At 33.8% G+C, this 247,262-nt stretch overlaps 11 protein-coding genes, 3 long non-coding RNA genes, 1 other non-coding gene and 2 pseudogenes across 29 annotated transcripts; 8 read left to right on the top strand and 9 right to left on the bottom strand.

Moving 5' to 3' along the window:
- The first annotated feature begins 6,191 nt into the window (after positions 1–6,191).
- On the top strand, positions 6,192–24,757 carry LOC117687362 (uncharacterized). 2 transcript variants are annotated; one of them, XM_066074531.1, is made up of 4 exons: positions 6,192–7,864; positions 19,779–20,708; positions 23,683–23,789; positions 24,124–24,757. In XM_066074531.1, exons 1-3 carry the CDS (start codon positions 6,217–6,219, stop codon positions 23,766–23,768), a joined length of 2,664 nt encoding a protein of 887 aa, XP_065930603.1. In that variant the 5' UTR covers positions 6,192–6,216; the 3' UTR covers positions 23,769–23,789; positions 24,124–24,757. The 2 variants fall into 2 exon arrangements, with proteins under 2 accessions (XP_065930603.1, XP_065930607.1); XM_066074535.1 differs by lacking the exon at positions 23,683–23,789.
- A 7,810-nt stretch (positions 24,758–32,567) lies between these two features.
- Positions 32,568–65,044, top strand: LOC117687360 (uncharacterized). 4 transcript variants are annotated; one of them, XR_010710619.1, is made up of 6 exons: positions 32,568–32,696; positions 56,275–57,993; positions 59,925–60,851; positions 61,137–61,211; positions 61,433–61,515; positions 63,939–65,044. XR_010710619.1 is itself a non-coding variant. In XM_034463712.2 (5 exons), the coding sequence occupies exons 2-4, from the start codon at positions 56,307–56,309 to the stop codon at positions 61,498–61,500; spliced, it is 2,682 nt and encodes an 893-aa protein (XP_034319603.2). In that variant the 5' UTR covers positions 32,568–32,696; positions 56,275–56,306; the 3' UTR covers positions 61,501–61,515; positions 63,939–65,044. The 4 variants fall into 4 exon arrangements, 3 of the variants coding, with proteins under 3 accessions (XP_034319603.2, XP_065930598.1, XP_065930591.1); XM_034463712.2 differs by lacking the exon at positions 61,137–61,211; XM_066074526.1 differs by having other exon boundaries at positions 61,433–65,044.
- Positions 43,103–44,162, top strand: LOC117686845 (uncharacterized). Its single transcript, XR_010714687.1, has 2 exons — positions 43,103–43,985; positions 44,158–44,162. It is a non-coding gene; the product is annotated as an uncharacterized protein (transcript).
- On the top strand, positions 44,573–45,761 carry LOC136274116 (uncharacterized; annotated as a pseudogene).
- On the bottom strand, positions 46,894–48,635 carry LOC136274114 (uncharacterized; annotated as a pseudogene).
- Positions 65,045–83,313: 18,269 nt separating the features above from the next.
- Positions 83,314–144,586, bottom strand: LOC105322716 (uncharacterized). Of its 2 annotated transcripts, none has more exons than XM_066074512.1 (16): positions 144,458–144,586; positions 142,490–142,598; positions 141,700–141,909; positions 139,814–140,047; positions 138,948–139,108; positions 138,452–138,574; positions 138,216–138,327; positions 137,415–137,572; positions 137,141–137,239; positions 136,722–136,796; positions 136,380–136,503; positions 135,987–136,096; positions 135,580–135,759; positions 135,339–135,435; positions 134,675–134,767; positions 83,314–83,334 (listed from the first exon to the last, which is right to left on the bottom strand). In XM_066074512.1, the coding sequence occupies exons 2-15, from the start codon at positions 142,584–142,586 to the stop codon at positions 134,685–134,687; spliced, it is 1,863 nt and encodes a 620-aa protein (XP_065930584.1). In that variant the 5' UTR covers positions 142,587–142,598; positions 144,458–144,586; the 3' UTR covers positions 83,314–83,334; positions 134,675–134,684. The 2 variants fall into 2 exon arrangements, with proteins under 2 accessions (XP_065930584.1, XP_065930578.1); XM_066074506.1 differs by lacking the exon at positions 83,314–83,334 and adding an exon at positions 134,271–134,502.
- Positions 94,036–102,806, top strand: LOC136272622 (uncharacterized). 2 transcript variants are annotated; one of them, XM_066074450.1, is made up of 9 exons: positions 94,036–94,977; positions 95,135–95,212; positions 95,541–95,618; positions 95,864–95,926; positions 96,595–96,715; positions 98,100–98,856; positions 99,173–100,264; positions 100,513–100,596; positions 101,358–102,806. In XM_066074450.1, exons 1-9 carry the CDS (start codon positions 94,611–94,613, stop codon positions 101,994–101,996), a joined length of 3,279 nt encoding a protein of 1,092 aa, XP_065930522.1. In that variant the 5' UTR covers positions 94,036–94,610; the 3' UTR covers positions 101,997–102,806. The 2 variants fall into 2 exon arrangements, with proteins under 2 accessions (XP_065930522.1, XP_065930525.1); XM_066074453.1 differs by lacking the exon at positions 96,595–96,715 and having other exon boundaries at positions 95,864–95,975.
- Positions 103,989–107,979, top strand: LOC136272621 (uncharacterized). 2 transcript variants are annotated; one of them, XR_010710594.1, is made up of 5 exons: positions 103,989–104,429; positions 105,557–105,981; positions 106,170–106,346; positions 106,537–106,798; positions 107,045–107,979. It is a non-coding gene; the product is annotated as an uncharacterized lncRNA (long non-coding RNA). The 2 variants fall into 2 exon arrangements; XR_010710596.1 differs by having other exon boundaries at positions 103,991–104,429; positions 106,537–106,751.
- LOC117693126 (uncharacterized) lies at positions 104,618–107,899 on the bottom strand. The gene is made up of 2 exons (XM_066074438.1): positions 106,568–107,899; positions 104,618–106,310 (listed from the first exon to the last, which is right to left on the bottom strand). The coding sequence occupies exons 1-2, from the start codon at positions 107,897–107,899 to the stop codon at positions 105,606–105,608; spliced, it is 2,037 nt and encodes a 678-aa protein (XP_065930510.1). The 3' UTR covers positions 104,618–105,605.
- On the bottom strand, positions 112,314–115,940 carry LOC117682460 (E3 ubiquitin-protein ligase RNF34-like). 2 transcript variants are annotated; one of them, XM_034450040.2, is made up of 4 exons: positions 115,363–115,940; positions 115,002–115,124; positions 113,907–114,032; positions 112,314–112,755 (listed from the first exon to the last, which is right to left on the bottom strand). In XM_034450040.2, the coding sequence occupies exons 1-3, from the start codon at positions 115,475–115,477 to the stop codon at positions 113,941–113,943; spliced, it is 330 nt and encodes a 109-aa protein (XP_034305931.2). In that variant the 5' UTR covers positions 115,478–115,940; the 3' UTR covers positions 112,314–112,755; positions 113,907–113,940. The 2 variants fall into 2 exon arrangements, with proteins under 2 accessions (XP_034305931.2, XP_034305930.2); XM_034450039.2 differs by lacking the exon at positions 113,907–114,032.
- LOC136274112 (uncharacterized) lies at positions 130,051–131,795 on the top strand. Its single transcript, XR_010712411.1, has 3 exons — positions 130,051–130,176; positions 130,634–130,716; positions 131,235–131,795. It is a non-coding gene; the product is annotated as an uncharacterized lncRNA (long non-coding RNA).
- Positions 144,587–148,212: 3,626 nt separating the features above from the next.
- On the bottom strand, positions 148,213–150,783 carry LOC136272630 (uncharacterized). Its single transcript, XR_010710616.1, has 2 exons — positions 149,851–150,783; positions 148,213–149,615 (listed from the first exon to the last, which is right to left on the bottom strand). It is a non-coding gene; the product is annotated as an uncharacterized lncRNA (long non-coding RNA).
- A 637-nt stretch (positions 150,784–151,420) lies between these two features.
- On the bottom strand, positions 151,421–161,092 carry LOC105322717 (CDC42 small effector protein 2). Its single transcript, XM_066074498.1, has 4 exons — positions 160,936–161,092; positions 152,402–152,845; positions 151,852–151,956; positions 151,421–151,528 (listed from the first exon to the last, which is right to left on the bottom strand). The coding sequence occupies exons 2-4, from the start codon at positions 152,459–152,461 to the stop codon at positions 151,421–151,423; spliced, it is 273 nt and encodes a 90-aa protein (XP_065930570.1). The 5' UTR covers positions 152,462–152,845; positions 160,936–161,092.
- A 123-nt stretch (positions 161,093–161,215) lies between these two features.
- Positions 161,216–169,769, top strand: LOC105322719 (thioredoxin domain-containing protein). The gene is made up of 9 exons (XM_066074494.1): positions 161,216–161,406; positions 161,665–161,742; positions 163,236–163,343; positions 163,864–164,002; positions 165,116–165,169; positions 165,852–165,947; positions 166,635–166,772; positions 168,238–168,274; positions 169,284–169,769. The coding sequence occupies exons 1-9, from the start codon at positions 161,250–161,252 to the stop codon at positions 169,416–169,418; spliced, it is 942 nt and encodes a 313-aa protein (XP_065930566.1). The 5' UTR covers positions 161,216–161,249; the 3' UTR covers positions 169,419–169,769.
- Positions 169,770–170,247: 478 nt separating this feature from the next.
- On the bottom strand, positions 170,248–198,548 carry LOC105322720 (homeobox protein 5). 4 transcript variants are annotated; one of them, XM_066074469.1, is made up of 7 exons: positions 198,285–198,548; positions 186,538–186,613; positions 184,413–184,428; positions 180,312–180,488; positions 179,833–180,018; positions 172,596–178,871; positions 170,248–172,320 (listed from the first exon to the last, which is right to left on the bottom strand). In XM_066074469.1, the coding sequence occupies exons 2-7, from the start codon at positions 186,577–186,579 to the stop codon at positions 172,127–172,129; spliced, it is 6,891 nt and encodes a 2,296-aa protein (XP_065930541.1). In that variant the 5' UTR covers positions 186,580–186,613; positions 198,285–198,548; the 3' UTR covers positions 170,248–172,126. The 4 variants fall into 4 exon arrangements, with proteins under 4 accessions (XP_065930541.1, XP_065930547.1, XP_065930557.1 ...); XM_066074475.1 differs by lacking the exon at positions 198,285–198,548 and adding an exon at positions 187,515–187,834; XM_066074485.1 differs by lacking the exons at positions 179,833–180,018; positions 180,312–180,488 and having other exon boundaries at positions 198,285–198,547.
- A 1,496-nt stretch (positions 198,549–200,044) lies between these two features.
- LOC105322721 (sodium-coupled monocarboxylate transporter 1) lies at positions 200,045–218,322 on the bottom strand. 3 transcript variants are annotated; one of them, XM_066074418.1, is made up of 18 exons: positions 218,202–218,220; positions 217,850–217,927; positions 216,374–216,768; positions 215,499–215,567; positions 212,703–212,754; positions 211,349–211,416; positions 210,532–210,612; positions 210,122–210,195; positions 209,362–209,502; positions 208,266–208,401; positions 207,339–207,424; positions 206,572–206,684; positions 205,955–206,025; positions 205,618–205,704; positions 204,951–205,123; positions 202,976–203,076; positions 201,451–201,575; positions 200,045–200,444 (listed from the first exon to the last, which is right to left on the bottom strand). In XM_066074418.1, the coding sequence occupies exons 3-18, from the start codon at positions 216,716–216,718 to the stop codon at positions 200,199–200,201; spliced, it is 1,968 nt and encodes a 655-aa protein (XP_065930490.1). In that variant the 5' UTR covers positions 216,719–216,768; positions 217,850–217,927; positions 218,202–218,220; the 3' UTR covers positions 200,045–200,198. The 3 variants fall into 3 exon arrangements, with proteins under 3 accessions (XP_065930490.1, XP_065930487.1, XP_065930494.1); XM_066074415.1 differs by having other exon boundaries at positions 217,850–218,315; XM_066074422.1 differs by lacking the exon at positions 201,451–201,575 and having other exon boundaries at positions 200,280–200,444; positions 217,850–218,322.
- A 3,669-nt stretch (positions 218,323–221,991) lies between these two features.
- Positions 221,992–238,117, bottom strand: LOC105322722 (transmembrane emp24 domain-containing protein 7). Of its 2 annotated transcripts, none has more exons than XM_011421580.4 (3): positions 237,832–238,116; positions 233,822–234,070; positions 221,992–224,652 (listed from the first exon to the last, which is right to left on the bottom strand). In XM_011421580.4, the coding sequence occupies exons 1-3, from the start codon at positions 237,979–237,981 to the stop codon at positions 224,416–224,418; spliced, it is 636 nt and encodes a 211-aa protein (XP_011419882.3). In that variant the 5' UTR covers positions 237,982–238,116; the 3' UTR covers positions 221,992–224,415. The 2 variants fall into 2 exon arrangements, with proteins under 2 accessions (XP_011419882.3, XP_011419884.3); XM_011421582.4 differs by lacking the exon at positions 221,992–224,652 and adding an exon at positions 226,036–228,475 and having other exon boundaries at positions 237,832–238,117.
- Positions 238,118–247,262: the final 9,145 nt, after the last annotated feature.

Genomic DNA, 247,262 nt, shown 5'->3' with positions numbered 1-247,262 from the left:
ACGGTAGCACCGTAAAACATATTAGACGCAAATCTCACTGTTGGTACATGATCCAACCAAACGAAAGTTGTTGTCAGCATCAACATTCAGGCTGTGTAGATGACTTAGCAGTAGATATGTCAGAAGCTGACCATCACTATCTTACAAATGAAGTGAATTGGTTCTAAAATAAAATACCAGGATGTATGACAGCGCGTCATTACATATTTCGAGGTCCCAAAGACAGTGCGTTTTGGCGTCATTACTTCCGCGGAATTTTGATAACTTTTTGAATTTTGAATCTATTTTTTTTAACCTTAGAGAGAAAACGTGTGACAATATAAGGGTAAACAAAATCGTGGAAATGTATTAATAAAAAACACAGATACAGGATGTATTCAGTTCATTATTAGACAGAAACACACGTCATGTATATATGCAGTATATTTTAAGATCGAACCACAGGGGCCAAGCCCGTTTTAACATTAATTTCAATGTACATGTAACCATAAATAAAGAAAGGGGTCGAACTCTGACTCAGATAAATAACTACCAGCTCGCTTCAAAAGCCTAAATAATCAATTATTTTTAAAAGACTGGAATTCATGTTAACATGGGATTGGCCCCTATGGATCGAACAAGCTAAATTAGTCAGCAGTCAGCCAGGTATGCTCACTCCTCCCTGACAACTGATCCTATCTCTAACTTGTTTACAGGTTCGTGTTGCTCTGCTTTGAATTTGTATTTCGTTCTATGGATTTTTGAGATGGTTGACAGTTTGTTATTGTTATTTTTCACTATCCTATCGATTGATAGGAAGAAATATGATACGAAAAGAGCAAATAGAAGGTAACAGGTGGCGAGGTGGTATATGACATTGTTTACCCTCACGAGCGTTTTGTATTTCAACAGTATTGATTTAAAAAGAGCACACACATTTATTGTTTTCAGCTTAATGTAATAAACAAAAAACCTTTTACAAGATAAAATAAAGCAGCGAACAGCATATAAAAACATTCATCCTTGTTCAAACTATAAAACGAAAGAAAACTGTTTAATAAAACAAAATGGCTGTTTTAAATGTTGTTACAAAAAATCCTCCCAAATAATTCTTAAAATTACAAGTTTAGAAGTAAAGAAAATTGCGAGAAATAAATATACAAACGCTCAAAGAAAAAAAAAGAAAATAACAAAAATAAAACCAAATAAAAAAAACCCCAACAAACAAACAAATTAACAAACAACGATATAGATTGGCCAAAGTGGACATTTAGATAGTAAGATCAGTTAAAACATTGATTGGAACAAGAATGAAACTGAAAATTGAAAATCGACTAAACTCGTCCCTGTAAGTTTAGGTTTTGCTTAAATGTACATTTATTTCGGAGGAGGTTCAGAGAAAGAGACAGAGTTATAAACGGAGGGAGAAATGTGTGATGACAAACAAAGTCAATTCAAAAATATCGAATATGTAACACAGGTTTGTTCCATTTTTATAACATTCCTCGTCTGAAAACGTAGTTGTTTTTTTTATCCAAATCACGCAAGCGTTAATTCGCTAGCGCGTTAAGAGAGAGCGAGAGAGAGAGAGAGAGAGAGAGAGAGAGAGAGAGAGAGAGAGAGAGAGAGAGAGATGTCGAATATTGTCCTGGATTGTCAAAATCGACGTTTACATTGAATAAAATATATATCGCCTATTTAAGATAAAATCTTGTTCATCGTATACAACATTTACTGAATCAACACCAAAATGGTCTTCATTAATAAAAAACGGTTAACAGTGTATACCCCCCGGTAAAGAACAGCTTTTACAAATAATTAAGGAAAATAGAATCATTATTTGAGTAGCACGAGGTGATGGAATACGGTCTGAAATGTTTTATGATAGGATTGATTAAGCCCGATCGTTTTTGATCAACTCCTAATGCTAACAAATGATTATTTAATACTGACATTTATATAATTTTAAGCAATTGTGCGATTAAATATTTAGGATTATCATTGATGGGATGTATTGGGGTATACATTAAAGTCGATTCGTATTGTCAACACAAAGACATTGGAAAATGTTATCATCAATGAATAAGCTGAAATCACACTTGTGCTCTTGGTCTAATGTCTGACACATGCTATTAAAGAACAGTAATACTGTATACAACAACATGATTGCACTTTTTATGACCCGAAAACAACCAGGATTTTTTCCGGAACGAGTTTCTGAAAAAAATCACGTGTTTATGGTATAAGCTGCAATGTTTAGGACGTGGCACATAGTATACAGCAAACTAACCAATCAGGTGGCACTTCTATTTGCTGATGTAGAATGACGTACACATTCTGCATAAATACGAGAACACATGATTCCGGGTATTTTATAAAACTTTGCGGGCCTGAGAACAACACGGATAAGAATTGTGTGTAAATGAAAAAAAAAATCATTCTTAGGTAAGAATATATTATAAGTTAGTTTTATATATTTATTTCAGCACTAACTTGTTTTGTAATGGTATTATAGAACGTAAAGTTAGTTGTCTGAATGACGCGTCGTCAGTCGCGTTTTTATCTTTTGGGAGGAGGTGTGTGCGTAAAAAAAAGACGCATATGACGGTTGATAATACTGTATCATTAATTACAATAATTTGTGTCTGTATTGATATTGGATTTAATTATTCCAAACGCCTGAAAAAAAAACCGCGGGAGATACATTTAGAGAATATTTCTATATTCATTGAAATAATAGAAAACGTAAGGGAAACTAGGTCCAAGTTTGCAGCTCCCAGTCGGAAAAAGTGCAGATGGACGTCTCAGGTCATCCATCCGATTTTTTTTTCAGACAGGAAGCCACAATTTTAAATTTTAACAAGGGAAAAACAGATTAAATCAAACTTTGTCAAACAAATATAAGCAAGTCAATTAAATAAAACTGCATGTTTCTTTAAATAATTAGAGTCAGTTGATTGTTTGGCTTTATGTCTATAAATTACTAGTACCTCATAAAATCATACTGTTGTAAGAGGCAGAATCAAATTAACCAGATATAGATAAGATATACCAGACATTCTAGGATATAATTCATTCAGCTATGAATTATAATTTAGTAAATAAAAAAAATCTTTCTCTTTTACTTTTTAAATTTTGATATTTTCCTATACTTTTCTATACAGAGCTATTAATTTAAAGGAGATCAATACAGTCTAAAAATGACCACGACCATTGAACCCTTCATTTCTCAACAAATCACACAAACATTCTGTATTAGAGTTGTTAGATTTCTTGTTTTCGAACTTGTTTATTATGCTTTGCGATCAAGCTTGAGCGACATTCAAATTTTAGTCAGTATGTAGATGTACGTGATACAAAATTATATATTACAAAACTTTTCTTTCTTTTTTTATTTTGGTTTGATTTTTGGTCTACATTCCTTTTTTTCCTAATTTAATATTGTATAAATAGCAACTTAGATTTTGTATATTTAGTTGGCAATTGATTCCTTGGACATAGAAAGTTTTACTTGGTATAGTTTTCATGTAACATTACTATTTTTATGTAGCTAAGCTCTGTAAAATGAGTAACTCAGGAGACCCATTGTTATCACGAGTTTGTTGTTGTGTGTCATTCATCAACTCCTAAGTATTAATCTTTTAGATGGGTATAAGGCAGTATTCATTGTGTCTGTCCTGCGAAAACAAAACTGTTGTTTGAGGCCGAGGCCAAGCTTTTAGCCTCTCTTACCAAGGGATTGACAAAAAAAAACTGTTGCTCTCCTTCCCATTCAGTTACTGTTAAAAATCAAACTGTGAACTAAAAAAGGCATTATTTTTTTTTCTGTTTCCTAAGGGTAAAATGCGGTGACATTATGAAGAGATACAAAATGTTTACAGTTATGATAAGAAAGGTGGTCACGAATTTAATTGGATGAATCATTTTCATAAGTGTTTTATACAGCTTGAGCAGGCTGTGTTGATCCTTCACTGTACAAATTAATTTCAGAGATTTTATCAGGGAGGGATGTTTAGATCTCGTGAGTAAATAAATAAAATGTTGGTGATAGGAATGATCTGAGTAGCTTATAGAGGCTTATGCAGTATTTTTACAAAGAGTTGTATTACTTTTTTAGGTAAATACAATGTTTGTGCACAGAAGGGGTCAATAAGTCTAGAAAAAAATGCATTGTTTCATCTAAATTTACTAGTCAATGCTATAAAAATATTGTAGGTAAATGCGGCATTGGTCGTATATTTTGTTTGTATAAGTCCTGTTGGTAAATACAGAGTTCGTAGTAAGCAGTGGCTGTAAATATTTTGAAGGTTAATACAATAATCTTACTAGGGATAAGTATTATATCTTGTAAAAAACACATTGTTTGTACTAGGTAGGGATTGAAACTATTTGTATATACACGTTTCAATTAATAAAGGATAAAAAAAGTAAATTGAAAACTGATTTATATCACGAATGAGGGTTTTGCATTGAAACTTTGAAAAAATAACTCTTAAAAGATAATCACTCTTAGAATGTTGAGGTATGTCCAATGCACGATGTTTTATCAATATTGTCAACATCGTTATGTTGCCAATATCGAGTAGACATTGTGTTAATATCATATTAGTATAATAATTAAATTTGCATTTGCAACGTACCATATATATCCTGTGTACATTTTCGATATCGCAAAGTTGACCAACATTGAGTCGACATTGTATCCACATCGTGTGTCTTGTTTCCTGTTTACATCGTCGACATCGCAATGTTGATCGATATCGGATTGACATCGTGCCTACATCGTACCTCTTATATTCTGTTTACATCGTCGACATCGTCGATAGCGCAATGTTAATCGACATCGAGTCGATATAGTGTATACATCGTTTGCCTTCTTTTCTGTTTACACCGTCGACATTGCAGTGTTAATCAACATCGTGTAGACTTCGTGTCCGCATCGAACCTACTTCCTATAACCTGTTTACACCGTCGACATCGTCGACATCGCAATTGTGATCGACATTGTGTAGACATTGTGTCTACATCGTACCTCTTATATCCTGTTTACATCGTCGACATCGTCGATATCGCAATGTTGACTAACTTCGAGTCGATATCATGTCTACATCGTGTGCATTCTTTCCTGTTTACATTGTCGACATCGTGTCTGAATCGTACCTCTTATTTTATGTTTATATCGTCGACATTGTCGATATCGCAATGTTGACCAACATCGAGTCGACATCGCAGTGTTGATCGACATCGAGTTAATATCGTGTCCACATCGTACTTTTTTATCCTGTTTATATCGTCAACATCGTGTCTACATCGTACCTCTTATATCCTGTTTACATCGTCGACATTGTCAATATCGCAATGATGATCAACATATTGATATTCTATATGTCTTACATTGTATATTTCTACTTGCGATGTAGACAATGTAAATTCAATATTGGTTCAACATCGTCGACATTGCAATGTCGACAATGTCGACGATGTTAACAGCAAAGAAATATTGGCAATGTTTACGATGTAAACTCGATGTCAGTTCAACATCGTCAAGGTTGCGATGTCGAAAATGTCAACGATGTAAACGGCAAAGAATATTGGCAATGTTAACGATGTAAACTCGATATCGGTTCAACATCATCAACGTTGCGATGTCGACAATGTCAACGATGTAAACGGCAAAGAAATATTGGCAATGTTAACGATGTAAACTTGATATCGGTTCAACATCGTCAAAGTTACGATGTCGACAATGTCGACGATGTAAACAGCGAAGAAATATTTGCAATTTTAACGATGTAAACTCGATATCGGTTCAACATTGTTGACGTTGCGATGTCGACAATGTCGACGATGTTAACAGGAAAAAAATATCGGCAATGTTGACAATGTGAAATCGATATCGTATCAATATTGTATACATCGCGATGTTGACGATATCAAAACAGAAACATGTATTGGACATGAATGAGAATGTTGATTTTAACAATCGAATTAACTTTATTGTTCAATATTTGTAAAAACTACTGTTTAACAACATGTATGAGTTATATTTCTAAACTGAAAACATTGGAAAAAAACCAATGTTTGAAAACTATACTTAAAATTATACGCAATTTAAAAGTACATTTATACGCAGTAACTATTATGTTGCATTATAGAAAAACACAGAAGAATGTAATAAAAGAACCTATTATTTTTAATTAAACAGATTGTGATTTAAAGAACTTACCCGTCCACATCATGGATATTGCAAGCTCCCTGTATAAAGTACAGCAGTGTCGTTCGTGTCTGGGGGACACAGAGTACCATTGTGTATCGTGTCTATGTGATCTGTGTCTCCAGTGTAAAGAGAATCATGTAAAAGATCTCAAAACAATAGACCATGATGTTGTGTCACACGGTGATAAAATCAACTACATCCCAACACAAGAGTTCTGTGTGAGACATCCTACCCTTGTTTATAGAAAATACTGTGAACCTTGTCAAGTTCCTGTCTGTTTCCATTGCAGAAAACATAGAAATCACAGTCAACTAGATGTTAGAACAGCCTATAAAACAAAGCGACAACGACACCGAAGAACCATTCACACCATCAGAAGTGAGGCTCTCTTTTACAGACCTGTTCTCCGGCCACGAATCAAAGCTGATTTCAAAGCTTGTCAAACACGATTCTCCCTTTACCAATCAAAGATGTTAACAAAAGCTCAGACACTGCATGAACTCATTGACAAAGTGGTAAATGATCTATTGAACAATGTATTTTGTGACTTTAATTTCATACACAGATGTTTAAAACAGAAGATAGAAATGAGCAGACATATTGTCAGCCTTCAGAGATATGAACACATATATGTACAGCCAGCATTCACATTCAGTGCACTACAATTCCTCTCCTCCATAAAGATAGCCCTCTCCCAGATACATCTTACACTCCACACCAGCCAGCTCTCCGTGACAGAGTCACTCAACAAGGAGGGTGTGATGGAGTCACTGAGCGCAATCCAAATCACAGAGAGAGGAAACCGACGCGTAGGAAACCAGTGTCTGCTGAAACTGACGTCTGGTGCTGAGTTCCATAACTCTCTCACACTTACAGATGTTGATGCTTGTTATCACACTTCCTGTTTGACATTAGACCGGGTCTGGGTCAGTGATGAAAACAAAATCATCTTGACCAACACAACAGGTGTTAGTCTCCATCATGTGACGGACTTTTGCAGTAAATTATATGATACTGGATTACACACGGTGAACATGGATAGTGAATTAATTTATATAGATAAGAAGTATAACATCAACAAACTGTCAAAAAATAACACAACAAGAACCACATTAATAAAAAGAACAAACTCTAGTTGGAGACCACGGAGTGTGTATTGTTCCCAATCCACTGGGGATCTACTGGTCGGGATGTATAGAAAGAAACCGAAGACAGGCAAGATAACCCGGTACAACCAAAGCGGACAACTCACACAAACTACAATGCATGATAACAAGGGAGTCAGACTGTATAGACAACCTAACTTTATTACAGAGAACAACAATGGGGATGTCGTGGTGTCTGACTTCATAGCCGTCGTGGTGACAGAGCGTGGAGGAAGACATCGTTTCACCTACACAGGACATCCATCAGGATCCACACCATATCCACGTGGAATCTGTACTGACGCCCTCTCACACATCCTTGTGTGTGATGGTAGAACCCACACCGTACAGATGATAGACAAGGACGGTCAGTTCCTTTCACATCTACTGATAAGACCATCAGGGATATTCCGACCACGCGGGCTGAGTTATGATATCAACACCCACCGTATTTGGGTCGGATCACTGGACAACAACACGGTGGTTATATATAGGTATATCACCAGACAGGACGCTCTGACGGGTAAGTCTGAGTCATTATCATTACTAACTGCCAATATAAGGAGAAACCTTTTGTTGTGATTTAAATACATTGCGTGCATTGTTGCTGCCATTGTACTTACATACGAAACACCCCTGAAATAATTTATTTCAAATTTCTTACATAATGACTTAATTTTTCTTTCTTTTTTTTTATTGAATTTTTCACTTTCACAGCATATATATGTACATACATGACGTATCTTGTACATATGCTTATATAATCATCTTGAAAAGCTTTTTAAGTATATGATTATTCCATATTTTACAGTTCTTATGTAGTGAAAGTGAATTTTGGGAGAGAGAGAGAGAGAGAGAGAGAGAGAGAGAGAGAGAGAGAGAGAGAGAGAGAGGATTGGGGCATTGTTCACATATGTATATAAAATGTAAACCATAATCATGTGATAGATCCCTACTTAAAGGAGGGAAAAAGGATAAAGGATAAAACACAAAAAAGGACATCACAGTTGAAAACAAGATTGAGATGAGACACAATAGAGAGACAATTTAACTATATATAATGCAGTGCTACAGCTTATCACAATTTTTTTTTCAATGGCTTTCATACTCCTTATGTCTACAATTTTTCATTAGCATATATTTTTCAGTCAAGAGCCTTTCTATTATAACATTTTTTAATCCATGTATACTTGGATTTGTATTACTTTTGTATTTACAGGAAAAAGTATATTGCTTCACAATAAGAACCAACAAGTTAAAAAATCTATAAATATCTCTATTTTTATATTTTCCAAAGAGAACTGATTGTTTATCAAATGTTATTAACAAATCAATCTGTTGCAAGATCCAGTCGTCAAAAGCATACCACAATTCTTTTACAATAGTACATTCATAGAATAAATGCCCAATACTCTCTTCATCTCTTTTACAGAAAGTACATACAGGAGACTCTTTTTTTTTTTTGAAAAGATATTTATTTGTCGGAACAATCCTATGAAGAATTGAGAACTGTAACCAATGTAGTTTTGATTCCTGTGTAGATTTAAAGGGGAGTTCAAAAATTTTGTGCTAGGTTTTTTGTGCATTGTTATGTCCCTTTTCTCTCCATTTTGGTATAGATGTACATGTTTCTCTCTTTTCATTTAATAACACGTTGTGCAGCCTTTACGATTATTATCAAACAATAGGATATGATTAGGCATAACAGGTCAATATTCTTTTATTATTTGTAAGTTTGGTATGTTTATATCTTGTGTGTGCAATCGCGTCCTCACAGCAGTTCTTAAACTTGCATATTCAATAAACTTTGTCATTGAATTTATTTGTTTTAGTTGTTAAAAGCTTGTTCAAATGTTCTATTTATATTAAGTAAATTACCAACAATAATAAATCTCGAATTAGCAAAGCTTTTAAAAAATATTGATTTATTGTCTACTGTGATTTTCGAATCGTACCATATATTATCATTTATAACCTGGGGTTTACTTAACACAGTTTGCTCCAGTATTTTTAACCAGCTAATAAACACCTCTTTCCTGAAAGAATTTCCCAAAGTTTTACATAAACTATATGAATAATCTGTTTTTCTGAATGAATTCTAGAAGCTTTACCCATTTTGTATCAGCCATAATAAGTCTGTTTATCAAAGTAAATTTAAGTGCAGTAATAAAATCCCCATAATTAATCATTTTGAGCCCCCCCATGGCAGTAATCTTGTACAATTATACTCTTCTTTACTCTATGCACTTTACCACCCCATAAAAATTCATTTTCAAAGTGTTTCAAGTAATCAGTGCTTGGGTTGGGTAAAGTTAATATTAAATGATTTAATTTTTGTATTATAAATGTCTTAATGACTGTGATTCGCCTAATAAGGGGTTAATTTTCTTGATTTCCATTGATTTATCTGATAGTTTCGATAAATAGTTTAGGTCTTCCATTTCATCTAGTGTTACTGAGAATGTAATACCTAGTAGCTCAAAAGTTAAATTGTCCCAACTCAGTTTCCATCGTGTGTGGTGAAATACATCTCTTGAAAAAGTTGTACGACCTATCCAAACCATTTTCGTTTTTGTGAATTTTATATTTAAGCCTGAAACCTGTGCAAAAGAGTCTAAAAACCTTATGATACCATCATATGATTGAGGTGTACCATCCATTATTATTGAAGTGTCGTCTGCGTATTGAGATAGTTTGTATTCTTCCCCGTCTATAATTATGCATTTAACATCTTCATCGTTTCTTATTAATATTCCTAAAATTTCAGCACAAAGTAAGAATAGGTAATGCGATATTAGGTCGCCTTGTCTACTGCCTCTTTCTGGGTAAAAATATTCTGAAATTACACCGTTTTGAATTACACAAGCTTTTATTCCATTTAAAAAGGTTTTCATCCAATTTTAAAAGGAGAGTCTTAAATTAAAAAGATCTAGTGCTTTCGAGATAAAACTCCTTGAGATAGTGTCAAACAATTTTCCAAAGTCAATCAACATTAGTAGGCCCGGTATATCATTTTCTTCTGTATGGTACATGAGGTCAAAGATAAGTCTTATGTTTTCCCCGATAAATCTTCCGTTTAGAAATCCAGTCTGGTCCTTATTTATCAATTTATCTAGAACTGTTTTCATACGTTCAGTTATACTTCCTGATGCTAACTTGTACATTACATTTAATAAGGTTATATGGCGCAAATTTTTCAAAAACTGTTTAGGTTTTCCTGCTTTAGGAATGCACGTTATTACACCAATTTTATTAATTTCTGAAAAACTTCCTACTTAGAGGATTGATTTATTGCTCTTGTAATGAATGAGTCTTTCCAATTTTTTTTTAAAAAAACTCACTTGTGAAACCATCAGGGCCAAGACTTTTGTCATTTTTTGTTTTTTAAGGAAATTCAATATCTCTGTATTCGTTATAGGACCTTCAAGGGTGTTTAATTCTTCATTATTAAGTTTAAGGCTATTTATTTTTTTTTAACTTTTCATAAAGACTATATTCATCTATGATTTCTCTTTTCTTATACAGCTTTTCATAAACGGACTTAGTTTCTTTTAATATTTCTGTTTGATCAAGAATGGATGACCCATCTTCTTTTTCTATATTTGGAATTTATTAATAAAGTTCCTGTCTCAAGATTAATAAAATATCTAGTAGGCTTTTCCCCCTCATCAATCCATTTAGACTTTGACCTTATACAATGACCGTTTAATCTATTTTTTCTTATGTTGAGTAACCCATCTTGTTTGTCTGAAAGTGAATTTAAGGAGTTTTCTGTTAGATTCTGCTCCAAAGAAACACTATTTTTTTCTAGTTTTTTTTTCTCTTTCATTTCATTTTTTTTCTTCGAAGCAGAATATGAGATGGATTTGCCTCTTATTTCAGTAAGCAGAATGTCCAAAAAATTGATCATCAATACTAAATTGAAAAAAGCTGGAGAATTTTATAAAATGAATACATAAATAAATGAATTTAAAAAAAAAACAAAAAAAAAAAAACAAAAAACAAAAAAAAAAAAAACAGAGGCCCATGGGGCCACATCGCTCACCTGAGCAACAATGGGCGTTCAAAAGTTATTGTGCCATATGGTACCTCATTAGAATAACAAAAAATAAATTTTGTAAAGTATTCAAATTTTACACTTATTTTTGCATACACGTAATCTTTGACATTGTACCTTCATGAAATACTATTTTTTACCAGAATAAGAAAATCCTACGCAAGATATAAAACTAAACAATTGGTAGGGGTACACTGTTAAGTTGTTAACTTCCAATACCCTATTTTTTCGTTCTGCCCCCCCCCCCCGACTTTGTAAAGCGATCAAAATATATGAGAGCATATAGGTACATTTTATTCATCAACTACTTACTAGTTATTGTATTTGTAAAAAAAAATATAATAGTCATTGTTTTTTATTTAAAAATCCTACATGTATAGATGTGAAGAAGATAGTTGTACCTCAATGTGCTCAATTCCTCAAATTAAAAACATTCAAAAATTTTATTTGTCTTCTCTATTATAATTAAATGACTGTTATTTACTTTGCGTACAAACCAGGGTAATTTTCCGCTGTGATATTTTCTTAGGAATAGCGATAATTACTTTATAACCGCAACAGAAATGTGTCAAAACTATGGAAACTGTTTTAAAGATGTCATTTTTTTATTTACTCGTGTCTGAAAAACTATCAAAATTAATGTAGATTTCACATTATTTATTGTATAAAGAGGGGCGCCCCGAGAGTAGGTATATACAGAATATCATTCTTTCATTTTGTTTGTACAAGTATTTAACATACTCTAATTCATATAGAATTTCAAATGTTCAACTAAAATTTCAGCGTCAATGGTAGAATTATAAGCAAGATACAGAGCTCACAGGTCGCCTAGGTTTGAGTCATAGTTTGTTCACATGAGTTTATTACATTCATTTCCTATTCAGCGTTTAAAATAGAAAAAAGGATGACCTACGATTTTCAATTTTTTTATTCACTCAAGACCAGTTCACTGGTATTTGAGGTTCAAAATCAGTTTATACAAATGAACACAAACACAGTCAAGGATCACGTGTACAGTAGGAGTAATAATGACGAAAAAAGGTTAAGTTTACAATACAATAAGTTTTTAAAGTTGGTTTCTGGAAGAACAGACTTTGAAAATGTTCTTAATAAATATTGATATTTTTTTTTTACTTTTTTAATTTTTAGTTTTTAAGATCTGTGTACAAACATAGAGTTGTGAGCAAATCTCTGTATATTCCTTATAATTCGAAGCTGAACACTCAAATGTGGTTAGTAAAAAGAAATTGTTAACAATTAAACACAAGAAACATGCACTATAACAAATAAAGAACACAATTTATTTTTTCGAAATGAATCATATATATACATGTATATACCTACATATTTCCGTCAGCGATATCAAACTCTATTAAAACTGAGAACTCGAGAAAATCCCGAGCATCTCAACAAAACCTATTGCATTAATCTACCATTACACAAAAGATAATGCCGAATTACCAATATAATGAATTGCATTTCAGCACTTTTTTGATACATCAGATTTTGCTTAATTTGCGCAGGTAAACAGTTGACTGTTTGATTTACCGAAGTCTCTGTTTGATTTGATACGTAAAAATCAGGAAATGCAGACGATAGTTACCAGGTTACAAAGCATAAATAATGAAATCGAAACGAAAATCAGAACAAGCTAACACCAACGTCATGTGTGAAAACTGTCAACGCATTGAAATATTTAGCCTCAATTTACTTCACAAAATCGGCACCAATTTATTTTGCATGTTTCAAAAATTCCCCTTCATACGCAAACTGTTGCACAACAAGCAAATTCATCATAATCAGATCGACCCTTTTTTGTATAATGGCATGGCTGTTTTAAACAAAGAACTTCGTTTTAGAAGTATGGAATACGAGTCTTGGTAAATGGGTATGCAAACCCGGGCCGTGGCAAAATAAAAGCCGGGGCGGATCGGCAATCGTCAATTCCAAATACGCATTATTTTGCAGCAATATTTACAGCGAATACAAAAATACTGGTCCATCAAATATCCTGAAAATTTAATGAGATTGGCAGATTAATAACTGCCAATCTCTTGTTTTGCCCAGGCCAAGTCTTGCCCACTCATTTTACCGGATGCCGAACCCGAAGCTATTAAACTAATTGAAACACGCCTTTTCTTTATTATTATTTTCGTAATAACTCAGATTTGAAACAGAATTAGCCCTTAATTTTTGCAATTTATATTTTCCTTCCCATAAGGATAATTTATGCAAAACAACGTTGAATTGGACTCAGTAGTTCTTGAGAAGAAGATTTTTAAAAATGCACCCCCCCTTTTTCTACAGTTTCAAGGTTTTCTCCGCTTTGAATACAGATCGGACTTTAATTTCTGCAATTTATATTCGCCCTCCCATAAGGATGCTTTGAGCCAAATTTAGTTGAAATTGAATAAGAGGTTTTAGAGTTTAAAAGGTTTAAATTTCAACATGTAAAAAGTTTACAGACGGACAAACAGACGGACGGACGGACAGACGGACGGACGGACAGACGGACGACGGACAAAATGTGATCAGAATAGCTCACTTGAGCTTTCAGCTCAGATGAGCTAAAAAAAAAAAAAAAAAAAAAACAAAGCAAAAGAGAACACATATAAAGTAATTCACATTTCATATATAGGAAAATGCTTAAGTTTCCGTGCACTTAGTAATTACCTACATCTTCATATAAGCTAATAAACCACTGTACAATCTCGATACGACAACTAGCGCGTTTTTTATTTAAAATTATTTAAATAAAAAATAATGACATAATATTATCTAAAAATTAACTTCATTCCATTATCTCAAGAAAAAAAAATATAAATCATACCTATCAATTACTCAGGGCCGGAAGAATTGAGTCACAACGTATTCTAATCATTTTGAAATATACATTTGGCTGGTGATCATCTGATTTTTGTGCAATTTAGCCTTTTAACATTTAAAAATGCGTAACTGTTGGTCCTTTCGACGAAGATTCATGAGATTTGGACACAAACACCACCAGTGTTTCGGCTTTATGTCCAACAATTTTTAAGGTCAGAAAAGTCAAATATGGGGACGTCATCTAGGATTTTCATCAACGCGGGGGTGTTAAGGAAGCATATGGGCAATTTAGCGTCTTATTTTGACTGTTATATTCAAAATCGTAAAAATTAGATAACTATTTTGAATAAGATCAAAAACTTAGTATTGTCCTTTAAAATAGATGACAGTGCATTAAAATCGGGTAGTACATTATTGCCACATTGGTGCATTATCACGTGACAACTATAAATAGCATACGTATATTCCTTAACATAAAATGAGATAAAAACAGCACTACCCCGCGGTTTCCAAAATAAATTAAACATACCAACTGAAGGCAAAGCGTCTCAGTTTAATCAAAACCGCTGCTAGAATTTTATGAATTCTATTTTCTTCTTAATTAAATAGTTTTTCATTCGGCTCTCGTAAAACCTTCCCAAATATATGAAGTTTGCACACTAAAGGTATGTTGCATCAAAACAAAACACAACATGGGATTCTAGCAGCATTTTTCAATTTAAGCATCGATCGAACTAAAGATACGCATAGAATTTCAAGTTCAATATATACGGGGTAGTGTTGTTCTAGTCGGATTTTTTTATCGTAAACAACGGCAAAGGAAAGTCTGGCCGAAAAAAAAAGCAAATTTACATACCTTTTAGCGAATGATTGATAAAACTAACATCTCTCCCAGTATTCTTATGTTCAATTCTCAATAATTCACACCACAATACTTCATTAGAGTTCTTGGATTAGTTAACTTTGAATAAGTTTACAATGCTTTCCAATCAAATTTACACGACATTAAACTTTTAGTCATGACTTCATCAATGTGTAAATCTATGTAATACAAACTAATTTCTGAAAAAATCAAAGTACTGAAAGTACTGATAGGCATGCGGAAGCATGATTGCAAGTTGTCAATGTCATAGTGTTATAACTATTTTCTTAAGAATGAGTTTGATAAGAGAAAACACTATTCTAATATGTCAGTTAATGTATATACATGTAGTTAATGTGGAAATACTCAGCTACTGCACCAGATTAGCCTGGATCATGCCTTCAATAAAGATTAGATGAGAAAAGCAACTTAAACATCAAAATCTTTTATTTTGTGAAGTACATTCATATAACAGTTGATACTTATATGCAAGCTGAAATTACAGGAATACATTTTCATTTATTATGCCGATTTATTAAAAATAGTCAATTTGACATCAAAATAATGAAAGAATATTATAGTATTAGAATTTAGTAAACTGAATTTTTGAAACTGCAGTATTTTATTCTTTACATTAATGTTTCACCAAAATACAGAAGTTATATTTGTACATCACTAGATTACAGTATTTTACACAATCAAGTAATCTGTGTGTCATTTTGCTTACCTGAGAAGCAATAGCCATTGAGAAATCAGCTTTATAGAATAATACACAAAATATCTGGACAATTTGTAGTAAAAAATGCAATCAATAAAGAGATTTTGAAGTTATCTTATATATTCTCAAGTTTAAATATAACAGGATGATTTCAAATTCATTTTATATGACTGTGGAGAATTGCAGACCTCTAAATGATCCTCAAATTGCACTTCATACATTTTGTTGACAAATGTTTGAAACTTTGAAAGAATGTATTTACTTACTGTATTGTACATCAAACATAGTTTACAAAGATTAAACATATATGCAAATGTTGAGAATTACAATACAATGTAAAAGTCAAGTAATTTAGGGATAATTATAGATTGATATTCAATAATGTACAAATTATGTGTCCTTTACAATTGCTCCATGTTGAACTGTCAAATCACAGGTCTCTAGTACTGAAGACATTTGAACTTTTAAATTTTTGTGTTTTTTCAATACTAATAGAATCTTAAAGAGAAATTCCCCATTACAAAACATAGACTTCCAAAGAATCCCTTTATAGCTGCTTGCCGTAATTGTGTTTTTTGGAAAGCGTGTAATCCTGGAGTGTGCCATTTGTGGTAACAACAATTTCAATTCACTAGTGTTTTCTTGCATCCATTATACCAATGACAGCTGTCTTTTTCAGCAGGATATTTTAAAATGTGTTGATGAAAATGAATAATGGATATGTTATCAAGCAAAATTTAATTACAATATACTTGACCTCCAATAAAGAAGACATGGATTTAAAAATAAAATTCATCTATAAAATATTTTGAATTTATGTGTGTTTTACCTAAAATAATTTATTTTCAGAAGTATACATGTATTTTGCAAGTAAGGATGAGATATACAAGAAGATCACACGATATGAATTATCAATATTTGTAAGGTTTTTTCGGTATATTACATACAAGTAATGGAAAATATAGTGATTGAACTGTAAATGAAAGTTTTTCTTCAAAATTCTTCAGTTTATGATAGCATTTAGAAGAATAATATTTACTATATTATGAAAGATATGACAACAAGATCTCTGTGAGTTAATGCTTACTAGTGATACCCCTGCTTTAATGTGTATACAAAAACATAGTTAACATTACATGTAACGGGAAGTTGACATCAAATATTTTAAAAAATGAATCCTACTGTATGGCATGCCTTAACAAAGACTGAGTTAAAATTTCAAGCATCTGCGATTGTTGCTGAGATATCTTTGACAAAATTTGTGCTATAGACAAACAGACACATACGGGTAAAACAATATACCCCCTCTTCTTCCGTGCATGGGTATAATTAGTTCATACTTAAACGGGGAATACCGTCATTAAATGTAGTTTTATTTACTAACCTTGAAAATGGTGTTAAGGCCATTAAGATGAGGATTCCAGCATTAAATGCCCTGCTTCCATTTAGAAGTTGCAAACATGCAATGTTTGTACCTCTTTAAAAGCAAAGAAGTGGGAAGCGAACATCGCATTTATAGCATCCGTCTTTTTCTTTGTTTTGCTTGAATTTTGATGTGCACCCAAATTTAGCAACTCTCCCCTTCACCAGAGATGAAGGATGATTTTGGGCTCTCATTGTCTCCTCTTGTCAGTTAATGTTAATCAGTTTCTTGACGTTCATCTGAAAGAACATATACATATAGAACAAATAGATATATGTTAGGTTATTTTCTATAATCATTGTCAGGTATATAATTGAGTCTTTTTGGAAGTGCAATTAATCATGAACATGGTAGATCAAAGATATACTGGTATATAGTCCAAGTTCTAATGAATTGAAAATTTTAAAATTAAAAAAAAAGATGCAGTCATCAAAACTATCATATAAATTATGATGTAGAGAAATTTCCATAGGAAATTTTGATCACTTTCATTATAGAGTAATGATAACGTAATTTTGAGATACAAGTAAATACAAAAGGTAAAAGGATAAATCATGTTAACTTAAATTTTTAAATGTTCAATTAAATATCTTTGTAATAGCCTATCTGGAATATTTATTATATCAACCAATCAACTGCATCTTGTATAATACTTAAAAGCTATATTTGAGATATTTTTTAGAGAAAACCCATTTGCATTATTCATGAGTCATTTTAAAACCAAGCTGAATATTGTAATTTTTTGTAAGCAAAATGAATGAACCCTGTATCATAGAGTGCAGTTTGTAACGTATTATAAAATCACCATATGAAGGTATAGATCTGCAAAGGTGTCACAAAATATTAAAGGTTTAAAAAAGGAAACGTTATCTTCCGTTATATGCGATTTCATTGTGCTTAATTTTAATCTTTAAAGAAATCCTATAGGCCTCGTCTTGTACAGTATTCATAACTATAAACTGACATTTCAGAATTATCGATGAATGCCTAACACAAACAATATAATTTCTTACATAAATGTTGTGTACTTATCCGAGATTTCTCTGATTTTAACCCCCGCTTTAATATTGTTACATGTCTCCCCCGCACGTCACAATATACAAGCGGGGATAAGAGTCAGAGGAATTCCGGATTAAGAATGTACCAGCTCCTCGATCAAGAAAACGGTTTCACCATTATTGTAACACGAAAATCTTAAATGATGAGGCAAACGTTTATACAATGAGAAATAACACATTAGTTACCTAACTTACCTTAATTACTATGTCGAAGATGGACAATCACCAGTTGTTCTCAACGTGGGTTTGTTGACAAAAATTTTTTTTACATTGCATATGCAGTATTGTCTGAGATTACTACGCGAAACGTTGGTATGTTTACAAATAATTTATAGGCATGGTATCATTCTAATAATCTTTTTTTAATAGATAAATACACACCGTTGTTTTTTTTTAAAGCATTCATTACCTGTTTCCCAATCAATTAATCATAAACACGCAATTTCAACTTGAACTATTTTTTCCCTCGCAATTTCATCTACAGGTGTAATAATTCCGGATATTTTAGGTTCAGCCCAAGCCGGGTTTTTCTTTTAGTTCCTTTGTTTATGTCACGTGATACAAGGGTATAAATACGACAGTGAATCAGCTGTCGGCTGCTTAGTTGGAAATCAGCCACAGAGAGAGGAAGTTGGTGAAGTTTAATAAAAGGTATTGTGTCACTACAGAGCTTGCCCGTTTGTAACGGCGATAAGTGTGTTGATAGGCCATATAGAGGTTGTCCTCTTGGTACTGTAGGCATTGCAGTCATTTTGGCTTGTCAGTCTTTCACAATAGGCTTTCCCCGGAGAGGCTAGCCATGGTTCCTTTCTCTATTGGCTGATCAGACTGTCGTCCAGGCCGTTGTGCCCACTGTCCGTCCTGAATAAGGCAGCCTACAGTGTGCACAGTGGTTGAAGGGCTACTACATCTACTGTCCGTCCTGAATAAGGCAGCCTACAGTATATGCGGTAATCTGAGGACGGTCAGTCATTTTAGCTGAGTGGTTGACCTCAGTGGATTGTCACTGTGGGTGTGTACTGTCCGACCTGAACAAAACAGCACCAGTACATCACACACAGTGTCAATTATATATATTTATTATACCCTTGTTGTGTTTGTAAATATTCTAGATTCCCTGAAATTACTTGTTGATTATTAACCTAAGTAAGGTTAGGCTATACCAATCATTTTTGACAATCAATAGAAAATCATTATATTATAAGACTTTGTTAGTGTACACCCATAACCCTGGAAAAGACCAGGCACGAACCCTTCCCCTGGCAGTACATGTAGCTCGGTACATTACACAGGCATCAGACTCGTTAAAAAAGTTTGATACATATATGACCGTATTTTGTAAAACTACTACTTGAGTACTATTAAAGAGCATAATACTGTACAGTGTCTATTGACCGAAGAAACTGATACTACATAGAAGATTTATAATAAAAATATATATTTTAGACTTGATATAACAATATGTAATATCTTATTATATCTGATATTTGTAGATCTGAATCAAGCCACTGCCGTTATGAAGTCATTGAGTGAAATCACAAAGACAGAAAAACTACAGCAAGGAAACCAGTGTCTGCTGAAACTGATGTCTTCCCCCGAGATACTTCACTCGCTCACACTGACCGGTGTAAATAGTTGTTATCACGTTTCCTTAGTGACATTAGATGGAATCTGGGTCAGCGATCATAAAAGCAATCTCATCTTTAGAGACACAACATCTGTCTCTACATATAGTGTGAGGGATTTATGTAGGGATGTATATGGATTACACACAGTAAAGAATAAGAGTGAACTAATTTATATTGATAGAAATTATAACATCAACAAACTGTCAAGGGATATAAAAACAAGAACCACATTTTTAGAGAGAACAGACTCTACATGGGAACCACGGTGTGTGTACTGGTCCCCAATAAATGGGGATCTACTGGTCGGGATGTATAGAGAGATAACAGAGTATACAGGGAAAGGCAAGATAACCCGGTACGACCAGAGTGGACAACTGATTCAAACCGTACAGCACGACAATACAGGGCTGGAACTGTATAGTGGACCTCTCTATGTAACAGAGAACAACAATGAAGATATCGTGGTGTCTGACTTTACAGCTGTAGTGGTGACAGAGCGTGGAGGAAGACATCGTTTCACCTATACAGGACACCCATCAGGATCAGAACTACAGCCACATGGAATTTGTACCGACGCGCTTTCACACATCCTGCTGTGTGATGATACAACTAAAACCGTACAAATCATAGACAGGGACGGACAGTTTCTGTCATATCTACTGACAGAATCAGAAGAGATTATTGAACCATGTGGCATTAATTATGATGTTGACACACACCGTCTCTGGGTCGGATCAGGGAACAACAACACGGTGGTTATATACAGGTATATCACCAGACAGGACGCTCTGACAGGTAAGTCTGAGTCATTATCATTTAAATTAATTAGATATCATCCAATGTGATGTACGAAATGTGTTTTATATATATATATATATATATATATATATATATATATATATATATATATATATATATATATATATATATATATATATATATATATATATATATATATATATATATATATATATATATATATCCAAAGCACAAAAGTAAAAATATAATAAAAGAAAAAAAGCAAAATTAGTTATTGTTGCTTTTTTCTTTAATATATATATATATATATATATATATATATATATATATATATATATATATATATATATATATATATATATATATATATATATTCCAAAAAGAGTGAAAGGTGATAAAACAAAGTATGAATAATCCCCCCCCCCCAAAAAAAAAAACCCAGAAAATGAACAGTTCCAAAGTTTTTAATTCACTAGCGCTTTCTGGATCTTAAATCCTTCTTCAGGTGAACGTACATAAGTTATGAAATTGTTTTTCTTAGAAATGTTTACTATGGCGTCATGGTGTAATGAGAGTGTTTTCAGGGAAGGAATAAATCCATGACGTCATGATACAATATAAAGCGTTAAAAAATTAAGAAGCAGCGAAATCATATTGACAGTAGCGTCAACTGGGCCGAATAAAATATATAATTGCTGTATAAATCATGATTGGTTGTTTACATAAAAACATATTACAAAGAAGAAAATAAGGAGCTGGTTGTGCTAATTTTTAGGGTCAATTTTAACATATTTTCAGCAACACGTTTTGTATTTTAACATTTTACTATTATTATTCAGAATCACGTTCGTTACTGTAAGCATTTCTAACGGTAATTGTATGATCATTGCCTGAGTATGATGCAATGGAGAACACACTGATGTTTACATTATTATACAACAGAGTTCAATTCGTCATTATTCTCTAGGAGATTATGTATTTCAAACCATTTTGATTTTTTTTTCATGCATTGTATTGAATTAAAACTTAATGCATAAGTTTATATGATTTCAAAGGACCACATGGTAAACTAGAAATGGATTCTTTTAAAGGTACAGGTAAGTACCTCTTTAAATTAAAATATTTCGTTATTCCTATCCCCATGCACGCTCTGGGGTGTATCCATTTGGGGTTACATTTACCTGATTGTTTAATTCCTTACATTACTAGTGAATACAATAACACCAACGCATTTTCATAATGAATATGACACGTAGCTAAAGATATAGCGATTTGTAGTCTGTCCTATGTGAAAATTCGAGTTTACGTAGTAATTTCAACCTCTGATTTTATTTAATAGAGTAACGTATATACAGCGATTAACATGAGGTGAATTCCCTGTTAATATTGTTGATGATACTCGCCAAAGCCTCTCTTCTGACCTGTTCTTCTCGTATAGTAATTCGGGAAGTTCAGCCCGAAATTCGTCTTAAAAAGCTGCTTGTTTTGATTTAATTCGGATTAAATTTATCTCTCCTCCTGCTCGCCTCGATCCAGTTTTACACTTTGGACATCCGTCTACCTCCCCATTTCTAAAAAAAACTTTGCTTCTTACCTTTACAAGACCCAAATCCAACTAAATATCAAGTTTGTTTAGAATGTTCCATTTCGCGAACACAAAATGTCATGTCATACATAAAATATCTTTCAAAGAGTTTTGATTACATTTAACGATATTCTAATAAATATTTAACATCATTATATGAAAATGAACAGGTATTGTTCATAAATAATGCTTATAAAGTTTTATAAACATGCATACGAGGGTTTCCTTTAAATTTTACTTAAAAGGCTGAAATGGACACACATACATACACACACATACATACACACACATACATACACACACAAGCTCAGTAGCGATGCTATATCCATTCGCAACAAGTTGCGCGAGGGGATAATAAATAAGGTTAGATCAAATGTTCAGGTCAATTCAAATTGTTAGTTCTTTCATATGTGTGCGTAGATAATTGATATGGATGTCATTTTATGATATTTTCTAGCACATTTCACATGGAAATATAATAAATACAGACAAGAAGTCATTGTATTCGACACAGCTCATAGGAATTCAAATATATCATTTATCTAAAATTTAACGTCATTCAGGTCTTTAGTATTTCAGGTCTGTAGTACGTCCCGTATACCGATCCCGATACATTGTTTTGAGAAGAATGAAGAACTCCTAAATTTTCCGAATAGAGTAAATTCTCGATTAAAACACTCCAAACACTACAGTCTACTAAAAATGACCTACTTTACATTTACGAGTAAAACAAAAATATGTAATAGTTTTTAAAAGGCATAAAACATATTGCTACATGCTTTTATTTTTATTTTACTTTTATTTCATAAAAATAAGCATGATATTAAATCTATCTTTAAAAAAAACTATCCCGCAGAAACGCAGTTACAATTAAAATGTATATCAAATAACGGACTGCCTTCTGGCTGCCCGTAAAAAAGAATTTTTTAATCATTGAGCGGGATCAAAAACTTCAACATCTAATTAAAAAATTCCCAAAGTTTGTGTTCCAGGTATGGGACATTTTGGCGAGCGTTCGCGAGCGCTCGCGTTGTTAAATACGCCTCTGAAGAAGGATTTATAATCCAGAAAGCGCTAGTGAATAGAAACTTTTGAACTGTTCATTTTCATTTTTGATTATATATATATATATATATATATATATATATATATATATATATATATATATATATATATATATATATATATATATATATATATATATAAAGCATATTAAGATAATTTAATTTAAAGCATTTTCAGATATAAGAAAACATGAAACATGTATATAGGATTTAATTAAAACAGTTTAAAAGCATGTAGAGGTAAATGAAGACTGCACTCTGTTTCAGGATATCCTTGACTTACATTTTGCTTTATTCCTCGAAATTTGTCAATACCTCATGGTTCAAATGATGTTTATTCAAAAGCTTAACAATTTTCTAGTTGTTTTGAAGCACTCTCCTTGCTTATCGGGTCGGAATAAAAATGTGATGTCTATGGGGATTTTATATTGCTACCTACCAGAATGATAATGTTTAAAAATCATCAAGGTATTCAGAGTTACTTCCGATTGGAGAAAAAAATGTCAAAATTTACCAATATTATTTGTATAAGAAATCATGTTTTGTCCTTATGCGTTTTCCTGTTAAAAATGAAAATGTGAATGAAATTATCTCAAATGGTATTTTCACTTTCATCCATTTCAATTTCACTTCTTTAACAAGTATGTTTATTTTTTATAAAATTGAAGTGTAAATGTGCTACGTGTCTTTGGACAGACGTTAATTAAAACTTGTTTTCTTAAATTCTAATATGAAGCAGTATTATACTATCATATACTTTATGATACTTATTAATTAACAATTAATTAATGACTTGTTTTAGATAAGCAAACTCCCAGTCCTGATGGGGAGGCAGTGTCAAGCTCAACACCAGCCATGGAATGGAAATAGCTTGGATATTGGTGATGGGTTGCAAATGTTTCTTGCAAATCCAATTTGCTCTATAAGCCACACCTGATGTTTGTTGATCAACATTTGCAGCTTAACTTGACCTGTGTACAATTCACACTGACTCTTGTTCATTTCACACGTTGTGATAATCTAAACAATGGTTAATATAGCTATATATAAAACTAAATACATAAATAGTCATATAAGATTTCTTAAATATGTATAATTCAAAGTTGAACTATAATTGATCACTAAATCAAAACTGGCTGTTCTAGACACCGGTAAAGATTTTAACTTAAATATTGAATGTCCATGCAAATTTAAGATAACCATTGTAACATTTATAGATTTAAAAACCTACTAGTGGTTTCAGATCAACCAAGGGGTTAAGTGAGCATTTACGATCAAGATGTATACATTTTCTTCTGTTCTTGGAATGTAAATTTTTTCACATGTTCTTCCTTTCCTTATACAGCATTCCTCAAATTACAACGCATTAATGAGTGAAAGGGATTCAGATTTGTTCACATGAAGGGTCAAACCCTATATAAAAAGCGAAAACAATATGAATTATTGAAAAGTACTAAGCAGTATTAAAAAATCCTGTCAAGTACATTTTGGCAAGAAAGCTATCACTTTGGTAAAAATATTCTCTGGTTGTATAGATTCATGTTTGTTTAGAACTCTCTATCCGTCTGTCCAGATTATGATCCCCTAGGGTAGTATGGAGCCTCAATGTGAATGGGGGGGGGGGGGTTACATTGGAAAAAATAGAGAACAATCTTTAAAATAATATGTTTGACGGTGTGACCGTTGGGGCGAGCGCAGAAGGAACCACACATCTGTCATCATCGTTAAATGCAACCCGTGGACTTGCCCTAACCAAAAAACTTTGGCTTTGTCTCGAAAACTTTTACCACCGCAAGGAATCCGAAGTTATCAAACTTTTATTCCAATGGTCCCTTCCTAGGCTTTTACATTTAACAAACTACCACTGAGCATTAATACAATGTTAAACAGACTTATTAAAATATTTATATAAACAAAAAGCCGTTTTTTTATGTAAATACAATTATTTGTTATCATTACTTTACCTTTTAATAATGATCATTAAAATCAGTAAACAATAAATTGTGTCTGTTATTTCTCATTCTGTTCCTTGCTGTTACCGGTGTTTTAATTATTTTCCTTTGTGACATCAATTTTGGGGTTTTTTGTACGCTCTATAAGCGTTGTAGACATGTGCCCTCACTCTTTTTTAGTGTATGGTATCCAATATTTTTGAAAGGTTTGACCACATATGCAACTATAACAAATACATGTAGATATTTTAGCAGTTCAATTGTTTTCCTTTTATTTATTCATTACAAAATGACGTGGCTGCACGTAGATCTAATAACTATTGGACTTTTCTTATTTAGTAATTTTTGTCACCTACCTAACGTATGCATATATGATTGGATCAATATGACAGTAAACTTAGCATGGAACTTGCATGTGTATTTACTAAGCAAAAAAATTATCAAAACAAACTAATCAGCCAAAGAGTCACCGTTAACACTGATACTAAGTTCTTCCTACACGTTACATCCAATACAGATGCTTGATCCACCTCTAAATGTATCGCGGGAAATTAAAACGCGAGATCACTGTGACGTCATACTTTACTTTCTTTTGCGCTCGACAGTTTTCGTAAATTTGTCGAACAAATTCGGGGAAGGAAATGACGTCATATGTCGACAAAAGTTCAGATAGGTACAGGTTTTTTAAGGTAAGCAAATTGGTTGCATACGTTGGTGTTTTTGAAGGACTTTTTATTGGTAAATGAAAATGATGTATGCACATTACAGGTAAGAATTTTCCTTAGAAACGCTTCCTGTTCCGCCATGTTGCATATGCACCGCAAAGAATCACTGGGATAGTAGAACGTTTTCACGCGGGTCCACAAAATTTTCTTTGAACAATGTGCAGATTTCAACTCAAATGTCCTCCTTTCGTACACGTTGTCTATGGAGCTCGCAACGCGAGCGGCGCTTTGCGCCGCCTCGCTCGCTATAATTTTCTAGAAGTAAAGCAACCAAAGGGGCTCCGTATATTGAGAGAACAGGGTTTGATTTTTTCAGATTCCACGATTATTCTGTTTCTCTTTGGTGTTTTAGTTCACAATTTATCATTATTTTCACTGGTAAAAAAAATCAAAGGGCTTGCAAAGTAGCTTTTTTATGCTAAATCCAACGTCCCCTGCTCCGGTAAATGGGCCTTACATCCCTGGAGCATTTGAAAATATTTGAAAATCAGAATATATCATCTATCAACATGACTAAGTTGTCTAGATATTTCTGATATGGCACTCCAATGACGGTCTACAGCTTTTTGTTTGCTATTGTCGCTCAGGTGAGCGATGTTGAACTTGGGCTTAATGTTTTATTTGCATGTAATTTTTGAATCACAAATCATATCATTGATTAGCTAATCATATTTGAATTTTAATTGACCCTAATGCCATATTCACCGGGTTTTTTTTTTTAGAAGAAATTACCAGCGAAATATTTCCTGGGATGGATCATTATACATTTATATTGTTTGAATGTCAACTTCCCATTAGAAATTAAAGTCATTTCCCTGTTTAAGATACGGAGTAGATACAACATAATCTTGTTAAAATTGATTTACCCATAATAATTTATATTTTTGTTTATGAAATAGGCATTAAGTAACATCGAAGTAGTTGTCCCAGTAAAGAATGGGGGTATAAAAATAAAAATAAAAAAATGTAACAAAATATTTATTTCAGACTTTCCGTTCTTGTAGTCCACAAATGCACGTTAAAGAATCGGTTTCTGAATAAACAAAATAATCGTCGGATGTTTTTGAAAACACGTGCACGATCGAGCAATTGCTACATGTGCTGCGTTTTATTTTGAAGCAATGGCTACATGTGCCGTATTACGAACAGATTAAATCCATATAAATCTAAGCTTTAAATTGTCATCGGCGATTGAAAGGTATGAGAGAATCAAAAAAATGTAATAGAAATTCGTCGTAACAAAATAACTTGCACAAAGCGACGGCATAGCTATAACATTACAAAATGATTTACAGAACCTGAAACCAAAAAAAGTCTTCCCTCTGAATTTTTTGAAGGATGACTGACGAAAGTACAGAATGACTTCACAGGTTTGGCTAATAGCCCAAAATGTAAGGCCGATGGTAAGGCTAATACCAGGAGGCGCAGGTTATTGTGGGAATAATATTTGTGAAATATGTGCCTAGATTTATCATTTCATAGTAAAATAAAACGTTTATATTATAAAATCTTAACATGGTTTCCCTTTGATAAATGGACTTAACTCTGATTAGTTAAATAATATTTATAAAGAAATATTTTAGATTTCTTTTTTTACGCGAGAACTATATCCGTGATTCAACCGGTTGCATCAAACAGCGAGAATATAAATTCGTAAACACCAAGTTGTAAGCATAATTTCATTTAGTTTTCATATGTCCGAAAAATAAAAGCGATATTTTACAAACCGCGAAATGTGCTTCCCGCAATTTTACGCAGATAATGTTTTAAGTAGGAATTTTCAGTATTGATAAATCTACCTTTATATCAGTGTCAAGTTGTTTTCTAATAACTTGAGAGATAAAAATGCTATAGTAACGTACATTTGTTGCTTTTTTTAAAACGACGTATGCAAAGACTCCAAACACCCACGACCGGAAGTTTAAATCCGATTTCCGTCATATCACCTGTTGATTACAAGAAGTCAAAAAATATTTGTGACTTTAGTTTAGTTCATAAAATTTTAAGATAAGGTCTCAATCATGTCTGAATGTCCTCTACTTGTTTTTCTAATGATCCCTTTTTCTTATTTTTAAAGCAGAAAAATGAACGTACGAAGTCTGTTTCAACATTTTTTTTATCTAACCCTTTCACTATAAAAAAACGATGTTATTGCCTGCTCCGTATGTAAGATGAATTATACACAGTAGAATGTTGTTATCTTTACTTATACATTTGAATTTTTATTTTTTTTTTTTTATTTTTTTTTGAAAATCGTGTTTTACTTTGGAGTTGAAAGTTATAGCACATTCTTTACATATATATAAAATGTTGTTTACTGTAATGTTATTTTGAAAGTAATATTAATTTATTATGCTTAATAGTGAAGGAATAAAGTATGAGTTTTTGTGAATGTTGTATATTAACCTCCTCGGTCGAGAAATATTAATAAAAAAGATTTATAAAGCAGGCGGTAGCCGAGGTTTTTATATCTCAAACAAATGTTAAGATCCGGTGTGATTATTTTTCAACATTCACGATAATAAATTATGAACTTAATTTCTATTATACTAACAATTAAGTATTGCCACTAATGGCTCGTACAGAAAGACGATTTGCGTCATTTAGATGACTGTAACGTTTAACTTCAACGGATTTGTAAGTAATTGTTTACACGTGTATTGATCATATGCTACGGATTGGATTGATATGCAGATGACGGATTTTTTTCACTGGATGATTTATACACCTCACGTATTTATGAAATATATTTGGATCACGTACCTTTGAATTTTAAGGGTAATTTCGTACCATTATGAATACTATACTTTATTTACTTTATATAAGAACGCACAGGGCAAATGTATTAGGGAGGTATACATTGTATAGAACAGCCGCATTGAGCCTTTGATAAAACGTTCAAAGCATAACACATCGTCTTTTGACTAGAAATAAGTCGTGAAATTGACGTATAAATTTTCGCTTTCGGTTTGGACTTTTATAATAAATGTGATAAAAATAGATTTCTCTAATCTAATGATTTAATGAATATGTTCGCCATATATTGGAGAATAATGTCCGCGGCATCTCCTTTATCTCGACAATAACCGTACTAGAATTTAGAATAATATCAATAGTTATTATAAAAAAAAATGTTCATAAAAAGTTCATTATTCTTATAAAGTTAACATTCGATTTTGAAGTCTTAATAGTTGAAATATCTGTGACATATCTGGGACACTTCTTGAAAGAAAGACTTCATTAATGAGCTTAAAATTCATTACCAACTCACCATATCGATCCACTGTTTCTGTCACATATTGGAGATGGGAGATCATTTATCGCTTTCATTACTTTAAAGCATTTATATTACTAAATGAACAAAAGACATCAGCCAGTGTAATATGTCCGTCATTGCTCTTTCAAGCCTTTGATTTGTTTTAATGCAAAACACGGAGAAAAGTTATTAAGTTATTTTGTTCCAAAAACTTTAAAGCCTCTGCTTAATACTAGTAGTTATGAATATTATCAGGTGTTGATGTCAGTACTTTCAATCCTTTGATTTTAAGTCATAGATAGAGATTATTTTTGTTGACTGTATTTTCAAGACTTAAATTGTTGTTAACATTCAAACTCACGGTTGCAAAGTACCATTGCCAGGTGGAGTTGACCCCGGGGGTGGGCCAGTTAGCCCGCACACCGACCCAACTGTCACAGTCGATGTTTCGGACCGTTTTCTGTTGAAATAATATTCATACATTGTGTAAATTATAAAAGCCCAACTCTGTTAGGTACCAATTTAAGGAAAGTAAACATTTGCATAATTATGCCTGAATCATATATTTTATTGTCGATATATAGTACGTACATAAAAATCACATTTACACATTATTAAAATAAATGATTCACTTACATTTCAAGTGCAGTTTTGAATTGCGTTATGATAATGACAATTCAATACCTTCACAGAAAAAGACAATCTTCCGTGTTTTGTTTATGTACTCTGACACAATATTAAATGATGGAGGCATTCAAGAGTGGTTTTTAACACCATTACGTCCTGTATACTGAAATTCAGTGTCTACAACAAACACATAAAGTAGTTTAAAACAGTTCATTTCAGAAAGAGAAAAAGAGAAAGAACGGGTGGGAGGGGGAGAAAAGAGAACAAGAGATAGAGCTAAAGAAATATATATAAATAAATGTGTCGAGACATAAAGAAAAATAAGATATTAGACGATATATACTGTAGACATATATAAAAAAAAAATATCGTAGGTAGATATATGATAATAACAAGATATAGAGAGGAAGGAATAAACAAAGCAGAACAGAAAAAAAAACGAGAGAAGAGAGAGAAAAGGGGGAAAATGATCGATAATAAATAGTTTAAAACCCAATAGAAAAAAGGTCAAATGGAAATTTAAAGTATCAGAGCTGGATCCGAATACTTTTGTAGCGCGGACTGTATCGCAATGTTATCAAACAGTTTTAATCAAAACCCTCTTTTTAAAATCTTTCTGAGATAGCATTACATTTACACGCGGGAATGACAATTACGAAACATCGAAACCAGAATACAATTTTGTAATTAAGTATCTATACTTATATATGTGCATGACCTCTGTTATCAAGTTATTTGAACATATGCATAAAAACCAACAAATAAATCAGTCATAGTTTTCTTTATTCTATTGTCGATAATTGGTAATTTATCGGGGAAGTTAAATTATCTTGAACAATTTTGATTTTTAACTTTCAATTATATTTGTTGGAGAAATTTTAGCTTAAAGAATCGATTATACACAAATAAGGGTGACTGCCCACTTAAAGACAATATATTAGTTTATTTTGAATTATGTAAAAAATAAATAATCCAATAAACCACCCCATATAATATGATGATATAGGAAACAAACAGTGTTAAGGGATAAATGTAAATCAAAACTAAATGCACACACTATCAAACTGAATCCTGTCAACGAAATGCATGTAAATATTTTCTCTTTATTGCATGGTATTTATTTCTTACCTTATAGCGCATCTTCGCTAGCCAAGGGTTTTCGGTCCACTTTGCTCCCCATAAACCCTTGGCGGATTTCATTACGGAAACTCGGTGTGGTGGCGCTATCTAGCGAGCAACTTGAGTTGCGCCCCTTGCATATTTACATATTAATCAAATTAAACAACAGGTTATATACACACTACGGCATTAATACAACTTGAAAACATGTTGACTACCGAATATCGGAACATAATCAACGATGCTATTAAATACAAATTAAGTTATAACCTAGGGAAAGCACGGACTATCTTATTCATAGTGTTTTGTAGGACCTGTACCGGGATTGAAAAAGTCGCCGATTTATATGAAAGCTTTCATGCCATAAAATCAGGTATCGTTGTCGTGAATATTGCGGACCAAAGAAATTAAATGAAACAGAGCTCACTGAACCTTTAAAAGCAATAACCATAAGCAGGAACGTATATACTAACGAGATAGGCAACTTCTACATTCGCCATGTTTACTTCCCATGCTATCACGCGAGCCTTGACAAGTTTGTAGAACTATGGTCAATCCCAGTAAAATATATAGGTTTTTAAAGCGATCTGGTTAGACCATCGTTGGGTAGGCAGTGTACTCGAGAACTTGTGTCTCAACTTGTTAAAAGCACCGAATGTTTTACCAAAGATCACACATGTGTTTTCTTTTAAAGTTTATATATATTTACAAGCACTGCGATTAGATCAGCTATTCGCAGCTGCAGCCAATCATAAAACGGAGCTTGTCACCGAGTTTTCGTAATGAAATCCGCCAAGGGTTTATTGGGAGCAAAGTGGACCGAAAACCCTTGGATAGCGAAGATGCTTATAGCGCCACATAGAGGTTTATAAATGATGACCTATGAACATGCTTTAAATATACAGGTCAGTAACATACCCATCATTATTGTTTTTCTTTTTGGTTATTTGGTTTCTCGGAATGCCACGATGTTTCAGGTAGATGTGGAAGGGTCAACGGTGGAAACGGAACTGGAGCTCCAGCGGGTGGTTTTGGGATGTTGGAATATATACCATGTGACATCAGGGTAGACCCGGGCTAGAGGTCATACATAAAAATTAGCATACGTTGGGAGAATACTATATGTGTTTACACTACAGTACAAAACGAAATAAACCGAACAAAGCGAAACGAAACCAATCGAAACATAACCCAATAATCAAAACGAAACGAAATATAGAGACAGATTTAGCAATATTGCACGCACGTAGCATCGTATTTGAAAGGGGGCTTCATCCCAAAAATCTTGGCAATGAAATACCCACCCCCCAAAAAAAAAATTATCAAAATTATCAGAAATCCTATCCCGTCTGTGTGTGTGTGTGTTTGTGTTGGGGGGGGGGGGGGGGGGGCTTTTGCTTCACATTTCACAATTCCTGGATCTACCACCCACACTGTTCAGCAATGTTTAGATCCAACACTCCTCCCATCACAATTGGTAACGGTGTTTAATCAGTCTCATTTAAAGGACCACAGAGACCCAACTCCAATCCTCGGGTTTAGATTGGTTGATGCCGAAACGACCATACACCGTTTTGACGCCTGATATAAGGAAGTCGAAGGGAAGAAATTTTCTATCCAAAATGTGATGATACTGACCGAGGGTTTAGACAGAGACCTTAATGTGTTCCTTCATTCAAGAAAAAGAAAGATGAAGGTTTGTTTTAGACCGTATATATGTATAACGTGATATTTTGTGTTGTCTTAAATGAGTGAACACGAATTGGAGAGTTTCGAATTTCCTCAGTAATTGTCAATAAAAAGTAAATGTATGAATGCATGTTCGTTCGCCCTAAAAGGCGTTCTCCCTTGACGCCGTTCGCCCTAGTTTTTATTTACTCACCTTAGCCAAAGGCTCAAGTAAGCTTTTCTGATCACAATTTGTCCGTTGTCTGTCGTTGTCGTCGTCGTCGTTGTTGTCGTCGTCGTTGTTGTAAACTTTTCACATTTTCATCTTCTTCTCAAGAACAACTGGGCATATTTCAACCAAATTTGGCACAAAGCACCACTAGGTGAAGGGGATTCAAGTTTGTTCAAATGAAGTGCCACGCCCTTTTTAAAGGGGAGACAATTGCGAATTATTAAAAATTTGTTGGTATTTTTCAAAAATCTTCTTCTCAAAAACTTTTCGGTCTAAAAAGCTGAAACTTGTGTGGAGGCATCATTAGGTAGTGTAGATTCAAGTTTGTTCAAATCATGGTCCCCGGGGGTAGGGTGGGGCCACAATAGGGGGATCGTGTTTTACATAGGAATATATAGAGAAAATATTTAAAAATCTTCTTCTCAAAAACTATTAGGTCAGAAAAGCTCAAATTAAAATGGAAGCATCCTCAGGTAGTGAAGATTCATGTTTGTTCAAATCATGATCCCCGGGGGTAGGGTGGGACCACAATAGGGGGATCAAGTTTTACATAGGAATATATAGAGAAAACATTTAAAAGTCTTCTTCTCAAAAACTATTAGGTCAGAAAAGCTCAAATTAAAATGGAAGCATCCTCAGGTAGTGAAGATTCATGTTTGTTCAAATCATGATTCCCGGGGGTAGGGTGTGGCCACAATAGGGGGATCAAGTTTTACATAGGAATATATAGAGAAAACATTTAAAAGTTTTCTTCTCAAAAACTATTCGGCCATGGAAGCTCAAATTTGAGTGGAAACATCCTCAGGTAGTGTAGATTCAAGTTTGTTCAAAACATGGTCCCTGGGGGTAGGGTGGGGCCACAATTGGAAGATCAAATTTTACATAGGAATATATAGAGAAAATCTTTAAAAGTCTTCTTCTCAAAAACTATTCGGCCAGGAAAGCTAAAATTTGAGTGAAAGCATCCTCAGATAGTGTAGATTTAAGTTTCTCTAAATCATGGTCCCCGGGGGTAGGGTGGGGCCACAATTGGTGGATCAAGATTTATAAAGGAATATATAGAGAAAATCTTTAAAAATCTTCTTATCAAAAACTCTTCGGCCAGGAAAGCTCAATTTAAAATGTAAGCATCCTCAGATAGTGTAGATTCAAGTTTGTTCAAATCATGATCCCTGGGGATAGAGTGGGGCCACACTTGGGGGATCATGTTTTACATAGGAATATATAGAGAACATCTTTAAAAATCTTCTTCTCAAAAACTATTAGACCAGGAAAGCTCAAATTTGAGTGGAAGCATCCTCAGATAGTGTAGATTCAAGTTTGTTCAAATCATGGTCTCCGGGGGTAGGGTGGGGCCACAATTTGGGGATCAAATTTTACAAAGGAATATATATAGAGAAAATCTTTAAAAATCTTCTTATCAAATTCTATTAGGCCAGGAAAGCTCAATTTAAAATGTAAGCATCCTCAGGTAGTGTAGATTCAAGTTTGTTCAAATCATGATCCCCGGAGGTAGGGTGGGGCCACAGTTGGGGGATCAAGTTTTACATAGGAATATATAGAGAAAATCTTTAAAAATCTTCTTCTCAAAAACTCTTCGGCCAGGAAAGCTCAATTTAAAATGTAAGCATCCTCAGATAGTGTAGATTCAAGTTTGTTCAAATCATGATCCCTGGAGATAGAGTGGGGCCACACTTGGGGGATCATGTTTTACATAGGAATATATAGAGAACATCTTTAAAAATCTTCTTCTCAAAAACTATTAGACCAGGAAAGCTCAAATTTGAATGGAAGCATCCTCAGATAGTGTAGATTCAAGTTTGTTCAAATCATGGTCTCCTGGGGTAGGGTGGGGCCACAATTTGGGGATCAAATTTTACAAAGGAATATACATAGAGAAAATCTTTAAAAATCTTCTGATCAAAACCTTTTCGGCCAGAAAAGCTCAAATTAAAACGAAAGCATCCTCAGATAGTGTAGATTCAAGTTTGTTCAAATCATGGTCCCTGGGGGTAGGGTGGGGCCACAATTGGGGGATCATGTTTTACATAGGAATATATAGAGAAAATCTTTAAAAATCTTCTTCTCAAAAACTATTAGACCAGGAAAGCTCAAATTTGAGTGGAAGCATCCTCAGATAGTGTAGATTCAAGTTTGTTCAAATCATGGTCTCCGGGGGTAGGGTGGGGCCACAATTTGGGGATCAAATTTTACAAAGGAATATATATAGAGAAAATCTTTAAAAATCTTCTTATCAAATTCTATTAGGCCAGGAAAGCTCAATTTAAAATGTAAGCATCCTCAGGTAGTGTAGATTCAAGTTTGTTCAAATCATGATCCCCGGGAGTAGGGTGGGGCCACAGTTGGGGGATCAAGTTTTACATAGGAATATATAGAGAAAATCTTTAAAAATCTTCTTCTCAAAAACTCTTCGGCCAGGAAAGCTCAATTTAAAATGTAAGCATCCTCAGATAGTGTAGATTCAAGTTTGTTCAAATCATGATCCCTGGGGATAGAGTGGGGCCACACTTGGGGGATCATGTTTTACATAGGAATATATAGAGAACATCTTTAAAAATCTTCTTCTCAAAAACTATTAGACCAGGAAAGCTCAAATTTGAGTGGAAGCATCCTCAGATAGTGTAGATTCAAGTTTGTTCAAATCATGGTCTCCGGGGGTAGGGTGGGGCCACAATTTGGGGATCAAATTTTACAAAGGAATATATATAGAGAAAATCTTTAAAAATCTTCTTATCAAATTCTATTAGGCCAGGAAAGCTCAATTTAAAATGTAAGCATCCTCAGGTAGTGTAGATTCAAGTTTGTTCAAATCATGATCCCCGGGAGTAGGGTGGGGCCACAGTTGGGGGATCAAGTTTTACATAGGAATATATAGAGAAAATCTTTAAAAATCTTCTTCTCAAAAACTCTTCGGCCAGGAAAGCTCAATTTAAAATGTAAGCATCCTCAGATAGTGTAGATTCAAGTTTGTTCAAATCATGATCCCTGGAGATAGAGTGGGGCCACACTTGGGGGATCATGTTTTACATAGGAATATATAGAGAACATCTTTAAAAATCTTCTTCTCAAAAACTATTAGACCAGGAAAGCTCAAATTTGAGTGGAAGCATCCTCAGATAGTGTAGATTCAAGTTTGTTCAAATCATGGTCTCCTGGGGTAGGGTGGGGCCACAATTTGGGGATCAAATTTTACAAAGGAATATACATAGAGAAAATCTTTAAAAATCTTCTGATCAAAACCTTTTCGGCCAGAAAAGCTCAAATTAAAACGAAAGCATCCTCAGATAGTGTAGATTCAAGTTTGTTCAAATCATGGTCCCTGGGGGTAGGGTGGGGCCACAATTGGGGGATCATGTTTTACATAGGAATATATAGAGAAAATCTTTAAAAATCTTCTTCTCAAAAACTATTAGACCAGGAAAGCTCAAATTTGAGTGGAAGCATCCTCAGATAGTGTAGATTCAAGTTTGTTCAAATCATGGTCTCCGGGGGTAGGGTGGGGCCACAATTTGGGGATCAAATTTCACAAAGGAATATACATAAAGAAAATCTTTAAAAATCTTCTTATCAAATTCTATTAGGCCAGGAAAGCTCAATTTAAAATGTAAGCATCCTCAGGTAGTGTAGATTCAAGTTTGTTCAAATCATGATCCCCGGAGGTAGGGTGGGGCCACAGTTGGGGAATCAAGTTTTACATAGGAATATATAGAGAAAATCTTTAAAAATCTTCTTCTCAAAAATTATTAGGTCAAGAAAGCTCAAATTAAAATGAAAGCATCCTCAGGTAGTGTAGATTCAAGTTTGTTCAAATCATGGTTCCTGGGAGTAGGGTGGGGCCACAATAGGGGGATCATGTTTTACATAGGAATATATAGAGAACATCTTTAACAGTCCTCTTCTCGAAACTATTAGGCCAGGAAAGCTTAGATTTTAGTGGAAGCATCGTCAGGTAGTGTAGATTCAAGTTTGTACAAATCATGATCCCCGGGAGTAGGGTGGGGCCACAATTGGGGGATCAAGTTTTACATAGGAATATATAGAGAAAATCTTTAAAAATCTTCTGATCAAAACCTTTTCGGCCAGAAAAGCTCAAATTAAAACGAAAGCATCCTCAGATAGTGTAGATTCAAGTTTGTTCAAATCATGGTCCCTGGGGGTAGGGTGGGGCCACAATTGGGGGATCATGTTTTACATAGGAATATATAGAGAACATCTTTAAAAATCTTCTTCTCAAAAACTATTAGACCAGGAAAGCTCAAATTTGAGTGGAAGCATCCTCAGATAGTGTAGATTTAAGTTTGGTCAAATCATGGTCTCCGGGGGTAGGGTGGGGCCACAATTTGGGGATCAAATTTCACAAAGGAATATACATAAAGAAAATCTTTAAAAATCTTCTTATCAAATTGTATTAGGCCAGGAAAGCTCAATTTAAAATGTAAGCATCCTCAGGTAGTGTAGATTCAAGTTTGTTCAAATCATGATCCCCGGGAGTAGGGTGGGGCCACAGTTGGGGAATCAAGTTTTACATAGGAATATATAGAGAAAATCTTTAAAAATCTTCTTCTCAAAAATTATTAGGTCAAGAAAGCTCAAATTAAAATGAAAGCATCCTCAGGTAGTGTAGATTCAAGTTTGTTCAAATCATGGTTCCTGGGGGTAGGGTGGGGCCACAATTGGGGGATCATGTTTTACATAGGAATATATAGAGAACATCTTTAACAGTCCTCTTCTCGAAACTATTAGGCCAGGAAAGCTTAGATTTTAGTGGAAGCATCGTCAGGTAGTGTATATTCAAGTTTGTACAAATCATGATCCCCGGGAGTAGGGTGGGGCCACAATTGGGGGATCAAGTTTTACATAGGAACATATAGAGAAAATCTTTAAAAATCTTCTGATCAAAACCTTTTCGGCCAGAAAAGCTCAAATTAAAACGAAAGCATCCTCAGATAGTGTAGATTCAAGTTTGTTCAAATCATGGTCCCTGGGGGTAGGGTGGGGCCACAATTGGGGGATCATGTTTTACATAGGAATATATAGAGAAAATCTTTAAAAATCTTCTTATCGAAAACTATTAGGCCAGAAAAGCTTAATTTAAAATGTAAGCATCGTCAGGTAGTGTAGATTCAAGTTTGTTCAAATCATGATCCCCGGGGGTAGGGTGGGGCCACAATTTGGGATCAAGTTTTACATAGGAATATATAGAGAAAATCTTTAAAAATCTTCTTCTCAAAAACTATGCGGCCTGAAAATCTTACACTTGTGTGGTGGCATCATTAGGTAGTGTAGATTCAAGTTTGTTCTAATCATAGTTCCCGGGGGTAGGGTGGGGCTAAATTGGGGGATCAAGTTTTACATAGGAATATATAGTGAAAATCTTTAAAAATCTTTTTCTCAAAAACTATTAGGCCAGGAAAGCTCAAATTAAAATGGAAACATCCTCAGGTAGTGTAGATTCAAGTTTGTTCAAATCATGGTCTCCGGGGGTAGGGTGGGGCCACAATTTGGGGATCAAATTTTACAAAGGAATATACATAGAGAAAATCTTTAAAAATCTTCTTATCAAATTATATTAGACCAGGAAAGCTCAATTTAAAATGTAAGCATCCTCAGGTAGTGTAGATTCAAGTTTGTTCAAATCATGATCCCCGGGAGTAGGGTGGGGCCACAGTTGGGGGATCAAGTTTTACATAGGAATATATAGAGAAAATCTTTAAAAATCTTCTTCTCAAAAATTATTAGGTCAAGAAAGCTCAAATTAAAATGAAAGCATCCTCAGGTAGTGTAGATTCAAGTTTGTTCAAATCATGGTTCCTGGGGGTAGGGTGGGGCCACAATAGGGGGATCATGTTTTACATAGGAATATATAGAGAACATCTTTAAAAGTCCTCTTCTCGAAACTAATAGGCCAGGAAAGCTTAGATTTTAGTGGAAGCATCGTCAGGTAGTGTAGATTCAAGTTTGTACAAATCATGATCCCCGGGAGTAGGGTGGGGCCACAATTTGGGATCAAGTTTTACATAGGAATATATAGAGAAAATCTTTAAAAATCTTCTTCTCAAAAACTATGCGGCCTGAAAAACTTACACTTGTGTGGTGGCATCATTAGGTAGTGTAGATTCAAGTTTGTTCAAATCATGGTTCCTGGGGGTAGGGTGGGGCCACAATAGGGGGATCATGTTTTACATAGGAATATATAGAGAACATCTTTAAAAGTCCTCTTCTCGAAACTATTAGGCCAGAAAAGCTTAGATTTTAGTGGAAGCATCGTCAAGTAGTGTAGATTCAAGTTTGTACAAATCATGATCCCCGGGAGTAGGGTGGGGCCACAATTGGGGGATCAAGTTTTACATAGGAATATTTAGAGAAAATCTTTAAAAATCTTCTGATCAAAACCTTTTCGGCCAGAAAAGCTCAAATTAAAACAAAAGCATCCTCAGATAGTGTAGATTCAAGTTTGTTCAAATCATGGTCCCTGGGGGTAGGGTGGGGCCAAAATTGGGGGATCATGTTTTACATAGGAATATATAGAGAAAATCTTTAAAAATCTTCTTATCGAAAACTATAAGGCCAGAAAAGCTCAATTTAAAATGTCAGCATCGTCAGGTAGTGTAGATTCAAGTTTGTTCAAATCATGATCCCCGGGAGTAGGGTGGGGCCACAATTTGGGATCAAGTTTTACATAGGAATATATAGAGAAAATCTTTAAAAATCTTCTTCTCAAAAACTATGCGGCCTGAAAAACTTACACTTGTGTGGTGGCATCATTAGGTAGTGTAGATTCAAGTTTGTTCTAATCATAGTTCCCGGGGGTAGGGTGGGGCCAAATTGGGGGATCAAGTTTTACATAGAAATATATAGTGAAAATCTTTAAAAATCTTTTTCTCAAAAACTATTAGGCCAGGAAAGCTCAAATTAAAATGGAAACATCCTCAGGTAGTGAAAATTCAAGTTTGTTCAAATCATAGTTCCCGGGTGTAGGTTGGGGCCTCAATTGAGGAATCAAGTTTTACATAGGAATATATAGAGAAAATCTTAAAAAATCTTCTTCTCAAAAACTATGGGCCCAAGAAAGCTCAAATTTGATTGGAAGCATCCTCAGGTAGTATAAAATCAAGTTTGTTCAAATCATGGTCACCGGGGGTAGGGCAGGGCCACAACGGGGGATAAATTTTTATATATAGAGAAAATCTTTAAAAGTCTTCTCCTCAAAACTATTAGGCCAGGAAAGTCTTAAATTTGAGTGGAAGCATCCCCAGATCATATAGATTCAATTTTGTTTAAATAATAGTCCAGGGGTAGGGTGAGGCCACAATGGGGGATGAATATTTGCTGAGGAATATATAGAGAAAATCTTTAAAAATCTTCTTTTTAAAGACTTTTTGACCAGAAAAGCTTTAACCTGTGTAGAGGTATCCTTGGGTAGTGTAATTTTAAGTTTGCAAAATCACAGTCCCTAGTGGTAGGGCGGGACCGTGATGGCGGTTTGAATTTTTACATAGGAATATAAAGAGAAAATCTTTAAAAATATTCTGGGAAAGTTTTCGGTCCAAAACTCAGTACTTAGTGTGAAAGCACAGGTTATGCAGATTTAAGTTTGATGAAACCATGATTCCCTAGAAAAAGGTTGGGCCACGAAATGGGGGGGGGGGGGGGTGGGTGGGGGGGGGGGTATATAGGAATAAAGAAAAATCTGTTTACAGGTACAACAACAAAATGGGCTTGGTATTTACCAAAAAATAAGAGGTGGATAAAAATTGCAGATTTTCAATTTTTTTTAGCAAGATCTAGTGATCTACTGTACTCAGTTGTCAAGATATTTTGATACTGTAATGCTAATTTGATCAGAATTAAGGCAATTGTTGCTCAGGTGAGCGATGTGGCCCCTGGGCCTCTTGTTCGTTCTTGGTCCGTTCGCCCAAGGTCCGTTCGCCTTATTTTAATACAGAATTAATATAGTTGTATCTTCAGTGGTAAACACTGGTAAATGGTGGATTTGAAAAGGGCATATGAAACTCTTACATAGGGACAGGATTATACGGCACGGCATTATGAGTGATGCATTTTGAAGTGCTGAGAAATTTACAAAACTTTAAGATGGCTATCAGTTATTGGGAAGACAGTAGCATTGATTGATATCTGGTAATTAGATAATAAGCCTTCCAAGTAAATGTTCAGATTATCAGAAAAACATTTAGACTTCGTAAACAGATCTTCTGCATTATGGCAGTAATAAGGTCACAGGATTTTACTCTAGTCTGTCCCAAGTTATTGCTTCCATCACTTTTTGATGATTTTTAATAAAAATACACATACCTGTGAAAGAAATACGATTGAAATCGATGAAAGGGAATATATCCAAGATATCTTCATTGAAAAGTTATCCCTTTTCACTCATAAAATTTCACAGGAACGAAAACAATTTTCTTACGGAGATTTGGAAATGTTTACATCTTTTCTCCATTCGGAATACACTCGGAATACATCGCGCAATTTTTTAACGTTTTCATCCGGGATTAGTTATTGGTGATGCCATGCAAAATCTCCGTAGACTTTCAATTTTGGGATGTATATTGAAACCTGAAGCGGTAGAGGGGGCGTTTCAAAACAGATAATCTGGACATGAACGTTGTTTGAGCACAAAGGTATTTACTATTATTGAAATTTCAAGCAAAAAGTGGTGGAAGCAAAAACTCGGGACAGAGTATAATACCCATAAATACACAAGATGTCAGTAACATATTACCCAGAATTTTGCTTATAAAATATTGCAAATATTTTATCTTTGAAATGAAGTACTGTGGAATCATCAGAATTCGTGGTGACTCTATTTTCGTGGTATTCGTGGTTAGCCCTCCCTAACGAATTTAAATCCTCAACGAAATAATTTTAGAAAGAGTTATCTTTGTTGCTGAAACAGTAACCGACGCATCCACGAAATTACACCCCCACAAATCAGAAAAAAAGTCATAATCCACGAAAATTAGCCCCCACGAATTTAAATGATTCCTCAGTATGATAATTCCGCATCATATAGATTTGGTTCCTTTCTCCAAATTTGTTTTTAATGTTTTTTTATTTATAATTTTTGAAAAAAAATATATTTTTTTAATCTATGTCTGTGGGTTACCTTAATTTAAAAAAAAAAATAAATCAACATGTCTCAATCATATGAAAAAAAATAAAGTCTTCTTATTTTCCTGACCACTGTAAAATTTCAAATCAAAAATTTAAATTTGGAAATCAACATAATAAAATTTTAAAAAAATTAGAATCTTCATAATTCTGAAAATTTCCCTATTTTTGTGTCTTGATTTTACTCTTGGTTAGTTTCGAAGAACATCATGTGAGCTGTTAAACTTTAATTTAAGAAGTGAACAGTAGATTTTGCTATTATTAAAACAGAAGATTTTGATGATATATTAAAGTATCTTAAATTTTCCCAATTTGACAAAAAATGTCGATAATGTTCCTAATAGAAAGAGACCTGGTCCCTGTACAAAAAAAAGCTGTGACAGCCTTAAAAGGGGCACTTAAGTAAAGGTCTTTTAAAGGGATATGCACCGTATCTAAGCCTGACCTGTGTAATAAAACAAGATTATTGAACTATAAATGGTTTGCTTTTGGGATAATTGGGGTGCTGGCCACTTCGCCCATAAACTATTACCCCCATGCACGAGCGCCGCAACTATTTTTGGAACACCCCAATTACGTATCACGAGCGCCTCAAGTACATCTCACGAGTGCCCCTAATGTTCGTTCCTGGTTTTAATTTTTTTTTTTCGAGTACACTCAAAATGGTTAACATGATTGATATTTTTCACAGGTGCCTCAAAATCACTTTCACTTTTGAAATTAAAAAGAATTAATATCGCATTAGTTTTGGCGTGCTTATATTACTGATATTTTATACAAAATACTGAAAACAAACAATTTATACGTACATTACACATGGTGTATGCTAGTTCATGGTGTCCTTTAGCCTAAAAAAAAATTATGCCGCAGCGGATATATTACCCGCTGTTTCATTCGCTTAAATTGTAAATATGCAAAGGGCGCAATTGAAGTTGCTCACTAGATAGCGCCACAGCGTCACTGAGTTTTCGTAATGAGATCTGCAAAGGGTTTATGGGGTGCGGAGTGGACTGAAAACCCTTGGCTAGCAAAGATGAGGTTGACCTATTTGATTTAATCGCATGGGCGCAGGTAAATAATAACATTAAATCATAAATATTTTAAAGAAAAATCCTTTGCTATGTCATATGCATTTAGGTTCTTGCTTGTGCTTGAAATAAAAATTGTGTTTATTAAAGATATTGTTTTTAAACCATTTCATCAAATCATCAAAAGAAGGCACATTTTTACTAATCAAAAGCAATTTACATAAAAGTCGGGTATTCCCCATTTCAAGAACGTGAGTTATTTCCCTTATAAAATTGGAACTCTTCTTTGTTAGCGGAACTTCCGCTGACTACAACGTATGTTGTTATGGACGCCTCCGCTGAATTAACGCTATTTAATGACTGGACGATCGCCAAACTAAGAGAATTTTTGAGAGATAATAATCAAATAATATCAGGTAGCAAAAAGAAACTTGTCGAAAGAGCACGCGGTGTTATTATTCTTAAACTAACGGCTGTCCAAGGGCAAAACAATCAGTCTGAGAAAAATTCCAAATCGTCAACTTTTCCAGATGGAGAACCCATACCCGATAACGCAGTCTGTCTAACTGGTCATCAGATTTTACTAACATTCCTGATTTTTCAGAGAAAGATATTTATAATTATCTTGTAATCAAAATGAACACTAAACGTCAACTTAAATCAAAAGTGTTCCTTGAAGATAAACATGTCCATTCGGTCGAATACAACCCTATCAATAATGAAAGTTCTCATTGTGCCATACGTTGTAAAGTTATACCATCATTCCCATCAGCTGACATGAGCAAGCGTCCTGACTATGATGTGTCAACATTCTTGTCAAAGGTTACAGGGAATGTGTTCGCTGCACATTGCACCTGTACAGCAGGGTATGTTAATTGCAATTGTGTACACTATCGTGCCAGAAGTATGTACACTTTTCCTTTTTCCCTATACATTTCATTGAAACAAGACATATTTAAAAGGGTTTTTGTTGTTATTTTTTGTCAGATTTTGAATTTTTTTTAAAAATTAAATTAGATTCAATTTGCACTTTTTGACATAAGTTGAAATAGTTTTTTGACAACTCATTTGTAAAGTATGATATTTCAAACACAACACAAAGATATATTTTAAAGACTCTACTATACTGTATATCTTTTGCAATAAATATGATGCCAAAAAAAAAAATAGAGAACTTTATATTTTGAATTGGTCAATCCAATTTTTTCAAAATTAATTAAGGTTTTTTTTTTAAACGAATCTTTAAAAAATGTTGGTTTTCAATGATATATAGAGTGAAAAGAAAAAAAATTTACATACTCTTGGCACCGGTCCGAGTGTAATACATATAATCAATATCATAATTACCAAAAAAAAAAATTTTAATTAAAAAAAAGATGGGGAAAAAACTTAAAAACTTGATCTTTGTGTTTCAATGAAGTACTTGTTTCACTTTAGATATAACTCATGAAAAGTGTGGAGTTATTTTTAAATAAATAATAACAGATATATTTTTCTATTATCATTAAATCACAGTTTTGGTAAGGCGTGCAACCACATTTCTGCATTACTTTATACAATTGCTGACATTGCTGAAAAAAAGAAAAGTGGTCTTCTTTCATGTACATCAACAAAATATGTGTGGAACAACCCAAGGAAAAGAAAACTTAGTCCACAAAAGTGCAGTGAAATAAAATTCAAACAGTTTTCATTTGGCTGTTCATCAGTTCTAGAAAATAAAACCAGCAAATCTGCAACTAACAGCATCATAGCATCAACAACATTCAACGTAGAAAGATTTAGAAAAACTCTTGTTGAAAAAAAATCTAAAGCAGGCTGGCTTACATATTTTACAAAGAAAAAAGATGGTACTGAGGAAAATATACCGTTGCTTCATAATAATTTATTTATGTATCATGATAGTGTAGATATGTGTAATTCACAAGTACAAAGTGATTTGTGCAAATATGTTGAGTCTCTCTCTGTGTCAGATGCTGATTGTGCCAAAATTGAAAAACTTACAAAGGGTCAAAACAAAAGTCAGAACTGGTTTGAATGCAGGAAAGGAAGGTTGACAAGTTCAAATTTTGGAAAAATTTGTAAGCTAAGGCCAGAAACTGACCCCCAAAATCTATTGAAATGCTTTTTGTATGATGTTTCCTTTCCCACCAACAAATTTGTCAGGTGGTGAATTGAACACGAGCCTGCTGCTAGGAGATTTTATTGTAAACTATATCCTTCATATATAGTGAGTCAGTCAGGACTTATTGTTAATCCAAAATACCCTCATCTAGGTTGTAGTCCTGATGGTATTGTTACATTACCAACTGGTGAGATTGGTCTGCTAGAAATTAAATGTCCAGCATCAGACAGATGGCGAATCCTTTCACCAGCTGAATGTGGACTTGATTCTGAATTTTGTTGTTCACTTGATGAAAAAATTTAAAACTAAAAACAAACCATAATTATTATTTTCAGGTACAAGGTCAAATGGCAATTTGTAATAAACAATGGTGTGATTTCGTAATATGGACACTGAAGCCACCACCTTCTGTAGAAAGAATATATTTTGATGAATCATTCTGGTTGAAATGTTTAAATAGACTGAATGATTTTTATCTGAAAAGCATGCTTCCAGAACTATTCACACAGAGGTTGTTAAGGTCTCTGAAATAAATTGCAACATGGATCTTCAGTCCCCTTTGCTGAGTTGTTTTATTATCATAGGCGTCGGAACCGGGGGGGGGGGCTAGGGGGGCTTAGCCCCCCCCCCCCCCCACTCCTTTTGCAAAGTTAGACCTAACCATTAGGCAAATAGCAAAAAAGAGGGTTCACCCCCTCCCCCACCTTTTGTCGCTGCAAACATAATTGTTCCTAAATTTACTTTAAAAAGATTAAAATATTCAACCCCCCACCCCCCCCCACCCCCGGAATAGGAATTTCACGATTAGGGAAAAAAAATTGGTAGTAAGAATTATTTTGGAACTCTAGCTATCCCCCCCCCCCCCACCATGGATTAGCTAAGTTATGATTTTGGGAATTAAGTTTTTTTTTTTTTTTTTTTTTTTTGCTTGTCAAGATTTCTGAAACTTCATTTTTTCATTTTGTGAAACTTAATGCCAATTATACAGAATGGAAAAATCAATGCTACACAATTCTTCTGATTTCAACCATACAACAATTGTACTGAACCAATTACAACAATTGTACAAAATATTTGAATGAGAATTGTTTTCATATGTGCAGAAATCCTTATCTATAAATTAAGATATACAAATACATGTACCTGTCAATGAATTATTTTTACCTTAATGACAAACAATTCATTGGCAGAATATGATTTTTGAATTTGATACATACATTAATATTTTCATGGTGGTCATTGTTTTTAAGATAGTCTATATAACTCTATCTCCTGCTGTTGTCATACATTAAATGTATAAAAATTAAGAAGTATTGTTTTATATATATATATATATATATATATATGAAAAAAATCACAACACCGAAATAAACTCAACTAGTTTCATTTTAAATCATCAGGAGTTTTAACTCCTGATGATTTAAAATGAAACTAGTTGAGTTTATTTCGGTGTTGTGATTTTTTTCATATAATACTACGTGTGTGGATTTATACTATTTATTTTTGGAATATATATATATATATATATATATATATATATATATATATATATATATATATATATATATATATATATATAAATATAATTAGAAGATTTTAAATATGTTTTGCAAAAAGTATGAGTTCTTGGTACTCAATATGTGTGCATGCACTTCTTTATAATGAGACTGAATTTATGCACATGCAATTAAAAAATATGAAAATCTCATCAAATAACTATAGCTATATATATTGGAAGCAGACATTGAACAATTGAGTAATAGGAATATTTTTTTCTATCATAAGAACCTTAAATTGTATGCAAGCACATTTTCACTATTTAGCTATGAAGCAATGTCATATTCTGGAACAGTACGCAAAGGGGGAAGGAGATTTGTCAAAGCAACATAAATTTTCCAAATTTTAGAACACTGAGATGCCATACTTAACTGCATCACACCTTCAAAAATATGAACGTTCTTAATTCTTTCCATTTGTCTTTCAACATGTATTTTAAGATGTGCTATTCCAAGAGTCAGTAAGACATCACTTCTGGACATTTGTTTATTTTTTTTCTTGAAAGGGGGAATGATAAGATGAATATCCTTTGGCGTAGTTAGATCTGAAATGACGAAACCCTTATCTGCCATGATAGCATCGCCAACTTCACACAAATCTAAAATTCCGCAATTTTTTGTTAATTGTTTGTCACTTATCCCCCCCCCCCCAAAGGTCTGACACAAATGTTGTAACACCTGCTGGGCTGATGCCTATGAGTCCTTTAAATGTCATATGGGATTTATAATCACTGTAGAGTAATGACTTGTTCGCAAGAGAACTAGGTGTTTGAACAAAAACTTCAGTACAGTCTAATATGACTCTACAGTTACTAAATTTTCCCTTAAATGAACATGGCATGGTGGCATATATTGTTTCTTTGGATGGCCACATTATCAAAGGCTGCAACTGAACAAACAAAAAATTAATTCATAAATCAAAAATATTGCTGCAAGTTGAAACACTAACATTAAACCTGTCTGATAAATCCTCTAGGAGTAATCCCAGCCGTAGTCTCACGAGAACAAGAAAAAACTCGTCAATAATCCTTAGTCTTCTTGCTCGTCCTTGATTTGAAGATGAAATCCCTACACGTGTTGTACTTTCGAGTGCATTATCATTTATCTCATTAAACACAGCATTAAATGTCTCTTTGTTAGGAATACCTGTGTAGAATAAAATTTTGGAGTCATCCTGTTCTACATCTTCAAAGGTGAACACAGGTCTAGAAACTTGAATCCCTTTATCAATGAAAAGCTTTCCATCAGTCTGTGTTTCTGCAGAGGAGGAAACACACTTTTTCATGGTCATGCTGTTAAAAAAGGATTCATTAGTCTGTGTTGATGAATCTACAGTTAACAAAATAGTCTGAATTTCCTTATTTTTTGGAACTTCACCAGCACATGTTGTCCAGTCTTTATGATAATTGTGCATATTAAGGGAATCCTTTAATGGGTCATCTGAAATTCAAATTATATATACTGCATATCAGTAAGGGATTCAAACTCATGACTTACAGATTTATAATTATAATGTAACGCATTGCGCTACACTGTTGGGTAAAAATTTCAGAAAAGAAAAAAATTAAAATCATGCATGCAATTATGTTTTTTTTTCTGATAAGAATTGCATCACAATATGGAGCTGTCCCATACCACCTTGAAATACATTATAAAAAATATGTAGCAAAATTCTAAGTTTCTCATTAAATTTATATCAGTTATATTAAGTAATAGTCACAAATTATGAAGAACCTGTTTGTTCAAGGCTATCCTGGTTATCCTCACTCTCAGGAAGCTGATTGTCCTCCACACCTGACTCATGAGAAAAGGGAACAGCTGGGGCATTTGTGGTTGAGGGTGCCTGGGTTGCAAAGTAATGTTGTTCTTGACTAATTCAAATGTTTGCTCTATCTCTGAACCCCCCTCCCCCCTTTAACACATTAATTAACATACACAAAAACACTCAAACCTGCCAATGATAGTTAATAAATAAGATACATTCAAAAAATAAACAATGACAAAAACTTTTAAACATAATTGAGGAATATTACTAAATGATAGAAGCATAAAAACTTCCAACATTATCATTCAAACACTAAACTCAAAATCATGCATTACATACGTTATCTAACAAGATCTGTTGGATCTACCCCCCCCCCCCCCCACGAATGTGAAGAATGTCAATCAAACATGTTTTATCGTTTATACTAACCTTGTTCGGAAATATTGACAACAAAGGATCGGCTGCAGAGGGGCTGCTACCATTCACGAAATGTGAAGAACACACGTACGAATTCTTGGTGTAGGTGAAGTCCTTGCGTACTAATCTTGCTCGCTGCAACCATATTCTACGTTTATCTGCATCGCTTGGAAATCTATGGAGACTGACGACTTGTCCCTCTACAGTTTTCCCCCTATAATTACTACATATGCAGCAATACTTTCTTGAGCGGTATCCATTGTGACAATATTGTCAAGAACGCCCGCGGAAGTAGACGTATATTTTAGCACATGCGCAGTTTTACAGTAGGAGAGTTCCAATTAGGGGAAATAACTCACGTTCTTGAAATGGGGAATATCCGTCTGATTTCCAAGCATGATTTACATTGGTACTTATATTCTCTAGCAATTTTACGTAAAATATTTTGAAATTGTATTGATCTTTCATCTGCGCCAAGCTGTTTTTACATGCATTAAAAGTATCCAATTGAAACTAATAATTTATAAAAAGTCTTTTTACTTGAAGGGAAGCTTTAAATAAGTCAATTATTTGATACTGATTATTAGTATGAATAAATTATATAGTCTAGCATTAACGTCAGCATCTATACCAGTATACAGGAGATAAGCGGTTTTATTACTGTTTTAATATAATTCACCGTTTATGTTACGATACGTTCCCCGAGAACTATCGAATGGAATGCAGATCATGACGTCAAAGTTGATTATGACATCATATTGTATGAAGTACAGACAAGTGAATTTTTACACAACATGGACAAAGTAAAAATGACTTAAATTTTCTTCGTTTAGCGATGTACAGGCTTTGTATTGAATAAAAAGGGAGATTAATCGAAATATCAACAGCAGCTCTTCCTAGGTCACAAACAATTATTTTCATTTTTTTACCTTTGTACTTGTGTAATTAATATTTTGCTATGATTTTAATGATATTAATGTCTATACGTTATGTATGTCCAAAATTGTGTTGATACTGTTCTCATTTATGGTCTAATTTGACATAGAATTCGTGTTATCTTTTCTGATCACCTCAGTCCTGTTGTCCGGCGTCCGTCTGTCCGTGCAAAATTCATGTCCGATCTTTAGTATCTTTCTTATGGAGAACATAAGAAGTTCATACTTCACGTAAAGTATTGCTTATTACCTTGACCAAAGGTCATTTGGGCACGTTTAAGGTCATTGTTTATAAAAATACTTAATTCCTGTCTTTGTCACATGTCTTGTATGTAAGGAAATGAATAGAAGGTATAATTTGACCAAAAACTTGCTCCTGTCTCACATAAAATTAATTAATTAGATTGTCATCCCTGTCCCTCTGAATATGGCCTGCTCCGATGCATTTTATCTTTTTAGCTCACCTGAGCTGAAAGCTCAAGTGAGCTTTTCTGATCAAAATTTGTCCATTGTCTGTTGTCGTTGTTGTAAACTTTTCCCATTTTCAGACCTCTCACACCCATTTTTGGTACTGGGGCCAGGGCCAATGGATTGGGAAAAATGCGATGTTTTGATGAAAAAATAGGAAATTTTGTCCCTGCTTTATGTACAGTCCCCTGAACAATAAACTAGGGTAGATTGATAGGATTTTTTTAAAAATTTAAAAAAATTATGTTTTAAACTCAGAACAGGTGTGTAATAATTAGAAAGGAAACAAAGTATATTCACAGTGTGTGATACAAGTTTGTTAATGAAGATTTAAAATTTTCCAAAAAATTTTTGTGTAATTACTACATGTCAAATGGCAAAGAAAAAAATCTAACAATTTTTTTTATAATTTAAAAAAAAAAAGTCATCTCATCTGTATTGTAAAATTTAATCTATTTTTGTATTCATACCTTTTATAGATAAGTGTTTCTTGATTGTGTTAGCCTAATTAAAATATTTAATATGTTTTACGGTGCTACCGTTCTAGCGAGCGCAGCAAGAATTACACATACTGTACCTTGCATCATTGTCAACTTATAGTTTTATTTAGGTATCAACGAACATCAAAGAATATTTGAGAGAGTATTGCTCTACAATAAGTATGCCAAAGGTACTAATTTTAATGGCTATGATACATACAGCTCATCCCCCTACCCAGAGGGAGAGAGACAGAGAGAGCCCGGTACCTGTTTGTAGGTGTGTGATTTCCCACTTTTAAATTTAATGGTCTGACTATATGCAATATCTATATAATTTTTTTACCTGTTTATTTTATCATTTTATTCCTTTTTATTTAGTTCAAAATGTCCTATTGTTTATTATTTATCTCCCTACTCATATACTTACCTGCCTACTGTACATATATGCACACTTAGTTTAAAAATGGATCGAAATGACAGTAAAGTATGGCTCTTGCTAGTGTGTATATATATATATATATATATATATATATATATATATATATATATATATATATATATATATATATATATATATATATATATATATATATATATATGTAAAATCTCTATATTAAAAAAAGATTAAAAACAAATCATATGTCAATGAGGCAGGTATCGTAGACTATACTGAAATAGCCAGTACACTCATTACAGATGTTTGATCCACCTCTAAATTTATCGCGGGAAATATAGCGCGAGTGCACTATGACGTCATCCATGACTTTGTTCGTCTTTGTTTACGTTTCTAGACTCTATACGAAGGTATGGAAGCATGTAACAAATCTTTTGAGTCTCGCCAAAGCATATGCGGTACTCAAAATGTTTCTTCAAACTTTAAGTCACCGTAAATTACGAGTTAAAAGTCGGCCATTTTTGGCATAGCACCACGGGTGAAAACATTAGAGAGCATTATGGGACGTAGACAAAAAATTTTGTTTGATGAACTGTAGGTTTTGCTCGTTCTTTTTCCCGCGCACACTGGTTCTTAGAGCTCGCTTCGCTAGCGCCGCAGCGCCGGCGAGCTGCGCTCGCTATAAAATCAGTCTTGGTACTTCTGTGTATTTGGGGTATTAGTCCAACCCTTTGACCCACTTACTACCGTTTTGTAGAGGATCTGTTGGAACAAACATTTTTATAATAATTTTAACATTTATTGCAGAATTATAAACTATTAACAGCTTATCAACTAACTGTAATATCAGGATTAAAAGTAATAAACATCGGGGTTTTTTTAAATTACACAGAATATTTATGCATCACTTGTAATGTATTTATAACCACTGAAAATAAGAAAGTTGCAAGTTACATGTATTATTCATTGCAGGATTAATTCATGCAGAGAAAATGTCTTTAAATTAGTTTACTACAGGTGGCAGGGGATAGTTTCGAACGAAAGACCCTGTCAAAATATTTTGAAATAAAGGGAGAGCCTGAGGTTTGGCTGGTTATTTGAAGTGTATAAATTGCTAGAATATTTATTGCATTCATTTTGTGGATAGTGGAGCTCAAGTCAATTTCATTCATATATGACACTTTAATACTGGTAGCACTTTTCATATGATATGGAATGAAAATGCGAAACTGTGGCCAAAATTTTCACATATATGAGCACTATCTGCTTCACATTTCCTTGACCAAAAAAACTATCCCCTGCCACCTTCAAGAAAATGTCAAATTTTTACTAGGCTTGAAATTGAACAGTATGGGAACAGAAAAGATGTTTAATGTGTGTAAAATGAGAAACTGGCTGAATTTTTATGATTGCTCAACCCTGTGATGAGATTTAGGGGCCAAAATGTAAAAGGGGGTGGTCCTTAGAAAAAGTGCAATTTTCTTGTATTTTGGGTTTGTCTTTTTTTCAAACCCTTTGTAGGCATATTATTCTTATTGAAATTAGATGCAGGGTTAAATTTGGATTAACTAAATAATATTGTTTATTTTATTTTTTAATAACTGTTATTATTATGTATATTGGTGTTAACAGATGAGTGAAAATGATAATTATTAAAGATGAACAGTGAATTCAACAACGTAATTTTCGATCACACAGCCAACTCAAGATGATTAAAACCAAGATTTTTAATGCTATTTTTAACAATTTTCTGACCTCGAGCCTACAACAAGTCGAACAAGACGATAAGTCGGGTGCTCTGCTTCAGATAAAAAAATACCGACTAATCGTCGGAAAAATACGGTAGTTAATATCCGCATTTTAAGTCATTATAAACAATTTTAAAATGTCTGATTGACCAAAAAACAACCCTCCTTCCATTTTCTTCACCGAAAAACAAAAAATATCCTTAATGTGCATTTTTTAACCATTTGTCATTTGCATGTATTCCCATGCACCTCATGATGGGGGTGTGGTCAGGATGTTCAACTTTGGTATTTCTTTGTATGTAAAACATGTACTTCAATCTTTTTAACAAATAAATCTAGATCGTTCGGTATTGGTTAAAAAATAAACAGAGAAATTAGGTTTCATCATCATTCGTTCAGCATATTTGGGAAATGACTCCTCGGGTAAGATGCCTGATTGCCATTTTCTAGGTACCGGTCCCTTATGAAGAGTTGAAAGTGAAGGTTTTGTGTTCCAAGTAAGTTGCTTGTATGTTCTAATAGAGTTTTTAAACCTGTTAGTACCATTAAGAAACAAAAAGGTTGATTGCAAGGAGTAATAATGTGTTTTTTCTTATTCCCATTTGCAGGGGGATAGGTGATACATACGAGTTGAATTCTCCAATATGTTGTTACTAAATGTGAATATTTCATTGTTTTTACATCAGATTGTGATAAAGGTTTCTTGTTATAACTGATTTTGAAAAAAAAATGTCTTTTGGATAGAAAGAAGACATGATATATCTTGAAAACCTTACAGAAACAGGTGAAGGTGATTTAACCGGGTAAGGGGGTAATACTTAAACAGCCATAACTTTTTTATTTTTCAATGAAATCAGACCAAATTTAAAAAGTTTTACTCAGAATGACATGAACTTTCTGATTTTAAGGTGTTTTGGTTAAAGAGAAACAAACTCTAAAAGTTAAAGGTGGCAGGGGATAGTTTCGAACGAAAGACCCAGTCAAAATTTTGAAATAAAAGGAGAACCTGAGGTTTGGCTGGTTATCTGAGGTGTATAAAATTCTAGAATATTTATTGCATTCTTTTTGTGGATAGAGGAGCTCATGTCAATTTCATTGATGTATGACACATTAATACTGGTAGCACTTTTCATGATATGGAATGAAAATGCGAAACTGGCCAAAATTTTCACTTTCGGTTTTGTGCTTAAGACAGGCACGTAGCATCAGGGGGGGGGGCCAGGGGGGCATGCCCCCCCCCCCCCCCCCCCCATTTTTCTCGCAGGAACAAATTTTTTAAAATTTAGATATAAAAAAATGAATTACCATGGAGTTGCCCCCCCCCCCACTTTTTTGGGAGTATGTAAAAAATTGATATGAAAATAAGGAAATGAAGAGTGAAATTGAAGTTATATACTACGCCAGTTGTATGAATTATAGAGAAAATCTTTTAAAAATCTCCTTCTCAAAAACCATTAGGCCAGAAAAGCTAAACTTGTGTGGAGGCATTCACAGGAAGTGTAGATTCAAGTTAGTCAAAATCATTGTCCCCGGGGGTAGGGTGGGGCCACAATGGGGGGATGAATTTTTACATAGGAATATATAGAGGAATATATAGAGAAAATCTTTAAAAATCTTTTTCTTAAAAACTATTATGCCAGAAAAGCTGTAACGTGTATGGAAGCATCCTCAGGTAGTGTAGATTTAAGTTTGTTCAAATCATGGCCCCGGGGGTTGGGTGGGGCCACAATGGGGGAATGAATTTTTACATAGGAATATATATAGAGAAAATCTTTAAAAATCTTCTTTTTAAAATCTATTTGGCCAGAAAAGCTCAAATTTGAGTGGGAACATTCTGAGATAGTGTAGATTAAAGTTTATTTAAATCATGGTCCCCAGGGGTAGGGTGGGGCCACATTTGTGTGATGAATTTTTACATAGATATATATTGAGAAAATCTTTCAAAATATTCTTCTCAAAAACTTATATGCCTGAAAAGCTCAAACTTGTGTGGGGCATCCTTAAATATTGCAGATTCAAGTTTGTTTAAATCATGGTCCCCGGGGGTAGGTTGGGGACACAATGGGGGGGGGGGGATTTTACATAGAAATGTATAGTGAAAATATTCTGGGAAAGTTTTCAGTCAAAAAAGCAGTAACTTGTGTGCATATTAAAGTTTGATGAAACCATGATTCCCTGGAGAAAATTCGGGCCTCAAAGGGGGGGAGGGGGGTTATAGAAATAAAGAAAATAATTCTTACAGGTACAAAAACAAAAAGGGCTTGGTATTATTGTTGCTCAGGTGAGCGATGTGGCCCCTGGGCCTCTTCTTTTTTTAAATTGTGTTGAGAAATTTTTTTGAAAAAAAATCGGGCTCGGTATACCAAAATTTTAAAACATATAATAGCTGCTTGGCATGTGGATTATCGCTTGATTTGTTATCATAAGGATGCAAATGTCTTCAAGCATTAACAGTTAAGTTGATAAATGAAATTTAAAGAAAAGAAATTGGTTTGTGTACTCATATTAGCATTAAGATGTAACCAGGGTTATATAATTAAATTTAATATTTGCGCTTAAGCATTTGTTTTGAGAGTGTTCGTGTGCGTGTGAGTGGTTTTTTTTAGCTCTGTGATGACAAACTTCATCTATAAATAAATGTCACATGATATCTAAAACCTGTTCCACCTGTTCCCGCCAATATTCGCCATTAAATGCTATATGTGAAATACCTGGACACTTTCCACTTCGATGTCCAGACAGACACATCGTTTGAAAATCCTGATGATATATATTGTCTGTCTTGGGGGGAAGCTGTCCCGGAAGGCGTTTTAATAAATGTAATTGTGAAATTGCTTTATGTGAAATAATTATGTGTTAATATATTATAATGAATTGTTACAGGTTTTTGTTTAACTTATAATTCTACTAAATGAAGTGAACCTTTGACCAAATCACGTTGTCGGAGTTATTTCTACCGACACCGGCTACAAACAATTAAAAAGACCCTGGCCAGAAGAATTGTTATTAGAAGAACATGAACGGTTAAATAGATAGCATCCATCATTTTTTATTATAGAAAATATTTGAGTTATTTTTTTCTTAGCGGGGGGTTTTATTTGTGACCTTCCTTTCTCACAGTACCTCTAGTTTTAAACTGATAACATAAAAGAAATCAATGTTTGGAAACTACTTAGGTAAAGTACAATTATTACATTTGCAGTGATACAATGTGCAATGATTAGGTTGTTGCATTTAGAGGCATTCAAAGATCGCAGAATTTATTGAAAGAACACAGTAGAGTGTAAATATTTATTTTCCATTTAACAGGTTCTGATTTAATGGACTAGAACCTCCACATCATGGACATAGCAAGCTCCCCGTATAGAGTATATCACTGTTTTAAGTGCCCGGGGGACACAGAGTACCATTGTGTATCGTGTCCATGTGATCTGTGTCCCGAGTGTAAAGAGAACCATGTAAAAGATCTCCAAACAATAGACCATGATGTTGTGTCACACCGTGATACAATCAACTACATCCCAGCACAAGAAAGCTGTGTGAGACATCCTAGCCATGTTTATATAAAGTACTGTGAACCTTGTCAACTCCCTTTCTGTTTCCACTGCACGAAGCATAGAAATCACAGACAACTAGATGTTAGAACAGCCTTTAGAACAAAACAACAACAACACAGGGGAACCATTCACACAATCAGAAGTGAGGCTCTCTTTTACATACCTGTTTTCCTGCCACAAATCAAAGCTGATTTTAAGACCTGTCGCACAAAATTCTCCCTCTATCAATTAGAGATGTTGGCAAAGGCTCAGCAACTGAAGGATCTCATTGATAAAGTGCTGTATGATCTATTGAACAATGTGTTTTGTGACTTTAATTTCAAACACCGATGTTTAAAACAGAAGATAGACATGAGCAGACATATTGTCAGCCTACAGAGATATATACACAGATATGAACACTCACCATTCATAGTCAGTGTACTACAATTCCTCTCCTCCATAAAGACAGCCCTCCCCCAGATACATCTTACACTCCACACCAGCCAGCTCTCCATGACTGAGTTATTCAACAAGGAGGATGTGATGGAGTCACTGAGTGCAATCCAAATCACAGAGAGAGGAAACCGACGCGTAGAAAACCAGTGTCTGCTGAAAATGATGTCGAATGCTGAGCTCCATCAATCTCTCACAGTGACAGGTGTTGATCATTGTGATCACATTACCTATGTGACATCAGACTGGATCTGGGTCAGTGGTTATGTAAATAATTTCATTTTGACAAACAAAGCAGGTGTCTCTCTACATCGTGTGGAGGATTCTCGCTGTGGTGCAGGATCACACACAGTGAACAGTGAGAGTGAACTGATTTATATAAATAGGACTTATAACATCAACAAATTGTCAAAGGATTTGAAAACAACCACCACATTTATAGAGAGAACAGACTTTACATGGAGACCATGGTGTGTGTACTGGTCCCCATCCACTGGGGACCTACTGGTCGCAATGTATGGAAAGAAACCAGAGACAGGCAAGGTAGGGAACTATGATGCAGGGACAGGCAAGGTAACCCGGTACAACCAGAGCGGACAACTGACACATACCGTACAATACGACAACTCAGGACTGGAACTTTATAATAAACCTAACTTTATAACAGAGAACAACAATGGGGATGTCGTGGTGTCCAACTATATAAATTATAAGTCTGGTGCAATAGTGGTGACAGAGCGTGAAGGAAGACATCGTTTCTCCTACACAGGACCTCCATCGGGATCATTACAACGGCCACGTGGAATCTGTACTGACGCGCTGTCACACATCCTGGTGTGTGATGATACAACCCACACAGTACAGATAATTGACAGGGACGGTCAGTTCCTGTCACATCTACTGATAAGACCATCAGGAATATTCAGACCATGCAGCCTGAGTTATGATGTCAACACTCACCGTCTCTGGGTCGGATCATCGTCCAACAACACAGTGGTTATATACAGGTATATCACCAGACAGGATGCTTTGACAGGTAAGTCTGAGTCATTATCATTATAAATTGCATATTGAGGAACCATTGTACATATACATCAAGACCAAAAAGTTTAGGGAGTTTTCACTTGCAGAAAAATAGGAGGAAGTTTGAGAAATCGTTTATTTGATTATGTTAACAATGCTATTCACAAATAAATAGCAACCACAGAATTTGCCTTTTGCCAGACGGCTCAATGTGTGACATAAAAAATGTATAGTCTTTAGATTGGTGCTAAACCCTTCACATCGTTAACAATGGCATTTATGTTTTATTTCAAAAAATGTCTGGGAAAAAATCTTTGAACATGTACTCTGAGTGCACATTTAATTTACTTTCTTGTTTTGCTTATTTTATACCTGTAATTTCTAAGTATAAACGATCTGTCGAGTGTCGACTCCAAACTTGCCCTGTATTAGGTCTTCGTCCGTCGTCGTACGTTAACAATTTTACATTTTTAACTTCTTCTTGAAAACTACTAGGCCAATCATTACCATTTTTTGTGTGAAGCATCTCTATGGTAAGAATAATCTAAATTGTGAAATGGCTCTACCATCCCTGGGGTGCCACGGGCGGTGCCAAATATGCAAAAAAAGCCAAATTTTCAAAAATCTTCTTCTCTACTCCCACACATGTGAGGAAAAATCTGGTTGCATAGTTATGATGTTCATGAAGCCCTTTACCAAAATTGTGAAATTCATGGCCTTTAGTTTATGGGTTCAGGCTCTAGTGTGGGGCCAATATGGCCATATAGTAAAAATGTATTAAATCTCAAAAAATCTTTTTCTCTACTCCCTTATATATATGTTAAAAACTAAATGCATGATTACGATGTCCATGAGGCCCTCTTCCAAAATTGTGAAATTCGTGACCCCTGGGACAGGGGTTCAGGCTCTAGGCTGGGGCGTATATGGCCATACAGTAAAAATGTATTAATTCTTAGAAAATCTTCTTCTCTACTCCTATATATATTTGTTAAAAACTAAATGCTTGGTTATAATGTCCATGAAGCCCTTTACCAAAATTGTAAAATTCTTGACCCCTTTGTGAGGGGTTCAGGCTCTAGGGTGGGGCCAATATGGCCATATTGTAAAAATGTTTTAAATCTTAAAAAATATTCTTCTCTACTCCCACACATGTGGGCCAAAAACTGAATAAATGGTTATTGGTTATGATGTCCACTAACTCCTCTCCATAAATTGTGAAATTCTTGGCCCCTGGGTCAGGGGTTCAGGACATGAGGTGGAGGGGGGGGGGGGGCATATGGCAATATAGTGTTAATGCATATAATGTTTAGACATTTTCTTCTCTATTCTCACACATCTGTATTAAAAACTGAATTATATTCACATCTGTATTAAAAACCTCTACTGAAATTTTTATTTTCATGTCCCCTGGAGTATGGGTTTTGACTCTAGGGCAGGGCCAAAATGGATGTATAGGTGTTAATGCATATAATGTTTAATAAATATCTTCTTTACTCCCACACACCTCAAAGAAAAACTGAATTCATGATTTTGTAAACCAGATCTTTAAGTTTTTCGCCAAAAATGTATTTTTTATTTGAATATTTATATTCATTCGAAAAGTACGTGTTCTTGCAATTTTCATTTTTTTATGTTGAATTTAACTTTTCATGTTTGACTTTGCGCAGCATGTCAAATTTATGATCTAGCATGCTTTCATTTCACTTACTTTATCAAAAACAATATTTAATTTCAAAATATAATTTTAACATTTAATGCAAATTACTTAATTGCATCTTCCTGTGTCTTTGATTTACTGAATAACGCCACTTGGCTATTTTGGTATAATACTTGTAATGCTTCAATGAAAATATAAAATTAATGACAAATACATGAAACAAATAAAATTATATATTTTTAACTTGAAACAATACATGATAAACTGATTATATTTGATGTGTGTAGATCTGAATCCAACCACTGCTGGTGTGATGGAGTCACTGAGTGAAATCCCAACCACAGGGACAGAAAAACCACAGCAAGGAAACCAGTGTCTGCTGAAACTGATGTCTCCTCCCGAGTTGCTACACTCTCTTACAGTGACAGGTGTTGGTGGTTGTTTTCATATTTCTTGCTTGACATCAGGCCGGATCTGGATCAGCGATATAAAAAAAAATCTCATTTTGACAGACACAACAGGTGTCCCTCTACATCTTGTGGAGGATTTATGTGGAGGTTTAGGATTGCACACAGTGAATAGTGAGAGTGAACTGATTTATGTAGATAGGAATTATAACATCAGCAAACTGTCAAAGGATTTGAAAACAACCTACAGATTTATAGAGAGAACAGACTTGTCATGTATACCATGGTGTGTGTACTGGTCCCCATCCACTGGGGATGTACTGGTCGGGTATGGGGATATAAAGGAACCAGGGACAGGCAAGGTAACCCGGTACAACCAGAGTGGACAACTAACACATATCGTACAATATGACAACACAGGACTGAAACTGTATAGTAAACCTAACTATATAACAGAGAACAACAATGGGGATGTCGTGGTGACTGACTTATGTGCTGTAGTGGTGACAGAGCGTGGAGGAAGACATCGTTTCTCCTACACAGGACATCCATCAGGATCAGGACTACAGCCATGTGGAATCTGTACTGACGCGCTGTCACACATCCTGGTGTGTGATGGTAAAACCGACACAGTACAGATGATAAATAGAGAAGGTCAGTTCCTGTCACATCTACTGACAAAATCACAAGAAATGGGTAAACCGCGCGGCCTGAGTTATGATGTCAACACTCACCGTCTCTGGGTTGGATTAGACAACAAGAAGCTGTGTGTCTACAGGTATATCACCAGACAGGACGCTCTGACAGGTAAGTCATTATCATTCACATTAATTAGATAAAGATAACTAAGACACCCAGTCCGTGTTAATTATCAGTCAATAAGTTACATGTAAGACATGTTTATCTATGCGATTGTGTGTCAATAAAAATATCTCATTGTGACAGGATTTATATTATGTGGCTAAATATACCAGATTTAACAAAAATGATTTTATCTCAAATTAAATGTCGCTTCAAAATGTATAACTTGTTTCATTGCCATTTTTAGTATTTTTAAGCATATTATGCATAATATATTATAATGCAATTCAGAAGTAACTGGTAAGTATAATAGTACATAATAACATGAATTATACAGTGTCATGTAATTAATGACAAATTCTATTGGTAATGCAGTTTTTAGTATATCAAATGAATGTTTAAAACCATGGTATTTTTACAAGTTTATTAGACAGATATATATCTAGGTGCTTAAAAATGTAATAAGGTTATTAGAATCAATTGTTTTGTTTGCTTTGTTTTGGAATAGAAGCATGTGAAATGAATATCAATTTTATTGATAGGATATAGTATAATCAAACTAACAGTTAATTAATAACTTGTTGTAGATGAACACACACCCCGTCCTGGTGGGGATGCCTTGTTCAGCTTAACACCAGCTGTAGAATGGAGATAGTTTGGATATTAACAGGTTGTAAATGATTCTGTACAAATCTAGTCTGCTCTCAAAAGCACACGTTGTTCGTCACTTTCTTGAACATTTGCAGCTGAAATATTTACATGGATATCATCCAAACAAGGGCCCATGTTGCTATATGTGGAATAAAATGCAACAATAGTTAAATGTGAACTTACAATAACTAAATCATGTAAATGATGAATATCACTCAAAGATCATAAATGTATATTCAATAATTATTGAAAATAATTGGGAGATGAATATTTATTAAAAGTTAAACTGTTTGTGATTATCATATTAAAACTGTATGTTCTCAATATTGATCTGAATTTAATTAATGAATGTTCTAGAAATCATAATGTTATAGCTGAACACAACTTGTAAAGAGGCACTGTCCGTTAATTTCTCTTTCATCATTGATGTTCCTACAACCCTTGCAGGTGTCACTACAGTATTTCACTGAAGGTTCACTTTAAAATATGGCTGAGACAAAAAAATTCCCGAATTTTCCTTTGAATTTGGGGCGTTTCCGCTCGAAACAGGAGCTGATTTGATTATGAGATGAAAAACAATGTGTAAGAGGTCTAACTATCCCAGTTTTGTAATATTGCGAGTTCATTTGAATTTTTGATGCGTGTTGTTTCCGGAGGGGGATGAAAAGGTCCGGGCTTGATTTATCAGCACATGTGTAGCTTCAAGGTAAACAGTCTCACGCCTTGCTGGATGCACGTGTGTATTTTGATAGAAAATTGTAAGTGAAGCTTTGTTTAAAAAGATGTCAAGAGGATGTTTTCCAGAAGTTCGTTTTGAATGTTTAATCTGTATGTGAAGTTGTGCAATTTAGGTAAGAATATATAGTAAAATTTAATACTGTAGTGCAACTTACAGTACCGATCAGACCCAACCTAACAGAAAGTAAACCCCAACTTAACCCTGGGTTTACTCTGGGTTTACTTCGGGTTTACTAGAGTGGACCCAGAGTAAACATAAAGTAAACCCAGAGTAGACACAGAGGGTAAACCAAGTTAGAAGTATACCCCTTAAAACAGACGCTGTGTATTCGGAATATACAAGGAGCAGAAATTACAGGCAGTAGGATGGTAAGATAAAAGACGGGTCAGCTACACTTCATTGCGAACTGTTGACCTCAAAAGCAATATCCAAGTAAACCCCGAGTAAAGCCAAAGTAAACTCCGAGTGGACCCTAATTTTCAAACAGTAAACCCAGAGTAAACCCAAGAAGTAAACCCGGGGTTTAGTTGGGGTTTACTCTGGTGTTAGGCTGGGTCTGATCGGTACTGTATATAAGGGACAGACCTCTAAACAGTTGAAATTATTTTGCTGCAGAGGTATCACCTGTGTGGACGTACATATTGCCTCGCCGTGTTACTCGGTCCGATGACATTATCAAATTTTACGCACTTTTTCTAGCCAGGACAATACTAACATCAAATAAATTGGTCAATGCATTATTTACAAACAGAATATGCACATAGAATAAAAAATAAATGCATAAAACTCAAAGACCACGAACGAAATACTACATGTCGGCCACGAGTTTCAGGTGTGCAATCGGGTGTAACAAAATCGAAGGGTTATCTACCAGTTACATGTGTGATGGTGCCTATTTACGAGCGGTGTTCAGCTTTAACCATTGTTATAAAAAACTGTGAATGCTAACGCCCGTTTCCCGCCAATATTTTACATCTAAATATTTCGGAATGTTTGTCAGATGTTCAAAAACAAAGATTTTTACTAAAAAGTATAATCAAATCCTAATTAATTATTCTCAAAATAAATTTCTATTTAAATTAGTAATTTTTAAAACAAAAGATTTGCTTTCGGGGGATCGAATTTTTTTCATTAAAATCGGTCTCTGTGAGTAAGAACAATATTATTTAGCGACAAATGTGCATAAAAACTTAATACTCATATGTTTACGTTGGATTTTAAAGTAAATTTTCATTTTAAACCATATTCGTTACGGTACAAAGCAAAATGCTTTTTTGGAATGTGTTTTGGTCTGTAGACATATGTCCTCCCCCTTTGTAACAACAAACCCTTTGGGATTAATATGCTTAATAACAATATATAAAACCCCTCAAAAGGAATTTTTGTTTCACGGGGGAGGGGGGGGGGTTAAAATAAAAATCGTTTTCCGTTAGTTTCAATTATGAAATGAGCTATTTTAAACCAAAATACAAAGTTATCTCTCTTTGTTTGACCAATCATTTATATTTAATGTAATATACATAAATATTTACATTATTATAAAAAAATAAACTCAATTATACTTTTATTAAAAAATAATTTTTTGTTAGGCGGCTAAACAATGCTATCGTTTGCAGTCCTTTGAAAATCTACTTGTATTTTTGTTTTATTTGCAAGTCATTTTGGTTTTAGATAAAATCATTAGTTGATTTTGTTTATTGCAGATAGCCATTTCTTCTACAGCTAAGATTTAATGGAGACAAGCTTTAATGCCAACTTCTTCACTTTGCTATTGTGTAACCCACAATTCCATAGAGTTCACCGAAGAATGGTATTAAACTTCCTGAGAAATAACCACTATTTATTTCAGGGATATGACATATATCTGGACCAATTGTGCATTGTACATACAGTTTAGAAATGCAGGCCAACTACTATTGAGACCAGTTATTGATTTAAACTGTGTGCTGTCGTTTGTGTTAAGGAAATACGAGGGAAAAAAATTCAAATGGCGCTTACAGACTAAAGTAAACCGTGATGTTAACAAAAATCGAAAGAAGAACATGTTTATATCCTGTGCTGATAATGTTGCTTACAGAGGATTGTCAGAAAGTTTTCAGTGAAGTGACCATTTATCTGACCGCCTATGTGTAAATCATAAATGCTGACAATACCACATTCACTGTTCTCGGAGTAAATTATGAGAGAAAGATTCCATGAATGGATTAAGATAGAAGTGAATTATACTGTGTTTTATTAACCGATTGTATATTTTCCATAAACGTACATGTACTTTATAGTGAGGAGTTACAATGATTTCTTATTAACATTATCTAAGACTTAATGTAACTTTAGATCATTAATCTCTGTATGAATTTAGATTAATTATCGTTTGATGGTATATACATATACTCTGTTGTATAGTGTTTAGTCCTTAATAATCAAATAATTAACCCAGAGTAATACATAGTGATGGTTAAAATATGTCTGAAGTCATTGTGCCGAGTATAGGTAAAAATGCAGCCTCCCCCTATATTTTTTTACTACTGCATGGAAGAGTATGTATATATGTTGAAGGCAATTATCTGAGCCATGGTTTAGAAGTAATTAGATGTAATTAGAGAAAATTGATAATCTATAAAATGGACAGTAGTTAGTGGGATATTTTAATACTGTTTCATATAATGTTTTTATTATTATAGGGAAATAAATTATATCATTATTAATGAAGAATTTAACTATTTTTAAAAGCTGTATAAATTTATTAGTCAAGGAAATTGATGAAGTGACCCTATAGGGCATTAATGTAAATAAAATTCAAAATTATTGATATGATTGTAGATTTTTTATTATATTAAATTCTCTTTTTTACATATTTTTACATAGTAAGCTAATTATGATAATATGTATGGGAGTTTGTCCAAGTTTAACAAGCTAAACAAAAAAAATCATAGTCCTATGGAATTAATTTTCTGACATTGAGTTGCATGTATCCATGTACTATTGTAGTGAAAAAAAATTGACACAACTAATTGCATCTGTCAAGACTCCAATTGAAAATATATTCAAAGTTGTATTCACAAAAGAGCTTTGCTTGGCTATTTTCATTTACTGAAAAGGTAGGGGCTATTGTCACTCAGTAGTTTTTAAAAAAACATTTCAATAAAAAATATCGGTTACAGAAATTATTATTCAATTCAATTATTTGTCCCATTTGAAATAAGCCTTGCAGGAGTATTAGTCCCGTTAGGACAGTTCTAGTTTGGAGTTGATTTTAATCCACTCTCCTATGCAGTTACTCTTACAAACCAGAAGTAAAAGATTTTGGATTATAGTCCAGCAGTGAACAATGCAATGTACATGTCCCGTAATATGATCAGCCGTGAACAGCATGCATATCATGTAATTGTAATCCTAAAAGCTGATTGGTCTGATTGTACATGTATATGTGTATCAGATTTTGTGTACGCTTTTAAACGATAGTTTTACATAGTACGTGTTTAATATTACATTAGACATTATAGTAGTTTATAATATACATTGCAGTAGTTTTCCCGTAAAAACTACTGCAATGTCTATAATTATTAATTTAAAGTTGAAAAACTCGATCTATTTTTGTTTCAATGACAAGTGGAAGTAACGCCTGACATTTTGTTTGCCAAGGTTGTATGGAGAACTGCAATGTCTATCATCGCTAAAAATTTCAACGTTTCAATAAAAAAAAATCCAGTTCCAATGATACGTAAATGTCAGAACAATGGTCATTTAAACATTGAATCCTTATTTTTTGAAAGATGTGGTCTCATAACTGCAACGGTGTATGCATACAAATTGAATAACGCGCGCTAGCTATAATTCAATGCTTATATTTACGTTTTTTAATATTTTTCTCTTTCTGCAAATATGATTTATTTAAAAAAATCTCGACATTATTCAACGAGTAATGCACAATTAACGGAAGAGCCATTGGAACAGCCGAATTATGCTGACAAATATAGTGCACAACGTTTTTAAATTCTAATAACACAATTGTATTCATATATTTAGTATACCAAATTAATTTTCGGTATTCTAAGAAATTAATCAATTAAATTTATTTGTATCTTTAAAAATATTTACATCCATGAAATATTAATCAGCCCAAGTAAAATATCAGGTTGTGATCCGGTTTGAAGTCGGGAGGAGAGTCGGTCATGCTTTGAAGGAAGACTGAATGTATTCATACGCACCAGATTTGGTGATTGGGTCTTCTTTGTTATGCGTAAATATCACTCAAATCTATCAATGCATTTTAATAGGAGGAAAGAAGGTGAATGTAAATATATCGTTATAACACGTTTTTAAATCATTGCACGTCCATTACGACTTAGTTCTATACATAACAATGAGGATCTACGCTACCACGAAAGAAGGTATTCATGAATTTTGATGAAACCACAATAGTGTTACCTTTTTTGTTCTTGAAAAAGATAAAAAAAAATTAAAACTATGAATAAAATATGAACAAACGTGAAAGTAATATGATACTATCTTTAACAAGCAGAATTGAAAAACATTCTTATAAAAAATAAAAACTATAATGATGTTTTCCATCCACAGTAGTAGAAAAAAACACACAGTGTTCAGGATATGGCAATAAGCATCATAAAATTGTCCTTTTGCAAATCTTTTCCCATATTAGTGTATCAAGAAAGAGAAAAGGTACGGTCCTGACATTGATAATACAGAAACCATCTCTGACTTAAAGTAAGGTCACGAATGCTCTAGAAATTTGGTTAAAGTGCAGTAGTCACTTTTCAACCAAACTAATACTTATATGAAGAATTATCCAAATATGGGCATGTACGGGAAAGAGCTTTTATCTTAATAAGGTTCTTTGTCCCTGTGTAATTTACGCCAAACGGTGAAGTCCTGTCTTTCACCCAGACACAGTTGTGTCTAAAAAGAAAATTTGAAAATTGAAATTCGCATTGCCTTATCTTTGCCTGCTGACGTGAACGGGAAGTGTAAGCCTGTGAGTTGATTTTGTTTCTTGTCAAGTCAACAAATGATAAGTCCGATCTTTTTATACAGTGAATAATTAATGTCACTTTTTTTCAACTACATTGATGCATAGATCTACAGTTACTATGAATTATGGCAAAGCCGGTTATCTGGTTACAAAGGGTAAATATAAAACGAGGGCTTGTGTATTTTCATGAATACAGTATTTATTTATTATTTGTTAAATAGCTAATTAATTAGTTTGTCAGACTTTTGGCTTACATAGTGATACACAGTTTATAAAAATTCTTCACAATATACATCTAGTAAAAATCCCACTAATCTCCCACACTTTTGAATTGGACGCGAACAGAATGAACTTAATGATTAAAACAAAATAAATTTTGATATTTTTTGTTTGCCTTTAATCCCGTTTACAAAAAAATATTCACATCTACCATGTAAAATTTCCTCTTTTTCTTACGGAGAAATATAGTCGATCCATAATTCCATAGAAACAGAAAAACTGAAATTTACACGCCCCATTTATCGATTGGTCGAAATCTACAGCGGCTGAAAGTGACAGGACTGAAATTGACACGCCCTGTTTATCGATTGGTCTGAATCTACAGCGACCTAAGTAAATTCACGGACTGCACGAAATAATCATAATGATGCCAGACTCAAAGTCTCACAAGAGACGATATGACTGTTTCTTTTAGCTAATGTACTTATGTACGTTAACAGTAATTTAGTGAATTTTACTAACTTTTCATAATCAATTTATTAATTAGTTAAAGAAAGATGTAAATATAAACAATAAAATGCTTTCTTTGATGATTCATGCGGGGTATGAAGGTAGCGATCATTGCAGGAAAAAAATAACATACCCGCTAACGCGGGTTATGTATTTTTCCTGTAATGTCGCTACCTTCATATCCCGAATGAATCACCAAAGACAGCATTTTATTGTTTAAATATCTACAAATCAGTTTCTAAAACGGAAGATATATGGTTATTGACACACCATTATAACATAATGCAGGCATACACATGAATATAGTTTAAATAAATACGCGGCCATTGATATGGAATCCTAAATTAAATAAGATCAATACATCCTGATCACTACTAACAGCATTCCAATCACTTGAGCTAAAAACACTTGCGTTGGTGACGACAATTTTGTTGTGATTTATGAAGGAAAGAGAACACATTGGGATATCGGTTAAGGTTAGTGTAATTAATGTTCCACAAACAAGATATATAAAACGGTTTTATTTACTTTTCGTTTGTCTCCATGTTTAGAAGAGGCACACGTAGAATAGTTCACGTTTTAGGTAAGCATTTCCTAATTCACAAATATTGAATTGTCACTTAAATAAATGATGATAAGTTAGTTTTATACATAGTGTTTGTTTATTTTTTTCCTTTTTAGTTTCCTTTCTTGCATTTGTGTGCATGTATCACTTTATAAACATTTAACAAACAAAACTTTCAGAAAAGGACTTCCTCAGCTCACAGAATGCGGTGTGTTGAGATAGCAAGAGACGTCTTCGAATGAAGTACCCGTCAATATTTTTGTATCATTGAGATTTGCTGTACTTGAAGGGTTGTGAGTGTTACAAAAATTCAGGAAATGATTTTGAATTATTATTTAGAGGGATGTCTCTTGATGGAATTGGTAAGCAATATGTAAGCCCTTAATGCATGTTAAGTACATGTGAATCAGAAGTAAAATGCAAAACTTTCGGCTATGACTGTTGTGTTGACTTTACACAGTGAAATTGCAAGTTACAGACAAGGAGATAAAATAACCCGAAAAGTAGGTGGATGGGACATAAAGTAAACTATACACTGTAAAGATTCTGATATTTGTTGGTGCAACATGCACATGGTACAGAATGTCAACCCATTGCAGGGAATTAGCTTGGGGGTATAAAAAAGCTGAAAAATAATGAAATTTTGTCGAAACATGAATGGGTAAAAATATCATAAAAACCATTATGAAGAAAAATATTCTACAACTTGTGACGAGTAATTTTCGTTAGAAATTGGTGATTGGCCTTATAAGTAGTGAATTAAGGAATTTGTGCGGAATTGGAACTGAACAAATTCTAATTAAAGAGTTTCGAAGACACACATCCCCTGGCTACAATGAATTGTATTAAATTGTCCCGTGTAACTTAAAGCTTCCAGTCTGATCTCACAGCAATGTGTCGAAATTCACTTGTCTGCACTTGATGTATGAATTTTTCATATGGGGGGGGGATTGATTTTACTTGGCCTAGTGAGGATTAGCTTTTAGCTTAAATTCGACCTTTTAGATTGATTTTATTTGTGAAAAAACCGCATCTCAATAAAACAAATTAACAAACATATTAAAACAGCTTTAATTTAACAAATTTTACTGACCATCATGAACAATCAATAAATGATTAATATTATTTCGATATTCAAAATATAACCGTCAAGTTGTGTTATCTTATAAATAATATAACTCACAGTGTGATGATACAAATTACACCCATAGTACCTTAAAAGAAAATACGATGAATGTTAGAATGATTTTATTTGTGAAGAAACCGCAACTGAGGTTGTCAAGGCGCGTTTGGCCATTTTATACCCCAACACCGGTTTCCATGACATTTCCACAACTTGTTAACTTTTTCAGTACCAATGTGACTTGATCGTATGTGGTCCGCATGTGATCAGTGTTCCATAACTTTAATTAGAATGAACCCGATGCCAAAATTCAAATATTTCATTCCATAATTTCGGGTTACAAATCGTCCAAATATAATAAGCTTGACCAATTTCAACATTATTATCTTTACTTAAACACTGATCATGTACATGGACTATTTGATGTAACAGTTTATTACCCAAGTGCTTCATTCTCATACACATTTCCCATCAAAGATTAAGTAACATGATTACGATCATTCTATAGTGAACAGTTTGAATACACAATGCCAACAAGGATACGACGAGAAACCAACAATATCTTCACAATGACCTAAAAGTTACCTAAGATCTGACCTTGCACTAGATGTGGGAATTACCCATTGAAAATCGAAGGATATCAAACCAATACAGGAATCTACCATAAAAATGAGAAACATCACAAAAAATTATATATGATAATTCCTATGATATGACGTCATTATCATATTTGACGATACGATCTGCATTCCATTCGACAGTTCTCAGGAAATGCATCGTAACGTTGAAAGTGACTTTTATTGAAACAGTTATAATTGTTTTCTTTAAAAGGATGGTGTTGTTAATGCTAGAGGAATAAGATTCATTCATATCATTATTCAGTATCAATTTAAAGCTTCGTTTAACGTAAATTACTATTTATAAATCAACGTTTCGGATCCTTTCCCTGTCGTGTTGTAACAACTGAAATATGAGACGTTAATGCATGTTAAACAGCTTGGTGCAGTTGAACGATCAGTAAATTTTTAGAATATTTAGGTAAAAGAGGTATATAATGTGTGCTCATGTGAATCAGGTTTCGAAACCTGCAGATTTACCCCAATGTTTTGTTAATCTCTTTTTATAAGTAAAAATGTGTCTTATTTTGATGATATGGCGAAACATCTTAAAGGTATCTTAAATAAACAAAATATTTATTTAGAGCCCAAACAATAGCATCAAAGTATATGAAATATTATTAATATACTAATGTAGTAGCCGATGCGATTTAACTAGATCGTTTGCATTGTTAGGATACGCACGTCACGTGACCTCAAAGTACATATGTCGTCCAAAATGCATCATTTATGATATTGAACACCATTGTCAATTATGTAAAAAATCTTTTAAGAAGAACATGGAATGAAGATATTTTTGGTTGATTCATACAGCACCGTATTTTAGTGGTTGTCGTCAAATAGATCCAAGACAGCTTAACATTGATAATGAAGTTAAAGATTGAAGTTTTAATGTTTTTAGTCGCAAAGGAAAAAAAATTGATCAGAGCTTGATCAGCTCATTTGAGTGTTGATTCTGAATGTTAAAATCACTATCTATTTTTGTTTATTTCTTAATTCGTTATCTGAACCTATAATTATAAAAAATCAATTCCATGATTATGTGCGCCTTTCGATAATTTGCAGTGGGCATTCATTTAGAGTCCTTACGATGAACGATTCTACTTCTAATACACTTTTGATTAAGGCTTTTAATACATTTTTCTCAGTCTGCATTAGTGTTAGTGCATTAAACTGGGAGATAGTATCAAATCGGTCATGTAGGGTATGTACACGTGCATACAATACAATTAGATGTACAATATGATACTGATCTATTAATGTATATATCAATAATATAAACTATTTGAAATATGTCAGGAAATATATCAAAACGAATCCACACATTCTAATAAGTTCATAATGATTGTTACTACTAGGGCTCAAGATTTATTTTGGCGGTCCTTTTATTTCTTTAACACAAACTGTCATTTTATTTTCATAAACCATTTTTATTTATCAAAGGTATGACTAGATACAAATGTGATTCAGGTTAGATTAGTAATTAGATTTTATTCCTTGGTATATCAAAGATCATGTGAGGGACTGAGTCATGTTTATTAGAAATGATCTCGTGTCATAAAGTTGTAGTCGGTATGGTTATTTGAATGATAATAACAAAACAAATGTTTTGTTATGGATAATGTTATGAATTATAATGTTTTAGGTTATGTTTAGTGAATACAAATGACAAAACCACAAAAACTAATTTCCAAAGCAGCTTGGGTTGTTTTCTGCATATGGTGATGGAGTTTAGGTACTCGGAGAGAAAAGTAAATTCCATTTCATGGCATTCGAATATTCTGAGTGATATTCATTTAGACAAATCAATCTATCAGTTGACCTTTCATAATCTATAAATGGCTTGACAATTCACACGGAAGTGCTTCCTTTGAACTCTCCGATTGGTTGAAGATTGGTCAGTACAATATGTATATCAAAGTACTGAAAGTACTGAGAGACGGAGGCATCATTGCAGAGGAGATTAATCCAATAATTCCAAGTATTGAAGTACCAACGGGAGTTGATTTCATCGATTGATGTTTATCTTAAAATCAACGATATGTAATTTCGCATGCCGAGTAGTTTCTTATCCGTAATTGAAAAACGCATATTTTCATAATATGAATTTTCGGGCTTTTTCGACAATTTTAAGAATTCTAGGAAAACATCATATCATATGAATCATGTTGCGAACTATTTTAAGATAAAATAAATTCCACCAAACTATGTATCAGTAATGTAGATATTTCTGGAACATTATATGGATCCAAGCATTATTTAACTATAATAATATTTAATGCTTCAGAATGCATTACATCGAATTTATCGATTATTTTTTAGATCAAGGTTTTGTCTGCGGTGATGATCTGTGGTAAGGTCCAAACACAGTTTCACTTCCGGTTTGCCAGAGTATCGGCATAGAAGAGTTGATAAAAATCAACTCCCCAAAATAATAGTGTTTTTTTCTTCTTCAAATTGTAAGGTATGGAAGGTTTAGAGTATCAATTAAGAGTTTGCAATACTAAATACTACAGGACAGAAACTACTTTGTGAACATATTTATGCGCTTTTATGGAATATGATAAAACAATTTACAAACAAAAAAAATTCTGTTAGTTAGTATTATACCTAATGATTCACAATAATGATTCACAGTATATACGAACATTTATGATATATAATCAATAAAAACTTTTGAACATTGAACTTTTTCATATGAAATAAATCGTTCATGCTTATAAAAAACCCTAATGTTACATGTACATGTAGGTAAAAATGCATGGTCTCAATCTCGCCTATTTGTTGTTCTTTTTCTTTTGCAGAATGTATGATTCGATTGTAGAGAGTGATTAAATATATTCCTAAGCGTTTCAAAAGGTTATAGAGATAATATATAATTATAGCGAGCGCAGCTCGCCGGCGCGCAGCGCCGGCGCGAAGCGAGCTCTACCGGCAAGGCGTGTGTGAATAGAAAATTCGGACTATTTGCACATTCATTCAACGGATTTTTTTGGCGTCAGTAAATCGGACCAGTAATGCCTTGTTTTAATCGTCCCAGTAGTTCCCTGTAATTGTGGTTTCCCGTTTCACACTCTCACGAGAACAAGATAAAAGACTATGTACATGCATTGTAAATAACACAACGCCAATTTCCATTACTTTTAAGACTAACAGAGTTATCGTCCTTTCGAGTAACACTTTTGAGCAGCTAAAGAGCTAAAGGCATACCACGCACTCCCCATTCCTCACCCCGATTAGAATTTTCCTGATTTTGAGAATTTTATTTTTCTTTTTGCTTGTGAAGATTTTTTGAATGATGTTGCCACGCCCCATTTAAAAAAAACGTTCCTGGAAATTACCGTAATTACAGTGAATAAAATAAATGTGAGCATTCATCCAAATGAGAGCAAGTTACAGCTGTTTCCTATCTCTGAAGAAATGTCTCGATTCGTTAGCTCTGCAAGATTTTGAGAAGATTTTGGTACTTATATTTCAGCAGATTTACAATAACTACTTAGAGTTGTTTCCCCTTATTGTGACGTCAAAGTTCACGTCAAGTGTAGTCTGTCTCTTTGAAAACACACTAGAAAAAACTACGCGAAAAATATTGATTGTTTACTTAAAAAGCATGATGTTCTGGAAATTACACAATTTATCTCTCTCTCAAAATGACATGCTACCGGGGGATCCATTTTTCTTATGTGATCAACAAATATTTTTATACGTAAATTTGATTTCTTTTTAAACGGGGGAGGGGGGATTCTGTGATAAGTCAATTTTTATTTGTTTAAGAAAAATGTCTGCTGCAAGAAAAGAGGAAATATTATGTTAAAACATTATGTTAAAATCTTTATTATTCAACAACATTTTATCTGAGATAAATTCTATACTGGCATGCGACCAGTATATAAACAATCTGATCAAAATCATATTTTTGATCCGCTCCGACATATTCGGATGTCGCTACACTTTGTTCAGCGACTCTCAGAATTTCGGAGCGTTATTAAGATCTGATTTTAATCAGATTGGTATATAAATAAATAAAAAATCTTATCAATTATGAATAATAAAAATTTACTGGAAAATTGGTATATTTATTTTATTTTGCATTCTTCATTTACGTGTACTTTACGTCACTACTTTTATTTTTATTGATTTATCATAATTCATTTTTGATCACCTGCTGCGCTCGCTCCAACGGTCGCACCGTAAAACATATTATATAAGAGACGCTACAACTCATTTTGCCCAATTTTGCTCAAAATTACCGTTGATTTAATCATTTCAGGCGGTCCAAAAAAGTAAATATTGCTAGCTCAGCCTTTTGATCAACAGTTTAGCGCATCAACTGTAAACATTTCATCGTGACTTTCTGCAAGGGATGAAAATATTACGAATTTATACAGATTTTACTTGTGGTGTAAACAAATTTTTAGAGATATAAATTTAGAATTTCGGAAAAATATCTAATACGCAATTTTTTTTTTTTGGCTGTAAAAAGATTCAATCTTTCAGTATATGCACGACTTCTATTCTTTTATCTAACTATGTTTCAAATGGGAAATATCCAAGATGAAGAGAATTCGCTGAAATATCTCTTTAAAGCTTAATTTAAAATAATATACCGCAGTAGATCTTGTAATACCCCGTACTTCACTTTTGACAGAAAATATGTACATTCTGTCAAATGTGTTTACACCTTTTTCACGCGAAATTCTCTTATCAGCTGGTAAAAACACACTGACTTCCCAACTTACTTTGAAATCGACAGCGCTGGTCAGACAATGCAGGATTAATCAAGCTTCAAAACATGTGGCCTGGGTACTCTACCTATGCTGAATGTGTGGGGGAGGGGGGTGCTTTAAAGGGTGTAATCTGGATGTTTAATTTATTTGTTTCGCTATCCTTATAGTAGGTTTAGTATGCATGCCAAGTAAAACGAAACTAAAATGTGCCATGGTACGATCACGGTACTTAATTGGGGGAATACTCAAGTTCATATTGCAGTGGTTCAACTTGTTGAAGGATCGATGCCGGGGGCGGGGGTGTAGCTATACAAAGAAAGATATATCTCCGCAGGAGATTAATTGATAATGCGCAAGTAATATACGATACAGACTAAGAACCACTCCGTGTTTATCCATTGAATCTCATAATTATTCGATATTTCGGTCAACACAAGAATGTTCTTGAGGAATCCTCATTATTTGACGTCACGGACAGGAAGCTGTATAAAAAGTATTTATAGCCACTAAACGATTACACACCATTGCTATTCTTAAACTCATGCATATTCATACTTACTTGGAATTTGACATATGGACTAACATTTTCGAGAGAAATTATGTTTATTTATCGCAATATAATTTAATTCTGGTTGTAACGCGGCATTTGATTGGATAGAAAAATTTAGTTAAATTTGTATAACCTGGTTTGCACGTCACAAGACACGTCACAATGCACCAACGTACTAATTCACTTGACGTTACGTTTGAATTTTGAACAGATTTATATCATTTCTAAAAGTAAAACGGACTCAATTTGTACAGCAAATTCCAGAAAATTAAATTATAAGGAATGAACTCAATATCTACCCAAGTTATACTCGTATAACCTGGGTTGGAGCAATTTACGCTTTTTTATAATCCGCTTCGCGGATTAGTAAGCGTAAATTGCCCCAACCCAGGTTATACGAGTATAACTTGGGTAGACATTGAGTTCATTTCTTAAATGTATACAGTGGAGCCTCAGTTATACGGACGCTTTCGTTCCCAAGTCCAATCGTCCGGATAGGTGAAGCGTCCGGATATCTGAAATGTGTCTATTGTTGTCTTGAATGATAATGCATTTGTACACAATGGCTCCCAGTGTTGATACTATGTGTTTTTTTTGCCTTTCATACCATATAGCAACACATGCTAGAGTTGTCTGTTGATATAAATGTTTTTGGATATAAAGAACTCTGCTTTATTGTATTATTTTGTCATGAAATTTTAACCGGACAATATAATGATAACCGAATCTAGCTAAATTCTTTGTGTACAAGCGTGATATGTGTGTGATACACTGTTGTTCGCAATTTTCCAATTTTTAAAAGTGATTTGGGAAGTCCGTGTGTTTATAAAAGCTACTCGTGAGGGTCTAGCACGTAAAAAAGGTGTGAAACTTAATTGACAGGGGTAATCTTTTGTACTGAGTAGGGTATCAAATTTTAGCCGTCCGGTTAAATAAAGCAAGATAAGTAGTAAATCAGCATTTTGTGGTAAAAACAGACCGTCCGGATCCGGAACGCGGAATTCCGGAGAAATGAGACGAAATAACATATAAAAAAATCTGTTCCCAAATAAAATCGTCCGTAAATTGAAGCGTCCGGTTATCTGGCGTCCGGATATCTGAGGCCCCACTGTAGTTCAATTCATTGTAATTGCAAATAAGATATTTATTTCAATAATAATATTGAAACATGAATCCCAAACGAATATTGCAATTTTTGCCGCTACGTGGTGTCCGTCAAATCCACTATCGACGTCACATTGAGCTGACCGGTAGCAATAGAGGAGGCTCATAGAGCCTCCGTCTAAAAGTCACACCTGGCAACGATAAGGCAAACACAGACAGTATATAACTGAGCTGCATTTTTATAACATTATCATTCAAGGCTTTGTTACATGTTTAAGATTTTACTGATGGTTGCTGGTTTATTTTTGTTGTTTGTAAATAATTTTCAGAAGAAATCAGATTTTACGTGTTAGTTTTAGTGTTTAAAATCAGGTACCCATCATATCATTTACAATCATGCCAAAATAAATGCTACATCATTTTCCTGTAGAAATAAATAATGCAATTTGCTACATCTGTCTCTGGGGTTTTTTTCAACTTGTTTAAAACTGGATGGAATTTAATAGGGTTTTTTTTACCAATAGAATGTTTATAATTTTAATTGCTTCTTTTGATTTGTAATGGTAAGAATTGAACAGTTTTCAAAACAATATTGACTTGTTACAACGATGTTTTCAAGTGGTTCTTATTTTTTTTTATTTTGTAGGGATTGATGCAGGTAAAACAGCTTTTCCTATTTTGTGTTTAATGTTTTCCGTGCATATTTGAAGTACCAATATGTAAATAGTGCCTGCTTAGGAGGGTAACAGTTAAAATTGATACCCTCGAAAACCATTGTCATCCGACGCAAAGTGGAGGTTGACAATGGTTATCTCGGAGGTGTCAATTTCAACTGTTACCCTCCCAACCAGGCAATGTTTGTTTTATTATAGTGAATGTCTTAAAGGGGCATGGTCATGATTTTGGTCAAATCTTATTTTTTATGTTTTTGTTATTTGCAATGCTTTAGGAATGCATTACTAATGATCAAATGAAATTTGGGTGCCAGTCGTTGAGTTTTAAGCAAGATACAGGACTCGCAATTCTTTGTCATGTAAACAAGGCTTGTGCCCTGTTTTTGTTTACATAGGTTCAATATACCAGGAAAAAATCTTTTTAAAGCTGGATTGTCTATCTTATTATTCATTTTAAGCACGAATAAACAGTTCATAACGATCAATACATTTATTTTAGGTCTAAAACTGGAATTTTCACTTCAACATTCGAAATGTTAACAAACGCTTTGTTTACATAGCGAAGAATTGTAAGCTATGTAACTCGCTTATAACTCATCGAATTACACTCAAATTTTGGTTGCCTATTAAAAATGCCTAACTGAAGCATTGTAAACATTAAAATCGAAAAAATAATGTTTTACCAAAATCGTGACCATGCCCCTTTAATCATAAAGAAAACTTTACTGCCTTTATTTTCATTTATTCGCATCATTCCAAACGCATAACTGACTTCCTTAGGAATGACATGAATTCTTCGGCGAGCCGTACACGAATTATTTACAAAGGAATATAAACTGCGTCTAAACCATTCAGATTTCAGTATTTCACATGAAGTATAATTAAGACAAGCTGATACCTTCTATCCTATTGGTTTCATCAATACACCTCACACTGAGAAGAGAACGACATGAGAACGTGGAGGAGAAGCAGCCTGTTGCCATTGTCTACTCCTTGGACATCATGTTTCTTGGTGTGACAGCCACAATGTTTGTCATTGTAGATGAGTATGTTGAAAAAACAGATGTTTCAATATTTTGATGTTTCGGGGAACGTCGAATGGCTAGTCGGTTTTATTAAGATACGCTACAATGTAGCGTATGTAGGTTTTCTCCATATTGCCGTTATATAATTAAAAGAATTACAACGTTACAGTGTTATTGTATGAGAGATCTACTATAACTAAAATCAGAAGTAAATGTTTCATTCTCCAACTGAACAATTTATATAAGTTTTGTTTTCTCTCCAAAACATTAAGTCTAAAATGCATTGACTTATCTGAACGCAGAGAACTGTATACATATAAATTGAATGTCAACCTCCCACTTGAAATTAAAGTCATTTCCGTGTTAAAGATACGGAGTAGATACAGTATGATCTTGTTAAAATTGTTTTACCCCTAATATCTTAATTGAGTAAAGAACCATTAAGTAACATCCAATGGGTGTTTGAAATATTAACACTTAACACATGATTTCGTGAAGATATATCTTTTTTATTGCAGGTTGAGCATAGAGACAGGCTGAAAATATTCCTGTTTTATGAAGCAAATTAAGATAAGATTGTTCTATACATTGTGTTTGTTTAAGGTGGGGTTTTTTTGGTAAGCTTTTCTTACACTTGTTTGCATTTATTACTAAAAACATTAAACAATTGCAAACAAAACTCTCAGAAAGAAACGTCCTCAGCTCACAGAATTTGGTATTGTGAGACAGCAAGGGACGTCTTCGAATGTAGCACCCGTCAATATCTTTGTATAATTGAGAGTTGCTGTACTTGAAGAGTCGTGAGTGTTGCTAAAATTCATGAAATGATTTTTAATGATTATTATTATCTAGAGGGATGTCTCTTGTTGAAGTTGGTATGCAATATGTAGGCCCTTAATGTTAAAGGTCATATGAAACGATTTTTAACACTATGATTTTCTTTCATGAATATAAAGCTTGGTATAAACAAATATTAAAATACATGATGTAAGATTTTTTTGCCTTTGCATTACTGAGAAATAACCGTGAAAACTGAGCACCTGAAAAAATTCTTGCCCGCTTATCGTTCTTGATTTTGTGGATTTATGACGTCACAAAGACCCACCGATGTAAACAATGCATTAAAACTAGTGTAATTTTACAGTAGTTTATCGATTAAATTTTAGTAATTTTTGCATATATGAACGTGTCTTTCTTTTCAAATGAGATCATTTGATTTCGTAGTAGCCTACAGATGACTTAGTTTTAATTGGTCGTTAATGAATAAATCTAATATCAGCTTCTCACAAAAGTAAAATCATGACGAAGATCCCGTACTGGAGTGGAAATTTAACGAAAGAAATGCTCCAACATTTACAGCTGATTAATGAATTACCCTTATCCTTTTGAAATAGAAACATCCTTTTATTCTTCGGTACGTACAATGATTGAGCTACATTTAAAGGGAATTAAAGCATTTAAATTGATTTGATTTATTTTGTCACATAAAAAAGTATATAAGGCAGGCCAATGAAAATGTTTGAGGCATTGTGTACATTGTTTGTATTTAAGAGCTGCTCTAAAATGCCGCAAAATTATTCTTAAATTTTATTTCGAAATAATATAAATTTCTGACTTATTGATATATACATGTAGCAATATCTTTAGAAAATACTTTGTGTACACGTGTATTAACGTTTTATTAAATTAGATCGCGGAAATATGGCATTTAAGGATTTAGAAATGTATCGGTAAAATAAATCGGTTGTTTGATAAAAATAGTTGTGAACGAATGTGAAGTTAATCAACAGATTTTATTAAGAACAAGCATCAATAATGATAAAAAAAAAAAAACCGAAAGAAAACATTGCGGAAGAAAGTGAGATAAAAGGGATCTGTGAGTAAACACCGCACATACACGTTTTAAAATCAAAACACCGCACATTCAAGTACACGTTTCAAAAACAAAACATTTGAAGAAATTTCTCTTAGACTAAAAATAATTAAATGGTAACATATTTGTGAATTTGAAAGTGAAACAAACAATATAATCGTGAAGCGAATGAGGCACAATGAGGCCTACAAGTTGTTAAGAAAAAATATCTTAATGAATTGCATGAACGTGCAAATGGGAAAAAACGATCAGACTTATTTTTGAATTTGTCAATTTCATTAAAAAGATCAGAATAAAACATATAAATATGCTTATATTAAAATTATATTATACTTGCATGATTGTGGATCTATGAAGAAAATCATTTATTCTCCCTGCAGTCTCGAAACTGAATATCATTATACATGTACACGCTATTACATGTAAATAAAAACGCACACAATTTCATTTCTTGAGAGAAAAAATACTGACGTGGTTGATTATTGTATAATTATACAAGTTTTTATATAAAATAGTATTTTTTTTCTTTTAAAATGCTGCAAAATGACATGGATATTTGTATTCACAACATAGCTTTATAAGGCGATTGGGTCTTACTGACGTCATAAGCAAGGGAGGTAAGCCGCGTAAGCAATGTTCCTTTTCCCGATTAAGTAATTTTGATCGACTGTGGCGCTAACATTTTGCATAAAATATCCAAAAAACAATGTCAGTCTTATTAAATAGGCACTTATGAACTCATTCCCGTATATAACTCAATATGGTCAGGATATCGTTTCATATGACCTTTAAGTACATGTGAATCAGAAGTAAAATGCAACACTTGCGGCTATGACTGCTGTGTTGACTTTACACAGTGAAATTTCAAGTTACAGACAGGAGGTAAAATAACCCAAAAAGTAGGTGGATGAGACATATATTAAGCTATACACTGTTAAGTTTCTGACATCTGATGGTGCAACATGCACACGGTACGGAATGTCAACCCATTGCAGGAAATTAGCTTGGGGGTCTAAAAAACCTGAAAAATAATAAATTTTTGGCGAAATATGAAAAGGTAAAAATCTCATAAAAACCAGTATGAAGAAAAAAATTCTAAAAATTGTGACTAGTAATTTTCTTCAGAAATTGGTTATTGGCCTTATATGGAAAGAATTAAAGGAATTTGTCCTGAATTGGAACGGAGAAAATCATAATTACAGAGTTCTTTATGTCAATAGAGTTTTTTGCATTTGCTCTAAGCAAACATCATCCTAATATAACACACTAAGCATTGCATTATAGCGAAGATAAACATTGAAACATGTCATTTCATAAAACTACATCTTCTTTGCTCACAAATACCTTTTGGAATTTTTAGCAAACTTGAGTGAAAGGCTCATGTTTGTCCGGTGTGGTTGTTGTCGTCGTATGTTCATGGTAGTGGCGTCATGCAGCATGTCAGTTTCTTATTGCAACCAATGTCAACATTTATATGTAAAGAATCCAATATAATTTCATTGAGACAAAACCAAAAGATTCGTTTCAGCCCTTGAAAAAAATTTAACATAATCATAACCGAAATGTGACAACAGGAAAGAGCCTCAAAAGTACTTTACTTATTTTATACAATACAATCAATGACTTTACAGATAAATAAAAACTTCAAAAAGAAAAACGTTTGTGTACATTTTTAATATTACATAATCTATATTTCTGTATAAAGCTTTATCTTTTTTAACTTTTACAAACGTTTGGTTTTCAATGTGTGCTATGATTTATTAAAATTATTTTCTAAGCAAACACCATCCTAAGATAACACACTATGCAATGCATATTAGCAAAGATAAACATTCAAACGCGTCAATTCTTGAATAACCACTGCTTAGTTGCTCACAGCTACCTTTGGGCATTTTTAGCTCACTTGAGTGAAAGGCTCAAGCAAGTTTTCCTGATCAAAATATGTAAGATGTCTGTCGTTGTGGTTGTTATCGTCTATAACTCGTCGTATAACTTTTTTTAAATTCGGGCAATGTATCTTGCAAAATATATTTGTTTTAAAGGAGCCCTGGGCCACGATATTTCAAGTTTGTTCAAATCGAGGGCAGCGTCTTTTTTAAAGGGAAGGTAATAAGAAAATAATGAACATTTATTGACTTTTTTTTAATATGCTTCCCTTCTACGGTCAAATAATTTGAAATATATAAGGAAGTCATAGAGTGTAGGTTCAGGTTTGTTAAAAAATTGATCTTTGGGAGTAGGGTGTGGCCACAAAATGGCGGGTAAGGTCGAATGAATACATAGGAAAATATTGAGAGAAAAAATCATATTTCTCTATTTAAGACTCAATGCAAAGTTAAAGTTGAATCCTTCTCCGTACCATGAAGACACTTAGGGCCGGTGCTTATCTTCGGCTTCCGTGGTGCTAAGCGCATGAGAGTCATTGACTCCCCCTGGATGGGACACAAGTCCATTGCAGGTTAACCCACATCGTAAGCAGGTACCCAATGTCAGCTGGGGTACATGTACATGTACCAAATTTCAGCTGGTTGGACTGAGACAATGTAGATAATGTGTCTTGTCTAAGTGCCCACCACACATCATCAAGTGACCACAGCGGGGTTTGAACAAGAGACCTTTCGGTTGCTGGCCTAACGCCCATAACTAATGAGCCATGTGCTCCACACTCAATTTAAAACTATTTGGTAAAACATCTTTAAAATTAAGCAGAAATATTTTCATATATGATATCTCAAAGCTATACGAATCAAAGTTGTGTCAGTTTGGTATTGCTGCTCAGGTGAGTGGTGCAGTGCCTATGCTTCTTGTTTAATGAGTTATTAACTATCATGGGTTGCTTTTTTCTTTCAAAAAATTCTTAAAACTTCCCATCTTAAAGGAATATATAATTTTTGGAGGTTTCTTTTTTTTATTTCAAAGGATCACACAGTATTGAGATCACATTTACATAACAAAAATATATAGTAAATTGGAGATTTGATAATTGATCTGTCTATCTTTTTTATACATGAATAACACAAATGGTCTCTCTGTCCAGTTTAAGTCACATCCTCATTGCTGTATGTATGGACCGAATGAAAATGTATTCCTACGCCATATGTGTATTCTGGCGTTTAGGTTATCTGCCTAAACGCCAATATTTTCAAAATAAGATATATATTTTTAAAGATATTAAAGAAATGTAATGTATTAAAACCTACTGTTAAAAAGGGTATTTCATAACGGAGTATTAATATTTCAAAATCAGTTTTAAGTTGATTCATTCACTATATATATATATTTATAGAAATACCATACTGACGTACCTCTTGGTGTTTATTTAAAAAAGAAGTATGCAAACACTCCACCTGGCACCTATCAATTAAAAGAAGTTAGGTCAGATGCATTACGTTAGCATCATTTAGAAACTCGGTATGTAAGCTTTTTTCCAGCATCAAATCTCGATCATATCGAGCATGAATATATTCATTATATTCATACAACGGCTATGTATTCGAATACTAATATTAACAAATATTAAGTTCACTTTTAAGCAATCACATCAATGACAATCGTTATCGTAAATCAGTGTCTTGTAATGATTTGAACGAAAGCAGACTATTGGAATCAATCTAGTGTTTGTTTAAATTGCCAGCGTACATACATATTATACTTTGAAGAACGACCTTGTATTGTAGAAAATCAAAATTAATTTTTATGTATTGGAATCATTTTATCTACACATATTGCAGTCAATTTAATATATCTTCATAACAGTAAATCAGCGAGGCGTTTCAACGTGTATACGTCCAGCTCTACAAGCAAATGCACTGCCGTCAAAACTGCTGGCGACTCTGCTATCCATTGGTTACCCGAGTCTAAAAATGCATCTAAGTATAAAGAGAAGCATAGTTTTAAACAAGCAAGTATAATAAAGTCAAAGAGGTTCAATTTCATGAAATGAAAATGTATATATCTAAAAAAAAAAAACACTTAAGGATTTTATGTAAAATCATATTTTAGCGCTACGTGTATCAGTGCATAACAAGAAACGTATTCATAACTTCTTAAAAATGCACACCCCAAAGCTATTTTAATTGTTTTTGCAAAAACTGACTACATATCTACATATTACAAAAGCATAAAATATAATTATACCACCGATGGAATCAGATTTAATAAACAGCTTTTCTTCAAAGACCTATCAGAAATGCTTATTTTTTTAAGCCATTGACGAAAAAACAATTTCCGACGCCTCAAATTCCCTTGTAATACGGACCAGCCTCTTTTTCTTTATACAGATTGAAAGGGCTAAGTAAAACTCATTACAAAAAGTAAAACTTCAACAAAAAATCATTTCTCTTAAGTGAAAATAATACGCATTGTTTAAATACCACAATAACCAGAAACAGTAACGCAGTCATTTAAACATATCTGAATCCTTTTAACAAAGCAATTAATGCGAGAAAAGTATGCCCGAACATTGTAGTATTATCCAATCCTAAACGTGAAGGATTGAATGTCATTATTATTTTGTATTGGAGGTCACACGACAAATGAATTTTAACAACTAAAAAAAATTCATTAGACAGATCACTTTTCAAAAGCAGAACCAAACGCTGTCGTGCGCATCAATAGAGAGTAAAGAGTTTAAATATATTTCATAAATGGCGATAAGTTAGCAATCAATACTAGGCCAAAATATGCCTTGTCATTGTTGTGATATCTTTTAAAAACCAATACACAAAGATCACCACGCACAACATCAAAATCGCTTGAGTAAAACGCATGTTCTATTGTGACAATAAATATGTTGTGATTAATGATGATTCGAGAATAGAAGTCTTTTGGGTATGGTTATAAGTGATATAGGTTAAGCGAGCCTGTCATTTCAGGTAAGCTTGTTATGTATTTTTAATGAATATATCTTGAAAAATTGTTTTCAGACATACATTAAGATTAATCAGATTAAAATATATTTTATTATATTTCAAATTGTGCAAAATGTTCAAGCGCAAGTTATGTCAACTGACGTAACCCTATCATAGTAAAAATGAAACGCTTGATGAACGGTTTTTGTGTCCACTAAACAGGCTAAACGTCTTATAGCAGGGGATATGCGATTCCCCTTGTTGTTTATTAAATATATTTATTTACATTATGGACAGTTAATTGTTCTAAATGATTTGCAAACATGGTTCTATTATTCATACATTAAATATGTTTAAGTGGTATACTCATTCTGCTTACAAAATATCTTATATCAATACCAGTTATTCTCCTAATTGTATGAAATGTCATATAAATAATTATCTATGAAAAAAAATTAAAAGTAAAAATCGTGAGAAAGAGATGGGATTTAAAACTGCCGATAAATAACTTACTAAAATAATGATATTAAAAAAACACTCGAAAGATGTTCTTTTCAATATGCCATAGACGTTTGATAGGTTAACTACAGTTTACTTTTGATATCTATCAAATTTGAAACAAACTATCATTTGAATGGTTTGTTTCAGGTGGGATTAAATATAATGCACGTTTCACGTGATGTGCATTACTTTAGTATTGTCAACGAAAATGTAGAAAACAGGATATTTTAAACTTTAAAGAAACGATATTGAATAATAGTAGTTCCCGAATTTTTAGATGCCTGATTGTCCAATTTAAGCACTAAATACAATTTGTTTATGTGTTTCCGAGAATAAGGTATATTAATCTTTCATTATTATTTTTTTTCAATCAAAATGTATAAGCTATACATTTTTCATAAATGGAAATAATTTCTCTAAACATTAGCCTCAGATTAAAACTTGTATTTTAAGTTGCCTGCATTTGTAAGAATACACATCAAAAAAATTAATATGTTTGTGCTACACGCTCCCTAGAATACTTGATACCTGTGAAATATGTATCATATTTCAGTTATATTCTTTCCAACGGAAGGCCATATAGTTTTCGTACAATGTTTATTATTTAGCATCGAACTGACGATGCTATTGTTTTGGCAATACTTTTTTTTATTTCTTATTATTGCTTTTTTGCTATTTCCATATTATTGTGAAGGTTTTCCGTTTCACTGGAAAACCTTTGCGTCTTTGCTTTGTTTCTTGTCTTTAGTTGTGTCCATGTTTAAAAAAAAATCGGTATATTATAATATCCAATACAGAATTCTGAGCCCCAACTGCTAAACCACTAGGTCCTTGTGCATTTGCTTGATAAACTAAGAACATTAACAAAGACATTGAATATTTAAAGAATTCGAGGATTTGAGATTTTAAATTGTTTAGCGAACGCGTTAAAATTCCCAAATCACACGATGTTTCCAAATAGTAGAATAGATTTGCATTTATGTTATGCTTAGTGATGCACATTTAAGCTTTTCGATAGACCCGAATAAAGATCTAGAAAATCCTCTAAAAAAACAAAGAAATCATAAAGACTGTTCAATAATTTAATAAAGAATGTTCTTTTCCGAATCATGTCCATCACTTGATATCTAAGTCAGAAAGATCAATAATAAAATTAGACCCTGAAACAAGCTTCGACTTTAGATAAAGACAAGTAAAACATAATCTGCGCATTGGTTGACAAAAAAAAAAATCACTGTTGCACTAGCACCTTAGTTAAAGTTTAGTAAACACTATTGAATCGATATGCTTCACATAGTACGTCTCTTAGTTACACAGAAAAATCAATAATTTAAGTTCTTGCCAAAACGCATGGATACACATTTTTACGTCGTGTAAATTGACACAAATATACCAACTTATATGTCACAATTTCGTAGCCGAATCAAATACAGTAGCCAACATCAATACAGTAGGTATATGTTGCACAAAAACTAGTTTTTTTGTTTGTTTGTTTTTTTTTAAGATAACTAAAAATTAAATTATTTACAAATTAGTTCTTTTAAATAAACAGAGTATATAAATTTTTGTTATATTCAGTAGTATATTCTCACTTTATAACTCTATACAGACGAATAGTCAGTAACTGTCATATTAGCTCGTCCGAAAAATATTGACCGGTCAATATATTTTTTTAATATTGACCGGCTAGGAATAATATCTAGAGAACGTTCCTTCTATTTCAAATGATCGCCTCTGATTTGTTGATTCGTAAATGATGACGTAAAAACACTTCGCGACTCCAAAACAAAATGACGTCATAATATCATAGACAGTCAGTCAAGGCAAGTAAACAACGGACGCGCAATGCAACGGTTTGCTATTCATTTTGAAGTAAAATAAGGTAGAACATCTGTTTGTTAATTCTTTTGGTCGGCGGAATATTACCAGTGACCGTTTGATTCTGAGGATATTTTGGAAATGAACTTTGCACAAAATTGATTTCGTGAATTCTTTGCTGAGCTGAGAAAATTAAGGCGACCTGTTTTCAATTACTTTCTTAGATTTTGGTTTGTTTCTTCATATAACAAAACTAATGTTGACCGTGTTTTCGGACAACATTGATTTGCGTCGGGCAATATTTCGTCCCTCGTGAGCTAATATAATCAATGTTGCCCTCAACCCAAGTATATATATATATATATATATATATATATATATATATATATATATATATATATATATATATATATATATATATATATATATATATTTATATATAGTTTACGTTCATTTAGAACCAGAAGCAGTCAAGCACATTATTTTATACAGACTACATAGATAATAAATCTCTTACCAAAGCAATCAATACAAGACCAAGGTCTGCTCAGACATTGTCAAGGTATTCTCTTAAACTAAACGACAGGAATGGGATAACATTATTGCTTTTGCATTGAAAGTCCAAGTAAGACAAATGAATATAAAGGCCAAGACTTGATATGTTTAAAATCGTCTTTAGATCAGACATTTGGCACAATGTCGCATTAGCGAAAAAAGTATTAATTAAAAATATGAGCACTCGTAATACAATCATGCATATATAAAAATCGCTTCAGGAAAAGATGAGATCAGGTGTTTCGAATTTCTAGATGCATCTTACATATAAATATGATAAATTGAAATACGTTGACTAAATAAAATGTCATGTTCAAGGGGTGCACACCAAAGGTCGAGGTCACTTTTCAGAAAGGTAGCAATCCCTCAAAAAGCGTTGTTACTTAAAAGCATTAACTTGATTTAGACATACAAGTAAAACAAAGTTCGAATTGCTACGATAACAGATTGTTAACGCATCAAACTTTATGATCGAATCACGCAGTGTTTTATAAAGGAAAGGGTTAAAATGCATATTTTAATTCACATCGACACAAATTTTAGTTTTTTGATATGGCTCTTAAGGTATATCACTCCTCATGTTTTGATTTCATTGCGCAGATGTTCATTATATTTTAAATGAATATGAGTTTATTAATTTAAACCTCACAAGAAGATCACCATTTCATAATTACACAACATTTGTAAAGAAAATCCATTTGAATTCAAGAAACGAACAAGTTTTGGGGGGAACTATTTTCTAGTGCGGAAGGTTTTTTAGTCGAAAATGACAGAAACAAACAATTTTATGAATTTTCAATATACTTTTCTTTTTATTATACTTTATTCATTATTCTCATTTTTAACATTGCATAGGTTTGTGACATGTTCTATTGGTTCTCTATGACTTGTACTAAACTAAATTTTGAGAGAATGATAGACGTTTAGCATAAAATCATGCAAATATATAGAAAATGTCTGAATTTTTTTAAGCCAAATTTTGCTATAATTTTACCATCTAAAATTTGAAATCACTGACCCCTATGTTTTATTATGTCAAAATGATACTGAATACATATGTAGGCAAACTGGATTAATCTTCTAAAATTCATGATATTCAAAATGTTTTTATTTCAAATCAAATTGTAACATTTATAAAAATTGTCTATTTTAAGTGCAAAAAGGTCATACAAACATTGATGCAGCTTCAGGCAATTTTTTTTTCGTAATCCCTCTATTCAGTGTGACCATTGTACATAATTATAAACAACATTTTAAGAAAAGAGTTTGCCTAATCAAAAATTCTGACAACAAATCCTAATCAGGCTGAAATCGCATTTAGGTGCAAAAAGGTCAAATTTAATTGACCATAACTCAGAGGGATGAACACTGACCTCCCATTATCTTTGTATTATTTAAGTGTGTTTTGTCTACAGATTTCAATGGAATACTTCTCAAGAAATTCTTGATACAAGAACATTGAGGAGTGGGATACCTTAATATAAATTATCAATTTTATAAGGTTTTACCTCTGCGGAGAAAAAGCCTCCCGATCTCTGTTTTGTATATGCTCAAACCTAATAAACATTCATTTTCAATAACAGCATTTTACAAATACTCTGTTCATTGTTTTTGCACATGTTTACACAAAAAATTCTTCTGACAAATCACTTGTCTAAGACAAAAGCAAAACAGACAGTTTGTCTACTATCAAAGCCAAAAGCAGTTATGCGCATCAATAGCTCGGGTAAAGAGTTTAAATCTATTTAATAAATGGCAATAAGTTAGTAATCAATACTAGGCCAAAATATGCTCTGTCATTGTTATGATATCTTTTAAAAACCAATACACAAAGATCACTACGCACAACTTTAAAATCGCTAGGTTAAAACGCACTTTCTATGGTGACAATAAATATGTTGTGATTAATGATGATTCGAGAATAGAAGTCTTTTGTGTATGGTTATTATTGATATAGGTTAAGCTTTGGTTCTCAACACAAGCGTTACACAAAATAGATATATAAAACTGATTAATTTTCTGTTTGTGTGTCTATTTGTAGAGGAGAGTCTTCTATTTCAGGTAAGCTCCTTATGTTCTTTCAAAGAATAATGTCACTTGTCAAAGAAATTTGTTTACAGACATATAGTGGGATTACTTTGGCTAATTTGGTTTGCATATTTCATTATATCTCAAAATATATGAATTGCACAAGCAAAATCTATGTCATTTTAAGTAGTTCTTTCTATTATAATATTGATACGATTACTGGACGGTTTTTGTGTCCATGTATTACAGTGGGCATCTTCAAAAAGTGTTCTGATTATTTTCGCTGTTTATGCAATATATTAAAATGATAGACAGTCAATCGCTGGAATTGATTTGCAGATATTGTTCTTTAACTCAAACAATTAATTATGTAATAATTGTTTTAAAAATTATGTTTACAAAATATCTTATTTCAATGTTATTAGATGCCTTAATTGTGTTATACGTCATGTAAAGAAATACACACATACACATGTGTGTGTGTCAAAATATATAAAATATGGATGTCAAAATAGAAATAAAAACAGAATCAAAGAGTATTTGAAACTGTCGATAAGTAAATGTAATGGTATTTAAAACAATATTAACACTCGAAAGATGTTTCTTTTTAATAATCGGTACATGTTAAATGCATTCTTTAATCACAGTTTATTTTTTGTTATCCTTAAAACAATGCCAAGTATGAAGGTAAAAAGACCATTGGCGAACATTTTACAGGCAATTTTATCGAACGCAAGCGCTAATGAATCTTTAAGTATATATGCGGAGATCCTGGAAATTTTACAGGGGCCTTCGAAGGATTATTTTGTTTTTCGAGGAAGGGGAGCATGTGCGGATCAGATTTTTTTTCCGGGGGTGGAAGTTGAGGGTCTAACGATTTTGCCTGCGGATGCCCGAGGCATATTTTGGTAATTTTATAATGTACATGTAATTGAAAGAAATGTGCGGGCGGGGGGGGGGGGGTCTGAAACCCTCTCCATTCCCTTCTAGATCCGCGCAAGGGGAAGACCGAAGTTGAAACTTAAGATACGAACCATTAAGTCTCGGTTAGTATTGCGTCCGCGTACGAAAGAAATGGCAATATTCAAGAATTTTGGATGGAAGATCTGGGTTTTAGGTCGTCCATCCTATTCTTTTTCAGACTAAGAGCTACAGACCTGCAGGTAGAGATTGTCAATCTCTTGTTGCCTATGTCAATTTATTTCTCAAAGAATCAGGGATTTTTTTATCAATAAAGTTTTACCTTAAAATAAAGAAAGAAATTGGGCACAATTTTCAATGTCAGCATTTTACAAGTTAATGGTCTAATAAAATTTTGTATGAAATTTCAAGATACAACTCTCCATGGCTTTATCCGAACTATTGCATGGAAAAAAGATTTACATCGCATTTTTTCAAATTACAAAAGGATATGCAAAATGAACTTAATCAATCATATTCTGGAAGATCATTTGGCTACTGCCTAAAAAAAACGACGTATTTGTTTGAAACCAGTTTTTTGTAAAAAAAAAATAAAGAAAATAAAAATAATAATAATAATAATAAAAACAAATCGTCAGTTTTCAGCCATAAAATGAACCCCAGGACAAAATTTAAAATTCCGAAACCTTTTTGCGCATCTATTGGATACCCCTAAAAGAAATTCTAGGAGATGAATTGTCTACTGTTGAAAATGAAGGAGGAGTTCGAGGAAGAAGGTTTTTTGTGAAAAACGTTTTTTACCAATTATTTGACCCCCAAGGATTAACAGAGAATTTTTAAAACCTTTTTACAAAACAACATGATACCCCAAATCAAACTCCAAGAGTTCAGTATAATTATGATATAAGAGCAGTTTGAAAAAGTAAAACGTGACAGACGGACGGACAGACAGGGTAACAACAATATATCCGAACTTTCTTTAGAAAATGCGGGTATAATGACAGTAAACAATTAAAAAATCAATATACTCCTTTATGATTTATAAAAATTATCCAAATTAGTACGTCTCTAGGATTGACAAAATAAGTAAAAACAAAGTTCCTGCTAAAGCAACCTTATGCATATGTTATGCTTCGTAAAAAATTAAACATATTTACTGACTACTATCCCATTCCTTCTAAATCGATGTAAACATTATAGTTTTCTATATTTAACGCGATCCACAACATACGTATATATTCAATAAACAACTAAGTTACCTTGGGTTTTTTTACAAAAAGTAAAACTACCTAAAATCCGTTCTTTTAAGTGGAAATAATACGCATTGTTTAAATACCACACTAACCAGAAACAGTAACGCAATCATTTAAAACATATCTAAATCCTTTTACAAAAGCAATAAATACGAGAAAAGTATGCCCGATCATTGTAGTATTATCCGATCCTAAACGTGAAGGATTGAATTTTATTATTGTTTTGTATTGGAGGTCACACGACAAATGAATTTCAAAAGCTTAAATCATATTTTAGACAATGCACTTTTCTAAAGCAGAAACAAAAGCAGTCGTGCGCATCAATAGAGAATAAAAAGTTTAAATCTATTTAATAAATGACCAAAAGTTAGCAATCAATACTAGGCCAGAATATGCTCTGTCATTGTTATGACATCTTTTAAAAACCAGTACACAAAGATCACTACGCACAACATTAAAATCGCTTGAGTAAAACACACTTCCCATTGTGACAATAAATCTCTTGTGAATAATGATGATTCGAGAATAGAAGTCTTTTGTGTAATGTTATTAGTAATATAGGTTTAGCTTTGGTTGAGGTTTAGGTAAACTTGTTATGTATTTTCAATGAATAACGTCATTTCTTGAAAAATTGTTTTCAGGCATACAGTAAAATTAATCAGATTAAAATATATTTCATTATATTTCAATTTATGCAAAATGTTCAAGCGCAAGTTATGTCAACTTACGAAACCCTACTATAGTAAATATGATACTCTTACTGAACGGTTTTTGTGTCCACAAAACAGTCTGGACGTCTTATAGCAGGGTATATGCGATTTATTTTGTTGTTTATTAAATATATTGATTTACATTACGGACAGTTAACTGTTCTAAATGATTTGCAAATATGGTTCTATTATTCACACAATTAAATATGTTTTAAGTGTTATACTCATTCTGCTTACAAAATATATCAATTTTAGCTATTTTCCTGATTGAATGAAACGTCATAAAAAGAAATATTTATGAAAAAAAATTAAAAGTAAAAATCGTTTGAAAGAGAGAGGATTTAAAACTGCCGATAAATAACTAACTGCAATAATGATATATTAAAAAAAACACTCGAAAGATATTATTTGTAAATGCCATAGACGTTTGATAGGTTAACTACGGTTTATTTTTTATATCTATCAAATTTGAAACAAGCAATCATTTGAATGGTTTGTTTCAGGTGGGATTAAATATAACGCACGTGTTACGATATGTGCATTTCTTTAGTATTGTCAACGGGAATGTAGAAAATAGTATATTTTAAACTTTAAAAAACACGATATTGAATAATAGTTGCTCCCGAATTTTTAGATGCCTGATTGTCCAATTTAAGTATTAAATTCAATTTGTTTATGTTGTTTCCGAAAAGGGGGTCTATTATTTGTTTTTGTTTATGTTTTTTTTTTCAATTAAAATGTATAAACTATACATTTTTATAAATGAAAATATTTTCTCTAAACATTAGCCTCAGATGAAGACTTGTATCTTTAGTTGCCTGCATTTGTAAGAATTTCACATCAAAAAATTTAATACGCTTGTGCTACTTAGTACCATACAGGTTGCCTAAAATACTTGATACCTGTGAAATATGTTCATATTTCAGGTATATTCTTTCCAACGGAAGGCCATATAGTTTTCGTAGTATGTTTATTATCTAGCATCGAACTGACGATTCTATTGTTTTGGCAATACTTTTTCTTATTTTTTATCATTGCTTTTTTGCCATTTCCATATCATTGTGAAGGTTTTCCGTTATCCCCAACTGCTAAACCACTAAATCTTTGTGCAATAATTATTGCTTGATAAACTAAGAACATTATTACAGACATTGAATTGAAGAATTCGAGGAGTTGAGATATTAAGAGGCTGTCCAAGCAAGTGTCAAGCAGTTATCATAGCAGTGCTTGCACATGCATTTTTCTAGAATTTTATTTTTACATGATAATTAAAAAGTTCGTGTGACCTTTTTATAAGATTGAAAGTTAATTTTCTTTTTAAAATTACTAAAGGCCCAAAATTTGACTATTTTAGTGTATAAATAGCTTCTATATATTACATAGAAAGCATGTATCTTAGAATTCAATATAATTTCTAATACATTGTGTTTTGTAAAGAAATGAATGTTTGTGTTATTAAAAAGATAATGGATTCTGAGGTTGAAAAAATAAAACAGCTGGGAAAACGATGATAACATGCAATAAATGCTAATTAAAAAAGCTTGAAAACCAGTAATTTGAGTTATCTCCCTTTGAATAAAATTTTTCTTAATTGCATAAAATTTACATAATTGTTTTTCAGATATAAATAATATGTATTTTGATACATATAATTTATCTTGATATATTTAATATTAAAGATCAATGAAAAAGAATTCAGATTTTTGTTTGCCCGCAAAATATATTTACCCCGGACTAGCAAAACAAACATGGCCGATTATTAATGGAAAAGTGTAGCTTTGCAAACTGTGGTTCCTGTTTTGGGGAATTGCTAACTCTTTACAATTGCCAAAAAGATATTACCGGTCACTTAAGATATTTGAAAGTTGGGGGTGACAGGATTTGTGCGAAAGAAGCAGACCTTATTTTGTACAGATCGGGTTTGTTCGATGTCGAGGAATCATGCAGACGATTACTCTTGATATGCCAGGGTCATCGAGATTCACTTGGCATCTACTGGAAACCCAGTGCCAAGAATAAATGCAAATATCCGATACATAACGGGAATTGTAAGGCAGACAGAGGGGTCGACTTTAATGTTTCCAGGGAGATATTCTTTCTCTTCAAAGTCATTCTTCCTGTTGGAAGTGGTAAGCATTAATCCGAATTTCCTCCGATTTTTTGTAAAGTAGATTTTATAGAGCCTGGTTAAATATTATAATGAAAATACCCGATGAGATGTAAGAATTATTCATAAATTAAAATTTGCAACTTCTTTATAGCATGTTATGTGCTTCTGTTTTATAGGAATTTGTAAACTATGTAGAATAAGTCACCACCAAACGCTTGCATCAAGAGGCAACATATGCACCAATGAAGGAAAAGGTAAAACAATAATGTTTATGAAATTGTTAACTCATATCTATAGTCTAAACATTTTTGATGCCCAAACATATAAAATGAAACACAGAGGAAATATGCAATGTTAGCATGATATAAAGATAATTAATTTATACAAATGTAGGTAGATCTGAAAAAGAGAAATGCATATATGTAGTGAAACTACCATAAGTAAAATAACATGTATTTAAACAAGCACTGGATTGTCAATTGACTTAAGGTTCCATTTATTTGAATAAGCTTTTGCCTATCAGAGTGAAATTGAATTTGTTTTCTGTTTGTTTATACTGAATGATGATTTGAAATAATTTAGCTGGAGTTCAAAGGACTACAAATGACACTGCCCAGAAATCATCCCCTCTGCAACCAACCACAACTCAAGAAGAGCCTGGTAAGATTGTCATTTTGTTAAATCATCAATGGAAATCCTCGCCCCGCACTTTATTTTTTTTTCTTGTCACTACATGATGCCTCATGTAGTGACAATGAAAATAATAAGAAGCAGATACAGGATCTGAATTTAACCAGATTGGAAATATTAAAAGTTTAAAATCAACATTAAATGATGATTTGATACTATCAATAACAATTTCATTTGTTTATTTAAAAATTCTTCAAAGCAATGTTTTCTTACAGAATTGGAAAGTCACACAGAAAATCAGTGTACCGGTAATGCCAGCCAATTTTCTGACTGTAGCAGTGAGTACTTTCCCCTACATCCCATAATTGGCCTAAATGCTCACTTAAGGTACTTCACTGAGACTTTTACTTTTTAAGACATTACGTCATAAGATGGCGATTTAAATTTTTTATTAAACTGTTTGTATCAATCGATTCAGATGTATATCGTCATAGCTCAGTGGTTAAAGTATCAGGCTAGTGAACCGCAGGTCATGAGTTCGAATCCATCTGGGGCTTTTGTTTATGTTTACTGAATGAAATTTTTGTAAATATCATTTTTTATCTAAAATTGCACATTTTTCACCTATTTGACATATATACTTCTTATCCATCATGCTTTCTATCATAATCAAGTAATTTTCTGCTGATTTGAGAAACTATTTCAAGGGGTAGTGAAGCACCTTAAGAGCCAACACTAGACAATGCATGCTAATTGCATCTCTAAAATTTATTTGTATGATCTCTTCCAACTCAGCAGTTATCAAGTTAAACTTGATGGGTAGAAAATGAGATTTTTTCTATTAAGTTAATCAGATAATCAAATTAAAATAGATTTACACACATCTCGATTCAAATGAAAAAATACTTATATTCTTGAAATGTTGATAACGTATGCAGAGGCAGATACTTTTGCAATCTTTTCATGCTATTAACAACAATGTTTCCATTCTTAAACTCTTCTTTAGCTTCTTTTTGGGGGTCCCAAACACAGAGCAGTCACGAAGAATGGGAGCCAGAGATAACAGCACTGGAGAAATTAAACCATGCAATTTATCAAATATCCAATGACAGAATTTCACCATTTAGGTAATTTGATTTTTTTTAAAAATCTCTAACAGTATTTAAAAGGATTGTGTGAAATAAGTCCCTCAGCAAATATAAGACAATATGTAAGTGTCAGAATTTCTGTCTCCCATTGCATGTACATGTATTTCATCTGAAACCGCAGGAAGTTCACATGGACAGTACATGTACATTCTGTCCCCAAGTTGTTTTTTGTTATGGTTTGGGTACGGTAATTGGTTTGAAACTTCTGTGTAGCTTTATAATAAGAATCAAGTTTGAGTCTTAAATTAAAATTGGTCAATAGAAATAAAAAAAAATTAAATTTGATCAACTCTATTTATTATTAATTGTGTTCATCCTATAAAAAACATATTTCACCCAAACACATTTTGCACATTAAGTGATAGTTGTTTTAGAATTGGGGATGCCAATAGTGGATTTGTATTGCTCCTGCTATCAAATTCAAATTCACAATTAAACAATTATATCAAAGATATTCACCTTTATTATACCCCCGCTCAGAAGGAGAGGGGGTAAACTGTTTTACCCTTGTCTGTTTGTCCATCTGCCTGTCTGTCTATAACTTAAAAAAACAATTTCCATCACAGATTTCTCAGCAACTATCAATCTCAGATGCTTGAAATTTTTACACAGTCTTTGTTAAGGCATGCCATATGGTTGGATTAATTTTTAAACAAATTCACTGTCATCTTCTTGTAAGATGTTGACTTCGCTTATTTTTTATATTACCATCAGATTGGGGGTATCACTAGCATTGGCTCACAGATGTCTTGTTCATAATAGGGATTACTGTTTACAGATTTGGAGGGGCTTTAAAATTCATACAGCAAACAATTGGTTATTTACATTCAAGAGAATTTGATTTTAGGTATTAATTTTAAAAATATTACCCCCAGTTTTTATTTTCTTCTGTATCTTACCATTGCCGTTCTCTAGATTCTAACAGGGTTCCATTAAACGTGAATGTTAAGGCCCTTGTACCTGTTATTCTTGGTAGGTCACTCAGATAATATGTGCTATATAATATATATATTCCCAGTCAATAACAGTGTTGCATTGGCTACTTTTTATTGTTTTACCACTGTCCCATGCATTATTTTCGTTAAGTTAAATCCTTCTCCGTATCATGAAGAGAGTCATTGATTCCCCCTGAATGGGACAACAGTCCATCGCGAGGTAACCCCCAGCATAAGCCAGTACCTAATTTCAGCTGGGTGGACTGAGACAATGTAGATAAAGTGCCTTGTCTAAGTGCACAACACACAACATCAAGTGACCACAGCGGGGTTTGAATCAGCAACCTTTTGGATACTGGCCTAATGCCAATAACCACTGAGCCATGTGCTTCACTATGCATTATTTTACATAGCCATCTTACTTCCAGGTCTCAGCTGAGTACACCATGGGATAAAGCATCAAGCAGAACACAGTACTATTACAGAAAAGAGACCTATGAACTTGTTAAGGAACTTGTGGAACTCATAGCACCACAACAGTCTGAAGTGTTATTGACGGAGATTATGCAGAAACATTTTCAATCTGACAGTGATCATGATGACTACTTCAACTCGATGGTTGCATCATACCAAGAAGCAGGATCTCCATTCATGAAGAAACAGATATTATCACTATTTGCAAATGAGTATCCTAGAGAGACACTTCTTACTGCAATACCTGGTTTAACAAAGCACAAAATAGACTCTGCCAGGAAGTATGCCACTGTTAACAGACCTGATCAGCTTGACGACAACATACCAGTCTCTTCAAAGCTCCAAATGGACAAAGTTCAGCACTTCATCAGCTTCATTTCTCAGCCTCAGTTTATCCAAGATGTAGCATTTGGCGAAAGAATCTTAAAACTGACTACTGGCCAGAAAATACACATTCCTGAAGTTGTGAGAACACTGATTGGTAGTCGAATAATATCTTCATACCTTGCATATTGTGCAGAGGTCAGTTTTGAAGCTCTGAAGCGATCAAGCCTGTATCATATCCTGAAGCAGTGCTCAGCCAGCCAGAGGAAAAGCTTATGTGGGTTAGACAATACAACAGCAGATGGCATGGCATCGTTTGACAAACTCCTGCTGTTGTCCGAAAATATGCTGGCATACAGTGCAGATACACGAGAAACTGTATTTAAGGTAAATATACGTACACATGTACCAGCACTTACACAATTGAACACCTCATCATCTCATATTGACACCCCCTTCCCAAAATAGAAACTTGAGAATTTCTACATTCATTCATGTGCAATACACAATTATTTACACTTGGTGAGTTTTTCCATCTTTGCACCACTCTCCTAAATCAAAATTATCAGCACAATTACAATATCCATTATTTAGAGTACAGCATTTATTGAATACATTTATGCTTAGTAAATGTTGCATAGGTTGTACGATCAAATCCATGATTCAATCAACATGTTGGAGTTTTTTTTCCTTTCATTTATAGGATATTGAGTCCAGACTACGTGCTGCCAAGAGATACCTGTCACATGACTATAGATGGCATATTGAGGAGTCATCTCAGGTTAAAGATCACTGTATACAATATTCTCTCAGTCATGCGAGCAGCCCCTTTCTCTGTCAAGATTGTCATCACGAACACAATGAACTCTGTAAGTTCTGTTCAGATACTTACTCAGTAATTGATGATCTTGAGCAACTCATTGAAGATGGACTGTATCCAACTGATGAAATCAGATCAGAATTTATTCATGATTTTCAAAATTACAAGGAAAGGATCTTTCTTTGGAAACAGCACATTTTAAGAACAGTCAACCAAGAAGCAGCCAAAACATTTATACTCGAAAACCTTAAAGAAGATGAGGTACTTATAGTCATGGACTGGGCTATGAAATTTCTCCCCTCGATAGACAGAGAAAAACAAACTGACTTTTATGGGAAAAAGGGCATAAACTGGCATGTAAGCGTTGTATTGTCACAAAATGATAGAGCCGAGATAAGTACAGATTGCTATGCACATCTCTTTGACAGTATACCCCAGGGATGGTTTGCAGTTGCTTCGATACTAGAAAATCTTCTGGGGTGCATCAAGACTCAGAATGAGAAAATTACAAAAGTTTATCTCAGAAGTGATAATGCTGCCTGTTATCATTGTAGCCCTCTTATAGCAGCCATCAATGGTATATCAAAGAGAACAGGAGTCAACATTTGTCGATACGATTTTAGTGAGGCCCAAAGTGGGAAAGACATATGTGATAGGCGCACGGCTCCAATGAAAATTCATGCAAAACGCTATGGCAATGAAGGGCACGATATAACCACTGCAAGGGAGTTGAAAATAGCTCTGGAGAGTTATGGTGGAATACAGGATACGCATGTTTATACTGCTGAAGTTGATTTCCAACAACAGACATTGAAAAAATGTTCTATTCCAGACATAAATATGTTTAACAACTTTCGTTTTGAAGACGATGGAGTACGGATGTGGCTGGGTTATAATATTGGAGAGGGGAAATTTGTTTCGTACAATAGTTTGCAACAGACAGCGTCCCCACAACAAGAGGCTACAAACCTTATGGTATGTTTCAAGAAGTAGATATACAAGTTATTAGGACAAATGTAATAGTGTTAAACATACTAATGGGAAGGTAAATCATTCTTTTTTTTCTTGTTAGATCTTTTTTTACTTGTTAGATATCAATATACTCAGTTTGCTTTATATGATGAAAATGTTATATGCAAATGTTATGTACAAATATATGTATAATACAGGTTATTATTATTTTTACAAATATTCTTCATAAGTCTCAAATTGCTTATTTTTAGATTCTGGAGTATCCAAAAGTGACTAAAAGGGGAAAAACTAGCAAACGGAAAAGAAAACACAAAGAAACACTTGAAATACATGAGGTATGATGAATACATGGTTGTTTTGTAATTTGATAAGTTGTATCAAGTTGTCTCTAGTCACTCTGACAATGATTTGAAATAATTCAAAGTCTAAGTTGCATCTTAATTCTTCGGGGAGGTTTTTTTTAATTTCCAAAAAAATAATACTTAAGATTATGGTTGGTATGTGATCACATCTTCTAAGAAGTCCTTTGGGTTTCACAGGATTTGATAATGTGACCAACCAAGTTCATATGCTGATGAACTTTTAAACATGCTTTCTATTTCTTCAAAGATTTAAGTATATATTCCCAGTATTACATTAAGTGTTTGAATGCATGTCAAGCATTTTATGTACAGTACATACATGTACATACATACGTTAGGCCAGTAACCAAAACGTTTCTGGTTCAAACCCCGCTGTGGTCACTTGATGTTGTGTGTTGTGCACTTAGACAAGGCACTTTATCTACATTGTCTCAGTCCACCCAGCTGAAATTAGGTACTGGCTTATGCTGGGGGTTACCTCTCGATGGACTGTTGTCCCATTCAGGGGGAATCAATGACTCTCATTAGCTTATCACCACAGACAAACTAGGGATAAGCACCGGCCCTATGCGCCTTCATGGCTCTGGGGATTTAACTTTAACTAACATACATACTAGGACATTCTGTTCAGCTTTTCAGTTGTGACGATACCAAGAACAAAGTTTTGGTACAGCTTTACATGTATGTTGTAATGAGATATTTTAATCCAAGTCAATATTTTTCTATACATTCAGGATGTAAATGTGGTGGAGGGAATGACAGATGTGGTGGATGGAGTGACAGATGTGGTGGATGGAGTGATGGATGTGGTGGATGAAGAGATTAATGAGTACACATGTGGTGAATGTGGTATTACCTTCACATCCCTGAAAGACTTCAACATCCACCAAGACATGGGCAATCACAAAATCAAGTCAACAGATCTTGTGAAAATGTTGTGGTCAGAAAAATGTGTAGATATTAAAAGAAGTATCACCAAGAGTTCTTCCACTGGTGACTTTGAAATTGTGGAAAACAATATCACAAAGGGCTGGGCTTTGAAAGGAAAAAGAGTGAGCAAAAGATTCTCAAAAAAAGTTAAAGACTTTGTGACCAAGATGTTTCAAGAAGGCGAGAGGAATAGATATACCCCAGTAGAGGCATCAAGAAAAGTACGGTCTGCCAGAGATGAAAACGGTAATCGAGTTTTTTCTCCAGAGGAATGGTTGAGTTCACAGCAAGTCCAGGGATTATTCTGCAGACTCTCTCAAACATCCAGTTTTGTACTTGATACATGTACAAAAAAAGAGCATGATGAGGACTTGAATGAAGTCATTGAGGAAATTGCTCGTCAAGAGAATGAAATAACCTTGGTTAAATCAATTTGTATGTAGAACAGTTTTCACTTGGTAGTGATGAAGTATCGGAGTGTACCTAAATGTGATCTACTTTAGAAATCTTATTTTACTCCAGTACTTAGACCCACAGTTCCGCTTAAACATTAATTTGCATTAAATGTTTTGATGATAAGTATATGAGTACACTGAGTAATGGAAGAAATAATTGCATATTTTGATATCCATACACCTTCTTGTTAAAAGCATTGATCAGTTGTGTATGAGGTTTATAGTGACATATAGTCATTAGATTTAGAAATGTGAGCTGTATACGTGTATGATACCTTAGTCAGGCTCAGTATATACATGTATATGCATATCTTACATGCACAAGATGTATCATTGTATATCTAGTCAATTTATTTTGATTCAGTCACTTTTTGCAGTGGTGAAAATATTTATGAATATGTACATTTATTATGAGTTAATATATTATTACATGTATATGCGTAGGTGTAATATTTGATTTTACGTTTTCCGAATGCATGTACATGTACATATAAATGTACTTGTACATGTACCTTTGCTTGATATATTCATATGCTCTATAAATTCTTAGATAATATGATTGAATTTTTGCATAGACCTAATATATTTGTCATATGTGTGTGTACAATATTTGTCTAACATTAAGACCCAAATGCAACACATACTTTAAAATTTCATTTTTCAATGACCTTTCTGTACTTAAAATACTAGTTAACACCATGGCTATTGATAAATTTTCATTTCCCCATCTAACATTTACTTATATTTGTGACAAACAAACATGGCTTTATTAAATTGATGAATAAATATGACAACATATTTGTTTCTTACTGCTTGGATTCTGTGTTTTGTATTAAAAAAAATTGCATTTTTAATGTTCAAAAATGGATTTTTCAGTACTACTGCTTGTAAAGTATTAATGGTGTTCCCACTGAATTTTTCTTTGTTTCTCAAAATTTCAGTATTCTGCTATATAGTAATACCTCATTTTGTCTTCTGGTGAAAATGTATTAGATTTTATTCAAATTTAAAATTAACATTAAAATACCAGAATTTAATGTTATAAAATGTATGCCAACTTAGACGAGGCATATATTTTTATAAAAAATATATTTATACTTTAAAAGCAGTTTTATAGCAAGAGATTAGTGTGTTTAAGACATACAAAATATTTATTTAATCAGATTTTATAAATTAAGTGGTTTTACAGCTTATTAAACTTAACATCATTTTGTGCACAATCGGTGACCTTTTTGCACTAAGCACGCTCCAAATTTAAATAAAAGCAATTTTCTGCCTTCTCAGACATACTACGAACTTTTTATTTTGCATATGTTACATTCGTGTTAAAATGAAGCAATACACTTAAATTTATTGAAATCCAAGACATTGCATGTGCAAAGCCCTGCCTGATTTTTCCTTGGACAGCCTCTTAAATTGTTTTAGCGAACGCGTCAAAATTCCCCAATCGCGCGATGTTTCCAAATAGCAGAAAGAATTGCATTTATTTTATGCTTAGTGATGCACATTTAAGCTTTTCGATAGACCCGAATAAAGATCTTGAAAATTTTCTATCCTTTAAAAAATAAACAAAGAAATTATAAAGACTGTGCAATAATTTTAATAAAAAATGCTCTTTTCCGAATCATGTCCATCATATGAGATATCTAAGTCAGAAAAATCAATAATAAAATATAACCCTGAAACAAGCTTCGACTTTAGGTAAAGACAAGTAAAGCATAATCTCCGCATTAGTTTATAAAGAAAAAAGAAAATCGCTGTTTCACTAGCACCTTAATTAAAGTTGAGTAAACACTATTGAATCGATATGCTTCACATAGTACGTCTCTTAGTTACACAGAAAAATCAATAATTTAAGTTCTTGCCAAAACGCATGGATACACATCTTTACATTGTGTAACTTTACACAAATATACCAACGTACATGTCAAACTTTCGAAGCCAAAGTGACCATGATAAAGGACTAAATCCATGTTTAGCTAAAATCGGCCTAACGTCAAAAGCAATTAAAATTGTATTAAAAATATTCTAAAACATTTTTTCATTCGTTATGTAACTTTTTTTTGTGTTTAAGGATTCAGAAATTATATTTCTGATGTTTATTTGAAGACACTATAATAGCAAAAAACGCGTGCTTTTTATAGCGTCAAGCATGACGTTACGTCTTTAAAAGAGCCTTCAAGTAAATTACATATTAACTATATTGTTATCTATGAAATTGAATGTATTTGTCATTAAATTGAAGTTAAAGATAAGTTCATTATCAGAATTTAATCGAGAAAGAAACGGAATTGAATTTTTTTTTACCCGAATGGCACACCTTAGTTTCCGTAAAGTCGGCCATTGTGACACGATTTCGCACGGTGACAAACAGGATTGTACAGCGACAAATGCAAAGGATTTCATCGACGCATTTGTAAAGTAAGTGTTATAAAACATCTCGATATTCTCTCTGTAACGTAAGGAAATATAAAATAAGAAATATTTGAATTGTTTTTATAAAAAGAGTTAGATCAACGATCGAGTCACATGTAATGTACAACACGCTGCATAGCCGCATGGTATGGTGTGTTGGCAGCGTTTCCGTTTCATTGCGGGAAAAAGTTCACTTCACTATAGATTGGTTTATTATTGTTTAATTGCTATTTAAAGTATTATTTATTAACACATATCATGCATTTTTTCATCAGCTGATCTGAGACACTCACACATTTACCCAATTCCAAGAATGTACAAGGATATACATTAAATCCAACTTGAATGCAAAACAAAGAAGAGCTACATGTATTAAAAAAAACAACGACAGCAATAACTATACTCTATTTGTAACATATTTTAAGCTCTAGTGACTACATAGCATATATGTAACTACCATTTTCAACCCAAACAATGACTCATATATTTCAAAAATATATAAAAGAATAATTACATGTAACATATTTAACACAGAAATTAAAATAGCAAATAATGGGTAACAAATATGGTAATCATAAAGTAAATGATTCTTTGTTATGGCACATTGTCAATTAGTTTAAAAATGAGATGACAAAATGATTCAATATTAAACGAACATGATAACAGAACACATCATGCAAAATGCACTGACATTAGTCTATACAGAGGAGATACCCCTATCTAGTGCAAACAATGTTTCCAAGTTATACAAACATATATATATACCAGTAATCAGGTACAATTTATCTGCAGTGAAGATTTTGTAATTGACAAGAAAGTTGCATAATAAAAACTAGGTAGTGTGCTTCCATCATGATTTAGATAGATTGTATATACTTATCGACAACAATAAACATCTTATTTAAATTAATACACAAAAATATCTTTTGACACTGTATTAGAATTTTCTACTAGTATATATGTAAAAAAAAATTATGATATAATTCTCGATTAAGTCATAATATGTTACAATTGACAAATTGTTGATTACAAAACATTTGTGTGATAATAATGCAACCAGATCTGTATTGTGTTTAAATGAATCAGATAAATGAATATTTCATATTATAAATCAAAAATATTCATATTTTCAGGATACCAACAGAGTCTGATTAATCACTAGAAGAAGAAAAATGAACTCAGTTACTCCTCTACCTCACTGTCATCACTGTCCTCAGATTCGTCAATGACAGCTGCATCAGTGACAAACTCGGACCAGTCTTGAATAGACGAAATAGCCTCCCTGTTGTGTCTCCCAACAGCGAGAAACCAGATAACGGCGGCGACATGGGAACATACTCCCACAACACGGGCACCCGCTCGACATCTGCAATACCATGCAATGATATCAGACTCGGAAAACTGGATCCAGAGCAGATACTGTCGGGAAGAAACATGACGACTCTGTAGCTTGACCCTGATAAGCCCATGGAACTCACTGTGTACCAAGATATCCACATCCCCCTCCAAATACTCCTGAATATAACTTGGACACAACTTCAGTTGATAAACTCCACAGGTCAGATTTCGTATGTCATCTTCGCTGATGTTTGGGAATTCCAAAGAATCAGCAGCCACTTCCCACTTTACAGACTTCTTATCCAGACAGTTTTCTTCAACAAATGTCTTTAAAGAGTTAACTTTTGTTGACAAATACCTCATTTTGCATGCAAGGGCCATGTCTTCATCTTCACTTCCTGTCGACAGAGGCTTGCAGTAACGGTTGGAGAGGGCACACACGATGCGCACATAGTCACCGATAAATGGCACTTGATTGGTTGGAAGAACATGAGCAAGGTACTTCCATCGCTTTATCCTTGCATTGGCTGCCTCAACAACCCAACGAATCTGAAAAGTTAAGAACAAGCACCACTCATAAAAAAGGTAAAAGTGCCTTATTTAAAATTAACAGTTGGTATATTTCTTTACTAAAAGAAAAAAAATTTAAATGATGAAAATCATAAAATCAATGATTTGGAACAGCATTTGTTTATATTTCAGATGAAGACAGATGTAGAATAATTGTATAATGTAATTGTATTGAAGTTTTTCTGACATCATGTTTATGTTGTAGGTCTGGTAATCAAAATATGAAAACAACTAACCTTGGTGACCAGACGAGAGGCATTGGCATCTAAGGTTGTCATCTGCTTCTGCCCTCTGCTCATCAGGCGAGGCATTTCGGCCCTTATTCCCAGCTCCTCGAGCATATCGACTGAATCTCGGAAGCCTCTGTCTACAACAAAAACATCATCTTCATGGAACCAGCCCTTCAGATCTTCTACATTGGTATGAAGCATATGGTTGAGGATAGTGGCATCATTATTCTTAGCTAGGTAAGGTCCAAGAACTGTTAGAAAGTATCCGTCTGTGGATGTGACAACCATGGGTTTAACAAGGGGCCTGCCTTTATGTAAACTATATGATTTCCGTTGAAACTGGAAGTTGTTACTTTTCTGAATATATATATAAGTTCCATCCAAAACAGCAATAGCTTTCTTATTTGTAAAATCACCAAAAAGTTCCTGTGCCAGAGGTCTTGTATGATTTTCTATAATTTCTTCTCTTGTTGTATGTTGTAGTCCAAGATGATGTGGTACAAATGACTTCATGAGTGCTGTACGGACTGATTTTACTGCTCTACAGAGGGAAGACTTTGAAATTCCAAAAATCGTGGCCAGAAGTTGATTTGACATTCCTGATCTCAGTTTTAGAAGAAAGATTCCAAGTGACATCCTTGTGCCTCGGTTTTGTGTGTTTCGAATATCACTGGAAATAAAGGAATGGAGGTCTTCAAAGTTTTCTTTAGAGATACCAGTCAGTGCCATATAATCACTGTTGCTCATGGTAGACAGTTCAAAAGAAAATCTGCTTGTTGAGGTCTGGAGGGCATAATTTCGTATTTTTTGGATCAGTTCCAGCACTGTTGACTTGTTTACAAATGAAGACTCGAATGTCTGTATTTTGGTCAAAACACCAGGTCTAAACTCTCCTTCATCAATGTGGGATGGACAACATCTGCTTCCAGGTGGGATGATGATTTCATGGTGAAGAAAGGCTGAAAATCTAGCTGCTGAAGACACGACAACAAGTTTAGGACCCGGTCGCTTGCAGATTAAGCAGTAAGCATGTGAAGAAGGTGTTCTCTGGAGAGGCAAAGATATAGATGGTGGACTGCACATTCCTGGTTGTAGAGGCTGACACACAGGAAGGGAACTAGACTTCTGCTGGCATGTTTTCTGGTTTCCATGGTAGCGATGTCTGCACTTGTTGCACAAAATGTCATTTGAGTTTGCCTCAACAAGAAAGTTCTTTCTGAGGAAGCGACGGATTGCTGTTGACTCACATTTTTTTCTGTCATTTGGCCTTGTTCTTTTTTTGCAAAGGATGCATGGGAAAATCTTTTTACTCTCTGTTTTCATTTGATCTTCATTCATTTTTATGTTCTGAAAATACAAAACAAAAATGTAGTGATACACAACTTTAATGTTCACTAAAAAATAAAGATATCATTTTATATGTATTGTGAATATTTATGTTTACAACTACTAAGCAAATACTTGCAATGTATCAAGTATAAATTAACTTTATAGAAAAACTCAAATTGACAAACTGTAGAATTACAGTGCCCCCCCCCCCCCCAATGTATTTAATGGAACTGTCAGTCTAATATTTTTTGGAGCTGCAGACCTTCAGTTGTGTTACAAGTGTTGTTTTTGACATGTGATCAATATATTATCATTTACACATATTTTTCTAGATTAACTTTAATTAATTGCTATAATATGATGATAAACTATAATTGCCAAATTATGATGAAAATGGTTTTTTTAGGGGGGGGGGTTATAGAAAAAAAGTGTATATTGAAAAAAGGTGTACTCAATAATTTTTCTATCCAATATTTAAAGAAAAAAATAAACGCGCCGAGCGGTGATCGATCCCGGATCGTCGGATTTGCAGTCGTGAACGCTACCTTTACACCATTCAGACTACGGTAGATGTGGGAATGATATGCTGTACAGTACACTAAAAAAAACTTTAAAACAAAACACTTGGCCGTTTTTCCTTCTATTAAGAAAATAATTATGGTTTATACAGGTTGATTCATTTACTAAATATATATTTTCCATTAGCCTATATTGCGTCCTTCATTTTTTATTTCTAAATATAGACGACTAACGTTCACTCTTTGCCTACATGATATCTGCTATACTGGCTCGCCAGTATGCATTTTAGTATCGGCTATCGAATATTGATTGTTTTTAGACCAAATCTTCAGATTAATAATCATTCTTGTATGTTTTTAATTACATGCATATATAAAAACAGTTTTTAAGGCTGAGTAACATATACACGGATTGAACAATCTTCTCATCTGTCAAATAGTATCATGCAGACGAACGTTGCGAACAATATTATTTATTCAAGAAAAAATCAACAGAAATCTACGTATTCAATCAAATTCTTATACATACCTTCAGAGTTCTTCTTTCTTCATTTTCTATAGGTTTTGTTGATCTTTCGTTCTAATAGTCGCTGTTTGTTTACGTATGCAAATAAGCATGTATGGAATGTCGTGCATGCGCAAAATTTGGTGTTAAAATTGAACACATATACGTTTCATTAACAACACACTGTACCTTTTTATTTTTCAGATTAGATGACAATTACACAATGTGTTTGATTCTTGTGGTTTTTATATTTTTAAAACAAAAAGGTGTGAAAAAACGTGCAATACTGTCAAAAAATAAGTAAATCCGGATTGCTCCTCTTCTTGTTTACATTTTAATTTTCATCAACAGCACACCCTCTGATCCAAAAACTTTCACTTTGAATATCTTTTTTTATTGATACAATTTCATAATTTAAAAACAGTTTTTAGATCAGAGGGTGTGCTGTTGTTGAAAAACACCACCAAAGAACGAAAATGCTGTGATTTTACCCCAAAACCGATCCGGAACCGGTTTTGTCATTTACATATTTTTGCAAGCAGACGTTTTGGCGGGGAAATTCTGGCATGTCAAAATAGTATCAGGTCTAGACTAACACATAACACCAATTTTATTTCATTTTGACCTAGTTTAATTTTTGACATATCACAGGGCCATTTATAGCTAAACATGGATTTTGTCCTTTGCACATTATACAAAATCAATACAGTACGTAAATGTTGAACAAAAACTATGTTTCTTTTTCTTTTTAAGATTATGAAAAAAATAAAAATATCTACAAATCAGTTTTTGAAAATGAAAAGAACACACACACACACACACACACACACACATACTGGTTTATATCACATAAAGAGGTATAGATTTCCATGAAAACGTTCAGAGGTATATGCTTTCTACTGAAGTTACCGATAACTGCCATAGTAGATTTAGTTCGAATCAAACATTAAATTTCATCGATCATCCATAATTTTTAGAATTCTCAACGATAACCTTGCAATACAAATAGAAATTTTCTATACAACCCGAGGTATTCCTTTAATGGTCATGCCCAAATATGGTATATACCTCAGAATGTATATATTCTGTTTCTACTTTTTTTCTTATTTACTCAAATTATTAACGTTGTTTTAAATAAAAGGAAGATGCTGATGTTTTAATAGTCATGGTCGACTGATATAAATCCAACAAATATAACTCTCGCGAATTATTCTTTGATTTATTTACTTTGCATGCAATATTCGCAAAATTCACAAAAACGGCATTCATGATACTCTAAAACGCCTACAAGCTGAAATTTGATAGCACTGAAGAATTATAAGGGCAGCAATTTTAATGTTTTGTTCAGAATGGGTTGTAGCGACGCGAAAAGTAATAACGAAAAATGTAATAAATTCCAATTATTACATTTTGCGTTGAGATAAGCGCAAAATGTAATAAAGTTTGGTCTTCTTTTCCAGAGATACTAGTTTTCTATTTTCTATTTATAATACTATGCAATGTATTTATGAATCCATTTTGAAATGGGTATATTAGAGGTAACCACGAGTGCAATTATGTGTTGATATTGTAAAATAACAAAATATATCTGATTGGAGCTAGTCATCATTATATAGTAATGACCGCTGATTGAATGAAAATGGCAAGCAAAAGCTATTTTGATGGCATGTCAAAATTGCGATGTAACATGCACAGCAAATAAATCTTGAAACGTTTTCATCCTACAGTAAATGTTATTTTATTCCCTGAAATATATTCAAAATGAGTATACAGTATAAAGATGGATTCAATCTAGATCAGTATGCATTCACCAAGACCAAGAGTGACACATTCGCTGTTGATATCTCCTTTGGTATCTATGATCAACATTAGCTGTAACATTATATTGTTATATTTACAAATTACAAATTAAGCTATAGTTAGTCCACTTTCTATCATAAGATTTTGCGTTATTATATTTTGCATCGAGATCAACACAAAATGTAATATCGAAAAATGTAAATATGGGGGGGGGGGGGGTTGTTTATGTATAATCTCAATCTCTTACAGAAATCATATGTATGCTAATAAACAGTTTAAGTTTTTAACGACTTGATTAATCCTACTTCATTTATTTAATGAATAAGGGATCATTCTTTGAATATTATGAGGTAATAATTTCGGTCGGGGCGTGATTAAATCCAATAATGCCCGAAGGTCTTTATGATAAATTCGATCACGCCCCGACTGAAATTATCACTTCATAATATTCAAAGAATGAATCATTATTGCTTATATTTATACAATTTTTAGCCATTGTACGATTAAATATGTGAATATAAATTAGCAATGGCGCCTCAATTTGGCGTCATTGAAAGTTATATGGGTTATATAGTATAAATTCGATACGTAATGTTATAATAGGCAAAGACACTGGAGAATGTAAATATATACTGCAAGATGTTTACATGTAATTTATTGACCAGCGAGCCTAAATAGTACATATTTTTAAAGAGACATTCTATCACAACCAGATAATAAATGGAGGATTTCCTGTCAAACTGCAAATGCAGACATGTCCTTTTTCATTACTAAGGTTCAGGAAAATCTCAATTGGAATATGATAATCATAAGAGTTGCTTTAATGAACTCTTTCTCTAATTTCTGCAATACTGGTCATTCTTTTTAGATTAAAAGTGCATTATTCAAAATATAACAGAATCAGAATTTCATGTGAATATGCATTCTAACTTCCCAATAAATAAACATATCTGCGAATTAAAAAAAATGATTCTAGAGATCTAAACACAAACTCCTTAAAAAGTAAAATAAACAACCAGGACTGATGGACGTTTTGATAGACAAGAGTAAATCTTTTTACCTTGTAAATTCTTGCAAAAAGTATATGGTCAAAAAATTGTCGTGAAGCAAGTATAACAATTCTTTCTTCTTTTTTTTTTTATCTTTATTAATTCATTAAAATGACTTTGTCATTATAAACAAAATACATACGTGCAACGAAAAAAAAATCATCCAATATATTTTCACTTATTAATAAGTAAAATACAGCTTTGTTAAATGAATAAACAATATTTCAAAGGAATTAATTCCCGTTTTTTTTTAATCTTTATTAATTCATTACTTTGTCGTTATTTAGAAAAAATACATACGTGCAAAGAAAAGAAAATTATCCAATGTATTTTCACTTATCAATAAGTAAAATACCGCTTTGTTAAATGAATAAACAATCTTTCAAAGGAATTAATTCCCAGTTTAAAGACAATCAATTTTTTGAAAATTTCAATAAATTTGAACAGTGATGTTTACACACTAAAAAAAGCAAGGTGATTCTTCAAGTTCTAACACAAAATCACTTCTTCGTGTATAAAATTGAATTGTTTTTAAACCAAACAGGCCAACAGGCATTAACGGTCACCTGAGTAACTAGCCCAGACACAGACCTCAATAAAGGAATATCATATATGCATGTAATTAAACTACATTCTGGAGTAAAAAAACTAATATAAAATTTACAACTGAATTCAGTTTTCTTTCAGATGTGTGGAAGTTTATATTTTCTTTTTAGCATTTTGGCCCTGCTGACCAAGGACACAGTGTGGAAGAGAAATGAAATTACCATTTATGTCCCCCTTACCCAAATCATACATCATATCGAAAGAATTTGGAAAAATTAGGCCATGTAGTTTGAAAGAAATTAAAATTATTTAATTGTCAGCACAAAATGAACACCACATGACGACAAACAAAAACCAATTGCAAAAAGTCCTAAAAAATGTTCCCACAATTCTTGCAAGGCTTCTTTATTGAATTTGCTTCCTCTTCCTCTCGACATACAGTTTTACCTTTAATGAAATGCAAAATCATTTTTGAATTCATTTATTCATTCAACAGTTAAAAAACAAATGAGTATAGGGTATAAGTTAAAAATGAATAGTGAGGTACTTGTGAAAAAGTTCATAAATAAATCCAATATATATGAATTTACATGTATCTCAATTTAAAAGTATATCTCAAATTAAAAAAAATTACTGATACCCAAATTAGCACTTTCAGCGATTCTTTAATAAAGACACATATACCTCAATATGCATTATGGGTGTTTCCCAAATATAGACACACATATACCTCACTATGTATTAAGGGAATTTCCCAAATAGAGACACATATACCTCACTATGCATTATCAATGTTTCCCAAATATATACACACATACATGTATACCTCACTATGCATTATGGATGTTTCCCCAATATAGACATATATACCTCACTATGCATTAGTGGTGTTTCCCCAATATACACACACATATACCTCACTATGCTTTGTGGGAATTTCCCAAATAGAGACACATATACCTCACTATGCATTATCAGTGTTACCCCAATATATACACACATATACCTCACTATGCATTATGGATGTTTCCCCAATATAGACATATATATACCTCACTATGCATTATGAGTGTTTCCCCAATTTAAACACACATATACCTCACTACGCATTATGGATGTCTCTCCAATATAAACACACATATACCTCACTATGCACTATGGATGTTTCCCCAATATAGACAAACATATACCTCACTATGCATTATGGGACAGGGTGTTTCCAAATATAAACACACATATACCTCACTATGCATTATCAGTGTTTCCAAATATAGATACGCAGACACTGCATCAGTTTGTTCTAGTATTCATACATACATTCCTACAAATTATCAGTGATTTCTCAATATAGACACAGATGTAGACTACCTTAAATTTAAGTGTTCTTGAAACTGTTTTATTTTTTATTCTCTACAAATTAGATGCCAATGAAAATGAATAAAACCACAGTTCTTGAATGAAACTACAGTTCTAAATATTCAAGTCATATCACAAGAGTCATAGTTAGAAAATGTAAAAAAAAAAATCAGCATTAGAATCTTTAAATTCATGGTGTTTGTATTGACATATGCTCTGAAAAAGGACACTTGTGCTTTTACCTGTTGGGAGTTTTGAAGGCTTAGGACCAGTTTTCTATTTTCTAGCTCGTTCTCTCCCAACATAATCATCCCCATCTTCATCATTATGATCATCATTGCCATCATGTTCATCACTCACATCTATGTCTAAAACATACAGCTACGAAATATAATTGTTTTCTATTCAAAATAAACTGATACTCCACTAAGCATTATTAGTTTTTCTTAAAAATAAATACACATATACCTCACTATGCATTATGAATAATTCCTCAAAATAGACACACATATACCTCAATATGCATTCTCAGTGTTTCCCTAATATTGATACACATATACCTCACTATGCATTATGGATGTTTCCCTAATATAGACAGACATATATCTCAGTGTGTATTATAGGCGCTTCCCCAATATAAACACACATATATACCTCACTATGCATTTTGGGTGTTTCCCCAATAAAAACACATATACCTTACTATGCATTATGGGTGTTTCCCCAATATAATCACACATATACCTCACTATGCATTATCAGTATTTCCCTTAAATTAACACACATATACCTGACTACATGTATGTATTATGGATGTTTCTCCAATAAAGACACACACATACCTCATAGTGGGTGTTTCCCTAATATAGACATATATACTTCACTATGCATTATGTTTGTTTCCCCCATTTGAATATAAACATAGATACCTCACTATGCATTGTGGGTGTTTCCCCAATATAAACACACATATACACCTCACTATGCATTATCAGCGTTTCCAAATATAGATACGCAGACACTGCCTCAGTGTGTTCTAGTATACACACATAGGCACCTTACTACAAATTATCAGATATTTCTCAATTATAGACACACATGCAGACTACCTTTAATTTAAGTGTTCTTGAAGCTTTGTTTTACAATATTCTACAAAAACTGATGCCAATGACAATGAATAAAACCACAGTTCTTGAATGAAACTACAGTTCTAAACATTCCATTTATATCACAAAAATCATACTTTGAAAATGTAGAAAGTTTTTCAGCATAAGGATCTTCAAATTCATTGTGTTTGTATTGACATATGCTTTGAAAAAGGACTCTTGTGCTTTTACCTGTTGGGAGTTTTGAAGGCTTAGGTCCAGTTTTCTTTTTTCTGGCTCGTTCTTTTCCAACATCATCATCATCATCATCATCATCATCATCATCATCATCATCATCATCATCTGAATATATGTCTACAATTAAAAGAAACAAATGGAGTTATGTTAATAATATCAACAAAATACAGACACTAGGTTAAAGGAATTTTCAAATGACAGTTTTTTATCTTATTAGTCAACTCATTTTCTTATCTGCGACTTTTAATTTTAAAATAACATTTCTTTGTTATATTAGCCAACTAATTTTCTTATCTGACTATTATCTTTTAATTTAATTGCCTATTACAAGTTTACTTGCAATAAAAATATTTACCTTCACAGGCAATTTCATCTAAGGACTTTCCAATAAATTTAGAAATGTATCCATTGTCAAATGCAGTCAAAAATGTTCCCATTCTACATATATGTAGCAATATGTAGTGTTTCATTTGGCAGTCTATAAATAGATTTAAGATTTTGAATGTAGAATTAGCTTAAACATCACAGACCCATAAAATTAGCGATTTTGCATGACATCAACTTATACAAGATGGCAATACCTTTTTCTTATTGTGTCCTCCTATAATGTGGATTTAAACAAGTACATACTTTGAGAAATGAAATCCCATTAAATTACAAAAATATATACATGCATTGAATTCAGCTGCAGAGAAAAAGCAAAGAATTTTTTTCCATTAATAAAAAGCTCCAACACATCAAGAGAAAAATCTGCACAGAAAGAACAAGATTCTGAATATTCAAAATCTGAATCAAATGCTAAAAGCCCAATGGGAAATTCATCATCCATGCTAGCTATATTTACTCATTATACATGGTTGCTCTTGATCATTTTATCTACAAAAAAGAAATTAAACCATCTGTTAAATGTTAAATATTATAACAATTAAAACATTTAAGTATATGTCCAATAAAATGTTACAAATGTGAGGTGCATAGCTCATTTCTCTTCAATAAAAATGGCTTTAATAAGAGGCAAATTTCAAATTTCTGCCCATCTACCATCAACAAACCTACATGTAGTACTTAACAAACAAAAGGCCCACAGGTCTTAACAGCCACATGAACACCATAGTCTTTAGATTGATCTGCCAGAGGGTCTAATATTTATGCATGTTAAATTTCATTTTGAATTCTAAAAGTCTTTGATGTTTGAAAAACATTTCCTAATCCTTAAAAAGGAGCGGTAAGTTTGAAGAATCTCAAACTATTCATATCCTAGCCCAAGACGCCAAAAATTGTAAACTTTTGGTACAAAGAGGCTTTTAATGGCCAATCTTTCTTATATTCAGTATTATTTCAATATACATGTTACATGCATTTTTTATTAACAATGCATTTAGTTTATTTCCAAAGACTGTAAAAGTAAAAAATAATATACCAGTACTTTGAAATTCAATGCATTTTCACTCTCTGGCCAATTAACATATGCTACAAAATGGAAGTTGAAAAAATCGCAATACACGACGGTGTTTTCGGAGTCCGCCCAGCCTGTTTAAGCTAACTTTGCATGCAAGTACAGTAAACTTAGGGAGGAAATTAAAAATATATATTATTGTTATAAAAGTTACAGCCTGATTATTTTGAACCAAATCTGAAAAGAATAATGAGGAAAAAAACTCTGTAGATATTGCATGTTGTCACTCCATTAAGTTTTAAAATGGGAAAACACACTGGTCAACAAACAGGGACCGTGTTAGGGGGGAAGATACAGCCAAGTATATGTGTTTTGACATTTTTTTTAAACTTAGAAATACATAACTCTCTCTCTCTCTTTCTCTCTCTCTCTCTCTCTTTCTCTCTCTCTCTCTCTCTCTCTCAAAAATTCTTTGATGTTAGTTGATAATTGTCAAAATATCACTTAATTGACAAGGTAACATGTTGTGTGTAACTTTTGCTGAGCTGCGCTCGCCACAACGGTCCGTAAAACATATTATGCATCTAAATGCATTCGTCTATTAAAGCTTTGAAATGTTGGGAGGAGCTTAAAATACAGGGATCGAATGTTATCAGTAAAGTCGTACCATATATTATGCTGTGTATCTCTCAATGAGTCAGACTCCGCCACTACATTTTGGGGCTATCCCGTGATTTATTATATATAATTGTAATCCCGATCCCGTTTCAAAATAAAATAAACACAATTTATCGGGGGGGGGGGGACTTATCATCTGAAATCTTGACAAGCTAAAAAAAGTTATTTCCCAAAATCCTGAAATCCTTAATCCGTGTGGGAGGGGGGTGAGGGGGGGGGGGTGTTGTATATCAATAACTCAAAAAAATCTTACCTACAAAAACATATTTTCACAAGATCATGAAATTCCTAATCCGGTAATTATTAATTTTTCCTTATATTCATTTCAATTCCTTACATTCTACCGGAAGCTTCCTGGTAATTTCTTTAAGAAAAATTATGTTTGCTGAGAGAAAAAAGTGGGGGAGGTGTTGGACTAGCTCCTCCTTGATGCAATGTGCATTATGGTTAGATCTAACTTTGCAAAAACATTGAGTTACTTTTTTGTAATTTTTCAAATAGTGTCACACAAAAGAAAACCAGTCACCTTTTATATTTGCATTACAAGTGATTAGTACCAGGAATCTTAACAAGCAAAAAAAGGTATCCTTATGGTTCCGACGCCTATGGTTAAAACATCTTAATGACAAAATTTATGCCTTTTTCATACATCATCCGAATAATGAAAGTGTTCATTGTTATTTACATGTATCATTAACTTGATTTGATCAATATGAAGCCTTTCCAAATGTAGGGATATACTATTATTTGTCTGCGACAAAATATTCTCTGGTTGAATTCACCTGGTAGGGATGATTGCGAGGTTTTTCACATTCCAACATTCTACTTACCACGCATTCATCGTTTGATAAAAATATCCCATATCTTCTAAAACCAGTTTAGCAACAATAAAGGAAACGTAACTTTCGAAAAGGATTAAAAATCCATTATCATAACTGTAAACATCACAACCATCAATAATATCAAAATCCTTTAAAACTAAAAAACACGATGATTGCAAAACGAATATACCAAACATGCACATCATTTGTTTGTGAATCTGAAAATTAATAGTTAAAAGGATGGAATTAGTTTTGTGAACACTGTTTGCATTTGGTAGAGAGAGAGAGAGAGAGAGAGAGAGAGAGAGAGAGAGAGAGTTTGTAAAATATCAAAATCGTTAAAATGTCAGGAAAACTAAAGATATATCGAACTATATTCTATGTTGAAATACTCTTATCATATCCATGTAAATTCTTACTTCTTTCTTTTATATTCATATCGTTCCTTACAATATAATTATACTTAATCATCACATGCATGGATCACTATCTGAGTCTCCTGAGAGAGAGAAAGAGAGAGAGAGAGAGAGAGAGAGAGAGCTGCCTTGCTATTTTGTTAAATTCTATCATTATGTTGCTGGGTGTTTTGCTGTTGTTATCTTCAATTTAACACAATATCTGCTGATATATATCCTCGCTTAATAATTCAAACTTCATTTCTGCATTGGAGAAGAACTTATAAAGTAATTTTGGTTATTCACAACTTAAGTTGAATTTATGAAACTTAAGATTTTTTTTAAAATCAAGATGAATCAATTAAAAACTCACAGCCATGTCCATTTTCATTAATAATGTTTTTGTTTCATTGTATGCAATGACTGTTGAGTACTGTGAATGTCATCTGCGATCATTAGTTAAAAAAGCACGTTTAAATGGCGCGTGTGCAAACCAAACCATGATTCTGGACATGGTTTGATATGTTAAAAATGAACAGCATAAATATTTTTTATAACAATGACATGCCAATAAATCTTAAATGATTTGATTTACACATTTTAGATTTATTAGAATTAATTTTATATATTTATCATGAGAAGAAAAATCGCTTTCACGATGCAAGTTAAATCAATTTCATGTAGAGGCAATTCGAATTTTCTCATACGCACAATTCATGAAAACTACTATATCTTGTAATGTATAGAACTATATATCTTGAAAACTTTAAAATTGAACCAATTTTTCATAAATTCATATTGCTTTAACCCCTTTTTGTAATGAAGAACATGAAATCTGTTTTAAATCTTACCCAAGTTTTAACAACGGAAATGATAGAGAAATAGACGTGTTTGTTGCTTTTCAAAAATCGTTCCTGTTTTATTTTAAGTATCTTATAGCATTTTGCACCTGAGCATGTTTAACATTAAATACGTTTCTTGTTAGAAAAAGAATAAGAGATAGAATCTTTCACATGTACTTACTTATTTATCTGAATTTGTGCCACGATGTAATCCAATCAAAATGTCCGAGACTCTCGAATGTAGTGTTTTGATTTCCGAGTAATGTTAAACAGCCAATCAAATTTTCAGCCAATCAGAGGCCTTGTTTGACAAAGTGTGTGCTCAAAGTTGAAAATGACAAAATACGACCCGATGTTGATAGAACACACACCTACCAACCATTTGACGTCCTACCGAGGTTATTGCTTAATTTAAACCACGTAATACCTGCATGCTGTACACGCATAAAATGAGGTATACATTCCGAGGTTACGGGAAAAGTACCTCGGTATTTAACACATACCTCAGTACGTTGGTGTGTAAACAGAAACAATACCTCGGAAGTGTACATAGACAAACACACACACACACACACACACACACACACACACACACACACACACACACACACACACACACACACACGTATTGATATATATAGTGTTTACGTAATTTAGAACCAGAAGCAGCCATGCACATTAATTAATCAAGACTACATGAATAATAAATCTTTCGTCAAAGCAATCAATACAAGACCAAGGTCATCGTTGTGGTATTCTCTAAACCTAAACGACAGAAATAGGATATCATAATTGCTTATGCATTGAAGGTCCAAGTAAGAGAAATGAATACAAAAGCCAAGACTGGCACAATGTCGCGTTAGAGAAAAAAGGTATTAATTAAAGATATGAGCATTTGTAATACAATTATGCGTACATGAAAATTATCTCAGAAAAAGATGTGAACAGGTGTTTTAAAATTTCTAGATGCTACTTACATATGAATATAATAAATGGGATTACGTAAACTAAATAAAATGTAATGGTCAGGGGGTCAACACTAAAGGTCAAGGTCACTTTCAGAAAGGTAACAAACCCTCAAAAAGCTATGAAACTTAAAAGCATTAACTTGACTTCGATATACAAGTAGAAAAAAGTTCAAGTAGCTGCGATAACAGATTTTTAAGTTAATGCATCAAAATTCGTGATCGAATCGAGCGGTGTTTCAAAAAGGGCATAGTTACAATGCATTTTTTAATTCACATCGACACACATTTTAGGTTTTCGATATGGCTCTAAATATGAAACAGATCAATTCTATAAGGTGTTACCTTTGCAGTTGCAGAAAAGCCTTAACAGTTCCTGTGGATAGGGTTTGTAAACAATTTATTAACAAAATATTTTTTCACATTTATGCCTACCGCTATCTGTTTTGTATATGTTCAAACCTAATATAGATTCATTTTTCAATAACAGTGGGGTAATATTTTACAAATACTCTGTACATTGTTCACACAAATAGTTCTTCAGACAAATAAATTGTCTAAAACTTGTCTAAAACAGAAGTAAAATGGACAGTTTGTCTACTTTTAAACCCAAAACAGTAATGCGCATCAATAGAGAGTAAAGAGTTTAAATCTATTTAATAAATGACGATAGGTTAGCAATCAATACTAGGCCAGAATATGCTTTGTCATTGTTATGATATCTTTTAAAAACCATTACACAAAGATCACCACGCACAACATCAAATCGCTTGAGTAAAACGCATTTTCTATGGTGACAATAAATCTGTTGTGATTAATGATGATTCGAGAACAGACGTCTTTTGGGTATGGTTATTAGTAATATAGGTTAAGATTTGGGTCCTTAGTCAAGCGTTACAGTAAACAAGACATATACAACTGATTGATTTTCTGTTAGTGTGTCTAAATGTAGAGGAGAGCCTTCCATTTCAGGTAAGCTTGTTATGTACTTTCAACGAATAATGTCACTTGTTAGAAATTTGTTTTCAGACATTAAGAGGAATTTATTTGGTTAAAATATATTTCATTATATTTCAAAATATACAAAATGCACAAGCAAAAGTTTTGTAAACTCAAGTAGTCAATTCCATAGTTATATTAAGACAATTACTAGACGGGTTTTTGTGACCATGTACTAGAGTATAGTATACATCTTAAAACAATGCTCTGGTTATTTTCGTTGTTTATGCAATGTAGTAAGATGATAGACAGTCAATCGCTCTAAATGATTTGCGGATATTGTTCTTTAACTCATTCAATTAATAATGTTATAAGTGTTTAAATCAGTATGTTAACAAACTGTCTTCAAACAATGGCTTTAGTTGTCTTAATAGCATGATATGTCATAGAAAGAATATATATATATATATATATATATATATATATATATATATATATATATATATATATATATATAATCAAAAAAGAAAAAGAAAATGAACAGTTCCAAAGTTTCTATTCACTTTTTCTTTTTTGAACACGATCTGCAAGTCAATAAAAACACGGGTATTAATTGAAAAGGAGTTAAATGTTGTTATTTTATTTTACCAAAAAAAAGTTTTTAGATAATTGCCAGTGCGTCTTTTGTTTTTAGATAATTGCAAATTGGTCTTTCATCCCAATTTTGATTTACATTTACCCTTTTTATTTACTTCTACAAATGATTTAAACAAAAGTAAAAGTGAAGGTCGTTATCATGGTACGAACTTCAATCACGTAGGCTTTTCTGGGTCTGTTTAAACATGCTGTTAGCTCACCTGAGCTGAAAGCTCAAGTGAGCTATTCTGATCGCATTTTTCCGTCGTCCGTCTGTCTGTCCGTCCGTCCGTCCGTCCGTCTGTCCGTCTGTAAACTTTTTACATTTTGAACTTCTTCTCTAAAACTTGGCCAATTTCAACCAATTTCAACCAAAATTTGGCACAAAGCATCCTTAAAGGCAAATATAATTTGCAGAAATGAAAGACCGATCTTTATTCAAAGCGGAGAAAACATCGAAACTGAAGAAAAAAGGGGGATTCATTTTAAAAAATTCAAGGCAATTTACGATAAATAATCCTAATGGAAAAGAAAATATAAATTGCAAAAAATAAGGGCCAATCTTTTTCCAAATTTGACTTTGACGAAAAAAATAGTTGGAAGGGGTTGGCCTCGATCAGTTTAAAATTTTGGGTTCGGTTTTCCATATCTCAAAAAACCTCTTTGTAGCGGCCATATTGAACGTATGAGAATTGGGTCAATCTTACAAAGATGAATTTGGTTGTTGGGGAACAGTTTGGGTGCAGAAAGAATATTTGAAACATGCAAGACACATTAGTTCCGATTTTGTGAAGTAAATTGAGATTAAATATTCCAATGTGTTGACAGTTTCAAATTTGACGGTGGTTTTAGCTTGTTTTGATTTTCGTTTCGTATTCATGAATAACGGTATGTAACTTAGGGTAACTATTTCCTGTATTTTGTAATTTGTACGTATCAATCAAATATAAACATCGCTAAATAAGACAGCTGACTGTTACTTTCGAAAAATAAGATACATTAACAGGTACGGTACTTTAGCAACTAAAAAACAAATTCTAATGGTAATACGGTATGGTCTTTGCGTAATAGTTGATTAATGCAATGTAGTTTAGGCTAGTTGTCAGTATTTTCTCTAGTCTATTCAGTCTAAACGGAGATTAATTTTGCTGATGGAAATGGAAGTGTGTGTAAATGTAGCACAGACATAAATAATTGTTAGCTCACCGGAGGTGAAATATACAGAGAAATATCTTTAAAAATATTCTTCTCCAAAATCAATTGGCCAGTAAAGCTGAAGCATCCTCAAGTAGTGTAGATTTAAAGTTGTCCAAACCATGATCCCTGGGGGTACGGTGGGGCCCCAATGGGGGATCAAATTTTTAGATACAAATGTATAGAGAAAAAATCATTAAAAATCTTCTCCTCAAAAAGCAATTGGCAAGAAAAGTTTTAACTTGTGTGGAAGCATCCTCAGGTAGTGTTGATTCATTCTAGTTTGTTCAAACCATGATTTCAGGGGGGGGGGGTCACCATGAGGGGAGGGGTAAATTATATTGGTGCGTGTAGTTCGGTACGATCTCTACATAATGGTTGATTTATGAAACATGTTCTATTAAGAAGCTCAGCAATTTCAATCTAAACGGAGATTATTCTCGCTGCTAGAAATATATAAATTGAGTTTTTTCTTTGTTAAAGTGCCCTTTTCTGTTGTTTTAATTGTTTACAAATTCCTATAATTTTACTAACCTGAGAGTCAAGCTTCGTGGTATAAGCAAGATACAGAGCTTTGCGCACGATGCTACTATATGTTTGTACACAAACATGAGGTCATGTTTTAGTTTGTTTATAATTTAAATGCAGCTATGCTGAATAGGAAATACCAAGTTTAAAAATCTTAGGTTCAAAGTAATAAACTCTTGTGAACAAAAACATGTCTTAAACCAAGCTATGTATCTTGCTTATAATTCTACGATTAACGCTAAAAGTTTGGTTGATCAATAGAAATGTCTTGCTAAAAGGATGATATGCTGTAACTACTTTCTGGTGCCCCTTCAACGATGAATTGCATAAAATCTACTCAAAATTTTGATAGTTTTTCAAACACAGGTAAATGAAAACGACGCAACGGAAAATCATCTTTGTACTTTAATAAAGATGAAAATAATGGATGGGCTTTGGTTCAAAAGAGCGACATGCCTGCCAATACAGTAATTTGAATTATAGCTCTTTAACATATGTGACAACATTTTTCAGTTAAGTTTATTCTTCAATCAAGCGAATAAGGATATGAAACGCCATACGAAATGAATTAATGCCTGGTAAATAACAATTGTCTATAATAAAGAAGGCCAATTAAATTTTTCAATGTTTTACAATACAAATCTAGACTCCAATAAAATGGAAACAGCAAACACACCATATAGAGTACACCAGTGTTTTAAGTGTCCAGGGGACACATAGTATCATTGTGTATCGTGTCCATGTGATCTGTGTCCCCAGTGTAAAGAAAACCATGTAAAAAATCTCCAAACAATAAACCATAATGTTGTGTCACACCGTGATAAAATCAACTACATCCCAACACAAGAGATATGTGTGAAACATCTTAGCCATTTGTATACAAAGTACTGTGAACCTTGTCAAGTTCCTGTTTGTGATTGCTGGTTTAAACATAACTCTCACAAGCTCCTTGTCAGAACTTTTCTCTGTGAACAAAAAAAAGCACAACATGTTGGACTTACTAAAAGCTTTTTTAAAAAAAAGACAAAAAGACAAATTCACGATTGATCCGTTGTGCATCAAATTGTGAGAGTATAAAATTGTGAACGCCAAAATTTTATCATAGTTCAATTTAGTTTACATCTGTCCATAAAAGAAAATCATGATTTTGAAATATGTGAGATGGTCTATTAATTTTCCCGAATAATTAGGAATCGACAGTATTGAGGTTGTTTACAATATGTTTATAAATGTTTATTGAGGTTGAACTTAAGATCTGGTGACACGTTTTTCGAGCATCTTTTTAGTATCTCTCGTATGAAGAGTTCCGATAACAAATATTACTTTTATAATTATTTTTAAAATGATAAAAATTTACTTGTGAAAGGATACATGCCTAGATAACCGAGTGGTTAGAGCAGTTGCTGCTCACTGAAAAGACCTTAGGTTTTAGAGGTCGTGAGTTCAAAGCCCAGCCCCGGCCGAGGTAGAGTTCCAATACACTGAATTTTGCTGTAGTAAAATTATTTTATATCAGAAATTCAGGTGCATTTTCAAGTATTAAGATTAATAGGAAATTGCATACTCTAGTATTTTGCAGAAATACCTGATAAGGTATCCTAATTTTTTGCAAGAAAGTTTGGAAAAGTAGTTGTAAACTATTAACAAATTAACAAATTCCTGGAAACAAAATTGAGGAACGTGTCGTCTGACCTTAAGATCAATATATATATCAATTTAAATGTTTATGTAAATACTTTCATGAATCAATGTTGACCTTTATTTACTTATTTGAGTTTAAAAAAAAATAGAAATTCATATGATATTGTCACTGAAATATTTATTTAGAATATACCAGTATGTAATATTTTGTGGTCTTATATCAGAAATTCAGGTGCATTTTCAAGTATTAAGATTATACAGGCAATTGCAAACTCTAGTATTTTGCAGAAATACCTGGTAAGGTATCCTAATTTTTTGCAAGAAAGCTTGTCAAAGTAGTAGTAAACTATTAACAAATTCTTGGAAAAAAGTTTAATAAAATTGAGGAACGTGTCGTCTGACCTTAAGGACAATATATATCAATTTAAATGTTTATGTAAAGACTTTCATGAATCAATGTTGACCTTTATTACTTATCTGAATTTTAAAAAATTGAAATTAATATCAGATATTGTCGCTGAAATATTTATTTAGAATATAGTAGTATGTTATATTTTGTGGTCTCTTTACAGGTTCCTTGTGTAATGGGATGCAGTACACTAATTGGCCAAAGAAAGACTATATGTGGTATAGTAGTCATGTATTGTCACTATTATTATGTAGTTAAACTCTGTATTATTACCTGAGTTATTCAGGAGACCCATTGCTATTACAAGTTCATTGTCGTGTGTCATTCATAGACATTATAGTATACATCTCTTAAATGGGTATGAGGACAGTAGTCATTGTGTTAGTCCTGGGATAAAAACTGCTGCCCGAAGGCCTAGGTCGAGGACTGCATCAATTTCTTACCAATGAACTGACAATATGACTACTGTCCTCATCCCCATTTGATGGTTGATCTGAAAAACAGAATAACATATCCTTGTGGTAATGTCAGGACTGAGATATTGTCTGATTATCTTCCTGGGGGATATTCAAATAATCAGCCAGGGTAAGGGGGATAGCCAATCATATGTCATAAGCCAGTAGTTAATATCAATGACCTCATATATGATTTGGAAAGTTCTCATTTTACATATATTTGATAATAAGGTGTGATTTGTTTTTTGATAACAGTTGAAGTCTGTTATCTACCTGGGGTAAAGACAAAACTGCATTTTACATGTAGTTTATAAATTATCCATTGTAAATAAGAGCTCACTTCAGAAAAAGTCTGAGAGAGAGAGTACATAGGTTAATGAAACAAAAAAGACAATAGTTCATGAACTTGTTGCTAAGGAAATGAAATAAGAGAGAACGAGCAAAGTGAGAAAATGATGAAAAAGTGAAAAAGAGAAAGAAAGGTACTGATGAAGCAAAGAAATAAAAAAACAGAGAGAGCGGCAAGAGTATATGTTTAGCAGGGAGAGAGAGATAGAGAGAGAGTTGGTGTCCATATAAGTGAGACAAACAGAGCAAGAGTTCATGTACATGCAAGGAAAGGGAATATCAGAAAGAGAAAGAGCAAATATTTAGCAGAGAGATGGAGAGGAAATGATGATATACAAGTTCTCTTTCACCATTTCTCCCTCTGCTTAACGTGTACTCTTGCTACTCTCTGACTTCATTGCTTCACCAGAACTTTTGCTCTTTCTCTCTTTCACCTTTTAGCAACATGTTCTCTTTATGTTTGCTCTCTCTCTCTTTCTCTCTCTCTCTCTCTCAGGAAAGACAAATAGAGACAGAAAGAGAGAAAAGAAAGAGAGAAAAGAAAGTACATATTTTAGAGAGAGAGAGAGTACTTGTTAAACAGTGAATATGAGAGAGAGAGAGAGAGAGAGAGAGAGAGAGAGAGAGATCATTCTTAGCTGTGAATGTATAATACAGATAGAGAAAAAGGAGAGAGGGAGAAAGTCACCAAAGTTTAGCAGAAAATGAGTTTTAACAAAAAAAACTTAAGTGTTTTTATTTTCTGATGATAATAGACCATTAGTTACCTATGAATGAAAATATATTATTATTTTAAAAGATAGTCTGGTTTAAATTTAATTATTCCTTACACACAAAACGATGTTATATAATGATATTGTATAAATTTATTACATCATTAAAAAGTTTTGAAAGAATGTGGTTGACATAATTCTAAAACACTTAATTTTTATTTAACAGGTTGTGATTCAACGATATAGACATGGACACAGCAGGCTCACCATATAGTACACATAAGTGTTCTAAGTGTCCGGGGGACACAGAATACCATTGTGTATCGTGTCCATGTGATCTGTGTCTCCAGTGTAAAAAGAACCATGTAAAAGATCTCCAAACAATAGACCATGATGTTGTGGCATACCGTGATAAAATCAACTACATCCCAGCACAAGAAATCTGTGAGAGACACCCTAGCAAAGTTTATGTAAAGTACTGTGAACGTTGTCAAGTTCCTGCCTGTAATAATTGCCAAGAACATAGAAAACACAAGAAGATAGATATTAGAACAGTCTATAAAACAAAGCGACAACAACACAGAGGAACCATTCACACCATCAGAAGTGACGCTCTTTTTTACAGACATGTTCTTTTGCCACAAATCAAAGCTGATTTCAAAGCTTGTCACTCAGATTTCTCTCTCTGTCAATCAAAGATGTTTAAAAAAGCCAAGAAGCTGGATTATCTTATTGACATTTTGTTTTCTGATCTAATAAACAATGCAGTTAATGACTTCGATGTTAAACCCAGAAACAAAATGAAGATACATATTGTAACCCTACAGAGATATGAGCACATTTATGAACAGTCAGCATACAATCCGCTTCATTTTCTTTCAACCATAAAGACAACCCTCGCTCAAATATATCTTACACTCCACACCGGCAAGTTCTCCGTGACTGAATCATTTAACAAGGAGGATGTAATGGAGTCACTAAGTGCAATCCAAATCACAGAGGAAAGAGGCCACCGGTTAGGAAACAACTGTCTGCTGAAACTAACGTTTGGTGCTGAGTTCCATCAATCTCTTGCAGCGACCGGTGTCTCTAGCTGTCGTCACATTTCTTACCAGACATCAGGCCGGGTCTGGGTCGGTGATGAGAAAAACAATCTAATCTTGACAGACAAAACAGGTGTCCCTCTACATCGTGTGGAGGATTTATGTACTTATGCATCTATAGGATTACACACTGTGAGTACTAAGAATGAACTGATTTATATAGATAGGAATGGTGACATCAAGAAACAATCAAAGGATATGAAAAGAACCGAAACATTTTTAAAGAGTTCAGATTTGTTATGGCAAACACAGTGTGTGTACTGTTCTCCGTCCACTGGGGATTTATTGGTCGGGATGCTTAGAAAGTGTTCAGGGCAAGGCAAGGTAATGCGATACAATCCGAGCGGACAGCAGACACAAACAATACAACATGACAACAAAGGACATGAACTGTATATTCAGCCTAACTATATAACCGAAAACAACAATGGCGACATTGTAGTGTCTAACTATAGAGCTGGTACTTTCTTAATTTCAGACATTTACCGTTTGTCTTTGCGTGGGTATGGTACTGTAGTGGTGACAGAACGAGGCGGAAGACATCGTTTCTCCTACACAGGACCTCCATCAGGATCAAAGTTAAGGCCATTTGGAGTATGTACTGACGAGCTATCAAACATCCTGGTGTGTGATGATATATCCCGCACAATACATATTATAGAAAAGGACGGTCAGCTCCTGTTTTATCTATGGATATCAGAAATGTTCGCACCATGCAGTCTTAGTTATGATGTTAGCACTCACCGTATTTGGATTGGATCCCTCTTCAACAACAGGATTGTCATATACAGGTATAAAGATTGTCAACACCCTCGAACTCTATCTGGTAAGTTTCGGACACTATCTCACACACACACACACACACACACACACACACACACACACACACACACACACACACACACACACACATATATATATATATATAATATTGAATGTAAAGATTTGAAGAATAAAAATCATTTCACTGTTGTTGTTTCTCATGGAGTAACTAGATCAAATCGCACGTTGTTTTTTTTGTATGTACATGATGCACGTTTACAAAAACAAAAGAATTAGAGTAAAGAAAGTGACATCTTGAACGGTTAAATAGTGAATTAAACTTTAAAAAGTCACTTTAATCTTAATATATCAATGTATTATGTTTGGTGTTTGCAGATCTGAACCAGGACGCTGCTGTGATGGAGTCATTGAGTGAAACCCAATCAACAGAGACAGAAAAACAATGTTTCGAAATGATCCCATCCCCAACTTTACTACACTCTGTCACACTAGAAGATGTTTTTTGGTGTTGTCACATTGCCTTTTTAACATCGGAGTTGGTCTGGATTTCTGATTCACGCCACAATCTCATCTTGACAGACACAACAGGTGTCCCTCTACATCGTTTGGAGGATTTATGTAGTAGTGTATATGGAGGAATACACACAGTGAACAGTAAGAGTGAACTGATTTATGTAGGTAAGAATCATAACATCTACAAACTCTCAAAGGATTTGAAAACTACTGCCATATTCATAGAAAGAACAGACTCTACATGGGAACCACGGTGTGTGTACTGTTCCTCATACACTGGAGATCTACTGGTCGCGATGGACAATAATTTTCCTTCCTTTGAGGGTATAGAATTTGAAAGGGATGGTTATAGGGCAGCAACAGGTAAAGTAACCCGGTACAACCAGAGCGGACAACTGACACAAACCATTCAATATGACAACAACGGACTGGAACTGTATCGAGATCCTATTTTTATAACAGAGAACAACAATGGGGATGTCGTGGTGTCAGATGAAGGTGCTGTAGTTGTGACAGAGAGTGGAGGAAGACATCGTTTCTTCTACACAGGACCTCCATCGGGATCAGGACTAGAGCCACATGGAATCTGTACTGACGCGATGTCACACATTCTAGTGTGTGATAAATGTACCAAAACAGTACAGATGTTGGATAAAGATGGTCTGTTCCTGTTACATCTTTTGTCAGTATCACACGATGAAGGACGAAGCCTGGGTTATGATATAAACACTGATTGTCTCTGGGTAGGGTCAAGATGGAAAGGCAAGCTTTATGTGTATAGTTACATTACCAGACAGGACGCTCTGACAGGTAAGTCTGAGTCATTATTATTAACATAAATTAGATATAGATAACTAAGACACACAGTCCGTGTTGATTATTAGACAATTAAAGTAAGATTAATGGAATAAATATTTAATTGTGCCATTGTATGTAAATTTTAAACAGTTCATTGCTAGAAGATTATCTCAATGTCAATCTTCAACTAATAAATCAATTGATAAAATGAATATTCAGACATCTTGTCGTTATAAATTAACAGACATTTGAAAACGTATTAAGTTTGTTTTTTTTACTGGTTCGTTGTAACAATTTCAATGTAAATCGATGTAGTATATATCGCGATATACGAAAAAGTAACTACGTATTTCAATGTCCCTGCTATAAATATAATAAATAACAATACATGTATTGTTAATAATATATTGATAAATTGATATCAAATACAAACGAAAAATATCGTAGATAAACAAAAACTATGTTGTAGATGAACACAGACCCGGTCCTGATGGGGATACCTGGTCCAACTAAACACCAGTCGTGAAATGGAGATAGCAGGGATATTTAAAGGTTGTAAATGTTTCTGTACAAAACTAGTCTGCTATCAAAACCAAACATATTGTTTGTCACTTTCAACATATGTAGCTAATACTTACCTGTGTATTATTTGCATAGAATGCAATACTGACTTCTGCTTAGTTAACACTATGTGGTTATACAAACAAAGGGTTCATGTTGCTATACAATGAATTAAATGAAAAAAATATAGCTTTGCATTAAAATTACCTAATGACTAAATATCACTCAAAGATACATATTAGTTATAGAAAAAAATATGGACACAGGAACATTTTTTAAAAGTTAAATGTTTGTGATTATCAAATTAAGGTTGTTTGTTTCTAAATATTGATTTAACCAATGAACGTTTCTATAAACGTAAGTGTACTATTTTTGTAAATTTAAAGAAATGTCATTTAACATAAAATAAATCATTTAATATTCATTTTTGTTTATTGTAGACCAGCTATTTCTTCAACATCTAAAGTTTGTTGGAGAAAAAAAAACAACTTGTTTCATCATTTTACCAGGTTCTCGAGGAAATCATGAATAAGTATCCGTGAAGTTATCCAAAATTCCCAGGATGTAAACCATATCAAGACTATCTGTATATTTTCTAGGTTGTCCATATCGTAGAGAGAAAAGGATCACTATAGTGAACTGTTACTTATTTTAACCGTGTGTTACATGTATCATCGATGTTTAAGAGAAGCGATGTGGAAAATATCACTATCGGGAGTAGTGTCTTATATATGTACGTATCATACCTCCATTGCCATTGACAGACAAAAGTTTTCCGTGATGTCAGCAATAATTAAACCGGTTACATGGTTATATATTTGAGGTGATCATTAGTTAAACCACGTACGTGTAAATAATAAAAGTCGTCAACGCCATATTCACCGTTCTTGGAGGAAACAAAGAGAGAAAGTTTTCCTTTAATGGATCGATATAGAAGTCAATCATACTCTGTGTCATCAACTGAATGGACAGAAACTAAATATCTACTTCAGTTACAGTGATTTTTATTAGCTTTATCTAACACTTAATCTAACTTTAGATTATTTATTTCTGTATCAGTATGGGTTGTTAAAAGTACATGTATTATGATGTTTAATCCTTTATATTTGAATTATCAACTCGGGGTAAAACAAAGTGATTGGTCAAAAATATTCCAATGAATTGAAAAAATGGTGTTTATGTTTCTGCAATTCCGATTGCTTTTTTATGGGTTACTTACAGTATATGTATTTGTTTAAATGAATAGTACAGTGTTATTATACTTCAAAAGAAGAACTAACTTTTTTTGGTTTTCATTTTTGTAAAGATATGTATATACAAAGATATTAACTATTCTAAAGTGGAATAAATAGAACATTACATTTGAATGTTATATTTAGGATCTGTTTAAAGCAAGATAAAGATTATCGTTTACATAGCTAAATGATGCTCAGTCTTCTTTCAATAACAACATATTTACTTTTCTGTTTACACGGTATAATTGTTATAATATTTGCATGTGTACCTTATTGTAGACGCTAAAAAGATAACCGAACTTGTTTTTATATGTTATTTTGTGAAAAAAAAGAAAAACAAAAAACACACACATCGTTTATTGGGTTTGTGGTTGTCACAATTTTGTTTTTCGGAAATCAGACGAATAAGTCACTTTTTTATATGCGGCAGTAATTCTTTGCGATGAAAAGTTTTTACAGCAAAACAAAATCAAGTATAATTTGCATATCAAACATAACAGATATAAAAATAACCGCGAACAAAGACGGAAATTGTCGGATATATGGTATCGTTTAGACAAAGAATCCTAGGACCATACCATTTTTTCCCTTTTGAACCATATGATAGTTAATGTGAATTACTTCTTTAAAGTACTTTGTACTATTTGTAGATTCCATATGTTTTGAGTAGCAATCAATTGTAAATAGAAAATAAATGATGTGTACCATGTGTATTGTTTTGTCATAACTTACAACCAGGGAACGCTGAAATATCTGGTCTTGTTTCCCGAACCTTCTTTTGTTACATATGTTGACAAAATAATAACTTGGGGATAAACAGAACACTAAAGGTCTGTTCTGTGTTTGAACTGATATGTTATGGTCAACTATAATAACAGACCTGTTGGTTCAAAGGTTAATGTATACAAATCAATACAAACATATTCATTAAAAAGAAATAATATGAAGAAAATGGAAGATATATACCAAGGTTCCATTGCTATTAATGGTATGTACGAAACTAATGATATGTACAGATGTCTTGTCATTTACAAAGGATATGTACATAGGGTTTATTATTAACGATTGATAAGAGCATATATTAATCATTAAATAAGAATATAAACATATTTTTTCTTCATTACTGAGGATTTGTACTTTTAGTACATACCTTTCATCCCTAAAGTAGGAAGTATGAAATGTTTATTTTGGTCTATGGCTCTTGGGTATATTGCAAAAAAAATTATAAAATAAACGTGATATCAATCATGGAAGGTCAAAACAAAACGATCAGTTTGTAAGAACAACGTGACCTTGATACAAGGCGAGGAGGGGATCACTTTAAAAGTAAAAAAAAACTATGCAAAGAAGGGAACAAAAACCAGAAATACCACAAACAGTGAGATACACAGACGGATTGGTCTATGACGACATAGTTTTCTCTCTAAAAGTGTTACGAATAAAAAGAAGTAGGTCTTCATATGTGAAAAAATGTTGTGTTTAATTCAAAGTGCCATGATTAATGAATGATCTATTTTTTTTTTTACCATGGAATACTACTAAAGAAATACAAAGCAGTCAGAATATGTTTCGAATATCTTCCCAGAAAATTGGTTGGCTTGGTTTTGATTGTTTTTTATTATGTTAAAATATATCCATCTGATTACACTATTTTATATATATTTGTTTGCATGCATGGTTAGTCAAATGGTGCGGAAGCCTGTGGTGTTGCTTTGGGAACCTGGTTTCATTTACATTTACCCCGAGAATAATACGTTCAGTGATATTGTTGAGAGATGTTATGTTTGTTATGGACGCCCACATGACTGAAATGTGTGAGCGTTTTGTTCTTGTACTGTAGATTTCTAATTTTAAGCAAGTACTTAATCCCGCGATTTCACTGTTTTGGTACATAATCGCGGGAACATAAAATCGCGATCATTTTTTTTTCTTTTCTTATCGTTCAAAACTGTCTGAAAAAGAAAAGCGAGGTGTATAAATCCGCCAGGGTTGCTTTTCGCCATTGTACGCGGAAAAAATTTCCTTGCGTTTATAAAGGAATCTACCGTACTTCTTGATATGTAATCTTGAGCAGGTCCAACACCGAGTTATATTGGAAATGTTATACATGCGTGGACTTTGCATCGGGTTTGGTGAACTGTTTACATGGGAATTGTTAAGAAAAAATCTTATTTCTTTATTTGGTGTGCAATGTCAAAATGTGTGGTAAAATAATCTTAACAGAACTATTTCATAATTGATTTCTCAAAGCTAAAAAAAACAGAGTTTGGATTTACTGCTAAGGTGAGCGATAAAAAATATAAAAATATATAACTTTTGGAGGGTTTTTTTTTATTTCAAATGGTCACACTATAAATGAGATCACATTTACATAACAAAAATACACAGTAAATTGGAGATTTGATAATTGTTCTGTTCATCTCTTTTATACATAAATAACACAAATAGTCTCTTTGTCCAGTTGCAGTCACGTCCTCTATGCTGTATGTATGGACAGTTAAAAAATATATTCCTTTTTCTTGTACGCTGGCGTTTAGGTTAACTGCCAAAAGAATTTTAAAAAAAAAGTTATTTCTTTAAAGATATTAAACAATCGTAATGTATTGAAACGTACTGTTAAAAATGGTATTTTATAAAGCGGTATTAGAATTTCTAAATCAACTTAAATTTGTTTTCTAATAAATCAAGATATTTAATTTACTATAGTGCCGCACCTCTTGGTTTTTATTTAAAAAAGAAGTATGCAAACACTCCACCCAAAGCCCCGCCAACAACCGGAAGTGTAATCCCGACTGCCGCCATGGCACCTGTCATTAAAAGATGTAAGGTCAAATGCATTACGAAAGCGTAGTTCAGACACACACCATGTACATAAGTTGTTTTCCAGCATCACATCTCAAACATTTACATTACATCTAACCTCTAAAGGGAAACTTTTTTGAAGAGTTAATACGAACAATAAATAAGATCATTATCAAAGTTTGTAGTTCAAATCCTGCTTTCCAATTCAAAACTCCTTTTCCTGTTATACGTAATTCCACAGACATGTAACAACTGGGAAACGGCAGCAGAGAAGAAATTGTTTCATTTTAAAAAATCACAGGATGAACCAATGCCATTCAGTCAACTGAATGGTAGCTGAATGGTCTGGAAAGGTGACTCAAAGGCATAGTTATGCCATTCAGTCACCTTTCAGTTACCATTCAGTCATATTTCAATTGACTGAATGGCAGAGATTCATCCTGTGAATACAAAAAATGAACGAACAAAACATGTTTCGACATGTTTTATCGAACCCTATCACTTTTAAAAATAATGTCACTGCCTACTCCATAGATACATAGATCTGACAACAAAGACAAGCATCTCCGACTTTACCTGGGCTGTACCCTGTCTGTGAAGCTGCCGTCTGTCCGTTGTTGTTAATATAAGTCGTCTCTGTAAAGGAGTTCTTTATTGGCACCATGGCAGGAATCTGTAATCAGTAAGGGCATAAATCTAACATTAAGTCTGGAAAGTATGGTGGAAAAGAGTGTGGTTCATGCGCTTATAAAAAAAGCAGAATCCTAATTTCTCAAACACAGTTGGAAGAATTTGAAGGAGAGAATAATATACTAACATTTGGGAACACTTTTTTATCAAGAGCAATAGCAAACTGGGAACTCTTCACTTTTGTCTGCAGAGTGTTTGCTGCGACATCTAGCGGGGTTTCCTTGACAACGTTTTTGACATCACCCACAACTGGTGCCACGTCCAGGATTTCAAATGTAACAATGATGTCTGTGGGACTGTAATACACCTAAAACAGTCATCAAGAGTTCATCAGTCAAGAAACAATGAAAGCATTACGGAAGTTGTACACATAGAATTTGACAATTTAGCATTTAAGTTCAATTATTTCAGGTTATTTGCTGTTCCAATATTGATTAAAAAGGATAAAAAGTATTACAGAAACACACAAAAACGTTTAGTTAGATTACATTACGTAAATAGAAAGACAAACAAAGCATACAAATAGACGCTTACGTTTAGGTTTGATATCCTTATTGCGGAAACACTGAGTGTGGAAACTAAACTCTTTAGTATGTTGTATTTAAACGTCTCTAAATTACCGTCTACTGCAGACTTGTAATCACCTGAAGAATTAAAACAACCCACTTCTTTAATTGCAGTTTCACCACCATCATATATCTTTGTCAAAAAGTCGTTTATCATTTCATAAAAAAAATACTGTTTTAATAACAAAAGGATAAATTGATACAAATGGCTCGAGATTTTATATACAAATTTGGAATATTGAAAAGTTCTCTCTCTCTCTCTCTCTCTCTCTCTCTCTCTCTCTCTCTCTCTCTCTCTCTCTCTCCTCTTATTATTCAACAATTTTAAAACATTTTAGACCTGCTTGTTAATACAATTTACCAGAGAAAGTAAGTTGGAATTTCCTCCTATTTCTATTGACGTAGCAAAGACCAACATCAAACTTAAGTATATCCGGGGTATGGACATTAAAGTTGTACAAGTTGTATTCATTGTGGTAAGCGGCCTGTATTGAATTGAGGGAAAACGTGTATTTAATTTTTCATAAGTATTGATACTGATATAATATTATTTGTTGTCATAAAAGAAAAAAAATAGTTTAAAAAACATTTGAATTTCAAGCCATAAAAGTTGACATAACTGTGATATATTTGAGACTCATGCTACTCCCTTAAAGAGTAAGAAGAACTACATCAGTTAACCCAAAATTCAGTACCAACTTACCGCGGGGGCATCGATCACCAGCTGTACGGGGGTACCACCCTGGGCGGCTCCTGTGTTGACCTCCACCCACTGGTTCTGTAAAACACATGAACGAGTCAACATAAAAGAAAAGTTGCGTATCTTTTTGAATATTTTCTAGCATTTTTTTTAATATTACTTTATAAACCAAATAAACCAAAATAACAATTAAAAGTCAATGCAAGTTTTTCGAAACTGTTCTTTCTAGCCTTTGATTTTTGTGCAAAAACATCAAGAGAGATCACATATTCCTTGAAGTACTTTCAAGCCTTTGATTTAGTAATAAATAGTATCAGATGCTGACGTCAATACTTTCAAGCCTTTGATTTAAGTCAAAGATAGAGATTATTTTTGTTGACTGTATTTTCAAGAATTTAATGGTTGTTAGCATTGTTACTCACGGTTGCAAAGTACCATTGCCAGGTAGAGTTGACCCCGGGGGTGGGCCAGTTGGCCCGCACACCGACCCAACTGTCACAGTCGATGTTCCGGACCGTTTTCTATTTGTAAAATAAAAATAATATACATTGTATTCATAGTTTTTGGTTTTTTTAACAAGAATCAGTTTGTAAGGAAAACCGATTGTTTAACCTCTCATCTTAGCGAAGTTTGCGTAACTCTTTTCTTAAAATATCACATTGAAACCATAAGATTTAAATCTCAAAACCTACTTACCACGCCCTCGTACGTGTAGTTTATGACGTCAAAGTAGAAGAATTCCCTGGCGTTTCTGATCCTGAGATGGTTCTTGTCCACATACCGGGTGTCGAATGTCTGCTGTATGGACTGGACCGTGCAGTTCCCGTACATCGTGTCAATTATATAAGCCACGCCTACAAAATAGGAGGTTATGATATAAACCATGCATCTGTAACAATATAGCCACGCCTACTAAACAAATAACGTCAAGACAAAGAGTCGTTGATGTTGATTATATAAATGACTATTATAAAACTAAAGAGGGTTAAAAAACAAATTTTAAGCAATCGTGTCAATGACATCAGCCACGCGTACAAAAACAAATGCGGTAAGATAAAAACGAGCCATCGGTGTTAATAATAAAGAAGAAGGCTTAAATAAATTGGGCCTAACTAGACAAGGTAATTACAACAATAATATAAACCACGCCAGTAAATCACCAATTGGACAAAAATGATAAAAACAAAATCCAAGGAGTGGCACAAGAAACAAGGTGATATAGGTCAAGAGCCCATTAAACAAACGTCAAACAATGAAAATTAAACATATTATGTTTTACATGATAATCCTACGAAACTCCAACAATTAAGGCACCACCAACTTTTCTATGATTTCACAAAAAGTTATACATGATTTATTATCATCAACCATTTTAAGCATCCTTAAAAACTTTGCTAAATTTCTGAAAGACAGTTCCACCAAATATATACTCTAAAAAAAAAAACAACTTAAAATCGAAAAGAAAATGATTTCTAGTCTCGAGACTGTTGTACATACCCGTGTTAAAGTCGTGGATTTCTCTCAGGTCGTTGACTCCGTACGGACTGTTGTCTGACGGTAGGGGGCGCTGGTAATACATCACCATTTTCTCAGTAAAGGAATAGTACTCCTAGAATAGAATATTGCAACAAGGATTTGGATTAAGCTTTGATGGCAAAATAACAATGATATCCTTAGCTGCATTGAGGCAAAATGACTCACTAACATTACAATTGTATATAAGAACTCTATACCTTCATGAACGAGACAATTTTCCTTGTCTTGTCTATGTACTCTGACATAAAACTAAATGCCGGGGGCATTGTGGGAAGGTTCTTTACATTCTTTCGTCCTGGACATTGCAATCCAGCCGGAGTCTATAACAAACAGATAATGAGATGGAGATACATACATAATGACGAGATAGAGAGAGAATGAGAAATTGAGAGAAGGTACTCTTTATCCGGTAATTTTTGCGATGATCTAATTTTCTTTTTTTTCCGCAATCTCTTTCAAAACGCAGAAATTATATTATTATAATATTATGTATTATTTTCCGTAAGAAAATTTTAAAATCGCAAAAAATGAATGACGCAAATCAAAAATACTACACATTTTCCCCATTTACGCAAATTTTGTGCCACGCGAAAAAAACTTGACATACGGTATTTTTTTGGTTAGAGATCAAGAAGAGAAAGATGGATAGAGATACAGGAAAAATATGTTAACGTGTTAAAAATGATGTATGACCTCGAATACTGAGGCACCGTGGACTGTCTGCCTGTAGTGAATCAGCTCGTACCAATGATCGAACGGTCGGCGTGTACCGTTAGGGTCGTATATGACACCAGTTACCCGAGCAGCTACAGGAACCGTCACTCCAAGGGCAGTGTCCCACTCAGGGTTAGACGCTGTCCAAAATTGAAGGAGTTTTTTTTTTAATATCTTTTAACGGCAATGGTTGTATAGAGAAGGAAAACTTAAAAAATCCAAACAACTTCTTGATATAAACTGTTCACAAAATTGATAATTTCCTGGAGCAATTAGTGCGTCGATACCTACTGTTCACCCAACCAATTCAGTTCGCTAAGAAGTACCACTTAACAATCGTGGTCTACCACTCACATGATATATACCGCTTGATAACAATGGTGGCGTCAATAATATGTAACATCCCAGATAAGTCCAACTTGACAATCGTGGTAGCGCCGATGTTCTACCGCCCACCTGAGTAGTCTACTACTCACCTGAGAAGTACCACTTTGCAATCATAGTGGCGTCCATATTCTACCACGTACTTGAGAAGTACCACTTGACAGTCATGGTCATGGATGAATACATGCTTTATCACTCACTTGAGAAATACCACCTGACAACCATGGTCATGGTTGAGTACATGCTCTACCACTCACCTTAGAAGTACCACTTTACATTCAAAGTGGCGTCCATACTCTACCACTTACTTAAGAAGTACCACTTGACAATCAAAGTGGCGTCCATACTCTACCACTTACTTAAGAAGTACCACTTGACAATCATAGTGGCGTCCATGCTCTACCACTCACTTGAGAAGTACCACTTTACAGTCACAGTGGCAGTTTTGCTCTACCACTCACCTGTGAAGTACCACTTGACAATCATAGTGGCGTCCATACTCTGCCAGTACTGACAGCTTTGCCACACGTCCACGGCGATCCCCCTCACGTTACTGAGGCCCATGTACACCTCGTTGATACCATTCCCGGACATGTGGAGTGACTGAGCCGCGGAGTATATTTTCCCGCCATTTCCAGAGTTGTAACCAATCAAGAATCGCTGGCTGGAAGAACTCAGCTGTTGTACCATACAGCCTGGTAATACATTAACATACTGTACACAGGGAAATATTCGCCCCTGTTTTATTTTCGCCCCTTTCGCCCCTGTTGTCAGAGCGCGAATCTAAGACTAGGCAAATTCTTTTCTAGCAAGTAATACCTCTTTTAACACAATTGCATCTGGGCGAATTGAAGACGAGTCAAAACCGCGTAGTGTAGAAGGGAAGAAAAAACAAGGGGCGAAAATAATCCTGAATACAGTAACAACTATCAACTTTTGACATCCCTTTAAGACAGTTATGTTATATCCAATGTATTAATGTATTTTTACTCAGCCCCTTCAAGGGCATGGCATTGATTTTCGTCAACAAATATTTTTCAGTTTTTCAGTTTTTAATATTTACAATGATTGAGTATGGCATTTTTGAGCGTCATTGATTGAGTTGTAAGTGAGATACATAACCCACAATTCTGTGTTATGTAAATAAGGTTTTAAGATTTTAAAACGTTGTAAAGAAAATTAAAGATTCACGCTTGAACTGATTGTGATTCACATTTGCATCTGTTTATGTATTATTAATGAGCAAATAGAAAAATCGGCCTAAAAGAGATGATTTACCGGTATATATTGAACCAATATACTTAAAAACATCTATTGGCATAATGAGCTGTTTTAGCATAACAGATAAGTGTAAGCTGTGTATCTCGCTTATAACTTTTAAACTGAAACTCAAATTTTCGGTGATCAATTGAAATGCTTCACTCAAGCAATTTAAGAAATAAAAATAGAAAAAAAGTTACCAAAATCGTGGCCATGCCCCTTTCAGAAATGAACATTTACTACAACAGTTCTTGACCCACCTTCTTCAGACACTCAATAATATTGACATACATGTACCCCCAAAATCACATAAGAAGATTTTTTATGACACAGTCTTTGATGTTTCATTAGGTGGTATGGGACAACAATACAGTATGACCAAACTACTTACACTGGTTTAGAATTTTCAAATTTTACAATATTTGGCCAAAAATATGATTAGAAAATATTTTCAATTGGGTAAAAGTTATAAAAGCGCTTGCAGATTTCAAGCTCATAACTTGCAGAATTCATAAAAAGAACAGATTTTGACTCAACTCCTTCCAGTAACTTGAAAAGAACAATTTTTACTAAACCCATTCCAGTTACTTTAAAAAGCAGTGTTTGACTCTTTGCATTCTTTTCACTTAAAACAAACATTGTTGACTCAAACCCTTCTCGTCACTTGAAAAGAAAATATTTGACTCAACCTTTTCCAGTTGCTTGGAAAAAACAGTTTTTTGGGGGATTCGAACTCATAACTTGCTAAATTCGTAAACAAAAATCCCAGTTTTTAGTTTACCTCTTCTCATCACTTAAAAATAACAGTCTTTGACTCAATCCCATCAGGTCACTTAAAGTAAAAATAACAGTTTTTGACTCAACTCTATAACGTCACTTAAACATAACAGTTTTTGATTCAGCCCCTTCAGGTCACTTAAAAATAATAGTTTTTGATTATACCCCTTCACTAACTTAAAAATAACAGGGTTTTTTTTACTCCAACCTTTAACGTCACCTAAAAATAACAGTTTTTGACTTAACCCTATCACGCTATTTTAAAATAACAGCTTTTGACTCAACCCCCCTTTCACGTCAGTAGACTCACCCCCTCCAGGAACGTAGGCGATGAACTCGTTGGTGTTATAACTGTACCAGGCGTCTAGTTGGATCCCCTCCTGTAGCTGCCTGACACGCCCCTCGTTCAGCGATTCGTCGAACCACTCGTGGATGTCCGTCGTCCGGTTCTTGTTCATGATGACGCACTGGACGTGGGCGGAGAATGTATTGGTCACATTAGGGCGTGGTTTGTTAGGGACTGCAAAGTATGGAAATACATAAATATAAAGTTGAAAAGTAAATGGATGGGTGGATAAAATAGTAAAAATGGATAATACGTTAGGGTGTGGTTTTTTAGGGACTGCAAGGTAAGGAAATAAGTTATTCGTTACATAAGCGGCTACCAATTTAACGATATCGTCTGGTGTATTTGCAGTTAAAGATTAGTCAATAGATAACAATATATAAATAGTGCCTGTTTGGGAAGTTTTACTGTTGAAATTGACACCACACCCCGAGAATACCATTGTCAACCTTTGCGTCGGTTGACAATGGTTTTCTTGGGGTGTCAATTTCAACAGTGACCCTCCCAAACAGGCACTATTCATATTATTATACAGAATGTCTTTTTTTAAGAAAAAAAATCACTGCTTTTATATATAAATGAAGTGAATTCTATGGCGAACATAATTTACGCGCATGTAACAATTCTCTGCGTTATCCGTTTCCAATTGTGTTGCTAACGCTGAGGGTAATAGAACGGATTATCAACTGCGTCTAAACCAATCAGATATCAGTATTAAACATGAAAGTTTAACAATACATATTGTTGTCCTGACCTGAAGACACCGGGTCCCCATTACAGACACTGGTGTCCTTCCCGTGGAGGGCCAGGGTCGTTACAACAGACGCCAACAAGATGTATGCTCGCAACATGGTGGTCTTTACCTGTGGATATCAAAACATTTAATTATGATTTTTTAAATCAGTACATTTGCAAAGCAAAACAAACGTTAACCCAAGACCTAGTTGTCTTTTATCAGTAGATATAAGTACATTGAATATTTCTGAAACAAAAAAAAACTTCCTTAATAACTCGATAAAATAGTATTCATATCTTCACTCTATATAATTTTGATATCTCTTTAAAATAATTCTACCTAGCGCGTTATTTGATTGATTCTAGACAATCACGTGACAGGGCAATAACCCTTCATATTTCCTTGTCATCGTCATGGTTTTCATTATATCCTTCGGAAGCCAAATGACATTTTCTACAATGCGTATGAATAATCCCGAGGATGAGCATGTCGATAAATTAAATGATTAGCGCTATTTTCTCGGATTATGTCAACATTTCAAATTCTTTCTATATCTTATCACAGGATGTAACTGTGCCATTCAGTCGACTGAAATATGACTGAAAGTTAACTGACATGGGTCTGAATGACAGAGCTATGCCATTCGGTAACATTTCCAGACCATTCAGTTATCATCCAGTTGACTGAATGGCAGAGATTCATCCTGTGATAAAATGAGAAGTTCACGTACAATGAAGCCGGACAGGTAACCATTGACGACGTTCTTACTTTATAAAAGTTGTTAATCGAATATTATCATCTGTCGTTCGGCATTTAAAAACAAATTATTGCATGAACGGTTGGGAAATATGAATATCAACTTTCCCCCAAAATAATATTTGCCTCCTGTGTTGCCCTCGGGAAATAATTTTTTTCCTGAGGGAATCAATCTTCATACAGTATAATATATGATTAAGATTTTACATGTACTACCAATTTACTAAACGTATGCACTATAGTATCGAACACCAATAGCATTACGTCATTGGACAAGTAGGGCATTCTTGTTCCGGTTTATTCAAAGGTGCATGCACGTACAATGCTTTGCGCTTGCAAAACCAGAGGACATTTTGCCCTATACCTTAAAGTTCGACATAAAAGACGTAAGCGGCTAAAGTTGTTATATAGCAAATCTACGCCATTACAAGATATGCTTCTTTTAGTCATGTCATACTGTAAAACAACCTTTATTCGCTTGCAAGAAATTTTAACAAGATTCGCAAGAGCCTCGTCATCGGGATATTTCTTAACTAACAGTAAAAGGTTCTTTTTCAAGCTGATTATTCTTTCTGTTAATTATTGCTGAACATTTCCTACCATTTGTCAGATTTATTTTAGGTCTTAACCTAGAAAATTCAAACTGTAAACAAAAACATAATCTGAGCTTTGTTTAAATATAAAAAATGAAAAGAATTAGCTTTTTCTACACTGCAATATATAGTAGGGTCTGATCCAGTCTGATTACCCAGCCCCTACATTCACTCTTCTGAAACTAGAGCAATCTGAACAAAACATACGCATCATGCATTTTCAAAATTTCCATTGTTACGACATAAAAGTTTCCTATCTTCTGTGAAAGTTACGTAAAGTCGGGGGAAAGTTGGATACGTGTATGTTACGTCGATGACTAATACTTTGTAAATACTTTTGTTTTTGTTTCTTTCTTTTTTTTTTTGGGGGGGGGGGTGTTTTTGTATTTACCCCTTGCCCTTCAACCCCCCCCCCCCCGTCCCCCTTTCAACACACACATGCCGAAATGGTAATATATAGCTGATGAAAACAGGTAAACATAATTATACTTTTCTTTTTTTGCAGGATAGCTATGATACACAATATATCTAACTTACATTTTATACAATATATCTCACTTATATCTTGAAATATTTACTTATATTTTGAAATATCAAGAGTTAAAATGATCTATATATCAATAGTTTTAATACTTACCTCAATATGTATCCGTACAATATCCACCCCCTCTGTAGATGAGATGTCGCGAGAGTTCACGTTTTGTACCCATACTGATAATGACTGATAGGGCGATAGATAACCGGGCGCGGATCTAAAGGAGCATCGTGAGATCTTTATAACGAAGGAGCGGATTCCACTGCATGCCGAAGATAAGAAGTAGTTACTAGTACCTGAAGTGGTTAATTGATAGCATAACACTTTAATATTTTAAAGGTAACGTCAAAAACACACACAGAGAGAGAGAGAGAGAGAGAGAGAGAGAGAGAGAGAGAGAGAGAGAGAGAGAGAGAGAGAGATATTTTCTTATGGGAATAATAACCATGTAGGGGGCATTTTAATGGAGTAAGTGTTGAATACCAAAAAGTATATTAAGTTAACGATAAAGTAACCACGTAAACTGTTATATATACTTTTGTGGACGGGTTAACTCGGTGCTTTTTAATGCTTGATAGCTTTTATATTGGAAGAACTTTGATTCAGGTCTGGTGCCAATTAATAAGACGAACAATTCATTCAATTCTTCGTCAACTGTTCTAGCCATTCGACCACAGGGGCTTGTGCAAAAAAAAGTATCGTTAAAACAGTGGGTTCCTAGTATACTCTAAAAATGGACCTTCTCCCAAATATACTTTTACCTATAATGGTACCCGGTGATACATCAGAAGTGGGAAAAGAGTCTAACTATCTCGGAGTATTTTTTTCACGATCTGTCTCTTTTTGTAAACCAAGAGACGTCTATGTACCCAAGCTCAAAAGGCTATGAATGGTAAAATAAGGAAAAAAAATTAAAATTATTATCAGCGATTCAAATGTTAATTATGCATCAAATCGCGAGAATATAAAATTGCAAACCCCAAATTTTTATCATTATTACATTTAGTGAATGTGTTTTAGAAATATGAGGTGTACATATACGCTTAATAACATCAATATTTTCGTATAGCTCCAAATTTCACATGAGTAAAATAAAACTGGTAAGACAACTGTGTCAAATAAATCCAACTGAATATCAACAGACAAATCAACTGATCTAATTTTTCTCTAATTTTTGAACTCAGATGTACACATGTGTAAAGGCTCACACTTGTTTTGGGGTGTTCATATTTAATGCATTCTTTAAGCTTTAGTTTAAAAATAATGTTCTATTTTTGAGTTTGAAAAATAGTTTAAACTAATGCAACTTGATAGCCTGATTGGGTGCTGTATCATATACAGTACATGTACTGTGGATTCATTTCACACAATTTGTAGGGGTTGCCTCCCTTGCCATTCATTATTTACACACAAATGGGGAAAAGATGCCTCATAAAATCACAAAACCTTGTCTTTTTATGCTTTTCTTTGAAAGGTGTTAAAATAATTATGTAGGGCAATTCTACAATGAAACTGCAGTAGTTGCCAAATTAAATGCGGAACAAAATTGTGTCCATAGAAACTCCAAGAAGATTCAAGGACTCGCCATGTCTTAAACTCATGAACTGTTGGTGAATCTCTTCCCATAAATGTTAAAATTTAAGATTTCAGTTTCAAAGAACAAAACAAAAACCTATTTATTTCTGTAAAATACATAAATTTATTGAATGGCATAATTACAATACTTTTCTAGCAAAAAGGAAAGACTTCATTTATTTTTTGACAAATATAAACATGATATATTTAACTTGGTATTTCAACAAGAAATATAAACAATGTAACTATATATATATGCTATATCATGTAAATTATACATATAATAATAAAAACGTCATAGGCACAAAAAAGCAGACTACAGTTCATCTCAAATGACACTTCCACAGATGCCTACAGTATCTTCTCAAAGTTTTGCTACAGTTGGATTAACTGTTAATTTTGTAATTAAATAACACATTATGTTCACATCTAACGACGAATAAACATGCTGTTGTTGTCTTTTACACATTTCATACATATATTGGTAAATCATTATCAGTATTACACTGTACATCTTTTTAAATATTAAACAATTTATCAAATATCAAACCTTTTTAACAATCAACATTAAACATTTCTCTAGAAAAAATTACTGAAAAGTAACTCACTGTTGGGCCAACCTTTCCCTACTTGTTTAAAAAATTAAAATGCTTAAAAAAAGATATTTTCTGAATAAATGAAATCTTTATGAAAAGAATAATGTTTACAAATCTCCTAACTTTTCTTTTTTTCCAATTTATGAATGTTTTGGTAGACAGCAATGTCTACTTTCAAAAATAAAGTTATGTTGCCCTGAATAAGAAGTTTTTGTAAAATATCGATACATGTACGAAGAAAGACAAAGAGAGAAAATTTTAAAACATAAACAGGACATGATACAATATTGATAATTATTTCATAAACTAGATTTATTTACGATTTTTGAGAATTTAGAATACATTTTCAGAAGTTTTAAAGTAAATAATGTCGACAAAGGCTGCGAATTAGGGAAACCCAACAAAGACCAAGGGTCGTTATTCAGGAAAATACAACTTGGATTAGTCCCCCATTGAGTACAGAGAATACTTCTGAATCAACAGTGTTCACATCATTTGAAGGTGGGTCCAGCCCCCTTCCAACTCTTTTTTGTTTTCTTTCACAATTTTTTAAAGCTTGTTATGAGTGGGGTTTTTTTTTAATTAACCCCCCCCTTCCCATTTTCAGAGTTGTTGTCATGTGCTTGATGTTGAAGTGATTATTGCAAAAGAACAAATATTATGTATGGAATCAAATAATCTCTTTAGCCAATCGAAATCAGCATCCCATAATCTCATTTGCCAATCAAAATCAATGATACAAAATCATATGGACCAGACAATGATTTGCAGGAGTAATAAATAATCAAGTTTTCTTGAGACATTCCTGTTTGTAACTAGCATCAACTTATATATTTACATAATGAGGAGTAATATTCACCAGGTTGAATGAAGATTTTAAAATCTTTGGGGGAAAAAAAAACAACAAGACATTAGTCCCTGACTAGAAATGTTTGGAAGCACTCAATACATGGGAATTAACTCTGGGGAACAAAATTACAATTAGAATTTGGATAGAAAAAATAAATAACTGAGAATTGTTTTTGGACAAAATTGAATTAATGGTTGTCAATGAAAAAAACCCCCAGAATTATCATGTACATTTTAAACAAAAGTGAAAAGAACAGTATTTTGAAGAAAAAACAATTTGAAAATTGCAAAATGTTTGAAAAGAATTATTTAAATAATGGTCATATCATAAAATAAATCTATAGTGGTTGTTGAATAAATTTGAGCAATTTTTCTTTCAAGAATACAGAGTGTCCCAATTCAACAATTCTTTTTTTATTGCCTACATCTGTAGCCTTAAGATTTTTACAATTCATATAAATTAATAAATTTCACATAAATATTCAAAAACAAAGGTTATCAATATATTAATAATCTTATAAGTGTATAAACAATGTACATTACCGTCAGTCATAAATACTTAGGAAATTTAAAAAAACAGAATACTGACATTTGTGTACGAGTCTGCCAGGATACAATATTACACGGACTAGGTTGCTTTCTATTTCTCAGTGCCATTTCAAAATGTATTCCTTATGCAAAATAACACCTTACAATTAACAAAGTTACGAGGTGCTAATTAATGGAATAATGGTCTCCAACCCCCCCCCCCCCCCCCACCCCCCCCCCCCCCCCCCCAACCACCAACTTAGATTGTTTTAGGACTGCGTAGTTTTCCTCGGTAAAATTATTTTTGCATTTTTTTTTTGCGACAAAGATTTAATGTTATGAAAATATTTGCTTATGTATTAATGAACATATTTTATAACAATTGTAATTTCTTGTAATGGCATCCTTGGCAATAGTAATCTCATATTTGCAAAAAAGCCCTGACCACAAATACTTTCACATGAAATATAAATGTGCGTTAATTGCGTGATTTCAATAGAAGTATAAAAACGGATGCAAGTTTAGAGTAACCACAGTAACAGGATTTTAAAACAAATAGAATACTAAGGATTTCGTTGATTTTCTTTAGAAATATAAATACAGCTACAAAGTATATTTATAATTGTCACAATCTGAAAACACTTCTCAGTAATATTTAAAGGAAGGGGTACAATTTTTATTATCATCTAAATTTGTATAAAATCAGTTCAGATCCTATAAAACTGTAATTATTTACACAGCTGTTTCTATCACAAGATGATGTAGCAAACTATGAATATTCATTTAATTTGGGAAATTCCTCTGTCAATCACTTTTTGAAATTTGTCAAATAAGAATGTAAATGTAGCTTTTCGTTCATGAGAAAGTACACATGTACTTCACAGTGTATGGGCTATAGCTTCATCATGTTCATGGGAGTTCATAAATGTAAAACATTTATTAAACAAGAAAAAATGCTTCACAATAGAATAGCATGCATTTTTCAGCATAGGGCTGCTATTTATGCTAATTATGCCTATTCCTAGTGGTTTGATAGTAGCCTGCTCAAATTTCAATCCCTAAATCTAAACCTTTGTGTGCAAGCTGTTAGCTACTGGATTGTAACATCAAATGAAAGTTTGTGCTTGCCAAAAATGGTCCTACCACAAATATTGGCATTCATTCAAACACCCAAAACAAAAAATATACCTTCAATTTTTGGAAAATATTGCTCAGACATGAAAAAGAACAGAGCTGAGAAATGGATACAAGATATCAAACCTGGACATTTATGCCAATATTCATGTACATACAAAATTACACAAACATAAACTAATCCAAGGGAGGCATTCACTCAGAAATGCAGCACCAAAATGTTCACTCAGGAGTCCTATGTCACGAAATGTCTGCTTTAAACATGTTCAGCACCCAATGAAAAGTGTTCTTTCAAACTTTAATTATCACAGCTCCCAAACATCCAATGAAATTCTTCCTCTCAAACTGCAGAGTAACATACTTCATCCAATGAGAATCCTGCTTTCATTTGCACAAAAAGTTCTTGCACAAATAAGTTGATAGGATGTTTGCTTCAAGTGTTGCTCCTTCTCCTTTGGCCTAGAGACTGTATATATTAATAGTTTTATGACAGATTCCTTCCACACTTTTGAGATCACAGACAGATGTATCTAATATACTTTGTACAGTAACAAGAATTTTGGCAAAGTCACTAATTCCTGTAAAACAAGAAATTGTGCATAACTTTAATTTTGTTCAACAAGGATAAAAATTTGTCTTAATCGTGTAAATTTTACTAGAGTTTCATGCTCCTAAAATGCTATTCCTGCTATATTTCTAATTAATTACAGTACATGGTTAGATATTTTTGTACAGACTCTTATATTGTCATCAATTACATGACAAGGGGAAACATCGCAATATACAGCAAGATAAGTACAGAAGTTTACATACCTATCTATTGTTTCTGTCCAGTATATCGACTTCATTTAGATGTTTACAGTTTAGATGTTTACAGTAGAGATGTTTACATGTGAGATATTGACATACCTATCTATTGTTTCTGTTCAGTACAGTACCAATCAGACCCAACCTAACAGAAAGTAAACCCCAACTAAACCCTGGGTTTACTTTCTGGGTTTACTCTGGGTTTACTAGAGTGAATCCAGAGTAAACCCCAAGTAAACCCCGAGTGGACACAGAGAGTAAACCCCGATCAGAAGTATACCCTGAAAGCAGACGCTACATGTACATTCAGAATATGCAAGGGGCTGGAAGCACAGGCAGTAGGATGATAAGATAAAATACAGGTCTGCTTCACACTTCAGTGCGTATACTGAAGTTGACTCCAAAAGCAATTCTCAAGTAAACCCAAAGTAAACCCCAAGTAAACCCTAAGTAAACCCAGAGTAGACCCAAATTTTCAAAAAGTAAACCCAAAATAAACCCAGAAAGTAAACCCGGGGTTTAGTTGGGGTTTACTCTGGTGTTAGGTTGGGTCTGATCGGTACTGTATATCGACTACATTTAGATGTTAACAGTAGAGATGTAAACAGTAGAGATGTTAACAGTAGAGATGTTTACAGTTGAGATGTTTACAGTTGAGATATTGACATACCTATCTATTGTTTCTGTCCAGTATATCGACTACATTTAGATTTTTACAGTAGAGATGTTAACAGTAGAGATGTTAACAGTTGAGATGTTAACAGTAGAGATGTTTACAGTGGAGATGTTTACAGTTGAGATGTTTACATGTGAGATATTGACATACCTATCTATTGTTTCTGTCCAGTATATCGACTACATTTAGATGTTTACAGTAGAGATGTTAACAGTGGAGATGTTTACATGTGAGATATTGACATACCTATCTATTGTTTCTGTCCAGTATATCGACTACATCTAGATGTTTACAGTAGAGATGTTTACAGTGGAGATGTTTACATGTGAGATATTGACATACCTATCTATTGTTTCTGTCCAGTATATCGACTACATTTAGATGTTTACAGTAGAGATGTTTACAGTGGAGATGTTTACATGTGAGATATTGACATACCTATCTATTGTTTCTGTCCAGTATATCGACTACATTTAGATGTTTACAGTAGAGATGTTTACAGTGGAGATGTTTACATGTGAGATATTGACATACCTATCTATTGTTTCTGTCCAGTATATCGACTACATTTAGATGTTTACAGTAGAGATGTTTACAGTGGAGATGTTAACAGTAGAGATGTTTACAGTGGAGATGTTGACATACCTATCTATTGTGTCCAGTATATTGACTACATCTAGATGTTTACAGTTTAGATGTTAACAATAGAGAGTTAACAGTAGAGATGTTTACAGAAGAGATATTAACAGTAGGGATGTTTACAGTTGAGATGTTTACATTTAGATGTTTACAGTAGAGATGTTAACAGTAGAGATGTTAACAGTAGAGATGTTAACAGTAGAGATGTTAACAGTAGAGATGTTTACAGTAGAGATGTTTACAGTTGAGATGTTGACATACCTATCTATTGTTTCTGTCTGGTAAATCCACTACATTTAAATGGATGTCCACAGGAGATGTGTGATCATAACCTCCTTTGGATTTCATTTGGTTTTGTAATGAAGAAAGCTAAACAAATAAACAACAAATATATGTACAGGCAAAACCAATGTCAAATTTAATACATAAGAACAACATAAAGAAAATCAGTTTGATATCTCTCTTTCACTATTGTAATATATCTCCCTGCAAAACTCTTCTTTTTTTATTTTAGCTACTGAAATATCTCCCATTCTCTTATCTTCTTTTCTTTTTCTCTTTCCTTATGTCTTTACATGTCAGCTTCTCCTTACATAGTTCTTTTTTTCTTTCTATCCTCAAACATTTTTTCTGGCATTCATCCTACCAATTGCTCTTATTCTCTCTCTCTCTTTCTCTCTCTCTTTACTCACACAAACATTTTGCTTAGTAGCCATCTCGCCTGATCCTATATGGCCTGTGTGACGGAAGTCTGTGGGGTTCCCTATCATTGTGGCGTCAATTCTTCTCCGCCTCTTCTAGGAGGAAGCATAAATAACAATGAGATTCTACAATTATCATATTCAATGATTTAACCATTTTACTAATCTTACTAATCTTTGGTTCCTTTTTTTAGACAACATATTAGCCATAATGCCCATTTCACAAATAGAATAAAAACACATAAAAAAATATAAATTAAGTTAAATCCTTCTCAAAGCCATGAAGGCGAATAAGGGGAATATGACATACCAGTACAGTACTAACTATAAACTTCTTATTGTACAATTCTGCTGTTTTTTATCAAATCCAAAGAAAAAAAATAGAGGATAATTCACTATTGTTAGGAAGCCAGGAAAGCACATATATGTAAAGGCCATGAAGGCATATCAAGTGAAAAGAAATTCTAAAAGACAAAATTATGATACCGACACACCCCACCCCCACCCTTTACTCCCCCTTACAGTAATAAAGGAGACTCACTGTGGGCTGAGGTTGCTCTGCAACACAGCAGGTCATCAGAGAAAACAGTCCGTCCCCCATACTGATCTCAGCCAGGGTTACTCTCCTTGGATTGAGTTACTTCCCTTGGATCTTCAAACCTGTCTCAGCCAGAGTTACTCTCCTTGGATAGAGTTACTTCCCTTTGATTTGAAGTTATATCACCAAGCTAGTCTAGAGTTATTCTCCTTGGATAGAGTTATTTCTCTTTGATCATTAAGCTATCTTGGAAAGAGCTACTGTCTTTAGATTTTTTTTGTCTTTTTTTCTCAGGTTTGGTTCTCCTTAGCTGATAGACTGGTTCTCCGCTCTTCCTATAAGAGTTGTGCAGCAGTGCATCATGGGAATGTAACTTGTACCTGATGGGGATCAGTCACACTGCAGGGTCTAAAGCTCAGCTTCCATTGGTCAAAAACTCTTATGGTCCTACAATATAAAATACCCATCATAGATGACTCATGTGGTGAAGATAACCTGTACATTTATAAATAGGCCTGATGCTACTCAAATATTATCTCCATATCACACAGTCTTTGTTTTACTGTTACTATAAACAAGTGTTTCACCTGGTTTTGATTTTCAGCAACAGGCGATACTTGTACAAAATGAAGTACTTGCTGTTACATGTACATTGTTACTGAAATCATCAGAAAACAAAAACAAATGTATTGTTGAAAAAAAAAAATATTGTCTGAATGTTAGGTGTTCAATAACCATTGTAATGATTTGATAAAGTCATAACAATAAAAAAGAAGTACCCCCCCCCCCCCCCCCCTCCCCGACTTATGTACATTTAGGCGTTAATTTGCACTAATAAAGGTCGAGAATCATCAAACTTATCAATAATCAGCATTTGCACACGTACAGTCATAGCACGTGGACACACACAAGGAAATCTAAAGATTGAGAATCATCAGAATTATCAATTCTATGCATCATCATCATTATCAGTCACTGCACACGGACACACATATACTAACAAGGAAAACCAATCCATTTATAAGTGAAATGTCACTGTGGCTGTGTAAGTGCTGAACTCTACATTCCTGGTGATTTATTCCAATGTCACTGAGGCCATTATATAGTGCTAACTATTAGTAACTATATGTACTTATAGTCAATATACATATATATATTACGTGTTAACTATCATGAATTGAGAAATGCCATTTCAACATATTTTTATAAATAGCACTATATTACTGAATATTGAATACTCGGTTTGTCTTTATAAGCTACTGTAACAATATATAACGCCCTCCCTCCCTGCTCCTTTACATAAGACCGTCAAACCACACAATCCAATACCAATTACACTAACAACTGACACCTCTCTCTCTCTCTCTCTCTCTCTCTCTCTCTCTCTCTCTCTCTCTCTCTCTCTCTCTCATATTTATCAAGTTAATATGCAATTTATTATGATTTATGTTATATGAATTCTTGAATGATAAAAAAAAAAAGAACTGACACCCTCCCCTTCTAATAAACACAAACCATATTAAATGGAGGATAGGAAGCAATTAGAGGAATATTAGCACCCCCCCCCCAAACCCTGGTTATTTGACAGTGCTATAGGAAGAAAAGACCAGCCTGAGCTTCACAGAAAAGCATGTATGACCCAAAACAACACGACTTTATGCAGTAACTGGGGGGCTTTATACATGTTATACTAGCCATACAATCTCTATATAAACACATAGAGTGTTAACAGACTCCGGGAATATCATACATGTTGTACCCATTGCTCCTTACAGTGATAGCATCAACATATGTGCATTATTTTACAGAGCGCATCAAAAATAATGCACCTGTACATTCTTAAAATGTCAATGTTTTGAAAAAGAATTCATAAAAAAATTAAAAAAGCGATGGATGAAGAACAGAAACCAAATTAAAATTGAGGCTTGTGTTTTACCCCCATGCCTAGATCGACAACACTGATAAAGGATTCCACCGTATGTTACACTGTGGGAACACTCGAGTCAAGACCGCGATTAGATTCCCGCGATTTTCTCTGATAATCTTTGATCAGAAAATCTAAGCATAGGGTGCTCTCCCCTGGCAAAGTATTTCATTCATCCTAGGAATTTAAAAAACTTTCACCTTTTTCACCTTTACATTTTATTTGAAAGTTGTCTCCTAATCAAATTTCAAAAACCTAAAATTTAAAAAATCTAAACTCTCAATGATGATTAATAATTTTGTATGTACACAAGCAGATAATACTTCCCCATAAGAACTCCAAATCCTTATTTAAATGCACATTGACTAAATCTCAATATAATTATACACCTTTCGTGTCCTCAAAAATGGACACCTTGCCCTGTCGTCACCAATTTTCCGCGAGTCAATACTAAGCCAGAAAAGTCTGAGTTTTGACCTCAAGTTTAATATGCCCTTTTCTATTAAGGATTTGAGTTGGACCAAGCTCAGTGACTTGAAAATTCTGGTTATGACTGAGCCTGAGTAGTACTCGTAAACATTGGTGTGACAAGTTTACACGACGCAACACAGCAAGTTACATGTAGCATGTGGCTAGGTATATAGTTACAGTATAAGGGTAGGAGAGGCTTACACGACGCAACACAGCAAATTACATGTAGCATGTGGCTAGGTATATAGTTACAGTATAAGGGTAGGACAAATAGCATTCATTGTTTAGATACATGTGGCTACATGTAGCTAGTAAGATAAGTTCATGTATCTAATTGATGTGTACAAACAAAATAGATGGATTCACCAACCAGCTGCTATACATGTATGTACAGCACTAGATACATACATGTAACATCCTAATGCATGTGTACATACATGTGTACAAACATGTGTACATACATGTGTACATACACAGATTCAGTGATATGGAATCACCTGCTGCTGAAACAACTACTATGGCCCTGCAGCATAGTAATATACAAGTAAAATACATGTTCATGATGCATATAAACAAACTAATCAAATGTATATTAACTGAGACAGGTGGTACCCCAGTTATTTGGATACAGCACATAACCCTTTAACAGAATAATATACTGTCATGTAAACTTCATGTATACACAAACATAAATATCTAGACATGTACCCCAGTTATTGGTATGTAGCATAAATCCTTTAAACATGTTAATTAAAACTACATGCATAGTTGCATACGCACCCTAATTAATCCGTCGACATGTAGCCCAGTTATTAGTACTTATTGCAGAATCCTGATAGATCATCATAATGTGTCCCCAAGTAAGACCCTTGTAAACTTAAAACTGAACACGTACCTATGTAAACTCTGACTATATAATACACACAATGATAATGATAGTGAAAGGTTTGAGCTCTCGGTCGTCTGACAGTACAATCATGTCCCTGGTAAGACTTCCTGTGTCTGGGGCGGTCGTTTCCTGCTGGTCCAGGAGACTAAGTTAAATAGTCGGTGATCGCCCGCTACAACCATATTTAATATATGTACGTGTTAATTATACTAAATAATGTATTATCTTACTGCGCAGTGAAGGAGGCATATGTATAATACATGTACATGATGATTATACTGATGAACTGTACAGGCAGCATATTGTCACAGTACCAAGTATTGTGCTACAAGCGTTGTACAATATTAAACTATATCTACATGTACAATGTTAATTAATAATTATGACTGTTCAGACTACTGTACCAGGTATAAATAAGTGTATCTGACTACGACACATACTGTAAAATAATAACACTGATGTGTTGTATTGAATGTCATCTGTAATACGCTGTATGGGCAATGCCCAGTTATCATCTGTAATATGCTGTATGGGCAATGTCCAGTTATTAAGTATGTGTAGTCATGTAAATTAACCATACACTATCTTTATCTATAGTATACATATTGTATTAATCATTATTTATTCCTATGTAAAAATTGACCCCTTTCAATTGTTGCCCCACCTGTTAAAAGTTTCATATCAATGTTACAAACAAAGGCTCTTTAGTGATAGAGGTATAACTTGGTTAATTTTAGCCTAATGGTGACATTTTGATGGTACATGTATAATATTCATATGGTATAGAATCATATCAATGTTTACATACAAAAACTCTTTGGTGATAGAAGTATAAGTTGATTAATTTTAGCCTAATGGTGACATTTCTATGCTACATGTATATAATTTAATTCTCAGTCTGGTTGTAACGCACTTTCTGATTGGCTAAAAAATTATTTTATATCGTATAAAGAATGTTGCCTACGTCATAGTAAGACTAACGTCAAAAACGTATCCATACGCCTGACATTACGTTTGAATTTTGTACAATTTTACGTCATTTTAAAGGTCAAATGACCGTTTTTATCTACAATGAAGAGTAAAAAAATTAAATTTTAAGCAATGAATTCAATATTTATTTGTTTTATATGATATAAAAAGGTCTGAAACAGTTTATGCTTTTTTATAAATCGCTTTGCGGTTTATAAACCGCAAACTGCCCCAAACCATTTTATATCGTATAAAACAAATAAATATTGAATTCATTCCTTAAATAAGGCCTAAAAAAAAATTATTCACGTTTCCTGTCGCCCGACCGACCCTATCTTTTACCCCCCGACCCTAAAAGTTTTTTTTGTGATCATGATGGTGATCGGTAACTTCGCCAGAATTTCCTCAAAAAGAGAAGTGAAAGTGCCCGGTCTTCTAAATTCACAATCGTGTAAACTGACCTCACTGGCAAAATAATGATAGTAAACTAATATACAGACATTTTTACTGCATAAATTAACCTTGCGGTTATAGTATAACTTGCAACTATCTTATTTTCAGGGTTTATAAATACGGGTGATGCAACAACATACTGTGCATTGGAAATTACAAAAACGATGTTTATTACTTTGAATCCTGATATAACAGTTAGTTAATAACCTGTTATTAGGTAATAACTGCAATAAATGTTAAAATTATCATAAAACTGCTGTCTATATTATCTTGAAAATTAAACAGATCCTCTACATAAAAACGTACGATAGTAAGTGGGTCAAAGGGTTGGACTAATACCCCAAATACACGAAAGTACAGACACTGATTTGATATTGACAATAAGCTTAGACAGCTAAAACAGAAATATTTATCCAGAAAAGGATAAATACATTCAAACACATGTAGATTAAATTTTGCAAATAATATTAGTTTTTATTTTTAATTTTAAAAAAATCGATTTTTTTCCCCATGCAGGTTGTTTTCTATACATTACATGCATAATAATACATAGACCTTTGGAAACTTTGAATCATCATTAACATACTGTACACTGTGAACATACTTTTTTCTTATTATAACACACATTCTTGAAGTTTTTAAAAATAAAATATTTTTTAAAAATAAATTTTTTTTCTACCTACCTACCCTAATTTTTTTGGTCAGGTGACAGGAAACATGAATATTTTTTTTTTGGCCTAATACTAATTAATCCAAGCATCTGTGCTTCAGTGTCTATACACTGACCATTAGACACTTTCTTAAATGCACTCACATTTGGCTAAGTAACACTAATTGATTTAAGTGTTTGGTACCTTAAGTTTGTTAAGTTCAAGTACCTTAAGTTTGTGGAAATTTGAAGTACTGTAGGATAGCAATCACATTCTAATACCTAATCTATTTCTTTCTCTTAAGACAAGTGTTTTAAGAAAATTATAAAATCTTAAAAGATTGAAGTGTTATCGTTTTTCTCCTTCAAAATTTGCAAATAGTTGAGCAGTTTATCGTTACAGTTATATAAATGTGTAAAAAAAAAATAATATGTTCTGATCAGCAGAATCTTGCTGACACCTCAATGTTTAATCATACATGTACATCATAGACCTGTCTGTGTCTTGACTGAATGGAATATGGAATGATCTAATCCCTTTTTTCCCTAATGTTTAAGTTGATATTATTAATATTTTGTCTTTGCCATTGAGAGTGGTGCATGTATGAGTACCGTTTATGCCACGACAGCGGTTGTACACGGAAAGACTTCCGTATTACACCATAGTATAATGACTGGTTGGGGAACCTGTCTATATGTATCACGTATATTAATTACTGTACAGTGTATATAAACAGCTCTCACTATTATAGTACCAGTACTCTTCTTGGAATTTGTCACTAACTTCAAACAAATGGCATTTTCCTAAATTTGTCAACTTTAATACAAAAACTTCAAACTTCGATCTGAAATATGCAGGTGATATTTAGAAGGACATGGGTGTATGAATTAGGAGAGGGGGTGTTTACTGACCATACAACTGAGTCATCATCATCACTGGACCCTCACAGAAGTGGGTCAATGCTGACCTACTTACCACCCCCCTCCACCCACGCAATCTCAGCACTGGGCAGGGTTAATTTACAGAGTACTCCAGCTTTATAAGGTGACTAATCTCTACAACTCCTTAAATCCATATATATCTATTTGTGAGTCTGACTATTTAAGTTCAGAAAGTCCAAAGGTCCAGTTGGTGAATTATCATGTGAACAAAAGTAATTAGATAATTTCAAATCTAGGCATGATGTAGCATTGTGTTTTTTTTTTAAAGAGGGGGGGGGGGGGGGGTGGAAGGGACCCATTAAGTCTGTTCTTTTGTAAATAACTAGAGAGGTCAGACCCCCCCCCCCCCCTCAAACTCCATCCCTCTTTCCTGTTGCTTTCTGTCTGCATCTGGCATCCATTTCTGAACCTTTGAATTTGAAAGTAATTTGATGTGTAGAAAGGGGGTGGGTAAGTAAAAGGTTTTACTCCATGGGAGAAAGGGGGCATAGTTTGACTCCAGGGGAAAGGGGGGAGGGGTAAAGTTTGACCCAATAATAAGAGGGTATATTTTAACCAATAGGGAAGGGGGTTATAGTTTGATCCCAGGGGAAGGGGTTTAGTTTAAAGCGGGCAGGGAATGGGGGTATAGCTTGACACTGGCTGGGAAAGGGAGTATAGTTTATCCCCAGAAGAAGGGGGTTATAGTTTGACCCGGGCAGGTAAAGGGTGGGGGGGGGGGGGCGGGGGGTATAGTTTGACCCCAGGGGAAGGGAATATAGTTTGAAGCGGACAGGGAAAGAGGGTATAGTTTGACTCAGGCAGGGAAAGGGAGTATAGTTATCCCCAGAGAGCAGAGGAAGGGGATTATAGTTTGACATAGTAAGGGAAAGGGGGTATAGTTTGACACTTGCTGAGAAAGGGAGTATAGTTTAACCCCAGAGGACGGAGGTAATAGTTTGACACATGAAGGGAAAGGGGGTATAGTTTCAAGCGGGCAGGCAAAAGAGGTATTTCAAAGTTTGACCGAGGCAGGGAAAGGGGGTATAGTTTAACCCCAGAAGAAGGGGGTAATAGTTTGACACTGGCAGGAGAGGGAGTATAGTTTAACCCCAGGGAGAGGGGGATGAGCGTTAGCGAGTGGTTGCTCTAACTGTGTCAAACAACTTCTCTCTGACGGCCGTGTCATTGACAATCAGACATGCGACACCAGAGTCTCCAAAATCCATTTCCTTGTAGGAATTAGCATATAGAGTTTCCTTAATCATTTTCAAATGATTGTGCATTAAAAAATAGAAATTGAAAACATGCAACATGTGGAATATTATGTTGGATTGTTGTCAATTACTGCATGATTTTCACAGTGTTGGTCACGACGCAGATAGTACAAGATTGTCCATGTTTATCTCCTCTCCATTGAGGGTCTGATATTGTTCGGTAAATATAAAGATTATATTTTTGTTTGATGAGTAAATGGCATCAATATCTCCTTACAAAAGCCTGGTATACCTACATCGTTATTGCATCATAATAACATCATCATCATGATGTACACATTATATATGTGTATTAAAATACAATAAAATACTAGACAAAGTCAGCTGTTAAATGTGTGGAGGTTTAAGGCCAGTTTAAAGTGAACACCTCCACAATATACATGATGTAGCTTAGTGGGTAGAGCCCCTGATTAGAGATTTCAGAGTCTCATCTGGTCCTTCAGTGTATCTTTCTGGACCCATCCCTAAACACATGTATACATGAATGAAAGTAGGGGCTGTGCAAGAGGAAAATTACTGTAGTTTAAAGCTATATATCCGAAACAAAACTAAGAAATTTCTTATCTATTGCAGCAGCTATAATGACATGAATAATCTAAAGTCTCTATTAGAAAATAGTAGTCGTGGCAAAATATATACCATGCTATTATAAACATGTACAATACCTGAAGACAAAAATTGTTGATCCACCCCAAGTTTTTACGATGCCGGTACATTTTGATTTCTCGTGTTACCCAAGGTCCATTTGATCAAAAACTATATTTCAGCAGAGAAGATACATAAAAGACATAAATCTATCTATATATAAACAGTTCGCTAATTTAACAACCAAAATAAAGGGGGGTTTGAATGAGTCAATCACTCTAATGGGTTATTACCCAAAATGGCGACATTACGAACAGAGTTTCCCTGCCCTTTGGCTAAATTAAAAATAGTAATAAATCTAATGAAAAGTAGCCAATCTCCGAATGTTAAACGACTTACCAGAACTTTTCAAGGCAGAGAGCTGCTGGGACAGGAGGTATATCACGAGATTGTTGGAGAGAAGGAAATGTTCAAAGTGGAATACCCCGGAAATACTTCAAGTTGAGCGAGTGCCGTATGTTTACATAACAGGTTACGTAAAGTCTAGAGAATGCCCGATGTTAATGCAATCGTACGTACTCGGCCATTTCCGCTGGCGAAAAATAACACGTATTTTTCGACAGCGGAAACGGCCGAGTACTTACGATTAGATGTCATTGATGTGCTCCGAATGGATTATAGGGCCGCTTGTATCGCGATATAAACAGACAAAAATGACAAACACGTGTACAAGTTCGATGAAATTACATATGCTGTGTTACGTTTGTCTTGTGATAATTTTCGCCGCAAAATCGGATGCCATCAATTCCATAACTGCATCTGAGATAAAGAGAGAGGTTGAAGTCAATAAATATGTACTAGTTTTATTCAGTAAGTTGCTTATTTAACATTAAATTGATTGTCGAGGAAATGCGGGTTGAAAATTAATTGGTTTCTTGATAGTCTTCTGCATTCAATTAAGGAATCAATATATATTTTTATGTTTTAACTGTCAAGTAAATAGAGAAAATATCAATATTCAAACTCTTAACAGACAAATTATCAATGTTGTTTTAAAAAGTTGTTTTGATGGGTATGACAATCATGAATAGAATATTGTGTCAAATGACATGTTTACCATGTTGACAGTGAATGGAAACAGTGAGACCAATAGAGCAGCAGAAGAGGTTCTTTCAAAGATAGAAACACCTGACTTGTATGATCAAGGTATTCTAAATCAATGTTATAAATGTGTATTATAATTTAGGCTCATGCAGTAACTGTAATGCTCCTACTAGCACTAGCTCTACTTTGTCCCGGGTTTTTGCTTCCACCACTTATCGCTTGATATTTCGATAATAATAAATACCTTTAAGCTCAAACTACGTTCATCCACTAATATGAAAAATGTCCAGATTATCTGTTTTGAAATGTCCACTATACCGCTTCAGGTTTCAATAATACGCATCCAAAAATAGAAAGTCTATGGAGATTTTGCATTGCATCAGCCATTAATAAGCCCAGATGATAATGTTGAAAAATTGCACGAGGTGTCCTGAGTACTTCCGAATGGAGAAAAAATGTAAACATTTCCCATTATAAATGTCCGTAAGAAATTTGTTTTCGTTCCTGTAAACTTTTATGAGTGAAAAGGATAATTTGTCAATGAAGTTATCTTGGATATTTTCCATTTCATCGATTACAACTGTACTTTTTTCACAGGTTTGTGTATTTTTATCAAAAAGTGATGGAAGCAATAACTTGGGACAGACTATAGGGGGTTAACCCTTTTAGCTCAGTTTGGCAAGAACATTCAAGTTTTAAAAGTAAATTAAGGATTCCAGGTTCAGGTCTATTATAATTGATAATTTCTCCTCTTCGATTTCATTGGCGCCCTGCAAAATAACCCACATGGAGTACATTGAAGCATTTGTTGTGAGATTTCTATAGACTGAGGATAGAAATCTCAAAAAAGAAGGGAAAAGAAATTCATTGATGTGTATATGGGCTCAGTACTGCCACACTTCTACTCATACAAACTACCTTAACCCTTTAGCTGCTGCTCAGTCGGTAGAGCATTGGTTTTTTTAACTAAGGAGTCCTGGGTAATTTCTCCCCATCCATTTAATTAACTTTTTTTTACAACCTATGAATGAGTTATAAGATTGGAGGTATAATGACTTACCCCTGAATCTCTAGTCAGGTGCTCTACCAGCTGAACTATCCGGCACTGGTATTCAAACTGGTCTGCCAGTCACTGAACAGTGGACCAGTCTGGGATGTACTTCCAGTAATTTGGATACCTTCAGCTGATATTATTCCGTTATCATACATTTCAATGCAGGTACAAGAGCCCAATATGAATTTTCCCATGAATCTAGTCTAAGTGAGGTCCCCTTCAGATGAGCTACATGTATCTGTTGCCTGCATTCAAATGTTTTTTTTGGTCCGAAGTCAATGTGCTTACTATGGAATCATTTAAATTCATGGGGGGCATTTTTTGTGAATTAGTGGTTTTTTGCTTATTCACCGGGATGTAATTTCGTAGATGCCTCGCTTTTCAGTTCAGTCAGAAAACTAGATCTTTTGTGATTAGTTTTCATCAAGCATGTAAATTCATGGGGAAGGTCTACCCAAGAATAGCACGAAAATTGAGCCACCACGAATTCTAATAATTCCACAGTATTTCTATACGTCGTACATCGTACTTTGTATTTCAGAGGTGGTTCGAGTGACATGCACAGACAGGAATCTAGCGGCCTCTCTAGGAGTGATCTCCTACCCCCAGCTTATGTTCTACAGGAGTCAGGTACCCGCTATGTATGATGGTAAGTGTCCCAAGGGTTCATTGAATATAGTAGGGAGGATGTATTGAAAACGTTACAGCTGGATGGGGAATTGAGACCCTGCAACTCTAATCACGAGCTCTTCCACTGAGCTGCAATGTACCTACAGTCAGCCAATGTCCACTATGTGTATATTTAAGAACCTGTTGCCCTATCAGGACATATTATATTCCTTAAACATATTAAATTATTAATTTATGGTCCAACTCAGAATATTCAGTTTTACATTGACATCAAAATTAGTCTGATAACAAAATATGAAAGCATTGCTTCACTGACACAGTCACATAATGCTAACTTAAAGTGATAAATTTCATTGTCATATCGATATTTTAGATTAAAATAATAAAATGGAGTTATTTCCCTTTTCGAATCTTGCAATGAAAATAAAGAAAAGTTTTTGCCTACCACATTCTATTATAAATAAATAATTGTTATGTTAACCTCGTTAACATTAACCATGATTATTTGACATTGACAGATTTTCCTCTTAACTTTACAGGTGAACTTGCTGCTCCTGCTGTACAGAGTTGGCTAGAGCAGGCAAGGGAGGTAAATCTGCAGACACTGGATGACACGTCATTTGAACACCTGACCCAAGCATCGACCGGAGCTACCACTGGGGACTGGCTGGTTATGTTGTATGTACTAATCGCAATTAATCCCCCAGGTGTACTCATCCCCCAGTCAATGAAGAGAATTTTTATTGCTTACCTGTCTCTAGTCAGGCACAAGCCAAACAGACTGGAGCTCATTTAATACCCAGATTTTTCTTGGAAACAGAACACTAGTGCTCTCCCAGTAGAAGACAATAGAAAACTATTTGATTAAGAGGGCTCAATAATTGTGGCTATTTTTGTAGACTGTATTGATCTCCTTTGAAAGGAGAGCTCTTTTATATTATATGAAAATAGGAAAATGCCCAAATTTTTTAGGTAACATATATGTACTTTTTCTGTGTAAATAGTTAAGAAATAAACATCATGGAAAATATGCCAGCAGAGCAGTTGCTATTCATAATGCCATGTTCACTAAATAATCGTTGTTTATTACTTATATTTGCATTTTACCACTCGCAAATACCCTGTATTAGCCTAGACCTTGACATTTAGCTATTACATCAAAAGTATACATTCAGACTGCATAATGTATCTTTTTAATTCATATAGATTTGTTAACAGAATCAATGATATGTTAAAACAGTAATTCCTATAAAATGTTATCAAAAACATGTTTTAATTAAATACATCAATTTTATGGACTTGGAGAAAAACACATGATGTATCGTATAGTGGTTTAAATCTATAACGTCATGGAAAAGTATATATAACGTTACACCTTTATGACGTCATAGTATACTGACAGAGCAATTGCGATTATAGAGAAATAATTGCAGCTCCTCCGTATTGGCTTACAGTGGGAAAGAACAATGGGAATGCAAATATTAGTTTATAGCTAAAGAGATCTTGTCTTGAAATTTTAGAAAGATCTGATGGCAAATTTGTTGACCCTGCAGCCTCCTTAATGTAGAGAGGCAGAGTGTATCAATCAGTTTCAAATTTAACTCAAGAAGTATAAGTTTTTGTAAAATTTTTGCTATGTTCGAGATAGACCATGAAAATTTAATAGAGCAAAATGCACAAAATAAGGAGTAACAAACACAAGTTGTTTGTTGCACTTCGAGGGTCGCAATGTTTAAAATGACTTTCAGTATCAGTTCATTTCATTGTAATAACTATCTTTTTATTTGAAAGCTACAAGGACTCCTGTTCGGAGTATTTACCTGCCTTGGAAGGTGCCGGAGTTCTGTAAGTTGTAAAGAACTTGTAAGCACTTTAATGCCTGATTCAGACCTTCACACTACAGATATTTCAGTAGATGTGGGAGTTCATTCTTGTAAAGAACCAAGCACTTTAATGCCTGATTCAGACCTTCACACTACAGATATTTCAGTAGATGTGGGAGTTCATTCTTGTAAAGAACCAAGCACTTTCATGCCTGATTCAGACCTTCACACTACAGATATTTCAGTAGATGTGGGAGTTCATTCTTGTAAAGAACCAAGCACTTTAATGCTTGATTCAGACCTTTTCAATACATCTGCAAAACTTAAAAAACTTAAAAAGTTTTCTAATAAATAATAATTCAGTGCAAATTTTATTGTTTATTGTTTAAAGATAATAAATTAATATCAGTATATTTTGTCAAATTTTCTTATAATGCTGAACATTTATCCATATTTCTTACAGTTCCTAACTCTCGGATAATAATGGCGAGGTTTTGATATCCGCAAGGGGTGCTTCTTGTGGTTTCACGCGGATATAAATTCCTCATGTTTAATTAGGAATACACAGTTTATAATTCTTTGTAATACTTGTACCAGTATGTCCATCAGTCTCTCCACAATCCTCACCACTCCATTGTATACAGTGAACCAATAATATCATCATTCTGAACTTTATATTAAATATAATTGTCTAAAATTTTCAGAATCAGACAGAAGACCAATGTAGCCAAAGTTAATGTAGAGGAAAGTCCAGAAACGGCTGAGAGATTCCACATCAAGGATTGTCCTACGACCTACTTGTAAGTCAGTTAATGTCAGAAAACGCTGAGAGATTCAACGTCCTTGATTGTCCCAATTATTGTCTGGTTAGCCGACCATTCCCATTCTATAGAAAGTTTCAGTAATTTTTACAATTTATGACAAGAAATTAGATACATCTCAATAATGTTACTGGACCTAAGTTAATTTTATGTAGTATACTATTGTTCATGAAAACTTTATTTTGTGACCACTCTTATTTTGACTAGTTCATGGCGAGATGTATTCGAGATGAAGATACACTCATGAATTTAGCGAATATTTTTTGCACACATATAAAAGTTTACAGGGATCTATTTTCGAGTTGTAGTTTTTTTAAGGTTGTTAATTTATTTATCAAATGAAAGAAAGGTTTTTCTTGTATAGCGTCTGTGCAGTTGAGAACCATGCAGTCTGTCTAAACTCTTCATGCTGTTCATTGTTAAATAGAGTGTAGATTTTGTATTGTTAACAAGTTAGGGTCAGCTTAATGCTATATATAATGTTCCATCACATATATTGAGTTTAAAAAAGATTCAGATCTGTTACATACATAAACATGTAATGTTAGATAAAGTATATTGTCCATAAACTATGAGTTAGCTAAGATGCTCTCAGTCAAATCTGTCAATAATAAATAGCTATAGGGTGTTAACATAACTTTAATGCTAATTTTTTTTCCATTCCAGATTTCATCATGGGAAAATGTACAGTTATATTTCTCAGACGTCATCAGAAGTTTACAGAGTTAAGTCCCTTGTGTCATTTGCCACGTCTTGGTACAAGAATGTAGAGGGAGCCAGGGTTCCAGCGATACCTACCGCGTTGTAAGTCGAGATCTTTTCGTTTCCGTAAAGGATATAAGCCAAAAACTGTCCATTCTGTGAGAGAAAGAACTGATCTCGGCCCGAAGGGCCGAGATCAGTTCTTTTTCTCACAGAATGGACAGTTTGAGGCTGACATATGGAGGCTGGGCAGTTTGAGGCTGAGATATGGAGGCTGGGCCAGATTTTGTTTTAATTCAGAACTGTGTCTTTTCTGATATCTCTGATGAAGATATGATTAATGCCAGTCAAGAGGTAATAATAGGTTTTTAAAACCTCTGAATCAGCAGGATTTGGATGATTAATACGGAGTGGTTTATCTAAGAAAACGGAGGCAAAGTCAAATCTGGATTTTCCTGATTCCACACATGTATACAACTGCATTTGGATTATTTTCCACTGATGTACCAGTGCATTTGAATTATTTTACAGAGGTGTGTCAATTCATTTGGATTATTATATTTCGAAGCGTGCTTAATTAAATTTCATTTTGTTCTCAGATGTATGGCTTTGCATGGTATTTGTTTTATTACACGTCACCTGTACTTGTCCAATATATAAGTTTACAATTACTATCCGTTATGTTTTACTGGGCAGATTTCACTGTCCATTCTTTAAAATGATGGACAGTTTTTTAAACTTATTGGACACTTATAATACAGGTAACTTTTTGGATTTGTTTTCAAATCTTCAAGTACTTTATGCTATATAATAGTTTAAAATAACAAAGGTTTGCATAACAAAAATGTTTGAATGAAAATTTCTATTGGGTTTGAATATGTTTTTATGTTTATTTTTTCTCACAATATACAGTAACTGTTTTTGGGTTGTTTTTTTTTTTTTTAGATAATTTAAAAGTGAATATATGCACAATTTGTGTCAAATGGAAAGTCATATTTGCTAAAGCCACACAATATTTGATTATTTAAATTGTATCTCCTATAATTATACGTTTTTATGCCAATTCATCATCGCAATTTTATCCATTTTACAATATGATGAACTTCCATTTAGATAAGGAAAAGTAAGAATTTTTCTGGCTTCAGACTGTTAAAACTATAAGAGTTATTGTTCTTTATATAAAAAAATTGTTAATATTTTTTATTCAATAATTCATATTAGGCAATATAACATGTTTTATGTAATACCACTCAACAGATCAGATAATTTTTTGCTCCGAATGGATTGACTTTGAATGGTATCAAAATATTTAAGTTAGAGCTACATGTTGCACATAGATCAGTTTGCCAATTGTTCCTAAACCAGCTGATTTACAATATACATGTATTACATTTTATTATCGGCACACGTCTATATAATTATGTGTATTGTTTAAACCATAATTATTCTAATTCGCGCTGTAGCATGTATTTAATTTTCAGACAACAAGTAGTTCAGTTTGCCGTATCTGTGAATACCCGCTGTCAATAGTGGTCAAGTTTTTAAAGTTTACCAATTTTTATTTCAGTGACAAACTGACAGAATCAATAGCGGACTATTTGAAGGTATGTCAATCCAGACTGGGAGTGATATTGTTTAGTTAGTGAATGTACCATCAGTACCATGGTATAGTGTTTGGGGTTTTGACTTGTTGCATTACTATCTTTAAGGCCAGGCTGCAATTAAGAAAAACTAATGTGGATAAATCTTATAAAACATCATTAAGTGTGACAATATTGTTAAACTTCTCTTGTTTTATTTTATTTTTCCTTTTTTTTCTTTTTTTCTTTTTTTTTTTTTGGGGGGGGGAAGGGGTACGGGATGAGTAAGATGTTTTTATGAAGATAAATATTGTTTATTAATAAGTATACGCAAGTTTTCCTTGAAAGAGATTAAAAAAGGACCATATGCCACATTAAAAGAATTGTGTAAAATTCCATTTCACAACTAAAAATACTAGTCCAAAGAACTGGGTACGCTAAGCATTACATATCGGCCATGTCGAAATGTGAAAAAACACATGATATCTTTAATATGTTCGCCGGAATAATTCATGTAGGACACCCCCCTGTATGAAAATAACTTCCATTTGCTAAAATTCACGTGCATTTGGTAAATATTTCACATAAAATTTCATTGATTTTGAAAACAAGACCGATTTTGCTGTTTACCATACCCAGTTCTTTGTGTTGCATGACTATGTAACATTACACACTACAGCATTAAGTATTTGAAATATAACACAATTTAAATGTGTTATAGGGGGGAAAATAAGGCTTTTAAAGACAGATACACACACATCAAAATCACAAATAAAATGCCATTGGCACTCTGTTCTAAAAGATAAAAATCCCAAAAATTTAAATGAAGTCTTTTAAATTCATCTTTTGTCCCTAAAATATGTTGGATCCTGACTGATGAAATTTTCATATTGTTTGAATATCAGTGGTGGCCCCCTTATGAACTCTTCGAAGAATATTTAGTTGAACAGTAGAAATATTTTATATACAATAGAATACATTTACAATTTATTTACTGTATAAACATGTACATTGAAATTCATCTTTGTTTCAGAAGAACTTGCAGTCCCCAGAAGGTGGTAACTTCCTGTTGATAGGGGGCGCTGTATTGGCCGTCATAGCTTTTATTGTGGCTGTAGTCGTGGCAACATGCTCCAGGAATGCCAAGAAAACCGGTAAAGAGGATTAACGAGTAATGAGGATTAACTGGTAAAGGAGATTAACTGGTAATAAGGATTAACTGGTAAAGAGGATTAACCAGTAACGAGGATTAACCAGGCATTTTTACTATATTCTGTAGACATTGGTTACATATGGTGTGTATGGCTGACGTAGGGCAATAGATTTGTGCAATATACATATCGCATGATACATGTAACAGACCTCAGATAGTATGAATTATAAATCTTATTATGTTATGTTACTTATTTAATTGTTTGAAGGAGGCACTAAGTTTGAAACATTCCTGAGTTACATTAATTAAAGAGGTGTAAATTGACTGTCATAACATGTTTTGGTATTAAAATAATAGAGAAATCAACATATTATTAGTTCTCTCTTCTTTTGTTGGGATACTCGAGGCATGAATATTTCAGGGCGGGCTTCAGTTTAATGTTATGAATAAGAAGTACAGAATTATTTTCATGAAGTATTTTAAAGATTAATCAATATCAATGTTTACAGAACTATGAGTAGTTTGACAGCCTCTGCTGTGTTAAACTAACCCCCCCCCCCCCCAATTAATTTGATTGCCAGGCAGACAATGCTAAATTCACAGTGAAATTGAGAGTTTCTCATTGAAATTATTTTTTTATAAGATGGCGAATCCATCTTCTCAACCAAATATTGGTCATTAAAGAACAGAGAGAGAGAGAGATGTTTTATTTTTATAGGGTCCTTAAATGTTGAAAGAAGAATGTTATGCAGAATTTATCAAATGTAATGCATTGTGTAATATGACACAAAAAGAGTTTAAATTTGTATAAATTGATGTAAGATAACGAGAGAAAAAGCCCATGCTACATATAACTTAATTTTTTATTGAATAAACAAATCAACACTCTAACATAAATTATTGTGATGTATCCGTAAAAATTGTGTGAACGATTTCAAACATTATATATCATTGATCACAAAATAAATTATCAACAAAATACAACAAAAGTTATTTACAAAATCAATCATAACGGAGGGTAAATAACAAATAAGAAAGGGAATATAGAACCAAGGACAGGCAACAATGCATCCATTGTACCGAGTATTGCCGTACACCAGTGTGGTATAGAAAGAGAAATGAAGAAATTTTACAGAAATATCTATTATCCATCAGAGAGGCATTTTGAGAATCTAGATACGAGTCTTATTTTGCATTTTGAAAACAAATATGGAGCTCCCTTGTACCGTTAGAAAGGGGGGAGGAAGCAAACTGGATAAACCGATTTAAAAGAAAAAAATTTAGTCCATAATAGATGCATTTTAACAACTGAAATACATTTTTTTTTCTGCATTTAAAAAATTCCGTAAAGCAAAACAATTGAACAGTTTCTTAGTTTGATGATTTTATAGGGAACAAAATATGAGATTGATGTGTTTTTATCATGGCCAAGCAACCATTGTGGACATTTAAAAGCCAGGGTGTTCCTGAAACCTGCAGCTTAGTATATCGCAGCGAAAATGGTCCATATCTCTGGCGGAGACACGTGTTTAAATGTTACAAAAATGTTACAAAAAGTTTTACATAAAACAATGCAGAAAATATTTATATTGATTGTAATTCTTTGTCATTGATTACAGCATTACAGTCTACGGGGGGGGGGGGGGGGGGGACCAAGATAATTTGGCAACAAATCTTTTCATTTACGTTTTCCAGTATAGAATACTTTGTATTATATATTTGAATATACTTTTAAGTTTATGCATAGCCATATCAAACAAATTTTTTTTGGTAAGTGTTGAAATTAATGGCGATGAATAATTGATATAAATTTTCTACTTGATTAGACACGTGGTATGTTCCAGGTATTTGGTCGTTTGATTGATTGTGACGCATTGGGATTAATTATATGAAGAAAAGTTGAATCATTTAAGACAGATGTCAAGAAAAGAAGAAAAAGTTAGTTTATCCGATTTTGAAAATATATATAATTCTAATATATACATGTATACAAATGTTTAATTTTTTGTCTCTACTTGTGTTCAACATATTTCAGTTATAAAAGTGAAGATAACGTTAAAGTGCTCCTATTACTGCAAGGATCACGTAACTATCTATAAAAATAATAAATTGTTGCCGACAGTATCACAATGTCCAACAACGTTAACCACTCATATTTTCATGTATGAACTCTGACTTGTGTGCAATCGTTTATTTTCGTGGATTGTTTAAATTTGACAATGCAACGGAATTTCGAGAGAAAAAAATATTCTTTGAAAGAAATGTATTTGAGACAGAGTGCCCCTGTTAATATCCTCGCGAAATTCACCCTTTCAGTTCACGCTCAAATTTAAATAATTCCAGAGAAAAACATGAATATGCACATATTCTACTTGGTACAATGTCAAACAGCGCTACGTTCTTCCTATGCTGTTAAGTGTCTGTAGCATGATGTGTGGTACCTGGTCCGTGAGGTAGACTATTTTCTCTGTGAGGTTTCCTCTTGGCGAATATATTTCTTCTGGTCATGATACCAAACAATAATGCACACGAAAAACACGTTTGTGAATCACGCCAGGAAATGACCGTAACGATTGCACATAGTTTTAAATCTAATGAATATTCAACAGAAAGTCCTCAAAACCAAGATCATGAATATTCAACAGAAAGTCCTCAAAACCAAGATCATGAATATTCAACAGGAAGTCCTCAAACCAAGTTTATGAATATATAACACTAACTCATCAAGAGCCGTAGCATGTACTTAAACACTCGGACTTTGACCGGAAGTTGTTCTGGTTCCCGCCACAACCTCCGTAGTAGAACTGGCGACAGTTTCCGAGGGCGGGGTCGTAGAAGTAGCGTATGGACCAGCTTCTGCAAGGTCCCTCATTCTTAGATTCTCTACACCTGTTCTGGGAGCTACCAGACGCCCCCTCTGAAAATGGAAGAAAATGTACACAGGTTGTCAAGATAGATAAGTATTATTGCCAATTTCAGCACGTGTACACGCGTTTTAATATGCTATTTGAATACATTGCATTCATAAATAAGTAAAATAACACCTAAGATCAGTTCAGTACGACTTCTTTTTTAAATAAAATATTTTTAAAAATTGATTTTTAGTGAGAATTGTTCATTACTCGTTCGATTAGTGTGAAAGACTTCACATAGCCTTGTTGAGCTTATTTCATTATATTATAAGTAACTTACGCTGAGGCTGAGATCGTCGGTGGTTTGTGAAGTGGCGCCTGACAGGTGGCGCCGCCGTTGTTGTTGTAGTTGTGGTGGTGGTAGTGGTGGTGGTTGACCTGGGTTGAAAGTTCCTCTGGTTTTGCTGGAAACCTGTTCCAAATCCAGGTCTGCTCTGGAATCGATTTGAGAATTGCCTTCTCCCCCAGGCCGCCGAGCCCTGTGTACCCGTGTTCCTGACGGTGTTGGTTGGTGTGTTCTGCGCCACCTGTTGGTGGTTTGTATTTTGTCTAGAGAACGTCCCAGAAGCTGCGTTGTGGTTCTGTGTGTTAGTTTGTTGAGTGTTACCGCCAGGTTTGCTCTGACTTTGCCTTGAATGAGAGGCGGCGAAATTTTCAATTCCTCCAAAGTCTGCTAGGAAGTTCAGATACCCCTGAGTTGGGGCGGGGGTGGGTGAACGTAAGTTATTGGTTTCGGGTTTTTGTATTGATTTGTTAACTCCGACAGAATTGTGTTGTTGCGCTCTCGAAGAGGAAGCAGTTTCCTTTGGCGATACAATGATAAATCCTGCGTCGGGAGCAGCACCCATGTTTGGAGGCTTTGGCGCGACTTGTCGATGATGTGAGTTACCCTCGTTTTGCCTAGCACCCTGTTGACTCCATTGAGAAGCTTGCATTTGTTGCCTTTGTTGATTAACCTGTCTATTATGTTGATGGTTGAAGGCCGCTGACGTCCCAACTGTGTCCATTGTTTGACGAGTCTGTTGCTTAGTATTTGAAGGTTGATGGCTTTCTTTGTTAGGGTGATTTTGATTAGCAGACTGGCCATTGTTAACCTGGCTTATTACAAACCCAGCTTGGGCGGCCTGTTGTTGCCGCTGAGTTGGCTGGGACCGAGATCCAGCATGCAGGTCTCTCTGTTGACCTCTCACGGAATGATGTTCTGGTATAATGTCTTTGACTGGAGTTTGAACGTGGCTTGAACGCCCATTGTGAGATAGTGGCGCTGATGTTTCGAAAGAATGTTTTTGTTTATAGATACCCAGTACGGGTGACGTCGGCGGTTGTGTGCTCTTTATAGAGACTGTTATATGTGTCTTTTTGTGAATCTTGAATTGACTAGCGCTGGTGTCTTCCTGGTTTTGATTGTGTTGAGGTAAATTCTGGAAGTTATTATTCCCTTGATTGATATTGCCAAATTGATTTCGAAACTGCTGGTTTGAATTTCCAAATCGACCGAAACTTGATTCGAAACTGGTCTGATTGTGTCGTTGGTTGGCCGGTAGATGTTGGTGACTGATAGGTATTCGCCGTTGGTGGTTGGACACACTTTCAGTTATTGGAGCCGCCGTTGTTTGGACTGCTGGAGCTCTAGAATATGTAGTCTCTACATAGGAGGGGGTCAAGGTAGAAATTTTTTCTACCCTTGTTCCGGATGGCATGTCCTTTGCATAATATGGATCGAGACTTGAAAGTTTCATAGAGTTTTTCTCATTTTTATCCATAATGATATTTTGAGAGTTGCGTATATTGATATCTTCTGTTTTTGTTTTGTTTTCAGATATCATATCGATAGGCAAGACGGGTTCGCGGGTTTCGTACAGCTGCATTTCCGGAACACTATCCAAAACTGAACCAGAAATGTGATTTCCAAACGGTAGATTGTCATGAACTGGGTTAAAGGCAGGACCGCCCAATCTTAGAGAGCTTTCGGGTACATAAGATGACGGATTCGATTCCTGTCTATGGCTATTAGTTGGTAGATAGCGGTTTGTTGATTGTTCGTGCTGCTGCTGCTGGAAAGTATCCTTTTGTCGACGAGACGTTTCAGGCATTGGGGTTTGAGTCGGTGGCAAGGAATTTTTCACAAGCATGTTAAATATTGGTGGGTACGTGTTCTTAAAGAAAGGCCGGGTTGTTGCTTCTGTCGGTGCAGCAGTGGTAGTTCTGTATAACTGATTGAACTGCTGATTAAACCCTCCATGTCCTGCGTGTTGGTTGCGTGATTCTGTCATTAATCTCTGCTGTCTTTCTCGAGCTCTTTGCGCCATGGCAAGTTGCTGCTGTTGTTGTGAACGAACGTCCTGATGTTGTTGTTGTTGTTGTTGTGAACGAACGTCCTGATGTTGTTGTTGTTGTTGTTGGTTATTTTGGTATTGTTCCTGCTGTTTGTTTTGATCCCAGTGATTTTGTTGACCTTGTGCTGGTTGACTCTGTGCTTGCCAATGCTGTTGTTGAGTAAATTCCTGTTGGGAATGTTGTTGCTGATGATCTTGTTTTAACGGAGTTTGTTGATGAATATTTGGTTGACTTTGTTGCTGTTGATGAGTTTGTTGATGATGATGTGTTTGTTGTTGATGATGTGTTTGTTTTTGAGTTTGTTGTTGATGATGTGTTTCTTGATGATGTATATGTTGTTGAGTTTGCGGTGGTTGATGAGTTTGTTGTTGATGATGTGTTTCTTGTTGATGATGTGTTTGTTGTTGAGTTTGCTGTGGTTGATGAGTTTGTTGTTGATGATGTGTTTCTTGTTGATGATGTGTTTGTTGTTGAGTTTGCTGTGGTTGATGAGTTTGTTGTTGATGATCTCTTTCTTGTTGATGATGTGTTTGTTGTTGAGTTTGCTGTTGTTGATGAGTTTGTTGATGATGTGTTTGTTGATGAGTTTGTTGTCGATGAGTTTGTTGCTCATGGTATCGAGGAACTTCCTGTTGTGGAGTTTGATGTGGAGTTTGGTATTTTTGTGTTTGTTGTTTTGGGGTTGGTTGATTCTGATTATTCACTTGATGCTCTGTAGACACTCCACTAGTATGCACTGATAATTCTTGATGTGAAGAAGGCGATCTGTCGTGGAACATTTTTCCTTGTTCTGTTTGTTGTTTGTTGTCTGTGTTTCCTGTCCCTTGGTTATCTACACTAACTTGTTTATTGTTTCCGTTTTCGTCGCTACTTGTTTGAAAATCCTTAGCAGGTAGTTTACCAGATTTCAGAGCTTCAAGAAATTTCTTGTACAGCAAAGGGAAATTCTTATCCAATCCAATGCTGTCAATGAATGGTTTATGGGTAAGAATATATCCGATTGGGATTTTTGTATTTCCCGTTGGGGGCATTGTTTGCCCAAAGATCTTTTTCAATTTAGTGGTATCTTTTACTGTGACACTAATGGGCTCTGTATTGACTCGATCATTGTATGGTGTCACAGGTTGTGTTGTAGGTTGAATGTTGTTACTTGAACCCCGAGGATCCCATGCTTGCCTGTTATCTTGCTGCGAAAATCGTTGATCATTGTTTCGGGTTTGGTCGGGCTGCTGGACACGATGTTGCGGAGTTGTCCTTGTTAAACTGAAAGGTTCTGTATTAGAACTCAGAGCTGAGGTGTCCATAGACTCTGCATGGGATGCGGGAGATATTCCAAAACCTGGTCTTCCTGTTGAGTGAGCGTGACTTTGACCTAGAGTAGGTGAAACCCCCGTGTAAAGGTCGGCGCCTGACAACACTGAGGCAGGTTTAGTGGGCACTGCCGTGGGGGCAGTGTGGGAACCTGACAGGTCAAACGCCTCTCTGTTAGTATACTGATTGTGACTCCTGTGTCCGAAATGTGACTTGCGTGGCATTTGGGGAATGTCTTTATGCTGTGTTGTTGATATATTGTCTGGTATGTTGTTCTTTTCCGCCGGTGAGTTTGATTGTAAAGCTTCGTTATGGTGATTCATTTGTTTTTTGTTTGGAATGGAGTTGAACTCTGCAGTCTGGGGATCCTTATGCCATTTATTAGAACGTCTAAAACTGTCGAAACTGTTATGATGATTATTGTTTATTGGCGGATCATTAGGAGATGCGTGTTCATTTGACCCCAAGTGTCGATTTGGATCTGCATTATTCTTCGAATCCCAAGGAGAGTTAACATTTCTCTCAACAGGAGAAGCTTTGGGTTTTAAAAAGTTGTCAAAGCCACCCCCGGCCCCATTTGAATTTGCATTATTAACGTTTTGTTCCTTAGATTTGAAAAACCTGTCGAAATTGTTATTTGGTTTATCAATGTTCCGATGCGGTGCGTGGCCATGTGATGGTGTTTGTTCCATCGCTTGAATTTGTTGCTGACCGATTCTAGCTGATGGTGGCAATGGGTCGTTACCTTGTGTTGGAGGTTGCTCATTTTGTTCTTTAAAATTTGTTGGCGCATGGCGTCCTTTCGGTCTTAAGAACGAATCAAACCCACCTGGAATGCCACCAGGATTAGATGCTGCAGTTTTACTCTCCTTGGTTCTCAAAGCATCGTCGAAATTGTTTCTAGAAGTATCATCACCACCATGATTAATGATCTGACTAGTAACCGGTTCGTGGGATACAGATCTATATTGATCATCGTACGTAGATTTTGACACTGGAGCTTTGAAAGGGGCATTTGTTGTCTGTTCAAATGCCGGTTGTCTTTGAACTGCGCCGGATGACGGATCTCCATTTTGCATCTGCCTGTTGAACATTCTCATTGCATTTTCTCTTCGAATATCGTCGCTTGATTTCTTGGTGACTCCGTTTTGACCAACATTTCCTCCTGCATTATTCGGACTTGCTTGAAAGTCATATTGGTTTGCATTATTTCGAGATGGAGGAAAACTTTCATTTTGTTCAGTAACTGGTCGTGTATTTGCATTGTTCTTCCGAGGAGGACCCGCATTTGAAGGAATATCTTGGTGTTTAGTGACACTTGCTTCAAAGTCATATTGATTTATATTATGTTTTGAAGGAGCGATACTGTTTTCAGTCTGTTGTAAATGCGTTTGCTGTGGTTTCTCCATAGAGGGATCAAAGTTTCTTCTAGCAGGCACTGTGCTTGATTTTGTTGAAGAGCCAGCCTCGAAATCATACGAGGCTATTTCGGTTGGGGCAGACTTTACTTGTTCAATCGCCGACTCCTTCTTCCTACGAAACATGTTGTCCCAAGACGTTTTCCCTGGAAGAGGGAGATTATTGGCAGGTCCTGGGGGAGGTGGTGGTGGCAAGGCGGTCGTGGTAGGGGGGTAAGCCATTTGCTGGTTATTAGATGGAGCCTCTTGCTGCCGTACCCAGTCTGGTGCGAAACGTCTACGCGATGTTCTCTTTGGCGGGATTGGTGGGTTTTTATTGTAGTTGTAATTTGGTTCTGCTGGAGGTGGATTATAAGGGGGAATATTGTTTCGTCTCGGAGGTGCGTTGTTAATATGTTTAGATGGGAATGGTTGAGCTTGCTGGATTGGATTATGTGGAGGGTTGTTAGCAGGTGGTGGGTTTGGAGGACTGTCCCAATTATAATTATGATTGTGATTGTTTCTTGGCGGTGGTGCATGGTTGTAGTTATAGTTGTACGGAGGAGTAGTGGATACTGGAGTACTAGGAGTCGTTACAATATCATCCTCTGGTGTCGTTGTGCGAGGTGGTATTCCATATGGATTATGTCCAAATCTCCGAGCCATATGTGCCATGGGGGACATTGGGCCTCGGGGCTGACCATTATTTGGCTGCCAATGTGGCTGACCATTGTTTCCTCCCGACCCTGATTGATCATTAGGCCCAACACGTCTTTTGAAGGACATAGAGTGGTTCCAATTACTTCCTCCCCCATTACCACCACCACCACTATTACTGCTACCACCATCACTGCCAGGATTATTCCATCCAATATTGTTGTTGTTGCCATGACCAGAGTTGGGAGGTCGAGATTCATTGGACCTCCATTCGTTTCCGCCACCGCCTCCATTGTTTTCATTGTGATACGGGTTACTGTTCCATCCACCACTATTACCATTCCATCCTCCACTATTCCACGGGGAATTCCCGTTGTATTCTCGTAATTCTGGAGGCTGAATGCCATTTGGAACATTTTTCTGTTTCTGGTTGTTAGGATCGTTCTCAACAAATGATATAGAACTCCCGCCATTTTGGTTAGGGTGATGGTTGGGACTATTCCGGTGATTTGAATTATGGTTATAATTAGGATGATGGTTATTGTTATTCAATGGCCGATGGTTGTTATTGTGATTTGGCGGCGGTGGGCGATGGTTGTTATTATTTGGGTTGCTGTTAAAATCGTACTGTGCCGGTGGTGCATTGGCTTTCCTAGGGGGAGGAGAGTTGTGGCTACTGTGGTCACTATTATAGTGGTTACCCCACCCACGGTTTACAACATTCGTCGGTCGAGGGTTGTTCCAATTGGGAGTAGTGGCAGGGGAATTCCAGGAATTTCCGGAGCTGGGTTCTGATCCAGGGCTGTTCCACTGGTAGTTGGAGCCCTGATTTTGTCCTCCTGGCAAAGGTTCAACTGTTGAAGAGAAAAAAGAATAATTTAAGAAATTTGTATTTCCTAAAAGTGTCAAAACAAACTGGAAGAGAACGGGATAAAATTGGTAAGAAAATTTAGTTCAAGCAATTTTATTGCCTTTAGATAATGTACTAATGACATGCAAACTAATTTTAACACATAAAATGTTTATTTACCGACGTGTTTAGCTTTAAAAGAACTTTATATGAACTATTTCAATCAACTTAAGTTTTAAAAATAGAACATCGATTATGAGATTCAAAAATATAAAAAAGACATCATAGAATACAACAAACGCTCAAATAACGACAAAGGTTAATCTATATGGTTATAGGTAACATGGCAACATGAAACTGGCATTGCACGTGTTTAACAAGCAACAACACTAGCAAAGTTTGCAACATTGAATAAGCAATGCATAAATAGAAATAAATAATGCAATGCTTGTTGGTTACGAGTATTTGATAAAAGGGCAACATATATGTTGTCTATGATTAAGCTAATTTATATTCAATTAAGAAGTTAGAATAATATCTCAACTTGTAATTATAACATATATTAAATGTTATTACAATTAAGAGTGGATATCTATAAAATCAATATAAAAAGATTTTGCAATTCAGAAAACAAAAACGTAACATTTGCATCTCTCAACAAGAATTCATGTTATATTATAGAAAACATTACTCAAACCAATTCTTGGACGCTGGAATGAAATATGTTGAACATAACTGAAAATGAGATACCTTTTTTTTTAATACAAAATAACAAATGCAACACAATATTCATTGACCAAAAAAAACATTGAAAATAAATCGAATTTAATTCTAACTATGGTGCAAACTCTCGCCATGCTTGTGTTTGCATACTTTACTTGAACGGAACTGAAATTTAAAAAATATATAAATTTAAATGCATCGTGCGCATGCGCATTGTTGTCTAGACTACGTGCTTTTCTTACATGACAACGCTTTGCATTTTGTCTTGCAATCCTCTCCCGATACGAAATTATTTTCGTTTCCTTGGCAACCACTATAATAAAATATTTTGCAGCTTTCCGACTCCTCGTCGTAATAGTAGCGAGGGAGAGTGGCGTGAAAGCAGGAGCCGGCGTCCGGCGGAAACTCACAGATTGATCCTTTCGGCTCTGTAATGGTGCATATAGTGTGTTATTTTGATGATTAACTACATTTCTTCCCCAATGTTTTGTTTTTTTAAAACGCATTTCTTTTGTAAAAACTGGTCTTGGTCCTTTTTTTCACTACATTTTATTTTCATGATGTTAGATACAAATATCAAATAATATGCTTTGATTGTTAATAATAAATTTAAATTAAAAAAAATTACATTCTACAGTGTGTAACGTGAACCTTCAATTATTATATTCAGGATAATTAAGAACCTAATAAATGCTACAGAGGTCCGCGAACACGCCCTTACCATCCACGCACGCCTTCACGCACTCCCCGACGGTTTTGAAATTGTTCTTATTCCCGGCGCACCCTCCGTACAGAAAGGTTTCACAATATTCACTATCCTCGTTAAAACGGTAGCGCAGTTCTAACTTATTACAAGGGCCTCTGTCCGCTGGGTCTTCACAGAATGGTTGTAACTGTCCTACAAACGAACAAGGGTTAGACAACAATGTTAGACGCCTGTTAACCATCACACATATCTTAAGTATTTTGGCATGCGTTAGGACACAAATACAGCTAACAAGGGTTATAACAAATATGTTAATGATTACTGTGATATCATTAAAATTCGTGGGAGCCAATTGCCGTGGATTTGCTGAAATTGTATAGGTTCTTGGGGATGAAATTTTGTGTATTTTCTTATACCTACAGAAGGAAATAAGCTTTATAACTCTAATTTATTAATTCGTGGAGGATGTTAATTCGTGGTTGTGAGGTACCCAAGAAAACACTAAAATTGAGCCACCGCGAAATCTAATGATTCCACAGTAATTCACTCTTACAGCAAAGTCAATTTCATTCCTGCAGATCTAACCATTTGTTATGAATATATCGAATATAAATCTTTCCCGTACATGTAACATTACACCAATGTACGATAGATTTTTATGTAATTGAACACTGCCAATGTGAAATAAGGTTTCGTCAAACACTCGTATTATCGATTAACTCTTATAGCATTGTTCTTAAAAAGTTTCAAAATAATGCTGATTTTACAAATTCCGCTTGTCACAAATGATGGTAGTTCTTCATAAAACATTGTTTTATAGAATGTGAGTGTAAATTAATTGGCATGTTAATTGATTACTGTACATTTATATCGCTTTCGCATGACAGGTTTGGGGGCAAAAATTAGTATTTTATTCCGAAAATACATCTGAAATGCGTCTTAAATACAAGAATACAACATTATATAAGGATTATATAACATTATATAACATGGACCATAATAGATTAAGGATAAACAGTTGTGAAACACTTCAGTTATTCAAGACATGTTTACAGAAGAAGCAATTTGGTTATATCATTGACAGAATGTCAAAAAGCAGCGGTTAGTTTCCTCAGATACATGTCAAGAAATGCGATATAAGCGCATTATATGAATGCACGATGTTATTGTAACTGCGCACTGATTTAGCCAAATAAACTAAAAGTCAAGTAGAATGCACGTCTTACAACAGAGCATTCCGGTTTAGGGACGTATACGTCACGATGGACGGTTATAAATTAGTGGGAATTTGACACAGCATTTTAAAAAGCACGAACTTGAGGTACAAAAAATATCTCTACAGAAATTTGATGAACGTATTCATGGAAGTTATAAAGTAATGGTATTAACTTCTTGGATATGTAGGGTTGGTAATACATGATATTTGTCAATTATCAAATTTGCTTTCATTTGATTAGCTCTTCAAATACTGATTTAACTAATAATGATATGTTTCAAAAAACATGAAGAGAACACAGTATTATCTAGTGTAGGAAAGTTCCATATTTCATAGCTTTGAAATTTGAACATTTGTTTCCAGCAGTATAAGTGCTCTTCTTTTGAAAGAGATCAATATAGCTTAGAAAATGGCCAAAACACTCTTTCATTTGTGATTTTTGACAACAATTTTTGACAACAATTACGGTTCTTAACACATATAAAAAAAAAATAAAAACGAACAAGTTTTGTAAATCCGAAAAAAAATCTATAGTTTCTTCAATATAAATTATATTCCTTATTTGGAATTTGAATTTAAATAAACGTCTTTGATATTAGATACATGATATAAATAACATTACACTGTTGTTTTGATCTTTTCCCTGGTATAATTCTATTTCAGACTAGTGTAAGGAAGAAAACTACTGTGGTTTCATTAATTTTCAAAAGCATCAATTTTCGTGGATACGTAAATTCGTGGCCAATGACCCTATCAATACAAAATGTTAAAAAACATTGCACTTCAATGTACATTTAATTTCGTTGATCAACTAAACAACGAAATCCACGAAAATTGGTATTCAACGAATATTGATGAAACCACAGTATCCTGCTCTCTCTCTCTCTCTCTCTCTCTCTCTCTCTCTCTCTCTCTCTCTCTCTCTCATTTTTGAGATTACATTTCAGACTTCTGTGAAAGGAAGAAATTATTGCTATATTTGAACACATTCAATTTTGATGTGTCACTAATGATCTAATCATAAATAAGTTCTAAGGTGAAAAAAGAAATATCAAGTACGTTTACCTCTGACAGAATGTGAGATAATTGAAGACTATTTTCTACAAAAGTATGTAGAGATCAAATTCCTTACTTCTGACTATTTGTCTTTAGTGTAGGATAACAGAATCCCCTTTTAATTCATTTACCATACATCATAGATGTAAGATTCCCTCTAATTTTAGCATGAAATATTTTAATACATATCAGATCCGATGGTGCCTAGTATCTGACATCTTTATGCTCTGTACTTACATAAAATACTCAGGCCTGCTATAAATGCAAGTTCTAAAGCTTAACTATTACCATAAAATTTAGTTTGAAGCGATTTTAATAAGATATTTTGCATTGGCCCTGCTCTCATCTATCAATGTCCCTCTCCCATATACCACCGCTTTCCCTGACAGCTGTAAATTAAACGAGATAAATAGTACATGCCCAGTCTCTTGTTTTTGTGATCTGGATGCCTTGTCACTGCAAACCTTTCGGCTTTTAACTATTCATCATGCAACAATTAAAAATTAATTTAATGATCCTTAATTCACAAATGAATTTCTTGGTGCAGATCATTTTTTGTTCCATTTAGATTTTGAATTGGATTTCATGATTGTGCAATGACGTTGATGCGCATTATGTTAATATCTTAGTTTTGTCAGTGAAGATCAGTACGTGATATCCTTAAATACTCATCTTTGACCCATCGAAGGATACATCAACTTAAAAACCTTTTTTCCTTGTCTTTTACGATTTTTTTGGGACGAAATGTTTCCTCTAATTCTAATTTCATTGCATGATTACCAAATGTCCTGTATAGGATTTGGTACATAAAACAATAAGAGAGCACAATTAAATCGTACCGAATGATAACGTTGATTTTCATTTTATTTCATAAATTATACAAAAAATGAAAAGTTTGCATATTTCCAACATATCATAAAATACCGCCTATCATTCAAATTTCCCTCCGCCTTTTGACAACCCATCATAATATTGAAAGAGTAATCTCACACCCTTTGTTACAATTTCGGCTTTGATATTCATGGATGCCGGGCCCTTTTCGGTTGTCTTCGTGCATGCATATTGCATTGCATGCTTACTGCTCATAGCGTGTAACCGATCAATCGAACTGATCTCAACAATTAAAAAAGAGAGATTTTTAATCCATCACTTTCACATTTTAATAGCAGTATGCTCAATCACATTTGCAATACTAATTTCATTAAGCAGATGTGTTCAATTATGAATCAAAATCACTTGAAATACACCTTTAATTGATAGTATTGACATTTTTTGTTGTTGTAGATAGGTGAGCTGTAGAGTTTTTATTAAATGGGTTGATTTAATATTAAGAGCTTCTTTTAATACAATCCTGTAAATCAGATTGAAAAGGTTTATATTGATTGTTGTTTTAATGATAGATAGATAGATAGATAGATAGATAGATAGATAGATAGATAGATAGATAGATAGATAGATAGATAGATAGATGTCATTTTATTTGATCTTTTCTCGATGTCTTCTTTTGCTCTCGAAGTATATACCACTAAGCAAAATATGATAAAACCGCAAGTCAACAAAGGCTAACCCTTGACTTGTACCTATTGGTGTTATAAAAATTCTTTGACACGCAATCAATTACAAAATTAAATTAGCATTATGACAAACAATAAGCGATTTTATCCGGAAAAAAAAACTATGAACCGAATTTTGATCTCATCAAAATGATTGCGGGAATTACCGATTGGTTTTGAATATCTTACTTTTTCGTTGGATATTAGTTCAATGGTGAACAAATAAATTTATCAAATTCTGTTTTTTTCTTCTAAAGTCTACATTATACATTTTGCGAATATTGTACTTACCAATTGCATAGGTTATCTGAAATTGAGAATCCATATATAAGTTTATGTTTTCATTTTCCTATATCAGAAAAAGCGAATGTTACAATACTGAAAAAAGATACAAAATATGTATATTTCATTTCCACATATAAGTTACTTTTAGTCTTAAGAAAAGGACAGTCACAAATGATATAACTATAATGCCATCAACAACAATGGTAATCTAATTTGATAGAATTTTTAGAAAAGGACCAATCTGTATGAAGCCATGTTATCAACATACTAAGCAGAACGTTATATAGGCGAGCGGTAAAATCTAGGACTATAGATAACACAATTCGCTATTATAATATCCCTACCCTTACCTACTATGTTGCTCTAGCTATTAGTTGCCGTCGTAATTTTAACCATGTATTTTTAGACTATGGACTGCAAAGATTTAGTATTGATAATACCCTACCCAATTTTTCTCCCTGCTCTTAAGATTTATCTATTTTTCAAAGTACTAGATATTACGTTAAATATTTCACCAGTCTATTCTTGTTTTTGAGCAGTAGATCAGCAGACATCGTTCAAAAGAGGTGAACATTTTCTACACCTATCCAGTAAGGAATACGTAAATCGATAAACAACTCATAAATAATTAAGAACAAATGATAAGATGTTAACGCTTAATGATGTCAAAGTCAAGCAATGAAGTTTATTAATTAACATAACAACATATGATAGACCGTCAAATTCATTAATTAACCACCACACTGCCCTCCCATGGCCCTAGAACGTATTGATGTGAGCTTTTTACGTAGGTACCAAGGCCCTGACAAGCGGTTTTCTATGACTTGTCAATAGTCAAAGACAGTTATCTGAGGATTTCTTTTAACTTTATGGTAATTAGGTTTTATTTTCGACCTAGCTCTTGTGTTTTCCTCGTGTGATATACGTAACTACCGTCATTTATTATGATTTGCTGATCGAATGTTCAGAAGATCAAAATATATGTACCTCAAGGAACTGAAATCGTTAAAAAGATACATTATTAAGTTATTATTTCTTTTATAGCTAGGTGTAAAAGGTGTGTTTTTGTTCGTTTCGATTTTTTTAACAATAATGTATAAAATAAAGTAAGTTTATAAAACATTAAAGTGATATATTGTTATTGAACATACATAAGTCAATATATTGACTTGATCGATGATTCATGATTCAGATTGCAATATATGCAATGTATTGTGTTTCTATATGCATCCATAAATGTCCTAGATTTGCAGCGGGGTTCATCTGTCACCATAAGTCACGTATCTTTCTTCATATCACACTAACCAAGCATTTAAATGATTTCAATGTAAACTGTTTTCGTTACAAAAAAGTTGCAAAAATAAACGTGATTTAGGTAATTAATTTGGAACCTTACTGCAATTAAGGGACAAACAAGGCCAATAAACTTATATATCTAAATCCTGGTTAATAACTACACCAGATTTAAATATTGAAAGGATATTTGTTCTGTTATTATTATTTAAGAAAAATCGGTCGTCTTTATTCTTTGTTTAAAAAAATTGTGAGAAAAATGTTCAAGAGGAAACAGAAGTCATGTTTGATTTATTAACATTAATATCTTCCCAGCAAGTCGTGCTAATTACTCTTTTATTCTAAATGTGCTTTATATCCTAATTCTTCATAAATACCAAGTAAACGTAAGATGGAAATAATGATTAATATGAATATATAAGAAAAACACCTTTAAGTCGGTATGGGGTTTACCTGTTTATATTTTTAGTATTGAAATAGAACGTAAGAAATTCATTTCTTTAAATTTCTTTTTTAAAAAGTCACCTTGTCCTGCGATTTGACAGGAAAAAAAGTTTGGGCCGTTGTATTTAAGAAAGAAAATACAAAATCGTGGTGTCTCATGAGGTTTTGGTTAATAAAGAACTCTCAGTTTTTGCACCGCGTAATTAACATAAGATCACGATTAAGAATAAACAAATATATTAAAGCTCCTCGTGAAAGAATAGGCGGATGAGGAAATGTTTATCAAATATGATAGAATTTTATAATAATGATATAAAGTTGTACAATGTACAGTTTAAATGTGAAACGGGGTGGAACCTGTAGGGTAAAGTGTTATGGTATTCGATGATCTTACCTGTATGATAATGCAAGCTACAGTCACAGAAAGTCTCCCCATACTTCTATACAAGCTGTACGGCTACCAGTCCTGCCTGTTAAAAAAAAGATACACAGAAAATAAAATTAGGTTAGGGTTACAGGGTTGGGGCTAGGTTTAGGGTTAGGGTTAGGGTTAGGATTTGGAGTAGAGTTTGAGTAAGGGTACATTAAAGGGTTCCATGTTCTTGGCCCTTTTATTCCAAAAGGGAAAAGCTTCGTACTAAGAAATCGGTTTAAAAAGTTTAAAGCTAAACGTTATTGATTTTTTTCCTTTGTTGAATGTTTTTGCTGAATTTTTTCTATGGCTTAAACTATCATATGTCAAAGTGTAAGGTATTTCGATGGTTAATTCTTTGACCACCCAGCTTCCCTAAGCAAAAATGAATTAAAAAAGTGGTCAAAATCTCAAAGCATGATTACAAATAACAATGAAAATAGAAGACATCGAAAGGACTATTTTTAAAAGAAACACCCGAATTATTATTTTGAGTTCAAGAACCCTAAACCCTGTTGTAGGATGTATATACATAAAAAAGACAATAGTTCTTTTTGTTTTGGTTTTATGATTCAAAAAGTAAATCTTATAAGGGTTATTGTGGTAATTATTAAAATCAAAGTAAATTTGATACACAATTTCAATTCATACTTCAATCTTTATTTCAAATGCAGCGCAGACATTCAGTCAGTGTCGCTCTGCAGGTAAATATCTTAAACAACGTCATATGTTATATACAATATGAGAAGCAATGAAAAGCAGTAATAAGTAACTGCTTGCTTCTAGCTTTCTAATGATTTGAAAGTGATTCTGATTTGTTATCTTAATACCTTTGTTTCAATTGTTTCATGTCATGCAATTAATAAACATTGCAAGAAGAATAAAATTTAAATGGAACAAACCATGGCCTCGAAACTGCAAAAAACAAATAAAAGTATGGTGCAAACTTGATTAATTACCTGCAGATTTCAACAGATGGAATTAAAAAAAAATCCAGTCTCCAATTACATGTACTGAATCCGACGATAAATGCCCTCACAAAAATAATCCTCTCTCCTTTGGATTTGTAATGTAGCGGATTTAATGGACTCTAATGACGACACCACGACTTTACGTTAGGGCGTTAACGGAACAGCTGTCTGCAGGTCATGTTTAATTTCTTAATTTCTATTCCTAGAGGAAGCGAAAAGAGTCAAGTCTCAGACAGTCCCTTTATTATCAACAGAACTGTAGCAGCGAATAGCTTGACAGTTGTTAAACCCTTGAATATATACGATGGATTAGAAACTGTACCGTTTTAACGTTACTTCACTGATAAAATGTATTAGCCTTTTTAAGAAACACTAGATGAAAAACAATTATTTCCTGCTGCAGTTTTTCTTGATTGTCAGTATGGATACATATAGAAGTTCAAATCAGCCTGGTCAAACTGTCGAACATTGTACTGCTGATACTGTTGTGGTTTTTTTTCTTTTCGAACGTTAATCCAAGTTAAACTATGAGAAAGATATGTAAAAGACAATCGATGGCGATTAATCCTGGTTAGAAGTTCACGATATTTCGTTGGTAACAGAATAGATGTGGAACTCCAGGGTGAAATTCTTACTTAAATTCCTGTATCATTTTTACATTTTCTTTTTGAAAGAAATCTTATTTCGTTGTAATATTCACGTGTTGATTCTAGTCACCTCTTCAAAATACGTTTGAGTAACTTTTATGATTCCAAAATAAATTGTAGTTTGCGGAACACACAAATGGCCATATTTTTATAGATACGAAATGAAATATAAAAAATGATCGGCGGTCTCTCAAGTACTAAAAAATGTCTTCAATCAAAAAAACCTATATCGCGCTTTTTATATCGGACGATTTTAATTAGCATCCCATTAACTTGTCAAATTTGTTTATGACAAGCTTATCTATCCCAATGTTACAATGATACGCCGTGAAGTATCATCTAACGCGAGAACTGTATCGTGAAGACGACAAAAAGATATACATGCACTAATTTATGGTGGCAGAAAACATTCGTCATCAAGTATGCGCAAACATTTGTATAAAATATTTAATGTTTTAATTAGAACAAAATATATTGGATAACACCAGGAAACTGAAAGTAAGGTCATTATCTTCATAGAGATACTGTTGGTAATTTAAGTCAATCATTCTCTATTGTGATTGTGGATTTGGGGGGGGGGATAACGCCGTGTAGTTCTACAGTGTAGTATGGTACGATATGATACGGTTGCGTATGGTATCGGAACAAAAAACAACTCAAGAATATTGTAATTCTTAAATATTGTGTATAATGAAATTATCTAGAACCCTATAGTATATTGTTATGTAGTGTTGCTCTAAAGTGTAGAATGGTATGATTTAGTCCGGTTAGGTTTGGTATAGGGAAATAAACCCCTCAAGAAAATAGTTAGGTAGAGAAAAAATATAGTATATATAGAATTATATTATCTAGTATTCTCTAGTATATTGTTGTTTAGTATAGCATTTGTTCTATGTGATAAAGTAGAGTATAGTCTAGTCAAGGAAATAAAAGTATCGTTTAGCATATCAGTGCATGTCCAATTTAGAATATGTGTGCAAAAGAATTTTGTATAATTAACTGTCAAAGAGTAAGCATTGAATAGCAAATTGTAGTTTAGCATTATATAGCACAGTGTAGTTTACAATTATGTAGCACAGAGTAATATAGCATTATATAGCACAGTGTAGTTTACAATTATGTAGCACAGTGTAGTTTACAATTTTGTAGCACAGTATCGTTTAGCATATCAGTGCCTGTCCAATTTAGAACATTTGTGCAATAGAATTTTGTATAATTAAGTGTGAAAGAGTAAGCATTGCATAGCACAGTGTAACATAGCATCATATAGCACAGTGTAGCATAGCATTATTTAGCACTGTTTAGAAGAACATTAAGTAGCAGAATAAGCATCTTATTGCTGTTCAGTACAATGTATCAATCACATGATTCATATTTTTTATCTTATTTATCATCATCACTTTGTCCATAATAAAATCAATAGGGAATGATTCTTTGTTTTTTTTTAAATACGTGGGTTGTGTTTTAAGCGTGGAATGATGAAACACAATACTCAATAGATAGAGAGGAAGCTTTTGATGATTTTTGTTTGTTCATTGATTGAATTTTAGTTAGACGAATATGGCAATATGTTTTACCATAATTCCATGATGGAATGTCGAAACATCAAAGCAATGCTACATCTGTCGTTCTCAGGTTAAAAAAACCCCCCAAAACCCGCAATTTAAAGTCATTGATTATATCAATATAGATGCATAAGTCGGCAAACATATAGTTATAAACATTTTTCCTCACTTGTTTTGTTTCTTTAATTCTTTCTTTAATGCTTTGACAGTTTAATTGATATATATTATGATGCCACTTTAATATTATTTAATCCTTCATATAATTTAGGTAAGATTTATTTCCATAAAATGCTACCTTAATATTCTGAAATTAAGAACTCGTTATATAACGATAGTACACATCACATTCAGAGATTCCCAGAACTCCAGTGAAGAAAAGGAAGAGAAGGTGATTAATTAAGTTATTTTTGACTTCTTTGCAGTGGTCTCATACTTAACAAGTGAAAGCTTCTATATAATGAACAACATATATCTCGTACTTAACATGTAAAGTCATCTATATAACTATAAATAGCACCACATGTCTAATTTCTAACATGTGGAGACATCTATATAGACCTGAATAACACCACACGACTAACACTTAACATGTGGAGGCATCTATATAACTCTGAATAACACCACATGTCTTAGACTTAACATGTGGAGTCATCAAGATAACTCTGAATAACACCACATGTCTTATACTTAACATGTGGAGTCATCTATATAACCCCCAAAACACCACATGTCTTATAACTAACATATGGTGGCATCTATATAACCCCCAAAACACCACATGTCTTATAACTAACCCGTGGTGGCATCTATACAGCACCCAAAACACCACATGTCTTATAACTTACATATGATGGCATCTATATAACCCCCAAAACACAACATGTCTTATAACTAACATATGGTGGCATCTATATAACCCCGCAAACACAACATGTATTATACTTAACATGAGGAGGCATCTATATAACCCCGCAAACACAACATGTCCTACACTTAACATGAGGAGGATTCTATATAACCCCCAAAACACAACATGTCTTATAACAAACATGAGGAGGATTCTATATAACCCCCAAAACACAACATGTCTTATAACGAACATGTGGTAGCATCTATATAACTCAAAAAACACCACATATCTTATAACTAACATGTGGTGGCATCTATATAACCCCTGATAACACCACATGACTTATCCTCATTTATAATGACAAAGCAGCAGATGAGATTGTAGAAACATGCATGCATGTCAATAAGTCTAAAAATCAGGAGTGATTGGTCGAGCAGTTGTCCATGTGTTAATTAACTTGCTCCACTGGTAAACTCCATGTCAGGTGTTACACATGATTTTACGTTTGTGTTTGATATCAGATCCTATTTAAAATAGTTGTTACTTAAGTGTGTTAAATTTATCTCTGATTAATACTTGATCTGTCAAAACAAGATTGCACTTTACGCACCAATTGCAATTTTTAAAGAAATGACGAAATATAGCGTTTGTAGGAACAGGACATGAACGTGAAATGGCTTAATATGTCTTAGTTGATTTAACTCTAGAACTCGTACTAGCGTAGCAATGACCACCCTGAAAGCCCTGTTATCAATGTTTTATTATACTTTCATTTTAATACTGAAATCTGATTGGTTTAGACGCAGTTGGTAATCCGTTCTATTACCCTCAGCGTTAGCAACACACTTGGCAACGGGTAACACAACGAATTGTTACATGCGCGTAAATCATGCGCGTATGGTTTGCCGTAGAATTTACTTCATTTCAATATAAAAGCAGTAAAATTTTCTTTAAAATTAAGACATTCAGTATAATAAAGCAAATATCAATTTGGTGGCTGATTACAACCATTGAAAAACAATATGATGTAACTCCCACGTTACAGTTGCAACTAGTTAGTATATGCTCCATCAAAAATAAAATTTATCAAATATCAGACATAGACGCTTTTTGTTATGTCAATGTTTATGTTAATGTTTCAGATGATGGGGTTGGTTGAGCTGTATAAAAAGAATTTTTAAAAACCGTAGAAACACTTGTGAACGAGTTTCAAGGATATACATGTACTATTTACGCTTTTAAAGGCATCATTCATCTATGTTTTTTTTAATCAATCATTTTGGTCTACAGGTGTTGTTGAAAGTTCATGATTATTTATTTCCGTGAAGTATGTTGGATCAACAGTAAAAAAAATTTTTTTCAGCAGAAATACGTTTAGTAGGAAACACTGCTTTGAAATAAAATTACCTTAGCGCTTCGTTCCTAAAAATAATGTATTTAAGCAATACAAAAGTGGATAAAACTCTATTGTATTGCTTAAAAACATTTAAACACTCATCAAAGTAATAATGATGACGTCATGGTTTGACATCATTATGGATCAGTAGTTACAAATCAATTATGCGCAGTTGCATTGCCTTCACTGTATCGAAATGCCGTGACAAAAGGTACTAAGGGCGCGACCAATCAAAACATTTGGGAATATTCGTTACAAGTAAAGAAACCATTGATGAAATTTAATAGCATTACACACTCCTAGTAAATGTGGAATTAGAAATGAGACCTGATTGATTGTTTGAATTGTTTTGTTTGATTTTTCTGAAAAGTTCAAACAAGTATGTTCATCCAGACGTGAGTGAAAGAACTATAAGCCTTAAGAATGTAGACAATGTAACGATACTGAAAATGCACAACTTTAATACTTGTACCAATCAAAGAAAGCATTGTGACAAAAAAAAATTAATTCCTCTTTCAGTTTTTGTGTCAAATTTATGTCTATTTTGCATTATTATGTAGCAAAACGGTGCCAGCAAATGACATCGAGTTAAAAATTAACTTTAATATGCTATCACGTTATGCAAACTTCAGACACAAAAGAGTTCCTATATAGGGGGAGTCGTAACTGACCCGGTTGATAAGTGTCAGGACCGACTAATGACCTGATGTATCTTGTTGTTTTATAGCCGTGTTTATTTAAATGGAGGCCATTAAGCCCTTTAACATTAACTCTTTTGAATGACCAGATGTCAGCACTGGTGCTTGGTTGATTCTAATTGCTTGTGTGTTGTTGTTGATTTTATTTAAATTGGGGCCATTTAGCCTTTCTCTTCTTACATTTTTATGAATAGGATTTTTAAGCAATGCAGAATGTATTATATAGAGCTATTTTGAATGGCCCATTATGCAAAACTTAAATGGTAAACCGTTAAATACTCAAAAAGATTCAGGGCCGTCACAGTTAATCAATTACTTCAATTAATCTATTTCAATAAATTAAAAAAAAATGATTTCCGTTTTTAAATATGCCAAAAACAAACCCATTACAATAGGTTCCATGTAAAGAAACACACCCAATGTAAAATCACCAGAAAAAAAGAATTTATAATGACTTTAAACACGTTCCTTAAACCATATGCAAAACAATGTGGCAGCCTTTTCTATTGTATACGCACAACTCTGTAAGCCTTGCAAAAGGGTTTCTATATCGTAGGTTTTTAATGATAAATTCGTGCAACAATTGTAATTAAAATGTCACAAAAATAAAATTAATTTTTTTGTAGATTCTATAAAAATACATGTTAGAGTAGAGGGACATATGTCATCAGTGCGTTAGTAGGCAATGACAAGTGTTGATACGTTTTATACAGATCTGGATTCTATTCGAGCATCGTAAAAATAAAACTCTCGCTTTTGAAGACCCAAGTGTCGCTTTCAGGATCTTTGGTGTTAAATACAGTAAAGGAGGGTCAACCAGTTATTTTAGCAACGTCTTTTCTCATCAAGGGCGGGAAAAATATTTTGCTTTCATATAAAAAATATTTCCATGTCATTGTAGTCATTCAGCATTTATTGCTTTTTTTGGTATAATTTTATTTTGTTAATGAATAAATTAATCTATTACAATTAATGTCACCTTGTTCTGTATCCTGGAGTTCGCTGACCCTTGCTTTATTTCAGAAGGTACATCATTGAGAATTCTTAATCTTATGAACATATCCATTGTAAAAACAACTTCACTTATATCACAACGAGGTCGTTGCTATTCACGAGGTCCATTATTATTTTTTTTGGTGAATTTTCAACCAATTACCGCAAAGTATTTTCTGCATTGACGCTTGATAAAAAATACAAGTAGTATGTTTAGTTGGTAGCCTTATGTCTAAATTGCATTTTAACTTGTCAAATCAAATGCCCAATAATGTTTTTGATAGGATGGAAAAATGCTTATTTTCGTTTTTTGTTGCAATTGAAAACTAATACGACAACATTAAATCACTATATGTTTGACAACACTTTGTGTTATCAGAGAAGTTAAGAATGAGCGATTTAAATCAGCAAAAAGTCAAAGTTAAATGTTAAACATAATACGCATAGTTAATATCATGTAGTAGGCTTAGATGGTCGGTCAAAAATTGCATTTGAACTTGTAAGATCGAATACCTTAGAATGTCTTTGATAAGAAGTGAAAATATAATTGTTGCAAATAAAAACTAACATTTATTTGCATAACAATATCTACTCATTGTATGTTTGACAACACCTTGTATTATCGGTGCAGCCATCAGAGAATTTAAGAATGGGCCATTAAAAACAGCAAAAGATCAAAATTTAATGTTAACCATAAAACACATGGTTAATATTCCCTAATATGATTTTTTTTCCATTTCTTAATGATAAGATAAAGGCAGTAGAGTTTTATTTTAACAATCATTAGAATTAACACCTACCGACCAATTCTTCTTCTCATCTCAGCTCCATAGCCTTAATTTTAATAACAGTGATAACTCAAATAAAATCGGCTGAAGATCAAATTTGAAATGGTTCATTTTATCTAAAATAAAAGAATTTCTTCGTTCTTTATGAAATCTTATGAAATGCTTATCTTATTGCAAGATTATATAGATTTTTTAAGTTATTCTTACCTCAGGAAGAATAAATGATTCAACTATCGAATGTTCCAAACAAGCAATCGAAAATATAAAGAAAAAAAAATACTGTGTCATTTGTACAGGGACCTTTAGACCAAGGTTCACGCGTATGGTGTGAGTAATTACATGTATGAAAGATAAATCATTGATCAAACATCAGAATTAACAAATGTCAATGATGCAATTTATTACTTTATGGTAAGTTGAAAAGTTAATATGTTACAATATTGTAATAACCATGACTGCTTTAAAACGTTTTCAACAGACACAGAAGTCAGTTTACCTATTATAATGTCAAATACTGTAGAAAAAAAAATCTATATTTCTTTCCTTTTTTTCTACATATATTTAGTCATTCATTTCTTGACCTTTGTCAAATAAATTACAACAAAACACCAGGACACTTATATTTAACAAACAATAGCTATAAAATTGTTGGAGTCTACAAACATTAATCAAAGTGAAAGCAACCATTAAACAAACGCTGAACATCACACAGTAAACATAGATACCGAGTATCACTAACCACGATGATCAAACTAAATTCCTGATATCATAAAACTTCTATTTATAAAGATAAAAATAATTAGATTTTTAAAATCATTTTTAAAAATAAATTTCAAAATAATTTATAAACTTGTTTTAACTGCATATTTTGAATAACTTTGATCAACAATGGTTACCTTTAAAATTGCTCTCTTACAAGAATTGTAATTGTTACTAATAGATTATTTTCTTTTTTTAACCAAAAATAAGATGAAATATGGGTGTTTTTATCTGCATACAAAATAATAACGGAACATAGCGGCAGCGTTTTTTAGATGTTTGTTCAGATTCCTGAATAGATAACGCCTAAAAAGGAACCATAGGATAAAAATGTGCAAAGGTAAAAAAAATAAGCAAATTGGGCCTTATCACCGTGTATGGAGCAAATGCTCTAAAAATATTAAAATGTATAAAACTAATTAATCTTAATATGGTCGCAAACACCATACTGATGACACAGGGTCTTTTTGAGGAAGAAATGTAAATTTTCTTTTAATTAGATGTGTCAACAAACACAGCTACAAATGACAGAGCATTTAATTATAGAACAGCAGAGTGATTATCTGCATAATAAACAATCTAGACAACATCCTTTTGTAACGATGAGGAAGTAATTTTTTCATCATTGCATAAGTTTTTTCGTGTAAAAGAATAAAAAAAAAATCACAATTTTTTCAGCGCTTTTTGTACCGTTTTATCTTTATATATAAATAAGGGATAAAACATATTTATGGTCAATGTTTGTTTGTTTTTTGTTTTTTTTTTATTATAATAGTTATTTTAAAAAACAAACTTCACTACGTCATGCTTTTTTATCAGCAGACATATGATAGTTTTTTTATTAGGACCTATATCGACATTGATTTTCATGTACGATATTAGGTTTTTTTTAAATCGTTTAAAAGGCGTCATTCTCATCGGCATAGGAACAGGTGTCGAAATTTGAGATTCAAAAATAGTCATTTGGATTTTTGGGGTAATTTTGTAAAGGAATAGGATTTACATACACAGACGGAATGTAATTGACTTTGAAAAATGTCAAGTCAGAGGTTTGTAAGGGTGTGACTAAACATTGGATTGATCAATTGCCGTTTATTTCTAATCAGTGTTCATTTACAAAACTTGAAGTTGTTGTTTAATTCAAGCATCAAAAGCAATTTATGAATATTTTATTGTTAGTTTTTCTAACACAAATTTCAAGTTTTATTTATTTTTTATATTTTTTTTGACATTTATTTTTACAGTCTTTGATATCCTCATTTGTAATTTGTAATTTGATTATTATTTCTTTTAAATTACACAATTTTCATTTATCTTTAATAATGATTTATACCCTAAACTAGTATATTCTTCACCTAAATTAAATTAAGAAAATGCAAACTTTAAATAAACTATTTTGTAGAAAAAACATCCAGAAGCTGATTTCCAAAATCTCCTTTAAAAAATGAAGAAATGTAAAATTTCAGTGTATTCATGTGAAACCATGTTCATTTTCATACCTTCCTTTCACGAGGAATTTTTGAATTCACCGTTAAGGTGTTTTTTACCTATTATTATGATGCATTGCCCCATCGAAATTCGATTAGACCATGAAAAATGGTGTCAATTGTCAGGCATTACTAGTCAAATAACGTAAGTATCGCCATCCATTTCATTTTTATGATAAATCCCACATGTTTCATTAGCTTTGTCATTTGTCAAACCTGAGCAAAGAAATCACACTTTGTTTTCAAACCGGAAAAGCTTGTCAAACTCTGTGATCTCTTTCCTGTCAAGGCAATTAAGCTTAATGAACCTTTTGTGTACAGCAAAGTTTTCTTGAGTTAAAAATTATAATATCTCGTAGATGGTTCCATCTATATCTAAGTCAACCTATCAAATTATTCAATATAGCGTTATATGTACATAACACATTACACCACATGTTCATGCGGTGCATAAACATTACATATGCATTTTAATCGGTTAGGGACACCTTTAGAGTTTATACGACGTGGCAATGATTTGCAAAAATAAGTCTCCAGAGATGATGAAATATTTGTGATGTAGCATATAGTTTTGGTGGAAAACAGTACACATACACTTTAATTCAAATATGTTTCTGGTTTCCATTAAGGCGGTATGTGATACCTTAAAATGTCGATGTGGGAAAAGACGAATAATAATTCAAACAAAATCATTTTGCGTTCTAGAATTTACAAACTCAATAATTGGCATATATTTGTGTTTTAAAAATGTTTGGTAAGGTAATAATGATAAAAGTCTCAATGGAATTCGGTCCCATTACTTACAGATTCGTAGATAACGCTCTAGCCTATTGCGATTGCGGTTCGCCTTAAGATAACAATATTATGAAAGAAAAAAAAATTATAAAGTTAAATTTTAATTGATAGTCTATCTCTATAGGAAGTACGTCACAAAATGAGAGTGCGGATATCAACTTAAGAAATACCCGTATTTCATAACGCCTTGTAGAAAAAAGGGTTTCTGCCTGTTGGACTAATACCGGGGTATGAATAGGTTTTTGGCAATTATTATTGTCAACAAAAGTCTTAATGTTAGCTTAATAAATCGTTGTAACTTACCTTTGCCTTTGAAAATAAATGATATAGTTCCATATTATGAAAATAAGTATATTATGTTGAATGTTTATACAAATAACAAAACTAAATTATATGATAATTTGAGAATAATATATAAAAGTGAAGCCAAACAACATATAATTATTCTTAAGCCTTCTTTCGACTAAGGTTTTCATCTTTATCTTGGGTCATTAGGTGAAGCCAAACAATATATAATCATTCTTAAGCCTTCTTTCGACTAAGGTTTTCATCTTTATCTTGGGTCATTAGGTTGTGAAAATGATTATTTTTTTTAAGTTTTTAGATCAAATTTTAAAAACCTTTATAGACTCATGAAGCAACGGGACAAAAAAAATTGACAAAAACAATATTCAAAACTGATCATTCCCAGATAGGCCAAAGAAATAAATATATGTCTACAAGGGTAATATTCCTTCGGGTGGTAAGAGGAAAACCAACTACAGGGGAATATGTACATACCTCATATAAACACTGTAGGATTCTTCTGGATATTCTTAGGGAAAGTCCGGTTCATTATTCTACCATTCCAAAGTGGGGGAAAATCCCAAAACTCACAGAATGTAAAATAAAATGATATATCCAGATCGCCGAACTATGGATTAATGAATCCAGTTGTCGGTGGAATGAAGATATCCAGTTCTCTGCGAATCTAAGGTCGGACAGGCTGGCGGTTCAACTTAACTGGGCGAAAGGAAATGCAATGAAAAGGGCGTTTTAACTTTTGGGGAAAAAGTATGCTCTGCGTTTTAGCGATCCAATTGCACAATTCAAAAGATAACGATATGCATGATTGGGTGCCAAGACGATGCATCAAAATTGACGAACAGTTTGGTGACCTGAGTTGAATAGTTAATGATGAGCGAAATTAGCAAGTTTAGGAACAATAGTTTTTTTTCATCATGTCGTTCATTATAAAAAGTTACACACATTAATTCAAGAATTTTTTGCTATCCTTTCTATCAGCTCAAACGTATTTGTTATTTCTAGCAATGTGAAATACCTGATTTAGAAATTAAGTGGGCAAGAGTTTTTCTAACAATCAGCATAATTGTGATGTATTAATTGAGAAAGATAAAGGATCTCTTTTTTATAAAAAATCAAATGGTTTATCTAAACATCAATGACAACAGTTTAGATAGATATATATATTCAACAAGGTAAATGCCTGCTGTATTGCTAAAGACAAAACAGTCAATTGCAATTGCATTATTTTTGAAGGAAAGATATAAACTACAGTATGTGTTACTTTTCGAATTTGTTACATTGAAACATTGTATACTTTAATAGCTACTATATATTATCAAGCACTTTAAAGCATCATGCTTAAATTCCATCTGTTTATGGATGTTTTTCTTTTCAGTTTTAGAGGCATTATAATTAGTAAAAAGAAAAAGTAAAGTATACAAGTAGTCTATTGTTCATTAACATAAATATTTAAGTATCTATTCATACATTAGTAAATCTGTATTAATCGAAGTTATCTATAGGCCATCTTTGAAAATGTCGTCTAATGGTAGCTTTGCATAATCTCTATCAAATCTTGTTTAATCGAATTTAAAACAGAAAAACTCTATTTCAAGAGCCAAGCCTTATGACAACCTCATGGTAGGCTGGTTCAAAGGTATATAATTTGTGAAGAATGAGCAAAGGTTCATTACCTTTACATGATGACGTCTCGATATGCACGTGCATTCATGTGCTTAAAACATGCAATGCAAAATATTTTGCAAAAAAGTCTTTAAAGTTTGTAAATATGCATTCTACACAATCAAGAGACGAGCAGTGGAGAATATGAAATGAACCATTAAGCACGCAAGTGAACCTTTTCAAATTTAAAATAACTACCTGGGATCATACAAAGAAAGTGCGTACAAGCCCATTCTTCTAAATTACTTAAAGACGTGGACTTTAGCATGTATTCGACTTGAAAATGACCGAGACAAATTCAATTCTTTTTTTTGGGGGGGGGGGGGGGGATCAACTTTTAAACATTTACCGCTCTTCATGAAATCGGGAACTGCGGGTTGGTACACCGAAAGTACACCCATTGGCCACATCGATATACACCACAATTTGGCGATATAAACTGTTTCACAATCGCCATGTTGTGGTGCACTGTCATAAAAAGTAGAAGTCACGGGGTGTCGAGAATCATGAACGCTAATGAACTTTTCATATTTAAAATAACTCCCTGGGATCATACAAAGAAAGTGGAAGACGATATGTGACATTGATTTATTAATCAAATAGAAATGAGCAATGCATTTTTACATGAACAGTACATAGTCATTGTAAAATTCGATTTTTTAATATCAGAGATCAATTAAAAAAAATTATCACAATCAATCAATTAGAAAAGTTATTCCACTCTAGCTATAGTTCCGTCTTGGCCATCTGAACTGCTGTACCTTCTACGTCATTGTACGAGGGCGGGGCCTCGCTCTCAGCGAACGCCGGGTTGTCCTGCCAGTTTTCAGACCCACGGAAAGACCTGTAGGAAATCCCGCCGATTGGGTTTTTGGAGTACATGTTTTCTCGGTACTTCTCGGACTTTATTGGGACTATAACAGGTTGGTCTGCATCAACTGTGAATTCCACATCATTCTCTGCTTTTATGTCCTAAAGTATAAGTTTTTGTTCAGTCATCAATCATCTTGGGTTCATAATCAATATGAACAATAATAATACTATCATGATTATAACAAATTATGGATGAAATATGTGAAAAGAATGTCGAATTCCACATTACAAGCTTTTATGTCCTAAGATATAGAATAATTCGTCAAATTAACCAGGGATCCGTTGATCTTTCAATAATGGCATTAATCATACCAACAGTGTACTGTAAACCAATTTTTATTCGCGGCGACTTTATTTCGCGATTTACTTTCAATAAACTGGTTCGCAACGACTAATGTTCGCGACCCAGCCTTATCCAGACCTGTATTGTTATAAAAACTATAGATAGACACAGACCCGTATTTTTGTTATTACAACCATACGATAAAGACTGGTTTGCGGCGAGAAATATTAGCGACAACGAGGCTCTCGCAGACCTCGCAAAAAAATTTGTACACGCAAATAAAAGTTGGTTTACAGTATTTGGTGGAAAAATTTGGTACAGAGTCAATTATTGCGTGTATTGTATAATTTGTATCACTGTACAATGTGCTTGTCAACTTTCCGAGGATTAAAGATAATTAAGGTCTTCCGTTAAAGGTAATTGTTACAGCTATAGAATCCGAGGATTAAAGATGATAATTGTTACAGTTATAGAATCGAAGGTTGATATGAGTAAAACAACAGTTATATTATAGGAGTTAACAGAGTTATGTATTAGCCTTTTTTAATTTTCATTATGGATGTACATGTATATGCAATACTGTGCCGCAAAACATTAAAACTTATCTCATTTAATTTTATATAACGAACCTTGGTTACAAGGGAGTATATCTCTATAGTTTATAGTGCCAACGAGAGATATTGATATAAGTTGTAGAACTTTCTTATCAATCGTTGTAAAATAAATAAAGTTCAGGGTTTTTTTAGTTTGGAATATGAGTTGCGATACCATCAATATTTGTGTGCTGTTTGATTTAAACTACGCGATATTCTTTTAACGTACGTCTGGATCTTCATATTCTATGTGGCAACGTAAACATCGTCTGCAGCTTCCCGGCAGGCAACAGAATATCCGGTCAAACAGCGGAATCAAGTATCGGCTGTCCACCTCCTCTTTGGGCGTCAAACCTTCACAGAACCAAGCAGGATTCATATATACAGAGATAACCTTAGACCGTTTGATATTGTTCGTTATATACTTGGTTTTACACTGTTTAATCATTTTAGTTGAAACTAGACTTTGACCCGTGCGTGCACGGGTTGACATTGCATATCGAACATTTAGAAATAGGTACATCGATACACCTTATTATTGACATTTACATAACAAAGCTATAAGCCTACAATAATGCTATTAATTTCACTACACTTTCCTTAGTTTGAATAACCTAACTGTGTCTCGGGAAAAGCCCCTCCCTTACTTATACCCGTAAAGTAGCAGAAAATTGCAGAATCGCTCTGGAACGATTTTGGAGAAAGTTAATGAATGATGTTGCCTTGAAAATAACAGTAAAATACATCACAACAAACCTTTTTGAGACTGCAAATACCTTTCAACTAAAAATTTTAATCCATAGAATGGAAGAACTCAACACCTTTTCACCAACGTACACGTAATCGTATATTCTTTGTAAAACTGGGTCTGTAGGACATTATTCATTTTTACGATAAAACATATTCTATCTTCACTCTCCTAACAAATATAATGTAACATTTTTGCATGTAATTAAATATTTTTTGTCATCACGAAGATGAAAGTAAGTGCTTAGTTGAAATGTATATTTGTTATTTTATACTTTCTCTCATAAGAAATCATTAATTTATATAAACAAAATATATAGCAAAAGTCCAATGAAAATTTACCCGTATTTGTATTATCATTTCTGAGTTTATTCAGGCAGATGTGATATTGTGGAAACAAATATAAACTAAAGATCCCGTTAGTGTGAATGTATTGCGCAAGTGCACGATTGTAAAATCCAAAAAATCCAGGTGATTTCCGGGATTTTTTGAGGAATTTTCGTTGATTATTAATTAGCGAAGCTTAACTGAGAAAAAATAAAAACAAATTGGTAATCTTCAAGTACCAAAGATGTTTAAAATATATAAAACAAAAGACAGTATTCTTCCGATTTCTCGGTATTAAAGACTAAAAATTCGAGTCTATTATTTTAATATAGTAGTATAGATATTTCTTTAAAAAATATTCTTTTGACTGAACATGAAATATTGTAATAACTTTTTATTTTCTATATTTTGTATTTATAATGCTAAACTGATTTGTGGCCATGACAGTTGCCACCAAGGACTTAAACGACTGGCAGATTAATCAATGGCTCCTAACCATTGTTATATTTCATGTAGTTTATTTGAGATGTACATTTAAAATATCGAATTCTCTAAGCGAAATATGAAATAAAATAACATTCAATATTATTTAACAGTGGCTATTCCAATGTAAAATATCGAGTTACTTTTACATTAAATGTATATAAAAAGGACTAGAAACAAACTTATGTAACACACACCAGTGAACACGCTGACGATCAGTCCGACTATCACAACAGTGGCTGCTCCAATGGACGGGTACCACAGATAGGAGATGGTGTATAGTACGTCCAGGCCTTCACTACAGATACAATAAAATATTTGCATTTCCATTGTTCTTTCCCACTGTAAGCCCATACGGAGGAGCTGCAATTATTTCTCTATAATCGCAATTGCTCTGTCAGTATACTATGACGTCATAAAAGTGTAACGTTATATATACTTTTCCATGACGTTATAGATTTAAACCACTATACGATACATCATGTGTTTTTCGCCAACTCCATTAAAATTAACGTATTTACATGTAATATCAAAACATGTTTTTGATAACATTTTAAAGGAATTACTGTTATAACATATCATTGATTCTGTTAACAAATCTATGTGAATTAAAAAGATACATTACAGTCTGAATGCTTACTTTTGATGTAAGAGCTAAATGTCAAGGTCTAGGCTAATACAGGGTATTTGCGAGTGGTAAAATGCAAATATAAGTAATAAACAACGATTATTTATTGAACATGGCATTATGAATAGCAACTGCTCTGCTGGCATATTTTCCATGATGCGCTAGCGCGCATCATGGAATATGCCAACAGAGCAATTGCTATTCATAACGCCATGTTCACTAAATAGCGTTGTTTATTTCTTAAATCAACGTCACAATCAACAATTACTAGGCCTTCACTACAGATACAATAAAATCAACGTCACAATCAACAATTACTAGGACTTCACTACAGATACAATAAAATCAACGTCACAATCAACAATTACAGGGCCTTCACTACAGATACAATAAAATCAACGTCACAATCAACAATTACTAGGCCTTCACTACAGATACAATAAAATCAACGTCACAATCAACAATTACTAGGCCTTCACTACAGATACAATAAAATCAACGTCACAATCAATAATTACAAGGACTTCACTACAGATACAATAAAATCAACGTCACAATCAACAATTACTAGGCCTTTACTACAGATACAATAAAAGCAACGTCACAATCAATAATTACTAGCCCTTCACTACAGATACAATAAAATCAACGTCACACTCAACAATTACTAGGACTTTAATACAGATACAATAAAGTCAACGTCACAATCAACAATAACTAGGACTTTACTACAGACACAATAAAGTCAACGTCATAATCAACAATCACACAGCACGTCTAGCCATTCACTACAGATACAATAAAGTCAACGTCACAATCAACAATTACTAGGCCTTCACTACAGATACAATAAAATCAATGTCACAATCAACAAATACTATGCCTTAACTACAGTAACAATAAAATCAACGTCACAATTAACAATCACACAGCATTTATAGCCCTTCACTACAGATACAATTAGGTCAACATCAAAATCAACAATTACTAGGCCTTCACTACAGATACAATAAAATCAACGTCACAATCAACAATTACTAGGACTTCACTACAGATACAATAAAATCAACGTCACAATCAACAATCACAGAACACTTATAGCCCTTCACTACAGATACAATAAAATCAACGTCACAATCAACAATTACTAGGCCTTTACTTCAGACACAATAAAGTCAACGTCACAATCAACAATTACTAGGCCTTCACTTCAGACACAATAAAGTCAACGTCACAATCAACAATAACTAGGACTTCACTACAGATACAAATAAAATCAACGTAACAATCAACAATTACTAGGCCTTCACTACAGATACAATAAAGTCAACGTCACAATCAACAATTACTAGGCCTTTACTAGAGACACAATTAAGTCAGCATCACAATCAACAATCAAACAGGACGTGCAGGCCTTCACTACAGAGATAGTGAGGTCAACATAATCAACCAATAACAAAGGACGTCCAGAGTGAATTCAAAAGCGGGTCAGAATATTATTGTTTGTTAGATACGATAAAAGTATTTTCTGTCTGAACACTTACATGGCAGCTGCCGTGTCTGTAACTGTCTGGTTCGTGGCTGCTGTCACGTTAGCAGAACTGGAACAATTCTCTGTCGGAAACGGAAGTGAGTTTGGGGTCCCTACCACGCTATACGCACCAATGCTAATCCAGAACGGAAGTACTAAACCAAACACGCTTCCTACAACGGCTCCCTGAAGGACGGGAAAACACACCAGTTTAAATCTGTGTCATGTTGTAAATTTTGAATTTACCGGGTGGCATTCAATACAAAATTTACAACATGACAACTTATTTTGTATTTACTGCCACCCAGTAAATTCAAAATTTATAACATGACATCTGATTGAATGATTATTACTAATACAAAGGTTCACAGGTTGAACGACCAGTGACATCAGTTTAACATAAACTATACTTTATATTCTGATTGCCATTGTAACTTTACATTTTGATAAAAGTAAATTTTTTTTTTCGGATAAACAAATCTGCTTTCAATTTTCAGTGCCTTCACTTCATTTTATTTGTGTTTGTCATGCTATTACCAATATTTCAAATAATCAAATTTTAAAATGATTTTTTCATCTTTTCTATCTAGACAGTTTGCATTTAAATCCATTATCGACAAATAAACGATGTAAATAAAGCAATACACTTATTACAATCATGCATACACACTAATACTTACAATCCAGTTTGCCCACGGGAAGAAAGCTCCTAGAGCAAAAATGCCCAGTAGCGGACCGGAAGCAGCACCGGTAAAACTTAGAGAGGCCTACATTTGATAATGAATAGTGGCGATTTTATAGTATTTAATCATTTTTCGTCTCCATGACCATAATAGCTACATGTACGAACAATCAAGAAAAATCATAAAAATATTTAAGTATTGTGTCAAGTGTTTAATTGTAGATGTATTTAAAAAATAGAAAAACATGGTTTGTTTCCATATGATAAATATAATTATCTGTACGGCTTCGAAAAAGGAAGATAGTTATAAAGAATAATAAATCTAGTAGTTTTACCTGTAGAACTGTTCCTCCCAAATTCATCGCCATAAATGCCATACCTATTCCAGCGCCTCCATATAAAGCAACTGTCAATGAAATGTATGATTTTCAATTTTGCTGGCTAAAGAATTCTTTGGAACTTCACAGTTTGTGACCTTTTTTTTTTTTAAAGAAAGCAATCCTTAACATTGCAAATTTAGATTAAAATTCAAAGCAAAATATATCCGAAAAATGCGCTAGAACTCCAAGTCAAACTATATAAAGATATAATTATATACTCGAATAATTTCTAATCCATTTTATTTCATTTATATACGATTACTCCGTAAGTTTATAGTTATAAGATAGGTTACAATCAATTTTCTTTGATAAAACTTTAAACTGTAGACTAACCTTGCAACATTTTGCATATGAATATGTTGATTGGCTTACTATACACATAATGCAAGAACATAACCTCCATGCATGGATCCGGAAAAAAAAAGATTTCCAAGGGGGATATTTTTGGTAGTTTTATAATGTAATTTAAAGAAATTTAAATTTTGCAGGGGTCCGAACCTTTCTAACCCCATTTTTTCTATATCCGATCATGGTGTTTATAGAATATTGCTGAAAGCCCAGTACTGCCCTACCTAGTATCCGCGTTATCCAAGTTTTCTGTGTCTCCGTCTTTTTCCCAAGGAAAGGTTCTAAGATATCCTTCCACGTCACGGCGGACAGAGCATTTAGACAAGACGACATGGTGCTACAAACAGAAAAAATGCTTCAATCAACGCCATGTATAACGTTAATTCAACGGCGAAACTTTAATTCACGTTTTGCAAAACGTTAATTCAGCGGCTAAACATTAATCCACGCTTTGCACAACAATAATTAAGCGGCCAAATTTTAATCACCCTTTTGCAAACTGCTCATTACGCGACCAAACTTTGAGCGGCGTGTTTAATCCACGCTTTATGAAACGTTAAATCAGCGGCAGAGTGACAGACCTTAATTTAGCGGCCAAACTTAAAATCAGGTTTTGCAAAATGTCAATTCCGCGGCCAAACATTAAGCTTGTTTAATCCACGCTTTACGAAATGTTAAATCAGCGGCAAAACTTTAATTGACGCTTTGCGTAAAGTTAATTCAGAGGCCAAACTTTGCCTACTGACCATTATATCGTGAAGGAAACAGAAGTTTGTCTATTTGTCTTTATTGCTCTTGAATATTAACATATGCATGCAATAAAATTACATTTCCCTTAATGTACCTCAAGTCCAACAAAAGGATTCAAAATATAAGAGGCAAAGATAATTTCTTTTTACAAAGCAATAGATTTGAGTGTTAATGGGAGAATTATAAGGATTGTCTGAAGTTGTTTTAACTTTATATCTAAGATTCACTAAACAATACTCACCTAAGAGCCCCACTGAACAGACAGGCCACAAACAGACCAGGAATCCCCGGATATCCCAAAGTCTCCATTACAAAGTAAGGAATAATCTGAACAGGAAGAGAGTTGGACAATTAAAGGAATAAAAATACTGAAAAATGAAAAGAGAATTAATACCGGTATTTATTTTGAAAGAGTTTAATACATTGAGAGAATGCTGCTTAATTTACAATTTTGTAAAAATACATCTTGACGAACTTCAGCATGTATGAACTATCTTGGGAAATCTTAAAATGGTGGTGGTTTAACTGCCTGATATCAAATTGGGACAAAAAGGAATTTGGATGTTAATGTCTTTAGCTGATGAACAGTGAACAACTTGTACCTGTTTTGAGTTGCTAACGTCTTTGTTGGTGTACTAAGATTCTACGTTTGATAGTTCTATATGTACTTGTTTCTGTGTACCTGGATCTGTTTGTTTCTGTGTACCTGGATCTATTTGTTTCTGTGTACCTGGATCTATTTGTTTCTGTGTACCTGGATCTATTTTGTTTCTGTGTACCTGGATCTATTTGTTTCGGTGTACCTGAAAATATTTTATTTCTGTGTCCCTGGATCTGTCAACCTGGATATATCTTGTGTCTATGAACCTGGATATATTTTGTTTCTGCGCACCTGGATCTATTTGTTTCTGTGTACCTGTATCTGTGTACCTGTATCTATTTGTTTCTGTGTACCTGGATATATTTGTTTCTGTGTACCTAGATCTATTTGTCTCTGTGTACCTGGATCTGTGTACCTGTATCTATTTGTTTTTGTGTACCTGGGTCTATTTATTTTCTGTATACCTGAATCTGTTTACCTGTATATATTTTGTTTTTGGTTACCTGAGTCTATTTATTTTCTGTATACTTGGATCTGTGTACCTGTATATATTTTGTGTTTGTGTACCTGGTTGGAGTTGCTGACGTCCTTGTTGGTGTACGGGTCACATCCCTGTTCTACATAGTAAGCAAACACCACGATCCCCGCCACACACGTGACACACATCAACAGGGCCACGCCCAGAATGTTCAACATCACGGCCCTGATGTCAATAAGACATTGTCATTATACTACTAGTTCACAAAAATGCTTATTTCACATACCAAAAAAAGCCACGCGTAGAATGTTCACCATCATGGCTCTGACGTCAAAAAGACATTGCCATATTACCAGTTCATAAAAATGCAATACTAGTACTTATAACATATATCAACATGGCCACACCAAGAATGTTCAATCACAGCCTTGGAGTTAAAGAAACATTGTCGATTCTTCTTCTACAGAAAACGGTCATACTTATTAATCACATATCAACAAAGTCAAGCCCAAAATGCTACAATATCACAGCCATGGTGTCAAACGGACATTGTAATTTCTACTACTTCACAAGTTAAAATACTTTACCATACATGAATAACATCACACCCAGCCATTCAGCTGTACGGCTATTAGGCCAAATAAGCATGTTAAATTCCATTTCTTCGAAAAAAATCATATCAACTGTTAGATGGGGAGAGATTGAATTTGAACGGTAAACAATTAAAAAAATCAGAAGATATCATCAATACATTATCATTGGTATCGTAGTGTCGGTATTTGTATAGTATTTTATGTACGTTTAGGTTTTTGTAAGACTTAAAATTATTTAGCGATCAACAATTAAGTACGTTATTATGAGTACGAGATATACACCTTAGTACCATGGTGTACGTACGCTTTGGATTAATTAAGTCAGTCAATTTAAAAACAATTAACGGAAAAAACCTGGTTACCTGCATCAAGTACTACAATTGTTTTCGTACATACCATGCGCGGATTTAGAGGGGAGTCGGGGGGGGGGTGTTCCGGACCCCCCCCCCAAACTTACTTTAAATTTACACTATAAACTTACCACAAATATGCCCCAGACCCCCTAGAAAACTAAAATAACCAATCTACCCCCCACCCCACCCACCTTTCTGGATCTGAGCATGGTATGCATATTGTTGCGTTGTTTACGTACGTTTTGGCCTTGGTCAGACTCCCTAGGGCGCAGTAGCGCTGTACACTGGCCTGATTGACGCCGTATGTAGCGGTCCACCCCACCATCCCTCCGATCAGCAGCGACCAGAAGGAATGTCTGGTGGTCGGGTCTGGGTCAAAGCTATCAGAAATCACAGGAACATGATTAAATATCAAACCATCCTTAAAGATGACGTTCGAATTCATTTTTTTTTAAATTTATAAGTACTCATTGGCAGGTAAAAGAGTAAAAAAAAAAACATGTGTTATTCTTATATTTTGAAATGCCATTGATAGAATGTGTCATTGCTTTCTATATAAACTACTTATATCAGGAAATATAACTCTATATGTAAGAGACATTGTGAAACGCATGTCTTGTTCGCTATTTACATATGATACTGCTCTGTTTTCATGTAATGATTTTGTTAATTTTCCGTTAATTTAAAAGCACCTTTATATCTAGTTACTTCCCCCACTACCGATACCAATACTGCTGATGTTAGCTATACGTTCTGTAATATTGATAATATTTGTCATCTTTAGAACGGCTCGATGGTCGTGGCCATATTTAGACTGTATTGATCTTCTTTAAAGGAGAGCTCTATATAAGAATATTAGTATAGGAAACTGCCTTAATCTTAAATGTACATTATATGGACCCTTTTTTACTAAATGATAGCATATAGCAAAAGACATCATATCTGACAATTAAGGAAAATCTAAAGGCCATCCAACCTCAGCCTCTTTAAGGTACTCACTCAAAAAACTCAATTCTCTTCCACTCGTCGTTAATAGACCACACTTTCTCTATTCCTCCAACTGATATTGTCCCCTAAGATCAAACAAGAATATCATTATTTAAAAGAATTATACTGTTTACAAATTTATCTCAACCACTTTTCTTTAAAAGAATTCAAAACGTATTCATAGCATCATTTATTTCTGTGAATATAGATAGATCTAAGTGTTATATTTGATGTATCCGTCCATTATATACATGTTTTTTTCTGTCATAAGAGTGACACCTAGTTTTATGACCATGCCTTCTCTAAATCTCATATTCTCACTTTCTCTATCTTTCTTTTCTCTCTATCTCTGTTCTCTCTCTCTCTCTCTCTCTCTCTCTCTCTCTCTCTCTCTCTCTCTCTCTCTCTCTCTCTCATACAACCTGTATAACAATAGCCAGGAGTCCTGCTATCATGATCACGGCTTGGAATACGTCTGTCCAGACCACCGCCTTCATTCCACCCTAAACAAAGCAAGATACGTCATCAGATATAGAACAGATATCCCACGGATATACTTTCACCGTTTTTACATTATGTTTGTAATTTCTTTAAACACAAGAGATGAATTGATGAGTTTTACGAAAACTCGGACAATGTCCTCACATTTGATTCACATATGCGTTGCCCGTCCTATGATAACTACGTGTGCATCATATGTATATCGTATAAGTATCATGTGTGCATCATATGTATATTGAATCATATGAGTATATCATATGCGGCAGATCATAAAATAATCATATGAACACTAGTATGTAAATGATATGTGGCGAAGTTGAACGTATGCTTTTGATAAGGTTTATTGGTCCGAGTACATATAAAGCCAATATTTTGAAATCAAATTTAAATTTTTAATTATGTTGGAGGTGAAAAACAGATGAATTGCAAGAGTATCATATGTGCATTGCAGATACTAATATAATTCTCATATGAACACTCATACGTGGCGATTTTGCCTGTATAATTCTAATATTGTTTGTTGGACCAAAAGCTTATTGACCATTTGAAACCCTTTTTTGAAATGAAATCTTAAATATACGAGACTCTAAACAATTTTTTATGGTGAAAATTATTAGAGACAACACATATAAATGATATTTGAAGTACATCAACTTCAAAACACCGTCGTTGTTTTTATAGAATGAAAAAAAGTACAAAAGTTATATCTCCGTGTGAAAGTTGTTTACAGGTACTTACCAAAAATGTATAAAATGTGGAGACCACGCCCACTGTTATAATGGTGGCCCAGGTCGGAAATCCGGTCACTGTAAAATTATAACAAATCTACAGGTTATCGGGCAGACTGGGAAGACATTGTAGTAATTATAAGTATTGCGTTTGCTGGGCTGCTTTCAACAGCTTTCAACAAGGGCTACGTAGCAGCTACGCTGTTGAACGATAAGCTAAACTAGCCACTACGTAGATATTCGTAGCTTAAATATTTTATGCTAGGCATCAAATTCAAGATGGCTTCCTTATAGTAACCACTTCGTAAGAAACATGAAATTTATATAGTGATATTTTGTTCATCCTATAAGTTTTACTGAATTTTAACATGCATATAATTGTCCCCTTGAAATTAACACATTAATATGTAAATGTAATAAGTCTTTAGTTGAATATTTCCAACTTCAAATCTGAGACCTAGCGGCTACCCTAGCCGTCCGTTCAATAGACCTAGATATTTACGACCTAGCCGCTGGTCTAGCTGCTACGATCCAACTCAAATATTTATGGAGGCATACGCTATCTTTAGGCATGCAAAACATGTTTTATTTTAACAATTTTGATAGCCTTTAGAATCAAGACATTTACTTCCCTTTAACGTGGTCTGCTTTTATAACGAAATAAATCAAAGTAAACATTCATTCAAACACAATGAAGCTTTTGAAGGACAATTACATAACATTTATATTTTTATTTCCCTTCTAAATCATCGTATTAGTCGCCACGACATAATTGACAACTCCTTGACATGTTTTGAATACGTTATAATGTTTTTTTAAAAAGTCTTACATAATGCAGCCATTATTACAGAATTAATTTACTTTTGGAAATTTTTTTTTGTATATTTTTGAAAAAAAAAAACACGAACAAAAACACAATGCAAGTTAGATGTCCTGGATGTTTTAAATCTGATAAAAGACTCTACAAACGTGTCATTAGATAATATCGATGCATCTTTTTTTTCAATTCTAACACAATAACATCAATTAATTTTTTATTTTTTGTGATGAAAGATGTTTTCATAAATATTGGAACCCTGTTACATGTGGTACAATGTATACTGACTTGATTGTTAATTATTAGAAAAAAAACAAAGCTGCATGCTAAAAAGAAGGGTCGGGGTCCAGACACGGCGCTCCTTAAATATTTCTAGGACCCCTCTTCCCCTTCCCCGCGCAAAAATCCCTTGATCCATGCATGTGTTGTACATAGAAAATAACGTTTTTGAATCGAATTTGACAAAAAATATTAGGGTAAGTACCTTAGTCTTGAGGGTAATGTTGCATTTCATAGCTTTTCAAGACTTCAACTGTTATCTACTTACCGGCCTCCAGAGCCGTGGATGGTGCATAAGATGCCACGCCCATATATATCACCTACAAAATCAATTCAACTCTACATATTTCATGAAAATTAGCGACAGCCATCTACGTGTAATTTCTTTTCACCTATATATGTTTTCTGCAAAATGAATATATTTTAGGTAACAGTTATCACAAATATAAATGAAATTTTGATACGTGTAGATGTTTGTTCAATCTAATTAATTAAAATCCGCTCGCTTGTAACTCACTACAAAAATGGTTTGTGTAGCGAGTACGCGAGTTGATTTACCATCTAACTTTAATTAGATTGATGTATGTTAATTATCATCTTTAATAATGTTTACATTTTTGCACATTTTTGTGAAGAGATATGCGATATTCGTAAGTAACTACGTCTTTATCAGAGTAAATTACCTTTTGCTTTCGTATCTCAGTGCATGAAGGATCACCCGGTGCACATTAAGTTAAATAAACGGATGATTTTGCATGGTTCTATTGTATGAAACCAGGTGATTGATGTTCGCAATTGATAATAGATGCTCCTGATTTGTTACCACGCACTTCGAAAAAAATACGCACTTTGAATTTTTTTTTTTCAAAGTGCGTTAATTTTTGGACAAAATTTAACGCATTTCAAAAAAAATTTCAAAGTGCGTTATTTTTTCATAGTGCATTGTCACAATAAAGATTTTATCTCAAGGTAACTAGAACTTGTTTTTGAACGAAAAGTGGGAATACCATTCATTAATTATTCCAGATAGGTTTAACACATCCCAAATTGTTCAAACTAATTGAAATCAATAAAGCCACCAATTGTAAATCAAAAGACTGTGTATTTCATATTTTCACCAGTTTCATTTTTATCATGAAAGTAATTTATTTCAAAGGTTTATACATTCATAATAATAGAAGTTGTGGTGTAAACTCCAATCTCTCACCAGAGGGCGTATTACGCTGTGCTTCAACACAGTGAAGCTTGCGGAACGCGCCCTCTGTTGAGAGATTGGTGTAAACTCTTCCGGTTTCCCCAATTGAGATAAAATTCTAATACGTGAACCTCCTAACCAAAAGCAACTATTATCAAATCGTAAGATTACTGCATGTCTGAAGTACCTTTAAAATGAATCACTCACCAGTACACTTTATGCTAATCTTACCTCTCTCAATCTTTCGGTTTATTGCCATGCTTTACACAAAAAATAATAATTAATGCGGGCAGAATTTTACGACTTTCCTTCGTAAAATGTCGAGTTGACAGGCTCTACCTGTGTTTGAATTTATATTACAATTCCGATATTTTTGAAATTGCTATTATTTCAACAGCAATATTTTATCTGGGTTATATGCAGATTGTAGCTTTACATTCGATGTACAGACACATTTTAACCATTAAAAAAGAATTTCGCACCTTTTCCTCGTCAGACAGACTAAGAGCAAAGTTTGTTTTTTATTTTATATTATTTAATATTTATCCGTCCCAAAATATTTATGCAGCGTATTTGGACAAGTTTTCATATAATTACACATATATCTGTGAAAGAAGTGCAAATGAAATCGATGAAAGGGAAAATATAAGATACTTTTATTGAAACATTATGAATTTTCACTCGAAAAACAATAGAAACGAAAACAAATTTCTTATGGATTAGTAAAATGGGAAATGTTAACATCTTTTTTCTATTCGTAAGTCACTCGAAATACATTGCAGTAATTTTTGCCGTCATCATTCGGGTAATCTTCAATGCATAAACCCCTTAGAATCCTTTATTTTTTAGCTTCCTAGTGAAACCTGATTTGCTGGTGGGGGCGTTTCAAAGGAGATCTTGGTAATTTTTCATACTATTGAAGTAACATCATTTGAACCCCGAGATATAAAACTTATGATTACCGAGTGATTAAGCAAAATGTGAGTCGAGATCATGGGAGAGAGTACAGTAAGAAATATTTGGGCCAAATCATAAATGGTTAAATTTCTTTTTCAAGTGTTATATGATTTATTCATATTTGGGTAATTAATCAAATTTCCTATATACTTATATTTTCATGTAACATGAAAGTCAATTGAATGCTGTAAACAAAATTGTGTTTGCATGCGAGAAATTTTGCGAGGTTTTCGAGAGCGTATTTGTCGCTAATATTTCTTCGTGTGGATAAGGCTTGGTCGCGAAAATTAGTCACTGCAAACCATGCAGTTCATCTCAGATAAATCGCGAAATAAAGTCGTCGCGAATCGTATGGTTAACAGTCTATTGGTCGAGTTTCTTATTTGAAGTCAGGGTTCTACGGATAAGCAACTTGATTTTTTTTTAAGGGGGGGGGGGGGGGGGGTTACAAAATAATGTGTGTGGTACTTGGTACGACATTTCAATAAAACGTACATTACATACATGTATATCAATGAAATGGATACAGTTTTTTCTGAACATGAGAGAATATTTTTTAACGACGATCTTTTCTTAAGGCAATGAGACATACTTTCATGATGCATTAAGGATATACATTCATGCAAAAACTAGATAGATACTCCTACACTTATCTAAATTTACGCTCATCATTAAGTAGGGCATTTGGTTGTAAATTTAATCTCGACAGCATCACCGTTAGTTTTACTACATATTAACGATTGCAATAAATTTACTTTTATAATGCCGGGTCTGGCTGCATACTCCTGTATTTATGGAGGGTTTATGTTTGGGGTAGGTACACTCTAGAGATACAGGTATTCTGGTCAGTTACAGAGACTTACCTATTATAGAATCATCATACATGTATTGTGGTCGGTTACAGAGACTCACCTGTTGCAGAATCATCATCGTGGTCCCCGTTAATTTAGCAGCCTTGGATTTGAAACGGAGTTCCAGGTACTGAAACAAAAGAGTCAAAAGATTTCGCATAATTATTTTCCATACAAGGGAGATAATTACACCAATCAGCATTATCAGTAACAACTCTTGTAAAAAAGCAAAGCATAGTAGAGCTATGTAGTTCTTGTTGTTTTTTTATCGTCTGGTCCAAATATATTTGAAAAAGGTGCATAATAAATGAACAAAAATGTAAAGATCGGTTATTCTTATCTTCTTGACAGGTTGGTGTATGTGAATAAATATGCCATTGAAATAAAATAACGTATAATTTACTAAATTCTCTATTCTGGAGCTATTTAGATGTGTGTATAAAGTGAAGAAGAATGCTTAGAAGACTATTACAATACACAATTGGAGTAAACCAAAAATACAGCATTTATTTATTTTTTATTTTAATAAAATTTAAGTATATCATGAATAAGAAAACAATTATTTGATTTTTGAACCTACGTTAGACCTGACATAGGGGACATTGTTAACCCAATATTGGGCCAATGTTGACTAAACACTAGGCCAACGCTGATTATATCCAACACAAGCATGTTGACCCACATATAATTGGGCCAATTTCAGAAGATGTTACATGTATAACCGACATTGTACCAGCGTTGGACAGATGAGCAAAACTGCATTGGGCCCACGACATTTGCCGTTGATCCAACGTAACCATTGACGGTGGCCCAGCATAAGTTTGTTTTCTACGATGTATGTGTTGGGGTTTGATTGCATGGCATACGTGTTTTATGCTAACAGCATAGTGTTTAAAAACATATCCAAAAGGTTGTAGATTTGCTTAAACCACTGACCTCAAAAGAACTGGTGAGTTGCAATGGATAAAGCAGCGGGACAAACAATTGGGAAGCCAGGATGATGGCCAAGATTATTCCGAACATGTACATAAAGTACTGCGTCCCTTGGGTGTACATTTCCGCGGGAGTTCCGAGAATCAAAATGGCGGACATGAAGGAGACCAGGATGGAAATGGCTACTGGTACCAGCTGCAGGCTCCGGCCGCCCATCAGGAACTCTGCCGTCGTCTTTTGGCGTCCGCCAATACAGGCGTAAAAGATTCCGATCCCTGCTGAGACGGCCAACATGGCGCCGAAAAGAAGCCAGTCCCATACGTCGAATTCTGATTTGGATTGCACCATGTTGGGAACTGGTTGATGAAGCCCTCGGTCAGTTTACTGAAGACAGCTGTCTGTACAACAGTATAAATAGTGTGACATTATGTACGTATGTACTGTGAAGCCCTCGGTCAGTATACTGAAGGCAGTTGTCTGTACAACAGTAGAAATAGTGTCACATTATGTACGTATGTACTGTGAAGCCCTCGGTCAGTATACTGAAGGCAGTTGTCTGTACAACAGTAGAAATAGTGTCACATTATGTACGTATGTACTGTGAAGCCCTCGGTCAGTTTACTGAAGGCAGTTGTCTGTACAACAGTAGAAATAGTATGACATTATGTACGTATGTACTGTGAAGCCCTCGGTCAGTATACTGAAGGCAGTTGTCTGTACAACAGTAGAAATAGTGTCACATTATGTACGTATGTACTGTGAAGCCCTCGGTCAGTATACTGAAGGCAGTTGTCTGTACAACAGTAGAAATAGTGTCACATTATGTACGTATGTACTGTTCACGTATTATATTTGGTGTGTATGATATTTGGCACAAAGTTGTTTTTGAAACAGAAATCGCGTGGATTTTTTCAGCGTATGCCTAAATATTCCTGTGTGCATCACATTTAGCGATGTACTTGATTTAACGGAAGCTGCACTCCGCCAAAAAGGCCAATTGGCATACACAGCCATATATATATGGAATACGTTTACAGTATTTTGCTATTAGTGGGTATGGATAATATGAAACTTAGTTATAATTATATAAACAGTCTGCTTAGACCTTAGCTGTCCCCTTGTGTCGATTGTCGCTTTCTCATAATAGTTCTCTGTCATCAGTCACAAAAAATGATTGCATGTTGACGTCATTATAGGTTTACAATCAGAAATAAGGCATGGTTGTGCTTTACAACTTTTATTTTAATTTTATTTTATTTTATCAATTCGGCAAACATTTCATTTAATGAACGTTTAGGTAAGACAAGATATTTTGAATAAATAATGTGCATTTTGAAGGTGCAAAACAAACCAAAACGTAGAATAAAATACTCCCTACCCATCCCAATTCCCTAATCGTATGACTTTTATATATACAAATGATGATTATTTTAAGGTCTAGTTTAACAACTAAAAGAATCATGTATAAAATGCACATACCTTCAGTTCAGTGTCCCTTCAGTTCCTGCCTCGTTTTGACCTCCTCCCTTCAGTTCCTGCCTCGTTCTGACCTCCTCCCTTTAATAAAATCGACGTTCCCAGGCTTTTACTACTGTCGTATATTACACATAGACAAGTATAAGACAAACTTCAGCTGCCAATAGATATCATAAATAAATGTCATTCTGTTTCATAGATTTATGAACGTCAATGATACACATCCTGGTTCAATCTGCAATGCTTGATTCATACCACGCCAAAAAAAAAAATGACAGAATACCAAAAGACACGGACCGATTTACGTTATAGTGTAAAAACGAAATTCAGAATAAATGTTAACTGAATGAATTACACTAAAATGACAGTTCTCGCCTGCAGGGATCAGACAAAATGTGGGTTAAAATTTCGTCCTTTGCCAATTTCACTTGGATTTAACCATGGAATTCCCGCACAAGAATAGCATTCTATCCTACACCGTTCGTAAACTCCAAGATCCTCCCTCCCTCCTTGATTTTTTTTACCAGTAGAGACAATTTAAGACATTCGATGATTTATATTCAACCATTATACCACGGTCCTCGCTCTACTTCAGCATGACCTACGTCAAAACACACACCTATATGGGATGTAATTCAAAGATACCGAGTTATTTGTCAACAGAACCTCTTAAACCGCAAGACTGCGTTGACCTGAATCAAGGCCATCGTTGCTGACGACCACAAATTCTTGTGCCGTTGAACTGTCTTATAAGATCATTTGTTTTTCCTGCTACGTCGCGTCATGTTTTGTTTTCCCATTCGTCAATATCTATATATTAATACGATATAAAGTAGGAGATTATTTAAAGAATATTAATATTTTACATGTTAATTGTTGACCCTTTTCTGTAAGGTCATTGTCCGTGCTTCTATGACGTCACGTCCTGGCTTTTCCATTCATTCATTAATCTATTTAGGGTGCAGTTTGACCGGGGGCTATTTCTATTTCTAGGTTTATATGTAAAATTATATATACCATGTGTGATATATGTCACACGACTGGATATTTTTAAACCGGATTAATACAATAAAGTAGAAGTATTTTTTCAGAAAATTTGATGCAATTAAGAAACAAAGCAAATTCATTACACAGGTGCTTGAGGACAGATTGACCCCCCCCCCCCATCCCCCAAGATTATAGACCCCCGGGACTTTATTATTTTTCTTTTTCTTAAATTATCCTTTTATGACATATTTCTAATCTAATTTATACATTCATTGCCCCAAATTACCTAAAACAAATATTTTTTTTTAAAAATCAGACCCTCTACATGTATTACGAGGGTCAATCAAAAAATACGAAGACAATGTGGCTGTCTATCATATATTTTTCATGAAAGTCATACTTAACAGAATAATCTGTGCACCAACACTTATGTTATTGATATGCGAAGTTTTAGTCCATTTGATGAAACAGTATTTTTGTTACCCCTTTTTAAAAACAACATGTTTTGTCACCACGGCGCACGGTAACGTTCAAAACATGGCGTCAACATTAAACACGCACAGTTTGTAGATATACCCCATCTTTATATCACGCTTACTAGTCTCTTGTGCCTCTCTCCTTACAATTTAAAATAGCACTGAACCACATAACATCTTATTTGCACACATTTGTTCGAGAATTATATGTAAGTTCTTCAAAGTTTTGATTTTCTAACCGTGTTTCTCTTAGTTTACAGTAAGGATAACCCTTAAGTCGGTTGACGTTACTTATTTTTTTACCAAACATTTACAGATATTCTACTCTGTTTTGGACTGTTTTATATTCAAAATACAATTACCACCACCCACACAAAATTTATTACAGTTAAACACAAACTTGCAAATAATTGTTGACTTATTTTTTGCACCATTTAGCATTTTCACAGCTTGTGTCGGCTTTTTTCTGGGTTAAATCCATTTTGTTTGTACCTCCCGTTGCGCCGTGACGTCCGGCGACGTCGATGTTTTTTTTCAATTCTAAAGAGGACTATCTGTCTTTAGTTACTAATATTTGTTCGACAAAACAATATATCCCATCATTATTTGGAACATAGAATACCATGAATATACTTAATTTGAGGTTTCAATATTATTTGGTTTTTAGCCCAATTTAAAGAGATATTGCTTTCAACATTATATGGTTTATTGTTGACATAACACAAATTTTGACCGTGCGCCGTGACCTCATTTTTGCAGGATTAGATTGTAAATAATTCTTAGAAGTAAAGGAATTTATTAACTTTTTTCTTGCAAATTGTTTGAAACTATTGCTAAATTATGTCTACAAAATTTAGTAATGATATGACGTTGAGTAACATAGTTTTGACAAAAGTCTTCGTATTTTTTGATTGACCCTCGTATATGTACAGAGGGCCTGATTTTTTTCAAAAATGTTTTTATGTAAACACACCAAGCGAGTGTCATCCAAGAGCTATTTCCCCCATTATAAGTGTAGCACACGTTGATCAAATAGAAGCAAAAAACAGACGTGTCATTAATACAAAGTTCAATTCATCATTTTTCTCTTGGAGATTATGTATTGCAAACCATTTTGGTTTTTTTGTTGTTGTATCGTATTGAATGAATACTTAATGCATTAGTTTATATGATTTCAAGGGACCACGTGATAAAATAGAAATGTATTAGTTCAAATTTTCCAGTCAATTCAAATTTTCATTTCTGTCATATTTTTGCGTAACTAATTGATATGGAACACTGTGCCGGATAATTATGTCAGTGCCAAGGTGGAATTTTTGCACCCGCTTAAGATGCAGTTTCGGAAAAATCCATGTATACCAAATGATACACCATTGTCTAGAGAGTATAAAACCACTTTTGTTTTTAGTGTGTTTCACCTGACAAGTGAGATATTTACCTTTAAAAATTAATATCCCATCGGAAAATGATAATTCCCATAGGAGAATTGACTCACCTACAGGAAATATTGATAATCCTATAGGATTTTTTAAAAGTCCTATAGGAATTATATTTCCTATAGGAGAATGGTATTTCCTGTAGGAATTTGATTCAGACATGTAGTTTTCCTATAGGATATTAAGTTTTCCTATCGGATTTTATCGGAATTGAAATTCCTATTGGAAATTCTTGTATTCCGATAGGAAATTTCAAATTACCTATAGGAATGTTGTTTTTCCTATGGGAAAAATTATTTTCCTATAGGAATTTATTTTTGAAAGGTAAATAACTCACCTGACAGGTAAGATACAATTATAACAAAGGTGGTTGTTAACTCTTTAAGCAATGGTCTATCATATGGCATATTTAAATTTTTCGATATATGCAGCTTAAGCGGGTGCAAAAATGCCACCTTGGCACTGGCATAATTATCCGGCACAGTGTTATGGATGTCATTTTATGATATTTTCTACCACATTTTACAAGGAAATATAATAAATACACACACAAAGTCGTTTTACTTGACACGGCACATTGAAATTCAAATATATCATTTATATAAAATTTAATGAAATTGTCAACCGACGCGAAACAGAGGTTGACAATGGTTTTCGCGTGTGTCAATTTCAACTGTTATCCTCCAAAACAGGCACTATTTATTTTATTATACTGAATGTCTTAATTTTAGAGAATTTTTTACTGCTTTAAGTGAATTCTACGGCGAATCGTACGCGCATAATTTACGCGCATGTAACAATTCCTTCTGTTACTCGTTGCTAAGTGTGTTGCTAACGCTGAGGGTAATAGAACAGATTATCAACTGCGTCTAAACCAATCATATTTCAGTATTTAACATGAAAGTATATTAAGTCTAGAATGTTTAGTCTCTCCAAAATCGACATTGAACAAGCTCTTTACCTTTTCTTTAAAATGATGTCAAATGTAATATAGGTACCGGTATTACTTTTCCCGTGATTCGATAAAGAATTGTAGAAACAGATCAATTGTTTCATAATTCCTTTAACGCCGTAAAATACGCGAGAAAAATTCATGATGACGCCATACTGGTCCTAGCACCAAAAAGACATTCTGGAATCATTTACATGTACTAGATCTTGACCACGAATGCAGAATCTGCAAGTGACTATAGTAGGGATTTGTATGCAATTGCATGACTTGAAATAAGAAGATTTAAACTATTGCTTGAAGTTCCGTCGCTTTATTGCACCAAAACATGTATTTAATATAGTTGATCTTACAGAATATAAACAAAACACATACAGTGTAAACACAATGACACCCTGCTTACAGTCTCAGCAGAATGAATTAATTCAATAGTGTCTTTCAATTTCCGAAGTTAAAAAAAGGAAAAAAAAACAACCACCTTTTTTTTTTTTTTATCAAAAAGTAAGTAAATTACGTATAATATCTTAAATGTTGATAAAAAATCATAATTTATTCACGATTTTGTCCACAGTTATGAAATCATACGTAATTTTCAAAAAAAAAATTTAAATGATAAATTGTTCGTGAAATCATTACCCTCAGACACCTTGATAAGTTGAAATAAATTAACAAAGAAGACAACTGAAAATGCCCAATGAATTTGATTAACGTAACAATATCTTTTCATGCCTTCAAAATCGTTATGGTATTTCTACAAACATATCCTTACTTACATTTCTTCGTTAATCCAAATTTTTAATTTGATTAACACAAACACAAATGTTTCTTTCTGATTGCTGCTTAAATTTTATTATGATTTTCTTACTTAGGCATTTTTTTATAATAACCAAAGCAATAAGAAAAACTAAGAATTAGAATACAAACAGACTTGTGTATACACAAGAAAGAAAACCATGCACCCAAAATCAACACTGTAAACATTCATAAACAGAAAAATATAGCATTCAAGATAAAAAGGGTCGTTATGGATATACTTTTCAATCCTACTTTAATATAGGTCGATAAAACACAACACATGTTAAAACGTTCAGTGGTGTACTCGTTTTGTAGTGCTTTCACCTGGAAATCAGAAATTGTTATAAAATACTTATTTCAGTGTATGTTTCATGAACTAACGGATACAAATTCTTTGATCATATGATTTTTTCGATTTTCGTTCGCTATAACAAACATTGTCATTGAACACAATCACTGATTTGGCTTAAACTCACAACACTAGGTTAAAGGGACATGGTCACGATTTTGGTAAAAAACTAGTTTTTTTTTATTTTAATGTTTACAATGCTTCAGTGAGGCATTTTTAACAGGCAACCAAAATTTGAGTGTCATTTGTTGATTTATAAGCGAGTTTCTTCGCTATGTAAACAAAGCGTTTTTTTACATTTTAACTGTTGAAGTGAAAACTCTAGTTTAAGACCTCAACTGAATGTGTTCATTGTTAGGAACTGTTTATTTATGCTTAAAATGATACGAAAATAGACAAATCAGCTTGAAAAAGATTTTTTACAGGTATATTTAACCTATGTAAATAGAAACAGGACAGGAGCCTTGTTTACATGACGGAGAATTGTATGCCCTGCATCTTGCTTAAAACTCGTTGACTGTCATCCAAATTTAATTTGATAATAAGAAATACATTTCTAAAGCATTGTAAATAATAAAGACAGAAAAATAAAATTTGACCAAAATCGTGACCATGCCCCTTTAATAGAAGATAAATGAAACATGTATTAACAATAAAACGGGTAATATAAATGTATGAACACATAATTTTTTAATAATTTGACTCATATGCACAACTTCCGTTTCATTTTGAATTTCTTTAACAGAAAATAAACATTTATTTTTTTAACTCAATTTCTAAATAACAAGATGCATTAAATAATAAATTACGTGTATATGTTAAATGATAAGTGAAGACACATCGCCATCACTATACCCAAACTAACCCCTTCCCACCAAAAATGAAAAAAAAAATACGAAACAAACAAAAGCCAGCTTAATTTTAATATAAGCGGGGTACAGAACATGAACATGTTCATAGTAATAGTGAAATGTTGCGATACTTGGAATTACATGTATAAAGTGAAAAAACAGAGTTCTGATCGAACGAATCAACCTTTAACTATAATAGTAAACCTTTCATTGACACATATACGATTCCTGTGAGAAACTTCAAAATACATGTAACATTCCACATACCAATCCACACTTTGCAAAAATGAATCAAGTTGTCTCCTTGGTCAACTAAGAAGACAAGAGATCAAAACATGCTACCAAATAGTTATGTCTTGTATTGAAATGTCTTTAAATTGAATTAAAACCTTCACTGTTTAATGATTGGGTTTCTTTAACCTTTGGCAATCAATATACACACCGGACATGGAATTCTAATGTCAAATGAAAGAGTTACAAACCTCTAGACTACAAAGGCTTATTGTGTAAAATTTATGACTTTTCTCCAAAGATGGCGGCCAAGGGACGTAACTTTTGTATTGTAAAGTGTGAATTGGTCTTTACAAGTCGTTAAAATTATAAAAATTTACTCTGTTTAATTGGATCCTTTTATTTCTTCCGTTTCATTTCCCCCGTTAAAGCAATATATCTTTGTTAAAGTTTCACATACGACCAGCATTAACTCCCCTATTTCATCAGAGAGAACTAAGAGTGTATTGGCATCCCACTCGTCTTCTTGTCTGTGAAGAAACTCCTTAAAATAAACACCTGGCCGAGCCCGATCATCAGGATAATCAAAGTCTCGCCAATCGACCAGTAGTTCACGCGTGCGTGGAGGTCCTCGGCGAAGATCCTTCCGGTCGCCTCGCGCAGCTTGAAGTGAGTCTGGGAGTCTATGACGTCATTGAGAGAAGAGTGGATGTCTTCTGTGGCCGATTCCATCTGAGGGGAGAACGGACATTGTGAAAAATTGTTATCAATCGTGCTGTTAGCAGTTTTTTAAAATTGTCTTTTGGTTGAGAAAAGATATACAGAAACGTTTTATCACTACATGTATATTTTACCAGATATATACTTTTAGCTCTAAATTTCTGCGTTTAGTTCAGGAGCATACACACTCCAATCACTTTTCTTTCAATCATTTCAGTAAAATGGTTAAAATATTTATAGTACCACCGCTTTTCTTTCAAGGTTAATAGTACCACAAACCCTTCCACTACAATACATGCACGTGATGCTCTATAGTACAGTTTAAGAGGGCTCGATGACCGTGGCCATTTTTTAACTTTATTAATCTCCTTTAAAAGAAGAGCCCCATATCAAAAGGCAAGAAATTACTTTTAAAATCTAAAGAATATATGGGTGTTTTTCAGTACCAGATAATAGTTAATCTCTTGGCAATTAGTTTTTTAAAATTATAGGAAGATCAAATGGTCAATCTGTTGACCCTCCAGTCTTATTTAAGGGGTTTTAATTGATTTAGGAACTATCATATCAACAGATAATTAAATTGCGTCCATAATAATCAAAAATCCGTTATAATCAAAATATTTTCACCGTTTTCAAATTTCACAATACATGTATATTTGATTAAAAATTATGTTTTAAAATTATTTGGTAAGGTAAAAATTATAAAAGGTCCAGCGGGATTTGAACTAATGACCTAAATACAGATTTGTAGTTAAACACTCTAACACATTGCGATACGCTCTAAGGCAACAATTTTGGGAAACAAAAGGTTTATCAAATTATGCTTCATGTTATTGTTTATTTCGATCCGAAGTACGTCACAATATGAAGGGGCACCATACCACCTTAAGCAGGGATGTATATTGTATACACACATGTATATATAGTCCCTCATTTAAGCCAATCAAGTATAATTCTATTACAACCATATTTTAATTTATAGTTTTAAGGCTCAATTAACATTGAAATAGTTTCTCAAATCAGCAGAAAATTAACTTGATTATGATAGGTAACATGACTGATAAGAAGTATATAAGTCAATTAGACGAAGAAAATAATCTGCAAGTTTGTTAAAAAACTTGTATTTTCTAAACTTGAATTCAGTAAATGTGAACAAAAGCCCGGGGCGGATTTGAACTCATGACCTGCAGGTGACAAGCCCGATACTTTAACCACTGAGCTTCCATGATATTTAAACAAAAGGACTGAAATCACCATCTTGTGACATAGTGTCAAAGTATAAGTCTAGGTGAAGTGAGGTACATGTACCTTAAGTTTCTTTACAGTACAAATTGTCTACAGAGATACTACAAGTACTTAGCTAATTGAGGTTGAAATGAAAATATCAAAAACGTGTGCGACTGCTTCAAATGACATTTTAATTACAGCATAGGACAAACCACAATGAAAAAAATACAACAGTGAAACTTTTGAACAAAATAAAATAAGCATTCCTTTATGTAGATCATTGTTATAATACGACATTTCAAGTAAAATTAACTTGTGTGTCTTGTTAAATTCTTTGAGTACCAGTAATTTCATTTGACCAAACAAACAAAAATCATATTACTCACTCAATGTTTTTTTAATTGATGACACAATCTAATATTAGAAAGGAACAAAATGTAACGTAGGAAAGAAAAAAAAAGAACTAAATTCCAGACAGTTTGTCCTTGTGATAGGATGAATGTTGAGGTATTCTTTTTTCTAGCTGACATATGCTGTATTTGACAAGAAGTACCAAGTAGCACTATAATACTATGTTTAAAGTGGCCCTACCACAAAAAAACATCAAGGCTGAAGTGATGTACTATGAACAATACAAATTCTTTTTTTAATTCAATTCAATTTAACATTCTTAACTGATAATACTGTAAACCAACTTTTATTTGCGTTCGAGAAAATGTTCGCGAGGTTCGCGAGAGCCTCATCGTCTTGAATATTTCTCGCCACAAACCAGTTTTTATCGTATGGTTGTTATAACAAAATACGGGTCTGGATAAGGCTTGGTCACGAACATTAGTCGTCGCGAATCAGTTTATTGGAAGTAAATTGCGAAATAAAGTCGCTGCAAATAAATGTTGGTTTACACAGTAGGTATTTATTTCAGAATGAAAATATAAAACTATTATGTTTCCTTTATGAAGTTGAACATGTTAGAGCTAAAAAAAAAAGTATTTCTCTTTTTTTCTCTTTCTGTTTTGTGCCAACATGAATATTAACAATGACATATAAAATAATGTACATTTTTAAATGATACATAAATAAATATGTAATAAAGTTAATCCTTGTTTATTCTAAACATAGCAACCAGAGTTAATAAGACTTCAGTGATAAAAGAAACATACACAAACTCATTGTTGTATATACACAATACAAAACACACCAATTATATACATGTACAGGTAGTGTCACATTTTACTTATCTAAGTCAGGAAATTTTCTTTTACATAACATATTGTTACACCACTATCAATCTTTTTAACCAAAACTTATTTTGATCAGAGAGTCGGTCCTACATTTTCTATGTTGGATTTCGTTAAATTGATACTTTTCCAATTCAATAAATATAAATCATTATACTGTACAAAAGGAAATATTTGTTCCCATTTTATTATCATCCCGTTCATCCTCTTTGTCAGTGGACAAATTTATGACTGGGAAAATTTATTTTACTACTTTGTTAATAAGAAGGAGAATCTATGATACAAGCACTATTCCGTCTGGGGAATTACAGAAGGGGCAAAACCATTTGCAATTGTAAAGTGCAAAAAAAAAAGGAAGGAAGAAAAAAGCATGGGCAAGAATAAACCTGTACACAGTGTATATATACAGATTGACTCAGTGGAAATGTTCTGTACAGACTGTTGTTATTTGAGACATTAAAACAATTAAATACAAACAATAATATATTTGTAAGTTTTTGTCAAAAACTGCAAAAGCATATATATGTCCTAACCATGGTAACAATACAGTTTTATACAGTTTCTTTTACTGTAACATCAAAATTTAAAAACAACGTTGGAATAATGTTGTGAACCAAACGACTGCAAATGCCACTGCTTTAAATGCAACATATTTTGTATACAAAAAAATCCAAACTGATTTTCAGCATTTTTTGTGAGTTGACCACTTTCCTGCATTATTCGCTGTAACACTGATGATGTTGTACAAAATGAAACACCCAAGGAGAGATGACACTTGCCTTTTACAGCTTGAGCAAAACCGATGTCTCAGTCTTTGTGGAAGATTTTCCCTCACAGGCTGAGTGATTCACTTTCTCTCTTTTACTTTATCTCTCTCTCTTTCTCTCTCTCTCTCTGAGTGATATTTAACCTCAATGTAATAAGCAATGTCATTCAAACATATTCACAGTCACTAAATCTTTCATTCGTTAAAAAATATAACAAAAAGGACTTTTTTGATATAACCATTCTGAAACCATTGTACTCTCTCTCTCTCTCTCTCTCTCTCTCTCTCTCTCTCTCTCTCTCTCTCTCTCTCTCTCTCTCTGTCACAGAAACACACATACAATTACACAATTTAAATAAACTCTATTTTTCCACTACAGTTATGGTTTTGATCCCCGTTTGTCCGTGAAGAAACTCCGGAGAATTAAAACCTGTCCGACCCCTATCATCAGAATTATAATGGACTGGCCCAGCGACCAATAGAAAACGCGGTCGTTCAGATCCTCGGCGAAGCTTCGGCCCTGGGCCTCACGGAGCTTATGATGTGTCTGATAATCGAGAACTGACTTCAAGTCTTCGTGAATGTTTACAGCCGAGTTTTCCATCTGAAGTTAGAAAAAAAAACAAAGACCCATATACCACGAGGTAGACTATATCCATTACATGCAAGAGACGCACAACCACAGGGCCAACATTAAAATGATCTGTTTGATGTACTCTGACCTGATCATTTAAATTTTCTCATTACTTTTCATCTTACATTTATTTATTTGCAACTGGCAGGAAATACATTTTTTATGACATTTTCAAAACAAATTTAGATTACATGCTTTATCGAAAGAAATATTAAATTTGTCTCTTTATATAGCTGTCCCAGTCTACATGATAAAATCAATAAATTTTTAGTCTGATATTTTTGTTTCGAATATCAATTTGCAAGATAATCTTAAAAATATATCTGCCTGCTTTACCCATCTTGAAAACTTATGTGGATTGGAGTACATCAAACTAACAGAATTTAATGCTGGCCCAAGATGTTCTCAAGGTTAACATAGTGACAATGAGTGAAACAGAAATAGGATGAACATGCAGTTAATTCTATTGCAGCTGGTCTTGGCTTTTATTATACTTTCATGTTAAATACTGAAATCTGATTGGTTTAGACGCAGTTGATAATCCGTTCTATTTTCCTCAGCGTTAGCAACACACTTAGCAACGGGTAACACAACGAATTGTTACATGTGCGTAAATTATGCGCGTACGGTTCGCCGTAGAATTCACGTAAAGCAGTAAAAAATTCTCTAAAATTAAGACATTCAGTATAATAAAATAAATAATGCCTGTCTGGGAGGATAACAGTTGAAATTGACACCCCTCGAAAACCAGTGTCAATCTCCGCTTCGCGTTGGTTGACAATGGTTTTCTCGGGGTGTCAATTTCAACTGTGACCCTCCCAAACAGGCACTATATATATACTAACGCTTTAAGTCCCCTCTAGTTCTATATTATCCAATAATTCCTAATCATGTTAGCCAACAAACCTTATTTCTCTGTTCATATGATTTAACTAATATCTTCTCTTCACCTTATTTTTGCATTTTTCTAGTTTGTAAAATAAATATAGTTATTGTAAGATATTCACCTTAAATTCAAAGCTTGGATGCAAATTTAATTTACCATTGATATTTCGGACTTAATTAAATGACAAGTAAAAGGAAAATAATGAGAAGCTGAAACAATTAAAAAATAAAAAAAATAGGGCTGAAACAATTAGCAGTTGAAAGGATAAGGCCTGGAAGGGTTTGAGGCTGAAAGGGACAGACAGTGTACTATTATCGGGCTGCACTGGTTGACTGTATATTCCTAATTAAATGCGAGGAATTAATATTTGCATAAAATCAAGAGAAGCACCTTTGTTGGATTTTAAAATCTCCCAATCATTTTCTGAGAATTTAAAACTGTACTTTAAAATTTACGCATTCACGATTTTATATTTTTGCAATTTCACACAAAAGAAACCTTTGATAGTAAGACTGGCATACACAAACTTTTATCAAAAAAATTAATAAAATAAGCAAAGTGAAACGTGGAAAAAAGCAAATTAAAAAAAAAAATCCCATGCATTTCTTTTCAATATAAAAATATACGTGCAGGTTAAGTTGCTAATGCATAACCAAGCTATTGCATTAATTTTGCAGTTGTGTAAATTAAGACATGCAGTTGCAGTGAATTCATAATATCAAATTCATATAAATATCCATTTTCTAACATTTGCTGAGGCTATTTATATTAATAAGATATGCTAAACGATACAAACTTCCACATCTGCAAAATCTTGGCAAATATTAATTGTTAGTAAGAGAGCAACAACAGAGAGTGACTAGACTAAACGTTTGAGCAACTTTTTAGAGAAACAAACTCAATTATACATGTAAGTGTGTTATATAAAGACTTGAAATCAGTTCACTTCAATCACGGTGAGGGAAAGTAATATTAATACCATGATTGATATGTCATGGGCGTCGGAACCGGGGGGGCTAGGCCCCCCCACTTTTTTTGCAAAGCTATACCTAACCATTAGGCACATAGTATGAGAGTGGGTTCAGCCCCCCCACTTTTTCTCGCATGAAAGATTATTGTTCCTAAAGTAACCTTGACAGATTGAGAAGTTGGATTCAGAAGCATACTAGCCCCCCCCCCCCCCCCCCCCCCCCCCCCGGATTAGGAATGTCATTATTTGGGGGAAAAAAATTTTGGTAGGTAATTTTTTTTATTTGGAAGTATAGGTAGTATACTCCCCCCCCCCCCCCCCCCCCCCCCCCCCACGGATTAGGATTTCCATGATTTTGGGAATTACTCTTTTTTCTCAATATTTCTGAGGATTAGTCTAGCCCCCCCACTTTCAATTTGCTTCCGACGCCAGTGTATGTAGTTCACAGTTTTATAACCAGCACACATGGTACTGGTTTACAGAGACAAATCCAGTAAGTTAAAGAGAGATAACTCTTGCAATATAAGAAACATAACTCCTGCATTAACAAGTCAGAAAGCCTTGAAATTTAAAGCATTAGTTCTAATAATTCCCAAGAGTCATCAAATGATATAAATCTACATTGACGAAAGTTGATTTTTTTTTCAAGTTTTACAAGTTTTATTGTAATTTAAAGATCAATACACACATGGTCACCAGAAGATTGTGACAGTGAAAATAAGTAAATAACTTGATATCTAATGGATGATAAAAGAATATTGGATCCTCAACAATTATACAGTGGGGTCCTGGGACCAAGTTTCAAGGGTGGAAAAATTTAATTAACATTGAATATAATCTTTTTACCATCACATATTATAAATATTACAGTCATGGCATCAATGGTTTAGATTTTAGTGATGTACTCTTGTGCATTGAAGGACAAAAAAAGATGCATCAATTTACCGACAGAGACTGCTGTCTCTTGGGTTCGCATTAAAACTCCAAAAATGGCCAAAAGAGAGCATTCAGGAACAATAACTCTTGTTTAGATGGTTTGAGGAAAATGGAATATTATCAAATTGTGTATTAAAATGGAAGAGTGTTATAAATATTTAGCTACACACACACACCACACATGTGCGGATCTAGAAAGTTTTTCAAAGGGGGGGGGGGGGGGGGGGGGGGGGTTCCAACAGTTATTTGAGTTTGGCGGGGGGAGGGGGGTGTCTGAGGCATATTTTGGGTAATTTTGTAATGTAGTTTAAAGAAATTTGAATTTTGCTCTAGATTTTGCACTAGATCCGCCCATGCACAACACCGTGACTTGACAACTCACCATAGTCCTTTCCTACAGTGAAATGTCAGAAAATAACAGTTTTATCAGTGAGGGGCAGTGCAAACTCTAATACAATCAAAGTACTGGAATGATTGGTGGCTGATAATATCAAATTCAGCTAAGAATATCTCTGTTTGAAAAATTATACTCTGTTAAGATGGTGATGTCTTCAATAAGTGATAACATTTGGTAAATTTTCAAAACTATTTTGTAACTGGGACTTTGGAGTCCATAGTTTTCATGAAAAATGTCACAAAACGAGGAATGTGGGAACAAATTTTCTACATAAATCAAACAATTTCCATCTCTTTATGGACAAAGTCTAATTTTTCAGGTGATTTTGAAAATCACACATTCTTTTGGTATATTAAAAGAATATTGTAGTAGTTAGTTTACCATTCGTCATTGACTTCTAGTTAGTTTATAGCCATGCTATCAATTCAATAAATTAGAAATCAAAAACTGAAAAGCTTATTCAGCTCAATCATTCAATGTTAATGAAATCACTTCAACAGAATTTACAAGTTTTATTAATTCAATGTATACAGGGAAATATTTGCCCCTGTTTTATTTTTCGCCCCTTCATCCTTGTTATTTTTCTTTGTCTCGGTAAAATTAGGACGGAGCAGAAGTGTTTGCAGGAATAAAAGGGCGAAAATTAAACGAGACAAAAATAGCTCTGCATACAGCATTTATATGTACATGTATCTTAAATAAAAATATCAAATAAAAAAAAAACAAACTGATCTTTGTGACTAATAGTGCACATGCCATAATAAAAAAACCTCCCCTATTCTAAGAGCAATCCAAATTACTGTAAACGTATTATATTTGGCGTGTTTGATATTAAGTTAGCATATTTCTGAATGTGACTATTCCTCTTCATATATGCATGGCATTCAGCGATGAACCTGATTTAGCTGAAGTCCCATACAGCCAAAAGCATTAAAAAAACACACAGCCAAATGTAGTACATTTACAGTTTGTTCAGTGTTTTAAAATTAAAATAAAAAAAAATAAAAATGCACTACAAGTCTACCTTGCAGAAATAAGCTTATGCTACTGACCATCCACACAGTGTTGGCCTCCTTTCTCTTGCATTTACAGACATGTATCAAAAGGAATCAAGGAATTCAAATTCCCCAGAAAATTTACTGTATGCAGGGTTATTTTCACCCTTCTTCAATTGCAAACGGTTTCGTCCCATCTTGAATTCACCCATAGATTGTTGTATTTAAACAGAAATGATAGGGTACATTGGAATTCCCCCAGTCTTAAATTCCCACGCTAACAATGTGGTCGAAAGGGCCAAAAATAAAAGGGGGTAAATATTTCCCTGTGACCAATATTTAATTAATTATAACATAAATGTTATCATGCTTCGCTTGAGGAAACTTGTAAAACATAACAATGCTGATTAATATTCCATAAAACTGTCAAACATTTATAGAGAATGTAAATGATTTTTTTTGTAAGGTATCTTTGGGGGTTGGGAATATTTAACATTTATGCCAATCTGATTAAAATCAGATCCTTTGATCCGCTCACGAAGATGGCTACTGTAGTGTCCTTTGTGAGCGGATCAAAGGATCTGATTTTAATCAGATTGCATTTTTGCATAACATGAAAGAACCAACATTATGTTTTGTCCACAAAAATGTCCTCACCTGCATTACAAGTGAACAAATTTTACTCAACCAGAAGAATAGGAAAATTTAATTATGAAGGATTTAGTATATCCCCCCCCCCCCCACCCAACTCCACAAAAATTCATGATTCCTAAAAATCATTTGTTCCAAATACTTAAATAAAAATGTTTTACTACCCACAGTACTTGCAGATCAAAACTTCAAACACAGAGATGATAGTAATTTTTTCAAAGTGTTGACAAGTTTGCATTAAGAAGGCTGGATGGTCAAGGCTATTTTTTAGACTAAAAATATTTCCTGTAAATGAAGAGCTCACTACAAAGATATAAATTCTAAAGTTAAAATATATCTAATAGTAATTTGTTGACCACCCAGCTACCTTAATATGAAAACCATAACTCCCCAAAATAGAACACCATTTCTTATCAGAGGCAAACCTCCGGCACATTTACACTTAATTATGATTAAACTAAAATCGTTAATCGTAACTCACCATCGTCATGGCGGTGGCCTGCTTGTTTTCCTGATCAAACAGCGGCTTCTCCTCGCCGACCTGGAAGTCAAAGTAGACCACTTTGTGTGAGAAGGTGGAGAACTCGTTGCTGAAGCAGAACTTGTAGATGCCGGTCTGGTCCGGGGTCCAGGTAAAGCTGTCGTATTGCTTCTTGACATCCTTGTACAGCGTCTGTCCGTTGGGCGCCGTCAGCTCCATATCAACATCATACTGACCCCCGGTGATCACCTACAACACGACGGAATCAAAACTAAGAAATATGTCATAATGATACATACTGACCCCCGGTGAACATCTACAACACGACGGAATCAAAACTAAGAAATATGTCATAATGATACATACTGACCCCCACGTGATCACCTACAACACAACGGAATCAAAACTAAGAAATATGTCATAATGATACATACTGACCCCCGGTGATCATCTACAACACGACGGAATCAAAACTAAGAAATATGTCATAATGATACATACTGACCCCCAGTGATCACCTACAACACGACGGAATCAAAACTAAGAAATATGTCATAATGATACATACTGACCCCTGGTGATCACCTACAACACGACGGAATCAAAACTAAGAAATATGTCATAATGATACATACTGACCCCCAGTGATCACCTACAACACGACGGAATCAAAACTAAGAAATATGTCATAATGATACATACTGACCCCTGGTGATCACCTACAACACAACGGAATCAAAACTAAGAAATATGTCATAATGATACATACTGACCCCCAGTGATCACCTACAACACGACGGAATCAAAACTAAGAAATATGTCATAATGATACATACTGACCCCCACGTGATCACCTACAACACGACGGAATCAAAACTAAGAAATATGTCATAATGATACATACTGACCCCCAGTGATTACCTACAACACGACCGAATCAAAACTAAGAAATATGTCATAATGATACATACTGACCCCTGGTGATCACCTACAACACGACGGAATCAAAACTAAGAAATATCAATGTCATAATGATACATACTGACCCCCGGTGATCACCTACAACACGACGGAATCAAAACTAAGAAATATGTCATAATGATACATACTGACCCCCACGTGATCACCTACAACACGACCGAATCAAAACTAAGAAATATGTCATAATGATACATACTGACCCCTGGTGATCACCTACAACACGACGGAATCAAAACTAAGAAATATCAATGTCATAATGATACATACTGACCCCCAGTGATCACCTACAACACGACGGAATCAAAACTAAGAAATATGTCATAATGATACATACTGACCCCCAGTGATCACCTACAACAGGACGGAATCAAAACTAAGAAATATGTCATAATGATACATACTGACCCCCACGTGATCACCTACAACACGACGGAATCAAAACTAAGAAATATGTCATAATGATACATACTGACCCCCACGTGATCACCTACAACACGACGGAATCAAAACTAAGAAATATGTCATAATGATACATACTGACCCCCAGTGATCACCTACAACACGACGGAATCAAAACTAAGAAATATGTCATAATGATACATACTGACCCCCACGTGATCACCTACAACACGACGGAATCAAAACTAAGAAATATGTCATAATGATACATACTGACCCCTGGTGATCACCTACAACACGACGGAATCAAAACTAAGAAATATGTCATAATGATACATACTGACCCCCAGTGATCACCTACAACACGACGGAATCAAAACTAAGAAATATGTCATAATGATACATACTGACCCCCACGTGATCACCTACAACACGACGGAATCAAAACTAAGAAATATGTCATAATGATACATACTGACCCCCAGTGATTACCTACAACACGACCGAATCAAAACTAAGAAATATGTCATAATGATACATACTGACCCCTGGTGATCACTTACAACACGACGGAATCAAAACTAAGAAATATCAATGTCATAATGATACATACTGACCCCCGGTGATCACCTACAACACGACGGAATCAAAACTAAGAAATATGTCATAATGATACATACTGACCCCCACGTGATCACCTACAACACGACGGAATCAAAACTAAGAAATATGTCATAATGATACATACTGACCCCCGTGATCACCTGACAAGGCAATGAAACCAAAAACTTACAAATATAACAATATTTACATCTACCTTGTAGGATTCCTTCTATTTCTTATGAAAACTGTAGTTAATTAATAGCTTTAAAGAAACTGCAGAACTGAAGTCTACACGCCCAGTTTATCGGTCAGTCAGAACCTACAGTGACCTAAGAAAAATCATGGACTGCATGAAATAATCATGATGATGTCAGATTCAAATTCTCACAGAAGGCGATTTGGCTGTTTCTTTTGGCTAACGTACTGATGTACATAAACAGTAATTTAGTCAATTTAATTTACGTTTAACAATCAATTTGTTAAAAGAAAGATGTAAATATAAACAGTAAAGTGCTTTCTTCGGTGATTCAACAAAGAAGGCATTTTATTTTTTAAATAATACCCCGGTAAAGGTTTATTTCCAATTTAGGGCCCTGAGGGCATACAAGATTACAATAATTAGAGAGAAAAATTTTAAATGGGAGATTACACATACAAAATAATCCATTTACACAGAACATGAACATGTAACAGCTGGGCAAATGTACACCAGTAAAGTCCAGTATGCCATAACAAAGCATGTAATAAATTAAGAAATATATTTGAATTCAAGCTGTCACTTGGTGAGCTAAGAAACACACGGAAAAAATCATTTTGAAATGTCACTGTTTCCGAGAAGAAACATTCTTAGGGGTTTTGACATTTAATACATTGTTAACAGTTACAGATATACATGTAGCTACTGCATTTGAAGGCAACTTTAAAAATTCTAAGCATGCTAGTTATATCAAGATTATAAGTTTTAAGCTGATGGAAGCTCCTCTCTACTTGACTATTTTTAAGAAATCTATGGTCCTTCTAGGAACACTCAATTTTCTTTATAAAGACAGGGGAAGAGCACCTATAGTATTTCATGAGTAATTTGCCACATGTAGACCAAATTGCCCAAATGAGATATAATAGCCCGTTCGGGATTTTAATGGCCCAAATTAGATATAAATTTAAAGTGCAAAAACTATAAAAAAAAAAAAAATTGGCAATTTTGTGTATAAATCCACATTTATGTGTATCAAATGCATCAACTTTGGTAAGTAAGTTCTCCTATAACATGTATAAGCCTATAGTTTGTATGGTTGATCCCCCAAAAGTTTTGGACATATATTGAGGGATCAATCTCTGTAATATTACTGTTACATATAAAGTTGATTACCAAAAGTTCTTATCACATTTCATCTATTCTAAATAAATGTAGATTTACCATATTTTTAGCAAGATAAAAACAAGATTTTTCCTTTGTTTGTGAACTTCAAATTTATATCCCATTTGGGACAACATATCCAAATTGGACTATCATATTCAGGCCTGATCATATCCCATTTGGGCGATTGGTCCCAACCTGTTTAAGAGAATGGTAACGATCAATTGCAGAACTAAATTATTTTTTAACAGCCAACTATGTAATTGTACTTTGTGCGAAAATCACAGGGGCTCGGTATATCTTAAAATATATCTTACATCTTAGGAACTTCATTAAAACTGAGCCCCTGTGGCAAAAATTAACAACATATGGTGAAAATATTTCAAACATACAACAAGTAATTTTTGGTATTTAAAAATATGTAATTTTATTATACAGTAAATAGGGACTGACTATTAAATATTTTGGCGACATGAATGCATATTGATAACATCTAACAAAGCCATATGATTTCGAAGAAAAGGAAAATAATGGTTATGTATCCCAACAGAGGAAAGTCGGGTTAATCCAGAAACATTTGTAAACTCAAGTTGTCAATAACCATCAGAAATTCAAAACCTGAAAGCAGTACCCAGATTGTTATTTTCGTGATATTTCTTTGCACCTTTACCTGAAATTCTATCGTGGATTGTACTCCTTTCTCGATTTGCTCAAAGAAACATTGCTTTTCGCTATCAGGGAGCTCGAATGTTAGTTCTGTTCCAAAAACTACGGAAATAAGAACAAAAATCAAAGAGCACGCGGCGAGGAGACGTTCCATGCTGTTTGTTGAGTCTGTACACCTGTCTGGGATATTTTCTGCTCTGTATAGCCTCAATGCAACATGTGTTTACTTGCTAATAACACCGGTCGATTCCAAAATGGCGAAAATTACGTGGCATTCCTCCTAACACAAAAGAGTTCCACTGGGTGCACAGGTGCTTGTTATATCGATCACAGAAACATTCACGAACATCTTGAGTCCGGACTCTGATATTTACATGTATTTGATTATTTATATTTATTTATTCATCTGTTTATTCATTTATTTATTCATTTATTTATTTGTCTTTCTATGTATGTCTATTTATTTATTTTTTTTATTTATTCATTCAATTTTTTTTTTCATTTATACATGTACATGATGTATTTCTAATTTTCTAATTTTATTAGGTGGGGTCAAAATATGCCCATAATTTTGTCTTTTTGACTTATTTCTATGGCCATTTGATAATTAAACTTTTAAAGCAAGATATAGCTTACTTTAAATCATAATTCCAACTTTACCTATGATATCATCGAGTACGTATCGCATACTCTGCTAAATCACAAAAGTAGGTACAGCTAGGTGTACCTGTAAAAATCCTCAAATGCTGGTACCATGTTTTTACAATCAGAGTAATTTAGAAATTACTTATGTATCAATATCAATTTAAGGAGTACGGTCTGAGTATCAGGAGAGAGTTACCCCTCTTCATAAAGAATTTTTCTTTTCATGCAGAACATTTTCCGGGGGGGGGGGGGTATTTAAGTTGGTGGGGGGGGGGGGGGGGTCCGAGGCGGTTTTTCGGTAATTTTACTGTGTAAATTTAAGAAATTTGAACTTCTCGGGAAAGGGGAGGGACTGGACCCCCCCCCCTTCCCAACCACACTCTCTAGATCTGCGCATGCTTTATATACAATGCTGGAAAGCCTTTATTGTATGATAATGCATGTTCATGTATCATTTATTTGTATATGTACACGCATTATACACTTGTACATGTATAGAGTTGGCAAGCCTACAGTTCTCTCTATAGTGTGCATGTTCATGACTAATCGTAAGACTAATATTGTTTAAGGCTGTGGTAATATAGTTAAGCAAGCAAAACAAGATTGATTAGTATATTATTTTAACAGTTTATGATAATACAGAAAATGAAACATCATGTGTTGTAATCTTATTGACCAGTTGCTTTGAGTACTGTTTATGAAACATTGGTACCCCCCATTATGTGATTCACTTATCAATAGCAGGTGTGGGCTCCATTTGCTCGTATAAATGGGATCTGTCTGTCTTTTCGTCTAGTATTTACGCGACGCTTTGGAATTCTTGCTCGGTCCCTCACACTTCCGGTTTGCGCAAATTTCCGGTACAACCTTGCAATTGACGTGTGGTGCCTTTTAAACACTTAGGCTACCTCAAACGACATTTTTTTTATTTGATAAGCATACTGTGTCATGTTTTAGCAAATATCACCGGTAATCGTACAATTATTAACATTTTTTCTAACCTCACTAAAGGACCATACTAACTGTCCTGCCACGCTCTTCTGCGACCAAACGCGCCATACCCCGTCGGGTTTGTTGTGAGGTTTTAGTAATGCATGCATCAATAATAAGATCACAAAAAAGAAAGTAAAGATTTATCTTTCCAAAAGAAGTGTGAGCACGATTTGAGCATTTTTAAAGAAGAGTCACGCTTCGGTTAACATTGCATCCATTTATCCGTTTGGACATTGAAATGTCTTACTTATAATTTAGGTGACTTATTTAAACATTAAATATATCTTTAAAAAATTCTAGGATGTAAATATTATTTTATTTCAAATGGTGCGTTAGCAATTTTGTCCAGTGTATATGTTCCCTCTGACTGTAAATATGACAGTGCGAATGCTAAACCTGTTTACAACGAGTTAAAAAAAGAAATTACTTGTCAGACACGTAGCATCGTGTTTAAAAGTGTGTGTGTGTGGGGGGGGGGGGGGGGGGGCAGACTCGTCCAAAAAATCTTGACGAGCAAAAAAAAAAAAAGGAAAAAGGTTACTTTCCAAAATCCTAATGGGGGGGGGGGATTAGTATACCTTTTACCTTCAATTTCACTATTTATTTCCTTACTTTCAATTCAATTTTTTACATGGCCCCATAAAAGTGGGGGGGGGGGGGGACTCCATGTTAATTCTATTTTTTGTATGTAAAGAAGATGGGGGAATAAGATGGCGCAAATGCCCATTCGGTTTTGTAGTGAAATACAATTTTAAGTTTATTTTTCCCCAATTAAATCTATTCAAATATATTATGATACAACTTAATTTGCAAAAGCAAAATTTCTAACTATAGTCAGTTTTTAAAAAATGAGAAAAAAAATATTGTCGGAAATTTGGGTGTTATCGAACCTGTAACATAAAAACCCTAGATATAAACGGTTAGCTTATGCCAGGTACTTTAACCACTGAGCCATTTCAGACACAACAAAGGCGGCTTTTTAAATATTATGTGTGACTAAGGTCACGATTTACCGGAATTGTATTATTTTTTCAATACGTTCAGTTGTTGGGATACAAAATGATATTTTTAATGTATAGTGGGTCATCTCTCCACGTTTTTGTTGATTGAAATCGGTTTGTTTTCCATTAGACCTTAATTAGAATATGAGAAAAATATGGAGCACAGACCCACTCTATAAAAGAAAATGCCTTGAAGTTCTAATAAATGACGATATTTGCAGGTTTTGATACGTATACGCCTATTTGAGTCAACATATTCCAAGTATTGAACATACCTCCATGTTACAAATCAATGATTCGTTAAATATATATTGTTTTAAATGATTTAAAAAAAACCCATCAGATTTGTTGATACTTTAATTTTTTAGTAGCCTGTCTGACCGCATATGGGTATTTTACACGCCTTATCTACCCATCTTCAAATTTAAGAAAAATCTTTTCTGCGCAAAAAAGTGGGGGGGGGGGGGGGGGGGGGGGCCAGGGTTAAAAGGTTTAAAAAACCAAAATTTAACAAACGTTGCAGCGAAGACTATATTTTGAACGAGTTGTTTATCAAATGTCAAGACACTGTTGCCCACTGGCACTGGAGGTTATTGTAAATATTATACATACACATACAATATATTTACAATAACTTCAAATACCTTTGATGTTGCCCAACAGTTACATGTATTTAACCAACTATTGATATCAAGTTATACCCGGAAATGTCCCTCTTCAAAAGATGTTTACTAATAACTTTAGGTTTTTTTTTTTTTGGGGGGGGGGGGGGGTGAAATTATTTACAAGCTTAGTAAATACAAGGAATTAAGAATGGGGCAACACGAATTGATATTTTGACAGATGCAGAAACTGGTTTTCTTTGAACTGTTGATGGACAATGATGTTTGACAATCACTTATTGACAATCCTTAAAAAACCAACTACCCCCCCCCCCCCTCCCCCCCAAAAAAAACCAAACAAACAAAACACGCCTTTATTGTTTTGTTTATTGTCCAAAGACATTCGACTTTATTTATAGGTATAAGTTATGGTATAAATTGTGAAATGTTGGTATATAAGAGTGAAACTGCTAGAAGTTATTCAGTCATTTTACAGTAATGTGAAATCATGTGCGAAATATGATGGAGTTTTGGATGAATATTTTAGCAAAGAAATAGGTCTAATGCCAGGTGAAGTGTTATACCTCCCTTACTTTTTGCGCTGAATGTAAATGATTTGAAGAATTTTTTTGTTAAAAAACAATGTTGTCCATTCATTGAATTACAAATGAGATACTATTTTTCTATCAATGTTTTCTGATGACATGGGAATTAAAGCAGAGACCCCGACCTGGTTACAGCTAGAGCATGCTGTCTACATGCTCTGCTAAAGAATTGAATTCAAATTTTAATAAATCGGTGAACAGTGAACAGCACTTGGAAGTTACAAAACATCGAAGTACAGTGTATCTTAATATTCTATTAAACTTCAAAGGTATTTTTTTTTCCAAACACAAAAACACGTCGTTGGACAAGGTAATCATTTTTGCAATATCTAATACGTTAAAAGTCCATCCTTTTAATAACGAAATTCAATGTTCTGTTTTTGATACGTATGTACACAGTGTTTTTTCATATATCTGTGAAATTTGAGATTTCCATAAAGTACCCTAGAATAAATATAAATTTCAGTGTGTTAAGTTATCTTCCCGCGAAAAAGATGTTGTCCGGTTACGTAATACATATATCTGTGAAATTTGAGGTTTCCATAAAGTACCCTAAAATAAATATTAAATATCAAATATTAAATGATATAATAATATTAAATATTAAAGTGCGTTAAGTTATCTTCCCGCGAAAAAGATTATGATATTTTTTTCTGAATAAAAATTTTCTGAGTCTGAAATATTATAAATATTTTGTGGATCGAGAGAAGGGAAAACAAACATTTGTATAAGTTGTCCTAAGTGTAGCTGTATTTATTTAAGTTGTCCTAAGTGTAGCTGTATTTATTTAAGTCGTCCTAAGTGTAGCTGTATTTATATAAGTTGTCCTAAGTGTAGCTGTATTTATTTAAGTTGTCCTAAGTGTAGCTGTATTTATTTAAGTTGTCCTAAGTGTAGCTGTATTTATTTAAGTTGTCCTAAGTGTAGCTGTATTTATTTAAGTTGTCCTAAGTGTAGCTGTATTTATTTAAGTTGTCCTAAGTGTAGCTGTATTTATTTAAGTTGTCCTAAGTGTAGCTGTATTTATTTAAGTTGTCCTAAGTGTAGCTGTATTTATTTAAGTTGTCCTAAGTGTAGCTGTATTTATTTAAGTTGTCCTAAGTGTAGCTGTATTTATTGAGAACTGTATCGTTACGAGCCGTTAGACCACATTATGTTAACCTCAAAGGAAACCGGGCACATCTCCACTTCTATTCCCGATCCATAAATTTAGCACGTAATAGCCATTGTCATTCATTGGACAATGAACGCTTTCTATTGTTTCATATAGCCAAGAGAGGATCGATGTAAGATCAGTGACCAGGATGTATCATTATTTTTTTTTTTAACAGAATTCACTTCTCGAGACATTAAACAACAAAAATAAATTGAAGTTTGATCCCTTTTGTATACAGTTAGTTTCTTTTACTTTTATATACCTAGTACTTTCTTGCAAATTTTCAATCGCAACTTTTTCAAAATTAATGTAAAATAAAGATTATATATAAAAATACTAGATAGCATTAAATTATTTATTTTTGACGTTGTCGTGTCAATAAGGGCCGTCAGGTGAGCAGACAAATTGAATAACGATGATAAATAAATGAAAAGATAGACAAATAAGCTGAATTTTTTTTAATGGTATATTGAACCTATGTAAACAAAAAGAGGGCCGAGCCTTGTTTACATGACAAAGAATTGTAAGTCCTGTATTTTGCTTATAACTCTACGAATGACTCTCAAATCTTATTTGATAATTAGAAATGCATTTCTAAAGCATTGTGAATAATAAAATTTAAAAATAGAATTTCGTGTACATGCCCCTTTAATTCCGCGATCCCGCTGTTTTGTATCAAAACGCGAGAATATTTATTATTGTTCTAACTCTCGAAAAATATTGCGAGATTGTAAAATCCGCGAAGGATGCTTCTCGCGATTTTACGCGGATATAATTCTCGCGTTTTAATAATAGGAACGCACAGTATATAAACTACAAACTGTTATAGTTAAGTTTTGAATTGATAAATTTAAACTTTTAATAAAACAAAAGGACTGAATAGCGGGCAGTATGCCACATATACGTTCTTATTTAAAGTCAAGATACTTAATTTAACATTGCTTTTTTTTTTACACAAGATACATTCTGCTATCAAAATGCAGCAAAGCCAGATCATCTTAGTCGATATTTCGTTACTGCGAAAATTAATTATTGGGGTGGGGGGGGGGGGGGGGTTCAAGTCAAAACATTTGCATTATATCTCTCAATTGAATGATTTAATAAAAAAACAAAATCACGATACAGATGGCATAAATTCCCGCCGTGGTGCTAATCGAGGTACCCACGTACGTGAACCTATAAGAATGAAATTCCCGCCCCCTCTACCAATGTAATCCCGCCCCACCCACTTCCCGTAAATATATATACCGGTAACCCCCCCCCCCCCCCCCCATATTTTTCTCTCTACTCAAAGACCCCCTCGCACAAACATCCGTGCCACAATAGATATTAATATAAGTTGTAGAACTTGTTTATCAATGGTTTTAAAATAAATATAGTTCACCTCTCTCTCTCTCTCTCTCTCTCTCTCTCTCTCTCTCTCTCTCTCTCTTCTCTCTCTCTCTCTCTCGCCCGGGGAGGGACAGATCTCATTAATCTCAAATGAAAAAGTTTACCCCCCCCCCCCCCATCAGCGATCTAGACAGAGCCCGACATGACCCCGGCTTCACTACATGACAGGGTCCGGTGACAAATTTATGGACGGCCCTCTCGTTGTGGAAGTCGTAAAGTCAACAGCTCGCTGTGCCGGCCCATTAAGTAGGTCAGCCCCGACCCGGACAGTGGATGCACTGAACCTCTGACTCATCCACAGGACAATGGACACCCCCCCCCCCCCCAAGTCACACATTTTTCATCATCCCACACACACTCGCCCCATAATCCTCCTCTGACATGTAGTCCTTTGAATAATTAGGAATGGACTGGCTAACTTTTTAATTTAATTCAGTTTTTGTTTTGCAGATGAATGCGCACGTAATGTTTTAAAGGAATTCCTCACCTCCATCCACCTCCTCTCTGCAGTCCTTGTCAGCAATGAACGATGGACACAGTCAAGACAACGTTCATTTTAGTAAAGTAATTTCATGATCAACAATCGCAATTTCTCGGTGTTTATCCCGAGCTTTGTCGGCAAGGTCAGAGAAGTTGCGATTGGTAATTTTAATTAATTTCAAAAGGACTAAAGGAAGGTTATTATTATGTAAATGCACTCTTAAAATCATGCATGCTGCTGATATATTTTCGTGCAAGAGTTAATTTGTATTTGCTTTTTTTTTTTTTTAAATTGTATTCAGCCATGGATTCATAGGCGCGGGGAGAGGGGGGATTCATGCATTAGTTATTTCAGTAACTTCCAATATGAAGAATCATGAAATAAGCCTATTATTTCAAACATTTTTGTAAAACAATATTAATTGTCAGCTTGCATATATATCTTTGAAAGATTGCATGTGGCAGCTGCTTTTGTTTGTTTTTTAAATGCCTAAAAGTGTTAGGCTGGCGCATTTTCTTATTGTTTCTAAAAAGCAAATAATGTAACTTCCACGTGTGTGAATTGTTTTTGGTATTTTATTTGGTTAATTTATTTTTTTTTGTGGGGGAAGTGGTTAGATATTAAGGTGTTTGTTTGTCTTTTTGGTGTTTTTTTTTTTTTTGGTTTTGCTTTAAAAAGAAGTCCTTTTTCCAAGGCGATACGGAATGAATGAGATGAACTCAGCCAATAGTTGTTTTTAATGCTTTTAGAAAGGTGTCCTATATATGGAATGATCCGCCCAGTATGAAACCACCCCCAAACCCCACACCCCACCCACCCATGCATAGCTTGGATGCAAGCATATGGAGGTCCGAAAGAAAAACACAACTGATCGACTATGACTGCTATAAGCAGGTCTCATAACTGAACGTTCCGGTACAAGAGAGAGCTGCATGGTGACCGAGTTTTAGGGGTCATAATTAAAGCTGTAGGGTATGGACTGGTATCCTCCTGTCTGAGTGATCCGTGGCTGTCACACTGACCTCATGCGCGCGCCATGCACCGTGTACATGTAATCAAGCACGTGTAGTCCCAGCTAGACAGGAAAACAACGTATTTATGCGGGGCACGTGGCGTCGTTATTGAACGTGTGTATGTTTGAGGGGACGGGGGACAGACATAATCAGACACACAAACAAACAAGAAATAATAAAAAAAAATGTAATATAACAGGAATATTCCTTAGACACCGCCTCCCTCCACCAAGGAAATGTGGAACCATTTTCAAAAGACTTCATTAAGACATTGTATAATTATCATGATATCAGTGAGTTTTGTCTTCATCTTCTGTTACCCCCGCCCGCCCCCCCCCCCCCCCCTCCCCGCCCCCGCTCACATGTTAACATGTTATATTAATGCCAAAGCACTCAACACAGTCTCTCACACAATCCAAATGGTCTTCATAATGCAAGTTTGAAAATACAAATAGATCTAACTGAGATTCACTTACGACATTACTTTCAGCTATTTTTATCATGTAGATATACTGAGGTGTCTTGTGTTTGCTCTCCATAAACAATTCAACAATAGATTTAAAGTACTTGTGCGGACCTAACATGTGTGTATCAAAGTAGTAGATGGTATCTTCTATTTCTCTATATCTTAGGTTATATCCTTCTTTCTCACTTCTCTCTCTATCACTGATATTGAGCGACCATATATAGCTTTCAATGCATTGTACTTCCTTTTAAATATTCTTTTTAAATATAATCCCGGCACGTAAGCATCGCTTTTGAATATGGAGCGGGGGGGGGGGCAGACTCATCCAAAAAAAAAATCTTGACAAGCAAAAAAAAAAAAAAGAAAAAAAAAAAGGAAGGAGAGAGGTTACTTTCCAAAATCCTAGCCTGAAATTTCTAATCCGTGTGTTGTGTGTGTGTTGTGGGGGGGGGGGGGGGGGGGGGGGGGGGGTAGGTATACTTTTAACCTCAAATTCACTGTTTATCTCCTTATTTTCAATTTGATTCAATGGTCACTGAAAAGGGGGGGCACTCCATCTAATTCAGTTTTTTTTTGTTTGTAAATTTTTGTAAAATCTTTGCTGCGCAAAAAAGTGGGAGGGGGGAGGGAGCAAGCCCCCCTCACCCCCCCCCCCCCCCCCCCCACCCCGCTACGTGCCTGTAATCAACATGTGATATCATATTTTACATTTACTTGGTTTGCACCAAGTCTCTCTCTCTCTTTCTCTCTCTCTCTCACACACACATACACACACTCTCTCTCTCTTTTTCTGTCCCTCTCTCTCTCTCTCACATTTATATCGATAAAAAACCTATTCCATCTTTCTATCCTTAGTGAGGTACAGCCGACCTTGTTACCTTGGTCCTTCAGCATTGACCTACCTGTACATGTGTACCTGTAGATGTGATGACTCATCACCTTACACATCACAGGCAATAGAGAGGTGCCCAGTGATAGGTTTATATCCCTCTGTCGCACATGGTCCGGGCAATCAAACTTATATGTGGATATTGTCAACACTACCTCAAGTAGTTCGGTCTACATCGTCGCGCGGAATTAT

This window comes from Magallana gigas, chromosome 1 (genome assembly GCF_963853765.1).
Source record: "Magallana gigas chromosome 1, xbMagGiga1.1, whole genome shotgun sequence".
Classification (NCBI taxonomy): domain Eukaryota; kingdom Metazoa; phylum Mollusca; class Bivalvia; order Ostreida; family Ostreidae; genus Magallana; species Magallana gigas.
The sequence above is the reverse complement of the archived record's forward strand: the minus strand, read 5'-3'. Positions and strand labels throughout refer to the sequence as shown.

What these genes read in the sequence shown, in the direction of transcription:
- LOC117687362 (XM_066074531.1), top strand. Translation starts at nt 6,217, where the DNA reads ATGGATATTGCAAGCTCCCTGTATAAAGTACAGCAGTGTCGTTCGTGT. An exon ending in CAGACAGGACGCTCTGACGG is followed by an intron (nt 7,865 to 19,778) that starts GTAAGTCTGAGT and finishes TGATATTTGTAG; the next exon opens with ATCTGAATCAAGCCACTGCC. An exon ending in CAGACAGGACGCTCTGACAG is followed by an intron (nt 20,709 to 23,682) that starts GTAAGTCTGAGT and finishes ACAATTTTCTAG; the next exon opens with TTGTTTTGAAGCACTCTCCT.
- LOC117687360 (XM_034463712.2), top strand. Translation starts at nt 56,307, where the DNA reads ATGGACATAGCAAGCTCCCCGTATAGAGTATATCACTGTTTTAAGTGC. An exon ending in CAGACAGGATGCTTTGACAG is followed by an intron (nt 57,994 to 59,924) that starts GTAAGTCTGAGT and finishes TGATGTGTGTAG; the next exon opens with ATCTGAATCCAACCACTGCT. An exon ending in CAGACAGGACGCTCTGACAG is followed by an intron (nt 60,852 to 61,432) that starts GTAAGTCATTAT and finishes AACTTGTTGTAG; the next exon opens with ATGAACACACACCCCGTCCT.
- LOC136272622 (XM_066074450.1), top strand. Translation starts at nt 94,611, where the DNA reads ATGGAAAAGTGTAGCTTTGCAAACTGTGGTTCCTGTTTTGGGGAATTG. An exon ending in CATTCTTCCTGTTGGAAGTG is followed by an intron (nt 94,978 to 95,134) that starts GTAAGCATTAAT and finishes TCTGTTTTATAG; the next exon opens with GAATTTGTAAACTATGTAGA. An exon ending in AAGAGGCTACAAACCTTATG is followed by an intron (nt 100,265 to 100,512) that starts GTATGTTTCAAG and finishes GCTTATTTTTAG; the next exon opens with ATTCTGGAGTATCCAAAAGT.
- LOC117693126 (XM_066074438.1), bottom strand. Translation starts at nt 107,899, where the DNA reads ATGAATGAAGATCAAATGAAAACAGAGAGTAAAAAGATTTTCCCATGC. An exon ending in CCTCTCGTCTGGTCACCAAG is followed by an intron (nt 106,311 to 106,567) that starts GTTAGTTGTTTT and finishes TTAACTTTTCAG; the next exon opens with ATTCGTTGGGTTGTTGAGGC.
- LOC117682460 (XM_034450040.2), bottom strand. Translation starts at nt 115,477, where the DNA reads ATGAAACACTACATATTGCTACATATATGTAGAATGGGAACATTTTTG. An exon ending in AGATGAAATTGCCTGTGAAG is followed by an intron (nt 115,125 to 115,362) that starts GTAAATATTTTT and finishes TTTTAATTGTAG; the next exon opens with ACATATATTCAGATGATGAT. An exon ending in GCCTTCAAAACTCCCAACAG is followed by an intron (nt 114,033 to 115,001) that starts GTAAAAGCACAA and finishes TGTATGTTTTAG; the next exon opens with ACATAGATGTGAGTGATGAA.
- LOC105322716 (XM_066074512.1), bottom strand. Translation starts at nt 142,586, where the DNA reads ATGTTGCGAGCATACATCTTGTTGGCGTCTGTTGTAACGACCCTGGCC. An exon ending in TGGGGACCCGGTGTCTTCAG is followed by an intron (nt 141,910 to 142,489) that starts GTCAGGACAACA and finishes CATACTTTGCAG; the next exon opens with TCCCTAACAAACCACGCCCT. An exon ending in ATAAAAAAGTGTTCCCAAAT is followed by an intron (nt 135,436 to 135,579) that starts GTTAGTATATTA and finishes TACTGATTACAG; the next exon opens with ATTCCTGCCATGGTGCCAAT.
- LOC105322717 (XM_066074498.1), bottom strand. Translation starts at nt 152,461, where the DNA reads ATGGGGGACGGACTGTTTTCTCTGATGACCTGCTGTGTTGCAGAGCAA. An exon ending in CAGAGCAACCTCAGCCCACA is followed by an intron (nt 151,957 to 152,401) that starts GTGAGTCTCCTT and finishes GCTTCCTCCTAG; the next exon opens with AAGAGGCGGAGAAGAATTGA. An exon ending in CTACTAAGCAAAATGTTTGT is followed by an intron (nt 151,529 to 151,851) that starts GTGAGTAAAGAG and finishes TTATTTGTTTAG; the next exon opens with CTTTCTTCATTACAAAACCA.
- LOC105322719 (XM_066074494.1), top strand. Translation starts at nt 161,250, where the DNA reads ATGACAAACACGTGTACAAGTTCGATGAAATTACATATGCTGTGTTAC. An exon ending in GGTACCCGCTATGTATGATG is followed by an intron (nt 163,344 to 163,863) that starts GTAAGTGTCCCA and finishes TTAACTTTACAG; the next exon opens with GTGAACTTGCTGCTCCTGCT. An exon ending in CAATAGCGGACTATTTGAAG is followed by an intron (nt 168,275 to 169,283) that starts GTATGTCAATCC and finishes TCTTTGTTTCAG; the next exon opens with AAGAACTTGCAGTCCCCAGA.
- LOC105322720 (XM_066074469.1), bottom strand. Translation starts at nt 186,579, where the DNA reads ATGGGGAGACTTTCTGTGACTGTAGCTTGCATTATCATACAG. An exon ending in AAAATGCAAAGCGTTGTCAT is followed by an intron (nt 178,872 to 179,832) that starts GTAAGAAAAGCA and finishes TCTCTTCAACAG; the next exon opens with TTGAACCTTTGCCAGGAGGA. An exon ending in CCGACGATCTCAGCCTCAGC is followed by an intron (nt 172,321 to 172,595) that starts GTAAGTTACTTA and finishes TTCCATTTTCAG; the next exon opens with AGGGGGCGTCTGGTAGCTCC.
- LOC105322721 (XM_066074415.1), bottom strand. Translation starts at nt 216,718, where the DNA reads ATGGTGCAATCCAAATCAGAATTCGACGTATGGGACTGGCTTCTTTTC. An exon ending in ATCCACGGCTCTGGAGGCCG is followed by an intron (nt 211,417 to 212,702) that starts GTAAGTAGATAA and finishes ATAATTTTACAG; the next exon opens with TGACCGGATTTCCGACCTGG. An exon ending in ACGTCAGCAACTCCAACCAG is followed by an intron (nt 207,425 to 208,265) that starts GTACACAAACAC and finishes CTTCCTGTTCAG; the next exon opens with ATTATTCCTTACTTTGTAAT.
- LOC105322722 (XM_011421580.4), bottom strand. Translation starts at nt 237,981, where the DNA reads ATGGAACGTCTCCTCGCCGCGTGCTCTTTGATTTTTGTTCTTATTTCC. An exon ending in AATCCACGATAGAATTTCAG is followed by an intron (nt 234,071 to 237,831) that starts GTAAAGGTGCAA and finishes GTCGTGTTGTAG; the next exon opens with GTGATCACCGGGGGTCAGTA. An exon ending in AGGCCACCGCCATGACGATG is followed by an intron (nt 224,653 to 233,821) that starts GTGAGTTACGAT and finishes TTCTCCCCTCAG; the next exon opens with ATGGAATCGGCCACAGAAGA.